Source organism: Camelus dromedarius, chromosome 14 (assembly GCF_036321535.1).
Source record: "Camelus dromedarius isolate mCamDro1 chromosome 14, mCamDro1.pat, whole genome shotgun sequence".
Lineage (NCBI taxonomy): Eukaryota > Metazoa > Chordata > Mammalia > Artiodactyla > Camelidae > Camelus > Camelus dromedarius.
In genome coordinates, this window is record NC_087449.1 from 37568701 (window position 1) to 37816642 (window position 247942).

General features: G+C 48.8%; 11 protein-coding genes across 15 annotated transcripts; 3 read left to right on the forward strand and 8 right to left on the reverse strand.

The window, feature by feature from the left end:
* The first annotated feature begins 2127 nt into the window (after window positions 1-2127).
* TMEM275 (transmembrane protein 275) lies at window positions 2128-2712 on the forward strand. The gene has a single exon (XM_031465054.2). It carries the CDS (start codon window positions 2137-2139, stop codon window positions 2677-2679), a length of 543 nt encoding a protein of 180 aa, XP_031320914.2. The 5' UTR covers window positions 2128-2136; the 3' UTR covers window positions 2680-2712.
* A 17582-nt stretch (window positions 2713-20294) lies between these two features.
* DMBX1 (diencephalon/mesencephalon homeobox 1) lies at window positions 20295-25425 on the reverse strand. Of its 2 annotated transcripts, none has more exons than XM_031465053.2 (4): window positions 25263-25425; window positions 22160-22338; window positions 21523-21871; window positions 20295-20749 (listed from the first exon to the last, which is right to left on the reverse strand). In XM_031465053.2, exons 1-4 carry the CDS (start codon window positions 25414-25416, stop codon window positions 20295-20297), a joined length of 1137 nt encoding a protein of 378 aa, XP_031320913.1. In that variant the 5' UTR covers window positions 25417-25425. The 2 variants fall into 2 exon arrangements, with proteins under 2 accessions (XP_031320913.1, XP_064349410.1); XM_064493340.1 differs by having other exon boundaries at window positions 22160-22355; window positions 25265-25423.
* A 54190-nt stretch (window positions 25426-79615) lies between these two features.
* On the reverse strand, window positions 79616-99397 carry LOC105092977 (vitamin D3 hydroxylase-associated protein). Its single transcript, XM_064493621.1, is given in 16 exon segments — window positions 79616-79963; window positions 81347-81480; window positions 82664-82772; window positions 83162-83201; window positions 83978-84021; window positions 84419-84518; window positions 84846-84943; window positions 85608-85733; window positions 86904-87028; window positions 87458-87498; window positions 88800-89006; window positions 89569-89702; window positions 89965-90114; window positions 90373-90486; window positions 97800-98992; window positions 99234-99397. Coding segments are annotated over 15 exon segments (1746 nt in total). The 5' UTR covers window positions 97995-98992; window positions 99234-99397; the 3' UTR covers window positions 79616-79834.
* A 5340-nt stretch (window positions 99398-104737) lies between these two features.
* Window positions 104738-125028, reverse strand: LOC105092923 (fatty-acid amide hydrolase 1). The gene is made up of 15 exons (XM_010984695.3): window positions 121087-125028; window positions 115383-115496; window positions 112655-112789; window positions 112306-112439; window positions 112020-112226; window positions 111733-111773; window positions 111376-111500; window positions 109668-109793; window positions 109056-109153; window positions 107818-107917; window positions 107478-107518; window positions 106710-106749; window positions 106111-106219; window positions 105399-105544; window positions 104738-105136 (listed from the first exon to the last, which is right to left on the reverse strand). Exons 1-15 carry the CDS (start codon window positions 121279-121281, stop codon window positions 105008-105010), a joined length of 1740 nt encoding a protein of 579 aa, XP_010982997.1. The 5' UTR covers window positions 121282-125028; the 3' UTR covers window positions 104738-105007.
* A 6215-nt stretch (window positions 125029-131243) lies between these two features.
* On the reverse strand, window positions 131244-153216 carry NSUN4 (NOP2/Sun RNA methyltransferase 4). Of its 2 annotated transcripts, none has more exons than XM_031465052.2 (6): window positions 153055-153216; window positions 148642-148985; window positions 143998-144242; window positions 141136-141296; window positions 133345-133469; window positions 131244-132747 (listed from the first exon to the last, which is right to left on the reverse strand). In XM_031465052.2, the coding sequence occupies exons 1-6, from the start codon at window positions 153145-153147 to the stop codon at window positions 132471-132473; spliced, it is 1245 nt and encodes a 414-aa protein (XP_031320912.1). In that variant the 5' UTR covers window positions 153148-153216; the 3' UTR covers window positions 131244-132470. The 2 variants fall into 2 exon arrangements, with proteins under 2 accessions (XP_031320912.1, XP_010982996.1); XM_010984694.3 differs by having other exon boundaries at window positions 144088-144242; window positions 153055-153214.
* Window positions 149340-152400, reverse strand: LOC135322845 (sperm head and tail associated protein-like). The gene has a single exon (XM_064493347.1). It carries the CDS (start codon window positions 152398-152400, stop codon window positions 149932-149934), a length of 2469 nt encoding a protein of 822 aa, XP_064349417.1. The 3' UTR covers window positions 149340-149931.
* Window positions 153217-161246: 8030 nt separating the features above from the next.
* On the reverse strand, window positions 161247-168302 carry LOC105092921 (cytochrome b-c1 complex subunit 6, mitochondrial). 2 transcript variants are annotated; one of them, XM_031465051.2, is made up of 5 exons: window positions 167842-168004; window positions 164908-164934; window positions 164279-164426; window positions 164008-164169; window positions 161247-161463 (listed from the first exon to the last, which is right to left on the reverse strand). In XM_031465051.2, the coding sequence occupies exons 3-5, from the start codon at window positions 164339-164341 to the stop codon at window positions 161431-161433; spliced, it is 258 nt and encodes an 85-aa protein (XP_031320911.1). In that variant the 5' UTR covers window positions 164342-164426; window positions 164908-164934; window positions 167842-168004; the 3' UTR covers window positions 161247-161430. The 2 variants fall into 2 exon arrangements, with proteins under 2 accessions (XP_031320911.1, XP_010982995.1); XM_010984693.2 differs by lacking the exon at window positions 164279-164426 and having other exon boundaries at window positions 167842-168302.
* Window positions 168303-168324: 22 nt separating this feature from the next.
* On the forward strand, window positions 168325-185870 carry LRRC41 (leucine rich repeat containing 41). The gene is made up of 10 exons (XM_031465049.2): window positions 168325-168538; window positions 172109-172195; window positions 172857-172927; window positions 179409-180552; window positions 182983-183243; window positions 183765-183929; window positions 184016-184114; window positions 184659-184781; window positions 185006-185081; window positions 185193-185870. The coding sequence occupies exons 1-10, from the start codon at window positions 168340-168342 to the stop codon at window positions 185410-185412; spliced, it is 2445 nt and encodes an 814-aa protein (XP_031320909.1). The 5' UTR covers window positions 168325-168339; the 3' UTR covers window positions 185413-185870.
* On the reverse strand, window positions 185792-205856 carry RAD54L (RAD54 like). Of its 2 annotated transcripts, none has more exons than XM_010984692.3 (18): window positions 205209-205856; window positions 205046-205129; window positions 203542-203661; window positions 198577-198637; window positions 197753-197888; window positions 197250-197319; window positions 196853-197141; window positions 196503-196627; window positions 195242-195392; window positions 192547-192673; window positions 191452-191526; window positions 191175-191305; window positions 190547-190657; window positions 190267-190390; window positions 189833-189911; window positions 189319-189498; window positions 186292-186455; window positions 185792-186195 (listed from the first exon to the last, which is right to left on the reverse strand). In XM_010984692.3, exons 1-18 carry the CDS (start codon window positions 205209-205211, stop codon window positions 185985-185987), a joined length of 2241 nt encoding a protein of 746 aa, XP_010982994.1. In that variant the 5' UTR covers window positions 205212-205856; the 3' UTR covers window positions 185792-185984. The 2 variants fall into 2 exon arrangements, with proteins under 2 accessions (XP_010982994.1, XP_064349692.1); XM_064493622.1 differs by having other exon boundaries at window positions 189289-189498.
* A 17277-nt stretch (window positions 205857-223133) lies between these two features.
* On the reverse strand, window positions 223134-234146 carry LURAP1 (leucine rich adaptor protein 1). Its single transcript, XM_010984688.3, has 2 exons — window positions 233499-234146; window positions 223134-225793 (listed from the first exon to the last, which is right to left on the reverse strand). Exons 1-2 carry the CDS (start codon window positions 233694-233696, stop codon window positions 225272-225274), a joined length of 720 nt encoding a protein of 239 aa, XP_010982990.2. The 5' UTR covers window positions 233697-234146; the 3' UTR covers window positions 223134-225271.
* Window positions 234147-236879: 2733 nt separating this feature from the next.
* POMGNT1 (protein O-linked mannose N-acetylglucosaminyltransferase 1 (beta 1,2-)) lies at window positions 236880-245914 on the forward strand. The gene is made up of 22 exons (XM_031465048.2): window positions 236880-236975; window positions 237444-237613; window positions 238217-238331; window positions 238469-238587; window positions 239255-239320; window positions 239411-239524; window positions 240306-240423; window positions 240617-240715; window positions 240874-241001; window positions 241329-241399; window positions 241616-241691; window positions 241886-241969; window positions 242059-242100; window positions 242313-242371; window positions 242582-242654; window positions 242737-242865; window positions 242950-243075; window positions 244148-244212; window positions 244395-244439; window positions 244679-244814; window positions 245063-245172; window positions 245272-245914. The coding sequence occupies exons 2-22, from the start codon at window positions 237494-237496 to the stop codon at window positions 245357-245359; spliced, it is 1983 nt and encodes a 660-aa protein (XP_031320908.1). The 5' UTR covers window positions 236880-236975; window positions 237444-237493; the 3' UTR covers window positions 245360-245914.
* Window positions 245915-247942: the final 2028 nt, after the last annotated feature.

The window sequence follows — 247942 nt, forward strand, 5'->3', positions numbered from 1 at the left end:
ATCCTGGCACCACAACTGCCACTCAGTGGTCTTGGGAGACTTGAAGTTTTCTGTGCCTCAATATCCTCATCTATAAAATGGGGATATAACAGTAATACATAATCTCCTATTGTGAAAATTAAATTAGATGGTATTGCAAAGTGCTCAGCATAACAGAATTTAGCAGCCTGAAAGTGCTAATTTCAGATTCTCATCCAGACTTGTTTCCAGCTATGATAGACTAGCTTGTATCAGACCAACTCACTCATTGAGGATAACTAAAAAGGCTGGATTAAACGTTTAAGAAATCTGTTTAAAGGCACTGGAGAGCTACCAAGGCAGTAAGAATTCAGTGGGCCAAGATCTTGGAGAGAAGAGAAGTAACATGTGATTTCACTTTTTCCCTTAAGGCATTTTCCAGTTTGTAGGGGTTAGTGGCCAGGGAAGTCAAAATAGGAATTTAGGGCTTAAAAGGGGGACAGGCCCTGTTGAACACCTCTAGCTTTTTTGGGGAGCCCATAGGGCTGTCCTCTGGTAGTACTGGTTAACCACAGATATAGACCAGACTCAGGAAACCTGAAATACAGCTCCCAGTCAATGCAGTCCCAGAATGGTTTAAGGCAGCCTGTCCCTTGTTTAGCTGCCTGTCAGAAGCAAAAATAAATTTTCTCTGAAGGAAGATAACATCATTCAGAGCCTCATGCTATCTCTACAGTGTTGGGCATTTAATAAAAAATTATCTGGCTTTCCAGAAGATAAGACTTAATGACCCAAAACCAAGAGCAATAAAACAGACAATAGAAACAAGAGAGCCAGATGTTGGAGTTTTCAAACATGGGGTTAAAACGGTTTAATGTGTTCAAGAAAAAAACATAAAGGGAGTTTTTCAGTAGAAAACTGGAATCTATGAAAAAGAATCAATTGGCAATTCTAGAACTGAAAAGTTATAACTGAAATTAAAAACTGAATAGATGGGTTTTACAGAAGAGAAGACACAGGTGAAGAGATTAGTAACCTGGATGACAGATTAGTAGAAAAATAACCAGACAGAACCAGATAGAGGGGAGAAAAAGGCTAGAAAATACAGAACAGAGTGTAAGAGACATGTGGGATGATGTCAAATGGTTGAACACGTATGCAATTTGGGTCCCAGAAGGAGAAGAGAAAGAGAATGGGGGAAAAAAATAATGGCTGAAAATTTTCAAAAACCAGGGGTGGAAATCAAGCCACAGATTGTAGAAGCACCAAGAAAGAGAAATACAAAGAAAATCTCACCTTGGCACATCATAGTAAAACTGCTGAAATCCAAAGATAGTCTTCTCTATATGCGAAAAGAAAGGAGAGCCTTGGACCCTCCAGCCACCAGGGCCTCCTCCATCCTTGTCCAATATCAGCTTTCAAGAGTCCTCTGTGAGGTGAGGTGAAGGGCCAGAGTCCATCCCCTCTATCAGGGCTCCCTCCATCAGCCTCTCTGTCCCTTCTCGCTGGCCATCTAAAACCTCAGGAGCTCCTCACTCACTCCAGGGCCTCATCTGACATTCGGGAAAGTTAACGTCATTGCTATGCTTACCAGAGCCCAGAGTAGGGATGCTCAGGCCAGGCAGCAGGTCATGAGGTCCTGGTCCCAGATGTTGGGTAAATTACTAGATCTCTCTGAGCTTCAGTTTCTTCTTCTGGACAAGCTGGGGATAGACCAAATGATTTCTAGGGCCTTTACCACTCAGGGGAGGAAGCTGTCTAAATCCCAAGAGCTTCCACCTGCCCTCTAATTAGGAGTACTGATAATGATTATCACTTAATGAGCACCTAGGCACCGTGCTGAGCTCTTTACAGCTATTTACTCAATTAGCCCAAGAAGACTTCCTGGAGGAGAGGAGGTGGAAGGCCTGTGTGTGTCTGGAGGACAAGAGAAAGTAGGGAGGAAGGGAGGATGGCAAGATCCTAGAGGCAGAAACAGGGGCTGGCCAAGATGACGTGACCTCTGACCTCTGCACTCCCAGGCACTGAACATAGCCACAGAACTACTGTGGGGCTGGAAGCCCAGATGGCCTTCCGACGTCTCCCTTTCTCTCTGTACCCACAGGACGACTGTAACGTGTGGGCTGGTCCGGGCGGCAGCAGGAGGGAGCTTGATGAGTGCGGGGCGACCCCAGGCCGATGCCGACCCCGGAGAAGAGCCAGGGCCCCCCGGCACGGGCGCCGGCAGGCCGCGCTCAGGCCCGGCTGCCCGGCCCTCCGGCTCAGGCGCTGTTGTGCGCCTGCGGTCTGTGCGTGCTGTTGGCGGGCGTGAACGTGACGCTGGTGGGCGCCTTCGCCTCCTTCCTGCCCGGGCACAACGCGCCGCTCTTCGTGGGGCCGGCGCTGCTGGTGCTGGCGCTCGGCTTCTTCGCCGCCTGCTGCGCGTGTAGCCGCCGCGGCCCCGCGCCCCGTTCGCGCTCGGCGGCGGCCGCGGGTCCCGGCCGGGGCGGCGCCGGGCGGGTGGCGCTGGAGATGGAGAGCAGCGAGCGCACCGCGCAGGACACCACGGCCGTGCAGCTCAGCCCCGCCGCCTCGGCCGCGTCCTCCGGCCGCTCCAGTCCCGGCCCCTCCAGTCCCGGCCCCGGCCCCTTTGCTCTGGACGCCCCCGCGCCTGCGGCCGTCTACGCGCCACGCACCGACGGGGTCCGGCTCGACCTGCCCCGGGAGCGCGTCGCCCCCTAGCGGACCGGGTTCCCGGCCGCCCCGTCTTACCTGTTCCGGTTCCCTCCCATCAGTGCCATTTAAGAACAAGAGAGGGAAGAGTATAAAAAGACAAGAAAAAGAACTTTTCATACTGGTCCGGTGCTGGGCACAGGAGGCCTCGTCTGTCCCATCTCTGGAACTTCCAGGGGTGGGGTGGGGATGTGGTGAGGGTGTCCAGGCACACCCCCTAAAGGAGGGACTAGTGCCTTGACTCTTCACGTGGGGTCTGCTGGACCCTAGTTTACCTCACTCCCCAGACTTAATGAAACTGGGCTCCTGGACCGTCCCTCCTGACCACCACCACCACCCATGGCATTTGGCACTGTGAGCAGAGCAACTAAGAGAGGGCTAACTCTCAGCAAGGCCGGTGCCCCCGAGGAGGAGGAAGAGAGGGAGGTGAAGAACATCATTCTAGGCTGTCTCCTGCCCCTGCCTGTTGTGAAAGGCTGCCAGCTCCCCTTCTACCCCTCCCAACCCTCCTTGTCTCAACCCCAACATGACCTTTTGGGATTAATGGGGGGAGGGATCTGATTTGAGCCTGGATCATCCCTAAGGCAGAGCTGGGTTGAGCACACTCCGCCCTTTCTGCCTGACTAGAGCAGGGGGAGCTGAGCTGGGCCCCCACAGGAAGGAGTGGCAAGCAGTCTCCTCTGGCCCTGAAGGTCTCCTGTGTGAACTTCCCTGTGCATTCCCACTGTGCCTCGCACCTCAATAAAGCAACTTTGGAGTCAAGCTGTCTGCCATCCTTCAGTGCAGGAGGAGGGAGGGACTGACTATGGGGCCTCTGACCAGACACCCTGGATTTTGGGGTCCTCCCAGCCCATGGCCCAGTGCTTCATCATCCCAGCACCAGCCGCCAAGGACCTTTTTTTTAAACTAATTAATTCAACAAGTAAGTACTGAGCCCTCCTATGTACCCAGCCCTGGAAATACAGTAGGGCAGAGAAGTGTGTGACTGTGAACAAAAGACTGTCTGAGACAGTGGGTGCTTCTGAATGCCTGTGGGAACAGGGTGTCAGATGGAGGGCTGGATGAATACACTAGTGTGAATGTGGGTGAGATTGCTTGGCTTCGTGTATAAGTTGGGGAGTGTAGGAGTATTTTGGGTGACGCTGCCATCACACATGCGTGTGGGGGAGAGTGTGTGTGTGTGTGTTGGTGGTTGAGGGCTGGGTCACCCAGCAGGAATGGTGAGGGGAGAAGGGCTTTCCCAGGTCTTGCAAAGCCTACACTTTTCTTCTGGCCTGGCTGGGCTTGCAGAGTCTGGGCTCAACCTGTCTTCTGTCCAGGTGGGCAAGGGTGTTTGATAGAGGAATGGGGGCTGTCTTGCAAGAAGAAACAAGGGGGCTAGGGGGAAGACACTGCAACCTGGGGCCAGCCCCTCCTCTCACTGCAGGGACACAGGCAGGCAGTGCCCAATGATGGTGGCACACACTGGCCCACCATCCCTGGCTGGCTATGACTCCCTGCCTACCAGCCCTTGGCTTCAGCAGCCTCCCTTCTTCTTTTCAGGCTGGGCTCTGCTGCTCTTCTGCCCCAGCCCGGACACTTCCCACCAGTGCTGGGGCTCTGCCTCCCTTGCTCTGACCCCCTTTCAGCCTCTGCCTCTCCTGCTGTCTCTCCTCCCACTGACCTCCCTCTCTGTGGGTACTTAGCAGGTCATCTCTATTAATTAGCATAAGTCAATGGCCCTAACCTTTGAAGCATCTAGCCCTAGGAGCTGACAATCACTTCTCAGAGAACTTCCGCAGCCCCACCTGCGTGTGTGTGTGTGTGTGTGTGTGTGTGTGTGTGTGTGTGTGTGTGTACACCACCTCCTCAGGCTCCAGGCCCGTCTCTTCTGGTTCACTGGTCTGCAGCCTCAGACACCACCTGCTGCCTTTGTAGAGCAGAAGGTGAGAGGGAGCCACTGTCGATGCCACCTTGGGGTGTGGTCCGGACCACCCTTCTCCCACCAGCATCTTAGGAAGAGGCACCCCAGGTTCTAGCCCTGAAATGCCAGGCCCGGCCCTAACTCCTCTTCCACCTGCTGGCAGAGGCCTGAAATTGCACCATCTTCTACAGGAAGACTTCAGATCCTGTCAGGGAGCCTGGCTGCCAGGGAGGATGAGTGAGCATGTGAGAGTTCAAGGCCATGAGCCACAGATGGAAAGTGTGAGTGAAGGGAATGGGAGCAGTGTGGCAGTGGAGGGGGTGTGTTGGGCATAGCTCCTTGGAGTTTTCTTCCCATTGCCAACCCCAGCTGATGGTCATCATTTGTCCCATGTGTCCCCTCCCTCTCCCCGGGCACACCAGGAGATATTTCTATACCGCAGGGCCCACTTTCCAATCAGCCCCATATACCTCCAGGCCTGCACACAGAGGGACTCCTCCCCCACAGTCCTTCAGGTGCCTCTAGGGCAGTCTGTCCGCTGAGAAGGCGGCAAGGCCCCAGAGCAGCCCCATTCTCCTCACACAAGGGGCTGGAGGGTTGCCTGTCCCCACACCTCTGCAGACCCCATCCAAGCAGATTCCAGACCCTAAGCACAGATCTGGGGCTTCAGGAAGACAGGTTTCTGTGGAAGGTAAGGACACAATTCTGACAGCACAGGGGCTGCAAGCTCCCTGACCTTGAGGAATCTGAGTGGGAACCAGCGGTCCCACAGAGACACTGCTGAGGGGTCCTGGGATGAGGGCTAAACCCTTCCTCTCTCACTCCTGGCCCTGAGGCTCAGAACTGAGGCACCAGGGTCTGTCCTCAGAGGTCCAGGGGCTGCAGTGGAGGACACATAGCCGGTCCTTTGAAAAGGAGGGGTGCTGGGTAGGGCCTGGGGGAGCTCAGGGGTGGCACAGTGAGCCCTGCCTCCCAGAGGGAACCACCGATGGTCTGGCCAAGGGAGCCCACTATGGGGCCGGGAACTCGGATCCCTTCCTTCTCTTCCCACTGGAAGAAAGGAGGCCAGCCACCTAGGACCTTTTTTTTTTTTTTTTAACTAATTCAACAAGTAAGTACTGAGCCCTCCTATGTACCCAGCCCTGGGAATACAGTAGCAAACAAGCTCTGGGGGAACTTACGTTCTACTTGGGGGAGAATTAAAGAATTAAATAGGTAAGCAAACAGGACAAAAAGTATTAGCTAGTGGATAGTGCTATGCAGAAAATCACAGTAGGCAGGTGCGACAGAGGGACTTGGATGGCTGAGGAGGTCTTCTCTGAGAGGTGACATTTAAGCTGAACTCTAACTGACAAGAGTCAGTCACGCAAAGGTCTAGAGCAAGAACATCTCAAACTCATGAAACAGCCAGTGCAAAAGTCCTAAGTGAGAATGAACTTGGCCTTCGTGTGTCAGGCCAAGAAAGAAGGGCTATAGAGACAGGGGTGGGAAATGAAGTGGGAGAGGGCAGGGAGGGGATGTATCGCTCAGCTCACGTAAAGCTTGGTAAGCCAGGGCGAGGAGTTGGAATTTTATTCTTCATGAGATGGGATCCACTGGAGGGTTTTAAGCAGGGAAGTGACACGATCTGATTTATGATTGTACAGCTCGCTCTGCCTACAGTGTGAAAAATAGTGTTGAGGGACATGAGGGAAAAGAGGGGCGGGGTTAAGGGGTCATGGCAGTGAGAAGTGCTTAGGGCTGGGACTGGAGTGGTGGCTGTGAGCTGGACAGATTCTACACCCATTTTTGAGGCCTCCCTGTTGGGGGAGTTTAAGGGAATGAAAGAGAGGAATGTGGGAGGAAGTTCTAGAATGTTGGTTTGAGCAGCTGGGCGTGTGGTGGAGGAAAAGCAAGGGCTGTGGTCAGATGAAAGTTCTGTTCACCCGGTGGAGCTGTCCTGTCGGCACTGGAGCCGCAGCCCTGAGTTCTGGAGGGAGAGCACTGGGGAGGCAGATTTAGAAGCCACTGACCTATGGGTGGCGGTTAAGCCATGAGTCCAAGTGAGGCGTATGAGGAGAGATGAAGACAGAGAACCAGGACCCAGAATAGTCTAACCTCTGAATCTAGGGGAGAGAAGGGACCCAGAGTTGCCTGGTTCTGAATCTTGCCCAACCTTCTGCTGATGCCAGTGCCGTTCTGATGAGGTCGGTGGACTTGGAGGTGGGGATCAGGGAGAAGTGAGTGGAACAGGAGATTCAAGAGGTCGGGACTTCCAGCTTATTCAGTGCTATGCTCTCAGTGCCTACCTGGCACAAGGTAGGTGCCCAATAAATAGCTACTGAATGACTGAATGAGTAAAAGGTGTGAATTTTATCACACAGCTAATATTCCAGGTCTCCCACAGTAGGAATTATCAAGATGTCTGATTCTGGACAGGAAGGGAGAAAAGCTCCTTATGTGTGTGGGTGTTTCCCTGGCCAATTCCTGTTTTCTAATGTGTGAGAAGGTAGGGTAGATGGGCATTGATGGATTCCCCTGATGGCCAGGCTCCCCAAAGTAGAAAGTGGCCAGATAGATAGGCTGACTAAGGAAATCGGCATTGCTAGGGAGTGCCACCAGAGGGCACCCTGGGCACATGACAGGGGACAGAGGCGACTCAGACCACAGACTGCACAACTTTGCCTTTTCCTCTTCTGAGGGTCCAGAGCCTGAGGAAGGGGAAGTGGGGATCGAGTGTACATAGAGGGGGTGAGTGTTAAAGTCACCCAAATTTACCAAGTGACCCAACCCGGGAACCTGAGCTTATCACAGAAGGAAGCCTGATGCTGGACACAGACTTAGCCTTTAACAAGGTCACAGGTAAGTCCTGGTTCTGGTCACAAACTGAGCCCTCACCCCTGTCCATACTGAGTCCTGACCGAGCTTGATCCTGACCACATTCTGAGCCTTGACCCTGCCTGGTCCATAAGCTGAACCCGGATCTTGATCTTAGACTGAGTTCTGGCTGGAACTCTGACCTGGGCACAGACTAAGCCTTGATCATGGACAAACATTAAGCCCTTATTCTCATCACAGACTGAGCCCTGACCCTGATCCATGCACTGTGCCCTGATTCTAATAACAGGCTGAGCCTGACCCTGGTCCCAGAGCCCTGAATCTGGTCTCACCTGAACTCTGACCCTGATCCCTACATTAAACGCTGAACCTGGACTGAGACTGAGCATTCGTCATGGTCACAGGCTGAGCCTTGATCCCTGAGACTTGCTCCCAAACACCCCATTGACTTAAGGACCTTCCAGATGAGGTTCTCAGGCCAGGCTTCACCTCCAGAAGGAAGTAACTTCTGGATCTCTGAATGTTGCATCCCTGAGAGGCTCAACAGAGAAAGGCTGGCTCTAGGCTGTCTGGAACACGACTGAGGAAGGACAGCTGGGCCTTCCCCAGATATCCCTAGAGCTCCAGGTGGGGCGTTCCCGCCTGCCTGTGCGTCTGGAAGCCTGCAGCCTCGGTGCCTCTTCCATCTGCACTCCTGACTGTGGAAACATGAGTAAGTCCCTTCTGCTGTGCTTCATCCCATTATCCTTCAGGGAAAATCTGGGGAGAAGGTGACTAGGCCAGGACTGAGGGCCCCGTGTCCCTACCCTGTGCCCTGGCAGGAAAAGAAGCCTTGACTCTGGCCGGTCATGACAAATAGGCAAGAAAAAGGGTCATGGCCAAGGTGGCACTGGCCAGGCCTCAGCCTCAGGTAGGCAGCGGTGGGTGAGACAAGAGCTTGGAGGCGTTAAGTAGGAGTCCCAGAGGTCCCGGTGCATTCCGGGGGTCTGGTGTACGCGAGGGGAGGGAGGTCTGCACGGGACCACGCGGCCCCTCCCCAGGGCACACTGCCCAGGTCGGGGCTGGCCCCAGGGTCTTGCCCCTGCGGGGCCAAGCCGGCCTCTGCCAGGCCCTCTGCCGGGCTCACCTTGGATGGCACTGGGGCGGGGGTGGGGGCCGAGCCCGGCGGGAGCCCTGGTGGGGGAGGGGGCGGCTCGAGTCAAAAAACGCTGACGCCGAAGACAATGAGCTCTCCGAGGCTGAGGCAACTCATTTCGTCCCGGCCACGCTTTATTAAATTCTCATAAACCTGTCAGAGGGGACAGGGCTCGCTTCAGTTTACCTCATTAGCCCGACACAATGACAGTGGGAGGGGGCAGGGGGAGGGGGCGGCCAGGGGAGGCCCTCGCTCAGCGCTGAGAGCCGAGCCAGCCGGGAAGATAATTGAATTAAGTGGCTTTTGTTAATGGTTTTTAAGACTCCGAAGTGTAAATAACATTTAGGGGCTTCCTTTTAATGGGACTGGGATTTTAGAGATCAGGGGAGCTTAGGGGAGGCCCAGCCCCAGTCCCTGCCCCACCGGCCCACCGCCCCACCTCAGGGGAGCTCCGGAGGGGAGAAGCTCCGGGAAGCGTTGAAGTTAGGTGGGAGGAGCGAGGGGAGGGGCCAAAGAAGGTGAGACAACTTCCTGGTGGGTCTTTGAACAGAGACCGGGAGAGAGGGGGTATGGGGCCAAGCGAGGCCGGGGTTGACTCTGGGGACCTGTCCAGACAGACGGTGCTGCTGTTGGACAAAATGGCCAGGGGTAGCTCTAGGGTGTCACTGAGGCAATGGGTTGTGGGTGTCAGGGGACCTGGCCTGCTGCGGAGCCAGTGTTCACTCCTCAACGAGAGGTCAATGGGACTAGGAGGTTATGGCTGTATTGCTTATTGAATTGCCAGTGGGTGAGGGCCCCTGGGAGACTGTGAACCAGGCCCTTCACAGGACATGTGGGAAGGTGGGGGTGGTGGGTGGACTTGACCCCAGGCTTCCTGAAGGAGCCTGGACTTGAATTGAGCTATGAGAGAACCTGCAGATAGGGGTGGGGAGCTCACTTCTCTAGGGGCACAAGGCCTGGGGAGCTGCATGCAAGGAAACAAGGCCATGGACAAGCTGCTTCGGAATTCATCCCTTGGTTTTCCTCAGTTACAGCTTCTCCCTCCCTGTAGACATGACCAGGTCTGGGAGCTGGCGGGCTGGGGCTGGAGGTGAAGGGCTCAGGGCTAAGTCCCAAGGGGCTGGAGGTGTGGTGGGGCGGGGCTGGCCCTGGGCCAGCCGACAAAGGGTTAAGGCGTTAATCGCCCTGCATGCGACAAAGGGAAGTGAGTTTTCTGATCCAGAAAGGATCAGTCCCTGGGACGCCCCATCAGGCCCTTCAGCGTGAAATTACACCCCAGCGGGGGTGCTCCCCTCCCCCACCACAACCCGCCTAGTCCTGGCATAGGATTAGGGCCTGGAGTCATCAGTTTAATAGACCACCACCTCCCCTCCCTACCCCTTCACCCTAAGAGCCTTGACTCCTGCCTCCAGGCCTGCGCTAACCTTTTTCCTTGCCAGCGGTCCACCTGGCTGTGGATCTGATCTGTCGGGTCCTCTCTGGCCTCATTCTCAGTCTGCTCATTCCATTTGTCTCCTCTACTGCACCCTGACCCCACTCCTTATTTCAGTTTCTTCCTAACCTTTAATCAGCGCCCCAAACATATTTGTTTCGGTGCTTATCAATTTATGATCTGTCTCCCCACTAGCACTGAGTGCCCTGGGAGCAGGGACTGTCTCATTCAGCACTGCATCTCCAGCTCCTGGCCTGTGTCTAGCACATAGATGGTGTTCAATAGACATTAGTTGACTGAGGCCCCTCCCATCTACCTCACAAAGACTCAGGGGTGGTCCCTAAAGTCTAGACACTAGTTAGTACTCAAGACCGAGAGGAGGGAGCTGAAGCGCGTGCCAAGACAGGGCCTTGTTCTCAGGAAGAGACAGGGGCCCGGGCTGCAGCCTAGGCCTCAGGCCCAGCCTCACCTCTAAAGGAAAAGGGCGAGCCCCTGAATGGCCAGAGGGTGCTCACTCATCCTTGGGCACCATCCCTGGAGACCCCTTCACCCCACTTCCTTGCAGCTGCTGGGCCTTGGCTACACAAGCACCTCCAAGCTCCATCTGCGCCCACAGCTGGGCATGTAGTCCAGCATGGGAAGAGATCCTGGATAGAACAACTGAGGAAACCAAAGAGTGAATCACACAGAAGGGAAAACTCAGCAGGCCATTCAGAAACGAAGGCAGGCACCTGTGTAGACTCTAGACCCCCCTCTAACCTCTACACAGGAAACAGAGGCCCAAAAAAGGGCTTGCCTAAGGCCACACAGTGAGGCCAGACAGGAACTGGGCTCCCAAGGACCCAGGCAGAGCCTGTCCCTCACGCTGCTCCTCCCGTTCTGTTTGACAAGTGCAGTCTTGGTTCCAAACCAGCTCTGAGCCCGGCTCTGTCGTGCTAAGTCCTGCTCAGCGGGTTCCATCTGGGTGTGGATAAGGACTGTACCTGGTAGCCCAGAGGGGTCAAGAGAGAGAGGGCTTCCCTGGACTCCTGGCCCAGAGTGATCAGGCAAGGCTCTCTGGAGAGGGTGCATGTGGGTGGATTCTGCATAGTGAAAAGACTTTCCCTAGAAGGATAGATGGCGGGAAAGGGCACAGTGAGTATATGAGGTACCACATGGTCCACTTTGGTTGGATGTCCTAGAGCAGCGAATAGATGTGTTCTGCATGCCCCACCCTCAATCCCCAGGCCAGGACTGATGAGAAGGAGGCAGGTTTCAGCCCAAATGAGGAAGAACTTCTCACAGTCAGACCTGAAGCAGGCTGCCCTGCAAGGTAATGAGCTCCCCGTCCCTGCAAATTTGTGAGCAGGGGCTGGGTGTTAGTGACTCCTGCCTGAGTGAGGACTGAGCTGGAGGACCGCTGAGGATGTCTGTTCTGAGAAACCATAGCAGGACTCCCCAGACCCACAAGCCTGACCCTCCAGTAGACAACCCCCACCCAGCCCTTGTCCATTTGCTTGGCCTTGGCAAGATCCTGGTGGCTGGAATGGGGGAGAGGGGGATGAGAAGGCAGATAGAAAGACTCCTTTTGCAGTTCCTGCTACTCAAGGTTCTGCCTGTACACCTGTAGCTTCCACCCAGTCCAGTCTGAGAGGCTTAATTCCAAGCCTGACTTAAACATAGGGACTGAGGCCCAGAGAGGGACTTCTCCCATATCCCACAGTCGGAGAGGCAGGCTGGGGCTTGCTAGCCGAACGATCTTTCTCCAGGTGGCTTATCAAGAGCAGACTAAAGGCAAGTCTGAATGAGGCAAGCCTTTCAGGCGTCGTGTCGGCCTGGTCTCCAGAGGGGCTTTGTATACTGGGGAGGGACCCCAGGGCCGAGGATACCCTGCACCTTCTAAAAGAACCAAGATTCCCTTTCATCTCTCCCATGTTGTCAAGCATCCACGTCAGCCTAACCTGCATTCTTCCTGAGGCGCTGGGGCTCCTCCTGTTTCCTGGAGTTCTCTCCTCCGGGGAAATCTTAAGGTAAAAAGAAAAGAGTTCCCGCCCTCCTGGCTGCCCAGCACCTTTGCATGGAGGCAGGGGAATGGATGGAGTGACCTCGGCAGGACCCAGGCTTCCAGGCCTGCAGCTTGCTCATGTGGGAATGGCAACAAAGAGCAGCTTTGTGAGCACATGCTCACACTCACACACACCCGCACACGCCCCACACAAGCTCTTTCCAAGAATGGTTCTTCAAGCCTGGTTGCCAAGATAAAGGAGCCACTGGGCGGTCAGCTCCTAGGAGGAAATACTGCTCCTGTGGCCTTTGTTGTTCAAAGGGCTTTGTGAAATCTCCAGACTCCTCTTGGAAAGGAGCCCAGGCTGGGGTGGCAGTTTCCCCACAGCTGGGGACGTGGGTGAGGATGGCATGGCCTCCCCAGCCTGGCACAGGAAGGAGCACCCCAGGGGGCCTGGCTTGCAATTATTAGCAGCCGTGGCAGCAGTTTAATCCTTCACTTCCAATATTAGCTCACTTGATTCCCACAAGCCTGGGGGTAGGCAGAGATCTTCCCATTTTACAGATGAGAAAACAGAGGTTCACAGAAGCCTAACCACTCATTAAATGGCCTCACAGTAAGTTAATGCTAGAAATGAAACTAACTTGGTACCAGTCACAGACTTAACTCAGCCTTACCCTAAATTGAGCTCTGCACTGGCCCCATTTTGAGCCCCAACTCTGAGAGCTAATTGAGCTGTGATTTTCCTTAGACTGAGCCCCAAGTGATCCCTGATCCCAGCCTCACACAAAGCTTTGACCCCGGCCCCATTCTGAGCTCCAAATCTGGCCCCTAACCAGCGTGCCCCAGGCTGATCCCTGACTCTACCCTCAGACTTATCCCTGCCCCTGTTCCGGACCGATCCCTGATCCTTGCCTCAGACTGCCTCTCCTGTTAGCTGTAAGCCCAGGAGGTCAGAGACCTGTGCTCCTTGTGCTGCTACTGCACACTTATGTACGTGTGATTATTTGAGTAATCTCTGTTTTACCCTCTAGACCACATATAGGGCCAGGGAGCCTAAGTTTAGTTTTGTTCGCCAGCACTTATAATAGTGCAATTATAGCAATAATTACAAGCCTTTATTGAGTATTTACTAAATGCCAGCCTTTGTGCTAAGTGTTTTACAGATGTTATCTCATTTAAGCCTCACAAAGAACCCTGAAGTCGGTGTTATCATTAGCCCATTTTACAGGTAAGGACACTGAGCCCCAAGATCAGACTGGGAGGGGGTGTGTAGAAGTATAGCATGCTCTTAATAGTGCCCTCCACCCAGCACACTCAGCTTCCTGTGGAGGGATGGAGGGGGGACGGGGAAGGCACAGCTGTAAGAGGAAGCAGAGGCATTTGGGCATGTGGGAGAAGTTGAAGGCTTTCTGGGGACCCTGAGTTTCTGAAGCCATAGAAGGGCCGGGTGAGTCAGACCCAGGGAGATTGTGATGGGGAAGTGGGAGCAGCTATGTAAGTGGCAGAGTCCAGGGCAAAATGAAGGTGCAGGGTCCTTGGTTTAAAAATTAAGGATATTGAGATGTAAACATCAGAAGAATCGAGGGCTTGAGCCAAGGGGCCTGTGTGACTGCACAGTTCACACACCTAAGAAGGTGTCCCCAAGAGGGAAGAAGGTGTGTGAGGATGGAGGTATGTATGGGTCAGGGGACATGGCTGTTAAAGTGGCAGCTCAGGCAGGGTCTGACTCTTGTGTGGGTATTTGGCCAGTGTCTTCGGCCGACACAGGGCAGCAGTCTTGGGCAGCCAGGCCCCCAGCTGGCAGTGTGGCTAGGAGGCCTATGTGTAGAGGGAGTTGGAGTCATATCCCAGTGTTGTGGGGGCAGTGCTGTCTGGAGCATAAGCCAGGAAGAATGCACGTGTGGGGGTGGGGCAAGTGCGGAGCCTCCAGGTGACAGGCTGTGTGTCTGAGGGCTTGTATGGGGGCGTGTTCACATGAGTAGGAGAGACAGACAGACAGACACCCTGAGATTGTGTGGGGCAATGCAAAAGTTAGCATGTCCTGTGTGTATCACAGAGAGGGTATGTGTGTGTGTGGTTGTGAGTGGAGGATATGTGTGTCCTTGGGAGTGTGTGTGTGGGACTGGGCTAATAATGTATGCAGAGCCCCACCTGCCCCCCCGGGTGCTGGCCCTGTCCCTGTTGTGAGGGCCTCCCAGGTGGCGATGACCCTAGCTTGCCCCTGCCCAGCCCCCAGGCCTTGGAGAGACCAGGTCCCCTGTCAGAGACATTCCTGCCAGCCATAGTATGGGCAGAGCCACAGAGCGGCCTCCTAGGCTGCTGGGGTGATTCTGGGCCAGTGGTGTCAGGTTCCTGGTGCCGGGCCCTCCTTCTGCAGCCCTCTGAGGGCCTTTGTTGGAAGTTCAGACAAACTTGTCAGGGGGGCGGGCAGGAGGCCGCCTCCTAATCGGCTTTCCCAGAAGGGAGAGGAGAATGAGAGATGGAGGGGGGCTCCAGCCCCCGCAGCTCTGTGGGAAAGGGGGGAGGGGCGGGCCCACGCTAAAGGGGTCCATTCCCCAGGACCTTCTCTAATGGTGCCCCTTCCACAGGGCCCCCGAGGAACCAGACCCCTGGACTGAAGGAAAACAGGGGCCAAGGTCTAGGGAAAGGAAGGTTCAGGGAGCTGCTTCAGGGAGTACCCCTTACCTTTCTCATATCACCCACCTCGGGCTGTCTGAGCACCCACTGCTTGCCAGGCACAGGCCCTCAGCCCCTCGGCCTCCTCCAGACCCTTCTCTTTATCTCACCCTAGCCTCCCAGGAAGCCAGCTGGACTTGGCTAATGATTTCCAGTCAACAGAAGGAGACTGAGGACCAGAGAGGGGCAGTTATTTGCCCACAGTCAACAGCAAGCTGAGAGCAGCTTGTCCCAGCTCCATAACAGACTCTTCTGTGCTTTGTTAATGGGTCAGTGTTTCCCTGAGGTCCCAATCTCAGGATCCCCTGTGTGATCTCACTTAGTGACGTGGCTTCATTCTCCATGTCTCTGTTGACAGCCACCAAGGTGGAGCACATAGATTCTGAGGTTAGCCAGTTTCATACGTTGGTTGGTCCATTACTAGCTGTGCAATCATAGGCAAGTTATTTAACTTCTCTGTGCCTCAATTTCCTTATCTGTTAAATGGGGATAATAATAGGGCCTATCACATAGCGTTATATGGGGATTAAGTGACTTAATATCTGTGAGGTGCCAGGCACAGAGGAAATGCTATGTAATTACTTATTAAATAAATGAAAATCTAAGCCGCCCAGGCAGACCCTTCTCTTGCATCTCAATCCAGGACATCCCAACATCTTCCCCTGAATAATTTGAAGGCACCTCAAAGACCAGCCTGAACTCTGTCTCACTCCCCTTACACCCCAGCCCAAGGGTCCCAATCCACCATGTGGCCAGGCCAGAGACTTGGGTGCACCTTGACTTCTCCCAAGCCTCCAGTCACCAAAGTTATTCTACTTCCTACGTCTCTCATCAGTCTGACCTCTTCCTCCACTCTTCCTCCCCAAATCCACATGGATGCCACCCTCCTCTCACCAGGACATGACAATGGCCTCCTCTCTGGTCTCCCTGCCTCCTAGGGAACCACCATGCAGCAAAGGTATTGGGAGGGGCGGGACTTACTAAAATGCACATGTGATCACCCCACTCCTCCACCGGAAATAGCTCCCAATGCCCCCGACAGCCCTTGGGCTTGAGTCCAAATTCCCAGCTTCCTTTTCCCTGCTCAGCCCCTGACACTACCCCACACTGTTCCCAGGCCCTGGCCAGACAGGTGCTTGCTCCCCCAGGGCCTGTGGCTCACTGGCCGACTGGCCAGTCCTGCAGCTCTGTGTGTGCTGTGCCCCCCAGGACACCCTTCTCTCTTACCCTCCTGGTGAACACTGGACCTGTGGGACTCAGCTCAAGTCTCCCTCCCAAGGGGCTGTCCTGACCTCCCCAGGCTGAGCTAGGGACCCCTCTTCTGTACTCCCACAGTTCTCTATTTTTTGAACACCAACGCACCCTGTTTTGTACTGCTTTGTTTTCTTCACTTGTTTCTGTGTACCTAGCACCCAGCACAGAGCCAGGCATACAGCAGGTGCTCAGTAAGTGCTGAGTGGATGAGTGATTTGAACAGCAGGGTTACCAAGGTGCCCCTCCACCAGGGAAGGTGTGAACCTGGGGCTGAAGTATGTAGGGGCAGGTGGGGGACTTGAGGTCCTGGAGGGGCAGTGGGAGATTTGAGGCAGACATTTGATCCGCCAGCCCCTCCCATGAAGGTGAGAAAGCAAGATGAGGGATGTGCTCCCCGCCCTAATCCTCTATCCCACTGGGGAGAGAGGAATGCGCTTCCTAGGTCCTGCAACTGCCTGGGAAATGGGGAGGTCAGGGCCCCACGGGTCCCTGTGGCCTGAGGTGCCTGCCCAGGAAGCGCAGCAGGCAGCTCCCTGCACACCATTTTGACCTGCTGGGGTCCTCCTACCAGGAAACACCCAGAGGGGTCCTCTCACCCCCAAACCCCACCTCCGAGCTTGCACCACCCCTTCTGACTCAGGGGTCCTATGCAGACACTCTAGAACCCCAGGGAAGGCTGAGTAGAGGAGCTCACCATTCATCTTTTTCTTGAAAAGAAGGCCCTTCGTAAATCTCCAAACCATGCAGCCACACAGCAGTCCCTTTTCATCCTTTGCTTGCTCACCTCGGAGGACAAAGAGCTCCCTCCTCCATAGGCTGCCCATCTCACTGGAGAGCAGCTCTGGCTTTAGATTCACTATCCCTTCCTGTCATCATTCCCACAGAACCCCTGCCCGTCTCCGTCCTACAGACCCATCCCCCAGACTACCCTGAATACCCCCAGGTGGCTCTGCCCCCAGCTGCCCTGCCACACATGCTTGGGTGAGGACCAAGCAGCCCAGAAAAGGTGGACTCCTTCCACATCTTGGTCTCTCTACTCCCTGTGGCCCAGCACAGACTGGCCGGACTGGCCGTGAGCAGACCTTGAGACAGATGCCACCCGCTCAGCCCACCGCGGGCATCTCTGGGAATGAACCTGGCCCAAGGGCTGTGCTGCCAGATTCTCTTTATTAGCCAAGTAGGACAAAAAACAGGTCACAATGTCACAGGAAGTCAGACAGACAGACAGAGGGATACACAGGACAAAGTGTCATGCTGCACTACGCAGGGGGCGGGGCAGGAGAGGGGGCATTTGAGTCTTGTTTTTTCAACTAACAGAATAAATAAATACAGTACACAGTGGTTTTGCCACAGGCTGGCATGACCTCTAAGCACAAAAGGTCACAAAACAGCTGGTTTGGAAAGCAGTCTGTACAGCCCGCTGCCGCGGAGTAGGGATGGGGGTCCAGGCCCCTGGACTACGCTCTGGGGAGGTGAGGAAGCAGGGAAATGGAGATCGCAAACAGGAGGGAGAGGAGAGGGATGAGGCCTTCCTGGAAATGACAGGCAGAGCCTCGGGCTCTCAGCCGCGAGGTGACCAGGCCAACCTCGGAGAGGCTTCCGCCTCGGTCTCAGGTGCGTTGGGCATACCCCACACTCATAGGAGATGCAGGGTACAGCTTACAAGTATGATCCCCTCTTATTTTCTAACTGTGTTCAGTCACTGAGGCTGGTCTCCTCAACTAGGTTGAGACCAGTCCAGGGAAGGGGACCACATACACTCTCCTTGCCTTCTCTAGGCTGATGGAATTCGGTCAATTGAATAAGGAAATATTGTCAAAGCCGGTCTAAGCCTGAGGTGGGCCTGGCTCTGCCATGACAGAATGTGACTCCAGGGTGGACCTATTCCTTGGAAAGTCAGGGGAGGCTTCCTGGAGGAGGTGGTGATGTCTAGAGCTTTTGGATGCCAAGACCCAGTGACAGTCATCTGCCTCCAGGGACAGGCAAAAAGCTTCCATCCTCAGACCTGGGCTAGATGAGATCGTTTTCGTTTCAGAAACAAAACTTCCTGGAGCTGATCCCAGAGGATAAACCAGAAATCCCTAGAGGCTCTGCCACCCTCCTGTACCCCTGCCCAAGTCTCTCCTCTCATCTCCTGTGGCTACTGGATTCACCTTCCAAATCCCATATACCCAATCCTGGCTCAACTGATCCCCCTTCCAGAAGTCCTCACCTGCTGTCTTGGTCCTTGCTACACTGAGATGAGGTCTTTAGCCTGGATTCAAGACCCTCAGCCCCACCTCTTATGAAGCTAGCCACCCTTTTATCCATTTAGTCTCACCCCATTGCTTTGTTCAAACAGCTTTCCTGGCCCAAGCTACCGTCCTCTTCACTTTTTTCCCATCCAAAGACTTCTCCAACTGCCCCAGGACAATTGGGCTCCCCAGGGATCATGGACATGGACTACTCTGAAAATCAGTCCTATTGAGGCATCGATAGACCATCCTCTCCACTGAGAGAGGAGACAAGCCTTAGGAATCTTTATTCCAGTTTTTAGACGCCGCTTCTCTAAGCAGGAGGTGGCAGCTTCAGTGGTGAGCCACAAAGGGTTGAGGGTCATGACCCAGATCTGTGCAAGCCATTTCCCTCCCCTTGCCCTGAGCTCCTGAGATCATGTGAAGGCTTGGAGATGGGGTGACCACAGAGGCTGGACTGAAACTCAAGAAAAGCAGGATCAAATCCAGATTGTCTCAACTCAAAAGGACCCATCATATTTACTAAGGAAACTGAGACCCAGAGACTGTGGCTTTACCCATAGAGAGGCTTGTGAGTGCAACACCCATTGCTCCACAGCCAGGCAACAGTCTTCTGATTCATACACTGTGCTTCGAGAGCCTTTCTGCGGTTGTTGTTAGTTTAACTGAAAACTTCTGCCCCGCAGGGTTGTGAGCACAGCCGTGAGGAATGTTAGAGCTGGACAGGACATTACAGGCCATCTAATCCAGGTGGGGACACAGGCCCAGAGAAGCTATGGGCTGAATGCAAGGTCACACCGCTTTGAAAGGGAGTTTGCTGAGCTGGGTTCCTGACCATAAATGGGAACACACCTTTCCACACCACTGACTAGCTGGACAGAAGCCCTAACTTCGACAGTGGCTCTGGGACAGGACGCCAACAGAAGCCTGAGACTCCTCACTGCCACATGATTTGCCTTTACTGTGATCAGGAGCTTGAGTCCGACCTTCCCTCCTATGTCAGCTGCACCCCTGCCCTGGACAGGCCTGGGGCGCAGGACCGCATTCCTCTGAAGACACATCTCTGAGGGCCCCCCTTCTCTGCTGCCTCCCTCCAACCAGGGAAGTCTCACCAAAGAGAGGTCTAGAGCCCTGTGGTCAGGCCTGGATGGACCCTGGCAGCAGGCCTCAGCCCTGTGGTCAGGACTGGATGCTGCCATTCTATTGCCCGCCCCTGTCTGACTCCTGCCTCTGCTCCCTCCTCAATCTGGGGAACAGGGGCCTCAAAGCTAGAAAAGAGAAAGAAGAGAACATGCCCTTCCAGACTCCAGGCCCGGGGGTGGGGTGTGGGGCGAGGTGTGGGAGCTAGGGCCCCCTCCTGCCTGCAGCTCCAGTAGCTACGGGATCTTTAGTGAGGGTCTTATCACCTCTATTGGGGATGGACAGGAACAGGGCCTCAGGAGGGTGCTGGCGGGGAGGAGATAGGCAGGCAAGGAAGAAGCAAAAGGGGAGGAACAGGAAGAAGAAAATTACTAAAACTAAAGCTAAAGCAAACATAGCTTGGGAATTGACAACACCAACTCAGCCAGCAAAAAAGAAAAAGAGCAGGGGCAGGGAGAAGAGATGTGGAGGGGTGATCCAGAGAGAGATGGTGGGGCAGAAACTGGACAGAGGCAGGGAGAGGGAGCTCAGGGAAGAAGGAAAGGGGAGAGGGAGAGGGAGAGATGGGAAGGCCAGAGTGAGACGCTGAGGGGAGGCGGGGGGTGGGGGGGGCGCGGCAGTGGAGAAAAGATCGGAGGGGGGCAGGGGGCCTGGGGCAGGCAGATGCCTGAAAATATAGCTTTATATATTTATATTTATATCTCACATTCCACACACCAACTTACTCGGGGCAGAAGGGGAGGGAGGGACGGAAGGAAGGGAGGAGGCGACAGTGAAGTTGGGATCTAGCCAGCGATCTAGCCAGTCCTACTACCAGCCTCTCACTCCCCCGTGGAAAGCTGGGGGCAGCAGCCTCTCACCTCCTCCCCATTCAGCCTCCGTGGGGTCCAAGCAGGGCCATGCAGTGGGCTTCACCTAGGGCTGGAGCTCTGGGGGACGGGGACAGGAAGCAGGACTCCAAGTGAACTCCTTGAGAGCTGTATTGGGATAATCCTGGGGCTGGGCTGGGGGCACCCAAGAGCCCTGGCTGAGGGGGAGGCCAGCAGTCAGTTGGGCAGCGTATCAAGTCCCAGGGAGGCCGCGTGCTGCTTGGCCCGAAGCCGCAGGTTCTCGATGCTTGTGGTTTTACTGTTCAGGGCAGCCGAGGCCGGTGCCAGGCCTCCAGGGGGCGCGGGCAGCAGTGGGGACCCCCATACGCCCTGATGGGCAGCGGCAGCCGCTGACAGGGACTGATAGTAGGACTGGCAGTGCAGCGAGCCCAGGGGGGCCATGTTGACACCCAGGTAGGGCACAGCGGCCGCAGCCGCGGCGGCAGCAGCGGGGGCCGGGCCCCCCACTTCGAAGGATGAGTAGTGCACCAGGTTGTTGGTGGCGGCCATGTGCTGGCGGAATTGCTCCTGCAGACGGAAGAGGCTCAGCGGGGATGAGGAGTAGGAGTGGGAAGGGCCCAGGAGGCCACCCCCAGGCGCTGCAGGAGCCAAGGCCAGGCTGCCCGGGGAATCTGCAAGCAGAGGACCAAGAACCGAAGACTCAGGACAAGGGCAGTGGTCTGCTGGGAGGGGCTCCCTTGGCCTTACCACCCCCTTGGTGCTGCAGACAAGACAGGCTTTGGTTGAAACCATATCCACCCAGCTCAGCCAGGGCATTCCCTGAAGCATCCCCCTGAATCCTGGGAGGGAGGGACTCAAGCTTTCTAGGGGAGCACCAGGGACCCTACCAAGGCCCTCATGTCTGACTTCTTTGAGAGACTCCTTTTCTTTTCAAGGGTGGTCAGCTCCCCTTCCCCCAATCCTGTCTGTGGCTCCCACCCCCCTCCAGCTCTTAGCTCACAACTCCACCCCCTCCCTGCCTGGGCCCAGGGTTTATGTCTGAGCTATGCCTCTTGCTAGATTTCTGTTCCTTCAAAATCACAGCTCTCTGCTGCATGTGGGACTCTCGAGTACCCATGTGATACTCACCCAGTATGCACTGGTACATCTGTACTGATGGTTAAAATACTGGAATATTTCTGTAATGGTTGATAAACAGCTTTTGCCCTGAGCTTCCCAAGTACCCCTCCCTGGGACACAGCCCCTCCCCCAGAACTCCCTTGACCACCTGGCACAGGCCTGCTGTGGCCAAATCCTTTCTATGGGTCAGGCTGGGTGTCATGTGCCAAAGGCTGACCCTACCCCTGGTCTGACCCACCTCGCCTACCCAAGCCCCTGTGCGGCTAGACCTGGTTGTTCACCTGGGCTGGGACCCAGCCCACCCACAGCCCCTGCCGAGCCTCACCTGCCTTGGGGCTGCCCCTCTTGCAGCCCAGCCCCTTGCTCTCAGCCCCAGGGCTCTTCTCAGTTTTGGGATCCTCAGTCCCTGACCGAGGGTCTTCCTCCCGGTCAGGCTGGTCTTCAGGGGCTGACTCACTGGCCGATTGCTCAGAGAGGCTCAGGTGGAGCTCAGCAGGGGGATCGCCACTGGGCAGGCTGGGGGGCTGGTCAGTCTCCAGCTGGGTGTCTGTGGTTGGGGCCTCGGTCTTGCCTTCCCCGTGGGAGCCCTCAGCCTCCTTTTGCTTCTGGAGCTGCTCTTTCTGCAGGCTGCGCTGCTTCTTCCGGAACTTGGCTCTGCGGTTCTTGAACCACACCTGGGGGCAGGGAGAGAAGCAACAGGAGTGGCAGGGGAAGAAGTGGAGTTGTGGAGTAGGGTGCTATGTACGTGTGTTGGGACGGGGGTGGATAACATTGCTCCTTGCCCTGTAGGAAACCCACACCCTCAATCCCTTCCAAAACTCCCTCCCATCACAGAAGGCATTCTTGGAGATGCCAGATGCATTTCGGCACCGAGGTCTGAAATGCTGGCTCCCAGACAGTGAGAAGCTAGATTAATGGGCAAGTGCTTGTCTGCAAGGTCTAGTTAGACGAACTGGCCCTACCTGCACCCGGGCCTCAGGCAGGTTGGTGCACATGGCCAGCCTCTCACGCATCACCACATCTGGGTAGTGAGTCTTCTGGAAGGTCTTTTCCAGGGCCTCAAGCTGCTGAGCTGTGAACGCCGTGCGGCTGCGACGCTGTTTGCGGTGCTGGGAGCCATAGCGGGCCTCCAAGATGATGTCTTGAAATGTACAGCCGTTGGAGGGCAAGGAGAGGGGGCCCATTTAATTATGGGAAATAGGTTTTGAATCTTACCCTGCTCTGACTCACTGTGGTCCTGCCAGAGCTGGGCCCTGGTCCTTTCCCCTTGGAAATCACCCATCTCCTCTTCATGTGTTTGGATCTTCAAGATCGCTCCACCCCATGGTTCACTATCAGGACCACAGAGGCCAAACTCATCTCTGTGAATGGCTATCAGGAATGTGATTGAGGGAGATCTTCCTTATTTGGTTTGGGTTGGGTAGATAGATGAGTGAACATTTCCCTAAAATCCTTAAAGTCCCAGGATACTATAGGTATAATATTCTGGGAGTACATGATGCTAATAATTTGGATGTCCATGTCACAAAGGTTCTAATTTCCTATGACTCTTAGATTCTGGATACCAACAGAATACTGGCCCCTGACCATGAGAAGCCAGGCTGTGAACCTGGGACTTATCTGCAAGGTCTAGTTGGGGTAGGTCTGGCTGAGTACACAGAATTCACTGGTACTTGATTCTCTGTCCTCTGGGTAGAAATCTCATCATCCCAGTTGGCCTTTGAGTCTCTCATGGCAAGACCTGAGGCTCCTGCTCTTACATCCCCTCATCAGAAAGCCTGGTTCTGGCAGGGCCCTCAGGACACAAGAAAGGCTTGCTGCATGCAGTCTTAACCCTTCTGGCTGCTTCCTCAAGGAGAGATGGACAAAAAGAGTAAGTACTAATCACCACAGGCTTGGAGGGGAGACAAGGCTGGCGGACCATAGATTCCACAGTCCTGCCCACATGCTGGGAATATGAACCACCCAGCATAGATGTCTGCCTACGGTTGCTGTCTAGCCTCCAGCTCTTCTGCTTGACTAGTGCCTGGAAGATGGACAGTAAACCTCTCTCTCCCTGCCTCCCATCACCCACAGGTGGATCCTGGACTATCTATGCTGAGGGAACCTGAGCTGTGTCAGCCTCTGCACAGGGCTGTGGAGACCTTCCCCTGCACTCCAGGGACTGGGGAATCATCGCAACACTCTAAATGAGGAAGGAGGCAACTGGGGATCCAGGAAGCCTCTGACTTTGGGCTGCTCCTTCTTCAGTATAAAGAGGGAGCCCTGAACCCCTCACAAACCAGCACTAATCCCAGGTAGGGACCACTCTTAGCAGAACCCTGTGTGGGGAAGCAAAAGCTGAAGATCCTACTGCAGGCTCCAGGGACGGTGGGACGGGGAGTTGGGGGTAGTCACAGCTTGGGAAGCCAGACTGTCTGTACCATCAGCAATAATCTCCTACTGGAAGGCGAGGCCTCTGTACAAAGGCCAACCTGAAGCTCATGTCCCGCCTTGAGATCAGAGAATTGGTGGGAGTGCTGAATACTCCACTTCCTCTGTCCCCACCAGCAGAGGAGAACCTCTGTCCCTGACTCCTCCTCTCTGGGCCCTGGAACATGGGCAGGAGCTAATGTCACCACCTGGTTGGGCACAGGGAATTCACTCCAAACCAGAGAAGCAGCCACAGCCTGGGCAGGATAACACTCACATGCTAAGCACACACTCTACCATTGAGCTATACCCCCTACCCACCGAGGGCTCACGTTCATCCACTGAGCCCTTCCCAGAGGCCAGCCAAGTCTAAAGGAGTAGGAAGGGTTGCCCTACCCTCCCTTCTAGGCCAGAACCTCTACCCAAGCAGGTTCCTCATATCCCATCCCATTTCTTTCACTCACACTAGTCCCCCCTCCTGGCCCTTTTAAGGCTTGGCTCCTGCTCCAGAAAGCCCTCCCTGACTACCCCAGCTGAGCATGCTGCTCTGATCCACCCCACTATTTGACCCTGGCCACATTCTACCTGCCGTGCCCTCTCATGGGCCTATGGGCAACTGGTCTCCCTGAGAGTGCCCTAAAGCCCTCTAAGGACCACCTGGTACAGGGCCAGAGCAGTTCACCAGCTGCTTGAGGTTTGCTTGGGACAGGATAGGATGGGTAGCATCCCCTCCCAAGAAATCACGTTCCCTACCTCTGCCATCAGATCCTTCCCATGCCCACTGAGAGGCTGTCAGGGCCAGGCAACAATCAGACGAACCAGGAGTGGGGGGAACAAAGTCACAGCTCCCTCATGGGCACTTGCCTTAGGACTGGGGTAATAATTACCTCTGAGCACTTACCAGCCCCTGCTAAATAATTTGCATACGTTTATCACAAGTAACTTTCCAACCATCCTGTGGGATGAGCCCTGCTTATAAAGGGGGGGGATGTTCCCTGTTTATAAAGGGGGAAACTGAGGCTCAGAGAAGTGATTGGGTAGACCATACAGTAATTACTAGTCTGTGATTTCAAAGCTCATATTTGCAGCCATAATGTCACATTCTAATCTCCTACCCCTGCCTAGATTTAGCCTCTGAGCCTCACTTTCCTTGCCCATAAAATAGAGATAATAACCTCCCTTTACTGAGGTTGAATGGTTTAATGTACAGAGAGAGAGCCTCACACAGTGCCTGGCACACAGTCGGTGTTCAAAACATGGGAGCCGTTACACTGATCTGACTCCCCGGGCATGCCAGCCACTTCCTAGCTGCAATGCTCTGGGCTAGTCCCTTACCACCTACCTCAGTCTCTCCATCTGTGACATAGGCTAATGAATCCCTCCCTCACAGGGTTGTTAAGGGAATTGGAAGGCATAGGGCAGCTCCAGGGCCCAGCACAGTGCTGGCAAACAAGGGTGCTCACTCATATGCAAATTTTAAATCGACAGCTCTGTGATGCTGAGTGACCTGGGTCTTCCTGAGTCTCCCAGAGTAAATGTTCCCAGGGATCCCTCCTATCTTCACCTTCCAGAGCCTCTTCCCACAGACCTCTCCTCCACCCCTGGCCCCGGTAATCCTGTCCCCAAGGTCCCATCCCCACAAGCGGCCCTTACCAGCCAGGCGCTCGGCCAGCGTCAGCGCGTGCACCGATGGCCGGTAGTCAGGCGCGTGCTGGGCCTGCTGGGCCGCCTGCTGGTGCAGGTTGTACATGGCGCTGAGTGAGTTCATGGCGTGCAGCGAGTAGCCGTTCACCCCGTAGTGCTGCATGGCGGCATGTGCCTGAGGACAGGGCAGCGGGAGAGGGGACGTGAGGCCATGCTGTCACACTCTACCCCGGGGGGAGACACTGCCCCTCGCCCAGACCTTGCATGCCCCCTCACCCTGAGAGCTTGTGCCTCTGGGTCAGAAAGCAGCCTGCCTTGCCCACAGCTAAGAGCGTGAGAGCTCCTGCCTCTGCTTATTCATCCAAGTGGCAGGACTTGTGTAGGGGTTAATGCTCTGGGCTCTGGAGTCAGACTACCAGGGCTGGGATCTCCACACCGCCACCCAGGAGATCTGTAGCTTTGGCTAAGTCACTTAACGTCTCTGACCTTCGGTTTCTCCATCTGCAAAATGAGGTTTATAATAGTACTTATCTCATGGGATCATTGCAAGGATTAAGAGAAGCCTTAACAATAGGGTCTGGCACATAGCATGTGCTCCAAAATGTTAGTCATTGTGATTTATCAATCCGTTTGCTGCTTTATGCAGTCATCTCTTCATTTAATCACCCAGGCACTTAACTTATTTGTACATCATATATTCATTTACACACTTGTTATTTAACAAACAGACACTGAGGTCCACAAGGGGCCAAGTCTAGAGCTGGACTGGGATCACTGAGGCATTCGCTCTGATGAGATAGTGGATTAAAACCCTCATGTGCTACACAGACATGAGAACATTGTTACTGCTGCTATACACACATGACCATTGCCTCCCTCTGTTCTCACCATATTCCCAAGAAGCCAGCAGACCAAGAGCAATAAACCCACTTTACAGATGAGTCCACTGAGGCTTAGAGAAAGAGCAGTCACATACTGAGGTCACACTGCCTGTCCAGGGCCTGCTCTGCCCCACATGGCTTCAGCCTCATTCTTTGGTGGCTAACGCATCAGAGAATACATCCTTTTCTGCTGAGATGGCTCAGATCAGCACAAAGCCGCCAGGGTCCCACCAGCCCAGGTCTCCTCCAGATCCTCACAGCCCTTGGCTGAGCACCCACCACATACTGGCCTGAAATACCATTTTTGTAAAGTTGTCCATTTGATAAGAGGATGGATATGTCCAGGTGTCTCAGCTCCCCACTGTCATTGAAGTGGACATATAACCAAACATTCACAGCCCACATGCACACACACACACACACACGTTCTATGCACAAACACACACAGGTAGGCATTCTCAACATTCACACACAAACTCATCAACATTCACAAACTCAACGCCATCATTCCCACAGCTGCACACACAGACGTCTTCACAGACACCTACCCCTGCAGCAGATGTGTCTGCACACAAACACGACCCTCACACACAGTCACACCCTCACATACTCACTCAACTGTTGTTCATCATGCACCCACCTACTAAGCACCGAAGTCCTTGCCTTCATGGAATTTACCCTCCGGCGGGGAGAGCTATAAAACAACAAATAAACTGACGTAATAATATCAGACAGGAATAAGTAAGTACTTGGAAGATAAATAAGGCAGAGGAGGAACCTAACAAGAGGAAAGGGGAGGCCTGTTTAGAACACGTGGTCAGGAAAGGGTGCTCTGATGTTCAAAATAAGCCACGTGAATCTGGGGGGAGGGTTTCCAGGCAGAAGGGACAGCAAGGACAAAGACCCTGAGGCATGAGCAAGTTTGGTGCGTGTGTGAAACAGCAAGGAAACGAGGGTAGCTGGAGACAGAGAGGGAGAGGAGGGGGCCAGACCCCAGAGGGAGTCACCGTCCATTGTAAGGAGTTTGGATTCTCTCCTGAGTGTGACGGGAAGATCCTGGAGGGTCTCAAATAGGTGAGTAACACGATGATTTGTTGTTAGAAGCTCACTTTGGCTGCTGTATGGAGAACAGACTGCAGAGAGTCAAGAAGAGAAGTGCAGAGACCAGGCCACTGCAGAAGTCCAGGCCAGTGACTGGCGGGCCTTCCGCTAGGGTGGTAAGGGTGGACGTGGGGGGAAGTGGTCAGATAGACTTAACATGACTGTTGATAGGTTAGTTATAAGACGTCAGGAAAAGAGGGCAAAAAGGATGACCTGAGTTTTGGGCCTGAGCCACAGTGTAAAAATGGGTCTCTTTCTGAATTGGGAGCACTAGGGGAGAAATGGGTCTGGGAAGTGGGAGAGAATGGAAATCGAGGCTTTTCTGGGACATGGTAAGTGTGAAATATGGATCTGACTTCCTAATAAGAATGTTGAGTTGGCAGTTGGATATACAAGTTGGGAGCTGAAGGTTGGATTGACAGATTTCTGAGTCGACACTCACACATGACACCTACCAACAACATTTACTTACAGAATCTTACTCTTGCACCATAAACACAACCCCAAAGGCAGAGCTCTAAGAGAAAAGAATGATAGACATGGCAACAAAAAGTGTTTAAGCATTTGTATAACAGAATGTACCATAAACAAAGCCAAAAAGCAAACAACAAACCTAGGGAAACATTTACTGTACATGACATAGCAAAACTGATAACAATAAATAGCACAAATAAAAATAAAAGAGAATATCCATAATATACAAAGAGCTCTTACATAGAAACAAAAAGATGATGGATGACCTTAATAAAAGATGGGCTAAGTAAAAGAAGAGACAGCTTATTAAGGAAGAAACACAAATAGCCAGATGACATGGGGCAAAAAGTTCAGCCTTTCCTTGTAATCAAAGAAAGAAAAATAGAAACAATAAAATAAAAATTTCACCAATCAGATTAGCAAATATGAAGAAAAGCTATTACCCAGTGTTATCTGGGGGAGTAGGAAATGGTCTTTCTCCTACCTCACTGACAAAAGAGTCCTTTTGTCCCTGCATCCAAAACCTTTAGTGAAAGCATCACTTGACTCCACAATTCCATTTGCAGAAGTGTATCCTTCAAGTATGCAGAGATATGTATACACAGGAATATTTATCACAGCTGTGTTTATGACGGCAAACAACTGGAAACCTCACTGCTCATCGAGAGAGGATTAGTTCAGTACATGAGGGGAGAGTCATGCCCACGATGGAAGATGCTGCCACAGTTTAAAGCCATGCTGTGTATCTGTATGTGCTGGTGCTCATGATATATTGTTGACTGGAAGACATAGGTAACAGTACACATGATGGGATCCCATTTTTGTAATGCATGTATAAATATGCATGGAAAAAAGTCTGAAAGGTTATACCCCAAAATATTAACAGAGGTTATCTCTGGGAGTTAGCAGGTGGGATTACAGATGATTATATTCTTTCTTTCCTTTTTTGACGGTGGGAATGGAGGGAGGGTTAGCTTTGTGTTCCAATGGATATGGGGATGGAGCCAGGCTCCAAAAGGTGTCACAAGTGCCACGTGGGAAAGAGGGAATAGAGTTTAGAAGTAATTTTATCCATCTCCCTCCCCCTCCGCCCCCACTGCTGGGCTGACATGCCCCTCCCCCACCAAACTCAGGGGCTTTGTTGCCTTAAAACTCACTGCTGTTAATGTGGTAAGTGACATTTTAATTGACTTAATTACTGCTGATCTCACAGTTTTTGATGCACGACAAGTCTTTATTAACTGAAGCCAGGAGCCGTGCCTCTCTTGGCTCCATGAGTGCCCCAGTCCACTGGCCTCTGAAGGCCTCCAGAACTGCCCCAGTCTGGCTGGTGTCTGCCCCCTCATCCCTCCAGCCTGATGCCCTCCGCTTCCCTGGCACCCAGCAATCCCAAACTAACTGCCACTCCTACTTGTCACCTCCCTGCCTTTGCCCCTGCTGGGCCTCCACATGAAACAGCACTGCCCTTCATCCCCCTCACCCGACAAGGCCAGACTCAACTGACACCTCCTCAGAAGGGGGGCCCTCCCCACCCAGCCCTGGGAGGGCACCTCTGCCCTCAGGCTCCTCATGAATAAACTCAGGTCACAGAAGTGATGGCGAAAACAAGAATAAGAATAAGAACAGCTCCCATTTACTGAACACGCTGAACCAGGCACCACACAAAGCACCGGGCATGGATTTTCTTCATTCGAGCCCTGGATCAGAGTGTGTGATGACACTTCTATCTCCCCCCTAGACTGAGACCCTGGAGGGCAGAACGTGTATCCCACGCATCTCTGGATTCCCCATCCCATCCCAAATCACAGGGGCTGGCATGGAGGCAGGGCTCCAGAGATGAGGACCGGATGAATGAATTAATAATAACAACTATTTATTAAATGCCTCAGATACATCAGACATCCCCATCAATCCTCTCAGTGCCCTAGGAGGTAGGGACTGTTATTACCCCCACCTCACAGATGTGGAAACGGAAGGTGAGAATGACTGGCTAATTTGTTAAAGGCCATGCAGTTAGGAAGTGGTGGAACAGGTTTCCACAGGTGAGGAGAGGTTCTTCCCACCAGCTAGTGTTTCCTAACGTGTCACACAGGCTCCTCCTCCAGCATGTTCCATTCCCTGACTTCTAGCATCTCTGGTTTGATCCAAGGCAACAGGATGACAGCAGAGAAAAGGCGCGTTCCACTGGAGTGTGTGTTCATACACGCACATGCGTGCACAGGTGAGTTTGTGTGTATGTCTTGCGATGAGGCTGTGAGAGCCCAAGTCTTCCCAGCTGAGCTCCTCTCGCCAGCAGCCTCACACTTTCTTCCTTCTCCAGGTGGACGTCAGGGCCCCAAGTCTCCTCTGAGGCCACAGAGGGGCTCTTGGCTGTGGATGCTGCTTACCATCCAACCTGCACACACGTGGTACCACCCACTCACAGGTCTGCAGCTCATCTCAGCCATCATGCGTGGACATGTGTGTACACAGCTGATTGTGATCAGGCACACGACTGTGTGTGCATCTGTGTTTATGCAGATGTCTGGGGTTATCTACATGTCTCTATGGGTGTGCACATCTGTGGGCCAATGTGTGTGAATGTTTGTGTGCATGTGTGAGCAGAGGAACATACGCTAAATGGTACCCTCAGAAGTCATGTGGCCCTGTACAGGATGTGAGAGTGAACAAGAGAGAAATAAAAAAAGAAAGAAAGGGGGAAAAAAGTGGAGGGATAGAGTGGATGCAGAGAGACAGACAGGGCAACACAGAGAAAATTAATAAATTTGTTTTACCCATTTTGGGTTTCTGCAACACCTAGCACAGAGCCTGGTACACAGCCAGTGCTTAGTAAAGAATAAATGTTGCATGGATGAGAGACACACAGGCTAAGAGATGGCACGGGAGGTAGGGCCATCACAGCCCAGTATGATCCTCGGGGCCGTGGTCCCACCACCTCCTCAGCACCCAGGACTATAAGCCTGGTTCTAGAGGGGTACCCTGCCCAGTGAGTGACTTTCCAGCAATGGGGAAGCCCAGACCTGCCCCCTGGTGGCCTCAGCCAGGCCCTGCCGCTGGAACCCCATGTACCCCAGTTGTGAGTGCTGTTGGTCTTAGAGGGGGAGGCTAAGAGCAGCCCAGGGCTGGAGTCCTGCAGGGCCAATGGGAGCCTCTAAACAGGGCACTGCACTCTCGGCCCCAGGCCGGGCCCTGCGTGGGCTCAGCCCACTGCACACTCCAAACAGAATCAATTATATATTTAAAAGGTGCCGCCCTGCAATTCCTGGCGAGCCAGGAGAGCCATCCATCATGGCGCGGCCGTGTTTCACAAGCTGTCGAATTGTGCTTACATTGGTTAAAAGAATCTTTATATTTCATTAAGCAAGCAGATCGGCGGATCTCCCGCCACAGGCGCCATATAGATGGCTTTAATTTTCCAAATCTGCAAATGCATCCGTTATGTCCCTGCGTCGCTGCTGGCTGCAGCCTAATGCCCAGCCAATCGAAGAATCAAGCAGAATTTTATTAGGGGGCATTTTTTATAAATTAACAGCAGCACTGCTAGGAAACCACACGTAAGGCGTCTTTGATTAGAAGGAAAGTGGACCCTTCCTTCAGTCACACCCGGCTCAGCCAGCCAGCAGGCCCGCTCCATCTCTCTTTGCCTCTTCCTCTCCTTTTCTGAACTTTCAATCCGCCCCCACATTTCTTCTCATGCCCACACACAGCGAAGAACAAGGCAGAACAACTTTTTTAAAGGAAAGGAAAGAAAGCAGGAGGGGAGGATCCAGGAATCTCTGAGTGACTTGCCTCCTCGGGTCCCGGCGTGGTCAGACCCTTTACCTCCTTACTAATGACAGCTACCTTCTATCCAACACTTAGCAGGAGCCAAGCCCTCTTCTACTCATTTTCACAAATCTCAACACAGCCCCACCAGGCAGAAATCATTGTTCCCACTATGTGAATAACACAATTCAGGGAGGTCAAGTCACCCTCCCAAGGCCCCACAGTTAATAAGGGGTAGAGGCAGGCTAGGAATCTCAGGTGGCTAAGGATCTACCTGGTATTTGTTTCCGGAACGTGGCCAAGAGCTAGGCTCTGGTGAGGACTAGCCCTGGGTGCCAATTGCAGCGGGAGGGACCTTAAGGAGACTGCTGCCCTGGACGTCCTGCCCAGAAATGCCACTGTCCCTTCAGCCCTGGAGATGACCTGTGACCCTCTGGGGGAAGAGGCTCCTGCCGCCGTCCCTCCTACCGAGTAGTGTGGAGACCAAAAAGACTTTCACTTAGCAGGTAAAAGTACATGAATATAAAAACCGGGGAGCTCCAGGCCAAGGCTCCCACCCCAACCCCAGGTGGCTGGGTGACCTTGACTAGGGCCCTATCACCCTGACCTCTTCTGCTACAACACTGACTCAGTGGCTACCCCAGGAGGGAAAGGAATCTTGGTTGGGAGAGGTGTGTAACCCAGGGCTGGCCAACCACCTGAGGAGGCTGAGGAGGAGAGACTCCTTCGTGTGTGTGCATGTGTGTGCACATGGATGTGGGGGGGGGGGGAGGAGCAGACCAAGATGACCTAGAAATCTTCCAGCTCTGAGCTAGCGGGTCCAGGATTTTAAGAGAAGCTCTGTGCCCAGAACATGCCAGATACTCAATAGCAATAACATCATTGATTTCTTACCCCAGCTCTGCAAGGGAGACAGTATTATTATTTCCACTTTACAGATGAAAAATGGAGGCTCCAGGGAGGTGAGTCACCCTTGGCTGACCTGTTTGGGAGCTGGAAAGGCTGAGCCCCCATCCCAATAACACCCCTATTCCCACATTCTAGCCTTACTCCTGAGTTGCCAGGAATGAGCAACAGGAGCATATGATGTAAGGGGACATGGAGATCCCTGCCCTGCCCTGACTAAGGACCCTGCAGGTGCCAGGCTTCAGGGCAGACTTGAGATGGGGATATCCCCAGCTGTTCCTCAGCTGCTGTTTATTTTCCAAATCCATTCTCAGGTCACAGCCAAACCCTCCAAGCTCCCCCAATCTCCACTGTCAGTATCAGGCACATAAAGGGGCAGAAATACCAGGAACCAGCCTCTTTTTCCCCTTGCCAGGGGCCAGATCTGCCCCCCAGCCATGCCCCTCTTCCTAGGAGAGTAAGCTAGGGCACCAACAATTCCATGATTCGATCCGGCCAGCAAGACTACAGGGAACAGCCAAGGACACTTTATAGAAACACATATATTCATCATTTCCACTTCCCCCACTCTTGTGCCCTCCTAACCCACTGCACCGCCACCCTCCTGCCCATTGAGACACAGCTCTCTAAAGTCACCATGTTGCTGCCTCCTCCTCTGGGAACACTGTCCCTCCACCAGCATTACCTGGAAGACTCCTGACCCCTCACACTAGGCTTAGGCACCCCCCTCTCCAGGAAGCCTCCCCTGATACCCCCAGGCAGGTGGCTTCTTTGAACTCCTATCATAGCATTACCTCACCAAACTCTGGTTGCCCATTTGCCTGCCCTTCACCCAAGATATAATCATAACTATTTATTACCAGCCTGAGAGAGACTTGAGAGGCAGCATCTCATTCAATCCTCACAACAATCTCATCCCATTTGACTAAAAAGGAAGCTGAGACCCAGAGAGATAAAGTCACTTGCCAAAAGCCACACAGCTAAGCAGCTTAGCCAGGATGGAATCCAAGGAGTCTAACCTCAAAGTGTGAACTCAGTGCTCACCAAGAGCCCTTAACCTCACCAATCTGAGGCTCCTACAGGGCAAGGTCTGGCTCCAGAGCTAGTACTCAGTACCCAGCACAGGAGACATTAGACATTCATTCCACATGTAAAGACAAGAGACACTGTCAGGCAGTGGACTCTGGGGTAATGTAACGAGTTGCGGCTCCAGGGGCTCAAATTCTAGCAGAATGGTCAGATGGTCAAATGCCCTGGATGAGGGGAGACCAGCTCTGGGAGATGTGAGAAGGGCAGCAGAGCCCAGAATGGAGTGAGCCAAGGCTCAGGGTCTCCTCCTCGCCTGCCTGCCGGCCCCTACCCCGCAGGGAAAACCCTATGTCTCCAGCAGAAGCCAAGCCACCCACTGGCCATAGCTGCGGCCTTGACTTTGCCAGACTGAGCCCTTCCCCTGTCCCACACCAAGCCCTGGCCACTGCTCTCGTCTTGGCCACGCCCCATCCACCAGTGGCATTTGATACAGGCACCATGCTCCCCACATTGCTACCATTAACCCCATGCTGCTTGATCCATGTGCTGAGGGGATAGGCTATTGAGGTCCAAAATCTCCAGCACACTTCTTCCAACTCAACTGGGGCCCCCAAAGTGGTCCTAGAGTTGGAACCAAGGACCTCAGACAATGGGCTTCAGGGTGTGTGGCTTTGCAAGGGTCAAATCAGATAGGCACCTAAACCTCGACAGTTTCTCAAAGGAGAGTCTCACCTACCCTCCTGGTTTAGGGATGGGGCCAGAGGAGGGAGGGGGAGGAGCGCCAGCGGAAAGAGCTTGAGGGTTGGGGTGGGTCTCAGGACAGACCCCGCCCCTGCCGCCCTCAGGAAGAGCCCAAGTGCTTAGTTCCCTACACAAACTGTTATCCATTAACATCCAATTATCCCTCGGTCCGAGCCATTAATTATAAATCAGCCGCTAATTGGGGTAATTAGCCCCCCGCAGGCTAATGGGCCGAGACCGAGGGAGGTTCCTCCGCCTACTGTTTGTTCTCTGGTTTTCTGAGGTGCTTAATGTTGGAGGGTGCAAAGAAATCAGGCGCCTGGCGTTAATTTTTTTTTTTTTTAAGGCAGTGAAATGCGGCAGGGCAAAGAAGAGAAGATGAGAAAGGCCAATTGTTGTTGTGTCTCGAATCCCTTCCAGAGTCTGCTCTGTCGAGGACAGACTGACCCGGAGGGAGGACTGACCGCAAGCTCTGGGACTTGAACTTTGGGATGATTGCTTGATTCTCCGCTTCCTTTCCAGTATAGATGCAGCTAGAGCTCCAGAGAAGACCGAGGAGACTTGGGCGGAGCCGGAGTGGCGCGGGGGACGGGTTGGCCACCAGCATGTTTCCGCCTCTTAACCGCGCGGAGGAGGCGGCCTTACTTGCTGGGTTCGCCCCGGCCAGGAGTCTACAGGGAAGAGCTGGGCCGCTCCAGGATCCTCAGGGCCCGGAAACCGGGCTGCAGAGTCCCTGTGGAGCCATGGCTCCAGGCCCAGGTCTGGGCCTCGGGCTGCTGGAGGGGTGTGCGGTGCTGGCTCCGAGACCCCGGCTTCCGCAGTGCGCGCGCGGACAGACGTACAGATAGAGACCCGCGCGGCCGCGGAGACGCAAACAAACCCTGGTGCGTAGAGCTGTAGGGGCTGAAAGGGGCCGCTAGACCCAGTAGGCTCCAGCGACCTTGGGACACACTGAAGCAGCGCCGGTAACGGCAGTAGACTGGGAGCAAGGGGTGAGCCCATCTGGGAAATGCTCTCTGGCCTGGTGACCGTGGATCCAGGGGACTCTTCCCTTTGCCGCTGCCGGAGACCCGGCTAAAGTTGGAAGAACAGGCAGGGCCAGAGCTGAGACCGTAGATCTGTGTGAGCTAGGGCATCCACCCCTCCAGCAGCACTGGGCCGAGTCAAATAAGTTGTCCGAAGAACAGATAGGTGACTAAGCGGAAGGAGAGATGGCTGGATGACGGAACGGCAGGACACCATCACGGAGAGCTCAGCTCAGTGCCTCTCTTATCCAAGGGGAAACTGAGGCGCAGGGAAGAGCAATGACTCACCCAAGGTCAGAGATGTAGGGTACTCAGTATAGGACGAAGGTCCAGACCAGACCACATGCTTGGCTCGCCGCTCACCACCCCCTCAGCACCCCTCCCTAACCCGCTCGCCTGCTCGGTAATGGGCTTTGGCGGGCGGCGGGCAGCGTCGCCCGGGGCCTTGATTAGATATTTATTGCTGTCATTTACATGGGCACCGCGGGGCGGCTGAGCGGGACTGGGGAGGGGTAGGGTGGAGAGGGAGGGGGAGAGGAATGGGAACATGGGGGAGGTGGAGGCTGGATCCTCGAGGAACACAGACCTGGCAAGGGGAGTGAGCAGCGATGTGAGCAGCGAGGGCCTGGATGGACCGAGGGAATCAGGAGCGCAGAGGCCGAGTGGAAGTTGTGGACACGGGGCCCTTGGGCTGCGGCGGGTGAAGGGGAGAAGTGGGACTGTCACGCCTCCAAGAGGTTCCCTGGGGGTGTCTGCGTGTGATACCCATGAGTGTCCAAGTGAATTTAACCTGTGTGTATACAACGGTGTCTGAGGGTTTTTGTGAGTGTATGTACAGCAGATCTGCCTGTGTGCCCTTATGAGTGTGTTTCTCCACCTGGGAGAAATGTGACTTCTCACCTGGGTGTGTCTGAGTGAACCACCCATAGCCCAGGTGACTCTAACCCATGTCTCTGACTCTGTGTAGTGGTCAGCGTGTGTGTGAGTGTGTGTGTGTGTGTGCGTGTGTGTGTGTGTATCCCTGTGTGTCTGTCAATCTGAGTGACCCCAAAAATCTGTGTGTGTGCAGGACTAGCTCAGAGATTGGGGAGGGAGGGGCAACCTACAGGTGGTTTGGTTTGGGTACTCTAATCGCCAGACTCAATCGAGCATTCCCCAGAACCCAGGCTTTGGGCAGCAGACTTAGAGGGCTGATTCCCCATTCCAGTCCTACAGGGCCAGAGTACTGACAGCCTGGGGTCCTCCTCTGGACTTCTGTTTCCTACTCAAGATCCACTAGGCAGTGTGTGAGGAGGTCTGTGGTGGCTGGGGCCTCAGGGCAAGTTATGTTTGCACTGGAGTAGAGAAATGGCTCCAAATTCGTGGCTACACAGGATCCCACATGTGAAGGTGGTGGGAATGGGTGCAGGGGTCCTCCAGACACTCACCCATCGCTCTTGAAGCTGACCTGTGAGCCCACCATCAGGCAGAGCCCATCCGGAGGCCCAGGTGCTTGCCTCCGAGGTTGCCTTCGCCCAGGGCGGGTTTCCACTCCTCTGCACCTTTGCCCTTCTGTTCCGCTTTCCATGAGGAGTATGTACGACCACAGCCAGGTTCCCGCTTCCCAGCAGGAGTCAGTGCCCATAAGGTCTGAGGGGGTAGAGGAAGCTGTTTACCCCCATCCAGAGTAGTAATTCCCTTCATCTTGTCCAAAGACTGTATCTACCCCAGACACAGAGGAGAGAGATTTGAGCCAATTATTCAGATAATTTCCTCTCACTGGGCAGCAAATTCGATTTTTTTCTGACCACCTACACACATATTAGCATAGCTGGTTTGCAGACAGAGGAGATAGGGACTAAGTTCATCAATCCTTTGGTCAGACTGCCTTCTCCTTTTCCGGAGGACTGGGGATACAGAGAAATGAAACTCGAATTTGGAAAAATTGAAAACAACTCTCACTACACCCCATCTAAAACTAATAGGTGATAAGGACCTCCTAGGAAGATGCTGGGCCCGGCCAACCCGCCTGCAGCGCACGGGATCATGAGCTCCAGTGAGAAAGAAACCGGTCACCTCGCCATGGCAGCGACAAACTGGAAACTTGCACAATTTCTGAGGAAGCATCGCGAACAGCCTCCGTGATTCCAACAGCCTTTTCCCCGGGGCAAGGCCCATCGAGTCAGTAAAGCCCCCTCTTCCCTCGATGTCCTTAAACTGGAGCCGCCTCAGAAAACCTGCACCAGACCAGTTGGCTCCGTGCCTCTGCTGACTTCTAAAACGAAAAAGATCGTCCCGTGCCCCCGGTGGACTGGCCCTGAGGCTGCACTCCAGGCTCCACGGGTTCCCTGCTTTGGGGGATGCCAAACACCGAAAGAGGCAGAAGAGGCCGCGGACCCCGGTCTCCTCGCACCCACCAATCCCGTACGCTCTCATCGGACAAATCGCAAGCCTGAGGAGCACTACACACACACACACACACACACACACACACACACACACACACACACACACACACACACACACACACACACACACACACACACACACAGAATCAGAGAAACTTCGGGCCCCAAATCCGGGGCGAATTTGCAGATGTTCCGCTCGAGATCCCTATGCGCACCACCAGGGCTGCCGCGGCCCCTGCGCAGAGCCCGGAAACTTGTGACTGGAGAGAAAGTTCCGCCGGCGGAGTACTGGTCACCGCCTGTCTCCCTCCAGAACCGGATCACAGCAACCCGGGATAGGAGACCCAGAGAACAGAGACCCTGGCAGTGCCCCTAGCCCCTTGACCGCTCCTCCCGATTCACCACGAAGCGGCTCCAGGGGCTGGCCCCAGCCTGCGGTTCCGCGCCACAGCTCACCCGACCCACGCCAGCCGAGGCCGCGGGAGGCAAAACGAATTCCAGGGAACTAGGCCCGCTGCGCCCCAAACACCTACCTGGGGGACCCTAGCCCGAGGCTGCATTTACGAGGACAGAAGCTGGCTGAGCGCTGAAACACCCCAAACCGGAGAATTCGTGAAGAATCGCAATCCCGAGAGAAAAGGCGCATTCGGCTGCGATGGAGTTTGAGCCGGAGCCGCACGGGCCGGACCAGTGTCGGATCCCGGGTAATGCCCGGGGCACCGCAGGGTTCGAGAGGCTGCGTGGACGCAGAAGCTGGGGAGGCGTGGGCGGCCCCTGCGCTCCCCGGGCGAGGACCTGGGCTGCCGGCCGCGCCCCCTCCCCAACCTCGGCCCCGGGCTCCGCGAAGCCTGGGGCAGCATCTGCTCTGCATTACCCCAGCCACCTCCTCCCCGCCCCCTCCAAACTGAGAAGGATTTGTCTCCGCTTAATAGCCAAACCTTTTTTGTATTTATTTTTTTTCAGGGTCGAAGTAATATCTTCCAAATGAGGCAAAACCGTGACGGATCCAAAGCGTTCTCTGCGGGTGCCTGCGTCTCCGCGGGCCGAGGCTTCCGTCTCTGCCTCGCCGCGTTTCTGCCCGCGGCTCTCTCTTCTCTCTTTACGCCTCGAAATTTCGAGTTCTTTGCTCTTTCTGGCTTCTTGGGCTGATCGCGCTCTCTGACTCCGTTGTCAGCACTGGGTATCGCTCCAGCCGTCTCACCCTGCGTGTCTTCCGATCTCTCCCTGACTGTCTGCCTGGCCTTCCCCTCCGCTTCCTCTGTCCCTGCGCAATCTGGCTGTCTCCAAGTCCCTGGCCCCAAGCAAACTTTCCGGTCCTCCTGGCTGATCCGGCACTGCAGGACCACTAGATGGGTGGCGGTCCCCAGAGCTCTCTGCCCGCGTCCTCCCCTGCCCGGCTCCCCTCCCGACTCTGCCCCGCCATCCTCGCCCGCTCGCACCTGGTCTCTCCGGCCCGCTCCGCCGCCGCCGCTGCCATCTACGCGCGCCTGGGCCGGAGCTGGAGTTTTAAACAGCGTTTCCCGGGCGCCCGGCGCGAGCCCACGCGCTCCCTAATGGCCCCGGTGGCTGCCAATCACGCGCCACTCCCGCCCCCGCCCCGCCCCGCGGGTGCTGCAGAGAGGCTTCTCGGCCTAGGTTGCCCAGGTCCGACCATCAGTGGGTCTGCGGGCCGGGCCAGCGTCCGCCACCTCCTCCGAATCTCTGTGTCTCGGACTCCGGGTCCCGGGATCTCTGACTCTCTCGGGTCTTCAGGAGCCTCAGGCCAATCCTTAGGGAGAGGAGGGGTCTTACGAAACCGTTCCCTCCCGAGGCCTCACTCAAAACTGGGGGCTTAGCACTAGAGGCAGCAGCGATGGCATAGGGGTGCCCTGACTTCCACGCCCACCGTCCCTCCGAGATTGGTCCCGAGCTGCGCGCGCACAAGCACACAGATACACACAGTTTCCCTATCAGTCCCATACCACCCGCAGCCCTGTCAACCCAGTGGCACCACATCACCCACAACCCGCAATCAGAACTCATCGCCCACACAGTCCATACACAGGATGGTGCTCCTGGCAGCCTGTTACCTGCCTGGCATCCGGAGGCCTCTTGGAGAGGCTGCTGGCCTGGGACTCAGCTCCACACAAAACACACGCACCTGTCTCAAGGAGGACAGACACAGAGCCAGGTCCAAGTGGGCAAAATCCTGGGCCTGGGATCCTCCATTCCTGCCAGGGCCCCACTCCCTCCAGGCGGGATCGGTTCACAGGAAGATATGTTCAGGAGCTGGCTCTGGGGCCAGGCAGTGATGAAGGCGGGCCTCCTGAAAGGTGTGTCTGAAGTGTGTGCCGGAGGGGCAGGTTAACACCCACACTGCTGCCAGTGCTGGGGTGGCAAGTGACTGTACAGAGGCTCTATGTGTGTGGCTGTGTGGAGGTGACTAGAGAGGGGCTTAGCCAACTGTGGGCAGGGTGTGGGGTGCATATGGTATGTGTCCCTGTATGGCTGGAATTCTGTGTGGCCTGCCTTTGGGCACAGTGGTAGGGACTGTGAGTCATATGTGGAGTGTGTCCTTGTGAACTGTGCTCCCATGACCACAAACCCACGTGTGACTGTGGAGCCTCATATGGCCGTAAGTCCCTTTTGTGTGTATTACCAATCCTTCTGCCATTGTGCATTCAAGTGTGGTGGCGAATCCAGGTGGCTGAGTGCAGGATGGACACAGGGCAGGTACATGGTGTCACACTTGGGGTGGGGCAGCTTGATGCTGGTTCTGGCGTTCTCTCTGGTCTGTAAGTGATGCTTCTGGGTCTAGCTGCTGGGAGCTGGCTGTTTCCTTAGGGGCTAAGCCATGGAGAGACAGAAGGTATTGGCTGACTGATGCTGCCGGTACATTTTAGAGTCCTGGCCTGGGTCAAGGAGGTCAGGAATTTTGGCCTGGGTGGGCCAGAAGGGGCCACGGACAGATTTGAGGGTCGATCCCCAGGCAGAGTTAGGGGCTGAGTGCCTCAGAGCAGGGCGGGGAGCCGTGGGCCTCAGAAGGGAGGGAGAGGAGGGGGCGGTAAGAGGATTAGGCCGCTTAGACCCTTCTCTCCCACCAGGATCCCCCACCCCCACCCCCAAGCTCCAGAAAAGATTTCTTCTGCCAAAGCAAAACCGTTTAGGCTCCATTTAAAGGGACAAGAAAGGTGGAAGCGGGGGCTTTAAATAACCTTTTAATTTCCCTTCAGGGATCTGGCCCTGTAAGGGAGGGGAGAGGAGAAGAGGGAAGGGAAGGGAAAGGAAGGAGAGCAAAGACTGACTCTGGCTTAGACCATCGGGATAGCAGCTGGGCGCACCACATGCTGGAGAAATGTAGTAAACGACACTGCGCCCCCACCTGGCTGCCCTTTGTGCACAAACACACACAGATCATCCTGGAGAAAACTGTCACCCACTATGCACACATAGTCATTTAGTCCCACACAGAGACCTGGATACAGATGCACATGTAGAGGGTCACATTTAAAGACATACAAACAAAGGGGGCTTACCAAAGTCCCTCCCATGGTAGCACAGATGTGGAGTCCCTTCCTGCCCATAGCCATCCCTGCTTGGTGGTGCTAGGAGGGTTGGCTGAGGTTACTCCCCATAAGAGGAGCCCCGGCTTCAATTGGGCCTCCCCTTCCAGCAAGAGGGAACATCACCTTTCCCTGCCCAGGGACCCAACTCCAACCCATCCCTCCCTAGTAGCCACCTCAAATAGGACAGGGGCTGCTGGGCAGACTGGGGGGACCCCAACCTCACCTGGGCCTGACTTGGGGAGCAGGCTGTAGGAGATAGCGCAGGTTCTGCTGGTGAGCTGAGGATTCCTGAGGGCTCCAGGCCTTGGGTCACAGGACCCAAATAGGCACCCGCTCTTTAAGGAGACTTGTCTGCTACACAGATTCTGAGCCCAGCTGGGGAAACCCTTGCTTGTCTCCTACCCCAGGTCCTCGTCTGTGCCAGCTGTCCCAGTCCTGGAGGTGGTGGCTGGGTGGCCAGCAGGCCTAGAGTCTCAGGGTACACACTAGTCTTCCACACGAGGGGACACTGTGGGCAGAGAGAGCACCGTCACTCAGTCACACTCCTGCCCCAGTGCACTTCCATAGACATTGCAGCACAGTGCTGGGCTCTAAGTTGACTGTGGATTCTTATGGGGAGTGGAGTGCAAAATCCATGGCATGTGCTGGGACAGAAAGAGAGGAAAACAGGATAGGAGGGCTAAGGGGAAGGTGTCCTTTAGGGAGGCCTGGGGTGATGGGGAGCTTGGCATGCCACAATGTGGGTGGGTTTTACTGATTTAACAGAATGATTCTGAAGGTGCTACCGTCTAGACAGGAGCTAAAAAGTGGAAATGATTCAGGGCCTCCCTCCCTAGCTTGTTCCTGGAGCCTCCCCACCCACCCGCCCCAGGGCTGTGGCTGACACCTTCAGAGGGCTTAAAAGGAAGGCGTCCCAGACTGGCTGGGGACCCGCCCCCGATAGATAGACTTTCCTGCTGGGGCTGGGAGTGGAGGCAGTGGTGCATTTCAGGATGTGCTTGCAAGTTTGTGTGCCTTCATTATCTTGTGAGTTGTGTGAATATTAGTTACATGTATATACTCCTATATTTGTGTGTAACTTACAAGTGTACGCGTTTAAATATGTAATACACGGATGTAGACTGTGCTTTGTGAGCTGTGTGCATGGTTGTCTGGGGAGATGTTTTTAAATTGGACCAAGGCGGTAGGTATGGGTTAACTTGAGAACTTTGGGAAAGGGGGTGCTCAGGGCGCTTCAGGCAGGCCTGGAAACAGACCACCGGGTCCCAGCCGTCTGTGTAAAAAAATCTGGAAAGTGAGAATCCAAGGTTCCCTTAAAGTCCCAGGGCACGCTCCAGTCCTGCCATTTCTGGGCTCGGTTTAGAGTAGCAATGCCAAACCCAAACCCGCTAATTCCCCTCACAGACACACATTCTGAAAGACAACCCTCCACTCACAGCCCCAGAAGAGGCGGGGGCGCAGATGCCCGGATGGGGCCACTCTCTAGGTGCCCCAGGTGGTCAGGGGATACCCTCCAATTTTGAGAACACCGGGCTGCGATGGAAGAGGCTCGCTGGGGAGACGAGCCCGTGCAGCCCCGCGCGCGCGCTCCTTCTGGGAGACCCACTCTTCTCTGCGTCCCGACCAGCCGGGAGTCCGAGGCCTGATCCAGGCTCAGGGTCGAGGGGGTGGGGGGGCGCCGGTCCCAGTCCCCGTCCCGGTCTTGCTCCCGCCTTCACGGCTGGCATTCCCGGGGGCAGTGGCTAGGTGGTGGGCGGCTTAGAGCTAATTCGAGAGATGATGGCGGCGGCCCTGCCCCCCGCGGCCCCCTCCACCCCAGCCCCACCCCCACCCCCAGCCCCGGGCAGGGCCGCGGGCCGCCCGCATCTGCGCGGTCCGCGGCGATTCATCATCTTGATCCATGGCGCGCGCTGACGGCGGCCCTGGCCGCGCTGACAAGACTAACAAAGCAATTTGCCACGAGCCATCTCCTGGACAGGTTATTAGCGCAGCCGCCGCTTAAAGAGCCCTCCCCTCCAACCCCAGAGCGGGGCAGCTACCTGCTCTGTCCCCTCCCTCCGACCTGCTACTGCCCCTCACTGCTCAAAGATACCCCCGTGCATTCCTGGCCCTCTCCCACCACTCCGGATTGCCCCTCTCTTGGTTGCCCCGCAAGTTCCTTCCCCCCTAGCGGGGGTCTGTGCCTGCTAGGGCCCCATCCCTCCCAGCAGTTCCTGCCCCTGACCTCCCCAAATCCCCCACATGCTCCTGGCCCCTTCCCACCACCTCTCAGCCTTTCCCTCAATACTAAATGACGTATCCCTTCACCTCACTCGCAGAGGACCCCCTCTACTCTCCACCCTCCTCACCTTCACTACCCACCCCTTTGCCATCAGAGATTGGAAAACCCTATTTCCCAGCTTTGAGGGGAGGAGTTCTCCTGCTGTGCCTTTGAGTTTCCTCTGACCAGTTTTGCTCCCAGGTAATCTTACGGGGGGGGGGGGGGGGAGCAAGGCCAGCTGGGTGGCTTTAGAGGTGGGAGGACACTCTGGCTTCTCCAAGGGTACCCTGACCACAGCCGTGGTGAGTCTAGTGGACTTTCTCTGAGGGGAGGCCGTGAATGTCAGGGGAAAATGTTGGGCCCCAACCAGACAGAGGCTCAGAGAGATGCAGAGGCTTGTTGAGGGCCACGCAGCAGGTCAGGGCAGAAGGACTGGAACCAGTGGGTGGCCTCCCAGGCCCGGGCTTCATCTCTGGCTGCAGCGCTCTGGAAAGTAAAAGAGCCTGAGAGACCAGGGTACCTTCAGTAAGCAACTCCTCTCCCACCTGCAGAGACAGGTAGGGAGAGTTATATGTGCCAGTCGGGGTGAGTTTGGCCAAATTTATCTATACACAACATAGATAATGAGGAGAGTAAGTCACACATTCAGATTCCCAAAAGCAAAGTAACTATTTGGTCATTTCAGACTGCAGTCTATTTTTTGAAATAATTCTCCAGGTAGAGTGGATGTTGTCTGGGTCTTTAGATACATGGCAGGTCTGTGGGGGCAGAGGACTGGATGCGCAGGAGGTGAGCTCCTGGGTGTAGGTGCATGGATAAAGCTAAGTGTAGGTGTGTGTACTTGCTCAGGTTGGGGGTGGTTCTGTCAAGTGTGACCTTCTGAGTATATGGAGGGTTTCTCTGTGTATGTGTACACTTGGGACTGTGTCCTTTTGTGTGTACATGGGGGCCTGGGAGGGGCCAGCATGCGGAACCTATGTGAACACATCAGGGTAGCCGGGCCTCAAACCAGGAAGGCGCCCTCACCCCCTCGTTCCCTCTGCTCTCAGATCCAGCCCCAGCATTCCCAAACTGTCAGCCTCTGCAGCTGGTCAGTGGGGAGAGAGCCGGCCCTGCTCTGAGAGCCTTGGGGAGCTGCTCCTGAGGGATCTGAGTCGGGGGGTGGGGGTGGGGGTGCTGTATCTGCAGGGCGGGTGGACTGGAACCGCCACGCCACCGCCACACCACCGGGACCCAGGTTGGTGCTGAGCGCTGAGGGTGGGCCAGGGGAATGGACCCTGTGCCGGGAACCTGGCTTTTTTCTTTTCCTCTGGCTGACCAGGCCATGTCTTCACCCACAGGGAGGCCCAGCTCTGTCGCTGCCTGCGCCACCACTGCGTCCCTGACGTGAAATATGGGGGGCGCAGGCCACGCTGGGGAGATTTGTCATCTGTGCTCAGCGGGTGACTCTATCTGCAGACTATTAGAGTATAAAATATATTTTACAAGAGTTTTAGCTACAGGTGACTTGCTCTTTATTACTAGATGTGGGCAAAATCAATACTTCTGTAACTAAAAGATCATTTATTTTGCTTTTTGAAACATTTTTCAACAGGGGCACTGGCTAAGCTAGCAAAGCTATGATTAAGAGTTATGGCGGTGCCTGTTTCCCTTAACCCTTGAAGGACCGCAGCCCAGGCGCTCCTAGTGCTGTTACCTGCCTGTGGAAAGCCAGACACACAGACACACATCCCAACTGCAGCAAATACAGGCACACGGACTGAAGTGCACAGGCCCCCGACTCTGATAAAGCCATCAGGCAGATACACAGATTCTCATACATGTAACATAAACTCCCCCAGGTCCACGCAGAAATACAGCAGCATACACACTCCTTCCCACCCAGAAACCCACAAATCAAATGCACACGTGCACAAATGCATGCTTCAGGAGAGCCACCAGCACCACTCTTACACACAAATATCTCCCATCCCATGCCCTCACACACTAACAAGTACACACCATGACACTAAGATGTGCACAGTCACATTGTGCTAATCTTGACTCTGGGTCAATGGCCAGCTAAGGGTGGGGACTCTGAAATGGGAGTTGAAAGATGCAGAGGGGATCTCATGAATGCAGCTCTGGCCCCTATTAGGCAAGGAATGGAGACAGCCCAGGAATGTCAGGGCCCAAAGTTGGGATCTATGAATCCTGGGCCTGACTCCTATCAGAGCCCAGCTTTCTTCAAGCCCTCATCCCCATGACAGCCCTGCCCCTTTGCTGTCAACTAAAACAGGGGGTGGTTTTTCTGGAAGCCACCATGTAGGAGAGCTGTGAAGTCATACAGATCTGTCAAAACTGCTCATTGATGACTACCTCTGGCCTGGGTGGGTTCAGAATGACTAAGTGGCCACAAACCATTCCCAGAATGGAACCCCTAAACAGATTGCAGGTGTCTGCTAGCCGTTTTCTGAATCAGCAAATCATCATCAGTCAGTTGTTATTTATCTCAGGGTTAGGGAAAGACATGGAGGAGATCATGACTTAACCCACCACAGGAGAAGATCTAACGGTGAGATTCCAGACAGTGAGGTGGGCCAGGTGTATCAGTTATTTATTGCTGCATAACAAATTACCACTAAACTTAACTGGCTTGAAAAAACATTGATCATATCGGTTTCTAGGGGTCAGGAATCCAGGAGCAGCTTAGCTGGGTGGTTCTGGCCTGGGATCTCTCTTGGGTTGCAGTTACATTGGTTAGGGCTACATCATCTGAAGTCTTGTTGTGGCTGGAGGGTCCTCTTTTAAGAAGGCTCATTCTTAGGGCTGGTGGTTAGTGCCTCAGTTCTCCTCCATGTGGTCTCTTCAGCAGGATAGCCTGGACTTCTTAGATGGTGGCTGGGATCCAAAAGAGAGAGAGAGAGAGAGAAAGGTCAAAATAGAAGCTGTAGTCTTTTGTAACCCAATTTTAAAAGTGACATCTCATCACTTCTGCTAAGTTCTAGCTATTATAAGCAAGTCACAAAATCCAGCTCATACTCAAAGAGAGGAGAATTAAGCTCCGCCACTCAAAGGAGGAAGTGCCAAAGAATTTGTGGGCCTATTTTTTAAACTAACACAACTACTCAAGGGAACATTTCCATTCTACCCAGTGTCTACAAATGATAAGCACCTCTTAATGGCTCCAAACCTCAGAAAAACCATGGAGCATCCTGAAGTGGGGAGGGCATAGCGAGGTGATGGTGGGGACTCAGAGGTAACCTTTGCTCAGGACCACGGTACAACAGTAGATCATGCACAGTAATTAAGTGCATGGACCCTGGGTTCAAATCCAGCCTTGACCACTGACTAGCTGTGTGACCTTGGGCAGGTCACTTAACCTCCATGCCTCAGTCTTCTCTTTTGTAAAATGGGGGAAATAATATATTTAACCTCTAGGATTGCTGTAAGGATTGAGTCAACTTTAGCCTAGTACCTGGTATGTGGTAAACGCTACACAAATGTCACCTAACACTGTCACTTCCTACCTCTCGTTGGCAGCCTGTGGGCACTTACTCACAAGAGATTTATTGAGCACCTTCGAGGTTCCTGGGGCTGACCTCATATACCCACCACCACCATCCCAGTTACCCTGGGCCCTGACAGGGCACTCAGCAGGGGGCTGGGCTCCGTGAGCTGCATTTGACCCTGCCAGCCCAACACTGCCTTTTGTGGCCTCTCTGGGAATGTTGTGCAATATGTTGGCCACAAACATTTTATGAGCAAGAGGACAGGAAGAAATTTTCCTCTATCGACCCGCAGTCAGGCCTGCTCCCTCCCCCTTCTCTTGATATGTCTCCTTGGCTGTGAGGGGGACAAGGCAGGTCTGCTCTCTCAGCAGACCCCCTGAGGAACAGAGGAACAGCCGATCCCAGGGCCTCTTCCCCCAACATCCCCAGGGCCAGACCCGAAACAACTACCACCCAACCCACCCCTGGCCTGGAGGCGGGGCAGACCTGGATCTAGGAAACCTGGATACACAGGACCTAAGATCCTCAGCCCCCTGGGGCAGGCACTCCCTTCCCTCTGAGATCACCTGGTCTAGGAGTCCCAAGAAATTTCACCCAAACATCAAGAAAAGAGAAAAATAAGGTTTTTGTAGGAAATTGTTCCTGAAGCTACATCTATTCAACATCAAGCTCTATCCTTTCTATTTGGAATTATGTCTTTTCAACTTTTTTGACACTAAAATATCCTTTCTTTTATGAAGTGGTGCTGACACCAGTTGGTAGTTTTCCATCAGTGCCCTTATATGGTCAAATTAATAGCTGGCAACTTTCTGCTGGAACCCACATCTTAAAAATATTACTCTCTTCCATTCAGGAAACCCAAAACCATCCCCACCTCATCAAGAAGGCCACTAGCCCAGGCTCAGACACAGGTGAAAGGGGGTGCTCACCACGTTCCTGTCCCAGCTCGGCCAGCAACATGGTGTGACCCAGGACAAGTCCCTTCCCCTCCCCAGCCAGGTTGGTCTCCCCATTCGCTCGATGAGTGGGTTGGACAGATGTCCTTTCCCAGTCCATGATCTAGACCTGCTCTGGCATCTACCCTCGGTGTCCCCAGCTCCGCCCCCCACCCTGAGATGACCACAAGTGGAAGCTGATACGCTGGGGGAGACAGGCAAGGCCTGCAGTCACTTCTAACTGCCCTGAAATGCCCTCCCCCAGGCTCCATTGGAGATGCGGTCTTTGAGCTGGGGGCAGGGAGATGGGACAGATCTTCGGCCTTTGGCCAGGGAGACCTTCCTGATGCGCCAGGGAGGCAGAGAAGGATTTGTCTCAGGGTCCCGGTCTGCACTGAGTTCTTGGGACCCCCCTCCCCTCCCTGCCCCCAAGGCTTGGCTGGAGCACAAGGGCCCCCTTTGTGGGGCCTAATCTCAAAGCACTGCGGGCTTTAGCGACCTTCAGGGATGAAAGCGCCAGGAGCTGGCGGCTGGGAGGTGGTGTGGGGGCAGCCCCACTAATCCCTGCGCTTTTGCCAAACAAAGCTGCCAGGAGGGGCTGGCTCCCAGGAGATGATCCAGAGAACCAATTCCTGGAGCCTAACCCGCTCTGACAGCCCGAAAAGGAGAGGCCTGCTGCCCGCCCCAGTGGCCCCAGCTCGGCCTTAGAGGCTGAAGGGGGCCTGGCCTGGAACCTTTGCCACCTCCTCCCCTCCAGCCATGGACACCTCTCTGTGTCCGTGAGGATGTTTCTGTACTTCCTTCCTCTCCACGTTCAGCTGCAGGGGCCCCTAATTCCTCAGCCCCAAATACCTCAACCTCTTTTCAGGCCCTGATATCTAGTCCCCCAACACCCCAGTTCTTAACCTTCAGCCCCTAAATTCCCCAAGATCTCAAATCCCCACCACGCCCATATCCCAACCCTCAGTATCCCAGACTTGAATCCTTTAGTTCCCAATCTTTTGACTCCTAATTTCTCAACCCCTGTCCCAACCCCCGACTCCCAACCTCTCAGCTTCCCAATCTCCACTCTCTGGACCCTTAGCCCCCAATCCTTACCGTGCCAGTCTCCCAGTGCTCCAGTTTAATGCCCATTCCCCACCTCCCACCTACTGTTCCCTGGGATACATCCGCTGTCTCTGCCCCATTCCACTCCGCCTGACCAGGCTTCCTGCACCCCTTGTGCCCAGGCCAGTGCTCAGCTCCTCGTGGAGAAGACTGAGGAGGGAAATAATTCTGACTCAACCCTGATTAAACACGTGCCTCCCACCAGACGCTCCCTGCAGCTGTGACCATCCTGAATCCTGATGCCTCATCCCAGCCTCACAGGTGAGCACATCATCCTGACCAGAGAAAGGGGCCGGGGTCCCTGCTGGGCTCAGTGGTCTGAGGAGAGCAGCCCGGAGGAGGGGGAGGGGTGTCAGCAGGGCTGGGCATCTGCTGCCCCATCTCTCCCCTGGGCTGAGACCAAGGATGCAGAAATCTCCACCGGACCCAGAGAGAGCCAGGTGCCAGGTAGGGTCACCCAGGCCAGCAGAGGCCACTGAACAGCCAGGATGGCTTTGGGGCCCACAGGGGAGGGGGTGGGCAGGGCAAGAGGGCTGGATTCCCAGGAGAGGGGTGGGGGCCAGACTAGCCCAGAGCATTTTCCCACCATAGCCTCTGCGGTCTCCACTCACTAATCTGATTACGATATTTACCAACCTCCCATGGCCTGCTTGGGGCTGAGGGGGGTGTTACACTGAGGATCTCAGTTCCAGTTCCCAGCAAAATGGGAGGCCCAGAAAGGTGTTTATGAGCCTGAAGAGACTGCCCCAGACACTCCCTCCTGCCTGCCCCAGGTCACAGGACTGTCTGACAGACCCCTTCTGATGAAGTTTAGCCTTCTTCAGAAAGTGTCTGCCGTCACCCTCTGTCTCCACACCACTTCTGGGCCCCTCATGCTGTCCCATCCCAGAGCCATAACTGTTATGACATTATGCAAGTCTGGGACAGAACCTTCCTTCCTAAGGATCAAAGCTTTAGTGGTGAGCTTTTAGGCACTGAGGACAAAGAAGGTGGTAGCAGGTCCCCAGGGGCTGTTCCATCTAGTTGGCGTCAATGTCACACACTTGCTTTGACCTCACACCCAGGCTCAGCCCCTTCCTGAAGTGTGTGTGTATGCGTGTGTTGGGGGGAGGGGGTGTGCTGTAGCACCTGTCTCAGGTTTTGCTGAGAAAAGAACGGTACAAACCATGTTTTTTTTCTCTCTCTCTCTCTCACACACACGCGTGCACACACATGCACACACTTTATTAATTGTCACAGACACAGCCACACTGTCACACAGGGAAGTCTCACCCCTCCCCGCCCCCTCCCTCTCCTAAGTAACACTGGGCACCACACAGGTATGTGGGGGACGGGGACGCGGGGGCTCGGCTTGGGCATGCTCCCTCCCCAGCTGGTGTAGGTGAGTCCAGTGGAGGGAGGACACTGCCTGTAGGCGGAAGGAAGCACTCTTAGAGGGGCTGGAGGGGAGACTTTTACTCCTCATCTCCCCCAAATGGGACAATTTAAGAGGTGGGATGCCAGTCTCCCTGAGGGCTGAGGACAGTGGGGGTGGCTCTCCCCAGAGGAATGACAGCGCCTCTTCCACCTCCCTCTCTGCCCCAAAGTTTCTAAGGCCCAACACTCAGTCATCCCTTGTAGAATTTCAAATAGTGAAGTTATTCTGGGAAACAGGTAAGAATTTCTTTAAAAAGGGAACAAGGCCAAATTCTGACTGAGACACAACTCACCCTCTCCTGAGGGCCCTCTAGGGTTCCAACGCACAGTGTACTCAACACCTTACCCCAGTGGGCAATTCCAGCTATGGGGTTCTGAGACTAGAGAAAGGATTGCGCGCCCCCTGCTGTCTGAGCTCCAGAATTGCGCCTTCTCCCTAGGGTGTCGCAGCCAGGTGACCGACCACCCCTCCCCATCACACAAGGCCTCCTCCACTCAGCTCCACCTCCAGATGCTCTTGGTTGGGTCAAAGAACTTATCCTGCCTTGGGGATAGCTTGGCCGATGTAGGGGCAGTTTTTGGGGAGATGGAATTTCACAGGCTGAATCTTGGCTTTTTAGACCCTAAAGGGCAGAGGAGTAGGAGGAAAGACTAGAACAAGAAACTGTCTAAGAGAAGGGAAGACTGTGACCCAGAGACTAGGGAGAAGACAGGGGAGGGGACTCTGATGAGGGAGGAGAGAGGAGACAGTGCAGAGTGGTAAAGGTGAGAGGACGTAGTGAACAGGACAGGTGAGATGGACACAGGTGATCTTGAGAAGAGCACAGGGGGCAGGGAAGGTGCAGAGTAAATGGAGGCCACCAAGGAGCTCATGAGCAGGAGTCAGTGCCCCCTGCCGCCTGCTGTCCACTGGTGCACAGCCAGCCCTGAGTGTCCAGCCAGCCCTGTGACTGATGGCCAGGCCCCCGCTGGGGCACTGAGGGCAGGCACACAGCGGAGGCAAACAGCTTAGATGTCTGTGGCCTCTGGACTATGGGGCATGGTGGGGGCAGTGGGCAGAACAGATTGAGTTCAGTGCTGTGGTCAGACGTCCAGATCTGGGGGGTGGGGGTGGGGCTCTGGTTGTGAGCCAAGCCCCACGGGTCCTTGCGCAGGCAGGCCCAGCCCCCCCTCCACCACCGTCCTGTTGCAAAGCCCAGAAGGCAGCCCTGTCCAGCTGGGCTGGAGTCCAGAGTGCTCAGCCTGCCAGGTGCCCTTCAGGGCAAGACAGAGCCTTGTGTTCCATACCCGCATGATGTGTCCCAGCACGGACAGCCGGGCCCAAGGAAGGGAAGGGGCAGGCTAACTCTCTACTGTTAGCCCCCTCCTCCTCCACCCTCAATGGGTGGTGTATATATGTGAGGGAAGGTGTTGTTAATTAGACCATACTTTCAGATTGTCCCACCCCAAATTCATGATTTCTGCCTACCAAAGCACTCACCTGCCCTGGGGAAGAAAAGCCAGCTTCATTATCTTCCTTTCTCAGCAAAGCCTTTTGGAGGGGGAGAGGGAGGCAAGCTAGGGTGGGCAGGGTGTAATTCTCCCATGTCACCCAGCAGGCCAGCCCAGCTAGGACCTGAGTGTCCTGCACTTACCCAGGGCTCTGCCCACTCTCCAGGGCCCTGTGGTGGGCCCATCCATCTGCCCCCTAGCCTCTTAGAACCTTTCCACACACAGGCCAGAAGACCTGGGACCACAAAAAGGGGTGAGGGCCCAGGTAAGCAGACTTGAGACCCACCTTCTGTCTCCAAATCCTGTGAAGTTGTCTTGGTTGTGGGGTGAGTGCCCCTAGGGGTCTCAGGGCCCTGGTACCAAGAAAGGCCACTCAGGACTCCGAATGAGGAAGCACTATACAATGAAACAGGTGGCCAGGGAGGTGCTGAGCTTCCTGTACCAGAGAGAGTTCAAGAAGAGGCTAGAGAAGCAGGCTGGTTGGGGCTCCTTCCAGACCTGGAGCCTAGAGCAATCGCAGATAGGAAGGGGAAAAGTCATGCACCCTCAGTAGGGACCCTTTACTCGCTACTCCTCTTCCTCCCCAGACACAGGGTCAGAAGGAAGTCTGAGTGGCCTCATTTCTCCAGCTTCCCTCCTCAGACCCCCAGGTTCCCCAAAGGAGCCTGGTGTCGGGGCTTAAAGATGGTCCACCCCACCCCCACCCCCACCCCCGCAGCCCCCTCCCCAAGTGCCCCCCACCGGGCCTCTTGCCACGCCTGGCTGAGCAGGGACAGGAACTCCAAGGGGCTGGGGAGGGCTCATCAGTGGCTGCGTTGCTGCTAACAGACCATCCTCAGCCGCATCCTGTTACTGCACAGCCCCTCCTCAGCCCCCAGCCTGGCCAGCCTGCACCTCTTGCGGCCCCGGGGACCAGGCATCAGATTGGAGTCAAGATTCTGAGAGTGTCATTTGCCGTTGTTGATGGTGCTGATAATAGGGACAGGCTGGCAGGCGGGAGCGGCGGCGCAGAGGCGGATTCTCTATTAAGGCTTCCCCCTTCAGCACAGCAGCAAGCGGGAGGCACTGGGCAGGCAAGGCCAGGAGAGATCCGTGATGGGCTAGGCAGCTTGCCTCTGCCGCTGTCTGCTCTGTCAGTACAGGACAAGGCAGTGATGGGCTCAGAGATGCCAAATCCCAGGAAGAGGGTAGAGGACAAATTGGAAGCCCCAGTCCATGGCTTAGCCACACAGTGCCTGGAGAGTCTGCCTGTTTCCACCCCATTTCACTGCCTGGGACCCAAAGCCCCCTAGTCCTGAACAGAAAGGTGGGTCCTGGCTATCCTATGTCCTCCCTGCTTTCACAGAGGAACCATACAAAAGGCCAGTGACCTTTGCCTCTTCCCCACCCACGGAAACCTAGCAGAGCCTCCTGTCAGCAGCCAAAAGCCCTGCTGGGAGCTTAGGTAGCGGGTGTTCTCACAGGGGACTTCACTGGCCCTGAACCTCCTCCAGGACTGCTGCCACTGCCCAGGCCCCCTCTATTGCCATCCTCCACAGTACACAGCACTCCCCGTTGCCGTCCCCAACTCCATCCTGTTTACCACTCAGCAGATGGTTAAGTGCACGGGCTCTGGAGCTCTCCCAGTTTCTAGCTGTGTTATCTTCATCTTTAAAATGGGAATAATATTAGCTATCTCATAGGGTTAAAATGATTAAACAAGTTGCTGTATACAAAGAGCTTAGAACAGTGCAGGACACACAGTTAGTACTCCGTAAATTGTATCATTGTTATTATAATCCCTCTTCTCACCACCGTCAACTTCAAATTACCATCACCTCGCCCTCACCGTCACCACCTCCACTGCCTTCCTTAACAGCAGCAGCAGGCCATCGCCCTTTTCTCTTCCTCCTCTTTGGAGACGGCTGGCACTCTGTCTATGGAGTGTGTACCTACTTTTACTTTAGCCTGACCATCCAACCCCCACACCTTGTGGCCTTTCTTTTGTCTTCTGAAACAGCCTATACTCTATGCACTATGTATCTCTCTAAATAAATCTACCTTTACTCAAAAAAAAAAAAAAAAAGGAACAGCAGCTATCACTTACACACTGTTCACCATGTGCCAGGCACTCTTCTAAGCATTTTACACATATTAACTCATTTAACCCTTATGACAACTCTATGAGGTAGGCACTATTATTAGCCCTATTTTACAGATGAAGAAACTGAGGTACAGAAAACTTTTAAAAATTTGTCCAAGGGCACACAGCTAGCAAATGTCAGAACCTGAAGTCAAACCCAGGCTGAGTTCTTATCTAATATGCCAAACTATCTTCCATTAGGGCCTACTTCTTTGCCTACAGTGTTGCCACATTTTGACTATTGCCCTCGCTTCTCCATCACCTCAACCTATATCAACACCCCAGCTCTCTCCCCTCCTCCATTTGCACATTTAGCACCACTACCACCTCCATGGCTATCTCTGTCTCCATAATCATCATCCCCATGCCAATCTAACCACCATCAGATTCTCAGCACTTGACTCACAGCCTACCCAGAACACAGTATTGCTTCTGCCCTTCCTAGGCCCTATGCCATGAGAAGTGTGAATATTTCCAGTGATACAGACCTGTTCTTGTGGCCAGACCTGGAAAGGATGTACAGAGAAATTTAAATTGCTACAAAGCTATTCAGGTGCCAGCTAGAATTTAAGGTCGGCTGGAGCCTGCAAGATGTGCTTTGCAAAGCTGACTTCTCAGTTCCCCCAGGAGGCCCAGTATGGTTTAAACACCCTTTTAGCATTCTGAGAGCCTCTGATGTAGAAAGACACCTTCTACCTCACAAATAGCTGGGCTAAGAACAGATATGTCAACACAGACACATCCCTCCATTTGGCTACTTAAGTCTGTCTTCTCAGAGGGTGGGTATAGCTCAGTGGTAGAGTGCATGCATAGCATGCACGAGATCCTAGGTTCAATACCCAGTACCTCCATTAAAAAAGAAAAAATTTTAAAGTCTGTCTTCTCAACCTACTGAAATCGTGGAGGGTGGGGACACAGCCTCATTCCTCTCCTGGTCCCATTTCTTTTCTAGTATATCCTTCTCCTCCCTCCTCTACTCCACAACACACACCCAACACTACTGAATGAATGGACAGATGAACTCTACTTGGGGCTGGAAGGAGAGGAAGGATCTTGCTGTCCATGGTACTGAGGCAGCCTTGGTCTTTAGAGATACACAGGTCCCCTCTCATGCTTTACAGATAAGAATTAGTCTCTAATTTTTTTCCCAGGCCCAGGACCCATCATAACTTTCCACTCCCATCACTGTTTGCAAAGCCCATTACCATTTGCAGAGCCTGTCCTTATTGACATTATTTTTTGCAGAGCCTATCACTGTTTGCAGAGCCTTAATTATATGCCAAGCTCATCAGTGTTTGCAGAGCTCATTACCATCTACAGAGCACATACCATCACTGATTTCTAAGCCTGTCCTGTTACAGATCTCATCACAATTTGCAGTGTATGTTAGTATTTTCAGAGCCCAAGACTTCCCGAAGACCATCCCTATTTACAGAGCCAGACCCCACATTTAGATGCCATGGTTTACAGAGCCTGTCACCATGTGCAGAGCCAAGATCAAGGCTGAGTCCACAGAGAGTGCTCAAACAGCTCTTATGAGCCATCTTCTCCCAGCATAGAGATAAAGACATAGAAAGAAATGGAGCCAGAAGCAAAGAAAGGAAATGAACAACAGAGAAATTTATATTCACTTAACAAAACTCCTATGGGCCTTGGTCTGTGTTGGGCTCTGTAAACAAATAAATGAGGAGATGCAATAAAAATGACTTCCACTTCTTGAGTCAGGCTCTGTGCTAAGTGATTTAGTCATGATCTCATTTTATCTTCACTACAATCCAGAGAGATAGGGACTGTTCCTATTCCCATTCGACAGATGAGGAGGATGACCCTGTCTAGGAGGGATCAGATAACTTACCCATTATCCTAGAGCTTGTTAATAGCCAGTCCAGAACTTGAACCTTGGTTTGTTTGACTTCAAAAACCATCTCTATTGCTTCTCAGGGGGTAAAAATGGAGGATAAAGAAGGTGGGAGAGGTCAGAGAGGTTGGCTACCTGCCTGTGAAACACAGGACACAAAGCCCTGCCTGTGAAACAGTCTAAAGGGGGAGGTAAACCTTTGAAAGCTTTCCAGGTTCCGTCCCTAGCCTGATACAGACTGAGTCCAAATGCAGACTCTGGAGGATAAAGCCCCCCAGAGGGGACACCGAGCATCTAGGACACCCTGTCTCCCAGCCTCGGGACAGGCCAGCTTCCCCTCTCCACTCAACTCTGGAGCTACCATGGACATCAAGCCTGAACACAAAGACTTCATAGAGCCACATAGAGGCTTGTCCAGAGTAAGAGACAAGCCTGGAGATAGAGACAGAGAGACACTGACTGAGAAATTCAGAGACAAAGAGAGACATACAAGAGCTAGAGACAGAGTCACAGAGACAGAAAGGCAGAGTCAGACAGAGACAGAGATACAGATTCACAGGCCCATAGAGAGACAGAGTTAGACATGGGGAGACATTGAGAGACAGAAAGAGAGACACAGAGAGACCAAGAGAAGCAGAAGTAGGGGATGGAGCTGGGCGGGCACGAGTTGGAAGAAGACTCCATGGCATCAGTCTGGAGGAGCACCTGTTCAGGCCCAACTCAGAGGGTCCGTAGCAACTGGCAAAGGTGAGGAAGGTCTTATTGAAGAGGCAAAAGAGGCTCCTCCCAGGATGCTCCAGAAGCGGATATGAAAGAATCGACTGGGCACAACCCCATTCCTGGATAAAAATGTCACATAGCCCAAGCCCACAGTTTAAGCCTATCTCTGTGCCTCTTTACCCACCTTGAGGTTGACTCAAGAGATTGCCACATTGAGCTTGGGTGGGTTCTGGGCATGGAATTCGGTAGACGAATGCTTCCCTGGGCTTGAATTTTAGCCCTCTCTTCGATCACCAGCACCGTGAGCCACCCCAAACAAGCAAGCAATCTTCATAAAACAGCACACTTGCTGTGCAAACCCGACAGGCAGGGTCTTGAGCACCCTCCTTCCCTCCTGTCGGCCACCCCTGCACCCCCCTATATGGAAATCCTCTGATTCCTGCTGCCAAGTTTTATCCCCCCAGGCTGGATAATTGGATGACTTTCTTGAAAAGATCCCTGCTGGTTTCCAGCTGTGTTGAGAGTACAGAGTAAACAGGAGATGCTTGGGGGCCTAGCACACAGTAGGTGCAATCAGTTATGGAGGTGCTGTGGGCAGGGACCCATTCCTCTTTGCTGGCCCCCACCCTCACCCCCAGGGCAGTTTGGAACATGTCCAAATTGGAGAAGAGTAGGTTGGACTTTGCCTCTTCCCCTGGTCAGAGAGGAAAAAGGACAGTAAGGAGGCCCCAGGCAGACCTGGGGTCTCCCTCCAATCTTCGCCCTGTTTGCCCTGACCCCAGCCCCAGATGGGCCATGGACTTTTCTCTCCAGGAAGGTAATGGCTTCTGGCCTGAAACAACTGAGCCGCTGAGCCACTTCAGATGGGCCTCCCTCTCCCCACCCACTCCTCATAGGCACGGACTTGGGACTGGGGAAGGGGGGTTCAGGATCCCCTCCCCTCAGGGCAGACTGCCCAGACTGGCTTCCTGTCCCCTCTGTGCTCTCCTAGGTAATAAACCTGAATGGGGGAGGGGAAATTGTAGTGGATCCCAAGAGTCTCCCTTCTCCCCAGCCTCCCTCCTTTGGGGGAGAGAGTATCAGATTTCATTGGCTATTGGCTCTTTTCTGTGGCCTGCCTCTTCCAAATTAATAATAATAGTAGCAATAATAGAAGTGCCCACAGCTTGAGCACTTACCATCTGCTAGCCGCTCTGCTACATGCTTTACATTTCCTTTATGTAGCTCCTATGAGCAAGGGATTATTTTATTCCCATTTTAAAGCATACAGAAGTGAAGTACCTCACCCAAGGATGAGGTACCAAGGATATCCAGCAACTGGTGCAGCAGGATTTGGACCAGGGCAGGCTGGGGGAAGGAGAGCCCAGCCCAGCTCAGGACCACTGACATGCCACTGATCCCCCACCTGGAGGCCCCCTGGGTGTGTGTAGAGGATGCTTTTTGCCATCCTTGTTCCCTCCAGTCCTGCCGACCTACCCCTGGATCCCCCTGAGGCAGTCTTCTGCCCAGGCAGCCCCTCCTCACAGCCTGCCTGCTGATTAATTGTAACCCAACCCTCCCTGCAACCAACTAATCAGATCTGCCCCATTGGCAGCCAGAGGACTCCTTCCTGAGCATGAAATCAGGACTGACTGCCCCATGGGGGGGCCAGACACCTCTATGGTGGCGAGGGGCCAGGCCAAATGGCAGGTCCCATCCAGTAGGTAGAGGATGCCTCAGATCATTTCTCCTTGAGGGTCTGATTCCTCCAAAGGATCCAGGACCAGAAAGGCTGGCGCAGGAAAGGCCAGTGAGAGAACCAAGCCCAGGCATCAGGGCTTGGCCTTGGTTACACAGGGAGGGGACTGTTCCCCTCCCATGCCCAGCAGCCTGAGACACCAGAGCACATCTTTTCCCACTGTGGAAACCCCTCCCCCATTGATCAGGGTCCAGGGGTCAGCCCCGACTACCTTAAGACAGATCCCAGATTCTGAGAATAACTTCCCCCCTTTCTCTTTCTCTTTTTCTTTCTCTCTTTCCCTTTCTCTCTCTCTCTCTCTCTCTCTCTCTCTCTCTCTCTCTCTCTCTCTCTCTCTCTCCCTCTCTCTCTCTCTCTCTCTCTCTCTCTCTCTCTCTCACACACACACACACACACACACACAAATACCCTCTTCCCAGTGACAACGGTGGATGTGATAGACACAGGAACATACAGGCACACAGCACAGGGCTGGAGGCAGCACTAGTGCCCTGCTTACTAAAGACTCATTAACCCCAACCCCTCTTCCCCACTGACTGAGTCAGCCACTGGGTCACTCTATCACTGCCCAAGGCACGGCGTGAGGTGTCCTCCATGCCACAGTAGTTGCCCTCTACCACCTTGGCAGCAGCTGTGGGGACTGAGGAGCTGACTCAATTTAGTGCCCACTGTCTGTCCCTGCAAAAGATTGGCCTCTCTCAGAGGCTTGGGGTGGGGGGTGTTCTAAGAGTGTGTGTCCATGGTCATTTAATGTGTCCAGGATGAGTGCCTGTCTGTGGTCAGTGTGCCTACAGTCATTATGTATGGCTGTGATGTTTGTGTGAGGGGCGTGAGGGTAGGGTTATACATACTCGTGACCACAAAAGCACACCTATTACCATGGACATTACACCAAGCAGGTATGTTCCCTGGGCGTGCGCTAGTCATACACACTGAACATTTTACAGATGAAAAGAGGCTAAGACTTTCCTGACATCCTGCCTTGGGTTGTCTTGGAGCTGGGTTCTGAGCTCTTTCCCAGTTGGATAAGGGGAAGCTACCGCCCTCTTTCCCCATCCTCCTTCCTGACCACCCCTCAGGGAAGCAGCAGGCCCAGAGGACCTGGTAAGGCAAGTCTTGGGCCCCCAACTCTGCAGAGAAGACCCACAGCCAGAGTCACCAAGGGGATTCAGCCTATTTCCCAGCCCAGTGTCACACCTCAGTCCCTCCCACCTGCCCTGAGAAGGTCCCCTTGGAGAAGCCCAAGAGTAGGCTCAGGCTCCAGAGATCTGGGCCATCCTGGCAGGCTCACAGATGGGCACACGCTTGTCCTCGGGGTCCTTCCAGGGGAGAGGGGCAGGGAGGTCTGTGAGAGAGTGCAGGTGGGGCCTGTGCACCTCACCATACGTCTGCATGGGCTTTGTGTGGCTGACATCACAGACGTGTGTTGATGGGGGTTTCTGCCGGGGCCACAGGGAGGCACCACATCTGAATGTAGGGTGGTGTGACTGTGAGCGGTAGAGGGCTTGCCCGGTCTGTGTGTGTATGTGCACGCTCGTGTGACAGTGAGCCAGTGTTGCATGAGTGTGTGAGCGACCGCAGGCCTGGCGTACGTGTGATGCTGAGCCTGGGTGTGCGTGTGTGCACCCTCCTGTGTGTTCTAAGGAAGGGTTTTTGAGGTTGGGAGGGTGACGGCGAGCCAGTGTGTGTGTGTGTGTGTACGTAGGGTTATTGTGTGTAACTCTGCGTTTCTGTGTGCGTGTGAGTGTGTGAGCGTGTGCCTGAAAAGGTGCGGCTGTGTCGGCGTCTCATCGCGCGCGCCCCACCTCGGGCTCCTGTGCGGCCCGCCGGCCTCCATCCGCGCGTCTGGGAGCGGTGGGCAGCCCGTCGGGGGAGTCCCCGCCCCCTCCGCCCGAGTAAACTTTTCCCAAATCCCCGAGCCGCTTAGGGCGAAGCCGCCCCCGCGGCCTAATCCGCGCCCCCCGCGGATCTGCATAATCGGGTTAGCGGCCGCGCTCCCTCCCGCCGCCGCCGCCGCCGCCGCCGCCGCGCGCGATTCTCTCGCTGTCACTTAGGGAGGCTCAGCGCGATTTGCGGCCTAATCCCCCGGGATCGCTCGGCCGCCGCTCCCCGAGGGGCCGCCAGATTGTTCCCTTCATAATTGATTGACTCTATTTGCCGGATTGGGACTTCAAAGCGCCGGCGGCGCGGGGGCGCCTGGGAAGGAGCGGGGCCCGCGGCGGGTCGGCCGGCCTGGCCGCGCGAGGCCCCTGCCCCGGCGGGCGCCTTCTACTCCGCGGCCGGGCCGGGCCGGGGTGGGGGCGGGAAATTCGCCCGTGATGATGATGGTGGCGACGCCGACGAGGATGACCATGTCGTGACCGCCATCACTGGCGAGGTCTGGGCCGGGCATGGTAGAATCCGGGCTCTAAATCCTCCTCACGACCTGAGATCCTGCAGAGTGTGAATATCCCCTATTTGACAGGTGAGGAAACAGGTTCAGAGCTCTCTTCCTTCTGGGAACACCTCCTATGGCAGCACTGTGCTAGGTTCTGGGGATCCAGCTGTGAGCCAGACTGACCCGGCTCTGCCTCCATATGGAAAGAGCGCTATACTAGTGCAGGTGGCAGGTGGGCACACCAGAAACAAGAAGTATGTGAACAGAAAATAAGGCAAAGTGATGTGACAGTGACTAGGGGGTGGGGAGGCAAGTTAGACTGAGTGGTCAAGGAAAGCTTCTTGAGGAGGTGATATGTAGCTGCAACCTGAATGCTAGGGAGGAACCTGCTCCATAAAGAGCCAGGCACAGGCCTTGGGGCAGAGCAGGTAGTAAAGCTGAGAGTGCAACTCAGGCTGCTTGACCCCAAAGCCCAGAGGCTGAAGCCCCACCTTTCCTCTTCCACCTGCCCAGCTTTCCCTGAGCCCCAACCTCAACCGGCTGGCCCCTTAACAGAAGTGTCCAGGCCCACTCGCACAGACACCTGTCCAGCTCTACACAGCCCACCCCACTGCTGGCTCCTGGATTGGTCTGTTGGTGCTGACCCCAGTGTGGTTCCATATCCCACTGATCAGAGACTGCCTAGTGGGCAGCCCTGCACCCAGAGCCTTTCTGGAGTTGGGGCCTGCTGCTTCCTCTACACCTGAGGAGGCAGGGGCAAGGCAGGCGAGAAGCTGGAGGGGCCCCACACCGTGCCCAGCCATAGCCAAGCTCCCAGGAATCCCTGGCCCAGACTCGGGAATTCCCAGAAACGCTTAATTAATTCTTGATTACCCACTGTCTCTGCAGCTGCCATTAACCACCTCCCCAGCCTGGGCCTGGTTAGGCCACGTAATTAAATTAGCACAGGGAGAACACTTCCAGGCAGGAGCAAGGTACTCTAGCTAGGCCTCTTAGATGTTCTGGAGGACTAATAAGAAAAGGCTCAGAGACACCAAGGGAGCATCCAGGGTCACACAGCAGAGCTAGAACTGAGGCTCAAGTGTAACTTCCCCAAATCAGTTCTGGCCTCCTCATCTCACTTCTCTTGAGACCTCTACTCTCAGTGCATATTATAAACCTTTACATGTCTTTATAATGACACGAGATTTGCTGCTGTCCCTAATTAAATTTATGCCAACTCACTGAGCTTTTGGAAGGATGGGTTTGGGACAGGCGAGGGGAGACCAGGATTTCCGTGGGGTAGGAAGCAGGACACAGAGACCAGGGGGTGCAGCATGGAGGCCTTTCCCACCTTCAGGACCAGAGAGGGGCAGAGGGATGTGGTTGCAGCAAGGTGCTAGCAGAGGAGGGAGAAGAGGGGGGACAAAGGAGGGCTGAGACTGTCCACAAGAGATCCCTTGGGGGAAGATGGGGAATCACTTTCCTTCTCCTAAAAGAAACCAGAGAATATAGCCTAAAAGAACACACTGTAGGAGGAAGTATATGCACCATAAGCCAAGGAAGAAGGGTCTGGAGGATTTGGGCCTAGAGAGTGAGGAGGCCCTAGCTGGAGTCTCTACTGCCGCATCCCATGAGCCAGGCCTCCCTCCCTGCATCTTCCCTCCCTCAATCCCGGAGGATGCTGGCTGACAGCCCTCCCTCCCCCAAACCCAGCTCCTTGTCACTTCAGAAAATCAGAAATAAGCCTTAGTAATTAGAGGGAGACGCGAGTGAGATGGGGCTTAGAGGCCCAGGCTCAGGGAGGTGTTAAGAGGCGAGTGGGACTCAGAGTATTAGGGGGGCAGAGCTAATAGCTTACCTCGGAATGCCCCTCCCCCCAGGACTGTAGGACCCAGGGGAGGAGGGAGAAGGAGAGGGGGAGGTGTAGGGATGAGAAGATGTGTGGAAGAGAGTGGAACTAAGGTGGGGAAGGGGAGAAGGAGGCGAGGAAAGAGAGGAGCTGGTGGGGGTAGGGGAGAGAGATGAGGGAGAAAGGCAGGAGAGATGAGATTGAGGAAGAAGAGAGAGTGAGACATGGAAGTAAAGGAGATGTGAAGGGAGAAAGCAGATGGGCAGAAGAGAAGTACAAATTCAATAACAAAATATCAGTTTCCCTATTTGGTTGAAAAAAATAATTTTAAAAAGAGATAATACCCAGTGTCGATGAGAGCAGAGGATATGGAGACTTGAGACTACAAACTGGCATAACCTTGCAGTTTCTGGGGGTGGAGGGCATTTTGGCAATAATTATCAACATTTTAAATATGCATCCCCTGAAGCCAAATAATTCCACTTCTTGGCATCTGTCCCACAGCAACACTGGCCTCTGTGCACAGCCATGTAAGGCTAGAGGTGGTCTCTGCAATGATGCTTGTCACTGCCAGACACTGGAAACAAGTTAATGTCCATCAAGGAAGAACTGATCAAATATATCATGGAGCAGCCTCACCACGGAATACTATGTACCCAGGAAGAAGGACGAGCTGTGGACGTGGAGAGATGCAACTGACACATCATTCAGGGACTAAAGTAAGTCATTAAACAATATGAATAGTAGGGTCCCGATCTGAAATGTTAAAAAAAAAATCCTTAAAATTACTGTGTGTGTGTGTGTGTGTAAATGTATAGAATCAAATGTCTGAAAAGAAAGAGAACCCCCCATTTCTGACTGTAGGATTTATGGAGTGGGAGGTGGGGTGGGGATTTAGCTTTTCACTTTGTATTCTTTTGCATTATGTTTTTACAATGAGTTCTTTTCAAACCCTGTATTAGTTATGTACTAATCATATTTAAGAATACTCCTTTTTTAAAGAGGGATGTGGAAGGAGGGGAGGGCAGGAGGGAACGTGATGGAAGCAGGAGAAGGGTGACGGGGAGCAGGCTGGCGGGGACAGGAGTAGCAGTGCATGGCGGGGAGCGGGGGGAGGTAGCCCAAGGGAAGGGGGCTACCACCAAGCGGTGCCCCAAAGTGCCCACATTCCTTACCCCTGTCCCCATCACAGAAAATCTAGCTGAGGCCTGAGTAATTGAAGGCTAATTGGGTTTTAGGCTTGTTAATGCTCCTGCGAATGTTTGCACGGAGGAGAGCCAGTCGATCCGGATAAATGACTCCCCGTGGGACTCCAGGGTGGGAAGAGACACAGAGGAGGAAGGGCCTTATGGCTGATGAGCAGGAACGCAGAGGTTCTGAGCCCACTCTCAGGAGGGGGTAGTGTGCATGAGAAAGTGGAAGAGTCCTCGAACTTCTGTGGGGTTGGGGAAGTGGAAGGGAGAGGCAGGTTCAGGCAGGATCTGGGGCAAAGCCCTAGTTGGGGCAGGACTCTGGCAGGCAGCAGAGAGGACACCAGGCAGGAGGCCAGAACTGGTGACCCCAGCCCGGACCCTACAAACTGCAGGGTGGGGGTCTGCTCTCCAAAGGGAGTGAGGAGATAATGTGGCCACCAGTGATAGGTGATGGGGAAGGGGGGCCCCCAGAGCCTCTGCCCATACCCAGGACAGGTTATTTGGCTCACAAAGGGATGGGGTCCCTTTTGGAGCTATTTTCTGGGCTGAAATGTGCCTTATGGCCCAGGCCCTTCAGACTCACTGGAGCATCCTCCCCCTCCAGGCCCCGGTCACAGCCCTCCCTCCCAAATTCCCCACCACTGAGTCCAGCAAAGAGGCAGCTTGCCAACTGGGCTAGAGGGTCTCAGGCTCCCCATTCTCTACCCAGTGGGCGTTGTTGGCTTCTGACTGGAAGCTTAGGGAGGCTCTGTGACTCTGGCATAGACGTATTGACAGCAAGTCAGGGGCCAGAGGAAGGATGGACTCTCCAGTTCTCCCTAAAAGAGATCAGCTGATGCCAGAGGAGGCACACTGAAGGGAAGTCAGGCCCAGGCAGCTAAGGAGGAGAGAGGGAGACTCTTAGAGAACATGGAAAGGTTTTGTTTTGCAGAGTTGCTGGTTAGGGGAGCTCCATGTGTTATAGGAGATGGAAATCCTAACTCCCAAGGAGCCCACGGTGGGGCCCTTCGGTGGGTAGTCCCCACCCTCCGTAATCCCCTCTCTTCTCCAGGGGTCAGGAATACAGGATGTGCTTTTAAAGGATCAGCTGCACATTTGTTTCCTTCTCCTCCTCCTCCTCAGGCCTGACTCGGGGACTCGGGCCCCTGTGACAAGGCAGGGAAACATTTAATGAGTTTGTATTCCCCGAGAGCACGGTGACTGACAGCCGCCCCGGGGGTCACCACTGTTCTTGTCCTAGAAGAGGATGCAGCAGCTGCTGGGCTCTGTGTGTGCGTGTGCATGCACGCCTGTGCCCCATGGATGCACACCTGGGGCTGGGCTGGAGAGGGACTGGCCTGGAACACCCTTCCCATGAACAGAGACACTGCAAGTGTCTAGGAAAGGGAGAAGGACATTAGGACAGCTGTCCCTCCTGGGGGTTCCTCTAGCCACACTCACCACCCTCCACCTGGTCTCCTCAGGTCACCCTCCACACTCAGCCGGGGCCAGCATGGTGGGAGGGAGGCCTGAGGCTGCCCACAGTGGGGTTTGAAGGAATCGGGGGGCATGGTCGATGTGGAGGCCTGCGTCTGCATGGGTAATGAGGCCAGGGACTGGCTTGTCAATAGCATTTAAGTACTTTTCTCCCATTTTCAAGCCAGACTGAATTATTTATTCGTTTCTGGTCAATCGCTGGTAATGTCATTAGCATTTGTCCATCAAAGGTAGGGAACAGAGTGGGAGTGGTCCCCCTCAACAGACCCCTGCATCCCAAACTGACTCTCAAAAGTCAATCTGTCCGGTCCCCTACCCCTGCTGTCAAGTTACCTGAGGACCAGAATTTCTCAGGCCTTGCATCCAGGATGTTCTCTGAGGCCACAAGCCACAGCCTCCAGCCTAACGGAGCTAAGGACCAAGTAGTGGGCATCCCTCCTGTTCCTCTCACGCACTCCCCCATCATTAACTTAGAAACCCAGTCCTCCCATATGCAGTCATCATGCTGACTGGCTGACCCCTCCAGAGAGCGAGGCAAGCCTGAAGGGAGGACCTGGATGGATGGTGGGGTGGAGGGACCCGGCATAGACAGGTCTGCTTCTTCCCTTGGTCCAGAGCCTGGTCTGCTTCCTCAGACTCAGCTCCTAAGGTAAGGTCCTTCCTTCCCCCTCAGACGAGGCTCCCAAAGCAGAGTTCTCTCCTCGCTCAGTCCACAGAACAGCCTACACCACCGAAAGCAAATGGGCCAAGGATTAATCCCCAGGGAAGCAACTGCAGGTCCTCACCCGGCTGGGCTGCAAGCATCTAGGTCAGGAGCTCCTGAATCCAGGCCCTGCACTGATCAACCTAATCGTCTCTCCCCCGACCTTGAGACTTGAAAAGGAAAGTGAAGGGTGAGACTTCTCGAGATGAGGGAGGGAGAGGGCAGGGGTCTCATGGGGAGTGCCCCTGGGGACAATGCCCATGAAGCAGTGGCGAGGGGGCAGGAATGGGCAAAGGAGAGGAACTGTGACGCAGATGCTACAGCGGCTTCAGCCAACCCCACAGGAAGGTCTGGGGCTGCAATGGCCTTTCAGAGTCATCCCAGATGGAGGTAAGGGAGCCAGACCATTGTCCTCCTGCACGGACCAGTCATCCTAGGGATTGCCCGAAGGGAGAGGGCATAACGTTGGGGGAGGTGGCTGAGGGCAATACCCCAGGGAAGACCATGAGCCATCAGCAGCCAACATTCCAGCGGCTGCAAGAATGAGTGCCTCTGCCCTTGAGGAGGGTCTGGGCAGCACCGCAGCATCCACTCTGGGCTCTCTGAGCAGTGCAGATGGGTAGGGCACTGGGAGTCTCAGTGGGATGGCTCAGTTTATGGAGATTCAGAGAGTTATGAAAATTGGGAAGCATGGCTAGACAGGGCAGTTTGGGTGCACACAGCTAGATGAGAAGGTTTCGGGTCACATGGAGGGCTGGGGCAATGTTGGGGACAAGGCAGAGATGGTCTGGGGGGACTCCGGTGGACCAAAAGTTTGGAGGACAGAGGGGAGGGTGGATCTTCTGCCTGCTGCTCTGGCCTGAGCCCAGGTCAGAGCCTGGTGGGCCTGGCAGCTCTGAGCAGCCTGAGTGGATGGGAAGAAGGCCCCCTCCAGCACTGCCGTCTCCTCAGTCGCTAAGCAGGATTAGCCTCCTCTTCCTCAGGAGGAGGGGCTCTGCTTCTGCATCAGCCACCAGCTCTGGCCCTAATCCCCCTCGCTTTCTAATCCACCCACGACTTTCTTAGGCATTAACGTTGGGCTCTCAGCTCCCTAAGCACCACCCTGAAGATGGGAGCCAGGCTCTGAAGGGAATTAGGCCAGCCTCAGAGGACGGCTCTGCGGATGACTGGAGGGAGGCCGAGAACCAACCCCCATCCCACACCTCTCCTCCTCTGCAGCCCACCCCACCCCTGACAGGGCCCTGGGTCTCCCAGGGGTCTCCCAGCTCACTGCTAGAGCCAGGCGAGGAGGAGGCACGGAGACGGGTGAAGAGGGAGGGGATCCCCTAGGGGTAGGCGTGGAGTCTGGAGGTGAGGCAGACAGGGATATGAGGGTAATTCACAGCCTCGCAGAGTCAAGGAGACAGGAGAGCTCAGGACACTCTGTGTGCCATGCAAGAGACTGGAAGGGTAAACTGAGACCAGATTGTGTGGGGCCTTGAATTCCTCCAGCTGAGGAATTTGGACTTTACCTTGAGACTAGTAAGGAGTCGTGGTGGGAAAGTGGTAGTATTCAAAGCAACTGCTTTGGTGCCTGTGAAGGACTTGGGGAGGTGGGCAGAGACTGGGGCTGAGAAGTGCTCTGGCAATGTCAGCGACAAGCAATGAGACCCGAAGAGGACGCTCGCCCAAAGTCACCCAGCACTGGCTCCTAGTGCGGTGGGGCAGCACAGCGCCCCGAGTGATGGCAGGGGCAGGCGCAGCCCCAGCCGGGTTCATGGGTTCGTAGAATACCTGTGAAGAAGAGCTGGGGGTGCCCTGCAGAGCCCAGGTGGAGCGACAGCCCATTGGCTGTCTGCGGCTTCCCTACCAGGCCAGTAATTGTCGGCCATTCCAGCTATTCAAAACAGCCTGGCTGCAGCACAAGACAGAGGAAGTGACCCGGTGAACAGGACGTTCACCTGCCCCAGGATACCTCCCTCCTGTGGTGGGGGGAGACCGGTCAACGCCACTCCAAGCTTGTGAACAGACTTCTTTCCTCTGAGAAGGCTCCAGGTAGGGCTGAGAAGGCAGGACTGGGTGCGAGTCCAGGGGTGCCCAGGTCCTGGAAGCCAGGAGGGGCTCACGTCTGCTCATGAGCTGCTCCCCTGGGAAAACCTAGATTCTTTATTTCCCCTTCATACCTGCCTTCCCCCCTACCCCATCCCAGGCTAAACTGTCTGCAGATATTTCTTGGGTGGTTATTAGTACTCATTAAACCAAGTACTTACTAAAATTCTCCTTATCGTATCCCTGGGGCTGAAAGGCTGTTGTTTGCCCATTTTTCACAGATGAGAAAAATGAGGTTCAAAGGAAAGTCACTTTTTCTAGACCCACACAGCTAGTGACAGCACAGAAGCCAGGGAAGCAGAGAGGAGAGGACCACCATGTACAATCCAGGAGGCAGAGCAGTGCAGGGTTTCAAGTGGGACTGTTGGAGTCTGATGGATTGGTGGTCAAATCCAAGTTCTGCCTATTTCTAGCTGGGACTCAAGTTTCTTATTTGTAAATGAGTTAAAAATGCCAACTCACAGCATGCCCCCACCCCCAGTAAGGGCCCTGGAGAATAGACATACAGTGTCCTAGTGGGAACCCTGGTCGGGGAGTGGGGGAAGGCACACAATTGCTGTTGTCACTACTCAAGGCCACCGAGTGGACAGGCAGAGGGGCAGAGGCTGGTTCCCAGCCCTGTCTACTACCAAAGCTCTTGGATGCACCTTCCCAAAGGTGGTGGCAGGCGGCCAGGGTCCCCAGACTCCTTGAAGGGGGTGGGCGATAGGGCCAGGGAGTCAGGGTATTGAGTGGGTGGTGGGGTGTTGAAAGGCTGGAGGTTCATCACAGCGGGTTCGTTAGGCCATCCTGGTAGGCCCCTCTCATTGGGCTCTGCTAATGAGCTTCCACTGGATTATCCGCTCCCACCTCCGCTCGGTTTACTCTGTCAAATCGAGTTTGCATTTTAAATGGGAATTTGACAAGACGGGCAATTTGTCTGCTGATGAGGTTAATGGGTGTTAGCCCTGCGGACTGAGGAGGGAGAAACCCTGCCCCTGCACAGCTTGGCCTCTGCCCAGATCAATGACCCCGGCTGCTGCTCCTCCCTCCACTGCAGCCATTTTGGGCCTCCCAGTGCCCAGAGGTTGTCCCTGAGTCTGGCTCTCTGCCTCCAGGGAGTCTTCCCCAAGGCACCTGCCCTGGGCCACAGTCTACTGCTCAGGCTGGGTAACATCCCTGTCACCTAGACTCAGGCAGAGGTCCTCAAGGCTGGGCCACGTCACCCCTCTCAGACTAGGAGCCTCCCCTCTCAGATCCAGATCCCCAGGACAGGACCAGCTTTCCCCTCAGAGTTGGACTTCCAAGAGCTGGGCAATGTCCCTTCCCTCCTGCCTCCCTCCCACCTCCCTCTCCCATATGGGACTTGAAATGGAGCCAGGAGCGCTGGCATTGCCACATCCTAAGTTTCAGTGCTGCAATATGGCTGGGATGGTTTCAAAGCCATCACCTCCAAGCTGGGGCCCCCATCTAGACCAAGCCACAATGCCTAATGTTGGGGCTTACAAGGGAGCAGGGGAACCCTTCTGAGTCTTCCTGATGGGGCCTGAGTTGATCTCCTCCATGTGGGGTCCTTCCTCGAGCCACCCCCTCTAAGCCTGAGCAAGAACTCAGGTTTCTGGGACCCCAGCCCAAGCCCAGGACGGCACCAGGCCAGGATGGACTCAGGCTGTGGAAGATGCCTCAGCCTCCCCTCTTCCTGGGGGCCCAGCGCCCTTCCTCGCCCCGGCTAATGTGCCACAATTACCTCCTAAGTGCCCAAACAAATGTGGCTGCTGGGGAAAGTGACACGGGCTCCAGGTGATGGATTCGTGCCATCGGGGAGCCGGGCGGAGCGGGCCCCGAGCAGGGGGGCAACACTAATATTGTATCAGCGCCGGCGCCGGCGCCACGAGCCGGTGATGAATATGTGTCACTTTACACAGCGCACACTCGGGGGCCTGGCTGCGCAGGCATGGAAAATAGAGTGTCTGGGATTAATGATATTGAAAATGATAGAGAGCAGATTGGAAATGGCTTCGCCCGCCCGACCCGCAGAGATGGAAACGTACCTCACAGCTATCTGACCGGCCCGGCCCCCACCTGCCCCCCCACCCTCCACCAGCTGCAGAGGCCCACGCATGACGAGGACCCAGTGTCTCGCTCCCGCTAGCAGCTCCTTGGACTGGCATGTATTGGGGGTACACCTGTGGGCAGAGACCCGGGGCATCAAAGAAATCTCAACCCCTGACTGACCTTTGACCTTGATCCCAGATAAGCCTGACCCTAGTCACCCAGTGAACCTTGACCTTGGCCCCGGACCAAGCCCTGACCCTAGTTTCAGCTGAGCTCTGCCTCTGGCCAGTGACCGAGTCTGCTGGAGCCTCACCCTCTGGCAGGACCATGAGGGCGGGGGCAGTGGAGCAGGGGGAGGTGCGGGAATGAGGCAGAAGAGCGTGAATCACTCAGCATAGTCCATCCCCTGCAGGAGGGCAGCTTGGAGCCCAGTTCGCTCCTCCAGGCTCCTACGAAGCCTGGACTCCTGAGTCAGAAAGCAAGTGAACAGGTGTCTTCCCCAATTGGTGTCATTTTTAGTGTTTAATTATGTTGTTTTTATGACTGTGTCTGCACACATAAGTATATATTTGTAGGTATGTGTGTATATGTGTATACCTGTCACAAATACACCTGTGGGATTGTGATTGGCATGTATAGGAATGTGGGTACTGAGCTTGTCCCTCTGCGTGCCTTGGTGTGTACAGGCATCTACAGGGACTCTGTGAATGCATATGAGTGTGTTTTATCTTAGGCCACTTTGTGCAGGGGTATGAGTATGCCTGTGGTGAGTGTGTGTGTGTATGTTTGTCTGTAAGGGTGTATGTGCTCACCCACAGATGGAGGAACTCCCATATGTGGGCTTTAGTCAAGGAAAACTCTTTTATGAGGCCTGATCCTAATCACAGGCTAAATTCCCAACATCAGAGCAAGATGTCTTTTCTTGTTGGAATGGAGTCTATCCCACTGGGATTCCAAATTTGCCAGATGGACAGCAACCCTGAGACCATCAGCCCAGACTCAACATCTATCCCAACATCAGTTCCAGTCCAAGCCAAGATGAGGATGATTCACCTACATCAACATCATTCATTCATTCATTCAGTCAATCATTCAACAAAAAATTTCTTGAGGGTTCATGATGTGGCAGTTACCGTCTTTGATGAACAGGGCAAACATGGTTCTGACTTAGTGGAAGGTACAATCCATCAGAAAAGACAGACACTAAACAAGTTAACAGATAAGTAAACAAACAATGACAGAATGTAAAAAGTGCCACAAAATAACTACTCAGAAGGCCACGACAGAGTTAAGGGGGTGATCCATCATTAGATGGGGTGGTCAGGGTTGGCTCTCCATCAAGGTGTCATTTGAGCTGAGAGTGAGCAGCCAGCACTGCTGAAAGAGGAGGAGAGTAAGTGCAAAGGCCCTGGGCACATTCTAGACCCCACCAGGAGAGACAGGTCAGGGGAGAGGTGAGGGGGGTGCAGTGGACCAGAATGGACTAGGCATAGGAAGCCAAAGTAAGTCTAGGTCTTATTTTCAGTGGGATGTGGAGCCATTGCAGGGGTGAACCAAGAGCAGTATGATCATATCTGCATTCTAGAAGAAACCGGGGGTGTTGAGAGTACAAACAGGACATCTTTCAGGAGATTCTGATGTCAGCACCAGGCCCAGGGGCCATGTCCTCCCGGCACTGCCAGCAGCTCCCACACATGCAGTTGTTAATACCAGCAGCTGGTGCTTCACTGGGTCCCTCCTGGCAGCATCTTGGGACCTTGGGACCCCACACTCTCCCCACTCCACCCCTGCCTGGACACCTCCTATGAGGTCTCCTGGAAATAGTCTCTCCCCAAGACCACCTGAGTCTTCCCAGCCCTGCTCTCTTCTGAAAACCAGTCCTGAGAAAACTAAGCGCTCCTGTGAAGAGAGTAGGAGGGAGGGGGGAGCGTCACAGTGGTTGTGAGAAGCCAGGGTCTGAGAGCACCTGCAATTCTGAAGGTGAGGCACAGCACCCAGGCAGCCTGCTGTCAACTGTGGGAACTCTGAAGGCCACCCCCATCCACAAGTGCCCCCCCGGGGGTCCTAGCACATTTGTTTAACAGGGGGGCTCACCTCCCTGTCTGTCTGTCTTTCCCCTAGACTGTGAGCCGCTGAAAAGAGGGGTACCAGTTGTCTGACTCCCAATAGCACAGCGCTGGCACACGGAGGCCCCTGGGAAGTGCGAGAGGAGGGGAAGGACTTGCGGCACACCCAACAGGGTGGGGGCGGCGAGCAGAGCTGGGTAGCCTGACTCAGCACCCCCTCTCCTGCCCGGGGCCTGGAGGCTCCCCTCACACCCCTCACTGGCAGGCTCCCCGTTGGCAGTTGGCAGAGACTTTTGTATTTGGAGGAGGCAGGAAGAGGGGGCTGAGGTCTCTCCAGGGCTGTTTCTCTCTCCTTGCTTCAGTCTCTTGGCGTCTGCTCACTTGCTTTCTCTCTCAATCTCTCTCAATCTCTCCGGGTGTCTCTCTGCTCCTTTCTCTCCCTCCTTCCCTGCCTCTCTCTCCCTGAGTCATTTGCAGATGGAGATGGCCTAGCCCATCTGGGAGCGAGAGCTCGGCCGGTGACGGAGGCGCAGGTAATAGCCGAGTGGAGGAGAGAGACGTGGAAATTTATGACATTGAAAATGACTGAGAGAGAGAGTGTGTGTGTGAGTGTGGAGGAAGGAGAGCGGGGAGGGGGGCGGGAAGGGAGAGAGGCAGCGCTTGTGCACACACACACACACACACACACACTCACGCTCACACTCCTGGCCCTACCCCTCCCTCCAACCTTGCAGAGAGGAGAGGACATACAGGAGAGGACTGCCAGCCCAGAGAGAGAAAGACAGACAGACAGACAGTTGGTAGGGGTAGGACAAAGAGGGCAAAAGGAGGGGGAAGAAGAGCAGGTGAAACCAGGAGACTGAGGCTGAGGACCTCTGCGAGAGAGACAAACAGTGTCTGACTGTGGTGCCTGCTGGTCTGTCCTGGTCCCCTCTTCAGGAGCTCCCATCTGAGGGCAAGGATGTCCCCACGGCATATGGCAGCTTGGAGTCTGGAATCTGAGCTGGAGAGTGTCTAGGGATGAGGCTCAGAAAGGGCCAGAACATGCTCCCGGATGCCCAGCAGGTCTCCCTTCTCCTAGCTAGGCTGTGTCTCCACTGGCACTGAGGTGAGGAGAACCAGAATATAGATGGATTAGATATTTGACCACCCCCTACAGCTCCTCCCTCCTGACCACAGACCACAGGAAGCAGGGGAATGGTCAGGATGACCTGCCCACACCCTCTTGAAGTCAGAGGAGGATCTGTCTCCTTGGGTTGTTAAGCCCAACTCCCCTCTGCCCTCACCACTCCTAGACGAGCAGGGATGGCGTTGCTGGAGACAGGAGTAATTTAGCTAGGCTTCAGAGAACCGAGCTCCTCACCCCGTGGCCACCCAGATCCAGCAGACTGCACTCCGGTCCCATCCTCAACTCCACTCTGTGCCTTCCTGGCTCTAATGCTGCTGAGTCCCCTCTCAGTCACCAGGTCTTAACCCAGGGCTCAGCTCTCTGCTCAGATTCTTTCCCACTCTGGACTGAAGTTTCCTCATCTGTAAGAGGGGGATAATAACATCTCCCTATGCTCATCCTCCTTGGGCCAGAAAAGCAGTGCTAGGGCTCAGGGTTGACTTGGTCTACCTGAGTCTAGAGAGTCTTCTCCACTGGAGACAGTGGGTCATCTTAACCCCAGAGGCGCTCTCAGCAGTTCTGACTGATTGTGGGGGCAAAGGTGGAGGAAACAGGACTCCCAGGCATCCTCCCACCCCACACACAGAGCCACCTCCCAGGGAAGGTGATATTTCAGGGATCAAAGGGCAGAACCCTCCATGCCCAGGTGCAGACAGAGGGCTGAGGGCACACAGCTGAGAAGGGCTGGGCCAGGCTCTGTCTACTAGCCCAGGCCACGTACCAGGCCCCTTGTCCTGCCTGATGTGGGCAGAACAGGAGCCTTAGGGCTCTGAGAGAACTTGCCACCCATCTCCAGCAGCTTGGGACCTGCCTCTGAACATGTGTCCAAGTTTCCTCAAAGTGAAGTTCACTCCCTACTCCAAAGCCCTGCCTCCTTCTCCCCGCCAGCCTCCCACCAAGGTCCTAGGCTCTCTTCCCCTTCCCCCCCTGCTCTGTAGCTCCCTCTGCTGGAAAACTTTCTTAGATTAACCCCTCCTAGCCCAGGGCATCTGAAGAGGTGGTAGAGTGCAGTGGTTGAAAGCACACCTTTAGGGCCAAAAAGTCCCCAAATCACTGCTCTGCCCTTTGGCTGCATGACCTTGGGCTTTTCATTTAATGTCTCTGAGCCTTATTTCCTCATCTAGCAAAGGGAGCTCTAAATGTCTGGCCCTAGATTGTGGTGACTATCACATGAAATCATGGATGTAAAGTGACTGGAACAGAGGAGGTACTTGGCAAATGCCAGCCGGCACCTGGCCCCCAGTAACACATCAAACTGTGTCTTAGATTTCTGCTGCATTTAGAAGGAGGAGGGGGTGAGCTGAGGATGGGGAGAGGAGGAGGAGTAGCAGCAGCAGCTTCAGAAGACTCCTGCTCATTTAGAAAAGATGAAACCAGAGCTACAGTGGGAGAGACTCAGGTTAGCCCCAAGAGGGACTTCCCCATTCTGAGACCCAGGAGGAGGCCACATTTCAAAGGGCCTGCCTGGTCCAGTCTGTTCCTAGGCCCGTGCTCTCTTCCTCAAGGCAGCTCCAAGGCAACAGCCGGTGCTCTGTCTGGGGAGCAGTGGGGGAGGTGAAGAGTTCACTGGGCCCATGGGCTGCAGGCCGAGGGCCTCCCACCCAGCCCCCGTGCCCTGGCCCAGCCCATTGTGGCCGCATAAAAGGTGACGGATGGTTAATGGGGGAGATAACGGGATTCATAAGGGAAATTTATCGGTCACTCTGGTGGTATAAATATGTTTATAGCGGACCAAGGGGAAATGAAGAAGCCCCAATAAATCACTGTGAAGCCACCAGCCATTAATAGGCGAGCGGCCGCAGGAACCCCAGCATTGGCGCTGGCCGACACCCCCTCTGGCTGCCCGCTAATGGCATGGCGGGGCTGCAGTCAGGCTGGAAGCCAGCTTGGGCATGCAGTGGTGAGAACAAGACCCAGGGGCCACCTCTGCAGGACCTAAGCTGTTTTGCCCACCTTGCTGTGGTCCCCTGTCCTATAGATCTGGGCTCAGTCTGACTGGAAGTAACAGGACAAGGGGTACGCAGGTCAAGTCTGGGGGTTAAGGACGCTCTGGAGCCAGACCTGACTTCAAAACTTGATGTTGCCACTCCCCAGCTGCTGCTTTTCTTTGAGTTTCCTTGTCTGCAAAGCGACTTCATAACCTCAGAAAGCTGTCAGGAGGAAGAGAAAGATAACCCACTAGTCGCATTGCTAGTCACCTGTAAGCCTTTATAAATGGCAGGGTCTTTCCTGCTAGGGGCAAGTGCTGTGCAGATGTCAGAAAACTCGTGTAAAAGTGGGTTGCGCTGTCCCCATTTTATGGGTAAAGAACCTGAGGCCCAGAAGTTAAGATGCCAACAGAGGCCACACAGCACAAAGAGAGGCTCAGCTTGATTCCCAAGCCTTACTGTTCCCTCTGCCCCAGTTTAGACCCTGCTCCTTCTTCCTTCCTGGGGGTTTCCTGTCCTCACCTCCCGCAGGAGAAGGGGTCCTGAAGCACTAAGGGCAGAGCTCTGGGGGCTCCGGCAGCAACTTGCTGGTGCTGGTGAGCCAGGCCTCATCCTCCCCATCCCTACCCTCCCCACTTCTGCTTCTGCCCTCCTCTCCCTCACCCTCTGCAGAGCAAGGTCTGGACTCAGTTACTGTGAACTCACCCCAGCACCGAGGTTGCTTGAAGCCTTCCATGTGATCTGCACAGAGTGCTTTCCACTTGGCCTTTCTCTTCAAATTTTGGGCCTTGGTCACAGCCTCAGTCCAGGCCAAGGTCCCCTCTCACCCAGTTCCCTCCTACATTCATTCGTTCAGCAAATACTTACGTCGCTCCCTCCACAGGGCACAAGACTAACCAAGGCCTTGCCCTTATGGGCCTTACTGATCTCCTGGAAAAGTCAGCCTGGATCACAGAATAGAATGGGGTGTGTGCTGAGGCTAAGGCAGGCAGAGCAGCTGGGGAAACCCGGAGTCAAAGAATGAGTAGGAGCTCAGTAGGAAAAGCATTTCCAGAGAGGGAACCTCTTGGCTGAGAGCCTGGGGGGCAGACAGGACTTCCTGAGCCCACTGGGGTTGGTTTTGCCTCTTCTCTCTCATTGCTAACAGGCCACACAGACGCCCCCGCATCAGGTTCTGCCCTCACTTTGCCTCTGTTCTTCACCTACTCCTCCTCGTCACATGACAACACCGCAGCCTGCTCCCCAGTTTCTTGGCAGGACAGGCCCCTCTGCAAACTGTGCTCCCCATGCGACCACTCTCTGAGGCCCAGAGATAGCCCCAGTGCCCCTGACAGGAGTCCAGCCTCCTCGAGCCCTGGAGGCTAGGGTCCCACACGGACCCTGGGGGAGGGGAACACGGCTTCTGAGGTCCTAGGGCTCCACGTCCGTCCCCCGTCCCCCCATTTCTGGGGAGAAGGAAACAGGCTGCATTTGCCCTCTGATTCTCTGCCTGTTTTCTAGATCTCCCTCTCTCGGCCTCTCCCTCCCGTCCCAGTTTCTCTCTCCCCATCTCTGCGGGTCTCTGGCTCCCTTTCTCCCAGTCTCTCTCCCCGCCGCTGCTCTCTCCCTCCCGATCTCGGGCTCCGTCTCTCCCGTCTGTCCCTCTCGAGGCCGGGCGGGGGAAATCGCTCCGTAAATAGGCGGATGGCCCCGGGCGCTCCGGGCGCAGACACTCGTTTTTAGAGCCGGTAATTGACTCCTTTCAGTTGATAATTCATGGCTTGCATATGCGCTTTAATGCGGGCGCCCGGGGAGGGCGGCGGGCGGGGCGGCCCGTGCGCGGAGCTGCGAGCGGGGAGCGGCCAGGGACCGAGCGGACTCCGGGCGGGTTGCGTCCGGCCGTCTGTCCATCAGTGTGCGTGCGGGGAGGGCGCCTCGGCCGGGTTTGTCTGGCCCGCCCATCGGAGTCCGGGCGCTGAGACGAAATCCCGGTGCGATGCGTGGGGTGGAGAGGCCCGGATAGATTCTGGACCGCTGGGTGGCGATGCGGCGCTGACTGGCAGGGCCTTCGGAATAAATGGGAGCGGGGAGCGGGAGAGATGGGGGAGATGGACACTCCTTCCCTATGCAGCCAAAGGGGAAACTGAGGCCCAGAAAGGGCCTAAACAAGACCAGAACGCAAGATGCCCCCTTTCCAAATGGTCCTAGTCAGAAGCCTCAGTCCTAGCCTTTGTAGAACAGCCCCAGCCCCCGCGAAATTTCCTGTTTCTGAGCTAAACTCCTCCCCAAGAATGATCCACCCTAATGCTCTCAGACTGGCTCCCCCATGAGGGGCTGGCTCTTCCCTGTGAATTCTGGACACAGACTCCCAGACCTGAACTGGCCTCTCTCCCCATAGCGACTCCCAGGCTGAGGAGGAGCAGCTCAAGTCCTCTCCCACCCGCCCTTCATTTTCTGTGGATCTGTCTCATCCTGGGGCTGTTGCAGATGTAATCATTATTTCCATCTTATGGAAGAAACTGAGGCTTGGAGAAGCTGGGAGACTTGCCCAAGGCCATAGAGGAGGCAGAACCAGAACCTGGACCCAAGTGCAACCAGATCAAACTGTTCACAAGGGAAGTAATAGGAGTGGGAAGGGGAGAAGGAGGCGATGCCCTGTCCCTGAAGGTCCCACATGCACTCATGCAGGCTTCAGAGAAGCTCTTGTAAAGAGGGGCTCTGAGGAAGCCAGTGACCTGCCCACAGTCACACAGACCAGGGAGAGGTTTCAGCTGGAAACAGTGCTTGCAGGCAGTGAGAGGTAAGAGGTCAGCGCTTGAGCTGGAGCTGGGGCTGGGGAGGAAGGCAGTTGTTCACCCCAAACATCAGCTCCAGAGAAACGAGCAAAAGCCAGCCTGGAGGGAAGTCTGGCCCAGGAAGGGGTTTCCATCTACTCTCCCTGCTGGGCTAGTATCTGCCACTCCCTCTCCCTGGGCTAGTTTCCGCCAAAAAAATGGGATTCTGCCCCATCTCCTAAAATCTGCAAATGCAACTGGTTTATTCCTGGTCCTCCTCTCTCTCCACCTTCTAGTTTCCCAGTCTGTGCAATGGAGTTCAGACTGGGAAAGACTTGCTGGCAGGAGAGAAGGCCAGGTAATCTCTGGGTTGTGTGAAGCTCAATGCTGCCCCCTGGTGCCCAAACTGGTGCAGCCAGCGGGGCTCAGGGAAAGGAGGCAGGAGGCGCTTGAGAGAGAAAACCTCTCTGCCCTCAACTTCTCTGAGCCTCTTAGACCTGCCTCTTATGGAAGAGGAAAGGCAGAGCAGGAGGCCTACTAACCCTGACTCAGGGGAAACCATGAGGATCCCTCTCAAGCAGAGATGTCAGACCCTGAGGTAAAGCCTGGAGAGAGGTGGAGGCCACAGTGAGGTCAGTAATAGCCTTGTCCAGCCTGCGCCTGCCACCCCAAATGGTTTCTTCTGTTGTAGGTACAGTCAGTGCTGCCTTTATGGTGATTGCTGGAGTCTTCATCTCAAGCCTTTTTCTGCCTGAAATTCCATCATTTGTGTTCAGAGGAGGTATTCAACATATGTAGCATTGATGGATGGATGGGTGGGTGGATAAGTGGATGAATAAATGGGTGGATGGATGAATTCCATTCATTTGCATTGAGATATTATCTCCAGGAGGTCTGTGTTATCAAGCTTGGAGAGGAATGAGTTCAATCTGCCTAGCTGATTGCCTACGGCTACAAAAAGGAATAAGATAGCGGAAGGGTACATGTTTTGATTGAGGAGAACCTCAAGAGAGTTCAGATGAGGGGAAGATCATGGGGGAGTTGAAGGGATCAAAGAAGGCCTCCTGGAGGAAATGGCATTTGACACAGGACTCGTAGGACAGAGAAGACAGTGATGATGTTTAGGTAAAAGAACAGTATGCACAGAGGCACAGACACAGAAGCACCCCTTGTGCTGGCAAGAAGGTTCCAGTTGGAGGCAATGGAGGGAGGCTGAGCTGAGGTGGAGCCATGCCAGAGGAGGCTGTGAAGGCTCTCAGGAGGTGCTGAGTGTCAGGCCAAAAAATTAACAGCTTGTGGGCAAAGCACTGGACTGTGAGCTAGGGTCTGCGTCCCAACCCAGGGTCTGCTCTGACTTGGTTTCAATCCCTCAGCCTTGCTCTATGGAACTTTCTCAAGGAAGCATGCCAAATTCTTGATCAGGGAAGTGCCTAGGAATCACAGCTCACAGAACAGTCAAGCTGGCAAGTACCATGGACCTCATCAAATCTAACCCCCTCAATTTGTAGATGAGAAAACTGAGGTCCAGAGAGAGGAAGTAACTTGCCCAGGATTGCACAGCAAGCCAGTGGCAGAGCCAGGACTTGGACCCAGGTCTCCAGCCAGCTTCTCACTTTGGGGCTTTTCCCCTCTGCTGCAATGTGGGATAGCATCTCGGGGACTGAGCTGGAGGAGAGCAACTGAAGGCAGAAGGCCACCAGGAGGCTGCAGCCCCACCTCTCCACCTAGACCAGAGATCACAAGGCCAGCCAGTCAAAAATATTTATTGAGCCCTTCACCTTTCTCCCCATCTTGGGCTAAACTGGGGGGTCTGTGTATTGAGCACCCACGGAGGGACTACAAAGAAAAAGAACCCGGTGGCCTTCCAGGAGGAGGAGAAACGAGGTGGATCTGGTATTCATGAGAAGGAAGGGGCATCGAGAGCAGACTTGGATGAGGGTGTAGGCAGGCCTCCAGGAGAAGGAGTGGCTTGTCACTTGGGTTCCCTCTGGTTCTTGACCAAGGTCTCCACCTCCTTCATGAGCCGGAGACACAGCTCCTCTTCCCATGGCAAAGCGACGCACTGCACACCCACTGGAAGCCCCACAGAGCCTCTCACTGCCTGTATGGAGAGAGGGTCTGTGGACTCAGAGCCTGCTTCTGCTCACAGGCCATTTGCCCAGCCTTCCTCACCACACATAGGTATGCATTTATCCAAATGTCTCAACCTGAATCTATATTATGGTAGAAATGTTCTGGATCTCAGAGATCCAGGCTTCCTCAGACCTCGGCAAAACCTGGAAAAACTGTTCTGCTTTGTCTACAATTCTCCAGGGTTAAGATGTAAAACTTGCTCCCTCTGCAGAGAGGTGACTGTAAGGATGAAATATAAAACCAAGTATCCACTCAGTGTTCTCAGTAAAAGAAAGAAGAATGTGCAAATCCCTTACCCAGAGTCTGGTTACACTTCTGCAATAAAAGGGGTGCCTTGACCCCAACACAGGCCCAGGAACATGGAAGCTGAGCCTAAGTCCCTGCCATGAAATCCAAACATTCTTGTAGGAATTCAAACCTGTGTTCACTGCTTTATGATGCTATCATATAGGCCCTTATTTGCCTTTGTCTGGAGCCGGGTCATATGGCTTCATGTCCCAGCTCCTTCACTTCAGCTAGTTGTGTGGCTTTGGTCAAGTCCCTTAACCTGTCTGTGCCTCCATTTCCTCATTTGCAAAACCTCACAGGACAGTTATGGGATTTAATGATTTAATATATATACAGCACTTTTAAACACTCTTGGAACAGAGCAAGAGCTCAAGACACATTAGATAGTATCATTATTGTTATTTTCTCAGAATTCAGGTCAGCAGTTCCACTGGGTAACTCTAGCACTAAAACCAATTTCCAGAAAAAAATAAGTTACTTAATGTCTGACTCAGACACATGCATACTTTTCAGAGCCAATCTGTCTTTCCCTCTCTCCCTCTCACCCAAGTCAGGGCTGATATTTTAGACCATGAATTAAATAAGCCCATGAAAATATTTCCTTTGTGCAAAGCCCTCTCTGAATTAGTAATAGTAGCATTTATTGAACACTTCCTACATACAAGGCTTTATGCTAATTGCTTTACTCTTTCTCAGTTTAACCTTTAACACAACCTGCACGGTAGACGTTTTAATTCTCACTTTCCTGGAGAAGAAACTTGAGGCTCGAGAGGGACAGTGTCCAGTTCAGCTACACAGTAAGCTCCTAACCAGGGGACCTTTGCTCTGCTCCTCTTTCCTGCCTCTGGGATTTACTTTCCCTACAGAAGTGACAAGGAAACCACTGGTTTTGCAAAATATTCTCCCCTAACAAGGACAGAAGCTGACTTGGAGGGCAAATAGTGTGTCCTCAGGAAGAGGGTAAAACTGCAGCGGAAGTGGTGATGGGTAAACAGAAAGAATGACGAACCCCACCCCACCCTCACCTGCCCCAAAAGGGGGAGAGGCAAAGAGGGAAACTGACCTCCTGGAAATTATCTCCGTAGTAGCCCCTGTAGAAGGCCAGTTCCTCCTCGTCCTCTAGCGTCACGGTGGTGACGGGCACCACGCCAGCAGAGAAGTTCAGGACGTTGAACAGGGAGAAGTAGGAAAAGCTACCTGTAGGAAGATCCAGTTAAGCCCAGGAAATGAGGGGCTCCGAAAAGACTCAGGTAGGGAAGAATGTGGGTGAGCGCCCCCTAGAGTTCCTTCTCGGAACTGCAACCCCTGCTTGCAATAGCCGGTCCAGTGCAGGGTGCCCTCCAGACAGAGGCCTCCTGCTCCCCACAGTGGAGAAAAGGAGGGAATCGGCTCTGTCCAAGCTTTACTCAGTGCAGGGCACTGTGCTGCCCTCTCTACGTTGCTGATTCCTTGACTCCTCTCTACTCCTGAGAGGTGGGGATTACTATTCCCCATGTACAAATGGGAAACCAAGGTGGCAGACAGGTCCACAGGTCCAGAGGACACCAGGCAGGGCCAAGTGTGGGATGTGCCTTTGGGTAGCCACTGTCGGGGGACCCAGGGGAGAGGAGTCCAGGCTTGAGGTGGGTTTTCATCCTACATGACATCACCTCTGAGACCTGCACCTGTGCTGAGCATGGGACACTGCCCTGTGCTGATGCCTGTGTTTCAGGTGGGCTGGGCTGGGCTGAGGACACCTTTGGAAGTGGGGTATCAGAAAGCACGTTAAGGGTGACTGGATATGTGAGATGAAAGAAGCCAGACCCAAAAGCCTCATACCTTATGATTCCGTTTATATGAAACCCTAGAAGAGGCAAAACTATTGTGACAGAAAGTAGACCAGTGGTTGCCAGAAGTAGGGATGGGGTGAACTGCAAAAGGACATGAGGGAAATTTGGCAGGTGATGGAAATGTTCTATATTTTGATTATGGTGGTGGTTATACAACTATATACGTTTGTCAAAATTCATCAAGTTACACACACAAAATTGGTGAACTGTATTGCATGTAAATTATACTTCAAGAAAGTTCATTTAAAAAGTGGATAGAAATTGGGATTGACTGCTAATAGACATGGGGTTCCTTTTCAGGGTGATGGAAATGTTCTGGAATGAGATGTGGTAGTGGTTGCATGACATTCTGAATGTACTAAAAAAAAAAAAAAGCCCACTGGATTATATGCTTTAAAATGGTGAGTTCATGTTATCTCAATTTTATCTCAATTTAAGAATCTTTTTCTAATAGTGAATAGAGACAGAAGTCAAGGCCACGGGGGTTGTGGCAGGACTCGGAAGTCCTGAACTCCTAGTCTCAGCCCCCCCAGGACCCAGTGCCCTCTTACTTGCTGCTAAGGTAGGATAGCCGATGTAGAAGGCAGGGTCCAGAGCTGGCACCAGCAGCACATCCAGGTCCAGGGAACTCCACTTGGCTATGAACTCTTGCTGATATTCCTGCAGGGATAGTGGCAGGCAGGAGGGGTGAGACAAGGTCAGGTGCTCCCAGGCTAAGTCAGGTCAGACACCAGGAAGAATTTCCAGGCTGTGAGATGCAGACTGAGATGAGGGCCGGGGGAGTCAGGGTCTTCCCAGGGGCCAAGGTGAAGGGATGGGAAGTGGGGGTCTCAAGCTATTGTGACTTGGGGACAATATGTCATCCTGGCCCCAGGGAGACAGACTACATTAATCTCCTAGGTCACCAGGCCTCCCCATCTAAGTGCAGCTGGGCCTCCCCTGCAGGCCAGGACAGGGATCTGCCCCCTGTCAGGCCACTCTTGTCATCACCCAGGTGTCTGCTGCCCCTGTTCCAGCAGTCCCTTGAGGTCTCCCCAGGCATCCATCACCTCCACTGCTGTGTGCTGCTCCCACAGTTTCTTGGGTGTCCTGGGGAATGAGGACAACTGAGAAGTCCAAAGGTCATGGGAGGATTCCCTTTTATACAAATGGGGATATGACACCCAAAACGCTGGGTCTGGCCTCAATACTGTGTCATTAGCTGATAAACTAGGAATGACCCTGTGCCTTGTCCCCCGGTCAAGATCCCCTGCCTGTCCAACATTCCCAAGAGGTTACATTCTCTGGTCAATGCACCCCACCACCGCCAGACACAGGGACTCACAAGCTCCCTCAAACTCACAGGTTGCTTCCCCTAATTTGTGAGGCCCCAGGTAAGTCCTCAGGCTACTCTAGCCCCAATTCCAACCAGCACCTCAACTCCAAGCCCAACAGCAACTCCAAGCCCAACAGCAAATCCAAGCGCAAACCCATCTCCCTTCCTACCAACATCCCTACCCCAATTCCAACCTTAACCCCAGTCCCAACTCAAACCAACTCCAACCCTAGCCTCAGTTGTAAACTCAACTGCAACCAAACCTAACCACAACTCAGGCCCAGCCTTTATCCCAACCTAACCCAAAGCTAGCCTAACTCAGAGCTTAAAATTACAAATCAAACCCCAGCCCCAAACCAGCCCCAATCCCAACCCCATTCAAATGTCTCAACTTAACCCCATGTCAGACATGACCCTAAAACCCTAATTAGATCCCCAAGTCTAAATAGCCCTGTCCTCCCCCAGTGGACAAGACCCCCAGCTACATGTTCTTCACTCAGTTCCCATGAAGACTCTTGTGAGCTGGACCTGAGGAGACTCAACCACTCACCCCACTCCACGAATCTCTTCCAAATTTTGGCTAGTTCGGGGGTCCTAGAGGTGGGGAGAGAGAGAGAGACCAACTTCAGAAACCATGGAACACCACCAGCCTGCCCAGGACAGGGGTCCATGAAGAGCACTCTGCAACTCCACAAGCCCCTGACCACCTCTCCGAGCCCTGAGCTCCCTCTACTCCCCACCCCCTCGCTAAATCCTCTTCCCTCTCTCTGAAGCTCCCCCTCTGAGCACACTCTTCTCTTTTGACCCCCGACCCCCCTTCTTTCAGTGCCTCTTCTAGTTGGACCCTCCTCTGAGCCACTGCATTCTCTGAGCCTCATCTTCCTCTCTGACCTGGCCCCACCCCCTGTGGAGGCCCCCTCCTCTTTCTGAGCCCCTCTCCTCTCTGGGCCCCTCCTGCTCTGAGTCCCCCCTATTCTGGGCAGACACTCACTATGTACTTCAGGATCCAGGCCCAGAAACACTTGAGTGGGTCTGGCAGACAGAGCAGGCTGACCAAGCCCTTCATGCTGGGGTCCACAATGTCCCCCTTACTGAGGAACCACAAACACACAGTTGGTCAGTTATAGCCTTTCAGCCATTGACTGGCTCCTACCCGCCCAGCTCCCCCTCTGTAGATAAGCCATGGAGGGAGGTCAGACCCAAAGAAATGCTTCTGTTCCCACCAGTACCACCCCTGGAATGTGTGTGCCCTGAAGACGCAGCCTGAGTGGGTGACTTGCTGCTTAAGCTCACACAATTAGCCAGAGGCATCCCAGCAGTTCAGGCCTGCAGGTCCGCTCCTAGGGCTCAGGTTGCCAGCAGCTCCCTCCCTAATCCTGTTTCCACCATGCCCCACATCTGTGTCCTGAAAAACGTACAGCTTCTCCAGAAGGGTAGCCCCTCCATCAGCGTACAGACCCCCTGTGAACAGGTGTATGAAGGCATACTCCACACGGGGGACAGAGAATGGGATGACCTGAGGGGACAGAGGCCGAGTCAGGGCCTGGAGCTCCTCCCACCCTGCCCTGTTTTCTCTCTGTCCCTTAGGATTAACAAGAGAACGTCACATCACTCCTCATCTCCTCAGCAGGGCGGGAGAGGCATTTGTGCCATGCCCACTCCCTCACCCCGCACAAAGATGTGACGGAATTCCAGCTACCTGTGACCCCTGCCCCATGCCAAGTGCTTTACTGTGAGCTCATTTAATGTTCACAGCCTCCTAGGGTGGTAGAAAACTGAGGCTCATGGGGGTCAAGGGACTGGGCCCAGCAATTCTCAAAGGGGAGGCAGGGCCAGGGCCAGCCACTGGGGCACAGGAGGTGAGGAAGGAGGGGAAGGGAGATTTTGAGGACAGAGAGCTCCTTATAGCCATTGGATGGAGGCGAGAAAAACCCAGGCTATAGGGATTCTAGGAGTGAGTCCCTGAGTCCCCACCACTGAAGGAGGGTGCCTTCCTCACAGAGTGAGGCCCACCCTGCCCCCACCTCCACACCATCAGTCATCTCCAGGAAGCTTAGAGGAAACACAATGATCTCAATAGCTCAAACTTAGATAACTTCCTTTCTCTCCAAGAATGGCCCAGCCAGCATCCTCACAGGTCCATCCTCCCTCCCTCCCTCCCAAGGGCTAAGTAAACTTACCTGGTGTCCTGCATCCTGCAACAGCCTGGAGGTGAGCCTCACAGCCCTGGCCATGCTAGGAGATGGCTGGGTGAAGCCGTCTGATTCATAGTAGCCAATGCGAAGGGGCCGTTTACCGGAGTACACCTGGGAGCAAGAGTGGCTGGGTAGAGCTCTGAGAAGAGATTGGCCTCACTCTCTCCAAGAGCCAGACTTGTAGGCTGAGGCCTTGGGCCACAACTGCCCTCACTCAATCCACAGGGGCTCCCTAAGAGCCCCCTGGAGCATCCCTATATATTTTCAGGCTCTGGGTCCTCTGGAGAAACTTCTGGAAGTCACTCATGGTGGCATGTGTGACTGGATAGCTGGAGTGGATAGGTAGACAGATGATAGATAGATTCGTGAGCCATGAGTGGGTGTACATATGAGACGGTGATGGGTGGGTTGGCAGAGGGATGAACGGATGGATGGGTGGCTGGATGAATGGATGGTTGAAGTTGAATGAGTGGGCAGGCAAGTAGATGGATAGATACAAATATCTTGATGCTAAGGAACTGTCAGGAGGAGGAAGAGATCAACAGAGGCAAATAATGGATGGCAGACAACGATCACAGGTTGACTGTACCAGGATGAGTGTAGGCAATCAGATAAATAAACCCGATAAATGGTAGACAGACACTCTCCCCACTGAGACGGTTCTGAAGTCAGACAGGGCTGGGCTCAATGCCAATTACCAGCTACATGATCATCAGCAAGTCATTTCACTTCCCTTAGTTTCCTCACCTGTAAGTGGGAGGAGCAATGTGCATTCTACAGAGTGAGTGTTATGATGAACTACAAAGAGCCTGCACGGAGTAGGCACCGATAAGTGAATAAATTAATGAATAAATGAAGACTGTCAGAGCTGGAAGGTTCTGGAGCAATCTTCTGGTCCAACCTCTTCATTGTAGTGATGAGAAGACTGAGGCCGAGACAAGAGATGTGGCTTGGCCAGGATTACCTAGAGGGCTAAGAGCCCAGCTTCACTTGATACCAGGCTCTCTAAACCACACTTGCTGAGCATTCTGCCTGTGTGTTTTGGGTACATGATTTGGAGTCCCTCTCTGGGGGTAATATCATCTATGACTCCAGGTAGCGGAAAACCCAAAGTAGCTGGTGTCCAGCAGGGGCAGGAGACAAACATGACTGAGCGTGTGGGCTTCCTGCTCTCAGCACCTTGGTCTGGGAAAGGAGGACTTCACAGGGGAAGGTCAGACAACAGACAGGTCAATGAGGGGAGGGAGGGAGCCCTCCAGGCCTGCTCCCCACCCAGCTCACCTCCTCCCTGAAGGGCAGGGGGGGCACAGTGGGGTCCAGTCGGTGCATGTCCTCACTCAGCAGCGCTCGTAGGCACAGCGCCAGACTCTCCACATCCCGAGCCATGGGGCCAGCCGCTGTGGTCACTGCACAGAGAGGGTGGAGGGAGACAGATACCCCACATCTTTTCTGCTCTGGGGACCCCTCTGCCTGGCCTCAGAGGGTGAGGCTCAGGGCCATGATCAGGGCCAAAGGAAGAGGCCCTGGTGTCAGGGGTTGAGGATGGGCAGAGTTGGTAGGCTGGCCAAAGCTGCTCTGGTGCAAGATAGGGGAATCACTTCTGGGGAAGAACATGGAGAAAGCAGCAGAAGACATTAAAGCTAAAGAGCAGGAAGCGCCTCTCAATGGGGCAAGAGTCACTGGGTTAGGGAGCCACACAGTCCCTTCTCCCAGATTCCTTGACCACAAGTGGGGCTGGTCTGTCTGAGATACAGGACGAGTGAAGCGACCTTGGGAGGAAGGCTGGCAGGTTCGTCTTTGAATGGGTGTGGCCACAGACACAGACAGGAGCTTACCTGATTTCTTGCCCTTGACCGCAGAGGTGACTCCAGAGGAGCTGCAAAACCCCACCCATCCAGAGCCCAGCTCAGCACCTGAAGGAAGGACTTGGGTGCCAATGAGGCTTGAGCACCCAGTCAGTGCCCTCCCCAGGGCCCAGCACACAGGAATAGGAGCTGCATTAACCTCCCCATGACTCTTTACTGCCCACAGCATAAAGTCTGAGCTCTTTGACTCTCCTTCAAGGCTCTGAAGTATCAACTCCTTCCAGAGCTTCCCCTTCCACACACACGTATGCTCCAGGCAAAATAGGCTCCTTACAGACTTGCAGCCTTCTAGATTCCACTCCAACTCGGCTTGTCCATCCTTCAAAACCAAGTTCAAATGCTGTCTCCTCCAGGAAGCCTTCCCTGCCTTCTCCCTGCTTCTGAAAGTTTAAAGTCTAGGCTTTTAATAAATCTCTGTTAAAGAAAATGTCGGCTTCATCCTTTGAGTTCCCACAAGCTTTGAACCTCTCCTAGAGCCTCGATCACTTGCTGACTAAGCCATTTGGATGTCTAAGAGCACAACAGGGCCAGGGGCTGGGTCTGAGAGTGCTCTGTGTCCCCCAAAAAGGGGCCACCCCAGTGTAGGTACTCAGAATGGGGCTGAAAGATAGGTGGATGGGTGGACAGATGTGTGGATGAATGCAAGATGGATGGAAAGATTAATGGATATATATGGATGGATGGGTGGGTAGATAGATGAATGGAGGCAAATATGGATTGATAGATAGATGGCTAGATGAGTGGATGGACAAATGAATAAACCAATGACAGGAAGGATGTGTGTAAGTTTTTCTAGAACTGGAATATTTGTCCACTTTGTTCACTGATGCATCCCAAGTACCTAGTATAGTGTCTGGCACAGAGTAAACATTCATTAAGTATTTCTCAAATAAATCAAATGGTAAATGAATGCTGAAATTGTCTGATGGATGGAGACTAGGATGATGACTGCATTTGTGGATGAATGGATGAGGGATGGCTATAAATGGATAAATGGATGGATTGATGAATGAGCAAGGGGAAAGGTAGGTAGATGGATAGATATATAGATGAATGAGTTAACAAATGAATGAAGTAATGAGTGAGTGGAAGGTCTGTTCCATTGCCATCTGTACCAAATATGGTGTGTTTAGCTGTGGCTGAGGCAGGAGTAATGTGAAGCCCTCCTAACTTCACCCACTTCCCCTAGTACTGAGCTGAGTGGATGAGGGCTGATGAGTGAAACAGGTCCCCCTACTCCCCTAGACCCCCAGTTCCTCCAGGCTGGGCTGAGCCCACCCACACCACCACCACCACCACCACCACCGAGTACCTGAGGCGGGATCCTGTGGTCCGGAGGCCACAGACACCACAAAAGCTGGCTGGAATGCGGATACTGCCACCAGTGTCAGTACCCATGCCCAGAATGGAACCCCCTTCTGCCAGCAGAGCTCCCTCGCCCCCTGAGGAGCCCCCGGGTGTCTTCTTTAAGTTCAAGGGGTTCAAAGTCTGTCCATAGATGGGGTTGCTGCAACCAAAGCTGAGGAAAGCAGGAGAAAAGGGGCTGGGAGGAGAAGGCTTAACTGGAGAAGCCGCCCTGCCCATAGAGAGGCTGACTTCCCTGGAGGTCACCCCCAGGGCCCGTGAGCTCCTCCCTGGGGCTGGAAACCTCCTGGTGTCTCTTTGGCTGAGTTGAGGGGCAGGAAAGACCAACCATGACTCCTAAAATAAGGACCAAGGAGAACACAGCTCTGCTGTCAGAATTGGGTACAGGTTACAAAAACAGAAATAGATACACTAAGGGCTGATGGAGGTGGGGGAGAATAGGGGATGAGAAGAACCATTAGAAGCTGGGATAGAAACAGATGTAACTTTTCAGAACCTGACAGCCCTTAAACACCATGGAGTCCACCCACATGTTGTAAGATGAAGAAATCTAGGCTCAGAGGGCAGAAATGAATTGCCCAAAAATCTCAGTCCTGGAGGTCTACATGACTGGCCCCCACCTCACCCTCGGCCCTGAGTCAGGACTTTCAGCTGCCGCTTGATCCTGGGCCCAGCCCCAGCCTCAGACCCCGCCTGGGCCTGCCTGCTGCAGAGACCTGAGCAGTGTCTGGGGAATGTTGGTCTTAACGAAGGGAATAGCTCCATGGGCCTTGAGCACTTTGACAATGACCCCATCCTGGGCCGCCGGCTTCTCCAGGAACTAGGCCAGGCCACATGTAGAGTCATGGCCCTGCAAAGAAGTGACACGGGGGTCGGGGTAGAATCACCCAGCAGACTCCCATCCCAACTCCCACGCATTCTCACAAGTGCTGCCCCCTTAGAAGGACTCATAGGTGTCAGAAGAGCACGGTGGTTAAGATTTTGGGTCCGGGAGCTGGACTGCTGGGTCCAGTTTCCAAATGGCCACTTTCTAGCTGTACAGCCTTGATTAAGTAACTTGCCTGATGTCACACACTCAGATGTACACATGCGCATGTACCCTCAGGGCTCACCATGCAGTCAAAGTTGTCCTTGAGGCTGATGGGGACCCCGTAGAGAAGGCCCCTCTCACTCTTCTTGAGTTTCTTCAATGCCTGCAGTTGCTCCTCGCATTCCCCCAGGAAATCCGTCAGGCAGTTCACCTCGTGGTGCACCTTCAGTGCCTGAGCAGCATTGAGGGAGACCAGCTAAGGGCTCAGGGGGAGGCCAGAGACAGGGCACTGAGTCACTCCAGCCCCTCCACCCACCCTGACTCAGAGCAGAAGTGCCAGATGACTGTGGCATGTGCCCCCCTCCCAAGCTAGCTGCAGCACCACAGGGTTACACCTGTCCCCAACTCCTCTAAGTAGAACAATGACAGGTGACATCTCCCAGTCCAGCCCAGAGCCCTGGGGCCCAGAGTCCTGACCCCTGGCCCCCACCTCCTCTAAATAGCTGCAGAGGACGCTCTCCAGACTCAGCTCGTCAGCCCGCAGCTTCTGGGCCAGTTTCTCCAGGGGCAGCTCCAGTATGGGCTTGGGGTCCAGCTCTGGCTCCTGCGGAGATGGGGCCGGACAGATGTCAGACTGCTCCACTCAAGCCCCCACACACTCAACATCACACCCACATACTCCAGAGGACACAGTGTTCTCGTCCCTGTGCTCACCCTTAGCATTAACAACACTTCCTGGTCTGTCTCCAGGTTGGCATGAAAGCCCCACAGGGGTTCAGGTGTTCTCTTCTCTCTCTGCCTCCCCAGTGCCCAGCCCAGAACCCAGCCCAGAGGAGGGCCTGCCCCTGGTGCTGCTATCCAGCCAGGGCACCAGTGGAGCGGGAGCGACTCTACATGTGCCCTTTGGGACTCAGGGGTTCTGGAAAGTGAGGCTTGGTTCTGTGCGGTTTGCCTTCAGGGGTCACCCCAGCATCCCACCTTTCCTTCTTCTCTAGTCTTCCCACTCCTGCTGAGGCAGGAAGCCCCATAAAAAGACCAGCAGGACCCCTAGGCAGGGCTGCTGCTCTCCTCCCAGCACTGTCCAGTTCCCTGGCCCAGAGGCTCTATCTCATTCTTTGCCTCTAAAGCGGCTAACTTACACCTAAAATTTTATTGGTTCCCTGAGCTCATTTCTGATTGGTTATTTCCTTCACTCCTGATTGGTTATTACTCTCATTTCTGATTGGTCCACTTCCCTAACTTCTGATTGGTCCATTTGTAATACTTTATTTGCATGGAGCTCACTCCTGATTGGTTATTTCTCTCACTCCTAATTGGTCCATTCCCCTCACTCCTGATTGGTTATTTCTCTCACTTCTGATTGGTCTATTTCTACAAAGCTTGCTCCTGGTTGGTCAACTTCTGTTATACTTTATTTACATATGATGTTGCAAAAATGTAAAACTGGCAGCCTATAAAAAGCCTGTGTAACCCTATAGATGCGGTCTAGAGCTTAAAGTGTTAACTCGTGGGGTCACTGGCATAATAAAGCTGATTTCTGCAACTCTCTGAGTGCTGCTTGGTCTCTCTCCCGGATCCAGGTTGCTGTTACAACTGAGCTGTAATACCGAACTGTAACACATTTTTCTGCAACACTGCTGCTCTGACCTTGGGGAAGGGCAAGATCCAGCTTGGGTGGCAGGAGAGCTGGGAGCCGGCCTTGACCACAGCACTAGTCATCTTGGTAACTGGGGCTAGTCCCTTCCCCTCCCCTGGCCTAAGTCTCCTCGGAGAGGAAAGGATCAGAAGTCAAACAGCCATGCAGGAGATCACAGACACGACCCCTCCCCAGCTGCTCTGAGCCCAGCCCTTCAGGGAGTGAGGCAAGGCCTAACACCAGCCCTCAGGCCTCGTCAGGGGCAAGCGTGACATGACAAGGACCTAGCACAGAGCAGGCACTCAGGAAGCAGTTGTCTTTGTTTGTCCCCCATGGTCCCAGCTGAGACCCTGATGCCTGCCAGCTGGAGTGGGTTGAGTGGGAGACAGCATGGTGGGCCTTTCTTGGTCCTAGAGGGGAGGGATGGGAGCCAAAGGGAGTTCCCTGGGAGGTTGGGGGCCCCAGGGCTTCTTGGATTTGTCCTAGTCTTCCCCTCACGCTCCTCTGCAGCACCTGACTCTCAGGCACTTTCCATCTGGAAACTCTATGTCTTCAACTTTCCTGGCTTCCTGACCTTTGGTGGCTCCTTCTCAGTCTCCTCTGCCCCTCTTGCCTCTGGTAAATGTTGGCTTCCTCCCTCCCTCCCTGCCCACCCTCCTTGGGTGACCTGGATGGCCACATGGGCCACATGGGCCCCATGGGGCCCAGACCTCCCCGTTTCTCCAGTCCAGGACTACCTCCTGCTAGGCCTCAGACCCATTCACCCACCCACTGGTGCACAGACACCCAGGACTCATCGTTTTTCTGTCAGATCTTCTTCTTCTTTTTTTTTTTTTTTTTTTTTGGCAAGGAGGTAATTATGTTTATTTGTTTTATTTATTTTTGGAGGAGGTACTGGGGATTGAACCCAGGACCTCCTGGATGCTAAGCATGCACTCTACTGCTTAAGCTATACCCTCTCCAAGCCTGTTCTTCTTCATGAGATTCCCAGTTGATGATACTATGTCACCAAAGCAGTAAATCTCAGGATGACTCTGGAGCCCCTCCTCACACCCAAGTTCTTATAATAGTATAAACACTAACACGCAATCACATGTAAGTGTTACAACACTTAACACTTACCGTGTGCCTGGCCACATTCCAGGCACTTTACACGTAGTAGCTCATAACTACTTCTTACAACAGCCCTAGGGGGCAGGTCATACTATTTTCTCACTTTACACCTGAGGCACACAGAGCTACTTACCCAAGGACTCGGAGTCACACTGGGCAGGGCAGCCCCAGTGACCATTCTTTTATCCACACATAATGCTGATAGGTGGTTCTGCCTCCTTCACATCTCCCACCTTTGACGCCTCGGACTCCCTCCTGCCTACAACCTTCTCTGTCTGTCCATTTTATCACAGCCTCCTCACTGGCCTTCCTGCCTCTAGTCTCTACCTCTCCAGCTCAACCTTTTCACTGCAGCCTGGGTGATCCTTTTCAGACCTTGTAAACCACAAATCTGACCATAGGTCCCAGTTGCTCTCAGAATAAAGTTGCAACACCATTCTCCTCAGCATGGTTTACAAGGCTTTCACCAGAAACATACAACATGTCCACCATATAGATATACCAAGATTCTCAGGTACTAAGTACTTACTGCACGGCTGGGAACAGTGTCAGGCACTTTGCCTGCACCATTGCATTAAATCCTCACAGAAACCCTTAGATAGGTGCTCTTAGCATCATTTCCATCTGACAGATGAAGGCAACTGGGCACAGAGGCCCAAGGTCATAAAGGTGGGGAGACTTAAGCTGAGGTCATCAACAGCTTCACCGCTGCCCTCCAATGGCTCTTGGGAGGGAAACTTCTCTGATGAAGCACGTCCTGGGTGCCAGGCACTATACTAGGCCCTTCCCTTGCCTGGGGCCGGGTGGGCCCATCTCACCAGCCTCCTCTTGCCCTGTCCCCTGCTCCTGTAACTGCTGCTCTCGCCACACTGCCTAGTCCCTCTGCTCACAGTGTCATTTTACCATTTCGGTGCCTCCCCAGCCTGTGCACCACAGGGACTCTCAGGAGGGCCTGAACATGGATCACCCTGGACAGAGCAGGCATTTGGCTGGAATGCACCTCAAGAACTGCACCCACCATGGTTAGAATATTGAAATCCTTCTGAGTCACTTGGCAAAAAGCCACACCCTTGAGCACTGCATGACCCCAGCTGCCATGGCCCCTCTCTGGGACTGCACCCTCTCTTCATGGCCCAGCAAGTAAAGGGCTCCTCTATGCACAGCCTTTGACACCCTCAGGGATCATGGAGGGCCAGCCTGTGCTCATCCCTTGCCCTGCTTCCCCTAGCCCCAAGGAGCCCCACCAGCCTTGCCAGGGACTACCCAGAGTTCCCCCATCCACAGGCACACCACCAAGACTGCATGGCAGCCCCAGTTCCTACATATCCACCTGGAGAGGTGGCACCCCTGGTGGCACCCTGTGGGCAAGTTCCCAGTGTCCATCTGGACACCTGTGGCTGCTGCTTCCCTGCTGTTGTCCTTGCACGGCCACTGGTGAAAATGGCACCTCTCAGGGAGCTGGGGAGAGGTGAGGGGAGCAGGCCAGGGGATGCTGATGGGGGCCACTGCAGGCCCTGCTGGGATTGCTCCTCTGCCTGTGCTCCAGTGACCTGGGGTGGGGACTTCAAGGGTCCAAGAAAGCCTTTTTGCCAACCCTGATGAGTAGAACAAATCTACTAGAATAAATTCATTGAAACCCACTAAAACTCACTAAACTCACTAAAAGCCCACTCAGCTAAGGGCAACAACTTTAGTTTTATTACTAAAATAGGAACTACACTTGGAGAGTGCTTGCTGGGTACCCAGGTACCACTGTAAACATTTATTAACTCCCTTGCTTACTATAATTATAAACATCACCCCATTGTAGAGATGAGGAGATTAAGGCACAGAGGAGATACTTAAAATGTAAGCATCAGAGTCAGGATACAAACACAGACAACCTGGCACTCTCTTAACTACCACATCTGTGTTACTCAGCTTCTCAGGGGACCTGTAAGATGAGGTTCCATGTAACTTATGTGACATGCTCATAACAGTGTTTATGACTTAGTTGACAGCAGAGACACTTGACTATGCAAAATCTCAGAAGGCATTGGAAGAGCTAGAGAATTATGAATGTAACTGCTCCTGGTTCAGCCAAAGCTGAGCAAGGACTCAACTTAAGGAACAGTAACATGGATGTTGAGAGAAAGTCTTCTTAATGAGACTGCAAGTCATCTAATGACTCAGCTTACTGAGAGATCTTTGAAAGACTGGGACATCCTCAAAAGATGGTAGCCATATCAGAAGATTCCCCACAAATTTTCTAAAAATCAACAAATTATTTGGAAATTATTTGAATAATTTGATGAAAGAATTGAGCCTCAACTTATATCACTTTTAAGCCATTTGAACCTGTGGTTTAGTTTGGAAAAAATCATCACCTCCTGCTGAGTCCCATGGGTCCATGGACATCTGCTTTCTCCACCCTCAGCTGGTGCTGCCTCATATTGTGGTTTGAAAATCAAAGAAAATATACTTTAAAGTTTTTAGTAAATTGATTTATTATTAATATTTCCAAAGTGGTTGTTAAATATGTTTAATATCACAAAACCCCTCAACCCTCAGGGTGGCCAATTTCCACCTGAGGTGACCAGAGTCTCCTGGCCAGCAGCCTTTAGCCAGTGGACCCTATGAATATTATTTTCTATGTGTTCTATAGAAACACTGCCTTATCTCAGAACTTTCTCTCTCTGGTACTGCTTTTCCTGTTCCTTCCTCCTTTTGAAAAACTCCTACACATCTTACAAGGCTCAGCTCCAACATCACCTCTCAGTGCAGCGTCTCCAGACAGAGCAGATCACACAGCCGCTGAGTCCCTCAGCTCCATGGGCATCTGGCCTTCACCACACTCAGCTGAGCCACCTCCCCTCATGGTGTTACGGAAACGACAGGCCAGTCAAGAAACAAGCACCACTCGGAGGGTTGGAGTACTCAGATGTATTACGCCGGCGGGCTCAGAGGGGCTTCTGTTCCAAAGCTCTGAGCACCTCCAAGACGTGCACATGAGGTTTTATAGGGTAAAGTACAAGCTTGGGGTATTCGGCCAATAGGCATGGAACAGCTTTAGCAGCATTATCATCACAAAAGTGGAGGCAGGGAGGCAGCAAAACAAACATTCCAAAGCCAGATATGTATCTTTGAAAATCCAGCTGGCTAGCAAAAAACATAAACAGCAAACCAACACTGATAAACTTAGATTTACAAGTTAGTCCAGCAGAACTCAGATCAGTATTCCAATACTTAGACTTGTGAGTTATCTTGTTAGACCAGCCCAGCTTTTCCTTCACAATGGTTTGCACAGCTCTGTGTCCACCACACCCCACCCAGATTAGGAGCATCTCTTAAGGCAAGTCTGGGTCAGATGTCAGAGCCATCTGGGTAATGAATTGTCCCCGGGGTCCTGCAGAGGCAAGACCCAGGAGAATCTTTTGTCAAATTATCCTAAATTGAACTGAATTGGATTTGTTTGAACCCTGCGAGGGTTTGACCTATGTTTCAGCCTCCCACCTGCCTGGGACAGAAAGCTGGTCACCTAAGGCCTTGAGGGTAGCCCTGGCAGAGGAATAACCTGACTGTGAAAGTGCCCAGGACAGATCTGTATAGCTTTGTTGGGAAGAGAGTAAGATGCTGAGAGCGAAGAGGGCTGTAGCCTTGAGGGGAGGCTGGAGACACCATGAATGAACGAACTCATCCCAAACCCTTCACATGCCTCCAGCCAACCAGACAGACACCTTCCTTCCAGTTACCCAGACCAATAACTGCATACCCCAGACGCCCACACATATACCAGGCAGGTGCCCAGATGCACACAGAACCATATGTCCTCACACATCAGACACACGACCATCCATGTACATGCTCAACCAAACATTCAGACCCGACTAACCACACATATCTAGACGTACATATGCCAATCAGTTACACAACACATACACACTCAGCCAGGCACACACACCAAGGCACGAAGCCAAACACAGGCAGTATACGGCCAGACACACACCCAGCCAGCAAACAATAAAACGCCAGCAGGAGGCACACACAAGCAGACCCTGGTGTTTGCAGTAGAGGAACCTAAACTCACCACGACACACAGATGGGGCCTCCCCACGCACACAGGAATCCTCTCCATCATGTGGATTCGCCACAGCAACCCCATTAGCCCAGATTTTCTCCTCATCAACCAGGGAGGGGCAGCTGCTCTCTGGGGGCAGATTGATTTATCCAACTAATTAGCCCCAATTAATATTAATACACATTCTCAGAAACGGCAGCAGCTAGGGCAGAGAAGCTGCCCATTGGGGCCATCAATCACCGTCCAGGGGACGGCAGAGGACACACAGAAACTCCAGAGCATGGGGACAGTACCTCAGGCACTGCCCAACCCCCACTTCCTTGGCTCCCAGAGGGAGTCCACCACCCTCAACCCAAGTTGAGGACCCCAAGATACCGCAAGCCCACCTCTCTTCTTGGGCAGTGGAGGAGCCCAAGGCCCAGAAAGGGGCTGTCACATTCTACAGGACACACAGCAAATCACCGGCACAATATAGAGTGACTCTTTTCCTCTCATTCTCACCCTCCCTCTGCCGCTCTGCGCAAGCTTTGCAGACATACCCACAGCTCAACACTTTACTGCAAGTCCCAGCCCAGCCATAATGCCTGCCTCAGTGCCTTACAATATCCCTAATGAAGCTGTCCAAGCCCCCTTTTAAGAAACACATCCTCCTGGGACGACCGCATCTCCACTGACCCCCTGTGCTTTGCAACTGTCACGTGCTCAGCAAACATTCACAGGACGGATGAGAGGCAGAATGTGTAGACTAGGGTCCCGTCCCAAGGAGGTTTAGGGGCCCCCAAGGGCTGAAAGAGGCCTGGCCTTCTACCTCTAATTGCTTCCATCAGTTTATTTTATTTCAGCAAACAACCCAAATGAACACCCCATGTTTCTGAGCCCTGTGCAGGGTACTGAGAGAAAGAGAAAACACATTGCCCCGCCCCCAACCTCAAGGGGCTCAAAGAACACAGATGGAGGAGTAACTAATTGACAAGGAGCTGGGGGTGGGGGCTGCCCCCAGGCTCCCTGTCTTCTGAAAGAGATGGGGAAAGGGGAGGCGCCCTCTCCTGAGGTGGGATCCACCTACTGGGACTAAGGGCTGGGGGGGTCTCAGGGATCACAGTCCACACACCTGCTGCCGCAGACGCCGCGCCAGGGCTTCCATCTTCTGCATCGCCACCTCCCTGCGCTTCTGTGCCCTGGGGATCTTGTTGCAGGCTGGAGCATGCTGCCAGGAGAGCAGGGTGGCCCCCAGCAAGGCAGACCGCAGCAGGGCCAGCAAGAGTAGTGGCACCAGGAAGTAAGACAGCCAAGCTGCCCCAGGCATTGTGGAGCCTGTATGGATGTGTCAGTTTCTTCCTCAGAAACACTGCCTACTTATCTATTGTGAGAGCACCCTCCCACGTCTGTTCTCCCAAGGGGCAGGAGCCACGGCCCCAGGCATGGCAGAACCCAATCTCCTCCCAGCTAGTTCTTACCCATGTCTGGACTTGCCCCTGTCTGGACCAAGTCCCCAAGCAGAGGAACAGGCTTTGGTAGAAACTAGCCTGAAGGAGAACCCAAGCCTGCAGGTGGGCGGGTGACCAGGTTCTGATTGCACATCCTTCATGTCCTCTGTCCTTCAGACACCCCACCCTAGTCTGACCTGCACCAGTTCTGGACAGGGTTGTCCCTGAGGTTTCCTGTGATTTTTCAGGATAATCACCAACTCCCTTAGCATGGCTCACAGGCCACTTGAGGTAGACTGAACAGGATCTCGGTCTACCCAGAGACACAGCTCACTCTAGGGGGTGTCTGGGGTCCAGGCAGAGAAGAAAGGGAGGGACACCTGGGGAAGTGTCCCGAAAGTATCCATCCCAAGAGAGATGATGCAAGGAAGTGAGGACGGAAGGAGGTACGCATAGCCGCACCCCTGCCACCCCTGCTGGACTTTCATTCTTGACTCCCAAGCAAGGCCACACTGCTGCCCCTGGGATTCCAGCCTCCCCAGGCTATTGGTTCTCACTTCCAGGCTCATCTCCCATTTTCTCATTGGTCTAGGAGCTCCCTGTCGGCACGGGGAGCATGAAGGGATGGAGTCTGTGGTGGGGAAGGGTCGGGTGAGGAGGTAGAGGTGACTTCCTGGAGAAGGGGCAGGAAAGACCCGGGAAGATGTGGAGCAGTAGAGCAGAAGGGACTTGATTTGGGAGCCCCTCCACTCTTGTTTCCAGCCAGTCCTTTGTCTCAAAGTAGGAGAGAGCAGCTGTCTGCCACAACTGAGTCTGCCAGTCATTGTGACCAGGAAATGGTGGCTCCACCCTCAAGGCTGGGAAGTCAGAAGCAGATCTGGTGGGAAGGAGATGAGTTTGTGGTTGGTAATGTTGAGTCTGAGCACCAGAGGGTTGCCCAGGGCCAGATGTGGAGTCAGCAGTTGACCTGTTGGCCACAACCTAAAGGGTAACCCTGAGGTCATCTACCCTCTAACACTCTTTGCAAACTCAAGAGGGCCTCTGGAACTAGCCCCCCTTGTTGGCAGACTCCCCACGTCCTTCCTCCTCTTTCCCACCATTCCCACCCCCACACTCACCGCTCCCTCACTGAACCCTGGCTTCACTGACAGCTCAGCTCCTCACCCCGGCCGTCGGCCATCGAGTGGCCACACCACGCCTGAAGCACCCCGGGCCTTGTTACATCACCCTTTCCTGAGTTGCACCTGCCATTACATCACCCTCCTTGTATCTCCTCATTATATCTGCCATTCAGTCAAACTATCTTGCTTATTTTTTAATTTAGTTCTTGTTTCCCTCCCTAGAAAATAAGTTCCAGAAAAGCAAGTACCTTGTCAGCCTTTTTCAAAGTGACTGGCACATTTCAAGTGCTCAATAATATTTCAAAAGTGGAGGAATGATAGATGGGTCAAGCCCTCTACTCCTGCCTTGACTTCTGTGTATTTCCACTGGCCCCTTTCTAGCAGCACTTAGTAAGTCTCTCCCATCTTAAAAAAAAAGAAGAAGGTCTGTCAGATCTACCTCCTTCGTAGCTACCAGCCTTACTTCTTCCCTCTACCCCCAGCCAAGCTTCTCAAGTTATCTACACTTACTGCCTTTCCCTCCTCATCTTTCGTTCTCTCCCTAACCCAGTCCAATCTGGTTTATGCTAAATCACCCCAATGAGCTCCCTGCAGTTAATTCAGCAGCATTTGAAGCCATTGCCTCCACCCTTCTTGAAATACACTCATTCCTTGCTTTTGTGACAACACAGCTCTAGGTTTAAATGTCACTTTCTTCACGAAGCATTCCTGACACACACACACACAAACATCCCAGGATGGACCAGGTACCACTTGGCTTACTCTCATAAAGTAAATAAAATAGTGCTTCTGCTTTATTGCACCTTTAACGAGTGTTTTTATGATTGCGCATTTTGTGTCTGTTTGCTAGAAGAATGAAAGCTCCATTCAGGCAGGAACTATTTCTGATTGGTTAGCACAGGTAATTCCTGTGGAATTCAATATGTTTATTGGATGGCCAGATGGATGGAAGGCATATAGAGAGGGGAAGTGGATGGATGAGGACTTACAGACCAGGAGAAAGTCACAGGTTGAATATAGACTGGGAATTATTTGTCCTGATGGGCACGAATCAAGATCACAGCAGTTGGTAAGATAAATGTGAAAAGGGCTGAGGGTAGGGACTGATTGCAACAGTCCCATCAGGACAAGGAAGTAATCAGGAGAGGCCAAAATGGGTTTACTCACAAGTCACACACTCCTCCAGTCAACAAGCCTTCACTGGGTACCCACAGAGTACCAGGCACCATGCTGGCTGCTGGTCATCCAAGGCACACCCCACACAGCCCTGACCCCCGGTGCCCTCACCTGCTTCAGGTGCACAAGGGAAACCTCCCACAATTTCCCTGATCCCAATCTATGTGTGGGAAACCTGGGAGGGCCCAACCCAGGCTGGTTGGGAGGCTCAGGACTTGATAATGTGGTTTTCGTTTATGGGCGCAGCAGATCAGGCTGCCCGGGCAAGTGACCTGGAGTGACACACCCCAGGGTTCTTTCCTTGGTCCTGATCTGATTATTTATTGGTGACTTGGATGAAGTTGGAGCAGTCCAGCGCTCAGATTTGTGGATGGACAAAGCTGGGAAGCAGCGCAGAAAGAGTGGGCAACAGAACCAGGACCCCAAAGGCTCTCAATAAGCTGGAACCCTGGAATGACCCTAAAAGATGGTGCCTATTAGGGACAAATGGTAGGTCCTGCGTCGTAAACTCCAATATCGCAACCTCAGGGAGAGGAAGGGAGGGTGGACAGGGGCATGACCAACCCTTTCTGTAAACAGACATCAGCAGAGGAGCACAGTGCCAGAACATTGCTTGTTGCCAGTGTTTGTGGCCACTTACCACAGAACCTGGCACACAGAGTGTTTATTGCATGTTCTTAGGATGATTGTGCAAAAAAGGGAAGTGCACTAAGTTTGGAGTCAGGCATATGGATTCAAGTCTTCTGTTCGAGTCTTTGGCCTTGGACAAACCAGCAACCCATTCTGAACTTCAGTTTCCTTATCTATAAAATGGAAGTAATAATGCCAACTTTTTCCCAGTGGGATAATGGATTATCAACTCTACAGCCTAATAGATACTGGATTCTATTATTCAGACAGTCTCTTCTTTTGAGCATGAACAGAAGCGCCCAGAAGCCCTTTCAAACACAGCCTGACAATTGTAAGAGGACGACTACCTTTGCCTGGGATGAAGCAGCGGGGGGATGGGGGGGGGTCCTGAGGTGGAGACATAAGTAAGAGTATTCCAGGCAGAGCAAGCTCAGTGAGCAAGGGGCTTGGAGGCGGGAGGTGTGCAGCGTCCTGAGCACAGCCCGAGGACCCCGGGAAGGGCAGGAAGCCAGGACGGTCAACAGCACAGCCAGGTCCAGCACAGCCTTGTGCGTCACAGCCAGGAGCCTGGACTGAGCACGATTTTAGATGTGATCAGATTTGTTTTTAGAAAGGTCACTCAACTGCCACATGAAGGACATTTGGAGAAGACCAGTCTGGAGATAGAGGAAGCTGCGGCAGTGACCCAGAGAGGAGGGGAAAGGCTGAGAACAGGCAGGAACCACAGGATTTAGAGGGTCTTGAGGCCGCTGGGCTGGTGGACAGGCAGGAAGAGGAGGTGGTGAGCTTATGCCATCACTCCTACGTGCCTCAACATCGTGGGACACCAGGAAGTGGCTCTGACATAGACTGATCAGGCTCTGATTCTAATTTCCACACTTCTAGCTATAGGAACTTTCTGTAAAATGAGGACACAAATACTTACAACAGGATAAAATGACATGATGACTATCAAGTGCCTAGAAGGTAGATGGCTCATATTCAGAATGCCCCCTTGTCCCGATTAAAAGTCACCTTATCACTCAGTGCTTTAAATATGTAAGGTCTTCAGTAGCACACCTGCCTGCCTTGCTGCCTACTTTCAAAATTTGACAAATATCCTTCAGACTGTAGCTCCAGGAGGACAGGAACCTAGACTGTCTCATTCATCACTGCTGCCGCGGCACCCAGTACAGTGCCTGGTCTTCAGTAGATGCTCACTTAATGTTCATTGCATTAACCTTGCATCTTTTAGGCACCGTTCCACATGCAGAGGTTACTGTGATGTGCATGACAAAGTGCAGCCCTCAGGAAGCTTGTTTGAAAGGAGACAAACCATGTGATTCCAGAGAGTGACAATGCTATAAAGTAAAAGGGTGACATGTTAGAGTGTCAGGGAAGCTGTTTCTGAGTGAGTGATCAGGGAAGGTGATACTGGAGCCAAGTGTTCCAAGCAGAGGGACAGCTAACACAAAAGCTGTGAAGCAAGGACCAGCTTGAGATGATCGAGAAACCAAAAGGTGCTCGTGTGGCTGGAGCACAACAGAGGGGAAGAGACACCCAAAATGAGGCTGGAGAGGCGGGCAAGAGCCATATCTCACAGGGCCTTGCAGGACTCGAGGAGGAGACTGGATTTTATTCTTGGTTGATTGGGAAACCATTGCAAGGTCCTAAGGAGGGAGGTGACTCAATCTGACATACACTTTTAAAGGATCGCTTTGGCGGCTATTTGGAGAATGGATTGGGGAATAGGCGAGGAAGGAAGCAGGGAGCCCCGTTAGGTTATTAGGGTCCAGATGAGAGGCAAGTGGCTTGGATCAGAGTGTAGTGGTGGAGATGCAAAGCAGTGAGAACTTACTTCCCCAATGACCTCTGCCCCCATGCCCTTGGCAGCATTTGGCCCCCTTGTCTACCCTTTCCCCCTGCCCCATCACAAGGGAGCCAATGTCTGCCACCCACACAGGCTCAGGAGCCTCTCAGGATGGGAGCCAGGCTTGGTGGACCCCCAGCACCGCTCGGCATGGCCGTGCTGGGGTCTAAGGGTGAAATCAATGAACCAGTGAAGGAATGAAGAGGAGGTTCCCCCACCGCGGCCTTGTGTCGGAAAGCACGAAGATATCACTAACCAAAGAGAGAAACAGGGCAGGAGGAGGAAGCTGGGGCAGATGGCAGGTGGTTTTATGGGACAACATGAGGTGAGATGACATAGCAGTTATGAGAAACCAAGACAAAGTGAGCAGCTTCTTGGTCGTCCCGGCAAGGTGTCCATGTGGGCCAGATCCTCTAGTCAGCCCCGAGGTATGGGCCTAGTGTCTGCCCTGAGACTTGCCTCATCAAGGCGGGGACACCACTGGCAGAAAGTGCAGGTGCCGCTGGGCATGCAGCCTGGAGGGGAAAGTCCTCTGGAGGAGCAGGAAAATCAGTGTGGAGAAGGAAGCCTTGGGAAAGCAGCTTGCCTTGAAAAAATTATGAAGTGGGTCAGGTGGGGGCAGGGGCCTTCCCTGCCTGAGGGTTCAGGCTCAGAACATCTTCTACAGCAAGCAAGCGAGTTAGGGCTGCGGCTGGGGGAGTGAGGAAGCACGGCTGGTGGGCCCAAGAAGCCCCCAGAGCTGTCACAAGTGAGCCACCCCTCCTCCTACCAGGCAACACCGTCCAGTAAGAGGTGAGCTGGCAGACTGGGCAGAGCTGAGACTGGGCTGAGAGTGCTCACTTCCATTCCAACTGGCAATTTCCAAATCACCTCTCTCTGGGCCACAGCCCTAACTCAGGCCTCAGGGTCCCTTGCCCAGGTTAGGATCATGGAGCGGTCTTCTAGTCCTCTCCAGGCTCTGCCCCTCCAGTCTACTCTCCTCGCCGCACCTGTGTGGTCGTTCAAGAGCGCCCCATTGCCCTTGAGAGAGAATTCCAGTTTCTGAACCAGCCCCCTCCAGCCCACCTTGATCTGACCCCTGCCTACATCGCTGCTGCTCCTCCTGAGCCCATTCAATGCCTCCATCTACCAAACTCATTCTGGTCTTTGGCGTTATGTTCCTTCTCCCTGGGATGTCCCTGTCCTCTATCTCAGCCTCTGGGAACCTTCCATACTCAACACAGGTCCTCCACCTTCAGGAAGCTTTCCCAGAACATTCCATTCCTGGCTGGTCCTGCGAGTGCTCTCTACCAGATCACCTTGTTTTGTGCTCGCCTCCCCAGGCCTGTGGGCTCCTATCCCCAACAGCATTCCAGACTCCCCGCTGCCCTGTGCTGGCCCCTGAGGATAAAGATGTAGCAATAGAGTCCCTGCTGTCAAGGAGAGTCAGGGTGCTAAGGGAGGTGACCCATCCATAGTAGAGATGCCCAGAGCACAGGGCAGACCGGGAGGAAACAGCCCACCTACCCCGGGGCTCAGAGAGAGAAAAAGGGATCTGAGCTGGGCCTCAAAGGATTTAATGGTAGAGGAACAGAAAGGGTATCGTCAGCAGAGGGAAGGAGCAGAGGAAGGAGAAAAGACAATGTCTAGCAAAGCAGGGCTTAGTCTAAGAGGCTGGGGAGGGGGAGGGGGGAGTGAAGAGCTGGGGCTGCAACGCCCACTCTGAGAAGCCTGTGTCCTCCTTGTGAGTGACCAGGGAGGTTTGGGAGCAGGAGACTGGCATGGCTGGAATCGGTGTCTAGAAGGTCATCTCCAACCCCCAGTGCCCTAACAGTGAACGCCAGAAAGTACACAGACCAGGAGCCAGTTCTTGACTGTTAGTGGGTCTCTGCCCATGTTATGCCCACTGGTTGCTACATGGAGGGGTCAGGGCAGAGGGTGGCCAGAGCAGGGAGTAGGGTCCGGACTCAGAGGGTCTGGGCTTCTTGTAGGGGCGAGAGGAGAGACTTGGGAGCCTCTGCCCCAGGCTGAACACTTCCTCACAGGGTGGCAGCCGTGCCCTGACTACTCTAGGTGTAGATCCAATGGGTCTCAGGTCCTCTGGAACCAGATGGGCAGGAGGGTGGGCGGGCAGCAGTCAGGATCGCTGCCTTTCAGAGGTCATCACTCGCTCCACCTCCCGCATGAGCCGCAGACACAACTCTTCCTGCCAGGGCAGAGCCACGCACTGCACGGCCACAGGCAGCCCCACGCTCTTCGTCATGGCCTGCAGGGGACACAAGCATCACAATGGGAGGCACCGAGGCAGGACCCCACCCCGGGTCCAGGAAGCATCCCAGCTGGAGAGAAGGGGCAGCACAGCAGGGCCAGCCTGCAGGCCTCAGGGCTCTTGTGCTAAGAAGAGATGGACAAGGACTACACACGCCTATACTGTGTCCTCTATAGCAGCTGGAGCAGGGGTACGGGTGTGAGTCCAGGGAAAAGGGGCCAGGGAGGGGGGGCGACCAGGCCAGGCCCCATGGCCTCACCTTCTGCAGCACCTTGTCCCAGAGATCCCCGAAGTAGCCCTTATAATGCTCCATCTGGGCTTCGTCCTCAGTGGTCACCGTGGTGACAGGCACCACCCCAGCAGGGAAGTCCAGGCAGTTGTAGAGCAGAGTGTAGCTGACAGCTCCTGAGACACAGCACAAGTGGTGGGAGCAGGCCAGGTGAGCTTCCGTGCCAGCTGGACTTTCTGAGCCTCAGTCTTCTTCCCTGTGAAATGGCACCCTACCTCCACAGAGAGAGGTTCTCTCCTAGGGCTGAGACTTGAGTGAGAGTGGCAAAGCCCGAGAATCCAGATTCAGGGCAGCTGGAGGGCCGGCTGAGGCGCGCCCTGTGCCTTTGCCCTTGTAGCTTCCCCCACTTGGAATGCTATTGGCTGTTTTCTTCATTTATCTAAATCCCACCTGGACTTCAAACACCACCTCCCAAAACCATAGACTCTGTAATGAGATCTCCAACTTAAACAGTGCTGTGGATAGGGAGCTTATCCCCTCCCAGAGCATGCCACACATCTCCCACCTCTCCAGCCAGCTAGATTGTGAGCCTCTCAAGGGTGGGGTCCCCCACCCACAAGGGGTGCATCCCACCCCCAGGACTCCCCTTCTTCTACTTCCCAGCAGCCCCACCAGGCACAAGGCTGAACTCATAGAAGAGAAGAGACAGGTGAGAGGAGTGTGATGGGGCCGCAGGCCTCACCTGTGGCCTTGCCTGGGGCATTCAGATCCAGAGCAGGGCCCAACATGGGGGTGAGCAGCACATCCAGGTCCAGTGCTCTCCACTGGGCAATCACAGACTGACGGTACACCTGGGAGGATACCAACACAGCAGGTGAAGCGCTCAGACCTAGCTCGTTACATGGACTCTCCAATGCAGGCACCGTGGATGGCTCTGGCCCAGTACTGGCCCTGGGATTCTGAACTGAGCCAGGATGACATGGAGGACCTTGGAGCACAGGCATAACTGCTTTCAGGCATCAGCTGCTCCATAGTACCTCAGACAACAGTCTTCCTGCCAGGGCAGGGCCACATAGTGCCGTCACCAGGGCAGTGAAGAGGCATCCAGGACAGGAGCCCCAGGCGGGCCCAGCACCCAAGGATGGACATCCAAGCAAGTGAGGGTCAGAGAGCAAGCCCCAAGGCCCAGCCCAGGGAGTGGAAGGGGGAATGAGAGGCTGCTCCAGGGGACCAGGGGACCAGGGGACCAGGGGACAAGTGGCCAAGAGACCCCGACGGCAGGTGCCCTGTCCAACTCCACCCCCCACCTACCCTGCTCTAGTCTAGGGGCTCTGGCCTCACCTCAATCTCGTGCTGCAGTTCCCAGAGCTTTCCAGCCGACCTGGACAGAGGGAGAGAGTCACAGGCCATGATGATCACAGCCATGGGGATTAGCAACATCGGACCCCTACTCTCAACTCTAAGAGAGCTCTCAGAGGAAAGGAGCGCAGGGCAGAAGTTCTAATCCCTAAGTTCATATCCCATTCAGTTCCCAAGAGACACTTAGGCTGTGTCACTTAGTGACTCCACAGCAGAGCCAGGAGCAGACTAGGCCTGATTCCTAGCTACCTTAGGACACAGGAGAGGCCAGAGTTGTCCAAGGTCCTAAATGCTTGGGGGTGAAAGAAGGAGCAAGTCCACAAGATGTCAGGGCCCAAGAATGAGGCAATTTGCTCGCAGCTTCTCCAGCTCGAACCACTCAGGGGCAGGCAGAAGCAGGTGCAGTGCAGCTGCAGTTTCTAAAAGCAGCACCTCTCATGCGTCCCCAGTATCCCCTTCCCCTGCTCCCTGACATTTCCTTCCCGGTCCTTTCCACCCAGGCCCAGCCAGGTCAGTCTTGTCTCAGACTCTCCCACCCTGCTCTCTCCCTCAGGTCCTCACTCTCCAACCACTCCTGGGCCTTGCTAAGACATCTTCAAGATCCACCTGAAGGCCACAGAGGTTGCCACCCTGCCTGGGCCACTTCCAGCCTCAGAAACTACCTTTCTCATCTTTTCCTGTTGGAAACCACTTGGACCCAGGTCAGGGGGAAAAAGGTGGCAGGCGTCTGGATGTGGGAGATATTCTTACCGAGACTTCATGTTGTGGAGAAAAGCTGCCAACCTTGGTTGCTGCAGAAGGACACACACAGTCAGTGACTCAGCTTTGGGCCGAGTGTGGCAACAGCCTTCTTTGGGCCAAGTCACCGGGCCTCCTCCCTCTGTCCTTCCCCCCAGGTGGCAAGCCAGCACCCGTTCAGCATGCAGGTTAGCTGAAGATTGCAGGGCACGGGGGGAGAAGAAGAGTCTGGGTGGGGGCTAAGAAGAGGAGGCCATGCCTGCCCAAACCAAGAGAGGCTAAGGGGAAGCAGGAAGAGCTCCGGAGGCTCCCGCCCAGCCCATCTCACCCCTTCCACTCCCTGTGCTCTCACCAGAGGCTTCAGCATGAACGCCAGCAGTCCTTTGAGCCACCCAGGCAGCCTCAGAATTGAGATCAGGTCCCCCAGGCAGGGGTCCACGAAATCACCTTTGCTAGGAGACAAAGGGTCCAGTCCAGGCACTTCCGCCCCAGGCATCCCTCCTGGCCTACCCCGACCTGTTGCATCCCCCAATCTCTACTCACAATTTAGTCCCCCTCCCTCTTCACCGGACTCCAGTAACCACAGTCTCCAGCCCCTTCATCTGCCTCCTTTCAAATATGTGACTTGTGTCTGCTGATCCACTGGGAGGCCTGGGCTCTACCCAGACCCACTGGAGCTCCTCAAGGCAGGACTCCGTGTCTCCCTCCCTGGCAAACTCAGCTTGGAGCAAGAAGAACTGAGGGCAGCCTCTCCCTGGCCAGTGCTTCACACTGAGGGCACTCCCCACACTGGTGCTGATGCCAGCCTGGAGGCATGAGTGGCACAGTCCTGAGTGGGCCACCGTGACCTTGTCTCTGAGGCTGTAAATGCTTTAGATCTCAGGGAAAGCCTCAGGCAGGGGATCCTGGAGCCTCATTCCCAGGGCCAGAGTGAGGCGTAGCCCCTTCCACTGAAACCTGGACCACACTTAGCTACTAGGGGAGGTCCAGTTGGTACAGTCCCATCACCAGGAGGCACCTTCACAGGCCTGCCCTCTGCCCCTATCAAACTTTAAGGACTGAAAACATCCAGGCGAAACCAGCTTCTCTGAACATGAGCTGCGCAAAGTCTGGTCCAACCTACCCACTTTACAGAGAGAAAACTGAGGTTCTGCTCAAAAGGGAAAGACGTGGCTCCACTCAGAAGAGTCTGCAGTAATAGCATGATGTCTAGACCCCTGCCCTCCTGCTTGACTCTGCCTTTGTCTCTCAGTCTTTCCCAGACAGGCAACTCCCCGCCCATCTCCTACCTCCCAACAGGCTCCGCCCAGGGCCAGGACATGGTTGCTTAGTCCAGCCTCCTCCTACACTGGCTCCGTTCCAAAGTCTCCCTGGCAAGGTATCGCCAGGCTCACCTGTAGTTGGAGGGGTGGCGAGGTCCCTGCCCAGATCGCTCAGACCTTCTTCCCGTTCAGCTGAGGCCTGTCCTCCATCTTTCCCCAACCTGGTCTGTCCTGCTGCTCCCAGCTAATGTCCAGAGTGCCCAGCTGCTCTCCCTGGGCCTACCCATGTCCTGATCCCAGCACAGACCCCAAGCCCAACATCACTTACAAGTTCTGTAGGAAGCTACTGCCGCCATCACTGAACAGCCCACCTGTCGACAGGGTCTCCAGAGCGTGGGGTATGTTGCCTGGCAGGAATGGAACCAGCTGCAGGGATTGAGGGGTGTAAGGCTCTCAGACCTAGAAACCTTTGGGTCCCACCACCCGCATGCTGCCCAGGCAGCCCTAAGCATGGACTGGACCGATCATGCCCACACAGTACCCTCACTTGAGCAGCAAAGGGAGCCGTGCTGGTCTGTGATAACTCCCTGTAAGATGCCCATCATGAGAGAAGACCCACGTAAGGTTCTCAGATGAGCAGCCCCAAACCTATCTAGGCGCCATGGGAACCTCCAGACAGCGTGCACCATTGTGGTTGAGGAGGCCCTCCCAGAGCAGCTCATACATCCCCAGCATAGGGCTGAGTTCACCCTCAACCATGTACCCCAATACTACTGATCAGCCCCTTTTTACTGGTGCCAAAGGGGCAGAGTTCCCATCCCCAACCACAAAACAAACAGGGTGCAAGGGTACTGGGGTGGGTGGCAGCCATGGGTACCAGGAAGGCATCCCTGAAGGAGGGAGAATGCCGAGACTTGTGGGCTCCTACAGCCATGCCTACCATGTGGCCAGCAGCCTCGAGGCTTTTCTTGGTCTCCAGCAGGGCCCGCTTCATGGCTGGGGTGGGCATGGTATAGTTGTCAGTCTCATAATACCCCACACGCAGGGGCCGAGAGCTTGTGTAGACCTGGGGGCAAAACACAGAAGTCAGAGTCAGGGCAGGAAAGGGTGGTCCGAAGCCGGGCTCTCAGGACTCAGAGAAGCTACTCAGACTGACACAGCTTGAGGCTGCAGCCTAGATCACCCTCAAACTGACTGCCCGGGGGGCTAGCCCCTTCCGTCTCTGGCCCCTTCACAAAACAACTTCACAATGACTCCGCAGGTGGGCAGAGCAAGAATGAGGATTCTAAACTGAGGCTTCAGGTCTAGATAGGGAGACAGGCCCAGAGTATGGCCACGACTTGCCCACGGCCAGTTCTCAATGCAGAGTGACAATGCTGGGTCGGGAATCCAGGCATCCTGCGTCCTAAGCCGAGGCTCTCCATAGCCTGTTTAGAGAATGCAAGTCCTGATGCCCATGATAGATTGTTGCAGATGCCAGGACAGGGGATCATCCCCTCCTCTCCTCCCTCTCAGGAAAGGGCTCCTGAACCACTGGGTTCAGTTAGAACATCCCACTGCTAAGGAGGGGTAGCTCACCCCTCCCAGCCCAGATGTCCTGCCCACCAACAAACACTGAGGTCCACTGTCCTGCCCAGGGGCCCTCAGCCCTCCCAAGGCAACCTGGGCTGCATGAGGACAGGAGGTCTACAGGGAGAATGCCAGACTGCTGACAAATGCAGCTACATCACACAGCTTACTGTCTATGTTATCATGGCTTTACTATTCCACTGCCCATATCCATCTAACCTGACTACTCCTGAATGTATTGTACAAAAAGTACAAATAACTTAATTATTCAGTCTCAAAAGACCCATCAACTCTTCAACAGAAGCACCAAATGCTAGTTGATACTCCCAGACTCCTTGAACCCCTCTCCTCAAAATCTTCACCTTGCTGCATCCACCAATCCTAACCTATTACATTATGATCTGTACCCAGTCCTAACCAACTCCCCAGGTTGAAATATCTACTCGAAATCAAATTCAAATATCCCAACTCTGCACCCCTCCCCCATGTTACTAAGGCTCTGTGGAGGCAGCACTTCACCACAGAAAGAAAGAAACTCAGCTTTGTCCGGTCAACAGGCTGTTTTGGTGATATTTTGGGGAACCAGCATCTGACACTGCCCACAGATCCCAGCTTTCCTTGGGGAAAAAAAAAAAAACCTCCGCTTTTAACTGTCCTTAACTCACTCAGCCTATGTGCCCAGCATCCTACTGGAGGCTGGAGATAGGAACAGGAATACTGTAAGAAAGGCTCCTATTTACTGGGGGTCAAACAGACAAGATATAGTTCTCTCTCAAGTTGTTCTTAGCCTCCTGTTCCCCAGTGATATCCCCGGAGGCTGGGCCAGAAGGTGGGCCTTTCCTCTGCTCTGGCTCCCAGCCAGCCAGTTTGAAAGCCTCAGGGTTTCCAAATGCAGGCAAAGGCGCCACCTGGTGGCTGTTTGCAGAGATGCTACTGATCCTGGCCTCAGACCCCTGGGGAATGATTTTCAGGAGACCTAGCCTCCAAGGCCTGCTGGCACTGCAGGGGGCTGCTCTCTGGGCCCAGGAGCACCACTGAGACCCAAATCCACCCCCATGCCCACCCCTACCCCTGCTCACCTCCTCCTTGAAGGGCAGGGGGGGCACGGTGGGGTCCAAGCGGAACATGTCCTCACACAGCAGCGCTCGCAGGCACAGCGCCAGGCTTTCCACATCCCGGGCCATGGGGCCGATTGCGAGCTGTACTGTGGGGCAGGGAAGGGAGGTAGGAGAGATCACCCAGCCCCAAGAGGCTCTGGGGTTGGGTCCAAACAAGGGCTGGGCCATGACCCAGGAGTGTGAGCAGAGACAAGGAGGTAGGAACTCAGACCTAGAGTGGCCTGGGGTGGCCAACACTGCCCCTAGGAGAGGCAGGGGCAGAGGTGGATCAGGCAGACCCCCCCTCCTCCAGGGCGCAGAGGGAACCACAGACCTCACCTGCTACCTGTCCATAGACACAGCCCTTCAGGCCACTCTTGCTGGATAAGAAATACAAAATGTTTGAAATGGGAAATGGCCACCCTGTGCCCAACCCCACATCCATACAGCAGCTCTGAACTCTCACCACTTTGGAAACTAGAAAGCAGGGACTATGGTGCTGTGGCACTACCTCCCAGCAAAACCCCAATGAGGGAATCCCTGCCTGGAACCCAGAGAGGTGGGAAACTAGGCCAAGGTCACACAGCAAGAGACTCAGAAGCTCCTACCCATCACCTACACCATACCTGAGGCGGTTCCCAGTGGTTTTGAGGCCACAGATGCCACAGAAGGCGGACGGAAAGCGGATGCTGCCTCCGATATCAGTGCCTAAGCCCAGTGGGGATCCTCCAGCAGCAATGAGGGCCCCCTCACCCCCTGAGGAGCCACCTGGGCTCTTGGAAGACTTCCATGGGTTCATGGTCTGGCCAAAGAGGGGGTTACTGCAGTCATAGCTGGAGGAAGCAGGATGGGGTCAGCCCATGTCATGCTGGCCCCGGTGCCCCTGCCCCAACCCTGCACCCGAGGCCCCACCTGAACATGGACTGGGGGATGTTGGTGTGCACAAAGGGCACAGCGCCCTGCTGCTTCAGCACCTGTACCACCACGCTGTCACACTCTGCTGGCACCCCCTCGTTCAGGCTCAAGCCCAATGTTGAGTCATGGCCCTGGAAGGAGGGATGGGCAAGAGGGACGTGGCTGATGAGCTGGGGCAATTCAGCAGCACAGGGTCTGCTCCCACCACCACCAAACTGGCCAAGGCAAGGAACACCCATGGCTCCCTCTCAAGGCCTTTGGACCTGATACTTTCTCTGAGGGCCCAGGGTGGCCCAGGGCGGCCCAGGACACAGAGCTGGCTGGCGGGAACTGGGCCAGGACACACCTTGTAAGTGAAGCACTCCTTGAGGCTCACAGGAACACCATAGAGCAGGCCCTGCTTTGGGGCCTGGCACAGCTGAGTCTCACAGTCCGCCAGGTAGGTGGTTACACAGTTAGTCCCTTTGTTCACTTCACAGGCCTGGAAGAGGGAGAAATGAACACAAGACAAAGTGAGGCTGGCTTTTTTTTTTTTCAATTGTGGTAAAATATATATAACATAAAATCGATCTTTTAGATACATGCACTCCAGTGTTCATGGCAGCACTATTTACAATAGCCAAGACATGGAAACAACCTTAATGTCCGCCCACAGATGATTGGATAAAGAAGTTGTGGTATATTTATACAATGGAATACTATAAAATAATAAAATAATGCCATTCGCAGCAACATGGATGGACCTGGAGACTGTCATTCTAAGTGAAGTAAGCCAGAAAGAGAAAGAAAAATACCATATGATCACTTACATGTAGAATCTAAAAAAAGACAAATGAACTTATTTACAAAACAGAAACAGACTCAGACATAGAAAACAAACTTATGGTTACCAGGGGGGAAAGAGGTGGGAAGGGATAAATTGGTAGTTCAAGATTTGCAGATACTGACTACTATATATAAAATAGATAAATAAGTTTATAGTGTATAGCACAGGGAACTATATTCAGTATCTTGTAACCTATAATGAAAAAGAATATGAAAATGAATATATATGTAAATATATGATTAAAATATTATGCCGTACACCAGAAATTGACACAACATTGTAAACTGACTATACTTCAATTAAAAAAAATAAATACATACAATCCGGCAGAAACCCAATAGAATTTGAATCAAATGTTAAAAAAAATTTTTTTTGACCTTTTAAAGTTTTCCCAGGGAAAGGGTAACCAGCAACATGACCCAGAGCCAGGAGCACAGAGGATGACCTAGGCCCAGCACCCACAGAACTGGGGACATGTGGCCCCAGCCTTACCCTAGCAGTTTTAGGCCTTCAACTCCACGTTGGAGAGAGAGAGTATTCCCAGGGCCAGGGCACAACCAGGGCACTCAACTGAGCAAGATACTGACCTCAGATGCCCCCCCAGAGGCTGAGCTTGGAGGAGGATGACCCTTGGGCACTCCCCCCTCCTCCTCCAAGCCACACCTCTGCCCAGTGAGGCAGACGGGGCTGGATGGGAGCAGATCCCCATGCCAGGTCACACTGAGAGTCAGCACAGAGCAAGGCTAGACCCAGGCTCCCACTTCCCAGCGTCCAGCAGTCTCTCCTCCGCCCCAGGCCTGGCCCATACCTGCCCAGCCCAGGTGAAGCCTCCCCTCTCCTAAGAACTCTTTTTTTGTTGTTGTTTTCTTTCTTTCTTCCTTGTTTTGGTTTTCTCCAGAAACTCTTGAATCTGATAATCAAATCTCATGGAGGAGTGGCTGACTGACAGCAATGGAGGAGCATTGGTGTGGTCCTGTTGCCACACTCAGGCACTTGAAATCTGTCTCCAGGCTGCCCAGGGCAGGAAGGGAGGAGGCCAGTCTGTGCCAGAATGCTCTCTGGATGATTCAGAAAGGCAGGAGCTTTTTCAGGAACATTGATAGAGAAGAAGCAACCCTGTCTGTTGAGACTGGATGTCCTCTCAGTGCACGCAACCCAGGGGTTTCCAGGCCTTTCTCCACAGTGGATCTCTCTCTGACCCTCTCTCAGCTTCAGTCACTCACACCACTATCATACACACCCATCAGCCACCCTGACACTCACATCCACCTGCTTAAGGGTCACACTCACTACCACATGCTCTCTTCCAAGATACCATGTCATATACAAATCACACTCATAATACACACTTCCTTAGTTCATTTCAAACACATTTCTTGAGCACTTACTATATAAAAGACACAGTGTTCAGCACTAAGGTGCAAAGATAAATGAGACTCTGTCCACAGAAAGCCCATATTTGCCTTGGGGAAAGAGAAAGACAAGGCAAGCCCTATAATATGAAGAGAAATTTGCTGTTAGAAAGCGAATTCAGAGTAGGAAACCCCAGCTTGGGCTGGAAGGGGAGGAGGGTTATGGGAGGCTTCCTGGAAGAGGGGACTCCTCCCTGAGCCCTGAGGACTCATCCGGGGTAGACCGCTGCCCTGAGCAGGGCAAGAAGAGGGAGAAGAGCCTTCCAGGTAAAGGGAACCCCATGCGTGCAGAGCACGGCAACTGCTGGATGCAAGAATGGCCAGCAGCTCCAGGAGGCCTTGGCCAGAGAGGCTGCTGGAGACAGATGAGGGGCAGAGGAGCAAAGCCTGAAGAACTGGAGACCTGAGGGGGCACCTGGCCAGGAAGCTGGTGCATGGTCCTGGGGGGAGATGGTGGTGGAGGACCAGGGTGGCTGAAGGGGGTGGGGACAAGGGGATGGACTAGAGAGGGCTGTAAGAAGGGAACAGACCAGACTTGAAGACAAGGGTGTGGAGGTGGGAGGTAGAGGAAGTCTAGGCTGAAAGCCAGGTTTCTAGCTAAGACAACATGCTCAGTGTTCCACCACCCTCCACCCGGCATGTGCGCGTTCAGACACAGTCATCCTCTCTCCCTCTGTCTCTCTCACACACACAGAACTCTGGCTCCCTCCCTCCCTGGCAGCCCCTGGCACTGTGGGCCCACCATGGCCCGCAGTGGGACGAAGTCTAGGCCAGATTTTCCCCACAGCCATGCAGGGAGAGAAGGAAGGGGCAGGCCTGATCACACCTAGCCTTACCTTTTCCAAGTAGGTGAAGAGCGCAGCCTCCGGAGACAGCTCCCCACTCTGTAACTTCTGTACCAGCTGAGGCAGGGGCAGGACCAGCAGCGCCTCCGGGTCCAGGTCAGGGTTCTGGGGAGACACCTGGGATCAGTCCTCCACTCACCACAGGTCCCCGGGTGCCTGCAGCAGACACCCTCAAGTCCCCACAGCCACCAAGCACGCAGACACTGTCACATGCAAATCCATGACCGACGTGTTCACTGCAGCTCTAACACCACAAATGCCACCTGTGGATGGTACAGATCTGTCTCTTCAAGAAGGGTGCTAGAGGGGAGGCCCAGGGAGAGGCCATGCCAGGCTGATTATTAGACCATTATGAACAAGCACTACCAACAGCTGCCTGGCACCGTGCTGTGGGCCAGGAACCATGCTGATGTGCTCCGTGTTTGGATTCAATCTAACTACCATTTCCATTGCAAGCTAAAGAAACTGAGGCTCAGAGAGGAGAAATGCCCTGCCTAGGACCTCTCTGTCCACTCAGACGGGCTGCCCGCTGGCTGTCCACCTACACCTAACTACTCAACCCCCTGGCAGAGGAGGGCAGGAACATTAAGACCCCGTCCTGGGTGGTTGGGGCTGCGTTGGAGCCACACCCCAAAGAAAGTGTTTTCTCATTCATTCCATAGATGTGTATTAGGCACCTACTATGTACCAGGTGCCACGCTAGGCATGGGGATACTGCAGTGAACCAAAAAGTCACATCCAGGCTTTGGAGGAGCTTACACAAGGTGCAGAGTTGGGGGTGAGCCAATAATTAATAAGTAAACAAATAAGAATTTTAGATAGTGAGAAATAAAGAAAATAAAACAGATGCAGTGGGTGGGTGGCACGCAAGCAGAGGGTGGTCAGGGAAGAGCTGTCTGAAGGAGGAGAGACATTTGATCAGATACCCAACTGCCAGGCCTCGAAGGCCCCCAGAGTCTCTGGGGTTAGCCTCTGCCTGCAAACACCCACTCGCTTCCTCCTCAGGGGATTGGGCTAATTGTAAACACAGCTAGAGGAGGACACTGTAGTGGCAGCCACCACATCTCACCTCTACCCTCCTCTGCTCTTGCCAAAGCTGCCAGGACCTCCTGTTGCCAAATCCAACAGAAACTTGACTCTGTCTATTCTGCTCTGAGTCTCCCACCCACTGGCTTGTTTTCTCCTGGGCAGGGACATATCATCCTCCCTGGTTCTCCTCCGGTCTCTCTGCTACTTCTGTCATCCACTCATTCAGTCAGTCAACAAACACGTTCTGAGCACCTACTGTGTGCTGGGGACTATGTGAGGGCTACGAATTTAGAGGTGACCAAAACAGACCAAGTCCCTGCTTTCTGGAACTTACCTTCAAGAAAACAAACAAGTTAACAAATCATGGATGGATTACAGTAAGTGCTAGAAAGGAAGTAAACAACAGAGTGCTGTCACAGCAAGAACTAGGACTGACTCAGGTGGGCTGGGTGGGCAGAGGCGGCATTTCAACCGTGATCTGAAGCCTGAGAAGGGGTCGAAAGTGGAGAGAGACAGAGGCTCCTGGAGGTTCCTCTGGGCACCTCTTCTTCCCTCTCTGATGCTGGGAAAAGTCATTACTTCTCATGGCTTCCATTCCCGGCCCTCCACCTATCCCACGGCCTCCTGATCATCCATCCAATCTGACCAACTGGGCTCAAGCCTGCTCACCGGGCTATTCCCTCTGCTCCCATCCTCTGTGCCTCTCCCCTGAACTCACTGTGCCCCTCCCCAACTCAAGGAAGGACACTGCCATCTCTCCTGGACTCCCTCTCCCTCCCACTCGCATCCAATCAGTCACAAGCCCCCTAAGAACCTCTGGAAAATAGCCACCTCTCTGTCCCCTTTACCAAGACCCTCACCAGTGCTCCTCCTTTCTATCCTGGGTCAGAGGGGGGCCACCTAACTGGCTGCTCTGCCCGGGCCCTGTTGCTAGGCCCTACAGTACAGTGTCCTTGCCTCTCCCCTTAAAGTCCTCTTCAGATCACAAGCTCCAGGAGGCACTTCTGGGCCGTGGTCCTGTCAGACTCCCCTGCCCCAACTCAGTGCCACAAGGCCCACTCACAGTCACCATACCTCCAGAGCTGAACACCCTGCCACACACACCTACCACACAGCCTTTGAATCCCAGCCTTGAGATCAGGAACACCCTACCCCTGCCCTGAACTTGTTAAATGGATGCAACACTTACTTGGGATTTTTTTTTTTAATATAATACATGGAGCTCCAAGGAAGAAAAAAAAATGGATCCATGATCTCCGCCCCTACACACTACATAATCCCTGGTGACAAATTTTTTTAAAGGTGTACAAAATGAAAAGTGAATATTTCCCCTGACTCGAGGACTACCCTGCCCAGTCCCTCTTCTGAAAAGGAAACCACAGTTCGTTTTTAGAGAAACCTTACAGAGAAAACAAGTTTGTGAAAAACCCACAATATATAGTTGTTTATATATATCCTATTTTTGCATATTATGTACACAATACTATCTATGCCTTGCCTTCCTCACCTCACAATAAAAATAGCAAGATTGGGTTTTTTTCTGATTACATAAATATGTGCTCCTTGTTTTTTTTTTTAAAAAAAAGACTAACAGTGTGGAGAAGAAAGTAAAAATCACCAGAGGGCCCACCACACTGGGATAAATGACCAGGGACAGGCTGGTCACCACCATTCCCCACCTTGCTACAAGGTGCTCACAAAGTCCCAGTGCACCTCAGCTAGAAGCTATCAGCAAGCTCCCCTCCATTCTCAGCACGAATGTTAATTCTTTCCTCTGCTCTTCTGTGTTGACAGCTGATGACACTGTTGCTAACAGCTATTTTTAAGTCTTCAACTAGTTATCAGGCAGCTGAGACATTTTCTCTTTCACAAGGCATCAGAGTAAGTCTGCACCTCCAGGAGGCCAATCTGTGAACATAGGGGAAATTAAATTTGTATGGAGAGTGCAGGGAAGTGTGCAAATAATGTCTCACCAAGTGTGTGGCCATCTGTATGCAAAGGCTACTATAGCTATCCTTGAATAGCTATCATTGAATCACTGCCCCTCCTCCATCTGTTTTTCTTCTTCTGAAACACCTAATGTCCTAATTTCAGGTATCCTAGATTGTCCTCCGAGTTTTTCTTTTTTTCCCTCATGGTTTTTTATCACTTTTGTTCTATTTCAAGATATTTCTTCCATTTGATCATGTAGGCCACTGATCCTGATCGCAACAAAAATCATACTGTTCTTCAATTCATCTACTGAAACATTTTGTTTTAAGTTAGCCTCAGGCTGGTCTTGGAGAGGCCAGGAGATGGAACTACAGGTCAGATCAGGTTGCAGGAAGTGGCACTTGTAAGACCAGTGGGATTTTAACAAAAAGCCTTGTAAGAGATGTGAGGGAAGGTCATTCACGGTAAAACTACAGGTGCAGAGGCACAGAGGTACGAGCAGGTGCTCTGTGATGTCTCTCCCAGCTGTAATATTCTCTCAATGGTGGTCCCTCTCTTCAGTTTAGAAAGGATATTAACATTCATTCGTGGAAACAAATGGGCACAGGCATGTTACAGGTTAAGCCTCACATGGTCAACAGAGAGTACCAGAAACACACGTCACTCTAGAGCTGCTCTAACAGTCCAGAGAGAGATAAACCATCTTGTGATGTTCAGGAGAACTCTCCCTCCTCCAGCAGTGCCTCAGGACACAGGAGGTATCTGAGCCCCCAGCTAGCTTTCCTGGAATTTATCAGGCAGGAGCTGTACTACAAGCTGCTGCATTCACCCAGGGCCCTGCTTACCTCCATGCCCCTTGCTCACTGTGGGGCTGGGCTGAGAAAGCCCCAGAAGAAAGGCTGCTGAGACAGTCTCAAAACTCACCTCCCCATTACCCAGCAATTCCAGGGCTGAGGAGAAAGGAGCCTTAGCATCCAGGAGGAATAGGGGCCAGTCTAAAGGCCCTGGCTGAGCTCGCCCACCACCTGCCTATTCCCAAGGCCTACAAAGCTCTTGTCATCGAGGACACTCCCCCTTAGCTGATTGCTCAAAACAAAGATGCTCCTGAGATAGTTCTTTTCTTCTGCAGTCATAGGAAAACCAGAAAGTAATTTTCCTGTTTTCCCACCTGGAAGTGCCAAGCTTTGGTATCCTGAGGCCAGGCTCTCTGCACCAGGGAGGGAGTGTAAACAGCGTTTAGTATTTCAAGACCAAAACTTTTACCCTGGAAGATTCGGTTCTTAAAAATAATGAAAGGCAGTTGCTCCAGAAGGAAACTGTGTAGATGCTAATGTTTGGAGTTGAAGTGAGGGAAGACCCACCCTTCTACCACCCCACACCCCTGCCAGCTGGTGGATTCCTTGTAACCAGGAGGGGAGTCCTGTAGGCAGGAACTGTGGGCAGATTCCTACAGCTGCCCCTATGCAGCCCTTGGAGCTGGTAGAACTCAGTAGCTGCACAGGACTTGGAGCCTCAAGAGCAGCCGAGGGTCTCCAGGCTGAGCCAGGTTTCACTGCAAGGATCCCTGAGCTCAGCCAAAGAAGGAGGATCAGACAGTGAAGAACCTGTGCTGGAATAGGGGAAATGGCTAGTTTGGATTGAATACCTAAAAACTGACTGATGGTGTACTTTTCAGCCAGCTTGATGAGTGAAGGCTGGAAACAAATACATCTTTATTTCAATAAATAAACAACTATGACATTTCCTGGTCCAGGAATGGTGTGGAGTAAATTCATACCATTACATCCAGCCAACACCTCACCACAATCAAGGCTGCATCCTGGGTGGACATCCAAGGCTCGGTCTCCCCTCCTTATCTCTCTCCCCTGCTCCTCTCCACGGAAAGAGGCTGGATCGTCTCACTGGGCATCTGGGTTCTAGTTCCAGCTCCTGACCTGTGCTGTCCTGTCACCCAGAACGCCTTCCCACCTGTCAGATCCAAATCCCATCAAACACATACCCTCACCAACACTTGGAGCAAGTCTTCCCTCCCTCAGCACATAAGGATGGAGTTCAGAATTTTGACCTGGAACTGGGTCCAGTGTGTCACACAGCAGGAGGGAAAGCCTCCTCTTCTAGGCCCCTCCCTCGCCTCATACACTCCCTGAACTGATCCAAAGGGAGAAAAGCTTGTGGGCAGATCACCCAGGGAACAGTTAGAACTAAACCTGCTCATGCAAGGGGCCTACCACGGGTTAGACTCGACAGCATGGGCGGTAGGAGCCCAGCTCCGCCAGTAACTCCCTGTGCACTTTTGCAAGTCCCTTCCCAGCCTAGCATCCTCAAGCACAAATCAGTGACTTTGAACTATAAGCTCTCCTTGGCTATCACTCTATGATTGCAAAGTCCTAAACCCGAACATCCTATTGGTTCTCTCACCTGCGTTTTAGTGTCCTAATAATCAGTAATCTTGAGATTCTTTGGTACGGGGCAAAGCTCCTCTTTGACCCAGTGCGGCGATAGCCTTCCTCGACCTGCCCTGTCCCTTTCGTTTCCCTTCCTCCCCTAGGCCCCACCTGGCTCAGAAAGAGTACGGAATACATTAGGGCGAGAGGGGCTCGGGAAAGTTAACAAGCCTGCGCTTCCCACACACCTGCGCTGCCCGCCACCCGCCCCTCCGCGCGCCCAGTCGACTGAAAGTGCTGCTTCCACCCCTTGCCCTCCCGGACCCCGACTACGACCCCCCCACTGTCACCTGAAGCCGGAAGCGCTGCGCCGCCTGGTCCATGGTCTTCAGGGTCGCTTGCTGCCTCTGTCGCACCCGGGCCGCCGCGCCCCGCGCCGGCCGGCAAGTGGACCAGCGCAGGGCCAAGGCCGCCGCCACGAAGCAGCAGGCCAGGGCAGCCCCAGAGACGCCGGAGAGCGCAGCCCACAGTTCGTCCAGCACCATGGTCTCCCGCCGCCGCCGCCGCCCGCCGCCGAGGGCAACAGATGAGGAATCAGCACCCGCGGACTCTGCCGCAAAACCCGGCCTGGATCAGCCGGGGATCCAGCGCCCAACTGCGCCGGAGGGGAGGGAGGAGGGCGGTCCTGGGGAGAGCGCCGTTGCCTGGCAGCCGGCCCGAGGCTGGCGGCGCACAACGGTCAAGGTCAAGTGCAGCGGCTCGGATGGGGCAGCTTCCTAAGTCCTCAAACACTGGGCCTGGCGAAGCAGGAGGATCCGGCAGAGAACCCACTTCTCGTGGGCGCCCTCGGAAGCTCGAGCCTAGCAGCGGTTAGGCTCCGCGGTCTGTTCCAGCCTCCGCCCCAGCATCGTAGAGCTCCGACTCAGGAAGATGCGGCCCAGCTAGAGCTCCCTGAATGAAAGGCTGGTCAAGAGGACCGGGAGCAGCGACGGACAGATTGGGCCCGCGGACCTGATTAATCCCCGCAAACAGTTTAGCAGGATCTTTCCTGGAGAACCTTGCGTTGGGCGGTGCACAGCAGGGCGCCCACCACTCCCCTGAGCAAGGCTTCCGGAGCGCAGGAAGTTCTCCGGGAGCGCACCTGATGCCCCCTCCCCCTTCCTCACCCCAGGGACCATGTGTCTCTTGCCCTGGGCTCTTCTGCATGACCAAACCCCTCATCACTTGTCCTTTTGCTCAGCCACTCCCGCGGACTGGCCTTCCTAGTGTCACCCTTTTCCAGTCCTGGGCCCTCCTGGATTTCACACCCATGAAGTAGTAAGAACTGCTTCTGTCTGGGGACCTGACACCCTTCGTTAGGGAGGGTGGGGGGATTATATATACACACACACAATACTTCTCCCATCTAGGCCTTTCTCACAGGATTTTATATGCTTTATCTCATTTGTCCTCCCAACAGACCTATGAGGAAAGCATTTTCATTATTCTCATATACAGATGAGGCAACTGAGGACAAAAGAGGTTAAATTAATTCTATGGGTCACACAGGTGGCTGAGTGGGTATTTAAACTCAGGTCTAATCCTAAGCCATTGCTCTTAACTGTCAAGAATTACTACCACCACTGCTCTTGGAAATGAGGCTCTGTGGGATGGGATGCAGCAAAGTTTGGCAGCTGGAAAGCGCTGTCTGCCAAAACACTGCTGTCCATCCAGTTCCATCTTTACCTCTCTGAATCTGGGCCTTTTCTTCTAAAAGGGAATCTGGGCCTTTTCTTCAAAAAGGGAAATGCCTACCTCACAAGATTAATAGGAGTCTGTGAGGTTCTTGCTGTGAGTTGGGGACACTGAAGGAGGTACCTGATCTCAAATCTAGCCTGTGGAGTTCAAGGTCTGTTGAGAAGGAAAAACATGCATGGACCAAGAAACAAAAGACATGCTTTCGTGGAAATGCAGAGATCATGCAGCATGAATCGGAAGAGCCTTGGATGCTGGACCCTTGGGGAAGCCTCTGGAGCTGGAGTGTCTGTAACCCATCCTTGCTGTGTGACTGGGCCCCAGTTTCCTTACCTGTAAAGTGAGGATTTATAGTACCTCCCAATTCTCTAGTACTATTGTAAGAATCAAACGAGTTAATACATGAAATACAGCCAAAACAGGGCCTAGCCTATAGTAAGCAGTCCATGCATGTTAATCATCATACGATTATTCTTTATTATCAGAATAGAGACCTACAGAGAGGGGTTTTCTGGTCTGAGAAGCCCAAGCTTGGGAACCAGAACACCTGAGTTGAAATCCTAACTTTGCCACTTACTCTGTAACCTTCAGTAAGTCACTGCAATCTCGTGCCTCGGTTTCCTTATCTGCAAAATAGGGGTTAATAGTAGCGACAGCTTCATAGAATTGTTAAAATTAAATGAGTTAATTCAAAGGAAGAGCTCAGAACAGCACCTGGCCCACTGTAAGGGCTCAATAAATGTTAACTCATTATTATTTTAAGCAGACATGTGATGCAATCCAGAGATGTGCTGCAAGGTTTTGGGAAGGCAATATAGAGGAGGGTTGGGAGAGGAAAGCTGGAGGCAGAGACTGGAATGGAAGAGCAGGTGGATGTGAGGATCCAGTGGGGCTGGGCTTCCAGGTCTCCACCTGTGTTATCAGAAAAGCATCTGTGAATAAGTCACCACCACACGATTCCAGGAGCCAGGACAGCATGTACCTGCACTCTGGTGGGGCATGTAAGGGAGGGTTACTTTCACCTGCAGTCACTCAAGCAGGCCCTGATTTCCTGAGCAGGATCAGGGTCCTCCCCCACTAGTTGGCGACCTTGAGCAAGCCATCCTTATGTGTCCTCAGGGGTCAAGTGGGAAGACAGGTAAATACCTTGCCAAGTTCAGTTGGAGGTGGGGTCGAGGCTAAAAGGATGGGGAGGAAAGCTTGCAGAAGGGAAGGAAGCTGCTCAGATTCCGAAGAGTTTGAAGTCTGTTCTGGGGAGAACAGAGAGAGTGCTCCTGTTACCAGTAACTTCTTGTTTCATTTCCTTTCATTTCTGTGAGCATTTCTTCAGCACAGAAGCGGAGGGCAAGAGCGGGGCACAGCCTTGCTTCAAGGAACTCAGTCCCACAGATGAGGTAGGACACCACACTCAGAAGCACTATCTATGGGGAACTTTATAATTTTTAAAGCACTTACAGGTCTTTGACCTCAGTTGTCTGAGCCCCCTACCACCTCAGAGGCCCCCAACTACCCTTACACTCTCCTTAAGGTTAGAGAGTTTTGTTTGTTTTTATTTGGCATTGCTTTTAATCCAAAAATTCATTTGTGGAGAATTCACATCTACGTAATTGTCTTCTCATCCATGAAATAACACATCTCTCCATTTGTGTAAGTCATTGTTAAATGGGTTAGGGGAGAGTTTGTCACCCATGCAAGATAAGTTGATTACATAAATGATCCCAAAACTTCACCTCTTTCTATATCTTTGCTCTTTGCAAAATAACGTCGCAGCTCCTCCTTTCAGATGAAAGTATATAGAAATACTCTATATATATAGAGTATTTCCTCACCCCTGTAAATCTGGGCTAACCTTTGTGACTTGTTTTAACGAACAGAACACAGTGCAAGGAATGTTGTGCTAGTTCTGAGCCTAAGCTGCAAGAAAATTGTCTTCACTCGCTCCTGGAACCCTGACGCTGCCATGAGAAGTCCATGCTAGCCTTCCAGAGGATAAGGCCATGAGGGGTAGAACCTGCTCAGCCCAGCTGTCCCTGTTCAGGCCCTTACGCAGGTAAGAGGCCAGCCAAGATGAACAGACCCACCTGTCTGTAGATACCTGAGTAAGCCTAGCCACGCCCAGCTCAGCAGAATCACCAGTTGATCAACAAACTCAGAGAATAACAAACCACTTGCTTGAATCACTAATTTGTGGGTTGGTCTGTTACAAGGCAATAGCTAACTGACATACCTCCCAATTCCCATTGCCCAGATGAATAACTGAGGCCCACAGGCAACCAGGGACTTGCTCAATACTCCGTAGTGAGTGGGGGCCCACTGTGAGTCAAACCTGGGTCACTGAGACTCACTGCTACCTCTGCAATAGGGACACAGACATCTAGACTTTAGAACTGTTAAAAGTTCCTAGTTAGTTGGAAACACACCAACCACATCTCACCCTAAATCTGTTTTCCTCAACTTGTTTTAACCCATGCTCTCCCTTGGATATATATGAAATGCTATGCTTTCTCCCTCCTAAATCTATCTCAAACTACAGGTAAGTTTCTTCACCATTGTGCCCCTGAGTCTCATCTGTAAAATAGGGATACTGTACTGTCTCACTGGTTATTGAGAATTAAATGAGTTAATTTTAGCACAGTGCCTGACATACAGCAAGGACTATATAAAATAAAATAATAGAATAAAATAATAGACTAAAAATGAGCCATAGCAATAGCAATTTTATTAGGGAAACGTTTTTATTTTGCTCCTGAGAGCTACATATTTTTCACTTGTCTCCAGTGACATCTCAGTATGTCTATTAAGTCAGCTTGTATGCTAAAAGCTCTTGTATCCAAGATGGTGTGGAAGATAACATCTCATGGGTGGCAAGCCAGTTTTTGAAAATGACATAGAGAAAAGCACATGTGCCTTCTTGAAAAGCCCTGGCAGAGCATCATTACATATTTACCTCATATCTCACAGAGACTATACTCTTGGTAGGTTGCGTATAAATCAAATTCTAACATAAATCTATGTTATTGAAAGAACTCATCTGGGGAATCACTCTGCAAAGTGAAGATGACTTTTGTAAAGCAAATCAGTATCCCTCTAAGGGACATTCAAAATTTTGACTAGAAATGGACAGAGTTTCTTTGTGTCTGAAACAAATCTGCCTGCCCAGGTCTCTAAGGGGACCCCGGTCCTTCCCTCTATGGCTGCTTGCTACTGAATCTTGATAAAACCAAAGAGGCCTCTTGCCCTTGACTCTCTAGGGCTGGAAGCTTTGCAATTCCTGGCTCTAACAAGACGAATCCCTTTGAAACCAGAAGGTGTGGGGCTGTTGTCCTCAGCGGCTGACAGTCTGGATATTCACCTACCAAGCTCTCTGGTTTCTGTTCAAGGTGGCAACAACCTGCTTACAACTTCCTTCACAAACTGGGGCATCTGAGACAGAGCCCACAGTTCTAGCAGATGCCTATCTGGTTCTGAGAGTTGGGTGAACATACGGATAGGGTTAAAACTCAGTACCAGTGACTCTGGCAGGCTGTCAAAATGAGCAGAGGTACGAAGGAATGTCCTACCTAATCTCTCCGCCTTCCTCAAACACTTCAGGCCTGTTTTATTCTGTACCTTTGAAACACACTTTCCCTTGGCCTCTAATGCCCGATGTTCCTCTATAATCTTTCTTCAACTACCTCAACCCTGCAACAGACACTGCCCGGCAAACTTCTAGTCATCATTCAAGACCCAATTCAGAGGCCTCAGGTTCCAGATGGCAGATGAAGCACATGCATTTACCTTCTCCATTAAAATAACAGAAAACACATTTTTAAAAGAAAAACAGGAGTTACTGGTAAACAAGCAAACAAAAAGTAAAATTCTTAGAAGACAGAATGCAGGTACTATCAAACTGAAGGAAAAGGAGAAGCTAAGACATAAAGAGAGCCAGGGTCTTCCTAAAGAAAAATCTAGGGAAGGTCCAAGAAGGAATGGGACATGAGGACAGTCTTGGGAATATATAGAGTACTGATTGAAATTGCTGCAATCTGGCAGCTGTTCCCTGACCACTTCATCAAATAAAGGAACAGTCCAGGTTCAAGTATGAAGAAGCACTCTTTAAATGAAGTGCCCCAGTCTGGAAAGGGCAACCACTGAGGGCATGAGGGCATGAGTGGAACAGGACAAAGAGAACTGAGAGACTCTGGTCCCCTAGAACAGACAAGGAGAGGGAAACAGAAAGGGACAGTGCTGTTGTAGGAGTCCCAGCCTACCTGCCCACTTCTTGGTCACACTCCCTCTCCAGACATCAGTCCTTTGAGTCAGGGGAAAAGCCTCCTGAGAGGCAGCCCAACCCAATTTAGGAGGAAAGGCACAGCACCAGCCACCTTTCCTGGTTAATAGTCTGTTCATTCATCCATTCATTCCCTCAGGGGCAGAGGGTTGAGTTCATCATACTCCTCACTTCACAGGATATTATCATCATTGGTTCATCCAAGCCCCTCTCATTTTATCTATTTATTCTTTTTATCTTAGCTCCCCAATCTTATCCTCCCTCCACCCAGAAACAACTCTTATAATTTGTTTAATGCCAGTCTTTGTTTGCATATGATCTTTTAAAATATGTTTTGCATGCATACATTTTACAGCTTTATTGACATATTAATTAGTGTGCAGTAGGCTATATGTATTTAAAGTATACATTTTCATGAGTTTTTTACATATGTATACACCTGTAAAACCATCACCATCAAGATATCCATCATCCCCAAAAGTTTCCTCATGGTCCTGTGTAATCCAGCCCTCCCTAGGCAATCACTGATCTACTGTCTGTCACTATAGATTGGTTTGCATCTGGTATTTTCTATTCTATTCTCTTCCATTAAAAATAAGGAGCTTGTCCATACCTGATGTATCAGTCAAAATAGACCAAGTTACACTTCAGTAACAACACAAACTCTCAGTGGCTTAACACAGCAGTTATTTTTCACTTTCATCACACGTCTAATGCAGGTCCACGGGGGCTCTGCCCGACAAGGTCACTTGGGCACTCAGGCTGATAGTTTCCATCTCAACAAATATTTCCATCATCACTGTGGTGGGTATGACATGGCAGATCTGATGTTCACTCTCAAAGCTTCCATCCAGAAATGTGGAAGAAAGACACCACTTGCACTAGTATTTCATAAAGCTCACATGGCCATGCCCAACTGCAGAAGGAGTAGGGAAGGCAACTCTTTCAAGGAAGAGCCCAGGAGAAGTAACTAGCTATCTCTGATAAGTCCTAATGCCTACAATGCTGACAAAATTGACTCCATCATCAATAATGAATCATGGTTGTGAACCAGAAACACTAAAGGTTTCTTCTGTTGATCTGCGGTCTGGGTCACTATCACTTCCTTCTACTGACCCTGGGGACAGGGAAAACACATCTGTGCTTCATGCCTCAGAACAGTCCCATTTAGAGATGGCATCTCTCCTCCCCAAGTCTTCCCCTCTCCTGGCTTAATGCTCCTGGTCTCCCCCCAGTTCTTCTTCCCAGGATGGAGCTTTCAGTTTTTCCTCTCCATCCTGGTCACCCTCCTGGGAACACCTGAGTCGGCCAGTATGCCTCCTTGTGTGTCACCTCAAACTTTGGTCTGAGCAGCAGGAAGTTCAGCAGCTCCCTTTCCTCAGAGAGGGGAGGGCTGAGGGCTGAGGAGGCTTAAGGACCCAACTGACTTTCAGAAGCATTTTCTATTGAGCCAGTTATTTAACCTCCTCATTCAGCAAATACTATTGATAATCATATTCCCCATGGGAGGCCCATGGAAATCTGATCATGTCATTTTCCGGCTTAAAACTCCAGCAATAGCTTCCAATTACTCGGGATAAAGTAGCCACTCCTTCAGAGCCTGATGGCCCTAGTGCAGTTGGCCTCTGCCTGTCCTCTAACCTCGTGTTTCACAAGCATCCCCTTCTCTCCATGTTGCAGCATACTAGATGTCTTTCAGGTCCCAGACATACTCTTTCCTGCCTCAGGCGCTTCAGTCACATGACTTGTTCTCTCTGCTGGAGGACACCCCTCACACACACAACATCCTCCTCTGCCTTATTAATCTAAGTCCTCCTCATCTTCAGGATAGGTTAGGTCCCCCAGGTATATGCACTCTACACTTTTCTCAGTACTTTGCTCACTTGTAATTTAGTTGTTAATTCATTTGTAATTACCTATATATCTTTATTTTTTTAATGTTTTTTTTCTCTTTTTGCTTTATGGGGGGAGGTAATTCGGTTTATTTATTTCTATTTGGAGGAGGTACTGGGGATTGAACCCAGGACCTCACGCATGCTAATTTACCTGTCTATCTTGCCCACTAGATTGTACATCCCTTGAGAACAAAGACCTTGTCTGTTGTTCACCTCTCTTTCTAGGATCTAGGATCAGGTCCAGCACATGAGATACTCAATCTGTACCAACCACCTAATTATATACCATCCATATTAGCACTGGGAGTTTAGAGATGCAAAGATAATACTAGCTTCCTGCTCCCCAAGTTCTCAGTTTGGGGATGGGGTGAGAAGAGAAAGCACATAAGGGAAGTGTTATATTCATAATATATACAGAGAGCTTGGGAAGCAGAAAAAAAAGGAACTCAGTCTGCTTTAGAGGAATCAGAAGTTTCCTAGAGGGGTTAGAAATTTGGGCTATCAAAAACAGAGAAAAAGGGCATTTAGACAGAGAAGACAATGTATCATGACACAGAGGAATCAGGGGGCAGGTTATGCTGGGGATACACAGCGAATCTGTGAGAGAGGGGAGAGCTGGCAGATAGCAGAGATGCAAAAGAATCAACAACCAGGGGCCATGGCAGAGATTGGACTTGATCCTGCAGGCAACACAGAGAGAACAAAGGATACCAAGGAGGTAAAAGATACTGTCAGGTTTGGGTTTTTCACATGTGTCAATTACTTGTTGCTATGAAACAAGCCACCCCTCAAAACTTAGTGGCTTAATACAACCATTTTATCTGCTCATGATTCTGGGCATCAGCTGATCTTTACTGGGGTCATCATGCAGCTTGGGTCATTAGACCACTTAACTGAGGTTAGAAGGTCTAATTTGGTGTTCATCGCATGTCTCCAGCATGCTAGCCTGGGTTTCTTCACATGGCAGTAGAAAAGTTCCAAGGTGAGGGTGAAAGCTGCAAGGCCATTTGAAGTCTAAGCTTAGAACTTGCACAACATTCGTTCCACCAAATTTAACTGGTCAAAGCAAATCTGAAGGTCAGCCCAAATCAAAGGGTGAGGAAACAGACTGTGTTTCATAATGAGGGAAGTGGTAAAGCCACACTGCATTGGGACAGGACTTAAAGTTTAAAACTTCTAATACCAAGTGTTAGCAAGGATGTGAAGCAAAGTGCTCTATCTTTGGGTCAAATCACCATGATCTGTGTCAGGAATTTTGGAGCTCTTGAGAGAGCTCAAATCAGAAGCTCCCAGCAGAGCTTTTATGTTACTCTCTGGCCATGCAGTCAAGCCATGCAGATACATATAACCAGTTAGGCCAGTCGTAAACTATCAGTAAAGAAAGTCAGGGGGAGCTTCAGATTTAAGTAGCACATTAGAAATACCTATGCCCTTACCTTGGCCAAGAGTGAAAAACCCACATTCAGATAAAGACAGAGCTTTTGTAATCCAGCTGTAAATCAACGCTACCTTCCACAATATGAAATTCCAGAATAGGCAAAACTATAGTGATAGAAAGCAAATCAGTGATTACCTGGGACTAGGGATTGGGGAAAGGGATAAAGTGCAAGGGAGCACAAGGAAACTTTAGGAGATGGAATTATTTTCCATATTTTGATGGTGATGGTGGTTACACTATTATATACAATTATCAAAATTCACTAAATGGTACATTTTAAATTGATAAATTATATTGTATGTAAAAAACAAAAAGGATTTTTTTAAGGGCATCATGCTAATCTTTTGGGACTAAATGTTTCATTTAATATTTTATTACTAAGATTCATTCACATTGTTATGTGTTACTGTACTTCATTTGTTTTGAAACCTGTATAATATTCCATTACATGAACACTCCAGCTTATTTGTCCACTCTCTTGCTCATGGCCATCTGGGTTTGCTTTTGTGGCCAGTGCTACTATGAACATTCTTGTACATGTCTCCTGGTATACAAGAATGAGTTTCTCTAGGATTTATCTCTAGTACTGAAAAACCTGGGCTGTAGGGCAGGTTAATGTTCAATTACAGGAGATAAACTGTTTTCCAAAATAGCTCTGCTTTTCTTACCTAGGTCTGTCCCCAAATAGACTTGGAGCCCAGGGGCAGGAGACCCTCTCCTCTTGAATTATCACTGCTTAATGTTTAATTAGCACCAGGCTGGATACCCACGAGGCCAAGGGCAGAAGCCCAGGCACCTGAGGACTCCCAGCCTCAGCAACACTGAGTGCAGAGGAAACAGCAGGCAAAGACCATATACCACACATGAAGGTTAATTAGGTCCTACTCCCTGGAGGTCCCTCTTCCTAGCTTCACTTGATTTTGAGTCTACAAGATCTTCCAGGGCCCTCAGTTACAATGCAAATTCCAAGAAAGGAGAAGGCTTAACCGAATCTAAAATCCTTCTCAGCTGATACCTCTAATACGCAAAGAAGGATTAGCAGGAAAGGCATAAAGAACAAAGAGAGTGACAGAAAGAGGAAGAGGAGGGCTAAGGAAATTGGGAAGAACCCTTTTCTGCACAAGAATCAATTTTTCACAAAAACAATTTTTTAATAAAAAAAGCAGTATCTGCAAGTGACCATAAGCAATTTTTAATATCCCTGCCATTAAAGGATTGTCTCCCTTGTGCTAAAGTTACAAAAACAACACAACTAGCAGTCAGGCATTAAGTGATATCATGATGCCCCAAACACACACTGTGTAAGGTAACACCCTGTGATGATGGGAAAAAAGCTCTCAGGCATTTGGAGGTAGGCCAGAGAACTGGCACCAGAACTCAGCCATGGGACAAGAACAACAACAACAACAACAACAACAACAAAAAACAGGGGAAAAAAAATGAATGTACCAAAATACAACATTAAGAGATTCCTAGGCGCTCAGAAAGTAAAAGGAGGAGGGCTGCTATTCTGAAGGATGAAGAGGCTTCACTTCTCCCTCAGTCTGAAATGACACATCTCCAGCAGCTCCCTGGCTACCTGTCATACAGCAGCTTAAGGAATACTTGCTAGAGGAGTGAACAATGGAGACACACACAAAGAGTATCACAGCCCTATGGCAGAAGCAGCCTCCCCAGCCACATTTGGGCAGCAGTGCTGCTGACAGCAGGAGGGATGGCTGGAATCATTCAGCTCAGGAGAGCTTTCTAAGTAAGTAAGCAGATTATTATGCATTGGCTTAACATTTTTAGTTACTTGTTCCTTAAATTAGATCATAGGCCATATGGAGAAACTTGGTAGGCTTGTTTAGGCCTTTCAGCTGCTCAAGACTAATCACACAGAACTCACCTCAAGTGTGAGAGGCTCTGTGACCAGGCTGAGGTCCTGGGCTTTGGGTACCTGGAAGCTAGTGCTCAGCAGCATCAGCTGGTACAAATGAAACTAACAATACTGGGACTGACATGAGGCCCCCAACTACAGCCCCAGCTCCATGGAGCTTCAACAATTTTATTGGCTAAATGCTTCTTTTCAAATTTACAGCTTAAAGAGTGTGCCTGTCCACTGGTTCTTCCATCTAAGCCCCTAATGGGGCAGGAACCTTTAGCACAGGCTCAGAGACTGGGAGTGGGGGATGGAAATCGGGTGTAACAAGTGAGTTAGAAACCTGCTGGTGTTCCACAATTGCATAGCAGGACAGTAAAACTCCTACTTCCTACTGCTGAAAACTGTCTATAGAAAGACTTGTATGAGATGGAGATAGGCCAGAGAGCATCTCTGCCACTGGTCTCAGTTTCTGGTGCCTCCGTAAGAGTACACCCTTTGTCTTCCTACACCAGGATTTCAGGAACAGGGTGATGCTATGTCATTCTACACATTTTGCAAAAGTACATAGGCCCAAAATTGGCCATGAGGTTTGGGATTACCAGCTCCCCAACCTGGCAGGATGGGAAGAAAGAAAATGTGTCCATGAAAAGCTTTCGAAAGTGAGTCAGGCCTTCCACTTGAACCTCCATGCTGTACTGACTGGCCAGGAGCTCGATGGCGCCTTGCACCACGTACTCGTTCTGTAAGTGTGAAAGTGAGCAGGTGGAATAGACAACGTGGCCGCCTGGTTTGGTGGCAAGGAGTCCAGCCCTGAAACCAGAAAGAGAGGGAAGCAGTGACTAGTGAGCTTCCCAGAAGCAGAAGGGCAACAGAAGGAGCTCGAAGGATAGGGGAATCTACTGTGGGATGGGTAGCTGTGTTAGCCTCTGAAGTCCCTTCCACAATGACACCATCTGAAAAGTCATTCTCAAAACAAAGAGCAACCCAATCTTACTTCATGAGGTCTCCTCCAGAAACCTCTTGAAATGATCCCCTGAGCTCTGACTTTGCTTATGGACCAAACCCCCATGCTGGCTATGGATTGGGTCCTTACCCCAGCTCTACAGATCCTTAACCCCAGTAACTATTTTTCAAACTTGTGCTACTCACTGACACAGGGACTAGCAGGGAGGTAAAAGTGTATCTGTGCAGCCCACCCTGCTATGTATGTCTTACCACATAGGTTTTTATGTTCCAGAGAAGGACCATCCCATGATGTTCATCTCCTCCAGGCAGATCCCCAGCCAGAAGACCCTTCTATGGGTGATGGGCTTAGCAAAAAGCTTCCAGTCCCCCAGCCCCTCAGGTGACCAGACTCCTGGAGCACTCTGGCCCAAAGTCCTGAGTTTTTGTAAATCTGTTACTTACGCAAGAAGCTGCACCTGCAACATAGGCAACATCTGCCGCTCCTTCTTCCTCGAACGCTGAAAGATGTTGTTCTCCTCCTCATGAAGGGAGTGGCGGTCTGTGGTACAGGGCACATCCACCAGCACCTGCCCAGGAGTGTTAAAGGGTAAAGTACTAGAGCTCCTTACTGGCTCCTCTTCCTGAGGCCAGGGCTGTTTTAGGCCCCTGACCTGGAAGGTTTTGTAAAGTGCTCCCTCTGCCCATCCTTCCATTGCAGGGTACCTGACAAAGCCTCTCACCTTAACCTGGAAGACAACTGTGAAATAATGAGTGGGAAAATAGTATATCTAGGTATACTTGTGGCTGGTCAAAAAACCAAAACCAACACACAAATGGCTATAATTAAGTAATTGATATCAACCTAGAAAGAAGTCTTCACTGCTTCAGGGCTCTGTCCTTGACTCTGCCCCTAGCTATTTGAATGAAAACATCCAATTTACAGGGGATATAATGCCCAAAAGTTAGTTAATGTACTGAGTAACAGGATCAGGATTAAAAATTGTCTTATGTTGAAACAATATCATATCCAAAATAGAAATGTTTTAAAGTGAGAAATGTAAAATCATTCATTTACTTACTAAGAGCCTACTCTATGATAGGCACTAAAGATCAAAAAAAAAAAAATTATGTTTCAAAAAAGTAAAACCATCTATCGAAAAGATCTGTGAATTTTCAGTTAAGCAGAAACTCTGAGTAAATTAGTAATGACCCAGTGTTCAATATTCTGATGTATTCCTAGTCTGCATGAATTGATACAATGCATACAGAATAAAAGAAATAATGATTACCTGGTATTCCGGTCAGGTCATATCTCAAGAAATGTGCTGGGACTGGCTTTCATGGGAAAAAAAGATATTAACTAAATAGGAATGCCCAGAGAAACGCCACTGGGATGTTTAGAAACAACATTATAGAAAAAATTAATACCTTCTGTTTCCAGCAATGTAGTAGATACCCTGAAAACCCTTGTGATACAAAATACCTAAAAGAGCTGGATGAAATATATTTTAAAAATACTATTAAAGGCATTGCTCATAGAGTTAGAGAAATCCTCAGAAACCAAAGAAAAAGCAAGAGCACAAATCCAGGGAGGCAAGCCAGAGCTGAAGCTGATGGTTTCTATCTTTCACCAATCCAATCCCTAGCAACGCAAAGCCTTAGAGGACAGAAAACAGGGCACTTGAGACACAGAATTGGAATGGAAATCCATAGCCAAATCAAATCCCCAAAGGGCTACATGGGTGATCTAAGAGTGAACTAGAAAAAAGAAATATCAGCCACAATAGAAGACAAACAAAAGAATTTGTCTGTTTGGGATTTAACTCTGGGCCAAAAAAAGAAGAAAAGTCTCCCTGAGAATTTGTAAACACTCAAGTAGGAGGTTCAAGCTCATGATGCCTACATAATCCAGAAAATCCCATGTAGAGTATTTAATGGTCCTGGGTTGACTGATCCCCAAACACCTGGCAAAAGCAAATGCCAGTTTCTTTCTGGAGGAATGAAAATCAACCATTAAACTAGGGCTCTTACAATTACCTAGGCAATGATCATAAGCTGACAATAAACAATATCAAGTTTTACACCTCTAGTAAAGGCAGAATGGCTTATAAACCAACCCCGCTGCTGGAATGACTAGAAATGCTTGACAAAATATTTAAAATATCTATCTGAAATTACTAGAGATCTACTAAGGAACCGAGAATTTGAGGGGCTAAGATCCTAGAGAGGAAAAAGTACAGGTAGGTAAACCAGAAGTATTCAGCTCTACTGTGACAGATAAGAGGCTGAGAAGTTAAACAGAACTTTCAGCAGTCTTATAGAGCTGTAGGGATAAAAACTGGAGTTCAGAGTCCACACCAAGGAGTAGAGGGTCCTAGTAAACAAACACCTCGTGCTTTGAGCCACACCCCTAAAATTTAATACCCTAGGTATAGAAGTAAATTGGAAATAGAGCAGCCGTCACAAACTCCAGCTTTGAATCAGCCTAATTTCTGACTGAATTAAGACGATCTGTTCTGGTGTTACCCGTGGGAAATCAAATCCTTTCTAGAGGAGGATATCCAGAGCCTCAGGTTATCCCAACAATTTTCCACACAAAACATCTGGCATTCAAACAAAAATTACCAACACCAGAAGACAAAACCAAATGACCAAAAACAAAAGAAAAAACAGATAGTAGAAGATAATATTGAAATTATCATAGTAAATAATGATTAATATGTTCAGGAAATTAGATGAAAAGACATAAAATTTTATAATTTCTGATTTCTATAGACTAGAATTTTTTTTAAAAAATCAGATGGCAGTTCTAAAACTGGAAAATACAATAGCTGAAATTAAGAACTCAATAGGTGCAGTAGGAATGTAAATTAGAGCAGCCACTATGGAAAACAGTATAGAGGTCCTCAAAAAATTAGAAACATAACTATCATATCATCCAGCAATTCTACTTCTACGTATTTATCTGAAGAAAACAAAAACTCTATCTTGAAAACGTATCTGCACCCCCATGATCACTGCAGCATTATTTACAATAGCCAAGACATGAAAACAACCTAAGTGTCCATCAACAGATGAATGGATAAACAAAATGTGGCATATATGTACAATTGAGTATTACTGAGCCGTAAGAAAGAAGGAAATTCTGCCAGTTGAGACAATATGGATGGATCTTGAGGACATTATGCTAAGTGAAATAAGTCAAAGAAAAACAAATACTGTACGATCTCACTTATATGTTAAAGAAAAGAACTAGTAGATACAGAGAACAGTGTAGTGGTTACCTGAGGCAGCATATGTAGGGTGGGTGGAATGGGTGAAGGTGGTTAAATGGTACAAACTTCCAGTTTTAAGAGAAATAAGTTCTGGAGATGCAATGTATAGCATGATGACTACAGTTAACAATACTGTACTGTATATTTGAAAACTGCAAAGAGAATAGATCTTAAAAGTTCTCATGATAAGGAAACAATTCGTTAACTACATGTGGTAATAGATGTTACTTAACTAAACTTATTGTGATAATCATCTCACAATATATACATATATTGAATCATTACGTTGTATACCTAAAACTAATACAATATTACATATCAATTAAATTCCACTTTTTAAAAAGACCTCAAAAGATGTATTTAACAGCGTATTAGACAAAGCTAAGAAAGGACTGGTGAATCAGGTCAAAATAAGATATCCAGATTGAATCATGATGGAAAAAAATGAGAGAAATACAAAAAAAGAATATAAAATATATATGGGACATGGTTTAAAAAAGCCTAATATACATGTAATTAAAGTCTCAAAATTATGAGAATAAATGAGGCAGAAAAAATACATGAAGAGATAATGACTGAGAATTTTCTAAAACTGATGAGAAAATCAAGCCACAGATTCAGGAAGCACTATAAACCCCAGGCAGGAGATAAACACACTACCTTTAAAAGGGTTTTAATAAGACTTATAGCTGACTTCTCAACAGAAACAATGAATAGCAAAAGAAAATAAATAAGATCTTCAAAATGCTGAAAGAAAACAATCACCAATATAGAATTCTATGTCCAGTGAAATTATCTTTCAAATTTGTTTTTTAGAGTCATTGTAATCCCTGGCCAAACCCTGAAGATTTTGTTGTGCAAATTGACAAAATTTATGAAAATCCAAAGGACCAAGAAGAGTCAAGAGAAATTTGAAGATAAAGTTAGAGGATTTAAAAAAAAAAAGAAAATTCAGTTTCAATATTGAATAAATAAAGCCTACAAATATTCAGAGACAGAAAAAAAAAGTTAGAGGATTTAGCATACCTGATATAAAAGACTTATTATAAAGCTACAGCAATTAAGACAGTATAGTTTCTTGAAAAGAAAGACAAACTGGCCAACAGATCAGAATGAAGACCAGAAATAGACCCACACATATATGGATACTTGATTTATGACAAAGTTGACATGGCAGTGCTGTGAAAAATGAATAATCTTTTCAATAATTTATACTGGGTCAATTAAATGTCATTTTTGGTATCCCTACTTTGTTCACTATACATAAAAATCAGTTCCAAATGGATTATAATTTCCTATTTAAATTAAGAACGTTTGCTTTACTATTAAGAGGGTGAAAAGAAAAGTTAGAGTAGAAAAAGATATTTACAATACATATATATTCATTAAAGAACTTATACCCAGAACACATAAGAGAACACTTACACATTAAAAAGAGACAGACAATGTAATAGAAAAAAATAGGCAAAAGATACGAATTCTCACTTCAAAGAGAAGAGCCAATTAATGTGGGAAAAGGTGTCCAAACTTCCTTAGTCATCACTGAAATGAAAATTAACATCACAATGCAAATACCATTATACACCCACCAAAATGGCTAAAATGTGGGAAAAAGTAGTATATGTTGATAAGCTTGTGGAATGCCTGGAATTCCCGTACACTGTAGGTAGGAATTTAGACTGGTACAACCACTTGGAAAACTTTCACATTATTGACTAAAACTGAACATAAACATACGCTATAACCCAGAAATTCAACAGAAATGTGTAGATAACTGCACCAAAAAACATTCACAAGAATGTTCACAGCAGTGTTGTTTGTAGTTGGGAAACAACCCAATTGTCTAGTACTAACAGAATGTACAATCAATTGTTATGGATGCACCATGGAATATAATATAGCAACAACAATGAACAAACCACTGCCACAGCAACATGGGTGAATCTCACAAACATAATGTTCACAGAAAAAAGTATGACAAGAGTATATACTTTATGATTACATATATATAAAGTACATCCTTCATTTTGGGAGTCAAAATAGTGATTACTTCTAGGAGGATAGAAAGGGGCATTAAAGAGTTTCTGGAATGCTTGTAATAACGTATTTTCTGAAAGGGTAGTAATAAGTGTATTTCGCTGTAAGAGCACTCTTTAAGCAGTACCTTAATGATCACTTCTGTGTTATACTCCAATAGAAAAATTATTAGAAAATTATGAAAGGTGATAAAAAATAACCACAAAACAGAAAAGGAAACAAGTCTTCTTGAGCAAGAGTTAGCAGAAACAACCAGTAGAATTAAATCCCCCAGTTTTGATATTGAAACTATCTAATGTAGAATTAAAATATAAACCTTCCTAAATAACAACAAAAAAAGAGATTAGTGAAAGAAACAGTAAATAAAATAAATACAATAAATAATTTGACAGAGCTGAGACCAAATGTATCAGTGGCATCAACTGTTTTAAAAGAATAAAATTTACAGATTGGTTCACAAAGCAAAACCCAACTCTATGCAGTATATAAGAGACATGCCTGGAAGGAAGTGATTCAACAAGGCTAAATATAAAGGGATGGGCAAAGGTATAACTGCAACACATATAAAAAGGAAGCTGTGAGTTGGGAGGGGAGTAGGTGTCTTGCCATGAAAACACAGCGTTCTGATGTCCTGTCCTCACTCCAGCTGATGGCCAGGTACACTAGCGGGAAGGATGGAGTTACCAAGAGGGTGTGAAACCCTGAGATAGTAGTCTTCTTGCATGTGAAGTACTTAATGCTTGCCTAACCCATATTATATGGTATACAACTACTTGTTCAGCCAATAAACAAAGACATCTTCAGGACATGAAAGCTACTGTTTTCAAACATTTGAAACGCTTTCCTGTGAAACGGGAGGCAGCTCATTCTATTGTTCCAGAAGGCATTGCTAGATCATTGGAAATAATAAAAATAGTAAGGATTGTGATGACGACAACATTAAATGCATTCTATATGTCAGGAACTGTATTAAATGTATTCTTATTTAATCTTCACCTATGGGATGGGCACTACTATTATCCTCATTTTACAGATGAAGAAGCTGAAGCTTAAACTGAAAGGTTAACTTGCCCAAACTTCTTTGGCTGATAAGTGATGGAGCCAGGACTCCAATCTAAGTAGTCTGACTCAACCATATATCAAACAATCTACAGACTTTAATTCAATAGAGGAAGAACTTTCTAACAGCAGAGGGGTTCAACCACTAAACCTCAGTGAGCTCCCGTCAATGAAAAGTGTACAAGCACAGGCTGAATAATGATGATGGCTACTACCTGCCCTGCATATGCTCACTGAATCATCATAATGATCTTACAAAGCAGTATTTCCTATTTTAAAAATGAAAATGCTGAAGTTCAGCGAGATCAAGCAGCTTTCCCAAAGTCAGTAAGTGGCAGCCCTGTGATGCAGAAACAAGTTAGGCTGACAGCAGAGGTCATGCTCTCTCCACTCTGTTCTGCTGCCTCCATGCTGAAAAAGCTCAATAGGGGATTCCTACACAGGTAGGAAGCAGGTCACTTAAGCCTATCCAAGACTCCACAAGCCTTGGTCTCTCTTTCAATTTCTAAGAGTGGCTGAGGCACAATGTTAGGAATTGGACAGATTAATGTGTCAGATGACAACACAGAGACAAAACTATATTTTTTTATATTTTTAGAAGTATGTTAGTTTTTTTTTTTTTAATGGATGTACTGGGGATTGAATCCAGGACCTCATGCATGCTAAGCACACACTTACCACTGAACTATACCCTCCCCTAGAAGTATGTTTTAAATAAATGTTTTTAGAATGTGCCAACTAAAAGAAAATACAAATAACTTAAAAATACGAAATGACTTTCAACATTGTTCTAACAAGAAAATATAAATTAGATGCTATCAGTTTGACAAAAACCAAAAAGTCTGACAACACCAATGATGGCAGGATATGAGGAAACAGTACTGTTTTCATTACCAGTAGAAGTGAAACTGACTTAACCCCACAAAGAGTGATTTAGTAACCTCTGTCAAAATCTTAAGTGCATATAGACTGTCATCCAAAAAAATAAAATAAAATAAATAAAATAAAAAATAATAAAATAAAAACTGTTATCTAGCAGTTATATTTCAAAAACAAAAAAGATTGAACTTCAGGGCATATTATTAAATGAAAATATACAAAGTTCAGAAATAGTAAGTATAATATACTACCATTCCTAGTTTTTAAATATACATTTATTTATATTTGTATCTACACCGAGAATATATTTTAAGAGGATACAAAAGAAAATATAAATAACAGTCATGTGGCGGGAAAGGATACAGCTCAGCGGTAGAATGCGTGCTTAGCATGCACAAGTCTTGGGTTCAATCTTCAGTCCTTCAGTAAAATAAGTAAATAAACCTAGTTTACCCCCCTCCAAAAAAATAAATACACTTTAAAAGTTTAATTAAAGACAATGGAAAAAATAGAAAATAAAAATTATTTTTTAAAATATAGCCATCTGTAGGAAGATGAAGTAGATGGCTGTGAGACAGGAGTAAGAGGGAAGCATACTTCTCACTGGATGCCCTTTTGTGCCTGTTGAATTTTGCACCAGGTACTGTATTATTACTTAAAACTAAATAAAATGAGCTTATTCATACTTATTTTAATGAGTATTTCTGAGCAACCAAGTGAGTTGAGAAATAAAATAAGCCTAATGACTTTTTTCCCACCCAGTCAGGTTCAAACTCTTTTTGCTGCCAACTGTCTCTAGTGAGGATAGTAGCCAGTCACCGAAGCTGAACTGACAATTCTGCAGATGGCTGTTTTCCAAATCACCCATGGAGAGCTGGCCAGGTCCAGAAACAGTCCTACATCCTCAAATATATAGGGCTAGATCCTACCCCGTCAAGGCTTAGAGCCAGGATGGGGACTCCAGATTTGGCTAGCTGGATGTCCCAGGTCAGGAATCACTCACCCGGTCATAGGTATCCCCCTCCAGTTCTCCCCACTTCCTGCCATCCCATGATGTGACTCGAACTCGATTCTTATCCCTGATATCTTGAGGCACATAGCTGTGAAGGACCTTCTGTAGTCTGCCTGTTCGTGAAGTGGAGAGATCATTGGCAGCGAGATGGCCTGTGGGAGTATAAAATTTAGGATTTGTTTTTTCTACTTATGTAAAATAAAAAATGCCATTGGAATCTTGATAGGGACTGCACTGAATCTATAGATGGTTTGGGTTAGTATGAACATTTCAGAGGCCATGGCCCAAGAAAACATCCCACCAGCAATGGTGCTGATGGAGAGTCAGACCAATTCTCAGGCATACCCAGTCAATGCAGACCCCAGGGCATGGCAGGTGGAGGAGAAACATTTATTATATCCTAACAGTACTAGACACTCTAGAGTTGGGGCTGCAAAGGCAAACACCTACACATGCCAGGAAGGTTATGTAAATACGTAAAGCAGACCAGGTTAGAACATTTATTTGTAAAGGAATATGCTCTCTCCCACTTTTCTTGAAACACGTGTCTCTCTTAATCTTTAGTAGATACTATACACTTCACCCAAAATTTATTCCCCTCTTATTCCTTAGTAATAAAACTCCAATTTTATTTGGGGGAGGGGAGAATAATGTTCCTCCAAAGACTACATTTCCCAGCCTCCTTTTACAACTAAGTAAGACTACATGACTAAGTTTTGGTCAATGAATTGTAGGCAGAATTATTGTGTAGGGCTTCTGAAAAGATGTTTAAAATACAGTCAGGAGACGTGCCCCTTTTGTCCAGTCTGTTCTTAGGCCATGAAGCAATCCTGAGGATGGAAGCCAGCAATAAAATAGGTTGCAAAAAGAAAGAAAGATCCCAAGTCCCTGATAGTTTTGGAGCCTCCATACCAGCCCCAGACGGCCTATATCCCAGCTTTCTTATGTAAGAGAGACATAAATGTTTCTTCTTTAAGCCAGTTAGTTGAGTTTTCTATTGTATATGACCAAAGCTAATCCTAAATGATTCACATCTCTTTCATTTTTCCTTTTGTGATAGACAGGAGTTCAAGAAATATCTCATTTTGCTCTTCACTCAAAGAAAAAATATTATTGCAAGCTTGATGACAAATGGCAATTGATACCTGGCCTCAGAGTCAAGGAGTAAAAGGGAGAGGTGGGGACTGTGGTGAAGAACCAGAGAGTGCAGACCTTATCTAATGGGAGTGGTCACTAATGTAAACCTCCTTAGTCTTCCAACAAAGAAATATGGTCCCAAACTTTGAGGGCACTCAGAGAAGTAAAAATTCGATTCACTACTCAAGAGGAATTTGCAGCAGGATATCAACTGAAAAGAGAAAAGCTGGGTTCCAATTCTGGCTCTATCTCCAATTCATGTAAAAGATTCAAGTTATTTAATCTCTTCAGGGCTCAATTTCCCCCTCCATAAAATATGAGGATTGAACTAGGTAATTTCCCTTCTTGCATTGAAACTCCAGTCTCCCTGGAATCAGAGTCACTTTAGTGAGGAGCTGGGATGAGAGTGAAGTGCTGGTAATTCAGCATATCTTAGAAAAGCAGTTCTCAATTACTTCTCCTTGGCTCTTCCCCTTCTTCTGAGTTCAAGTTCATCCTCGTCCAAGTAACCCTACCTTATTCATCCTTCTTCAGATGGATTCCCTTGGCACTTAAGGTAGATCAGCACAACCTAGCACACAGGCTGGGCTCCTTTGCACTGGACCCATTAAGCCATGTAACATTTCTTCTCCTTTCCTTCTGGACTTCCAGAAGGCAGAGATCAAATGTGGCTCCTCTTGGGGGGAGGGTATAGCTCAAGTGGTAGAGTGCATGTCTAGCATGCATAAATCCTGGGTCCAATCCCCAGTACCTCCTTTAAAAATAAACAAATAAACCTAACTACCTCTTCCCCCAACAAAAAAAGAGGAGGAGGAGGAGGAGAAGAAATTGGCAACTCAAGTATATTAAAAAAAAAAAAAATGTAGCACCTCTCTGAATCAACCATAGGATCTACCTTGAGGCTGGAAGCTAACTCAAACTATGCAAGTTGGTTGATGAAAAATCACAGCCCCCTTGTGGATATTTCTCAGGTCCCCACGGAAAAAATACTGCCTATATTAGGGCATGATGTCAGCCAATGGATGGCTGAACACTTAAAATATACAAGACCTGGGCTGGGCTACACTACTGAAATGAGTAAGAATCGGGCCTGTCCTCAAGGAATTCATAATCTTGAGAAGGAAGAAGATGCATATGCAATAAAAGCTCTGATGCAAGGCAAATGTGCTAACAGTTGCAAGGGTGATTGATGCCCATGGTGCAGAAGCACAGGAGACAGAGGCATCACTTTTCAACTAGCCAGTAGAGGTCATGAAGGGAGACTTCCAGGAGGTGGCACACTTGAGCTGAGGCTTGAAAGCTAAAAGGTTGTAGACACACCAGCTGAGATAGGATTGGGGCATTCTAAAGAGAATTCCTAACATGAGCAAAGGTAGAAGCTTATTTAGGCAATAGAGAGTAGCAGGATGTGGCTGAAGCACATAAAGCCTGGGGAAGAATGACATCAAAGTTATAAAAAAGGGCAGCTGCAGCCAGAACTTACTGCTTTAGCTGGCAGGCTAAGGAAATGGAACTTAATCTTAAGAGACAAAGTAAACAGATGCAAAGAGGTGAAAGTGTCATGTGGTAGATTAATCAGGGCCCTGCTTTAAATCTGCCTCAGAGACCTTGCTCTGCTCAGCAATCTTCCTTGGCCAACTGACAGAAAAAGAGAGGAAATAATTCCAAGAGAAAAAATACACCAGTTTAGCAAGCAAGCATTATCCCACCTCTTACCTGGACCAGGGAGCTCATCATATTCAGTGTGCCCCTGACAGGATGAGGTAGGGAGCTTCCCCTGCCCGAGACACCAGCCCTCTGACTTACGGCAACAGCTAGTCTGAAGTAACGCTAGTGTCTTTCCCCCAGGGGCTGCACACAGGTCAAGCACAGTGTCACCGGGCTGCAGGCCAAGGGCCAGCACAGGCAGCAAGGAGGCAGCATCCATCAGGTAGTAGTCCATGACACCCAGGCTGCCCAGTCTAGAAGAGAGGAGAACACCTTATAGTCAAATTCCAAGTCAGGAGACCCACTGGAAGTCAAGGTCACCAAGTCCATGACGTAGGGTCCTTTGAGCTCTACTCAGCAAAATCTCATTGCTCAGGACCACACTCAGTTAAGTACGTACTCACTCATTCATCTTCATAGCAGCCAGAGCAGCCTTTTAAAACACAGATCAACTCACCCTACTTCCAGCCACACTAGCCATCTTGCTATTCCTTAATTAAGCCATGCATGTTTCTGTCTCAGGCCTTTGTAGTTGCTGTACTTTCTGCCTGCAACACTCTTCCACCAAATATCCCTCATTTGCTTCATCACTTCTTTCAAGTCTCTCCTCAAAAGTTACCTCATCAAAGACGCCCTGGCATTCCCTGACTACTCTAAAAATAGCAACCCCCTACTCCCATCATCTTCTATCTCTCTGTCGTGCATTATTTTTCTTTAAAGTATTTTTATTATTCACTTTACATGTATAGATGTGTATGTGTGTGTGTGTTTTCCCCCTTCTCTCTCTTGCCTTATTAGAATGAGGGTAGGGACTTTGTCTTGCTTTGTTCACTGTAACATCCCCAACACCTGAAACCGTGAATGGCATATGGCAGGAACTCAGTTTTATTGGATTACATATTGAGATATAAAATGCTTTGGAGCTCAGAGAAGAGTGCCATCAATTGTGCCGGTCAGTGTTAGAGTTACCCAAGTAAGGTCTGATGAAGGAATGGGGCTTCAACTGGTTTAAAAAAGGGGAGGGAGGACATTCTAAGCAGAAGAAAAAATAACAAGCAAAGGCACAGAAGCATGCACACTCATAGCTTCTTTCAGAAACAGTGAGAAATCTGGTGTGTTAGTAATACAAGGTACATGAGATTGAGGTTGGAAAGTAGACAGAGGCCAACATTACAAAAGGTCTTAAGCCCTATGCTAAGGAGTCTGAACCTGTAGGCAGTTACCAAAAAGTTTTTAAAGAAAATGACATGACCAGCAAAACAGAGTTTCAGAAAGCTAGGTGGGCTAGAAAAAACAAATCAGAAATAAAGACACCAGTGAGAAGGCTGTCACTAGAGTCCACGTGAGAGCTAATGAGGCATGAAAAGAGGCAGCAACCTTATATGTAGAGAGGGAGGGACAACACACAGCAACCTAATGGTCACAGAAGGACTCCTCACTCCCAGCCCAAAGGTCATAAAGGCAACTGTGGTACAGCCATTCCACCTGAGACACAGCTCAGCATGGACAGCCCTTGAGGACAGATTCAAGGAGACAGAAACCTGGTCCTTGCTGCTTTGACAGGAAGGCTCTGGGAGAAAGATGTGACAAGATTTAAGACACAGCACCACTGAGGGTCAGTTACAAGAGCCATAATCCCCAGACGTGAGGTTGTGACACCTCTGATATTCACAAATGGGCTCAGGCTGTGATAGGACATTTTTAAAGTCAAATCACACTTGAGTTGTCTGTGAAACTGCATTCCAGGAGAATGAGGAGAAATCTGAGAAAAGCACAGAATTGCTATCGACCAGTACTGGCTCACAATACCCATTCTCATCAAGTGCCTTTCTTTTGGAAGCATCACTCCTTAACCTTTTTTTTTGTTCAGAGATAGTTTTGAGAATCTGCTGAAAGCTACAGTCCCTCTTTAAAAACAAACAAACAAAAAAACAACCACAACAATTTTTTAATTTCAGAAGGTTCCTGGACTCCCTGAATACATCCTTGAACTCCTGAGAAGTTAAGATCCCCTGATTTATAGGGAGCCCATCAAGACAAGAAGGAAATAAATCCCAGCACAGAGGACAGCGTCCCCCACTACTCTCAGGGTGTCCTCAGGCAACTTAGGAAACCATATAGTTCTTACTCCATGGATCTGCCTAAAGCCAGTGCCTCCAAATTGGTCTCCAATCCTGCCCCAATCTATGCCCTCCCCACAGTGACTAAAATGATCTTCCTGAAGCGTAACTTTGATGAGAATAACATCAATAGTAAGAGATACTATTTATGAGTACTATATTGCAGGTATTATACTAGGTGTTCAGTAGGCATCATTTCATTGTATCCTCACTACAACCCTTTGAGGCATGAGAACCCTGATTCTAGAGCCAGACTGCCTGGATCTCAAACCTAGCCCAGTTGCTCAACAGTTGTGAGAACTTCAGCAAACTACTCAAACTTCTCTGTGCATCACAGTTACCTCATCTGTAATAAGAGTACCTGCCAGATAGCATTATTGTGAAGATTAAAGGAATCAACAGAAGTCAAGTGCTTAGAACAGTAGCTGGCACATAGTGTGCTACAATCAGCTATTACTACCATTTTTTTCCAGATTATTTTGCCAATAAAAAACCAAAGCTCAGTTATCCAATGCCACATGTCTAACAAGTGATGAAGACAGGATCCAAATCTAGGTTTTCTTTTTTTTTTTAAATATATATATATATATTTTAATTTATTTTATTTTAGGGGGTGGGGTTTGTTTATATACGTATTTATTTTAGAGGTGGTACTGGGGATTGAACCCAGGACCTCATGCATGCTAAGCATGGACTCTACTACTTGAGCTATACCCTCCCCACCCCCTAATCTAGGTTTTTCTTGACTCCAGAACCCATGCTTATAACCATTGTGCATTATTGCCTTTCCACTGTTCAGAAACCCTCTTCAGTGGTTTTCTAGAATAGATATTGACAATTTATAGCAATATGTACTAAAAGGCATATGGTCTGAAAGCTACCCAGCCCTGATAATTCCAGCCATTTATAATAAACTCTGGGCCACCAGGAGAATCCCTTTCTCCCAACCTGCAAGCTCCCAGCACTCAAGATTTCAACACATGGCCCCTCATGTACTCTTCAAGTCTCATCTCTTACTTTTCTTAAGCATACAGACTTCCCTGAAACCAGTAGCTAGAACTATTGCAAAAGCCTCCTAATTTACATCTCCATTTCTAGCCTTGCCCCTCTCCAATCTATTTTCCACACAGCAGCCAGAATAGTATTTTATTTTATTTTATTTTGTTGTTGCTTGCTTGCTTGCTTGCTTGATTGATTTGACATATAGTCGGTTTACAATGTTGTGTTATCTTCTGGTCTAATAGTGATTCAGTTTTCATATTCTTTTTCATTATCAGCTATTAAAAGGTACTGAATATAGTTCCCTGTGCTATATAGTACAATCTTATTGTTTATCCAGAACGGTATTTTTAAAATTTAAATCTAACACAACATTGTAAATCAACCATACTTCAATAAAAATAAATAAATAAAAATTCAAATCTGGTCAGGTCATCCCCCAGCTTAAAATCTTTCATGGCTCCCTACTTCTTTTAGAGAAAAAGTCCACAATTCCATATGGCCTGTAAGACCTTCATAATCTGGCTCCAGACTCCTTCTGTAGCCTCACTTTTAGCCTCTCACCCCACCCCCACTCATACGCCATCAGCTTTAATTCCTACTAAGTTTTAAGTCTTAGCTTAAATTTTACTTCCTCAGAAAGGACTTCATTAGCTCTCTTAACTGTAAGACTTCATAGCATCTTATACTTCGCCTCTGTAGCACTTATCACAATCAGGAATAGTTTAACAATTATCCCCCTCACTAGACCGAAAGCTCCATGAGGGCTTGTGTATCTGTAACCCAGGTACTTAAGAATGCCTGGCATCTGGTAGACAGTAAGTATTTGTTGAATGAATGAATCAATCCTTCAAAGATCAATTCCCATGTCCTACAAGTAACACCGAGATCGCCTTCTGTCAATTTCTAAAGCACAATTTAGCATCTGATCAGTCTGTTTTCATTCAACTTCATACATCTAAGCACTGGATAAGAAGTCTGGAAGGTCTCCTTTCTTTTCCCTTGATCTGGCACTAACTTGTGTCCCAAACAAGCCCCATTTCCTAAGTAAGTCTCCCTTCTTCAGCACCATGAAGTTACCTGTCTTATTCACTCTGATGGGTGGTAATGGGGTAAAATGAGAAAGTAGTTGTAAATAACACAGATTTTAACTGGAGAGGGTGCAATTAGTGCTCAAGTAAGAGGTCGGGTTTTATCTTACTTAGGCAGTAGAGGAGAGCAGGTTCAAAGTGCAGATTTTGGGGTCAGACTGCCTGGGTCTAACTATTAGCTGCACCACTTACTATCTAAGGAACCTAAAGCAAGTAAGTATCTTAACTTTTCCACACCTCAGTTTCCTCAAATGTAAAAGAAAAACATATTACCCACCTCAGAGGGCTGTTGATAGAACAAAAACAGATAATGCCCAGCATGTATAACCACTCAGTAAATATTAATAATATTATCATCCTTATTAAACGGGACAGGTGCTAGGTTTCTTCCTGTCTTCTTCCAGCAGACTGAGGACAGCCCCAGTCATGGCTCCAGATCCTACCTGGCAGGAGGGAAACAGCTGACATCTCCTCTGGCAAAAGTGAAGCATTGAAGGTTTGGACTGCAGGCCCAGGAGGCAGGGGATGGAGCTGCAGTTTGGCCATTCTCGGGCTCTGGTTCCCCATGGGAGATAGCTTCTTTCACAAAGTCCCTGGCACTCAGCTGCTCCAGCTCAGCACTCACATGATCCTGGGCAGCAAAGTTATTGACCAGTGCACCATACTTCTGCTCTGAGAGGAGACTGACCCGGATAGATGGCCAAAGATCCCCAAACTGCACACTGTATGTCATGTCAAAATTCTGCAGAGCCAGTCGAGTGGCAGGAAATTTGGGCTCTGTGGTGGCCTAAAAGAGAAAGAACAGGCCTATTGGTCTTCCAGTCTTGCATCTATCCCCATACTTTCTGACCCTACCAGTACCTCAGAGCCCTGGATCCAGCTAGTGCCCACTCGTGCTTTTGCATTCTGCCTCTGCCTAACTATAAGACTTCATAGCATCTTATACTTTTCCTCCGTAGCACTTACCACAATCATAAATAGTTTTTAACAGTTTTATCTCGCTCACTAGACTGAAAGCTCCATGCGGACTTGTGTTCCCATAACCAGAGAAGAAGTATGTGAGAGAAAAGTAGTGGGAAACTGGCCTTTCCACCTCAGCGTGTGAAAGTAAGCTACAGCGCTCACAATAGCATGTGGGGGTCACCAATAAAGAGTGCACTCCCTGAGGCCTTGGAGAGGACTCTTGCGGAGGGTCTACAGAAGGCTGGAAGAAACTGTGGAGCTTAGAAACAGGAGACTCTTTCTTTCTGAACAGTCCTTCCATTTTGTAAGGCATTTTCTTGTCACCTAGCTTAGGTGAGCACCACAACAGATTGCTCAGTAGGATACAAAAAATATCAACCATCTACACTTGATGGAGAGATGAGGGTAACTTACCTAAGGTCATGTAGTGACTGACAGCACAATGCTCAGAATCACAGGGCTGCGGGTCATTTTGGGAAAGTTCCCAGATCCCAGGAAGGTGGGATGAGGAGAGCGCACAGAAACCTTGAGGTGTAAACCAAAGTGGGGACTTCTAGGATGACTGCTATGGGGGTAGCAGATAAGGATATGAGTCAGGCTTAAAGAGAACAGAAGTAGATTAAAAGAAATAGAAAGACCTCAGCTGAGGCGTCAACAAGTTGGTCCTGGCTGCCACAGCTGGAAAGCTTGCTATGGCTGGCAGCCCAGTTACTGTCATGAATTTTGCTCTGGCCTGGATTTTTGGTTTGGACAGAACTCTTGTTCTGCCTTCATTTCTTGTTATGGCGTGGACTCTTGCTCTGACCGCGACGTTTGCTATGGTGGGGACTCTTGCTCTGGCTCCGACTTCTGCCATGGCGCGGACTCTTGCTCCGGCTTCTGCTATGGTGGGGACTCTTACTGTGGTCCCGCTTTTTGTTGTGGCGGGGACTCTTGCTTGGGCTCCGACTTTTGTTACGGAGGGCACTCTTGATTGGACCCTGACTTGTGCTGTGCTGGGTATTTTCACTCTGGCCCTGATTTTCACTAAGTTGAGGACTCTCACTCTGATCCTGATTCATGTTTTGATGGAGACTACTGCTCCCGCTCCAAGTTCTGCTAAGATGGAAATTATTGCTTTGACTCCAGCTTGTGCAAGGGCCATGGGAACTCTCACTCTGGCTCCAACTTCTGCTTTGCTGGGTGTTCTTGCTCTGGCTGTCACTACTCTGGCATTCACTAATCATAACAGTTGAACTATAGCTGGCATTAGTGCTACAGCTGGAACTCTTGGATGAAGACAAAGGACAGCTGTAGGGGATCTGCTGGGACTCCTTGCGGGAGTCTCGAGAAGCCACAGAGTAGATGTGGAGGCCACAAGGCGTATTATCAAGGTGGCCCCGGGCTCGGGGGGCAATGGGTAAATTTTGGGGGTCAAAGGGTGTTCTCAAAGGGATAAAAGAATAGATGTGGGTAGAACAAGGAGGCGCGACAGGCTGGCGATGAGGTTGGGGTGGGCCCCTGGGAGTGCTATAAGTGCCGCAGGGGAGCCCCAGGGGCTGGTTACGACTCTGAAGGGGACCTGTGGACTGACTGAGGGAACCAGAGAGTAAGCAGGGATCAGGAGTGGGGGGAACCACAGAATATATATGGGTACTGCAGGGGGGTCCTATGGTGGGTCCTCGGGGGCTGGTCTGAGCATAACTATTGGGCAAGACAGGATCACAAGGAAGGCGGAGGGGAAGGGAAGTGGGGATGACAGTTTTTAAGGTTCTAGGGGCCACAACAGGTAGGGTAGTCTCTTGGGGAAGTTCTTTGGGGCAGGAATTTGAGCAAGTTGTGATGGATGTCACCATACAAGAAGGACCAGAGAGACCAGAAGGGTGGGAGGGAGGTGGAGGAGAGGTGCTGGACTTAGGAAACCTGGGCTGGTCAGGAGTGTGCTGGGTGACCAGGGAGTGACATCTGTGGGGAGCACATGGCTGTTTTGACTCTGAAGATTTAGGGGACTTTGCTTGGGGGCAAACTGGGGTAGGGAGAGGGGGTTCCTTATAGCTTCTGCAGGGGTGTGACTGGGGTGGAGATATAAACTGGTTGCCTGGAGGTGAAGGGAAGAAGGCAGAACAAGGACAGTGGGAGGACAAGGAGTGAGGTGGTTCCTGGGGACCGAGGGGATCAGAAATCGAGGTGCCTGGAGTTATGCAGAGGTAAGAGCTCCCACCAGTCTCCCAGGAGAAAACAGACTCAAAGCAAGGCTTCCTGGGAACCTGGGACTGGGGTAAGGAAGAAGAGCCAGTACTCCCAGGGGGTAGGTGAAAGGAACAATAAGGGTTCCCAGGGGCAGGAATGTGGGCCTCTGGGGGAAGATGGGAATAGTGGTAAGAGCCTTCCTGAGGTGACCTGGGACAGGCAGATGTGCCTGCCTGAGAAGAAAGTGAGGGGCCAAAACTATTTTTCCCAAGAGGTGGGTCAAGTGGTGGTTTAGGATCATAAGAGTCTGGACGCTTAAGGTGGCTAGGGTAAAACCTGCCAGTGGGTGGGGAAGATGCTGGGGAAAGAGGAGGGTCATTATAACTTCTCCCTGAGGACCAGGAAGAGAGCAGAGTGGAGGTCATGGGTCCAGTTTCCAAAACCCTATGAGAAAGGGGTGGGGAAATTATAGGTCTAGTTTCCATGGGCTGGTGACCAAGGGGAGGTGAAATTATGAGGCCAGTTCCCAGGGGTCTATGAGTAAGAGGAGGTGAAATCATGGGACAAGTTCCCTGGGCCCCAGGAGTGATGGTAGGTGAAATCATGGGGCCAGCTTCCAAAGGCACGTAAGTGAGGGGAGGGGAGGTCACCGGGCTGGTTACCAGGGCTGAAGGGTATCCACCACAGTAACAGAGTGTGTGCTGGTCAATGAAAGGGCCTCGGGGACAGGGACGTGGTGTTCTCGGGGGACTGATCCAGCTGCAGTAAGGGCCCCGCACACGGGCACAGGGAGGTGACCCTACAAGCTGAAACCGGTCAACACAAGGGCTAGCAGGGGACAGACCCGAGGGGATAGGCTCTGGGCAACAAGGCCTTCCTACGTGTGGAGAACAGGGTTCAAAAGAACATCTTCCTGGGCGCAGGGGAGGCTGTGGGAGTGGGGAGGGGGGCGGTGGGGGCGGGGACAGAATCGGACGGGGTAGGGAAGGGGGCTGGTCGATTGTGCTAGAAATTCCAGGGCTACAGGTGAGGCCAAAGAAAGGGTCTCTGGATAAGTGAGGAGAGCCCATGGGGTGTGAGGAGTCGTTGCACCTTTTGCCTGCGTTTGGGGAAAGGCCGGGATGGTGGTCGTTGTAACCTTTCCTGGGCGCCAGAGGCAGCTCGAGGGTGAGGAAGGGGCTGAATCCTTTCCGGGAGGGCAGCGGAGACCCAGGAAGGAAGGGGAAGTCGCTATGACATTTTCCTAGGGGGTGAGGGCGGCCGGGTTGGAAGTCGTAGTAGGAAAGGAGAAGAGGTCTTGGAGGGGATGGGGAGAGGAGGGGGAAGGAAAAGGGAGGGTGGGGGTGAGGGAGGAAGGGAAATGGAAGGGTTAGTGGGGGCCCAGGGGAAGGTAACCACGAGCCGGGGAACAAGAGGCGGTGACAAAACTGAAAGAATTAGGGCGGAGGTGATGACGTAACTTAGAGGGGCGGAGTCAGGAGTCTGCAGACTCACCAAGAGGGAAAGCCGAAGACTTGTGATGAAATAAAAGGGCTGACCAAGGCGATGACGTAACAGATGTGAGAAAGACGCGACTGGTCACGCTCTCTGAGGGGCGGAGGAAAGGCGGCCAGAGGCGTTCCAGAGGCGCGGGAGTAGCAACCTAACTAGGGGTGAGGGAAGTGGCGGGGCTGGAGAAGTTTCCTGAGGGGCGGCAGCAAGAGGTTGCTGTCAGTGGACCTTACCCATTTCTTCTTATGTCGATGTCTCCGCGGGACCGTCGCGAAGTCCGCACGCTTCAGCATGTCCCGAACACCCCTCACTACCAGCGCAGCCATGTCTGCGTGCGCCGCCGGGTAATTCCGACCGGAACCGCTGCGTGCGACGCGCAGGTTCCGGACGTGGTGCGCCCCACTCTGGACGAAAAGGGGAACGAATTATCGCCTACTCTCTCCTGTGGCTCCGCCCACCGATACGTCTCAGGTGCAAACCCCGCCCAGCTAGGGCTCTTGAGGGTATGGGAAAAGAGCAACTCGTCACATTGAATGGTGGCTATGGCTGGACGCCTGTAACATTGAGAGGGACTGTAATAGCCCCTAACCCAGTTGAGTCAGGTAGGATTGGAAGCTGACAGTTGAGTACTGAAAGTGTTAGGTAGGTAAAAAGGGGCGGGAAGAGCCTTCTAGGCAGAAGTTGTACAGAGAAAGATTTTGAAGTAGAGAAAAACGAGGCTAGATTTCTAGGCAGAGGCAGATATATATAGTGAAGCTGATGAAGCTTAAATTTCAGGATCTGTCGTTTGCAGTGCCCCTTTTCAGGGCTTGGTACCTAATTTCTGTGTTATTTTTCTCTTAAAGAGGGTCTCCCGAATTGTGAAGCTTTAGGCCCCACAAAACTTGACGCCACCATAGGGAGCTAGTGGAAAGGAGGGTCGTGATAAGATAGTTGGGTTTTTTTTTGGGGGGGGGTTAGGTTTATTCATTTAATTTTAGAGGATGTACTGGGACTTAAACCAGGACCTTGTGCATACTAAGGATTCACTCTACCAGTTGAGCTATATCCTCTTCCTGAGATAGTTGTTTTTTTAAAAATAATCATCTGATAGCAGGCGATCAGAGTAGGTGGAAGTAAGGCAGGGAGGTAAGATGAGAGATCATGGTCTGGATTAGTGTGGTGGCAGTGAAGATGGAGAGAAGAGAATGGATCCCACTTAAAATTAACAGAGAGAAGTACAGGACTCATTTGACTGATTGGCCCTAACTATGTAGTACCTACTACACTACCAGTTAATAGCCGTCCTCTTACCCTGCTTTTATTCTTATGACTTATGACCACCTGGTATGCATTTATTTCTTACAGTCTGCTAAATAATGATTTTCAAAAGGTTAAAAAATATAACTTATGAAAATACAAATTGAGCGTACGCTAAAGATTTTATTCATTGTAATAAACTACTTATCCATTACTATCCTAGATAATGAGGGAACCAGTAAGATAGTAAGATTTGTTCAAATGAGGATTTGAGTTTCAGAGATTTAGATTATCAGCCAAAGGAATGCTGAAATGAATTTGTTAATAGTTGCAAAAACATTAATATCCTATTAAGCAATAAACTATAATGTTGGGGATTATCTCTTTTACCAGGTGGAAATAAGTTCCATCTCTACTGGACAGAATTCACTTGCATTTCTATGGATGAGAATTATTGGCATTGCTCTCAGACAAGAATTATTTGCATTGCCATCAGTTTTCTACAAGTTAACCTCTACCCTTACAAAGTTGTGAGATAGCCTACTGTAAAGTCAATCAAAGGTATACCCCAGAACTACAGTAAAAGATGATCCAGTAATCTTCTGCCCATTTATAAGCTCTGGACAGTTTTTTTCTGGACATGTCTCCCCTCACTAGAATGTAGTGTTTAAAAGAGCAACAATTTTAATTCTTTCTTGAATTATCAGCACCTAGAACTATGTATAGTACATAGTTCGCTCTCAATAAATATTTATTGAATGAGTGAGTGAAAGATGAGAAAGTAGGGATGTGAGTATAAACAATTTCTTCAAGGAGTTTGTTACAAGACTTAGCAGTTATAAGGTGGAGGGAGGTATGTGTATAGAGGAAGGCCTTTTTTAAAAAAGCTCATAGACATTTAAATCCATTGCTCTGTCTTGTATTTTGATCAAATCTTTTGCCCATGCATAACTTTGTCAGATCTCACAGTGGTTATTTGGAAATTCTTGGTTCACTGAGTTATGCAGATCTTCCAAATGTTGTCACATTCTTTATACAATATAAAAATATCAGTTGTTAATATCACTACTGATTTCATCAGAAAAGTCTTTAAATGTTGGAAGTTTTCAAGGTCATTGTGGCAGATGCAAGTTTTTCAAAATCCTAATTTTTGACTGAAAGCTCAAATTTTATCTTTGGCAACAAATACTATCTATTGTTTTCCTTGAAGTGGCAGGCTTTTACATTGTTCACTTTTCAAGAAAATGCTAGCGTATTAAAATACAATTAATTTTTGTCAACTGGTCTTATATCCTGAAACCTTGTTAAATGCAGTTATTAAGTTTTGGTAACTTTTTTGGAAATCTCTTCAGATTTTCTGTGCACAAAGTCATGTATATTATGAAGTCACTTTTACTTCTTTCTTTCTTTTTCAATCTATGCCTTTTTTTCCTTTGCTGTATTCCACTGGTTATGAGTTAAATTACACTGTTGAGTACAAGCAGTGGTAGTGGACAGGACAACTTGCCTTGTTCCCATTCTTAGGGAAAAAGCATTCAGTATTCACTGTTATACATAATGTTAGCTGTAGTTGGTTTTTGTTTTTTACAGATGTCCTTTACTAGATTGAGGAAGGTCCCTTCTATTCCTAGTTTGCTGAGATTTTTTAAAAATCATAGAAGTTTGTTTTATTTTATTCAAATGCTTTTCTTGCATCTATTGAGATGATCACATGATTTTTCGTCTTTATTCTGTTAATATGATGAATTATATTGACTTATTTTTGAATGATGAGCCAACTTTTAAAACTAACTTTCTGTTTTTGGTGGAGTGAGGGGTGAGGAGGAAGGGAAGGTTTTTAATTATGAGTTCAATTTCTTTCATCAATATAGAGCAGTGGTTTTCAATGAGAGGTGGTATTACCCACCCCTGGGGATATTTGGTAATATCTGGAGATTTGGTAACTGGCTGGTGCTTCTAGCATCTAGTGGGTACATGTCAGGGATACTATTGAAAACCCTGTGCTACACAGAACAGTCCCCACACACAAAAAATTTTCCAGTCCAAAATGTCAATAGTGCTGAGTTTGAGAAACCCTGATACAGGGCTGTTTGAATTTTCTAATTCTTCTTGTACCAGTTTTGACAATTTGAGTCTTTTAGAGAATTTGTTCATCTAAGTTGTTAAATTTCTACACATAGAGTTGTTCAGAATATTCCGTTATTATTCTTTTAGTATTGTTACCAAGTCCAAACTCGTTCTGCTTGCCACACGACAATAAATCGGGAGATGAGGTGCTGGGGCAAGGAATAATGACTTTATTCAGAAAGCAGGCAGACTGAGAAGATGGCAGACTAATGTACTAGAGAACCATCTTCCCCAAGTCAGAATTCAGGCTCCTTTTTTACTAAAAAGGGGAGGGGGTGTGGTTGTTGCAAACTTCTTGATGTTGGAATCCTTTGTTCTTGCGGCTGTCCAGATGGGTCAGATCATGGTGTCCCTGTAAACCTCCAACAAGACAAATGTTACTTTTCTATTCTGCAACTGTTTATCTTTATGTGAATGGAAAAGTGTTAATACTCTTAAAGGTCAGAGCCTTGAGAATAGGCTATCCTGTATATTTCAGGCTATAGGCAACGTTTTTATAAAAGGTGCAGAACCAGCAAAACTAAGCCTAGGAAGCAGAGCACAGGGTTAAAGCCAAAGGAACAGGTCTAATATGGAGTCAAATTTGCTATTTTCTATTACAGTATCTTTAAGCAGGGAGCATCAAACTACAGCCACAAGCCAACTTCAGCCTGCAGCCTGTTTATGCAGTGCCGTTTTAGCATAGCCACTCCTTTGTTTATTGTGGCTCTTTAGCTGCTACAACAGCGTTGAGTGGTTACTATCTGAATCTTTACAGAAAAAGGTTGCTGACCCCTGCTATAGTAATGTTGCCTCTCTAGTTACTAGTTTATGTCTTCTCTCTTTTGTACTTTATCAGCCTAACTAGAGGTTTATCTATTTTATTGAACTTCACAAAGAACCAGCTTTTGGTTTCATTGGGTTTTTTTCTTTATTTCTTTTCTATTTCATAGTCAGATTTCTGCTCTTTATAATTTTCTTTCTACTTAATTTGTTCTTTTCATTGTTATCTTTTAAATGCATTTTAAAATAAGATGAAATATCTATTATATTTACCCATATAGTTACCATTTCTAGGACTCTTCATTCCTTTGTGTAGATAAGTTTCCATTTAGTATAATTTTTTTTTCTGAAGAACTTTCTTTAGTATTTCTTGTAGTCCTTTTGCTGAAATTCAGCCTCTGTACCCTGATTACTGAATTGAGACTTGAGGACAGAATTTTGGATGAAGTAGAAAAGGCAGGCAAAGAAGGTAATTGTGGGCTAATGCTTCCAAGACTGTGAGCCTGCAGGGAAGAGAAGGTAGGGGGTTTTACAATAAAAGTTTTTAAGAGTTCAAGGGGGTGGTGCTGGTTTCTATAGAGATCGGTAACAATTTGTTGCAAAGTTTTGTTTTTGCTGATGCAATAGTCCCCTTCCTTCTGTTGAATATGATGTTTACCTCTGGCTTTGGGAACCTCCTAATATTCTTGTGCCTAGATAAAAGGATGCTTAGGAAGGGGGTCTGTGGAAAAGTGCTCTAGAAAAACCTGTGCAGTTTAAAGTCAGGTTGATGTATGCTTCTAGCATTTTGGGCAGGCTGAGGCCTGTGACCTCTTGCTGCAGTGTTTGTGAACAGGCTGGCACCTGTTCAAACAACAGAATACAAAGAAACTACAAAGGACTAAAAATAACTGCATGTATGTGTGTTATGAACAACAAGATACAAAAAGCAGAAAGCCAACTGCCATTTCGGAGGTGTCTGGAGCAAAAGCAAGGCACTGAGGGGAAAAGCAGAGCACTGAGAATAATCCCTGTATGCAACTCCACTAGGAGGGCCTCCCTCCTCTCCAGCTTAACCTTGGTCCACAAGAGCATGAGAAAAGCCATTTTTAAAACTACTACTCAATTAAGCAGTTACAAATACCATATGGTCACCAATGACTGTAGAGTCCTGCTTGGTTACAGTCCTAGGTCCGCTGACAGTGAATTCTCTTACCTTCTGTTTGTTTAAAACATCTTTTTTGTTTATTACTGAGGTAACATTGGTTTATAACATCTAAGTTTCATGCACAACATTTTATTTCTACTTCTGTATACACTTCTGTATACACTATAACGTGTTCAGTACCAAAACTTTAGTCTCCATCCATCACGGTAAGATTGACTCCCTTTCCCCATTTCACCACCCTCTGCCCTTCCCCTCTGGTAACCACTGTTTTTAAAACATCTTTCTTTTGCTTTCATTTAAGGATATTCTAACTGGAAAGAATTCTAGGGTCAAATTTTTCTTCTTTCAACACTTTAAAGATGAGTTGTTTCTAATGAGAAGTATGGAGTAATTCTTTGTGCCTCTTTTCTAAGAGTTTCTTCTTACCACTGGTTTTCAACAATTTGAGAATAAACGGTATAGTTTCCTTTGTGTTTATCCTGGTTGAGGTCTGCTGAGCGTCTGGGACCTGTGAGTTTATAATTTTCATCATATTTGGAAAATTTTCAGTCCTTACTGCTTCAAATATTTTTTCTCTTCCCCCCACCAAACCTCTCCCCTCTTTCCCTCTCTTCTGGGCTATTTGATATTGTCCCACAGCTTACTTTTTCCTTGTTCTTTTATTTTTAGTGTTTTTTTTCTTCTCATGCTTTAGTTTTTATAGTTTGTTTCTGTGTCTTCAAGAACATTCCAGTACATTAGTTTTTCTTCTTCTTTGGTCCCTACTCTTTCATTAATCTCCAGTGAAATTTTTATTTCAGATACTGTGTTTTTAAGCTCCAGGAATTCTGTTTGATTCATTTTTATATTTCCCACTTTTCTTCACATTATATTGATTTCCATTAAATCCTTGAGCATATTTGTAATAGTAGTTTCAATGTTCTTGTCTACTATTTTATCACCTCTGTCATTCTGGGTAAGCATTGACTATTTTTCTCCTGGTCACATTTACCTGCTTCTTTGCCTATCTAAGCAATTTTTTACTGAGTGCTTGGTATTGTGAAATTTACATCATTGAATGCTGGATTTTGTTGTCTTCCTTTAAAATGTCGTGTGTTCGTGTGTGTGTGGTGTGTAAATCAGCTTGATCTTTTCAAGGTTTTTTTTGTTTTGTTTTGTTTTTTGTTTTTAAGATTTATGTGTGGCTTTTCTCTTCAGCTAGGTTTAGCCCTACTGCTGAAGCATTCCCTTCTGGAATTCAACGAGTTCAACAGGAACTATCCACATTAGCTGGTCAAAACTCAGACATCTCCTAACTCTCTGTTAACTTTAGGAATTATTCAGTTTACAGCTACCCAGCAGTTCTTTGCCTGGCTACATGGAGTTTCACTCTATTCATTTGCAGCTTAGTATTCAGCAACAGACTTAAGCATCCTCTAAGCATAATTCAGATCTTTCTCTGGGAATTCCCTCCGCTTTATGATAAAGCAAGTATAGTAACATTTTGCTAAACATTCACTAAAATAGAATGAGTAATGAGTTTATGGATGTTCACTGTAAAATTTCAGCTTTGCTGTATGTTTGAAAATGTAATATTTCAAAATAATCAGATTATGTAAGTAAATATGATACCACCACAAATACTTTAAAATTTACTTTGTAAAAATATTTGTGAGGATTATACCTCACCATGAAATGGGTTCTAAGTCAGAAATGGCTGGAAAATGCTGGCCATCCCTGTAGCTAGGACAATAGATTGAAAGAACTTCTAGGTTGAAGTGGCCCTTTGCCACATGTTCATAAGCATAATCCTTCAGATTCTCAGAAGCTCCATTGCCATGTTTATCTATGAAATTTTCCCAAGTTTTGCAGTCTCTTGATTACTTCTCAAGCACAAGGCACTCATTTCTGGCATGGCTCACTATCTGTATATAACTATTTACATATAGGTCTTTCTCATGTGCAACCAGAGGTTGCAAACTAAAGCCAAAGCCAGCCCATATTATGGTTTATGGATTCCTATTTTATTCAATGAGTTATAATCTAGCACTATCATTATATATTTTGATGCTCAAACTGTCTCATTTGCCTAGTGACTTTTATGTACTTTTTTAAAATTTTTCATTATTATAAAATATATGTAACATAAAATTTGCCATCAACACTTAAAATTCAGTGGTTTTAAGTACATTCACACATTATGCAACCATCACCACCATCCATCCACAGAACTATCTTCACCTTGCAAAACTAAAACTGTACATCCATTAAACAGTAATTCCCCTTTCTTCCCTCCTTCCAGCCACTGGAAATCACCATTCTACTTGGTCTCTATGAATTTCACTACTCTGGGTACTCATATATAAGTGGAATCATAGTGTTTGTCTTTTGGTGACTGGCTTCTTTTTTGTACTCTTGGCATGTCCCGATCGTTCTTTGAGCACTTCCTTCTTTTTGGAACAACAAAATGTTCAGGCTTGTCTTATAGTTTCCTCATCTCAGCCCTGGAATCACCCATTTCTCCTAGGAGCCCTGGTTCCTTTATTAGAAAATGAAGCCCTCTTTGTGGGCTGAGCTAGGGGATGTATATATTCCCTACATATACACACACTGGCATCTCTATTTACTTACACTAGAATCTATTTATTTAGTTCATACCAGTAACAACACTGCAGGGTTCATTCTGCTTTTTTCCTTTCCCATATTTTAACTCCATTCTCTGTTAGTTCTCATTATCTTCAACATATTCACTTATTCGAGCAATCCCTCCTATGTTTATGTATCCAGTCTCCCATTGCCAGCACCTTCTAGCAGGTGCCCTTTTCTCACCCTACTTAAGACTCCAGTATCCCTCCCCTCACAAACCTACACCCTCCGCACTCCCTTTTTCACAATTTTTTTTTAAAAGAAAAGCAGTCTTGTTGGACACTTGAGACTAAAAACTGTCAAGACACTTTTGGGATTAAAAGTTCCATATGAACTGAGTATTTAATGATATTAAGCAATTACTGTTAATTTTAAGTATGATAATGGCATCAAGGTAAATTTTTTAAAAGTCCTTATCACAGAGATATATACTTGCTAGGTAATAGGTATATGAGGGTTGATTATTATTCTATCTATTCTTATACTAGAAATTTTTAAATTAAAAAAAAGGACAAAAGGCAGGACTGATGATTACTGAACTTTATTAAGATGGAATCACTGAAAATTACACAGAAGCTACTTGTCTAAGTCAAAATCCTTGAGATTCACAAGAACTTAGTTACACAAATAAACAAACGGCAGGTTCAAGATGATAAGGAAATATTCTGATGCCCAGGTAATGAAGGCTGGGGAGAACAATTCTGCACATTTATTTCAAGTTGTTAAAGAGTTTGTGGGCCACCTAGATGGGGGAAAGAAAAGGATATCATCAACCAACAGCTTTAATGTCAGGAATTACAAGGTCCTTCATGACCTGGAACAGTACGGACTCTCTCTCATTACTCCCCTTCTCACACCCCCAACACTCCCCTTGAGCCCTAGTGAACTCACTTCTAACTGGAACTCTTGCCTACTTTATCATCTTTTACTTTTACTTTAAAACACAAGTTTACATGTTATTTCCTGCAAGATTGCTCTAAACAAACCTCCTGTCCCTCCTGTCTTCCCCACAGCAATTGTACCTCCCATATCACAGCACTTAACTAATTCAACAAATATGTATAGAATATCTACTATATGCCAGATACTGTTCGAGGTGCTAAGTGAGTCACAATGGTAAAGAAGACAATACTTCTGTCTCCCATGGAACTTAGAGAATAATGAGAGAAATATAGACATAAGGTAACTTCTGATAGTGATAAATGTATGAGGAAAATAATAATGGGGGTGGGAAGGAGAGAATAACAGCTTTAAATAGGAGGGTCATTAAAGGGAATCCTGAGGTTACACCCAAGAGTTTCACCAGTTTACTAACTGTTCTACTTCTGTCTCCTATGCTGGCATACAACTCAGTGAACAAAGGGACCATGCCTACCTCATACAGTTCTTAACTCAGTGCTTGGCTCATAAAATATTTAAGTAACATTTACCATTTTGACCATTTTAAACTATACATTTCTGTGACATTAAGTAATTTATATTGTCCTGCAGCCATCAACCTCTATTAGAGCGTTTTCATTTTTCCAAACCAAAACTCCGTACCCATTAAATTCCCTATTTTCCCCTCCCTCCAACCCTGGCAACCATCATTCTTTGTCTTGATGAATTTGACTACTCTAGGTACTTCATATAAATGGAGTATTTGTCCTTTTGTGATTGGCTTATTTCACTAAGCACATCTTCAAGGTTTATCCAGGTTGTAACGTGTCAGTTTCCTTCCATTTTAAGGCTAAATATATTCCATTGTATGTATATACCATATTTTAATTATCCATCCCTCCACCAATGAACACTTGGGTTGCACCAACCTTTCGGCTATTGTGAATGTTGCTATGAATTTGAACATGCACACACAAATATGTTCAAGCCCCTGAACAGTCTGTTATTTTGGGTATATACCCAGAAGTGGAACTGCTAGATCATATGGTACTACATTTAATTTTTTGAGTTAAGTACATATTTCTTTTTATTGCCAAATAATATTCCATTATCTGGATAAATCACATTTTATTTATCCTTTTATCAGTTTTTGGACATTGTATGTTGTTTCCAATTTTGGTTATTATGATTAATGCTTCTATGGATATTTGTGCACAAGTAGAGATATTTTCACTTCTCCTGGGTACAGAACTAGGAGTAGAATTGCTGGGTCATATGTTAACTCAAAGTTTAACATTTGAAGAACTGCCAGACTGTTTTCCATAGGGCTGTACCAATTCACACTCCTATCATTAGTGTATGAGACTTCCAGTTTCTCCACATCACTAACACTTGTTATTTTTTCTTATGATATGGAGAATTTTATATACATATTTTATATATAAACTTTCCCTCTTTCCACTCAAATCACATTGAAAAAAAGAAGTATGAATAATTGTATATATACCAGAGGATGGATAAATGAATATACATCAATGGAAAGAAATACAATGCCTCTTAATAATATTTTATATATATGTTTATTATTTAATTTTTGTTTAAAAATCTGATAATATATACAAAAAAGTGGTTATCTCTAGGCAATATGATTTCAGTTGGATTTTTGTTTTCACAAAAAATCCTCAATTGACACAATGTTTAAATAGGAGCATATGTATGAATATGTGTGTGTGCATTTGCTTGCACCGTATATTACAGAATAAAACAAAACACCTAAATTGGGATTGTTGAAGCATAAATAATGAAAGTTGACTGAGTAGAAATCATTAACTATTTGGAGGGAAGGGGCGAGAAAAGGTTTTAGTTTTTGACCCCTTCACCCATTTCTCCCTATCTTTTTGATTAGAAATGTTGTGGTATGAAATGGTATCTCACTGTGGTTTTGATTTGCATGTCTCTGATAGCTAATGGTGTTAAGCATTTTTTCATATGCTTATTAGCCACCCAATCAGTTTTTACATAAGCAAATATCAAACTTTGCCTACCTTATAATTTACTAAAATATCTCTTATATGTAAGAGTCAAACACAAGTTTACTTAAAAAAAAATCTTTTGTACCAACTACTATGTACAAGACACACTGGAGGATATAAATTATTTTAAAGAGTAGCCTTTTGTACTTAAAAATAATTCCATTTCCCCTCAGTATAGCAGTGCAAATTGGGACATCACTTCTCTCTCTGAGCTTCAGTTTCTTATCTGTAAGATGGGGATAATACCTATCTCAGTGAAAGCGGAAGAATTAGGTAAGATTATGTATGTAAAGTGCTCAGCACTGTTGCCCCTAGAATGGAAAGGGGTCAACACCAATTCTTCCCTGGCCACCATAAGCTTCAGGCTGACTTACACAGTGGTCCCTTGCATGCAAGAAGTCAAAGAGCTCCTCTGTGCAATCCTCCTCTGTCTGTGACCTGGAGGATACACGCTCATCACAGAGCTCTAGCCGCTCCCGAGCCTTTACACATTTCTCCAGCTGCTCGCATTGCTCTCTCACTGTTGTCAGGGGATCCTGAAGGAGAAACACAAAAAACCCCAAAATGGGGGTTTTAGGAAGAGACCCACAAACCATATGCTTTGATTAATACAACCACCAAACCAAGGTGCTGCCTCTGAATTACCGTGCAGAAGGCCAGCTGGCAGAGCCACACTGCCGCCAGAAATAGCAGAATGGGGTCTCCCATTCAATTCTGATGCTAAGTAGTAGGGGAAAGTTTCGCATTCCTGCCTTCCAAGGTTGCCAGTATGCACTGAAAGCCTCAGTCCTATCTGAAAAACAAGGTGGTAAAGGAAACCTAGCCAAACTTGAAGTAGATCTCTAAGAGGCCTTACTTGTTAACACAGCATTTTGGTGGGATATGTAATGTCTGTGAATTTCAATTTCCCTCATCTGACAACCAGGCCTATGCACCCCAGCTGTCCAGCTAGAAAGGCAATGTTAACATGGAGAAGGATCATCTAAGAAAAGTTCCTTCTAGAATTCTTTACTAAACCACAAATAGCATATGATTGCATACCAGGCCCTCAGGATGCTACTGGACTTCCTGATACCCTGACTGGAGAAGCCCCAAGTCCAGAAAAGACTCAGCTTCCCAGGCCCACACCCCCCAAACACTGAACAGGAAGTATTAAAGGCTTTTTCCACTCACATTCTCTGTAAGTTATCAAGAATCCTTAAAATGCCCTAAGAATTTCATGAAACTCAAACTTTCTTTTACCGAGATGGTTCCAAACCTGAGACAGCTCTTACCACTAATTCCTCCTCTTCTTCTTCCTCCTATAAAGGAAAACAAAATTAATGTCAGCAGCAATTTTACGATACATATATTCCCAATGATACTGAAGTTGTAATCACTGAGGACAGACATTGTATTAATTACGTTTTAAATTTTTTTATTTTATGTTTTAGAAGCCTTGCTAATCCTGGAGACAACCCCTCTCAGGGCTGGCTAATTTCTAGAGCTGGTAAACAACTTGCCTAAGGACACATCTTTCATATGCAAACCAACCAATCCAAAACCCTTCTCACCAACCACCTTTCTCTAACTCTCCTACACTAAACCAATTATTGCCTCTGCCCTAATCATATCAGGGCTAATTACCAAACAGGGACCACCAGATAGTCCAGAGCCCACCAAAAGCATTCTATCTTAAACCTGCTAGAGCGTGCCTATCCTGCTTCATCCACTCCTTCTTCCTTCTGCTCCTGATTGGTCCAGGCACTTCTCCATGTGGCCCTGGGTGGTACTGCCTGCGCAGTTCTCTTGGGAACTATAAGTAATAAACTCTTCTTTCAAAAACAGTTGTCTCCATGTTTGTAATCTTTCTTACCTACCTGAGTAAAACAACGCCTGGGTATATTTCAACAAAGGCACACAATCTCATGTTCTTTAGCAACAAACTTAAGTGTACACAACACTCTGAAGTTTACAAAGCACTTCAATATCTGTAATGATTTGATTAAATCATAATAGCCCCTCAAGGGGGCTCCCAGTTTAGAAACAAACATTAAACATTTTCTGATACAGATTCAAGCTATCAGAAGTTCATATGGAACATGCATAATTTAAATTATTTTATTCTAAATTCTGGTAGGTCTCAGTATTACCAGAAATAGCTAAATTTAATCCTTACATTCCAAACCAAGTTAGGAAAAAAGCTAACATTGTTTTTCTAGACTCTGAACTTGAATTGAGAATATAACAATGGCCAAACCTGAACTCTACCCAGAGCGTAACTAAAGATAGTTTAGGTCACTGCTTTTTGGCTTGCTGAACTCCTAGGACTCTAAGTAGCCTATCAATATAAGTACACCAAAGGTCCACAACTCCATTCACAAGCTTGAAAGGATGAGGCACTGCCTATTTACTTCTGATTCCAGTGCACAACCACAAGCTTGGTTTCCTTTCTTCCGAGGGGAGCAGTGTTAAAAAAAATTCTCCTTGGGAGCATAAGCATAGGCCTAAAGCTGGGGCACAGCAGAATCTGATCAGTAGCTCAATCTGTCAAAAGCAAAGCATTTGCCTGCCTGTGCATACACGTGTCCATATTTGGGGGAAGGGAAAGAAAAGGTATATACACAGAAAAAAAAAAATAGCTCAGCAACCCCTCGTGTTTTCAAAATTTCAACACCATCTGCCTCATTCTCTAAAATCTTCTAAGAAGGGACCAAAGCTCACGAAAGCTGGGAGTGAGGGGTAAAGGCAGGTTTACGTTTAACCCAGGCTATTTATTTTTACAATTAGAAAAGGTATCTTCTAAACATGAAGATGTTGTTTAGGATGTTTCTAGTTTTTCATTCAACAAAGTTTCTTAACCTTGCTCTTTAAGGAAATTGATACTGAAAAAAATTCTCCAAAAAACTGAAATCACATTCTACCTGAGTTAGAAACAGAAATTAGTATCCTAGAAGCAAGACCTTTATATTATTTCCCTACTAGCAATGCTATTACACTGATCACTTTACATCTCTGATGATTTTGTGTGGAAAATATCATGGCATGTTTTGGAAAAACAAATCCAAATACAAGTCTGAATATAAAACTTCCAGTCAATGAGAAAAACCAAGGTCACACTAAAAAAGATTCCATCTCCAAGAGGTGTAAGTTCTTCATGACAAACCTTAGTTTTTCTTAATTTTAAAACTGACTACTTATTTACTTTCTTTTTTCTCCTCTGCTGTGGTGAGCCCTACTGAACTTTCTGGTCTATTTCCAGCAGAACTTCCTGAGACTGGCTCCATTACTTCCTGATCCTCTTTCTGAAAATAAGACTAGGAAAAATTATGGGATAAACTAGCTTCCAATTATTGTGAACCCATAAGCCCAGAATAACTGCAAGGAAGTGACCAGAGAATAAAGAATAGATAGGAAACGTGATTGGCAACAAAAAGCTAGCTGACTTCTGTAAAACTGTGTAACGCTGTGGCTAAGTCTTGGCTCTAGAACCATGCTGCCTGGGTTCAATTCCCCGCTCCATGATTTATTAGTTGTGTGTCCTTAGACAAGATATTTAACCTCTCTGTGCCTGTTTCCTCATCTGTAAAAGTGGCAATACTAAGAGTACCTAATACTTAACTTACAGACTATTGTGTGGCTTAAATGAATTAGCATGTATAAAGCACTTGTAATAGTGAGCAGCCAACAAATGATTATTATTACATCGCCATTCTCAGTGTGGGAAAGAGCTCCCTCTTTCATCACAGAATTATACTGCACAGTCTCGCATTGTCCCCAGAGACACCTCCCCTACTCCCATCCACAGAAAAAGACCACTTTTTCACAGAAACTAGCATAAGGCCAGATGTCCGGAACTCCACAGCGATATGGCAGGGACTCTTGACCCAAGCTGAGGCAGCTTGCTCCCCAAACCCGTCAAATCAGAGGCTCTGATTGACTAAAAATATAGGCACTGTTTTTACAAAAGTTCAGTCCACACAGCATTTTCGCTCTCGCTAAACCTCCACTGCATTCAAAGAATGGGAGGCCGAGGCCCAGAGAAAGCCTAGCCATCTACTTGCCCAAGGTCACTAGACGAACTCTAGGGAAGGGTCAGGGGAACCAGCTCTCCAGACCCAACAGACTCTAGTGGGGAACCAGTACCCACAGGGCCCTGGCGTGTTTTGGCGGGCTGGGTCCTGAGCCTCAGGACAGTGAAGAGTGTCGAGCTGCTCGCCTGGCCTTACCTCCTTGGGATCTCCGGACCCGGTCAACATCCTTCGCTCGTCCTCCAGCCCCATGCGCGGCTGCGGTTCTGGTCTCAACACAAGCACCAACAGTGGCACCTATACTACTTCAGGATCAAAAAGGACTTGTAAGGGTCACTCAGCGGATATCCGGCGATCTGGCCGGAAGTGCGGCAGACTCGTCGTAGTCGCGAACACACACTCGGATTGGCATGTACCACCGCCGAGAGGCAGGGGATAGGGGGTAACTGGTATTTTCACCTGGGGAAGACTTGCTAAGGACTATCCCTTTTGTCACGAAAGACCCTAATATATTGATCTAGGAGTTTATTTGAAATATTGGCTTCTAAGCAACTTGGGAAGCATACATAAATATTCGATATTCCTTTAGTACGGTTCCCATTCTTCCCCACATCGCTGATAGAACCGTCCTAACTGCTGACCTTTTCAAGATGGCGTCCCGCGAGTGCCACCCTCGGGCTCGCGCACCTCCCCAAGATGGCGGCGCCCGAGGCCTGGCGCGCCCGGAGTTGCTGGTTCTGTGAGGTAGCGGCGGCAACGACCATGGAGGCCACGTCCCGGGAGGCGGCGCCAGCGAAGAGCTCGGCCTCGGGCCCCAACGCTCCCCCCGCCCTGTTCGAGCTGTGCGGGCGGGCGGTGAGCGCCCATATGGGGGTTCTGGAGAGCGGGGTGTGGGGTAAGTCGCGGGGTGAGGGGCTACCTCTGGCAACGAGCGGGGGCGGCCCAGCGGCCGGGGGGCGCGGGGGCGAGGCCGGGAGGCCCGGGGCAAGGCCCAGCCCCGGGCACTGGAAGCCTGACAGAGGAGTCAGAGCATGAATTCCGTGAGTGACAGGACTGAGTACGGTAAAGACGGAGACCAAACCCGCAGGTGGACCCGCACCGCGGCCCGGCTTGGGGGCGCGGGGGGCGAGGCCAAGAGGCCCGGTCTGGGGTGAAGCAGGCAGGGCCCGGCCGACAGAGGCAGGACTGACGGGCCGGCCGTGGGCACCGAAGTGACAGTCGGGCTGGACCGGGCTGGGGAGTTATGGATGTCGAATGGACGGCCAGGGATGGCTCTGCTGCTTGGGGGCGGGGGCCGAGGTTGGGAGGCCCGGCCTGAGGCCAGGAGGCCAGGCCTGGGGCCACCTAACCTGATGGACGGCGCGGGGCCTCCGGTGTCTTCCTGACAGAGCGTGGGGACCGAGACTCCGGGGGGCGAGAGTAGCCGGTGGACTGGAGAGCGAGGGGATGGGGCTCCGAGAGAGGCCGAAAAGCTCGGGGCTCCGAGGCCTGTCTGACGGCCCGGGGCTGAAGGGAGCGAACTGACGGCCGGGGCCTCGGGTACCAAACTGATTGAGCGAGGGACTGACGGGCAGGGCACTGAGCGCCGGAGGCCGCTCGGATTGGCCGGAGCTGCGAGAAAGGGCCCGAGAGCGGGTAAAGGGAGGCCTGGAGCGAGTCAACAATCGACGGAGGCTCGAATGACCTACAGGCGGGAAGGGCCACGGAGGCCTCAGGCGGGGCGACTGCCCGGGGATCCCGAATTGGGAGGGGGCGCGGCGCCGCTTGGAGGCCTGGGCCCAAGTGGAGTGAAAGGAGGCCTCGGGCCTGAGAGCGGTGCGGACCGCCAGGCCCGGAGTCGGTTGAGGGAGCCCAGGCCGAACACCAGAGGCGGGCGGCCCGGAGCGCTGAGATGAGGGCCGGGGAGGGCAAGCCGACTAGCCCGGCCGGGGTCTGGGAGTACGGCGGCGGAGCGGGCCGAGTAACGGGGAGGGAGGCCTGCAGCGGACGGGTACGAGGAGGCCGGGCCATGGGGTGGTACCGCCGGTGGCAGCCGGGCAGCTGAGGTGGATTTCTGTTCGGCGACGTGGGCATCAATAGTGAGAATGAAAGAGGGGGAAATGAGGGCTGGGATGGGGGTCGGGGGTAGGCCTGCTCGCACAGGGGCCAAGGCAGGCCTTGGGCCTGACAGACTGCTGGTGTGAGGGGGTGGGGCCCGGAGGCCTGGGCTGAAGTTGGGTGAGGAGATCGCAGGCCCGGCCAGGGCCCGTGGGAAGGGGGAGGGGTGTAGGAGCGGAGGCCCGGGAGCCTGGGGGTTGGGGGCCTAGAGAAGGCCTCAAGAGTGGTGATGGTGTCTTTGCCAAGAGAAAGGCCCGGGTAAGGTCAGGAGTGAGGGCTGGAGGTCCTGGCATGGGGGTTTTGGGTTACAGCGTGAGGAGGCCGATGTGGAGAAAAGGCCTTGGAGTTTGAGGGGTTGGGCCTCCAGGAATAAGCCCCACGGCTGTGGAGTGGTTAAAAAGGTCCAGGGATATAGGAAGGCCCTTGATGAGGTGAGGATGGGGCACCGATCCTGTAAAGGCCCAAGTGTCTTGTGTGGTGAGGGAAGTCCTCAGGCCTGGTGGGGGCAGGGGATTGTGGAAGCCCTGTATCAACAGCTGAGAAGAGCAGGATCAGGCTGACGCATGGGGAATGGGAGAAGAGTCTCAGTGGATCTGGTTTTGTCAGCCTGGAGCTTCTGGGATGCTAAACCTGGCTAGGAGGGAAGAGGACTAGGGTGGAGGCCCCAAGTTAGGAAGGGGAGGCATTAAAGGTGTGGGCTAGAAAGAAGCAAGGAGGAGCCTGGCTTAAGAAGAATGGAGAAAGGAAGAGAGGAGTTTGTGGATAATAAGGGATGAGAACCCCTGTGGCTGTGAGAGGGGATAGCTAACAAAGGGGAGCATATTGGAGGGAAAGAGGAGGAAGAGCTCCTATGGGCCTAGCCCAGGTAGACAGTCACACAGAAAAAGCTGAATCAAGTTAGGCCTCTTAGAAGGGCCCAATAAGAGGCCTCTAAGCAGTGCTATTTTGGAGGAAGGTCTCAGTGTGGGCTAACAGCCAGGAAAGGCTTCCTGGAGGTAGTGGACTAGCATTGCTTTGTGTAAAGAGAAAGGAGGGGAGAGTGAGTAGAGACAGCAGGAAAGGATACAATGAGGAAACTTAAGTAGAATAGGTATGTTGTACCGTGAATGCCAGGATATGGAGCTTGGAGTTTATCTTGAGTGCAGCAGAGAGACTACATTAGTATAATAGCATAGGGAATTAATGCTTTTTTTTCAGGAGATACATTGAATACTTACTATGGACAAAGAATTGTACTGGGTTCTTGGATATCAAGATTCAGTTATTCCACAAGTAAAGATAAAAGGAGATCCTGGAATGTAAAATTTGAAATTTTGAAAGAGTTTCCTTAGATGTGATATACTCCAAAATCTTCAGACTTGTTCTTGGCAGGACAGAGATGATATTGACAGGATAAGAAGGATAAGAATAGTAATAGCTAACATTCAGTGAAATTATGGCGAGGCATGGTTTTAAAAAGATTATAAGCATGATCTCCTTTCATTTTCACAGCAATATTATGAGGTAGTTATTATTATCTCCATTTTTAAACTAAGGAAGTTGAGGCTCAAAGATATTAACTTGCCCATGAATTCACAATTAACTAAGTAGTACAATCAATATTTCACCTAGTTTTGTCCAGCTCTAGAGACTAAACCACTTAGCCACAATATGGTAATGCCTCTCATATCTAGGGAAGTCAGCAACAACAGATTTTGTTTTTAAGATATATTCAATTTAGAGTATAGAGCCTAATTATTTCTATTCTTCATAGGAAAGTACTAGTTTAGGATATGGTGGGGGCCGAAAGGATGGAAGTGGCCAATCTGGAAGAGTGGAAAGGGGATTCGGGAAAGGCTTAATAAAGGACACATGATAAGTGAAAGATGAATAGCTGATACGCTGAAAGTGACAAGGACAGCCCTGGTGGAGAGAACAAAGGCACAGAGGCAGAAAGCAGGGGTTATATGTCAGGTAAATGAAACAAGTAGTTTAGTATGGCTGAAGTGTAAAAGGCAAAGTAGGGAGCTGAAGAAGTTAGTATGGTCCAGATTATGAAGGACTTTATCATGCGTATTTTGTAGGACCTTTTAAATGCGGAGTGGTTCATTATATGTGGGCAGAAGTGAACTACCAACTCCTACATAAGCCTATCAGCTTGCTTTGTGGGATTATCTCACCCTTGAAGATATATGTGTGCCCCTGAAATTCCAGCTGCCAACAAAGTGGATGAAGATAAGTGGACCAGAGTTTGAATTAGACTTAGGTTAGCTTCTCCAGGTTCCATTTGTCAAATGAGAAGTCTGCCCTTCTGTTTTCCTTTCCAATAGGATAAATAATGCTTGCAACCCTGGGAGAAAAAAAGTAAATTTTGTGTTTGGTTTTGTAGCCCTCCCAGGCCCAATACTTCAAAGCATCTTACCTCTGCTCAATATATATTACTTGGAGAGGATTGAGGAAACTGCCCTCAAGAAAGGTGAGTGTCTTTCTGTCTCTTTTTCAGTCAGTGATTGTAAGCCAAGGCATCATGATGTTCTTCAGGTAAATATTACACCTGATACCTGCATAGAACTTCATGTTTTTCAAAAAGTACCCTCCCACTTACTATCCTATCCCTCAGTGTCCTATAAGACACAAAACAAATGTGTAAACCCTATTATACTAATAAAAGTGAGACCACAGGCACATCACAACTAATAGCAAAGCCAGATAGAACCCAGGTCTTTTCAGTTTTGGTTTTCTACTTTATCAAGCTGCCTCCCAAACCCCTCATTGGACAACTCTATTCACAGCTAATGTTTATCTTACTAACCTTCATGTTCCAAACACTGTCCTAGGCACTTTACCTAGAGAAACTCACTTAATATTTTCAACAACTCAGTGAAATAGCTACATTTTACTACATTTTATAGATAAGGAAACTGAGGTGCAGGAAAATTAAGTAACTTGCTCAAGGTCACACAGCCAGAGTATGGTTTGCTGATATTTAAACCCAGGCAGTCTGTCTTTAGAGCTGGTGGTCTTTACCACTCTGCCATATTGCTCCTGTGAACCTATAAAAGGACATTAAAAGGCTAGTGCACTTCACTCATGGTGACCGTGTAGCACCCAATTAAATGTGATATTTCTCTCTATAGGCCTCTCCACTCAGGCCATCTGGCGCCGACTATGGGATGAGCTGATGAAGACAAGGCCTTCCAGTTTAGAAGTAAGTTAAGACACCATGTAGAATTCTGGCCTGACCTTGCACACTGAAATCAGGAATAGCACACAAACAGAGTGGGCACCAGTAAAGTGCAGGGACAGGGATGGAATGAATTTGGGAAGAGGGCTCTGATGGCCTGTTACAAAGTTCTTTCCCATTTGACATTTGTCACTGACTAACTTGTTCACCATGTTTGCAGGTGACACAAAACAGGGAAAGGTAGTGATCACAATGGATGGCAGAACCCAGATTCAGGTCTTGACAGGGCTGGAGCAGTGGTCAAACCTAACAAGATGAAATTTAACAGAATAAACCAACTCTTCACCTGAGTCTAAAAAATTCCAATTGCATGACCTCAGAGTAGTGGGTGGAGGGGTCTGGCTTAGCAGCAGCTTGTATAAAAAAGATTAAGGGGGTTTAGTTGACAATGTGCCGAAGCCACTCATATAATGACTGTATTCTGAGCTGTGTGAACTAATGTAACTATGATGTAGACTGAAGGACAAGGGGGATGATAGACCTGCCTGGCTCTGCAGTGGTCAGGCTCTCCCTGGAGTATGGAGAAAGAAGTCAAAGCCACGTCACGTGAGTCACATTTGGAAGACTGGAGATGTTTTTCCTGAAAAAGAGAAGACATGGGGAACATGAACTGTCTTGAAATATTTGAATGGTTGTCACACGAAAGGGGGATTAACAGACTTGTTCTGGTTGAAAGCTAAAGGAGGATAAATTTTTGCTAAACTAAATGTAGAAATTTTAAACTCTGAGCTTATTGGTGATGAAACAAGCTAAGTCCCAGAGGTAATAAGCTTCCCTGTCACTAATTGTTTAATAGTTAAGAGTCTGGATAACTACCTAACATGAGAGTATTGTGGAAGAAATTCAGCATTGTAAGAGATGCTGGACAAGATGACTTTTAGGGCTCCTTTTAGCCCTAAGAGTCTATTATTCATTGGTTCACTCACTGGAGCTCTCATTTAAGTAGAATTCCTTTTGTTGCTCCTAATGAGGTGACAGGACAGATTGAGTTCAATAAACATTTACTAAAACTTACCACATCTTATGCTAAATATTACAAGTACAGACACAGTCCCTAATCTTGAGGAACTGCCAGTTTAGTGGGGACATCTGCAAAGAAATACATCATGTATGGCAGAGTAAGTGGTATGATAGAGTGTAGCAAGGAGGCTGAGGGAGAAGGGGGCAAGAAAGTCTTTCCTAGGAAGTAGTATTTGAATTGGGCTTTATAAGTTAATGAGGCCAAATGACAAGAGAATAAGCTCTTATCAGGAATTGGAGATTTAATTCGGGGGGATACACTAGATTCAGTAACATTCAGCTCCATATCTTTCAGCTTTTCCACTTCCAGATCTAGGTGCAACCCCTGGAGTTCAGTGTAATGATGTTGAGGCCCAACAAAATTCTCAGGCATTATATGTGGGAGTTAGGCCTTAGGAGGAGAAGTCACAGAATGTTAGAAAACAGCAGCGGCTTCCTTCAACCTTTAAAGAAATATAAGATTCGCTTTGTCACAGTGTCTCCCAAGCAGTATGGTTGACTAGCAGGTGATGGAGATTATAATGTCTTCCTCTCAGAGAAAGCTCTTTTTCCAACATTATCTCAAGCTTCCTGGAAAGGAATGTCTATTCATTATCTTGTTAACTTGTCTCAGAGCATTTCAGAATATTTAGGAAGCCATAGGCTTGGTGGCCTAATAGTCACCTACAAAGAGGTCCTGATATGGATATAAAGCATATCCATTCCAGAGGGTGTCTTCTTCCACTTCCCACTTCTGCATCACAGTAGCCTTCACTTCATTCATAATTCAAACACATTTGTTGAGTGACTACTCAGTTCCAGAGACTATGCTAGATTCCAGGAATATAAAGGTGAGCAAAGTAGACACAGCCCCCGATTGCTTGTAAAGCAATGTGCTTCAGTCACATGGGAACCACCCAGGATGCTGTCCAGAGGGCTTGCTTTGTTTTTATAGCGTGGAATATTTCCATCTTCGAGCTCAGGTCACACGCATTAATTTCTAATAGTACTTTTTACATATTGAGACTTTTTTTAATTCAAAGGACACTCAATTCAGTAATTACTGGTCTGTTTCTTCCCTGCATATATATAAAATGCCTTGGGGTTTTGTTGGTTGGGTTTGTTTTTTTTTTTTTTTGAATTGAAGATATTGTCTCCAAAGAAGAGAGTGAACCAAAAATCACAGAGATTGTAGAGGAAGAATATGATTAGTATCTATTAAGTATATATTGGGTATTATCCTTGACTTTTACAAACTTATGGCAGAAATAATAAAGCCAAATAAAATAAAGCTTGTCCCAAAAAAAAGCAATAGTATTTCAAAATGTGTAGTACTAGTGTATATGTGTATTAAGAGATCTGTGGGATAAAACAGATATTCTGGAGACAAAGCAATGGGAAAATGAAGGATTATTCAATAAATGGTTCTCTAGTAATTGGTTAACCATTTGGAAAAAATAAAGTTAGAGCCTCACTTTATAATATACCCAAGTAATTTCTATATGGATTAAAGATTACATTGTAAAAAGTAAAAGCACGAAACAGTTTTAAAAAGAATAAAGGTGACTGGTTATCTAATCTCAGGATAGAGAGTACTAGTTATTAAATGAGCAGAACCAAAAAAAGAATATGGACATATTTGGCCATATAAAATGCCAACACTATAAACACAATTTAAAAGGTACATAAACTAGGAAGAAATGTATCCAACAATATTTGCAAAATAAAAGGATACAGAGACTAAGACATAGATGAACATCCCAGTAAAATAAAATAAGTAAAGATTTGGACAAGGCACAAAATACACAAAAATCTCCAATAAAGTGAAAAATGTTCAATCTCATTAATAATAAAAAAAAAGAGAAAGTAAAATTATACCTCTTAAATTAGTAAAGTTTTGTTTTAATTTGGTTTGTTTTAAAAGATAATTCCAGGGGTGGGTAGAACTTGTATTTTAATATGTTTTTGGTGGGAACAGAAATGTTACAACTTTCTTGGTGGGCAATCTGGTGATAATTGTCAGGAGTCTTTAAAATACCCAAATTTCTCAACTAGAATTTTATGGAATATAAAAATTGAGATACTCACAAAGATTTATTTCCAGATGTTCATTATAGCAAAGTTTAATATAAAAAGGTGGAAACAATTTAAATATTCAGTAATATAGAAATTATTAAATATTTTAGAGATATTAATAAAGTCATTCTAAAAATTTTAAGTACATGGTGGTAAAAATGTTAAATGATGTGGTGGTATAATGTTAAAAAGCCCAGTATTTGAAACTTCAAAATTGTCTCAATTTTATAAAAACAAATGTCTATTCACATGTACATATATACTCCAAAGATTTGGTTTTACACATGATTTTTGATTTGCTTTCTTATATTTCCACAGACAATATTTGTTAGAAGAATAACAGTGGACAATATATAGTTCATGAGCATTTGTGGGCTCTAACAGTTTAGTACAAGAATCTATTTGGCTCTCCCTGGTTTGTATACACATTTCTTCCTTCCCAACCAGTGCCTGAGCTGCCAGCCCATTGTGCATGAGCCAGTGATAAATTGTGTTGGTAGGTAGCTGTCATTTCACCTCTTTGATGGTGCCTGATTTCACCTACTCTCACTCAAAAGAAGTACTTAAATCACTTTGCATTGCTTGAGCTATAGTGTATAAGTCCAGAAAATGAGTGGCTTAAGACTAGATCTCAGGTATTTTTCAGCTTTGAAGTTTTAGCATAGAATCTTCTGCAAGGTGGTGATGGAATAAAATGCAGTGAGTTGCTGTCTGTTCGTGCATTAATTCATAAGAAAGAAGCCATTGAGATAGTTGTCAACTAATTTTACGTACTCATTTAATCCTTACAACTCTGTGATATAGGTATAGTTATCTTCCTTACTTTGCAAATGCTGCAGTTGAGGCAGACAGAGGTAAAGTGACTTGCTTGAGGTTACGGTTCATGAACTGCAGACCTGGGATTCAAGTTGAGGCAGTCTATCTCTGGAGTGCATGGTCTTAATCACTACGTCATGCTGCTCTCACTGTGGTTATCACATGTCTGGGGGGTTCCAATTTTAAGTATTCTCTCCCATTGTCTTCATCAACCATGAAAATGTCGAAAACCCAGCATTTAGTTATCTAAAGTACATATTCCACATAGCTTATGCTTGGAAACAGCTATATCTTGGGTCACATTCACACCTTTGTCCATATTTTAGCCCTAGATCTTATAACCATCTGACTATTTCACTTGTGAAGTTGAAGTCTTGCTAGGGTTACCTGCAAGTGTTTTTCAAGGTTGTGAGTGTGGGCTAGCGAATGTTTTTTTTAAAAAGTGCTTCAAGTGAGGCAGGATTTGAAGGATTCAGGAATACTCTCCCTGCTTCCACTTAAGGCTGAGTAGAGATTTAGTTGTCAGGTATTCTTTCCTGCTTCTGTAAGACTCCCACACTGCCGCTGGAGAGGCCTTTCTCTGTTGTTGCTGCCATGCAGTTAGCTCAAACGTGAAATCATTCCTAATTATTACCACAGCAGGCAGAGCCTTGGGGGATAGCGAGGGCAAAGAGAATGACACTTTTGCCTGAGAACAGTAGGGGCCCAGCTCTTGACAAGAACTTCATATAAATTGAGGGTCACCCTGGTATGAGGGAATGCATGGAGGCAGGGTAAATACCAAAGAGAAATGTCTTATTTTTAGTCTTAGGGAACCTCAGGCCTCTACTTCCTTTGCTTCAGGCTGAATAAACACCCAGCTTAATAGGCTCTTCCTCCATCAAGTCCGTTTCCCATTTCCCATCTGGGCTAATTATTAGCAGCAGCAGCAGTAGCATTTTGTATTTTGCAGTTTACAAATTCCCTTAAACTTGGAATGTTTCATTTGCTCTTCACAACAAACCTGTGAAACAGGTCATATTATCCACATTTTACAGATGAAGAGGTTCAAGGAGGTCCAGAGTATAGTGGCAGAGCTGGCACCTGTTTCAGTCAGGTGACTTTCTGTTGCAATCTTAGGAGAAAATGGAGACTTAGAGAAATATTTGTCTCAGTGTCCTTTTAGGGTAGGTGGCAGAATTCCTAGTCTCTGATTCACATCAGAATCAACTGGGGGAGGTTTAAAAAATAAAGATGGATGGACTTTACCTCAGATGTAACACAATAGAACCACCAAGTCTGGGTACCTGGCACATGAATTTTGGAAAAATCTCCACAGTAAGTTCTGATGTGTACCAAAAGTTGAAAATGACTTGCATTCAGAGTTCTAAATGTATCAGAATAGCCTGAAGTCTCATGTCCATCAAATTATTGCCTTGGAGAAAACAAATCTAAGATTTGGTCCCTCCTCTCCAGGAATTTTGATGTCTGGTTGGGATAAGACATGTACACAGGCAGAGCCTCAACCCCATGAGACATATCTACCAGTGTCTAAGACCTGAGTAGTCAGAGTAACAGAGGAGTCCCAAGAGAGGTGAGGGGTAGAAGATCGTTGGAGGGAAGTGGGGGCGCAGACAAATACTAACAGCATCAGGGAGAAATGAACAGCCTCAAAGAGTGAAATGTTAGTGGGTCCTTTCAGGAAGTCTGTTTGGTGTGGCAATGGAAAACATTTCTGGCAGATTTAGGAAAAGATATAGAAGGCAGATTTGGGTCAGTGAGGTGGCCAGTTTGGCTAGAGCAAATCATTCATGAGCAAGATGTGGGAGATAAAGCTTCTCAGGTAGGCATGAGCCATACTGTAGAGAGCTTTCCCTGCCAGGCCGAGGAACTTCATGTGCTGCAGCCCCAATCCCCTAGGCAGTGGGGAGACATTAAGGGTTTTAAATCAGAATAATGTAATCAGTTTTAAAATTTTTACAAAGGTGAATCCAGTGGACTTGTGCAAGTTTGAGAAGGGGGAAGGGGCATAAGGAGAGAAATCGCGAAGCTAATGAAGTACCCAGATATGAGGTGATAAGAGTCTGAACAAAGGTGGTGACATAAGAATGGAAAGTTATTGAGGGTGGCAGATTTAGCTCAGTGGCAGAGCGTCCGCTTGGCGTGCAGGAGGTCCTGGGTTCAATCCCCAGTGCTTCTGTTAATGGGAGGGGGGGAATGGAAAGTTAGGATCAGGTTCTAGAAACAAACATGGAAGAATTTACAAGATTGAGCGTTTCACTTGAGAGGCACTATAGCAAAATGGTTTCTTGGAACCAAATTCCTGGGTTCAAGTCTTGATTCTACCACTTAACTGTGTAACCACAGGCAATGACCACCTTTGTGCCTTGGTTTTCTTACTTGTAAAATGGATTTAATATTAATACATACTGCAAAGATGTGAGGGCTAAATGAATTTGCATAAATTATTTAGGATGTTGTCTGGTTTAGGAAATAGCTGCTGGAAGGAAACTGGGATAATTCTATGGGTAGCACTCTTACTATCACAGCTGTCTGGCATATTCTCTGCTTTCAGAGTGTGACCTGTTGGCGAGCCAAGTTTATGGAGGCCTTTTTCTCCCATGTTCTACGTGGGACCATTGATGTGTCTTCTGACAGGCGTCTTTGTGACCAGCGCTTCTCGCCTCTCCTGCATAGCTCCCGCCATGTCCGTCAGCTCACCATCTGCAACATGCTGCAGGGTGCAACCGAGCTGGTGGCTGAGCCCAACCGAAGGGTTCTGGAGACCCTGGCCAGTTCCCTGCACACCCTCAAATTCCGCCACCTGCTGTTCTCCGACGTGGCTGCTCAGCAGTCACTTCGGCAGCTGTTACATCAGCTTATTCACCATGGGGCTGTCAGCCAGGTGTCGCTGTACTCCTGGCCTGTGCCTGAGTCAGCCCTTTTCATCCTTATCCTCACTATGAGTGCTGGCTTCTGGCAGCCAGGCCCTGGTGGCCCACCCTGCCGCCTCTGTGGAGAGGCTTCCCGAGGTCGGGCCCCATCCCGAGATGAAGGGTCCCTCTTGCTAGGCTCACGCCGGCCTCGCCGGGATGCTGCTGAGCGATGTGCTGCAGCCCTGATGGCCTCCCGGCGGAAGAGCGAAGCCAAGCAGACGACCAGAGCCGCACCTGCCACGCGGGTTACACGCCGGAGCACACAGGAGAGTCTGACAGCAGGCGGGACAGACCCTAAGAGGGAATTGCTCCCTCCAGCCACCTCCCATGAGGCTCCTGGCACCAAACGACCACCCTCTGCTCCACCCACCACTTCTTCTGCCTCTGCCTCCTCTTCCACATCCTCATCTAAACGGGCTCCAGCTAGCTCAGCCCCACAGCCTAAGCCCCTAAAGCGTTTTAAGCGAGCTACAGGGAAAAAGGGTGCTCGCACCCGTCAGGGGTCTGGTGCAGAGTCTGAAGACCTGTATGACTTTGTTTTCATTGTGGCGGGTGAGAAAGAGGATGGGGAAGAGATGGAGATCGGGGAAGTGGCTTGTGGAGCTTTGGATGGATCAGATCCCAGCTGCCTGGGGCTTCCGGCACTGGAGGCCTCCCAGCGATTCCGCAGCATTTCCACCTTGGAGCTCTTCACAGTTCCGCTCTCCACAGAGGCAGCTCTGACACTGTGCCACCTGCTGAGCTCCTGGGTGTCTCTGGAGAGCCTCACACTCTCCTACAATGGTGAGTGTCCTGGAGGGTAGGGGTTGGGTCTCCCAGCAGCACCAGCTGTGTGCCCAATCCTGTGGACGGGAACAGAGGGTATGATCAGGAAGCTGGCGATGTGGGAGGCAGGTGTGCCCGTGAAATAGTGGCAGACTGTCGGTGCTAGGGAAGACAAAGCATGAGATCTACAGGCTTGATTTAGTTGGAAGCAGGGATTCCTGAGGGGCAGTGAGAACCTAAAGAATGAGTCTATTTTAGAGATAATAGGCAAACCAAAGGCAGGTCAGAGTATAGTGTATACAGGCCCAGCCAGGGCTGAGATTGAATCTCTCTAGTCATACCAAAGCAGCTGTACAAAGAGGTGTGGGATACTTTTTTTTTTTTTTTTTTTTTTTTTTTTGAATTAGATGAGCAACCTGCGAAGCAGTCCTTAGTTCTTTCCCACCTGGCTATGCCCAGCTAGCCAAACTTCAATTCTGGCTAAATCCAGCTATCTGCCTAGGTTGCTGAACAATGCTAGAGAAAGTCACACAACTGCACAAATTGGTGCTACTATATACAGTTATCCACGTCCTATAAACCTTGTTTGCAACATCAGCAATTCCCATTCCTACTCTACCATTTCCACTTTTCCCTTTTCCTTTCTCAGCAGATGACCTCACCTCCTACTTCACAGAGAAAATAGAAGTCATCACACATGAACTTCAACTTACTGCTAACCAATTTTTTTTTCTGTCCAGTCAACCTTAAGTCATCTGTGCTCTCTCCTCTCACAGCCACTCCAACCTTGCTTACACCCAACCGCATTGAGGACCTAGAGGTGACTGAGGTCCTCCTTAAGTCCAATATGTACTTTCAGTTTTCATCTTGTATTAATTCTTGCCAGCCTTCGCTATTAAGTATTATCTTTATGAGTCTCATTTTTACTACCTCAAAACCTTCTCATTTTTTTTTCTCCTCCCTTTCTGTATATTACTTCTCTTATCTCAATGTTTAGAGTTTCTCTGAGCTCTCCCACTCTACACATGTTCCTGGACAATTTTGCTCATTCCTTCGGTTTCAAAGGCTGAAAACATCCCCATTTTATGATTTTAGCCCACATCTTTCTCCTAAACTCCAGACCTATTTATCCATCTGACTGCTAGGTAACATGGAATTCATAAACCATACCCCCCAACCTGAATATATCTTCCTTCTAAACTAACCCTCCTATTTTCAGTGACGTCACAGATGACTCAGTTGCCCCAAATCTCTCACTCCACATATATTTGATTACCAAGTTGTATCTTTAGTCTGTCTCTCAAATCCATTTTTCTCTTATCTCCACATTCTTAATTCAGATTACCATTACTTCTCACGTGGATTCATTTCAGCAATTCCTCCTGACTCCATACTCACCACACAATTCATTGTTTACATTGCAGCCTAAGCATTTTCAAAAATGCAAATCTGTCATTCATTCATTCATTCAAAGACTCTTCAATGGCTTCTTGTCCCCATACTTCTTATTTTACTTACTTGGTCATTCATGTTCTCACCCCTGCTTACCTCTATCTTGAACACTTCCCCCCTCATACTTTACACATCAGCCACATTGAGTATTTTTCAGTTCTTGGAACCTGCCATTCTTTCTCCTTCAGGTCTTGATATATGCCAAGTTCACTCTGACATAGTCACTCTTTGTTTTAGCCTGTCTCCTTTAAGTTCTTCAGGACTCAGCTGGAAAGCCTTCACTGATAAAAGAGCTGGACTGGGTGCTAAGTATCCATCTTCTGTATTTCCACAGTACTTTACTTCCCCAGTTTCCATCATGTTTTTATCAGGCTATATAGGCAGGAACAAGATCTGCTGCTCATGACTGTCTAGCAAAGGACCCTATTTTACTAGGTTTAGGTGAGTGAATGAATCAACTGGAGCCTGCTCAGTCCAAGGAGAGCTAAAGGTTTGGGTTCCAAGGAATTACTTGCTTTGTGGCATTAAGCAACTGTCCTAACCTTTCTGGATTTTACTCCCTTCTGTGGGAGTGGCTATTTTTAGCCCTGTCCCTACCCAGTGAATCTTTTAAAGTATTCCCTATTGGATCATTGTCACTCTCCTGCTTAGTTCATAGATGTTCCCTATGACCCACAGGAAAAGTCCAGAGGTCTCTGCTGCTGTCTGGGCCTATCATTCAGCTGGTAGCCACATGCTGCCCCACCACATCCTATCTTCTATTTTGTGACTCTGCCCTGACGCTTGAGGGTATGGCCCAGTAGAGTAGACATCAGTATGCTGGTTACCTGAGGAAAAAGCAAGACAATCAATGAATAGTTGAGATGAATGATTTAAAATAATCTGGTCCAAACCTCAGATTTGGTAGTTATCAATAGAAATATTTGGAGTTGTGTCTGAATATTACCTCTGATGACACTCCTACATGACTGACCTAATCTCTCCTTCCTGCCATAGGCCTGGGCTCTAACATCTTCCGCCTGCTGGACAGCCTGCGGGCCCTGTCAGGCCAGGCTGGATGCCGCCTCCGTGCCCTGCATCTCAGTGACCTGTTCTCACCACTGCCCATCCTGGAGCTAACACGTGCCATTGTGCGAGCCCTGCCCCTGCTGCGGGTCCTCTCTATTCGTGTCGACCACCCCAGCCAGAGGGACAACCCTGCTGTGCCAGGGAACGCAGGGCCTCCTAGCCACATAATTGGGGATGAGGAGATACCAGGTGAAGCAGTGTGTGTGCTCATGTGCATTTGTAGGGGGGCGGGGTGCAAAAGACCGCTAATCCAGGGCCTGTCAACATTCATTCCTGGCTTATCTGGAAGCTGTTCTCTTTAGAGCCTGCTGTTCTTAAAGATAAGCATGGGTCAGATAGGTCCCAGACCAACACTGGCCCAGTAGAGGGTCACCATGGAGATCAGTCTCCAGAAAGGGGTCTGAACCAAGAACAGAACCAACTGTTCTGTAGAGTAGATTAGGTCCCTGTGCTGTATGTTCCCTTAGTTCCTGTATGTCTTCTACCATTCTGCATACTCTGTATCTTCTTGTGTCCAAGTCGTCTTCTTGGATTTAAAGCTCCATTAAGGGCAAGGGCTAAATCTCATACTAGCACACTGCCTTAGCATAAAGTAGGCACTCAAGGACAAGTAGATGAATAATTTTCCAGTGAATCCCTTAAGGATAGGATGGAACCTGCAATGGGAGAAGAGATGGCCAGCTACAATCTTCTCTCCCTACCATATCCAGAAAACTGCCTGGAACAGTTGGAGATGGGATTTCCACGCGGAGCTCAGCCAGCCCCACTGCTCTGCTCTGTACTGAAGGCTTCAGGTTCTCTGCAGCAGCTGTCCCTGGATAGTGCCACCTTTGCCTCTCCCCAGGATTTTGGGCTTGTGTTGCAGACACTCAAAGGTAGGACCTAGCTAGAATGATAAAGGAAGGAGGGGAGCTTGCATTGTTTGGGAAAGCTAAGGCCCATGAACCCTCTTCCCATCCAGAATACAACATAGCCCTGAAGAGGCTGAGCTTCCACGACATGAATCTGGCCGACTGTCAGAGTGAGGTGCTCTTTTTGCTACAGAATCTGACTCTTCAAGGTAAGTTCTTTATCCAGAACCTGGGGCATTCCTGGGTCCTCAGTGCAGCTCTGCCAGTGTCAGTGAGTGAGCAAGCCACTGTTCTTTTCTTGACCTTATGTCCTCAACTATAAAATGGTTATAGAACCTGCATCATCTTCCTTCTAAAAGGGTCCCAAACTCAACTCCTCCTATACTGAACGTGGAATTTACTCACTTTAAGAGTGCCTCACTTAAAAGTTTTTCTTCCCTTTCAGTAGCTGACAAATAATGGTGGTAGGAAGGGATAAATGTGCTGTCAGGCTCCCATCACAGGCTCATCTCTAATGCCCACTCCTGCAGAGAAGGAAGTGAATGGAGAACTGTCCATGCAGAGAGCCTCCCTGCAGTGAACATCTAGGCTCAATCTCTGATTTGAATCCTGATTTAGTTGCAGCCTTGCTTGGGGTTTTGTACAAATTCTTTTCTCTTTCTGGGACTCTGTATAAAATGTTCATACTGGGGCAGTAGGGGCAACACCAGTCCTAATGCAGCCATCAGAACTTATTCCAATTTCTCTTGACAGAGATTACCTTCTCCTTCTGCCGTCTGTTCGAGAAGCGCCCGGCCCAATTTCTCCCTGAGATGGTTGCTGCTATGAAGGGCAACTCCACACTGAAGGGCCTCCGGCTGCCAGGAAACCGCCTGGGTGGGGACAGGGCCCTGAGGAGGGAGAAGGGGAAGGAGCCAGTCCTTTGACCTAGAAACTCAGGGGGCAAAGGCACAGACCTCTCCACTAGGAAGATAAGGGTTGGGATATAGTTGTGCTGGAATTTCAGAAAGCTGGGCTTCTTCCCAGCCAGAATTGGGTTGGAATGCCCTTTTTCCCTGTTCTTGGGTAGAGGTGATGAGCATTTCTCCCCTTCTCCCCAGGGAATGCTGGTCTCCTGGCCCTCGCAGATGTTTTTTCAGAAGATTCATCCTCCTCTCTGTGTCAGCTGGATATCAGGTACACATGGAGGGGGTGAGGGGTTGGTAGAACAACAAAGGATGGAGCTTCAGGGACATGGACCAGGGATTAGTTGATTCCTGAGTGTCTAATCCATCTCACCCCTACCAGTTCCAACTGCATCAAGCCAGACGGGCTTCTGGAGTTTGCCAAACGGCTGGAGCGCTGGGGCCGTGGAGCCTTTGGTCACCTGCGCCTCTTCCAGAACTGGCTGGACCAGGATGCAGTCACAGCCAGGGAAGCCATCCGGCGGCTCCGGGCCACCTGCCATGTGGTTAGCGACTCGTGGGACTCATCCCAAGCCTTTGCAGATTATGTCAGCACCATGTGATGGGGCCCATGCCTCACAGGCCTGTGCTCAGTACCGTCAGCTTGCAGGGGCTGAGGCATGGGCTGCCCAGAACTCCCAACCACCAATTCTGTCTTTCTCTTTCTGCCACCTTTTTTCCTTTTTTCCCCCCTTCTTCCCTTAAACTGAGGTCCTAGAGGCTTTGATGGGGCCCAGCAAAGGCATTCCCACAACTGGGTTTAGAGTCTTTGGGCCCCTTACTCAGTGCCCTGGGAACCCTGGGCCAAGAGGTTACAGTGGTCATCAGTCACCGAGGACAGCCCTCCTCCCCAAGCAGGTACCCAGGCTTTAGAGAAGGGTAAGAGTGCCCACTACCAGGCCTCTCTTCCGCTGGGCTCACCATGCTGCTCCCAGGCCTCAGTCCCTTTCATACCTTTATTCCTTTCTTTTTTTTTAACCAAAAAAGTTTTTCTTATAAAATAAATTTTGGGCAAACATCATGTAGCCCTTCTTAATGATCTTTCTCTCAGAGAACAAAACAGGGCCCTATGGGGCACAGAGCTCCCTTTCCCCGTCTCCTTCCTCTAACAGCCACACCCCAGACCAGCTGGTTATCACCGGAGGCCCCGCTGCTCCTCATGGGAACGCTGGTGGAAGACGAAGGTGATGGCAGTAGAGGCAGCATCCCACGCAGCCTGGAGTACCTCATCCTTGAGCCCCCGCTTATCAGTGCTATGGTTCCACTGAGCCAGGTCTGAGGTGCAGTCAGAACCATCAGGGGGTGGCCAGACCTGATAGTTGCTGACACAGCGGCGGCAGCGCAACCTGGGGGCAGAAGACAGAGCTGTGGTTACTATAGAGCCCATCTCCATGAGATGTAGGGTGTTCAGGGATGATGGCCAGCAGAGGTACCTCACCCACCTGTCATGTGTGTCACTGAGGCTAGCTTCATCCAGGATAAAGAGCTCTTTCAACTCGCCTAGAGAGAAGTGCCGCTCCACATCCTGCTCCTCATCCACCACACAGCTGCTCAGTGCCTTCTTGTGGCTCTGACGCTGAAAGATCTTCTCCTCAATGGTTCCTGCCTGGGGGTGGGGTGGGGAGTGGGGGCCAGTGCTAAGTCATCCCCATACAAAGAGGGCAGGAAAACCCAGGGGTTGAAACTATAGCCACCAGAGAGAAGGGAAGATGAATGAGAAGTAAGAATCTTGCAGCAATACCTCTGTTCAGCTGAGCCCATTTGTCCAGTCTATCTTTTGGGAAAATGACTTGTGCATGTCTGCCCGACCAGGATACTTTCTGTATTGATGGAGGGCTTCAGGGCCTAGCTAAATTTCTTCAGGGTGAGCTGAGGTTTGTCTGCAGCAGCTTCACCAGACCTCTACAGCAAGCCCAAGTCTCAGTCACTCAGTAAATGTCATTTGGGTATCCTATGCCAGATCCTGTGCTAACACTAAGATGCAAAGAAGAATCAAATATGATCCCTATTCTTGAACTCAGACTAGTGGGAGAGACAGACATATAAACTAATTGGTACAAGGGTAGAAATCTATATGGGATACCCTGGGGCCCACAAGAGGGATGATAAGAGTGGAATAGTGTTGAAAAGCTTGAAAGTAAAGAGTATCCTTGAACTGAATCTTGAAAAATGAATAGATGGCTTACAAGGGGACCAAAAGAGAAAGCACTCCCAGAATAGGCACATAATCAATACGCCTGGCCTACTAAAGGACTAAGGAGTTCAGCCTGTCTAGAGGATGGTAGGTGTGTAGTAAGAGTTGGGACTGAGAAAGCCCCATACCAGAGAAACTTGGATGCCAGGCTGAAGGTCTTGGCCTTGTCCCAGAAGTGAAAAGCAAAATCAGAAATTTTGGAAAGCTCATTCTGGAAGTAGTTGTGAAAAATGGGTTATGATAAGACCAAAGGTAAAGAATTAGGAAGCTGCTGCAAAATTCAAATGAAAGATGACTGTGACTTCAGCATGGGATGGAGAAGGTTAGATTAAGGAAATTTCAAAAAGGCAAAAATCAGTGGTAATTGGAATCTGGATAGGAGATACCTGGATAGTAGGATGATACCCAGATTTGGGCTTGGTGGATAATGGAGCCATTAAATGACAAAAACCAGAAGGGGAACATGTTCAATTATGATGCATCTGAAGTGCTCAAAAGACAAGCAAGTGGAAATACATAGTAGGTGATGGAAATATGAGTCTAGAACTCAGGTAAGAAATCTGAGCTAAAAGTTTATAATTAGAGACTTGTCAGTATAAAGAGTGTATGTAATCACGGAGGCAGGAAAACCAGAATGGAGTTTCCAAAGAGAAAAAAATTTTAAGATTTGTAGTTGTCAGTGTCAGATACACAAGAAAAATCAGAGTGTCTAGTTTTAGCAATTAACAAACCAACAGTACACTGAAAGGTTCAGTGGAGTAAGTTGTCTGATGGGTGAGTAGGAGATGAGGAGGTGAAGTAAATCTGTAGGCTTTGGAAAAATTTGAGATTGAATGAATGGAAAGTAACCCAAGGTAGTTGCTTCAATAGGACAGAGGGTTGAGAAACTTATATTTTTAAGGTGAGAGCTACTTGAGCATATTTACATACTTCAGGGGAATAAAGGAGAAATCGATCAACTAAGGAAAGGAAAGGAAAGGAGAGGAGGGGAGGGGAGGGGAGGGGAGGGGAGGGGAGGGGAGAGGAGAGGAGAGGAGAAAGGAAAGGAAAGGAAAGGAAAGGAAAGGAAAGGAAAGGAAAGGAAAGGAAAGGAAAGGAAAGGAAAGGGGTTTAGAGCAGAGCTGGAATGGTAAGCCTGCCTCCCTTGAGAAGGGAAGGGTAGGTGTAGAGACTGACAGGAGAGGAAGGAAGGAGAATGTAGGCCTGGTAGCCTACATTTTCTCTGTGAGGTAGAAGACAGTCTCTGCAGAAAGGAGAGACGGTTAGGTAAGGAAACTTGAGGGAAGTGGTGAAGGCTTGAAGTGGCTGTTGAAGGAAATGAGATACGGCCCAGCTCAAAATGGAGAATGTGAATTTGTGGTAGTGCCAATCTGTAAATGCAAGCTTTATCTGGTGCAGAAGCTGTGAAGAGCTGTAATGATCCATGCGGAATAGGTATTAAGGAGAAGAGTGGCTGAAAGGATCAGGCTGAGTAGAAAGGGAAGTCAAGCCAGCCCGGAAGGACATGAGGGGCGCGGTACTAGGGACATTAGGTTGAAGCAGATGTAGGAGGTATGAGGAGGCTGGAAGGACAGGAATGATAGAATGAGAGCTATTAAAGTTTTGGTAAAGCTACAAGTTCCAGAGTGTCACCTTGGGAACAAATAAATGGAGGGGGCAGGGTGGTAGTTAGGGAGATCATTAGAGATGAGGCCAAGGAAACACGAAGGCCAGAGTGCTGGATAACTGCACGGTCCTTGAAGTCAGCCAGGATGAAAGCTGGATTTGGGAAAGAAATGAAGACTGAGCTGGTATCCAGAGTTATTTCTGAATTAGGTAAATGGCAGAGAGTGGGTGAATGTAGCAAGGAAGAAAAGAGGGTAGTTAAGTAAGAAAACATGTGCTTCAAAAGAAGAACTAGAGGATGGATGGATGATCCCTGAGAACCAATACCACTTCTTAGCCCCATGGGACATGGAGTATGAGAAGACTGCAAGGCAAGTACCACAGAAGTCAGGTATGAGAGAAAGCAGGTGTCCTGTGAAAAGGATAAGGCCGCAGGGGAGCTTGTTAACTACTGAACAGGTGTCCAGAGAGCATAGTAAGAAAGGTTTGAAGGAATGGGGTGAAGTAAGGGGGAGAGAACAGAAGAATAAAGGGCTCCAGGCTATGCCCATAGTCTGGCCACTGCTACAGGCAGAGGAGCCAAGGAGAAGCAATGAGGAACAACCCAAGGTGGTCCTGAAGGTCTTACTCCATGACCCACCCCTGCTCCGACCACTATCGCCATCCTTACAGACAGAAGGCGATAGATGTAGCAGGTCTTCTTTTGACCATCACGCCAGACCCGGGCCATGGCTTGTTCATCATTGGCCGGGTTCCAGTCAGGGTCAAACATGACCAATCGGTTAGCCCCAATGAGATTGAGGCCACAGCCCCCAGCTTTGCTGCTCAGCATGAAGACAAAGTCAGGGCTCTGGAAAGAGAGGAAGGAGAAAAAGAACCTCTTAGAGCCTGAACTAAGAGTCTTACTGAGCCTAGTTAACACTTCTCTCTCACACATCTGTACCTTCATGCTCAGGTCAATTGTGAGGACCACCAGTTTGTCTGCCTACCAGCCAATTTTAAGAGCCCACAAAGTCAGTCCCCAGCCATCACCAAACAGCCTAACCCTACCATACCCGGGGGGGGGAAGCGGGGGTTGGGGGTTAAGAGAGACCCTAAAGCAGAGCCCTCTTATAGATTCTCTATCAACCCTTAGTTCTGATGTTATTACATTGGTGGTGTGGGGACAGGGGCTGTGCACTTACCAATGGATTGTTGAAGCGCTCCACAACCTTGGCTCGCTTCTTAATGGACATCGTGCCATCCAACCGAACATACAAGTACCTGAGGGGAATCCAAAGATCAAATCAAGAAGGAAGCAGAGCCCCTTTGAGCCAGAGCTACTGAAGGGACTGAACTAATACTTAACTGTGTTTGAAGCTGTTCATATACAGCCTGAAACCATAAACTCCCAAAGGGAGGGGCAAGGAGCTAAGAATCAGGACTGTCCTGTGAGAGTAGCTGAAGGAAGGGGGGCTATTCTGCTTGGAGATGGAATTAAGGCCATTGCAGCAATAAGGGAATAGACCTCTCCTGGGAAGTCCCTCCTGAATCCACATCGTGGCCCAGATCCACCAATTAGAATACCTACTTCTAGGGGGACAGTAGGGGAGGCACCCCTTTTGTAGCTCTTTCCTACCTTCGGGCCCGGCAGAGCTTCTCAAAGAGGTCCAGTGTCTGAGTGTAATTGGACACCAGCACTACTTTGTCACTGCTGCGGCTTCGGGTCACCGCCAGAATGTAATCAAGGACCAGCATCTTACCTGAGGAGATCAGCAACCATTAACCCCAAAGGGCCACCCTAATCGCCCAGGATTCTTACTCTTAATGTCCTGCCTTGAGACAGCATAAGTCTGCACAGAGGCAACCGCCTACCCTTCCTCCCAGGGGAGCCCAAAGACTGGTAAGGAAGGACTCACCTGACAGCTGAGGCTCTAGAGCCTTGGAGCTATAATCAGGAGGAAATATGTCCAAGGCACCTTCAAAGCCAGCCTCCTCTTCCACACACTTGTCATAGATCAGAGCTGGATCTGAAAAAAAAAATCCAAAATGCTAGCTACACTGCTTTCGGAAGATTCAGTTTATTAGAACACCCTCTAGAAGCCTACCCAGAAGAACTTCCTCAGAACCAGATTTGTTTGTTTCCAAATTCCAGTGTGTAGTCAGTGGCATCTGGGATCATGAGTGGACAGTCTTGCTTACCAGTGTGCTCTGTATTCTCACAATAAGAGGGGAGCTATACTAGAGAGGTCAAAGTTTGTTACTTTTCTTCCTGTCCAACATTTTATATGCACACGTGTGTGTGCACACACTCAAACACACTTTCCTATATATTCCAAGCATCAAGCATGGGCAAGGCAAAGGATAAGCTAAGTTTTCCAAAGCCAAGTGTCTGGTTTACAGAGTATACAATGCAGGGCTCATGTCTTGGGGAGGGAGAGTCACATGTGGCCTCTATGAGGACCCTGGGCAAGTTTTAGTGAAGGTGGTTGGACTACATCCCTTGCTCACTCTCCCAGAGGACGCCAGAGCACGGACCCAACTCACGATTACATAGTTTCTTTAAGGAGGTGATGGAAGAAAGGGAAGACACACTCATCTTGCCCTCACGCAACTCTTCTGCTGGCTTGGCCTGTCTCAAAAACTTCTTGTATAATTCAGTTTGAAGGTGTGTCAGCCTGAAAAAAAGAAAAAAAAAGCAGCTGGGTCAGTGGGAAGTGCTGGACCACACTTCTGCCCTCTAAGGAGACCTTGAGAGCCCAGCCATACCTCAAGGGCTGGGCTTTTACTCACTCACTCCACACCCCTCAGTTGAGTTCAGTACCTACAACAAACCACCTGCTCGATCTTCACAGGCAGGTATTTAGAAAGGATATCTGATGTCCTCCGTATCAGACACCTGGGGAGAAAAGGATAAAAAGCAACGGGCTGGTAAAATTGCCATGCTAACTACTGGAATAAAAGCTACCACCCAAAGGACCAAGACTGATTCTCTTTTGTAGTAGTCAATGTCAGAGACCCATCAGCCCTATGGCAAAGACTTCTATATCAGGGTCTCAGTCATGGGAGGAGACCCTTTCAAACATCTAGCTTAAACTGACAACTCTTTCTCTTCCCCTTCAAAAGGTTAGCTGGTCTTCAAGAGAAGGCTGAGGTCTCCTGTTGAATCCAGTGCTCTGACAGGGAAAGCAAGTTTCAAACACTGAGTTCTTAGGGGAGTTTCTGCTTCCAGTTTCCCAAATGCCTGCTGCCACTTGGACCAAAGCTCAATGAAATTATACCTATACCACACAGCAGACCAGGAAGGACAAGGATCGGGCACCTAAGAAGCAGCTCCTAGAGCACACAGACTCCTTCCTGCCATCTAAAACCGGGAGGAAGGTGGCAGCTGGGAAGAGCAGGACTCTTCAGAATGTAAATGATCAAGTGTGTATTTAACTATGACAGTCCAGAATGTACCTGCCCCTTGAGCTATGTGGCCCCCATGGAGAAAGCCCTGTCAGTCTGGGAGCTACAACCATTCTTCAGATCTACTTTAACCCATCACAGAACGCTGAGGAGTGTGGGGAGGAGGCCTAGTGCTTTGGATCTGAGACCTACTGATAAGAAGCTTCTGAAGTAATAACTATACTCCATGGGGTATTTTGCTCATGAAGTCCAGCATCAGAAAAGTGCTTCCTCAGCAGGATGCTATGCAGCCCTAAACCAACCCACAGGGCCCAGGCCAGGGAGAAAGCAGGGGACTGGCCTGAAAGACGCTTTCATTTATCCAGTGGCTATTGTCAGGTCATGATCTCACTCCTTTCCTAGAATCCAGCCCTCACAGGCCAAGGCCTCAAAGGCTGGGCAGTTCTGATGATCTAATCTGAGGAGACCCAAAAAGAAGCGCTGCTGTATAGCCCAGCTCCCCTACCATTACCTGTTCACGATGCTGGTGAGCTCCCGCAGTCGCTCCTCTCCTAGCTGCCTGTCTTCCTCACTAGCAGCTGCATCTCGACCCTTCAAAATCGGCAACTCAAAATGCTTCTTGAATTCATGGGCAGTTCCTAAGCACAGGAAAGAAGGAAAGGTTAAAGCATTAAAGAATGTAGAAAAGGAACAATACTCACACTGCCAGTGACCAATCTTTGCTACAGACCAACCTTCCTGCCAAGAACAAAGCTGAACAAATTATAGGCAATTTCCATTTGAATGGATCAGAGAGCTACCAAATCATCAAAGACTGGAAAGACCAATTAGTGAGACAGTAGATTGAAACCCAAACATATAACTAATTACTTAAATGTAAATGGACCAAATAATGTAATTGTCAGACTGGATTTTTTTTTTTGTAAAGCTCATCTATATACATGCTGCTTGTAAGAGATGAAATAGCATGTATCACTACAATGAAGTACAAGACAGTCTCTGACTCATGACGGTTTGACTTTACAATGGTGCAAAGGCGACACACATTCAATAGAAACCATATTTCAAGCTTTGAATTTTGGTCTTTTCCCAGGCTAGCAGTACGTGGTACCATGCTCTCTCTGTGATGCCAGGTAGCAGTCACAGCTCCAGGCCAGCCACATGATCATGAGGATAAATAACCAATATACTTATACCCATATAATCAATCTGTTTTTCAGTTTCAGTACAGTACTCAATAAATTACATGAGATATTCAATACTTTATTATAAAATAGGCTTTGTGTTCAATGCTTTTATCCAACTGTAACCTAATGTAAGTGTTCGGAGCACATTTAAGGTAGGCTAGACTAAGTTACGATGTTTGGCATTGAATGCATTTTTGACTTAAGACATTTTCAACTTAAAATGGGTTTAGTGGAATGTAATCCCATCGTAAGTTGAGGAAGATCTGTACTGTTAGCATGCTACAATGTGAATGAACCTTGAAAACATTATGCTAAGTAAAAGAAGCCAAACACAAAAGGTTCCATATTACATGATTCCATTTATAGGAAATACTCAGAATAGGCAAATCCACAGAGACAGAAAGCAGACTGGTGGTTGCTAGGGGTTGGGGGTAAGTGGGGATAGGGCATGACTATTTAATGAGCATAGGGTTTTTTTCTTTTGGCCAGGAATAAAAAAAGGACAGGCAACTCACAAAGGAGGACCTCCAAATGGCCAATGAATATACTAAAAGGTGTTCAACTTTTATGCAACACTAGGCAAATGAAATGAGATATTACTAAACATCAACCGTAAGGACTAAAATTTTTAAAAAATTTTTTTCTAAAGCTAAATATTGGTGATGATACAGAGCAGAAGTCAGCAAACGATAGCTGTCGGCCAGCCACCCGTTTCGGTAAATCAGGTTTTATTAGAACACATCCATGCTCATCTATTTACAATTTATGGCTGCTTTCACAGTATAGTAGCAGAGCTGAGTAGTTATGATAGAGACAGTATGGCCTATGAGCCTAAAATATTTAATATATAATCTTTTTAAGAAAAAAATTGCTGGCCCCTGATGTAGAAACACTGGAATTCTCATATACTGCTGGTACAATCTCTTTGGAAAACTGGAGAATCTACTAGAGCTGAACACATGTATAATATATGACCTAGCAATTCATTCTTTGGACAGAGAAATGCATACCATGCTCAGGTAAAAACAGGTACAAGAATGTTCACAGGATCATTATTGGAGAATAAAGAACTGGAAACAACTCAATTGTCTTTAAGTAGAACTGATCAATTCTGGTATAGTCATAAAATAATATACCAAAATTAAAAACAAACTACTGCTATTGGCAGAAACATGGATGAGTCTCCTAAACATAATACTGAACAAAAGAATCCAGGTAGCAAAGGAAAATACACTGTATGAATCCACTTATATAAAGTTCAAAATAGGCAAAAATCAATCGAGTGTCAAGAGTGTTTACTTCTAGGGAAAAAGGAGAGTGGTGATTAGAAGTGGGGGCTGCTGAGATGGGGCAGTAATTGATCTGGCAGTAGTTACATCAACATGTTCACTTTGTGAATATCTGCTCATCTGGTTCCCTGCCTAAAGTGACTTCCGTGAGCATTGGCAAGTTGGGTGGCACTAACAAACCCTTCCTCAGATATCTATGTGCAAGAACTGCCCAAACTGTGGCTGCCAGGGGCTGGGGGTACTAGGAAATGGGGAGTTAATGCTTAACGAGTAGAGTTTCAGTTTTGCAAGATGAAAAAAGTTCTGGAGATGAACAGTGGTGATGGTTGCACAACAAGGTGATCGTAGTTACTGACACTAAATTGTACACTAAAAAATGATTAAAAACAAAACTACCCAAGACAGAGTCTGCTCTGAGGCCAAAGCTCTTGTAAGGCAGCTAGGATGCAATGAGGAAAAATGCCTGGGGGTAGTAGTTCCATCCACAGCTCCTGCCACCTCTGCCCACCCTGTCCCAAAAAAGCCAGAGTGGGTCTTGCTGAGTTGCTCAGCAAAGTCAAGGTCTCCCAACAGCTCTGCTACTCCCTGATAAGAGAAGTCTTCCTACAAGAGTGCCTAGTGACCCATATATATAACTAGTGTTCTCTCCTTTCACTCCTCAGCCAGAGTTACACTCCCATAGCCAAGGCAAGGCTCCTCTCCAATGCAGCAGACAAGGCTGGATTCTTACCCAGGATGCCTGAATTAACAAAATGTACCAAGCTGAAATACTCAAGGAGATCATTCTGGATGGGGGTCCCAGAGATGAGTACCCGCCGGCTGGTGTTCAAGCTGTCCAGGGCCTGGTAGGTCTGATTCTCAGAATTCTTGAGCCTGTGTCCCTGCAAGGAAATTAATTCTCACTTAGGACTGTGCACGATGTGGCCTCCTTGACAGTAGCAAACTCTGTTAACAAAGTAACAGACAGAAAAAGAGGAATCATAAGCATTACAGGTCCTGGGACTTTAGGACCTACCCACTTGCTAGGGGAGAAATGTCAGGCTTAAGAGACAGAACCTCAGCTTCTAGACCAATACTATATCCTTAAAGTAAGGATTCTACAGTCCCTAGAGCATAGTGAAGCCTGCCAATCAGTTGACAGATGGGACCAAGTCTTTCAGCCACCTCTCCACTAAAGCCACAGGGGTGTGCAGTGACTTTCCCCAAGATGCAAACAATGGCAGCAGCCTCAGGGTAGCCACATCCCCTAAAGACCTGAGAAATTCTTTATACTGGGAAGCTCCCAGCCACCCTCACTCCTTTCCCTTCATGCAGAGTGCTTGGAAAAGGCCAGGAAGTAACTACTGCCGTATTTCCCTTAGTCCCAGAGAGTCAACACAGACTCATAACGTATATGGACTGTCCACACTGGATTCTCCTATCTCTGTGCTTCTGTTCACATAAGTACCCCCAGCCTAGAATAAAAATAGAGCTAACATTTACCAAGGTCTTAGGACATACCAGGCACTGTGATAAAAGCTTTCCCTCAATCACCTCATTTAACCCTCACAATAATCCCATGAGACAGATATTATCACCCCATTTTACTGACACAGAAACAGAGGCTCAGGTGGTTAAGTAACTTGCCCAAGGTTATATTACTGGTAAGTGGCAGAGCCAGGATTTGAATCAAGATCTCTGACTCTAGAACCTATTCCTCTAAACACTGTACCATGTCTCTCCACCCATCCAAATCCCTCCTGCCTTTCAAAGTCTTTTGGTCTAGGAGTACTGTCTAGAGGTAACAAAACCAATCAGCCCTTCTTGGAGTTCCAAGCACTGCTTAATCCCTCTTTTGGTATATTGGTACCATTGGCTCTCCCTCTCATTTGCCTCCTCCAAAGCAGCATACTCTGTCTTCAGCATCCCCCGTGACTGGCCCAGCCCTTGGATGGCAGTTCTCTGTGAGAAAACATTGACAGACTTTCTCCAGACTGCTGAGAGACAAGTACCTCATCACATATAACCAGTCCAACACTCCCTTTCTGGAGGACTCCAACATGAAGGCGGAAAGTCTCATAGGAAATGATGAGGATGGGAGAAGGCACTCTGGCTCCACGCTGGTTCATGAATCCTTCTACAACAGAAAAAGTGTAAAGGGAACAAATATTAGACTATCATAAAGAAGAAGCCAGTTTGATGATTAATTTAGCCTGGAAATAACTACTTCAAATCTTTTTCCACGGGTGTTCTCTTTTCTGCCACCCACTCCCTGCCTTCAACCCTGGCCATCAGTAAAGATACACACAAGAAAGGAGCAGATTGTGTGGAGGAGTGCAGACATGTCTGTTAAGGTTCCTACCCAGCTTTTGGTCAATCTCATCCTTAGAGCCTCCGTCGATGGCCAGAGGTTGGATCCTCCCTCCAAGCCATTTCCCAACTTCATTGTACCAGTTCTTCACTAGGCTGGAGGGCGACACCACCACTGCCTTGTCAATTTCTGGCTTGCACTCTGGACTCTGGCGCAAAAGTGTCCACATCAATGTGATGCACTGCAGTGTCTTGCCAAGGCCCATCTCATCAGCCATGATACAACCATGGCTACCAGGGATGCGCCGACTGGTGACACACTCCCACAGGAACTTCACTCCCTGGAGAATAACAACACTCAGTGCACTTTGGCATCCACACTGCTGCTGCCCCAGGGACAACAGGCTCCCAGGCCCAGCCCCTAGCCCATACTTCATTCCTCCAATTACCTCTCTCTGATGAGGCCTCAAGACCTTACTGAGAACAGGATCAACAACCACATGGACAGGGAGTTTTTCTCTGAGAAAACACAGCAAAGAAAACATGGAGCTCAGACATGGGCAAAGGCATGCCTTTAGAAAGTTGTGTCCCATTGATCCTGAGGCAGCCACCTAAGAGAGGACCTTCTTGGCCTGGTAATCAAACCATAGCAAATTCCTCTACAGGGTGAGGAAGTTAGGAGACAGGGACGGGTTCCCTATGTCATGACCTCAACCCCTCCTACTTCCCTGAGTGAGCCTGGCAGGAATGGGTGAGGAACCCCACCAACTGGACATGTCCACATGCTCTTCCTGGCACTTTCCTTCTCCACCCACCCACTCTCTGGATGGCACAGTAGCCTTGACAGCACTCTGAAAACACGCCAGTCCCGTGGAGAAATCACACCAATGCCCTCTGCCCTCCAGGTTTGGGCACTTACAAACCAGAACTTAAGAAATACCCATGCACATACTTGTCAAGCTTCAGCTGGTCATGGGCACTCAGTGGGGGAGGCTCGTACAGAACCAGTGCACCTTCTTCCAGGGGGTCATGGAGGGCCCGGCGGACTCCAGCCCTTTTGAGGCCCAATGCCCGAGAGCCCAGAGGACCTAGAAACAAGTTTGTCACCTGAGCCTCTAGGCTGAGGAGTTGCAGCAGGCCCAGTTCAAATGCCTCTCCTTTAACCTTTCCTAAGCTTCCATACAACCCTCTCTCCCAAAACTTCCCCAAACACAGTTTGGGCATCTCTGACCATTATCCCAATCTGCTTCAGATCAGAGTTTTTCCCATTTTACTTTTCCCATCCAACTACAAACTTCTGGAGGGCCAGGTCTTACTCATCTCAGATCAAGTCAATCCTGGAAAGGTCTGAAGGCTAAACGAGACTTTCAAGACTGAGAGCTCTTGAGAGTTGGCCTCCTCCTTCCCAGCCCGTTTCAGCACTATACTATGCCCTGCATAGGGCAGGGGGAAACCCTGTAGAACCTAGGCCTGACAGAGTCAGTTTCATAAAGGAAATGCTACTGAACTCACCTGGACTGAAAAAAGTCCAGGAGCTACCTGAATACCAGGCACAGCCCCACCAAGAAGATGAAGGGCAGTTAGTCTTGACAGCCCTTGCTGAAGCTATCAAACACAGACTTCACGCAGATCCCAGGAGGGTCACCCCATACAGTCATCAATGGACTGGCATCTTCAATTCTAAGGTAAGCTTGTACTTACAAAAGCAGAGGTCTTAACGATTCAGGTACATTCACATGTGATTAATTCAAGAAACAGAAAACTTTCCATTTTTACCTTGATAATTTGGAATGGGGATTTTGAAAGGCTTTGACAAAATGCTTCGAATAAATGCTTCCTAAAAAGAGAAGAAACAGAGATTCAGGACTGATCAGAGATGTTATGCAATAATTTTACAAATGCAGTCTAAAATGCCTATTCAAGCATAATACATTCAGAGCATGGTATTTTCATTATGTCTCATTCAGATGCATCTAAAACACAAGGAGATGGGCTCCATATTCGATTATTAGGTTCTGTACAGTGGGTTTCATCTTTGAGGCCTTGCATAAGGTTCCACAAATTCCCAGAGACAAGAGAGTGCCAAATAAGAACCCAGCCTTGGTCAACTACAAGGCTCAGACCCATTAGCTCATGAAAGACCGTGCCAAGTGAGGACACCTAACTATTTCCTAGGTTGCAGCACCTTGAGAAAGCACCATAAACTTACCCAATCCCAGTACTAACAGAACTCCGATGTCTGGATTTAACCACTGTCCTATAGGGCTACATCTTCCCAAGCATCCCTTACATCTCTTTTTTTGTCAAATCAGTTCTGCCTATTGCATCTAATTCCCATGTTGATGATCACATCAGCCTCCTTGGGAACTAAACAGCCCTTCAAAGAGTAGTGGTAGCAGAAGTAATAGGAGCAGTAGTATTAGTAAAATAGTATTAACAACAAAAGCAAAAATGACAACAATGATGTCAATTAACAATGTATACCAACAGACAACAAGGTCCTACCGTATATAGTACAGGGAACTACATTCAATACCTTGTAATAGCTTATAATGAAAAAGAATATCAAAAGGAATAGGTATATATGTATAACTGAACCACTATGCTATACACCAGAAACTAACACATTGTAAACTGACAATATGTCAATAAAATAAAACAGAATGCTTTTTCCACATGCAACAAAAATACTCAACCAAAAAATACAAAACAAAAAACAATCCATGCCAGATGTAGTGCTAAGCCCTTGCATTCATGTTACCATTTAATCCTAACAGCCCTATGAGGTCTGTATATTACTGGCACCCCCATTTTACAAATAAGCAAATTGAGGCTGCATAGTTTCCCAAGTCATACAGCCATGACATTTGCAGAACTTTCCTGATTCCAGAGCCCTTACTTATAACAAGTGGGTAGTATGTCTTCCTAATCCAACCTGTTTGACGACAGCCATGTGGATCAGTCAGTCAGCAGCCACGGGAAGGCACAAGAGAGGGAACAATATGAGAAAGGAGACATGAGAGAGGGCAAGCCAATCACCAAGAAAAAGCAAGGGACAAGGGTGACAGGAAGCAGACATATGTAGGTCCCTAGGAGGGTGGCCTTGGTGCCTTCACCAAGCCTCTGTGCTGTCACTTTAGCACTGGGAATCAGCACTGGGCTATGCGGATGGGTGGGGGTGCCAGCTCCTGAGCTAACTCCCGTCAAAGTCCTGGTCTATTCACACCTGAGCCCTCTGGGAATTACAATAGCCTGTGAACCTCAACAAAATAAGAGCTAGAACCCAAGAGAGCAAGGAAACCATAAAAGCAGAAACCCTAAAGGTAGTTTTAATGGAATACATTAGTGGAAAAAGAAGTAACGAAAAATACTCCCTTCCAGCAAAAAGGTATTTTAATAGGGAAAAAAAAGCAAGCCTGTCTTGCCCTGTAAGTTTTACCTTTTTATTCTGACCCATATCTATATAGATCATTATAAATTAAATGTCTAGAAACTCAATGTACTTTAAATAGGAAAAATGTAATGAATACATTTGGCAATCTACTGGAAGGTAGAAAGGAAAATGTGGATAACTGAACTTAATTATCACACTGAATAACATGACAAAGGCAGGGTTGGAGAAGGGCCCAAACTCTTTATTTGCATATTTCTTTGCAGCTGAATAAACTTCTATTGACTATTTTTAATTACCATGATTATTATAATAATGAATAGCGATGATGGTAAGAAACTCATATGAAAGATGCTAAAAAGCTACCCTTAAGTCCAATGAGAGGAAAAGGAAGGAAATGGACTCTAATTTCCTTTCTAACTTGGCATCAATGCTGCTTTCGATTCTGAAACTGAAATATTATTTTCTAAAACCCAGGAGCCACGGGTTCTGCAGGCAAAAGTGCGGTTGTGCAACTACTGTGGAAGAATGTAAGGACCCCTGGCCAAAAACCCGAGGGCACAGCCTGCAAGACCTGCAGTGGCCAACCTCTGAGAATCTGGCCTGGTAATACTCAGTAGATTCTGGCAGAAGAGAGAGCATCCTCTCACTTTGTTCATTTAGTTATTGAAAATTCATACCATCCTTTCCTTCTGATAGAAGAGAAAGGAGAATATCCCTCCTCCCCACCAAGGTCAAAGCTCCCCTGTTCTGCAGATTCGCTCTATCTGGTCCGTCTGATCTCTCCCTATCTCAACCTCTCCCTCTCTCCCAGCTCTCACCAGCATTTAAAACATGCTTAACTCTCTCCTATCTTAAAAATAAAACCTCCTTTGACCTCTTATCTCCTCCCCTTCAAACTTCTAGAAAGAGTTCTCTGTTTCCCCTTCTTTATCTCCTATTCCTCCTATCTAGCTTCTGCCCATTCCACTCTTCTGAAATGACTCTGGCCAAGGTCACCAATGGCCCTAATTCCAATGGATATGTTTCCACCTTGTCTTACTGGACAAAGCTGGCCACTCCTTCCTCTCAAGTACTCTCTGCTTTTGACTTCCATGACAAAACTCTCCCTCTATTCCACCTTTCTGGGACCTCATGCTCAGTCCCGATGGGTTCTTCATCCTTTGCCTCACCTCCTTAAACAGGGTTCTTCATCCTTTGCCTCACCTCCTTAAACAGTCAGTGTTCCTCAGGGCTCGGCCCTAAGCTCTTCTGACTGTACACTTACCCTGACACTCCAGTACACTTTGGAGGTGTCAAATAACATCTTTATGCCAGTCACCCCAAATCTATTTCCAGTCCATAACTTCCTCGTAGGTTCCACATCCCACATTTGCCACCTCCTCCAAACCTAGACATCCTACAGAAGTTAAAACTCATTGTGCCTAAGGCTACAGTCCTCATCTCCAGGGCTGCACTGACTTGTGGGCCTGAAGCACTTTTGCCTTTGGGGAACCACTCCTCCACAGCTTTCACACAGCCTGTTCCCTCTGTCTAGAACATTTCCCACTCTCTTCACCTGGCAGACTCCTCATACCCTTCAGGACTCGACCTAATCAGCATGTCTCCAGATTCGGATCTCCACCAGCCTCCAGACCACTAGGCCCCCTGCTGTGTAACTCCCACCATGAATTACGTAGTATGGTTCTGTAGGATAACAAAATGAATCCTAATAAAAACACTTCCAGAGGACTACCCACCATTTTTTAAAGCTCAATAAACAATTAAACAATGTATTACTTAGTGAATTATACACACATGGTAAAACAAGGGATGATGAATATAATTCAGGATAGTGGTTCCCTCTGGGAATGGGGAAATGGATTATGACTTTGATAATGTTCTAGTCCTGGATGGATGGTGGGTTCACAGGCATTTATTCTGTCTTATATCTTACATCCATTATACATATTATACAACGTATTTTCATATTTATCAAATATTAGGTAAAAATGTTTTTGTTTGCTGAATGCACAAGTAACTAACCTCCATTACATATTCCCATCAACAAAAACATCCCTGTAAAGGGAAAACATGCCCCTGTGTCTCCTTTACTTTCAGTACTACACTACTTCTGACACCAGGTGTGTGGGTTCTCCACAAATCAGGCAATTCTTCAGCTCCACCTGGGCGCCCTACAAGTTAACTCAATTCTGACACCATCAGAAAAGCATCAGATCCTGAAGGGTTCAGCCCCATACAACTGCCTCCCCTACTGCTTCAAATGCAAATCTCAAGTCCAGGTGCTTCTGACCTACAGGCTATAAATCAAATTTCCCACAATCCCCTCCTTGGGTTCAATTAATTCACCAAAGCATCTCACAGAACTCAGGAAAAGTTTACTTACTAGAAGACCAGTTTATCACAAAGGATATTAAAAGATATGAATGAATAGTCACAGGAAGAGTTACACAGCACAAGGCCTGGATGGACTGTGAGCACAGAAGCGTCGGTCCCAGTGGAGTTCTGGATGTGCCATTTCCCGACTTCAGCTTCCCTCTCACCAACCTAGAAGTTCTCCAAACCCTCCCAAACCTTTTGGGTTTGTAAGGCGGTCTTTTACAGAGGCAGAACTGATTAAACATTGGCCATAGGTGGATTGGTTCCCGTGGGAACCAGCCCCCAAGGTTAAGTTCTTTACAAAGTCTTCTCTTTAGCAAACTCACATGTGGCTGAAAAGGGTTTGTTAGGAATAACAGAAGACACCTTTATCACTCTTATCACTTAAATTCCAAGGGTTTTAGGAGCTCAGTGTCACAAGGTCCCTCAAAGTTTGGAGGAAAAAGCTTTCAATGGAGCTAGGCAGATCTGACTCTGCTGTAACTTTGGGCAAATTACTTCACCCCTCTAAGACTCAGCTTCCTCATCTTAAGAAATGAGAATTACATGAGATAACACACAGACCCTGCCATGGTGATGATTACATTTGATTTTACTAGAGGATACACGTGAAAGCTGCAGGACTCTGGTATTTCATAGAGCCATATGCAGCGTCAGAGGCTTACTTTTCTTACTGGCTCCAACACCCTGCCATGGCCTTCACTCCCCTGCACTCTCCTGTCCTTAGCAATCAGAGCCACCTGAGACCTGGTGCCCAAGTAGCTATATGCAACGGGAACTGCAAGTCAGACACACATCTCTAAGGAGAAAAGGCCAGGCCTTTTCCAGGCCCTGGAAGCTATGGGCAGACCCAAAGACCGCACTAAACTGCCTGCTGGCTACTGTATGAGCACTACGGGAGTCTTCAGGCACTGCCTCCCTAGACAAAACAGGGCCCGCATACACATCAGCAGGCTGCAGTTTGGACTTACATGTTGACTGCTGTCCAGACACGGTGGCTGATTTGTTAGCTGAGTCAAAGGTTTCCGAAAAGGAGACAAGAAAGACTCCTGGCTCTGGGTCTCACTGCTGGATTTCCGTTTCTTAGGCGTCTAGGAGAGAGAATTGGGGAAGGTGAGTCCACCACAATGGTAACTAACATTTAAAATGCCTATTAAGTGCCAGGCACTGTGCTAAACTCCTCACATGTATTATCATGTACCATCTTCACGGTAACCCCAGAATGAATGTTTATTATTATCCTGATTTAACACGTGAGAAAACTAGAGATTAGAGATTAAAGAACTTGCCTAATCTGAGGCAGGGCACTGGAAGAGGTGAACGATGCGGGCCTGTGAAGTGCAAGTCCACCAGTTGTGTGAAGTCACGCTGCCCCCAAATCTTCACTCAAAAAGCCCCAAGGAATGACTGAGCAACTGTCTGCTTCCCTCCCTGAGTTAACCAACGAAGGGACAAGAGTACAGCTGCTCCCAACTACCAGGCCACTGAGGTCACTCTCTAGTCAGTCCACACCGTGGCAGTGAGAACACCAGCACCGAAAGCATTTTCAGGAGCCACCAGCAGCAGACAGCACCAAGTGCTGCCCCAAGTTCAAGTGTGAGACCCACTTAAGTGGCAAGGGGCAGCCAGTGTGCTTCCCTCACAGGTAGAGGAGCCCCCTGCATACCAGCAGTACAACCAGCAGTACAACAGAGCAAGTCCCCCTGGGCCATCAGGCAAGAACACACTTTGCCAAGGTTTCTGAAGCTATAAGGCACACCTGAAACAAACACTAAGCCCCTTCCCCTCTCTATATATACTTTTACTTACACATTGCCCCACATACAAGATTCCCTTCTAAACCTTCCTTAGCTAACTTCTTCCTCCAAAGTTCCAGTGGCCAAGCCCCTGCTTCTTGAACATCTCTCTCCCTGTCCCTCTCTGAAGTACATGCTACTTTGTCCTGTTGATTTTGGTTACATAGGTCCTGCCCACAGCCAGCCCCAGAAAGCCTTGAAGGCAGGGAGCAAAGCACATGGCCAGACCAAAGTTGAACTTACTGTTCTTCAGTATCTGCACAGACTGGTGGGCACCACCCCTCTGATCTAGGCCCATGTGAGCTCAGCCTCTAAGGTAGGCCCAGTACACTCTACTGTTCTGTGACATTGGGCAGATGACAAAGAGCAAAACAGCAGGCTGCTAGTTGCTGTTGGAGATCCTTTTTCTCCCCAACGAGAGCCAAAAGGCCCAACCCAATCATCTCTTTTGCTTTGGCATACCTCTTCCCACAAGGAAAATTGAGGCATATTAGCTTCCAGTGAACACCTTAAGGACAAGGATTTTATTTGTTTGGTTCTCTGCCTGACATACTGGAAGAGGCTTCTGGAGATGACAGGGTTCATTCCATGTAACCCCAGAAACCAAGACCAAGATTCCTTCCTGCCTCAACAGTCCTGCACCTCCACATTCCCTACCCGCTGAGGCCAGAGCACTTACCACTGCTCCAGGCTGCCAGTCTTCATCAGAGGGTCTGCCTTCCGGTTTTCTCTTGGCCAGCTGGCTGGGAGCAAGGCTCCTCCTCTGTAAGGGGAGAACGGAAACTGGGCTCATTAGACTCCGCCACAGGTTAGACCACAGCCTCTCTTAGGCCCATACTTACCATCCTGGGTCCAGGAACATAAAACGTCAAGTACCCATCAGCCAACAGCTGAAAACGTGGAACCAGCCTAATAAAGAGCAGGCTGCTTGCTACATTATTGAGAGCATGGGCTAATTAAAGAAGGAGCATGGATGGAGGGAATCCAGCCGGGGCTGAGGTCTGGGTCCAAACTGTGAGTGTAGGTCGCCAGTTAGCCGAAGCAGAAGAGCAGAGCCAAAAAAGAAGTATCCAAGCAGAAATGAGTAGAGGTCTGGGACGGGGGAAGAGGCAGGTAGAGTGCCACAGTGGGCAGAGTGGAGTCGGGATAATGGCCCCAGGTGGACGTAAAAGCAAAGGGTAGCTGCGGGGGAAAAGGGTAATCACAGGTAGGAGAGAGGCTGGAGTGAAAATCCGAGGCCTGGGGAGGGCGAGTCCGGAGAAGGGGATTTCCCAGGTCGGAGTGCGGATGGGGGACTGAAGGAGGCCGAACAGGGATCCAGGCAGGACAAGTAGAAGACCCTAGTTTGGGAGAGTCCCGAGACCGGCTGGAAAGCGCGGCAGAGCTGAATCCCAACCCAAGTACTCCGCCTTAAGCTTCCTCTCCTAAAGCGCGCGTTAACAGCCGCCAGGACTCCCCGGACCCGCCAGGCCGGGTCAATCGAACCTCCCGCGGTGCCGCCGCCGCACCACCCATTGGCTGCGTTCGATACGTTCGGGGCTCGCGACCCAAGGAAGGGGGCGGGCCTAGTACTGCGGCCGCCGACAGGCCTGGGCTCTGGAGCTGGAGAGGCTAAACGGACCGGCGAGGAGGTGGGGCTTAGGAGGAAGGGCGGGGCCCATAGTGGCGGGAGCGGTTGTGCGAGGTGGGCGGGGCGAGCAGGGCCCGCCAGCCGGTGAGCTACCCGGTAGCAACTGAAGCGACGGTTTGCCTCAGACAGGGCAGCGGAGGGCTTGCCCACCAGTAGCGCAGAAGGCCGGGAAAGGCAGCACGTGTCTGTGCTGGATCTGGAACGGAGATCTGGGGTTGGAGACAGATGCTGCCCCCCACCCCGCCTAGGGTGGAGGGAGTCTTACCGCCCGGAGTACGTTCCACGTGGTCGGCTTGGGCAATGAAAGCCCCCCAGGGTACGTGATTTTAAGATCTGGAGTGTCTTGAAGAAAGCTTCCTTTCCTAGGCAAAACCGTGTTGGTGGAAGTGTGGTGTTGGAGTGAGACCTAATCCTATACACTCGGTCCATCTATAGACTAAGTCTCTCGAAACTGTAGTTTCTATATACCTAAAATGTGTATTATATTAATATTTTGGCTATTTTGAGAATTAGGTAAATTGATGTGCTTTAAGTTCTGAACAGAATACCAGGCACAATCTAGGTGCTCATTAATAATAAGAAAGGTGTACACAAAACATTTACTACTAGGCACTTCTAAGCATCTTAGATGTAATAATTCATGTAATGCTCAGAACTATGAGGTGGGCTTATTATTGTCCCTGTTTTACAGATGAAGAAACAGATTGAGAGGCTAGCCCAAGATCACATACCTAGTGAGAATAACCAGATTTGAATTTAGGCAATCTGGCACCACAGTCATTGTTCTTAGTCACCATGCTATGGTAAGGAGGGGAAGTGCCAAGTTTTGTGGGGCCTGAAACTTTTCTAAGTACTTGTTGAGACCCTCTGAAATTAGGTACACGTTAAAATTAGGATTTAGAATAAAAAAAATACCCAATTATGGAATCTTGGAAATTTAGGTCTCTTTCTTCTGAAACCTCTTTGGGCAATTTATCAGAAATGCTTCCGGTTGCAATTTGGCTTCACCCCAATTAGAACACTGATTACAAATCCCAGGGAACTTCTGGGACTCCCAGGGTCTGTGCAGGTGGACCCTGAAGCTCATCTTCAGCTTCATAGTAAATCTTCCTCTGATAAGAACTATTACTGTTTGCACAGGGTGGTGGGGGGAGGGGCATAATTTCTTACTGATTTTTTTAAAATTACATTTTAAAATTTTTTGGATAATTGCCAATCACATACAATTGTAAGAAATAACACAGAGAGATCCTATATACCCTTTACCCTGGTTCCCCTAATAGTAACATCTTGCAGAACTCTAGTATGACATCACGCCCAGGGTACTGACAATAATACAGTCAAGATACAGCACATTTGCATCACCTCCTGAGAATTCCCCATTTACTCTTCTATAGCCATGCCCCTTTCTTCCCCCTCTCACTTCTACCCCTTCCTTAATCTCTGGTAACTAGTAATCTATTCTACATTTCTATAGTTTTGTCATTCCAAGAATGCTGTATAAATAGAATTATATATGTAACTTTATAAAATTGGCTTTTTTCACTTAGCATAATTCTCCAGAGATTCATCTACATTGTTGAGTGCATGTGTATCAATGTTTCTTTTTATTGCTGAGTAGTATCCTGTGGTTTGAATGTAACTAGTCACATGTTGAAGGATGTCTAGGCTATTTCCAGGGATGGCTATCATGAACTGCTACAAGCATTCCTTTGCAGATTTTTGTGTGAACATATCTTTATTCTCTGGGACAAATGCCCAGGAGTGCAATTGGTAGGTTATAGAGTATTTGTATGTTTAGTTTTTTAAAAAAACTGACATTATTTTCAAGAATGGCTGTACCATTTTACATTCTCACCAGCAATGTATGAATGATCCAGTCTTTCTGCATCCTCACAAATTTGATGTTGTCACTATTTTTAACTTTAGCTGTTCTGATAAGTGTGAAGTAATATCTTCTTGTGATTTTTTTTCCTTTTTTTGTTGAAGTATAGTTGGTGTGTAATATATGTTACAGGTGTATAAAATAGTGATTCACAATTTTTTAATGTTGTACTCCATTTATAGTTACAAAATATTGGCTATATTCCCTGTGTTGTACAACACATCCTTGTAGCTTATTTTATACATATTTTATACATTTGTACTTCTTATGCCCCTATCCCTATATTACCTCTCACCACTGGTAACCCTAGTTTGTTCTCTACATCTGTGAGTCTGCTGCTTTTTTTGTTATGTTGACTAGTTTGTTGTATTTTTTAGATTCCACATATAAGTGATATCATATAGTATTTGTCTTTCTCTGCCTGCCTTATTTCAGTTAGCATAATACCCTCCAACTTCATGTTGTTGCAAATGGCAAAATTTCATTCTTTTTTAATAGCTGATTAGTATTCCTTTGTATATAAATACCACATCTTCTTTATCCAGTCATCTGTTGATGGACACTTAGGTTGCTTCCATATCTTGGCAATTGTAAATAATGCTGCTATGAACATTGGGGTACATGTATATTTTCAAATTAGTGGTTTTTTTTGTTTTTTGTTTTGTTATATACCCTGGAGTGAAATTGATGGGTCATGTGGTAGCTCTGTTTTTAGTTTTTTGAGAAACCTCCATTGTTTTCCACAGTGGCTGCACTAATTTACATTCCCACAAACAGTATACAAGGGTTCCCTTTTCTCCACAGCCTTGCCAACATTTGCTATTTGTGTTCTTTTTGATGATAACCATTCTAACAGGTGTGAGGTGATACCGCATTGTGGTTTTGATTTGCATTTCCCTGATGATTAGCAATGTTAAGCATCTTTTCATGTGCCTGTTGGCCATCTGCATGTTCTCTTTGGAAAAATGTGTATTCAGGTCTTCTGCCCATCTTTCAATTTGATTGTTTATTTTTTTTAGGTTGAGTTGTATGAGCTGTTTATATATACAGTAATCAAATCAGTATGGTACTGGCACAAAAACAGACACAGGTCAATGGAACAGAATAGCGAGCCCAGAAATAAACCCACGCACTATGGTCGATTAATCTACCACAAAGGATGCAGGAATGTACAATGCAGAAAACACAGTTTCTTCAATAAGTGGTGCTGGGAGAACTAGACAGTTACATGTTAAAGAATGAAATTAGAACATTCTCTAACACCATGAACAAAAATAAACTCAAAATGTATTAAAGCTCTAAATGTAAGACAGAAGACCATAAAACTCCTAGAGGAAAACATAGGCAGAACACTTTTGACTTAAATTGTAGAAATATTTTATGGGTCCATCTCCTAAAGCAAAGGAAATAAAAGCAAAAATAAACAAATGAGACCTAATTAAACTTAAAAGCTTTTGCACAGCAAAGGGAACTACTGACAAAACAAAAAGATAACCTACTGAATGGGAGAAAATATTTGCAAATAGTATAACCGATAAGGGGTTAATATCCAAAATAGATAAACAATTCATACAATTCAACGTTGTTGTGAGTTTAATTTGCATTTCCGTAATTGCTAATGACATTGAACATCTTTGTGTGGGCTTATTTGACGTTTGTATATTCATTCTCTTCATATCTCTTGTCCATTTTCTAATTGGATTTTTTTTTTTTTTTGCTGTTGTTTTGAGCATGCTTTATATACTCTAGATAGAAGTCCTTTGTCAGATATGTGGTTTGCCAATATTTTCACCCATTCTGTAGCTTGTTTTTTCATCCTCTTAATGGAATCTTTCACAGAACAAACATTCTTAATTTAGATGAAGCACAATTATCAGTTTTTCCTTTTTTGATGTGAAGTCTAAGAACACTTGGCCTAACCTTAGGTCCCAAAGATTTTCTTCCACGTTTTTTCATAAAAGTTTTGTTTTATGTTTTGCATTCAAATATGTGATCCATTTTTTGTTTATTTTTTAATAATTTTTAATTGAAGTGAGTTGTACATTATTACATAAGTTACAGCTGTACAAGTTTTTTTTTTACATTTTTTATTGAGTTATAGTCATTTTACAATGCTGTGTCAAATTCCAGTGTAGAGCACAATTTTTCAGTTAGCCATGAACATACATATATTCATTGTCACATTATTTTTTTTTGCTGTGAGCTACCACAAGATCTTGTATATATTTCCCTGTGCTATACAATATAATCTTGTTTATCTATGTGATCTATTTTGAGTTAATTTTTTTATAATGTGTGATATTTAGGTAAAGACTCTTTGTTTTGCCCACATATGTTCAGCTGCTTTAGCATGACGTTAAAAATGATTAAAGAAGATAATTTAGATGATATAAACTTTACTTAACACTTCATGAAGCAGACAGTAGCCATTCAGAAAACTGCAAAATGGGGCAAAAGGCAGGAAGCTTTTATAGGATAAAGAATAATGAACAAGTAAGAGGAAAGTAGAAAATACCTGATTGTCTGGAACCACATAGTCAACCCTGTTTGGGGTGAGAAGGAACAGAAATAAGTGTAGAGCCCTGAGATGGCTTGGCATTTGGGGATTGGCTAACTGGATATATTGTGTTTCTGATGAAGCAGAGCATTTACAGGGGCATGAAGGTTATCTAAGTTTCCATTTGCTGTGGTGTCACCATGGGCAGGGGTGGCTCCATTTGGGCCTAGAAATTTATTTCAACAGTCGTTTGTTTAAAAGGCTATCTTTCCTCTATTGAATTGCTTTTGTACCTCTGTCAAAAATCAATTGGTAGAGGGAGGGTATAGCTAAGTGGTAGAATGTGTTCTTAGCATGCACGAGGTCCTAGGCTCAATCCCCAGTACCTCTGTTAAAATAAAAATGAATTAAAAAACCTAATTACCTCCCCCACAAAAAAATTAAAAGTTAAAAAAAATTTTTTTAATTTCTTTAAAAAATCAATGGGGCATATTTGTGTGGATATATTTCTGGGATCTCCTTCTGTTCCATTATCTATGTGTATCTATCCCTCCACCAGTACTACACAGTCTTGATAACTGTAGGTATATAAGTCTTGAAATTGGGTAGACGAATTCCTCCTATTTCATTTTCTTTTTCAAAGTTATTTTAGCTATTCTAGTTCCTTTGCCTTTCCATATAAATTTGAGAATTATCTTGTGTATGTTTAGCAAAAAATCTTACTGTGATTTTGACAGGAATTTCATTAAACTGGTATATCAATTTGGAGAGAATGATACATTTACTATGTTGGATCTACCAATCCATGAACACCATATGTCTCTCCATTTATTTAGATCTTCTTTATTTCATTCATCAGCATTATGTAGTTTTCAATATACAGATCTTGTGCATGTTTTTTTCAGATTTATACCTAAGGGTTTTTGGGGTTTTTTTTTTTTTGAGTAATTGTTAATGGTATTATATTCTTATTTTCAGTGTCCTCATGTTCGTTGCTATATATTGAAATGCAATTGATTTTTGTATGTTTATTTTGTATTTTGTAACCTTGATAAACTCACTTATTAGTTCTATGAGGTTTTTTGGTGGATTCCTTGGGATTTTCTATGCAGACAATCATGTCATCTGCACACAGGGACACTTTTATTTCTCTTTCTAATGCATATGCCTTTTACTTACTTTTCTTGTCTTATTGCACTGGCTAGAACTTCCTGCTCTATGTTAAATAAGAGTGATAAAAGAAGACATCCTTGTCTTGTTCCCAATCATAGGGGAGAAACATTGTCTTTCACCATTATATGTAATGTTAGCTATAGGTTTTTTTATTGATGATCTTTAACAAATTGAGGAGTTTCTGTCTATCCCTATTTTTCTGTGAGTTTTTATCATGAATGGCCTTTGAATTTTGTCAAATGCTTTTTCTATATCAATTCATATGATCATATGATTTTTCTTCTTTAACCTGTTAATATGGTGGATTACATTAATTGATTTTTGAATATTGAACTACCCTTGTAATCCCTGAAATGAACCTTGGTTGGTCATAGTACATAATTCTATTTGGTAATATTTTGTTAAGAATTTTTGAATCTATATCCATGAGTGATATTAATCTGTGTGTGGGGGGGGGTTTGTACTGTTTTGTCTGGTTTTGGTGTTAGGGTAACCCTGACTTCATTAAATAAATTAGCAACTGTTTTCTCGTCTTCTATTTTCTAGAAGAGATATTGTATAGAATTGGTGGTAATTTTTCTTTAAATATTTGGTGGAATTCTCTAGTGAAATCATCTGTGCCTGGAGATTTCTTTTATGGGATTTTAAAAAGTATGAATTCAATTTCCTTAATACTTATAGGACTATTCAAATTGTCTGTTTCATATCAGATAAGTTGTGGTAGTTTGTATTTTTTGAGGAATTGGTCTATTTTGTTTTAGTTATTAAATTTATGTGTACAGAGCTTGTAGTATTCCCTTACCGTATATATATATATGAGTGTGTGTGTGTATATATATATACACACACATATACATATACATATATATTATATCTATCTGTCTATTTGATGAAGGTACTGAGGATTGAACCCAGGACCTTGTGCATGTTGTACATGCTAAGCATGCACTCTACCACTGAGCTATTACCTTCTCCCCTATATTTTTGATATCTGCAGGGTCTGTAGTGATATTCCTTGTTTCACCCCTAATATTAGTAATTTATGTCTTCTCTCTTTTTTGTCATTCTTCCTAGAGATTTATCAGTTTTATTGATCTTTTCAAAGAACCAACTCTTTGTTTCACTGATTTTTCTCTACAGCTTTTCTGTTTTTGTTCTTACCCTGTTTTTGTTTTGTTTTGTTTTGTTTACATTTCCCTGTTTGGCACTTGTTAGGCACAGGACCAAACTAATGATTAAAATTTACATTTCCCCTGCAATCCAACTTTCGCAGGCATGTGAAAATCATATTACAAATACTTCAACCAATCCCAAGTCTATACACCAATGATTTCCTTTATTTAACCCTCATGTTCCCAAGTCCAAGCATGTACTGCTCACTGCTAGATAGGCCAGTAAATTGAGAGATGAGTTGTCAGGGCAAGGAGTAGCAACTTTATTTGGAAAGTTAGCAGACTGAGAAGATGGTGGATTAGTGTCCCAGAGAACCATCTTACCTGAATTAGGATTCAGGCTTCTTTTATACTAAAAGAGGAGGGGTTGTGGTTAGTTGTTGCAGATTTCTTGGTGCCAGAATCCTTTGTGCCTATGCAGCTATCTATGTAGTCAGATCATGATGTTCCTATAAACCTCCAGTAGCTACCTATGTAGTCAGGTCATAATGTTCCTAAAACCTCCAACAAAACAAATGTCATTCTCTGTTCTCCAACTTTTTATCTCTATATGAATGGAAAAGTGTTATACTTTTAAAAGTCAGAGCCTTGAGAAGGCTATAGGAGAAGGTTTTAAGCTAGGTGACACTTAACTTGTAACAAAAGCAATAGAATATAAAGATTAAAGTTAAAGAAACAGATCCGATATGCAGTCAGATTTGTTCTTCCCTATTGGACTCATATGCTAAGCCAATATTCTCCCTGTCCTAAATCATCCAAGGCCTAGTACCAGATGGTTGAATAGGGGCAGCCCCTATGCCTCAAAGCCCAGCAGAGTTATTCAAATTAGCCAATCCTAAACTGTTTCCTTGCCCTGCCCTGCCCTTCCCATGGGAACCCCAATAAAGATTGTGCCCTGTGCCTTCCTTTCACACCCTTCTGTCTCCTGACCAATACTGGTGCTTCCCTGTGATCCTGCATGGTGCGCTGTGCCTCTTGTTTGTAGAGGAACTGTGAGTAGTAACATTAAACTTTTCTTTCAATAGCATTGACTTCTCTGCCATCATTCAGTCAGCGATCAACTGAGACCTGTTAATCAGTTTCCAACTTCATTGATTTCTGTTCTTGTCTTTATTGTTTCCTTCCTTCTGCTGCTTCAGGTTTATTTTGCTCTCCTTCTTCTATATTCTTGAGGTAGGAGTTTAGATTATTGATTTGGGATTTTCCCTCTTTTCTTTGCATAAAATAAGCCTTGTTTGACAGCTAACCTACACATGTGTAGGGTTAACACCAGGCAACCCAGTTTAAAAAAAAAAAAAGCAGCAGCTAGAAGGTGAAAGAACTGGGTGAGAGAGAATTGGGAGTTGAAGCCTAGCCAAGTTACCTTCCTGCAAGAACAAAAACCATTCTTCAAAGGAACATAACAGAATCTAGAATCCTGGGACATATCATTCATAATCTCCAGTATCTTACAAAAAATAGTAGGCAAGTGAAGGAACAGGAAATGTGACTCACAAGTCAGTCAATAAAAACCTCCCCCAGGATGACATAGATGTTAAAATTAGCAGACAAGAATTTTAATGCAACTGTTATTAATAGTTTTAAAAACATAAAGGAAAATTTATGCAACCAAATACCACTACATAGCTACTAAAATAGATAAAATTTAAAAGATTGACAATACTAAGTGTTGGTGAGGATGCAGAGCAACTGGAACTCACATTACTGGCTGGAATGTAAAATTGTGCAAGCATTTTCAGAAAAGGGTTGGCAGTTTCTTATAAAATTACACTTGCCATATGATCCATACATTACACTCCTGTATTTATCCTAGAGAGGTATTTATTTGAGAAGCAAATGTTCACAGAAAAGCTTGTACATGAATGTTTACAGAATCTTAATTAATAAGAACCCCAAACTGGAAACAACCCAAATGTCCATCAAAAGGTGAATGGATTAACAAATTGTGGTATATTCATACAATGGAATACTGATCAGCAATAACAAGTAACAAACTTCTGATATGTGTAACATGTATGAACCTGAAAAACATGATGCTGAACAAAAAAAGCCAGACATAAAAAAGTACATACTGCCTTGTTCTACTTATATGAAATTCTAAAACAAGAAAGTACTAATCTTTATTAGCAGATTCAAAGCAGATCTGTGGTTGCAAGGGGCCAGAGCAGTAGAGACACTGACAGCAAAGGGGCATGCAATACATTTTTGAGGTGATGAAAATTTTCTATGTGTTAATTATAATGATAATTGCCCAAGTGTATACATTTTCAAAACTCATCAAACTGTAACTTAAAATGGATTCATCTTACTATATGTAAATTATACCTCAAAAAAGTTTATTACATTTTTTATAAAATAAAATGAAAGCAGTAAGACCAGAGAATCATCATCACCAAATCTGTACAAGAAATGCTACGGAAAGTTCTTCAGACTAAAGAAAATAACACCAAATAATCTACAGGAATGAAGACAACCAGAATGATAAATATGTGGGTGTGTTAGGCAGAGTAATGGCCCATCAAAGATGTCCATGGCCTAAACTCCAGGATCTATGACTATGAAAGGTTACATGGCAAAGGAGAATTAGAGTTGCAAATGGAATTAAGGTTGCTAATCAGCTGACTTTGAGATGGAGAGATTATTCTGGATTATGTGGTTTAATATAATCACAAGTATACTTATAAGTGAAAAAGGGAGGCAAAAGAGTCAGTGTCAGAGGGTAGATGGCTTCTAGAAGCTGGAAAAGGCAAGGATTCTCCCCTAGAGCCTCCTGAAAACAATGCAAACCTGCAGGCACCTTGATTGTAGCCTATTGAGACCCATTTCAGACCTCTGACCTTCAAAACTTTTTGGTAATAAGCTTGTGTTGTTTTATACCACTAAGTTTAATGATCTGTTACAGCAGTCACAGGAAACTAAATCTGGGTTATTATGAAAGTCTAGCTTAAAAAATTTTTTTCTCCTCTTAATTCCTTCAAAATGCACATGACATGTTAAACCAAACACTATAAACTGTATTTTAGGGTTTATAACATATGTAGGTGTAATACATCTGACAACAATAGCTTAAAGGACTGGGCCAGAGAAAGAAAATGGAACTATACTGTTGCAAGATTCCTATATTTTATGTGAAACAGTACAATACTTGTTCTATTATCATTAAGGGAGGGGTGTTAAAATCTTCAACCACAATTATGGACTCAGCTTTCTTCCCTTTAGTTCTGCCAGTTTTTTCTTCATGTAATTTGAAAGCTCTTTTTTAGGTACATACACATTTTAGATTTTTAAGTCTTCATCTATTGATCCTTTTATCCTTATAAAATATCCCACTTTTCCTCTGCTGATACTCCTTGTCTTGAAGTTTATTTTGCCTGATGTTAATTTCCAACATTCTTTGGATCAGTGTTTGCATGCTATATTTTCCCCAACTTTTTACTTATTTTTGTCTTTGTATTTAAGTACATCTCTTGTAGACAGCAACAGTTGGATCTTAGTTTTTGATTCAGACTTGACAGTCTCTGTGTTTTAATTGCAGTGTTTAGTCCACTTACATTTAATGTATTATAAGTTTGGACTTAAGACTGCCATTTGCTATTTGTTTTCTATTTGTCTTATCTGTTGATAGAACAAAGAGACAAAAATTCACCAAGGATATAGAAGACTTGACCAATACTATCAGCCACTTTGACCTAATTGACATTTATAGAACACTATACCTAATAATTGCAGAATGTACATCCTTTTCAAGGGGCCATGGAATATTCACCTGGATCGGCCATCTTCTGGGCCATAAAACAAGTCTCAATAAATTTTTGAAAATTGAGATTGTACAGAGTATATTCTTTGGGATTAATTTAGAAATCAATAAAATAAGCTTTCTTATAGAAAGTCCCAAATATTTGGTAGTTAAACAATAGACTTCTAATTAACTTATGGGCCAAAGAAGAAATAGCAAAGGAAATCATAAAACATTTTTAACTGACTAGTAATAAAATACAACATATAAAAATGTGTTAGACATAGGCAAAGCAGTGCTTAGAGAGAAATTTACAGCTTATATTATTAAAAGATAGAGGCTTAAAATCAATGATCTGAGTTTCTACCTAAGAAGCTAGAGAAAGATGAGCAAATTAAACCCAAAGTAGAAGGAAAAAATAGTAAAGATTAGAGTAAAATTTGATGAAATAGAAAACAAACAATAGGGAAAATTAATAAGGCCTAAAGTTGGTTTTTTTGAAAAGATTAATAAAGTGGATAAACTCCTAGCAAGAGTCTACTAATCAAGAATAAAATGGAGCAGCACAAATTATATATATCAGGAATGAAAGAGAAGATATCACTACAGATCCTACAGACATCAAAGGATAAAAGTGAGATATTTGAGAAGATGATGGTAATGATGGCAGCATAGTTTTTCAGTTTTCAGTCTCTTCAGATCCACACATAAAAGCTGACATAGCAACTGAAGAGTAAAATTTTAAAAAACATGGACAACACAACAAAATTTGGTGACAAGGTATCTCTACCACTCCCAAAATACAAGCAAGTGGGAACAAACCGCCAACAGCCACCAGACCTGCGTGGGATCAGCATCTGTGCCAAAGAAAGAAGGAACCAAAGGGACGGCATCTGAGAGAGTAAGAACAGGAGAACCCCAAGAGTCCATAGAGAATCAAAAGAGGCCAGCTGAGAACAGTAAATGAAACTTAGGATCTGCAGTCTAAAAGAGCAAGTGAGTGCAAGAGGCCCACAATGAGGACCAAGGGGCCAGAGCAGGTCTGGCTCCTATGAACTGACAAAACCAACCCACCAGGGATTCCTTCTAGTAAGCCTTGAGGAGAATTGCTGGGATGGAATTCAAATACAGTAGGATAGGTGTCCATTGACAGATGACTGGATAAGGAAATTGTGGTGTATTTATACAATGGAATACTACTCAGCGATAAAAAAGAATAAAATAATACCATTTGCAGCAACATGGATGGACCTGCAGATTGTCATTCTGGGTGAAGTAAACCAGAAAGAGAAAGAAAAATACCATATAACATCACTCATATGTGGGATCTAAAAAAGAAAAAAGAGGACACTAATGAACTCATCTATAAAACAGAAACAGAAAGATAATAATCTTACGGTTATCAGGGGAAAGGGGATGGGAAGGGATAAATTTGGGAGTTTGAAATTTGCAAGTGATAACCACTATATATAAAAATAGATAAAAATAAATTTCTTCTATATAGCACAGGGAACTATATTCAATATCTTATAATATACTTTAATGAAAAAGAGTCTGAAAATGAATATGTGTATATATATGCATGACTGGGACATTACGCTGTACACCAGAAACTGACATACTGTAACTGACTATACCGCAATTAAAAAATATGTATATATATAGTAGGATAGCGACAACAGAGAGGAAGTAAGAGAAGATGGATACCAACTGAGAGGAAGGGGACAGAGCCAGGAAGTCCCAGGAAGCAAGCCAGACAGAATAACAGAAGAGGGAGTTCTATGATGTTATAAAAACTTTTCTGAACCCTGACTCATTCTTTAAGTGCAAGACAACTCATTTTACAGAAAACGAGCAATAGGAAAGTATCAAGGTCAAATCCCATATAGTTACTGTAAGAACTATAAGAATAACAGTACTATGGACAGTGAAAGCCCATGACATAGATGTGCCACCTACAAAATTGCAACCTACTCTTTGAAAACAAACTAAAATACTAAGCCAATAACATGTGAAAGAACAATGTAAATCTGGTTTATTCCTGTCTAGGGCAAGAAGTGTACAAGATGACCCAAGAATATTTTGTCAAACCAGACAGTAAGGAAAGGTATCAAAGATTACCAGAGTCATGTCAAAAGAACTAAGGCGCCAACTTGATGAGACTCCAGTGGCCAAAGCTGAGACACCTGGCACTTCAATACTGACAACAATTCTAATTGATTGAAACCCATCAAGTATATATAAATCTATAAGTTCATAATAATATTTTTAAAGTGGTCAACTTTGGAGGATGATAGGGATTCATTATCTTCCAAACTGGTGAAAAAAAGAATCAAGTATTTGTTCTACCTTCCCTATGTGAACCACACACTCAGAGACCAAATAGTAGATAACAGGATGTTTCTCTTTTTGAAAGTATTTCAACAAATAAATACAATAAAATTATAGAATTAATGGCACCGTTTTGCAATCCTCAATGAATTAATGGCTATAGGCAATAAATATCAACACCTGAAAAAAAGTCATAAGCACAGAGACTGGATTTATATGCCTCTTACAGTCTTGCCAAAGTGCTTAAATCTGTCTCTTCAGTCTCTGGATCCAGCTACCAATTTTCAGGAAATACTGAGGACACATTTAGAACTGCATTATGAGCATGTAATTAGCAAAATCCAGACTGTGGTAAATTCTACAAGTCAAATGGCCCAGGCTATTCAACAAATAAATTGTAAGGAATTAAGAAAGGGATGAAGACTATCAAATGTCTTCAAATGGACAAGACTATAGGATCTATGGATGTACATTTAAATGATAAAACTATAAAAAAGTTATAAAGAAGTAAGTACTATAGTCAAGAAAAGGTTGCTTATAGGAAGAGGAAGGGGATTATAATTGGGAAGGGGGCACAAGGACAGGACTTCTGGATGAGTTCGAGTTCTTGACATGACAGTGGCTATAGGAGTGTTTGCCTTAAAATAATTCATTAAGCCTTACTTTTGTGTGTTTTCTACACTTGTGCTTTATTTTACAATGAATAGAGTTTTTAAAAGAAACAAGGCGGTGTTATAAATAACTTCATGCCAATCAATTCAACAGCTTAGTTGAAACAAATTCTTTGAAAAACACAACTTACCAAAACTAACTCAAAATGAAATTAGAGGTCAGAATAGCTCTATATGTATCAAAGAAATTGAATTTGTTATCAAAAACCTCCTCCATAAAGAAAACTCAAGGCCCATATTATTTTACTAATGAATTCTATTAAATACTGAGTAATACTATCAATCTTACACAAATGTTTTCAGAAAGCACAGAAGGAGGAAACACTTCCTGACTTCTTTTAGGAGGCCAGCATAAATGATACTGAAACTCAAAATTTATCAGAAACTTGAACAGCTATATTTTATATATTGAGGAATTATTAACTTTAAGGTGCAACAATGGCAATAAAAGTCCTTATCTTTTAGAGATACATACAAAAACATTTACAAATGAAACAGAATCATATCTAGTTTTGCTTCAAAATAGTCTTGGTTAGGGAGAAAGTAGTCAAGGGAATAAATAAACCAAGATTGGCCACGAGTTAATAACTAACAAAGCGGGGTGGTGGGTGCATGGAAATTCATTATACTATTTTTTCTACTTTTGTTTATGCTTGAGATTTTATATAACAAAAAACAAAGAAACCCCTACAAATTATTAAAAGACATTAAATATATAAAAACTATAAGTTCACAGCATGATTTAAAGAGAGATCGAAACCAAACAAAATCATTGAACACCAAGTTGCTAGGACATCAACTTACTACTTTGAAAGGGACAAATAAGGAACAGATGTAAGCGTCTATCTTGCCATTCTGGTATGAACTTTATGTCAAGGTAACCAAATGGTCCTAGAGGATGTGACAAAGTTTTTCTGTATAGAATCATAAGTAATAAAAGAAGAAAAAATAATAGCATTAGAAAACCATCATTTTGTAATTGCTAATGAAATAACCAATTCATAAAATGGTCATTAATGGATGGGAAAAAAATTTGGTGAAAAGTTGACGGGAAACTTTGTGATGCAGGATCAGGCTATCACCACCTGAAAATGGAAGGATCCTGGGACCGGAAATGGGCAGTGGAGAGCCATCCAACCAGGAATACCTGTGCTCCTGTGTAAGTGACAAATCTTTACTGTGTTAAATCACTGTAATATGGGGCAATTCATTATAGAAGTTAGCTTATTATAAAAGTATACCATTTATATGTATTAAAACACATAAATACATAATTATTTATATTTTCAAAGATACATACATATCCAAACACATACTGAACACATTAAAGTGTATGCCTGGCTCAGGGAGAGGAATGAGAATAGGGATCAGGGATTAAAAGAAAATAAAACAAAAAAGGGGCCTAGAATCAACTGATGATAAGAGTTCACCACGCTCTGAGGAGTATGGTTTAATTATTAAGGAATAAAAAATAATAATAATTTAAAAGAGAGACAACTAATCTACCCTTTCTAGAGAGAGCCCAAGCTACTTAGCTGGTAATTATCTTCTGCCTTGAGGAACACAAAATGGTAGCGATGATGCAGGAGGCACTTGCCAGTCTCCAGACAGGGGGACTGGACCTGGCTATCACCCCTTGGCACCACCTCTTACTCCAGCCTGAAGGATGCTGGACAAAGTATAGAGGCTCATTCTGGGCCCAGGTGCCTCCTCCTGCCCACCCTCTGTCTCTGCTTATGGAAGGCTGAATAATGGCCCTTCCCCCAAAGATGTTCATGTCCTAATCCCCAGAACCTGTGAATATTTTACTTTATATGGCAAAAGGGAGTTGGAAGATATGGTTAAACTAAGGATCTGGAGGTGGGGAGATGATCCTGGATTATCCCAGTGGGCCCAGTGTAAGCACAAGGATATGTAATCATAATGTAATCCCCGTAAAAGGAGACAGGAGAATTAGAGAAAGATGTAAGGATGGAAGCAGAGGTCAGAGAGGAGAGATGCTACGCTGCTGGCTTTGAAGATGGAGGAAGGGGCTATGAACCAAGGAATACAAGCAGCCTCTGGAAGCTAGAAAAGGCAAAGAAATGGATTACCCCCTAGAGTATCCAGAAGAGGCCTACCAACACCATAGTTTGTCACAGCAGCAATGGGAATGTGTACACTGGCCCTGCTGCTGGACAACACAACCTGTTCTTCTAGGAGAGTAAGGTCTATCGGACAGGGGGTGGAAGCCCCTGCCGTCATACTGACTTCGGTTCATTCTATAGTTCCTTTATTACCTATCTGACCTTGAGCAAATGTCTAAAGAACAATACATTGTTAATAATGCATTGTTTATAGGGTTGCTAAGAATTAAATAGAGTATTTTTAATTACCTATTCGTACCTAAGTAACTACTTTTCAAATTATAAGTCACATCTCCTTGTGGGTTTACATATATTCATTCCTCCATTCATTCAACAGGTGTCACTGAACACCCAGTACATGCCAGGCATCATGCACACAATGAGCCCGTGTCCACTGCAAGCTCCAAACATTTCTCACCTAAGCTGCCACTAAGCTTCCAGTTTCAGTCCCGTGCTCAACCTCACTGCCCCATCCTAAATGCAGGTCCTTACACTTGCCCATTCACATGGTCTCACGTCTCCCTGATGGATTCATCTCAGTCAGCATCACCCCTTATCCTCCCAGGTGCTATTTCAACAGCTGCCAAGAGCAGTCTCATCTCTGCCTTTACCCTGAGCCCTGACAAAAGTCCCCAGCCCACGTGGAGGGCAGTATGCTCCCTCTGATTATATTTTCAACAGTTCATTTTCACTTCATTCTCTTTTGTCTCTCTGCATCTCTCTCCCTTTTCATGGCATCTCCTTCTTTGAGTACCCAAACAGGTCCTCATCCTGACCCAGAAAAGTCTAAACTAACGGAGAGCTAAGCCTTAAGCAGCCAGTCCAGAGGCAGGTAGGAGGGACCAAGGAGTGTGTTTATTGGGGTTCCTGGGCTTCTCTGGTAGTGAAATGGAGTCTAAGGTATTGAGACAGGATGCCCAGACCTACCTGGAGTTCCCAGGCAGCCCCACTCACCCACCTCTCCAGCATCTCAACACCCTCAGATGCCTATCCAATTGAGATGTAATCCTTTGACCCCGAAGCTCCCCAACTCTACAGGATCCATCTGGATTTCCTCATCTCTCATCTCCCACCCCCACCCCCTCTTCTAACCTCCAAGTCTGGAATGCTAAGTTCTGCCCTCATGAGGTCTGGGCCTCCTTGCCCTCCCTTCCCAGAAAAAGTTGGTGTAGGATTGATTTTCCTTACATCCGCGGTTCAGATTAACGCATACTTTATCCAATCCTAGTGCAAGGTTCTCTTTCCTCAGAGCCTGTAGCTCTTTTTCTAAACACTGAGCTGCCTCTCTAGGGTGGGGTAAGATCATGATTATTAAAACAGGGGGAAAATTGCTTTTAGACCCTTTGGGCTTGGGTGGTGTCGACAGGGTGCAGAGGGGGAACAGTCTGGCCAAGTGATGGAACTATGGGCAGGGAGGCAGGCAGGAGATCTGGGTTCTTTAACTTGAGCACTGTCACGGATTTACCATGGGTGACACTGACCAAGTCTGCCTTCTCTAGGCCTGTTGCTTTAGCCTGTCTGTGCACTGAGGCAGCCAGTCTTCTGTAACGCTGTATTTGAGCCTGAATGTTTCCACCCAGCTACGCTGGCAATGTAGCATAATGGCCACAAGAGGGCGGACAACCACTTCAACTCAGAAATATGTGGATTAAATGAACAAGCAAGCTTCAAAAAAGTGGAAAGGCAGTTATCCTAAGGGCATTACAAAATGGCAACAGAGTCAGGATAGGGAAAGCTCTAAGACCAGGAGGGGTAAGTAGAGGGCTGGTAGTAGACAGCAGAGGCGAAGAGACTAAGAATATTAGAGTCTTTAGAGATTTCAATTACTTTGAGGGGACAGGAGAAGAGGAGGTCTTTAGAGGAAAGCCACGGACTGAATGTATTGCCCCAAAAGGACTGGGGTAAGAGGTTGCAGAACAAGACTTGAGGAATTTAGGGGAAGTAGAGATGATCAACTTGGCTCTTCCCTTCCCAGCATAGAGTAAAAAGTGCAGAAACTGCAGGAGTTATTCTAGGACTTGAGGAAGACTCCTCCAACTCAGGAGGGCACAGCAAATAGGCAAGGATCACCTGACATCCTTTCTTCTCCTTTTTGCCTTCCAATAATCTAGTTTCAGGGTCCAGGAAAGACAGGGACCAACAAAGTGGCAGTTACCCGGGGTTCAAAGGGTTAATCTCCAAGAATTCATACTCTGACTTCAACCACAGCCCTTGTTCCTTCCACCCCAACATGTCCTCTCCTTGAGCCCCAGATTGGCACCTTCCCTGAATTCCTTCTTTGGTATAATTCACTAGGGCCCTGGGACCCAGGCCCAGAATCAGTCCCCTGCTCCCTCCCCAGGTCCCAGGAGTCTAGAGCATGCTCTCTGGGAGGAAAGAAAGCAGCCTTTCCCTTCTTTCTCTCCCAGCCTCCCAGGATGTGGGCCCTAGGACCAAAGAGCCTCTGTCTTTCTCTGCCACGCCCCCCATTGTAACCCTGACAAGGGGATTCCTTGTGTCCCAGCCTCAGGCAGGCATCCTTGTGACCAAATGGTGGAAGGTCTGGGGCAGGATGGGGGAAGGGGAATCACAGGATCTCAGAAGATACCCCCACCCCTTTCAGATACCTCCCCCTTTCAGGGCTTCTGGTACACCTCAAGCTTCTCCTCCTTCTGGCTTGCATCAGCAGTGGGGAGAGAAGGCTGAGGGACTCATCTGCATATAAAAGGCCTGAGGCCCAAAGTGGAAACCGAGAAGGTGTGGAGACACAAAGGCTGAACCTCCCGGCAGACAGATTTGGAGCCAGAATACAAGAAAGGGGGCAACCCATGAACAGGGTAAGACAGGGTACCATGGCAGGGCAAGCCAAACAGACTCTTGAGAGCTGTAGGTCGAGGCCCCTGCCAGGTTCTGTCACTATAAGCACAGATACAGGAGTGCTGGCACCAGACAGGCATGTGGTCAGAGAGGAAGTGAGAACCCCTAGGATAAAATGAGAACTCCCTGTTTAAAAAATAAGAGACTTTCTGACAAGAAGTACAAACAACTGACAAGTGAGAAACTTTCCTGCCAGGAGGATGATATGTTCCACTCACAAGGAGTAATGGTAGGGAGAATAAAAATATAGTCTCACTTAGCAGCAGGGGCTCAGACGCCCTATGCTGACCTAGCACCGCTAAAAGACAGGAGAGGCTAATCCATCCTGGCAGGAAGTGACATCACTCACCAGACAGGAAGGGGTGGCTCTACCAGCACCAAAGGCTTCTGGAGGGTCAGTCCATGGAGGGTTGGCCCTGAATGTCCATGTCCCTCCACAATCCTTCCTCTTGGCCAAGATGGAGGCCAAGGCTCCTAGATGTTGGGTGAGGTAATTACACCCCCATCTCTTCATCAATGATCTCCTAGGGTGCTAAGCCCTCAAATCCTTACCTAGTTGCAGGGAAAGGGGAAGAGATTCCATCACACCTGAGCCACAGGTCAAGCCTCTAGAGTCAATGTATCTATGGAAATAGCTCTAGGGACCCAATAATTGAAGGATAAAGGCAGAGCCTCCCCAGGGACCAGAGGGATGGTGAGGCCAGGTTTCCATGGTCGTTAATGTCAATGCAGCCTCTTCCTAAGCCCAGATGGAGGGAGAATAAATTCAAGGGAGACCAGGGCCTAGTGATGAAAGAGCCACTGGAGTACAGGAGGGTGAAAGAGTCATTACAGGAAGGTCACATCATCCTGGCACTGGCCCCAGCACCAGTGGGCCTCAAAGCCCAGCTTGGCACTCTCATCCTCTGGTGGCTCAGGAGATCCACTGTGGAGCCCCTCCCCTGGGGGCTTCCACACAGCCCTCAAGCTCCCTAGCCTGGTGGCTGTCAGGTCCACCTCAGTCCTGGCCCTCTCCCCACCGGGTATAACCTTTGTCCAGTCCATCTCAGGACGGGGAGCCCCAGGGGGGCCCTGTTCATCCAGCTCACTGGGGGCCACCGTGTCCAGGAAGCTGCCAATGGAGACACTGTCCAGCCGGTCAGTGGAGCTGGTGTCTGGCAGGCTGTCCCAGCTGCCTCGCCTTGAGTGGCCTGGGCTCCCGCCTGTCAGGCTATATTGGCTGCTGGTGAGGCTGCTGCAGTGGCTGGTCAACGTCCCCCGCTCCTCCAACAGCCAGCGCACTGCCTCGATGCCCTCGTTCAAGGTCAGCAGCTGCTGCAGAATCTTCACATCGATGGCTCGCAGGTAAGCCTGGGGGAGTGGGAGAAGGAATCAATCCCAGGTTCTGGGCTCTGGGTTTCCCCAGTGTTTCCAGAGGCCCTACCTTGTGATCTAACCAACTATGCTTCACTTTCAAGAAGCATAGAAGTAGAATGGTTTGGAGTGTGGGCTTCAGAAGCAGACAGCTTACTATTTAAAATCTCAGCTTTACCACTGATATGACTGTGGACAACTTTCTTACCTTCTTTGAGCCTCAGTTTCCTTGTTTGTGAAATGGGGCTAAATCACTCACCTCACAGGGTGACTGTGAGAGTTTTGAGATGTTGGCTATTAAGTACCGAGCACGGTACCTGGCACAGAGAAAGGTCTCAGTAAGTGTTAAGTATTCAAATCCAATCATAGTGAGATTCAGACTTCACAGATAGGGTATTAACTATTGAATCAGTCCAGATTTACCAGTAAAACTTAGAAACAGTTACCCAAAGAGCAGTCTGATAGGAGGCTAGATGTTAGCTGGGAAGTAGACTGGGCCAAAAGGAGGCAGGGGCTGGGGGGTAAAGAGGGAGCTAACCTGGTCCCCTAGTCCCCTCAGGGTGTGGGTAGCAGCTGCTGTGGGGAGGAAGGGTTGGCTAGGGCTTCAAAGGGTCAGAATCCCACTGGCTGGGGATTCAGGGCTTCCCTCTATTCCAGTCTCCCTGTCTGTACTGGGAGTTAAGTCTGACTTACTAGGTAATCTCTAGGGTCCCTTCCAGCTCAGGTGCACTGAGTTATCATCCCCAAACACAAGTCTGAAACTGTACCTCCCTTGCTCAAGAACCTTTATGGGCTTTGCACTGCTCTCAAAGAATAAAATCTAAGCCCTTCAGCAGCAGATATGCAAAAGCCTGTCACAATATGGCTCTTGCCCGTACCTCTAATTTCACCTCTAGCATATTCCATGGGAATCCCAGGTCCTGCCACACAAGACTTCTAAAATTTCATTTCATTTAGTTTTACTTTTAATAAAAGTAATAGAGATACATAAGTTAAAGAAGCAAAACAGTTCTGCAAGATTTGGTGTGAAAAGTAACCATTCCCCCATCCTAGTCCTAAATCCCACTTCCTGGAGACAACTACTATTAATTTTTTAGCTGTTTATTTTGGTACTTACCTTATAATTTCCAAATAACATGCAACTTATTGATTTTTAAGTTTTAGGTATTTTCTATTGACTCCCCCCACAATAAAAGGTTAAGGATTTCACTCTTCCATTCTACTCTCTACTCCTCTGCCACCATACTCATGCCCTTCCTATCTCCCCATGATCCTAACATATGCAATAAAATTAATTATTCAGCATTTCCCTTATTAGGATTTGGAAATGCCATTCACAGCTAAGCCATGTAGTTTACTATGGTTACTTTTCCTTTCTTATAAATTTATGTTTTCCTTTTGAAATAATAATAATACTATTATTAATATTGTTTTAATTATTAGTAATTATTAATATTACTTATTATTATTACTACTACTATTTTGCTTTGTTTGGTATATAGTTATCAGTAAGTCATCCCTAAATTCTTTCTCAGTTGTCTGAGTTCCCCTCGCAAGGTTTTTAAACACATCGTATGTCCCATCTAGTCCGCCTTCTTAGAAGCAGCTCTTTAGGAGCCTTCTGATCTACTCCATTCTGTCCCCACTGCACAACTGTCCTTCAGGGATCTCCCTTCACTATTATCTTGGGGATTCCCTTTGCCTCTCTGTGGAGTTGGATCCCATTTCCTGGATCCCACATCTTCTTTATTGATTTACTCCTACATTTGTATGTGTGGTGTTTTTCCTCTAGTAGTTCCCCAAGAAAGTCTGCATAGGAGGTATATTTGTTGAAGCTTCACGTGTTTTAAAATGTTGCTATTCTCTCCTCACACTGTTGACTGTTTAGCTGAGTAGAGAAGTCTAGGTTGAAAATAATTTTTCCTCGGAATTTAAAGCATTGTTCCATTGTCTTCTAATTTTCAGTGTTACACTTAGAAAGTCTGATGCCATTCTGATTCCTGATTCTTTGTATGTGTCCATCTTCCCATGCTTTCTAGAAGTTTTTAGGATATTCTCTTGGTTCTCAGTATTCAAAATTATCACAGTAATTTGCCATGGTGTGATTCTATTTTGAATCAGTCACTTGTTGGGCCCTTTTAATCTGTAAACTATGTCCTTCAGTCCTGGGAGATTTTCTTGAATTGTTTCATTGATGATTATTTCTCCTCCAATATTTTGTTGTTGTTGTTCTTTCTTGAAATGCTATTATCTGGATAGAGGACATCCTGGACTGATCCTCTATTTTTTTCTCTTCCATCTCTTTCTGTATTTATTCTAGTTTCTGAAATATTTCAACATTATCAACTCTTCTATTTTCACTTTTTCTTATCATGTTTTTTAATTTCCAAGAGTTGTTTCTAGTTCTCTGTTTTCTTCTATAGCTTCCGGTTTTTGTTCATGGCTACAATATTATCTCTTATCTCTTTAAGTATCTCTTTAAGGATATAATTCATGACTTTGTAAGTTCTCATCTCCCTGTGTTATCTCCATTTCACTCAAGTTGCTTTTTTCTGTTTGTTTAGGTCTATATATTTAGAAGGTTTCATCAGAAATGATCTTTAGCTGCTCCTCACATTTAAAAGTGATCTCAAAAAGCTGACTGGAAACTCTCTGTGCCTGAGGCTTGCCAACTCAGAACCTCACTAAGGGTTATCTGGCTAGACTGTTTGGGTAAGGCCTGAAGGCAATATCTTTTGTGGGTGTTTGGTTTTTTTTGTTTTTTTTTTTTTTTTCTTTTTCTTTTTCTCTTGGGTTCATCATCTTCACTATGTTAAACCCATCTAGAGATTGTAAGTAAAGCTGCCAATATTCTGGGGGCCGAGTAAGAAGAAAGGCTGAGGGGGTATTTCATAACATATAGTACATTTTAATTTAATCCCTCTTGCTCTCAAACTCTGCTTAGTGTCTCCCAATCGGGAGACCTCGGATTCCACTATTTTAAATATATATATTACTTGATAAATGTTTATTGAATGCTTTACTCATACCTACAATGATAAGCCAGAAATAAGACCAAGTAATTCTACACTGAGAAAAATACAGGCACTGGAATTAAACAGACCTGAATTCAAATTCTAGTTTTGCCATTAATGAGCCACAGGAAATTGGAAAATTTTTGTCTTCACACTGTCATTTCTTCATTGTAAAAATAGGATACTATCTAATTTATAGGTTTATTTTAAGAAATAGAGGGAACATATTAACATGCAGAGCATACTGTCTGACAAGTATTCATTACTCAATAAATGACAGCTGTTTGGCCTTACATATTACTATGGTTAACTTATTAATATGGCATAAGCACAGAAAACTTTGTATATGAAATTATTTGCATTTTTGGAAGAATATCACAACTTGAATTCAATTAAACAAATGATTATTGGGTACCTGGATTTTCAAATAATTACAAAGATAATGGAGAAACTCTCCCTGCTTAACAGAAGCTTACAGTTTCAATAAGGAGATGTGGGCATAAATAACTGAAGCACTACAGCCCGTACAAACCCGGCACGTGACAAAATGACACATGATAGAAGAGATTATCTACAATTATTTCATACGAGGGACAATATATTAACAGTGAAACTCTTTAGTCCATGACCAAACTAAATGTATTAAACAAAACTTCTAAAACTAAAAATGCTTCTCCTGCTGTGTTTTCTCCTCCCTTTGGTGCTTCTTTCCTCCCTTCCTACTTCCTTCCTTCTTTCCTTCCTTCCCCTTCCTCCCTCCCTTCCTTCCCCTTCCTCCCTTCCTTCTGTTCTATTCTTTCCAAAACTTAGATCTCTAGTCTTCTGCTAGGATAAAGGAGTGCTGGACAGCTGGTTGCCCAGTTGGGGCGGGGATCTTAGAGTATGATTCTAAATCAGACATTCATAAACCCCTTTGAGTTTAGCTCCACTTGCACCCCCAGTTCCAGAAATATCTGAGACCAACTCCTGAGAACTTTGAGGGTTTCTATGATGCAAAATGGATTACTTTTCAGCTGTCTTCATTACTGGCTTAGAATTCAGTTTTTTTTCAGGTATACCAAGTTAGTCACTACTCTTCCTTCTGCTTTCAGCTTCCAAAATCTTTTTCCTATTGTCTCCTCTCCTGTTCTTGTCATAACGGTTTCATGTTTTAAAAATATTCTACTGGCTCTTAGTGGAGTTTCAGGAAGGAATGGAGGTAAATGCATGTGTTCAATGTGCCATATGGAGCTGGAATTCCCACTGACTTGAATATTCAAGGCCCAACCCAAATGCTACTTCCTCTAGAAGTTTTCCCTGCGCTTCCTCAAGATGGAATTAATCCATTCAGTCATGGAACAATATTTATTGAGTGTTTCTTATAGGTGTGGCATTGTGTAGATAAAGGGAGGAAAAACACCATTTCTTGCCCTCAGAGAGTTCACAGTCTAGTGGGTAAGATAAGACAATGACGCAAGCACTTGAAATTCAGTGTACCAAATGCCAGGGAACACAAGTGCTGCATAGAGGGCTGTGGCTACCTACAGGGCCATAACCTAACCAGGGGAGTAAGGAAATGCTTCCTAGAATAAGGGACATGAGCTGAGACTTGAAGGTCAGGTAGGACTTAGACAGACAAAACAATAGAGAGTTATTCCAAGCAGAGGAAACAGCTTGTCTTCTCCAGTTCAAGTGTGCGTTTCCAGAGCACAAATCTGACCGTGTCACTCTAGAAGGAAGACTCCTCCAGGGAGCCCTCCCTGTGTTCCAACAGTACCTATCATCCTGTACTAGAGTGCTTAGTCTGTCTCCTTCTCTAATCCAGCCTATAAGCTCCCTGAGAGCAGCAGGTCCTGCCCAGTTCATTCATGGTGCCTAGCCGAGTACTGGGCAGGTCAGATTCAGTTCTGATTCTCTTGCCTTTACTATCCTTGGCCCCTCTGCTGGGCCCAGGGTTCAGGGAGCTGGGTTTTATCATATTGGTGGGAAATTAATCTGAGGACCAGATTCTACAGTCCTGTGACAGTGGGATTCCCTGATGGTGACAGCATAACTCCCCAGAATAGAAGAAAGCAAGGCTTTCTTGCCAGAAAAAGAAACACTCATTTCACACTATGTCTTTGGAAACGGAGCAGGGATAAACAGCTCAGAAGAGATGCAGCCTCATATGCTCTTCCTGGGGGGATTCAGCTTCCCCATTCCTCCCCTTAAAACATACACATCAGACTCTCTCCCCAGACCTAAGGTCACAAGTATGGCTCACTCATAGCTCAGTCTAAATCAAGCCCTGGGATAAAAGCCCAGAGATCTGAGTCCTAGCTCCCTGGTCCTGGATTGAGATTCCAAGACTGTTGTTACCAGGAAGGCTGTCAGAGATAATCTAGCTCCATAATCCGCACTATTGCCCCAATCCCCCAAGAGGTAGAAAAACTGAGGCCAAGAGAGTCAGGGCTCTGCTCAAGATCACAAAATAATTAGGGAGCAGAGCTAGGACTTGAACCCATGCCTTCTCTCTCTTTGCCTAAAGCTTTTTCTCAAACTGCTCTGTGGGGGCGGTTGTCATAGCAACAGTTCTTTGGGTAGGAGGATTAAGTAAGAGAGGTTGCCATTGTTTCCCCTTCCCACAGATCCCAGAGTCCCTCTGGTTCACTCAGCCCTTGAGTAGTGGAGGGAAGCAGCCTAGAGGCAGGGATGACCTTGGGCTCAAGGGCAGGCCTGGTCCCTCCCTGCAGGAAAGCTGGGAGAGGGACAGTTGAAGGCCAGTACTTCAAGGGCTTGAACTAGTTCTGCCACAAGTGGCTCCAGGGGAAACCCCCAGCCCTTCCCCTAGTCCTCCGTGGGTGCAACCCAGTGGGTAGGGAGGAGTGTTTAAAGAGACCAAAGACATCTCTGCGTGAGGAGGGAGAAAAGAAGGGAAGAGGGATCCTTGGGGCACATAGGAAGCCTCTCCCTGTGCTGGCCTCCAGAAGGCTCCCTCCTTCATGCTCTTCCTGGGCAGCCTAGGGCCCCAGGCCAGGCTGAGTCAGGAATGCAGACCCAATCAGAAGTTAAATGTACCCCTTAAAATTTACAAACAGGTAATTTCCACCAAGGCAGAAAAGAGCTAGAGCCAGAGAGACTAAGCATGGCTCCCAGTGTGAGCTCAGGCAAAGCCCCTCAACACCTGCAGTATGTTTCCTTGGTGAGATGGGAAAATGATAACTGCTCTTCCCATTTCAATGACATAAAAAGTGGTTAATGTGTCTGGAACAAAGCAGGTCTCAACGGTGAAGATGTAAAGTGTAGGCACATCACCTGGGTTCAAAGCCTGGCTCTGCTTTTTACTTTTTGTATGACTTTGGGCAGTTACTTAACCTCTCTGTGTCTCAGTTTCTTCATCTATAAAATACCACCTACCTAATAAATTGCTGTGAGGACTAAGAGAATATTTTGTAAAATGCTCAGCATGATGCCTTGTACATGCACTTGGTGAAAGTTACTTTCCAAAGCAAGACATTCTAAGTAACCTCTTTCTAGGCCTTGAGCTAAAGTTTATACAGTGAGGCCAAGCCAGAGCCCTTCCTTAGGAGGGCATAGTTACAGCCCTTCTCTGGAGAATTTGGCAGTCACCCCTAACCTTCAAGGGCAAGTGCACACAGGGCATTCAAATCCTTCCCCCTAAGGAGCCTTCCCTGATTACTGTGCCCTTAAAGCTTTCCTCCCAGCCTCTTAGGCTGTCAGGGAGCCCACATGATCTCCCCCCCAACCCTCCCCCACCCCAACAACTAAGCCTGGCACAGAGCTGAGCACACACTGGGCCTTCAGGAAGACCTATAAGCTGACACACATACAGTGGGCTCCTGGTTCTGGGCCAGAAAGTGACTAGCAATTCCTCAGTTCCCCAGAACTGGCTGCAAAGTGGTGGCAGGTGTAAACACCCCCTTCACCGGAACCAGGGCCCTGGGGAAACTGGGGGGCCCCAACTGCTCTTTTGGCTCTGAATCTAGACCAGCAGCAACAGGGAAGGGCTTGGTTGCCTGTTTCATGTTATTCTCCCCAAGGAAGTACAGATGAGATGCAAATATCCAGTGTACTTGGGGGGCTGGCAGGAAGGAGACTGAATCAGAAGTGATGGGATCAACACTGCTGGTGCTGCTGCCCTGTGTCTGCTAACGTTCTAGGAACTTTCAAATATTTTAAGTGGGTGTTGGGGGGGATGTTGGGGAAAGAGGATGTTTTTAGTGGCCCTAGTCCAGGCAGTTTTAATCCAAATCTCTTCTGTGCTGACTCCTGTGGTGAACACTAGAGCCTCAGAAGAACAAACCCTGGGCCCATTTTGCAGGAGGAGAAAAAACTAGTGGCCCTATAATGGTGGCTGAGGGGATAGGTAGCCCCAAAGTGAGAGGGCAGGAGAAAGATTTGTACTGTGCTAAATTCTCAGTGCTTCCTAGTCCTCACCTCTACCCTCCCAATTACTTGACAGAAAAAAATCTTAGAAAAACCTGTGCCTCCCACCCCGAGTCTTCAGGACCCATCAGTACCCCATTCACCCTTGGTGGGGGATGCAATTAATGGACCCCAGGGTATAAAGAGAGATCTGTAGGGATCCTGAGTTTAGGCGGGGAGTTTTAACTCTCTCCTCTCCAGCCCAACTCTGGGGGGCGGGAGTCCATCCCTTACGGCCTTACGCTGGGGACTCCGTCCCCCTAGTCCATGGAACCCACACTCACCAGTTCCATCCTCAGCGCCATGATCTTGTCCCCCAGGCCGTGGCCCGTGGTAGGTGCCCCTGGGAGCAGCAGAGCGCCAGAGGCTCCCGGCTCCCACTCGCCTCGCAGCCCGCGGAGCAGCCCTTCAGGGGTCTTCCTGCCCACCTTGCCCTCCACGTCTCGCAGGTCAGGCGTCTGGGACTCCGCAGTCCCCTCCATGCGGGCCTAAGCCTGAACACGACTGGGCGACCGGGCGCCGGGATCCCGCTCCCGGGGGTCCTCCTTTCTCCACTGCTGGTGTTGAGCGGAACCGGTGGGTCCCCGCCCGCGCTGTGCGGGGGCGGGAGGAAGGCGCCGTAACACTCAGAAAAGCCGCGCAGAGCTGTGTGGTGTGTGTGTGTGTGATGCGGTGGGGGGTGTGTGTGGGGGGGGTGATGCGGTAGTGTGTGTGTGTGTGTGTGTGTGTGTGTGTGTGTGTGTGTGTGTGTGTGTGTGTGTGTGTGTGTGTGTGTGTGTGTGTGTGTGACGTATTCGAGTGCTGCGCACACACCTCTGACTCCGGAATAGGTGAGGTTGGGCGATCCTGGCTATGCACCTGAAGGAGCTTACGGACAGCTCAGCGCCTTCTCCCAACACTGGCACTGAGTCCAGCCGGGCACTTAGCAGGCGCCCAATGAATATTTGCTGAATGCAGGTTAAGCATCGTCAGCAAGGGATGTAGGATTTTAAGGAGAAGAGCTGCAGAGGGTTTTGGAAGGCTTCCTGGAGTAGAGGAGCTGGGTCTAAAACAGTGGTTGGAATTTAGCTAGCCACTGATACACACGTGCACACACACCCAGTGTACCACAAAATTTAGACTGAAGAGTGAAAAGTCAAGTTCTTCTGGCCAATGAGGAGCAACCAATACTGAAGCTGAAGAGGTCCACATGGGCTAGATCATGCTTGATCTTGTAAACTGATGCTTCTTAAATTCGACTGTGCGTATATGAATTATCTGTGAATCTTGTTAAAATGCAGATTATAATTCTATAAATCTGGGGTGGGGCCTAAGATTATGCATTTCTAACAAGCTCTCTGCTGCTGGCCCAGGGACCACATTTTGAGTAACGAGGTTATAAAAGATAGTTCTATGGCTCTTGGATTTTATTCTACAGGCAATGAGGAACCATAAAAAGCTTTTTATACTTTGGCTTGATTTTTGATTTTTAATCCAAGTAATTTCGGCCCACAGTTATAGAAGAATTTATAATGAAAAGATAGTTACTCCTTCCCTGTTCATTGCTTCCTCTAGTTTCACTCCTCGGAGATAACCACTTTAGCTATTTTTTCATGGTGTTTATACTCATAACTCCACAACAGGCTTATACCATGTCTTATGTCTTAATTTTAAACATTGTCTACTGACTTCTGATTATGATAAATATGGATGTACTCACTTACACTCTGTATTTCTCTTCTTCCATTGGCCGTATACATGTCTATCATTATTTTTAACTCCTCACCTTTGTAATTTTAAGTAATATATTTTTCCTTAATTTGTCTTGATCCATGGAAGGCTTTTAAATTAGAGACTGACAAAATTGATTTGCCTTTTTGAAAAATAACTCTGGATTATGCAAGGAGAAAGGATTAAAGGGGTAAAAATCTGGAGTCAAGGAGACCGGCTAGAACACAAGAAACTAAAATGGCCTGGACAGGGCTAGTTGTGAGATTGGAGAAGAATTAGACCAGAATGGAGGACTCCTTAGGAGAGAAGACTGACAAGACTTGGTGACTATTAACATTCAATTATTTCTAGTGGCATTCAATAAATATTTGTTCTGAAAACGAATGATTTAAAAAAAATATTATGGAGAGCCTCCTATGTGCTAGCCATTGTATATGGTACAAAGAATACAGTGGTGAACACACAGACCTGGACTGGTTGCTGGAAAGGGACAAGGAATCAAGGGTGACTCCCAGCTGTTTGACCTGATGCTTTTCACCAAGGAAGGGAACCCAAGAAGAGGCCTGGGAGTAGAAAGAGACAATTCTAGCAGGAGTCATGTTGAGTTGGAGGGACCTATGAAGATGTCTGCCTGGCAGTTGGACACAGGTCAGCCTGGAGCTCATGAGGAAAGTTAAGCCTGCAGGTGAGAGTTTAGGAATCTAGATGGTCAGAGAGATCATAAGAGTGAATGTGATCTTCCATGGAAAGTGAGTTTTGAGGAGAGAAGTTCAGGCAGGAGCCCTCAGGGACATCTTTTTAAAGTATGAATAGAATGTGTTGGGTTTTCTTCTGTTCTAATACATGCTTATTAGGAAAAATCACTGATTGCCTCAACTACTAAGACAAGCTTTACTAACATTTTGGGAGATACCATTCCAACATTTTAGGGAGCAGATGGAATATAGAGCTCAAAAAAATCTAACCTGTCTTCTGGCTTTCTCTGTCTCCTTTTAATCCAGTATCCACAAAACAGTTAATGTTCTTTTAAATTGGATTATGTTGCTTCCCTGCCTAAAACTGTGCCATGGCTACTCACTTCAAATAAGCATCACCATCACTTAGAAACTTTTTAGAAATGCAGTATTCTGTTCTGTTCCAGACTCCGGAATCAAATTTAAGAATGGGGCCCAGCAATCTGTTTTAACGAGCCTCCAAGTGATTCTGATGCAAGCTTAAGTTTGAGAACCACTGTGTGCTCTGCATGTGTTAGTACTGTTAAACTCTGCACGTGTTATTACTGTTAGTATAGTGAGGGATTAAGAGGGGAATCTGGAGCCAGGCTGCCTGGGTTTAAATTCTAGCTCTCCCAGCTTTGTGATACTGAGCCTCATTTTCTTTGTAATATTGGGGTAGTAATTGTACCTCCCTCACAGGGGTTGTGGAATTAAGTGAGTTAATACAGCAAGGTGCTTGCTTACAACAGTGACTGGCATAGGGTAAGCGTCATGTTAAGGGCATCCTCATTTTACAGAGAAGGGAACCTAGGCTGAGATGTGAAGTAACTTGCCCACTCCGGGAGAGTGGCAGAACCAGCTTTTTAATTCCCCCTAGTCTTCAATGGTCCTGCAAGCCCTGGACCTGGGCGCAACCTGGCCCACGCAAAAGGAGGGGGGGAGCTGCGTCCGAGGCTTGCAGCCCCTCTGACCCTGGCGCGCCCGTGCGGTCTAGTTCAAGTCTCTAGGACTCCGACCCGAATTCGGTTTGGCATCCTGCGGTACTGGGGGCCGGGGAGCTGCTCTCCCCGAGAAGCCCACCCGGCCAGCCCGCTGCAAAGCGGCCGAGGATCCCAGTATCGGCGGGGCTCGCGGGCGGCGAACTACCGCCGCCACCGCCGTAAGCACCGCCCGCCGCCCTCTCACCCCGCGGCGGCGGCGGCGGAAGCGGGGAGGCGGGCCGGGCCGGGCCGGGGCGGGGCCGCGAGCGGCATGGAGGAGGCGGAGGCCGCGGCGCGCCGGGCCAAGCAGTGAGGGCCCGAGAGGGGCTCGAGCGGGGCCCGGGCCCCCTGAGCAGTGAGTGTCCCTGGGAGGGGGTCCGGAAGGGGTGGCGCGGCTGGAGCAGGCCCCCCCGAGTGCTCGGGCGGCCCCGAGCCCTAGAAGAGAAGAGCGGGGACAGATAGGAGGGGCGAGTGCAGAAGGAGGGTAGAGGATGGTGGGGGATCGCTGCCCTTTGCTCACCCCAGGACTCGGAAGGCCTGGGGCTTGGTCCTTTTAGGAGCTGATGGTCCTTGAGAGCCGATTATTTGGCCTCCACTCCTGGGCCCTGGGCAGTCCTGTCAGTTCCCACAGCCCCAGGGGAGTTTCTAGATGATCTGTCCCCTCTGAAGATTTCCTTTCCAGAGAAATTGAGCCACTTTACCCAGGTCTCACAGCATGGATGCCTGCAGGGAAGAGTTACTGAGAGATCCTCCCTCATCTCCCCAGAAAACATCAGACTTTGGGAGAAACACCTTACCCCATGTGGCCCTCTGGTCTCCTCAGATTCCTGAAGGCATGGGTTGGCCAGGACAGTGGTGACCCACCAATCCGGCATGGACGACTGGAAACCCAGCCCCCTCATCAAGCCCTTTGGGGCTCGAAAGAAACGTAGCTGGTATCTTACCTGGAAGTATAAATTGACAAACCAGCGGGCCCTGCGGAGATTCTGTCAGGTATAGAGGTGTCCCAAACCTCCCAGGGGCTCCCTCCTACCTTTACCCCAGCCTAGACTATGGGCACTGGGACCTACCTTGGCTGCACCCACCCTAGAAAGAGGCAGCAGATTCATCAAAGGGAAACCTCTTTGTGTCATGTCCCTACCAAGTAGTGGTTTGGGCCCAGAGTTCTGGAATCAGAATCCAAGTACAACTAGGCTTCTGACAAACCTGAAGTTGGCTCAGGAAGGCTTTGCCCAGGGTGCACACCTGTCAGGGCTAGGACCCAGGTCTTCTGATCCCCAGTGTGGTTCTCTGGCTCCATCTCTAGGAATTAATTGTGGAGGGGATCAGGGAAATCAGGGCCTCAAATGGAAGATTACAGGAGCCCTGGGTAGGGAGCACCCTGATGAAGGGGGAAGGGTCAAGGGAGGGTCCCTGGAGGAGGTGGTCATGAACTTGGACCCTATTCCTGGAGGAATAGAGCTGAGCAGACAGAGGATGGAGTGGCAGGCCCCAGGTTCTCCCTGTCATCACTTCAGCCAGAGCCCTCCTTTCAGGAAGACCCTCAGTCATCTGGAGGGGTTACCCCTCTTTAGTCACCCCCACCCCTCCTCTCAGACAGGGGCTGTGGTTTTCCTGCTGGTGACAGTCATTGTCAACATCAAGTTGATCCTGGATACTCGGCGAGCAATCATTGAGGCCAATGAAGACTCAGAGCCGGAACAAGACTATGGTGGGGCCAGGCTGAGGATGGGATTGGGGGGGGTGGGGAGGGGTCCCCTGGGATCCTACAGCTGAAATGATGGGCAGATCCCAAGGGATGAGACTCTGCTGGAGGGACTATCTCCGTGGCCTGTTACACCCCGACAGATGAGTCCCTGGGCCGATTGGAGCCCCCACGGCGCAGAGGCAGCGGTCCCCGACGGGTCTTGGATGTGGAGGTATACTCAAGCCGCAGCAAAGTGTATGTGGCAGTGGATGGCACTACGGTGAGTAGGCTGATGTCTAGTGTATAGTCACTCCACTCTACTCAGGGTGTGGTCCACCAGCCCTGTGGTCCACTGCCTGAGTGGGAGCTGCACCCCCGCCAGTTCCTACCTCTGGACTTCAGAGGCCTCTGAAAGTTCTCCTCCTCTGCACACTGGGACTAACTGATTTCTACTTGCCAGAATTAAATGTAAAGTATGTGAAATGTATCATGTGGTGGGATATTATCAAAAGTGATCAGTACTATTAGTAGGTGGTTAATTCATTGATTTATTTATTTCATGACTACTTCCCGGTCCTTTCTTTGACCTCAGCCTTGTCCTGGGCACTGGGAATCTGAGGGTAATCTGACCTTGCCCTGTTTAGAGGGGCTCAATCTGACAGGTTGTGATATCTCGAGCCTGAAGCAGAGATAATCAAGGGCTCTAAGAGCCATGAAAGCTGTGGAGGGGAGGATTATAGAAAGAGGTGATCTCTTTTGATGGGAGTGCTATGGAGGCTTCCTGGAAGAGGTGGCCTTCAAGCTGAGATGGAAGAGAAACATGTGAACAGAGGCATAGGCAGGAGGGGAGGTTTCATTTCATGCAGCTGTTTTTTAAGTGTTGATAAGACAGAGAGGCCTTGAATACCAGAATGAAGAGCTGGACATTGTCTCTTGCTACCCTGTAGGTGCTGGAGGATGAGGCCCGGGAACAGGGCCGGGGTATCCATGTCATCATCCTCAACCAGGCCACGGTGAGGCTCTATAGGTAGGGGACCTAGAAGGCTGAAGCTGAGCCCTCCTTGCTGGTAACACTAACTCATGAGAGGTGTGTACCCTGCCAGGGCCATGTGATGGCAAAGCGTGTGTTTGACACGTACTCACCACATGAGGATGAGGCCATGGTACTGTTCCTCAACATGGTGGCACCCGGCCGAGTGCTCATCTGTACTGTCAAGGTCAGTGACTGCCCTGGCCCCATTCCCAATGCCCCTAACTTCAATCCTGCTCATGGCCCTGGGTTCTGTGCCCCTTATATGGCATGGTGGGAAGAGCCTCTGGAGGAAGGTGGCCAGGTTCCAATCCTAGCCTTGTCAACGGGGAACAAGATGGAGTCCCTCCCCTTAAGGAGTTTACTCCAATAGGGAAAGATCAACAAAAAGTAGTCAAATAAATGGATAATGTCAGGAAATGATAACTTATAGGAAGAAAACAATTAAGCTAGGGAGACACAGTAATGGGGGTTGCATTTTAGAAAGGGGAGGCCTCTGTAAGGAAACGACCTGTGAACAGAAAGCTGAAGGAATAAACGAGTGAGCCATGGGACTATCTAGAGGAAGAGCATTCTAGATGGAAAGAATGGCAAGTGCAAAGGCCTCGAACTGGAAGGTGCTTGGCGTGCTTGAGAAACAGTGAGGCTACCAGTGGAGCTGGAGGAATAATGGAGGGGAGGAGAAGGGTGGTGGGAAGAGGCAGAGAAGAAGCAGGGGACAGAGGTGCAGACTGTGGGATCGTGGTCAGGACTGGTTAGCCTGGTGACCTCGGTTGATTCTCAGAATCTCTCTAAGCCTTCAGTTTTCTGTTCTGTGAAATGATAGTAACCACAGAAGGTTGTGATCATTTAATGAGCTAACTTAAGTTAAAGGTTTTACATGGTGCTTGGCACGTAGTTAGTGTTCCCTGAGGCCAGGTCTTCTGGAGCTGTGCCAGTCAGGCTGACCACCTTCTCTGATCTCCCAGGATGAGGGTTCCTTCCACCTCAAAGACACAGCCAAGGCTCTGCTGAGGAGCCTAGGCAGCCAGGCGGGCCCTGCTCTGGGCTGGAGGGACACCTGGGCCTTCGTGGGACGAAAAGGAGGTGCCGGCACCGTAGGCCATCCACCCTATAGTATTAAGGGCCTGGGAGGAGCAAAACCCGAGGAGAAGGGGTGCGGCAGGGGGCAAACAGAAGCCAGTAGTGGCGGGCTGGATGAGAGTGGGCAGGGAGATGGGAGGAGGCTGTAGAACTGGAGCCTGGGCCCCCATCGCCCCTCACTCCTGCCCCCCGCCAGGTCCTGTCCTCGGTGAGAAACATTCTAAGTCACCTGCCCTCTCCTCCTGGGGGGATCCAGTCCTGCTGAAGACAGATGTGCCGCTGAGCTCAGCTGAAGGTGGATTTGGTGGAGGCTGGGCTCCAGGGCAGTGCCTGGGCTAGGGGTGGGCATTTGGCTTCTCTTTATGGGGCTTTATTCTCTTGACTGGGTGCCTGGTGTTCTCCAGAGCGCACTGGCCTTATGCCCCCATCCTGTTGACCTCATCCCTCCCTCAGAGGCAGAGTGCCACTGGGCAGACACAGAGCTGAACCGTCGCCGCCGGCGCTTCTGCAGCAAAGTTGAGGGCTATGGGAGTGTGTGCAGCTGCAAGGACCCCACACCCATTGAATTCAGCCCTGACCCAGTGAGTGTGGCCTTAGGCAGTGAGGCCTGGACTCCTCCCCAGCTTGGCAAGGGGCCTCAGGGAAGATCTAGGTTGCACTTTCCATGCCCCAGCCTGGGAGGGAATCAGGAGCTAAGGGTTTATACTGAGCTCTGAAAAACAGTGGGGACGTCCTGGTTGGGGGGAGGCCATTTGAGCAAAGGCCTGGGCTTGGAGTTGGGCTGAGTAATTGGCAGGGCTGGGACAGGGAAGACCCTCTGCCTTTTCCCTGGAGTCCCCATTTCCCTCGAGAACTCCTCCCCAGGTGGGGAAGACAGAGGCAAGAGCTAAACGCGATTTCTCCCTCAGCTCCCAGACAGCAAGGTCCTCAATGTGCCTGTGGCTGTCATTGCAGGGAACCGGCCCAATTACCTGTACAGGTGAGCTTGGGAGTGGGCTGTATCCAGCACTGAACAGGAGGGTGCTCATTGGTAGGAACTGCAGGAGGAACTCTTGAGGTGTGCAGGTTCTAGGCAACAGATTCTAGGTCCATTCACCTATGTGAGTGGACATGGGGAATCTGGGCCCAACTGTAAACACAGGGGAGCCCTGATATGGGGGGACAAAGAGGCCTAACCCATCCCTGGGCTCCCCAGGATGCTGCGCTCTCTACTCTCAGCCCAGGGGGTATCTCCCCAGATGATAACAGTTTTCATCGATGGCTACTATGAGGTGAGTGGGGCTTGGGGGTTTGGGGTGGAGTAGTGCACGGGGTTGCAGGTGCTGAGTAGCAATGATCACTGAGGACTGGCAAGAGATACAATCCAGGCAAGGGCTGTGGAATGTGAGAGCTTGGCATGTCAGAGCCTGCAGAGGTGGGCAGGGGGCGGGTGGCTCACATGATGACCAGCAGGCATGCCTCTCAGGAACCAATGGACGTGGTGGCACTGTTTGGTCTGAGGGGCATCCAGCACACTCCCATCAGCATCAAGAACGCCCGCGTGTCTCAGGTACTGCCTGGGAAGGGGTGAAAGGGGCAGACACCTGACCCCACTGTCCACCCCAAAGCTCATGTGCCCTATTCCTACTCCCTACCCAGCATTACAAGGCCAGCCTCACTGCCACTTTCAACCTGTTTCCGGTGAGTAGTAAGGACAAAACTCTTGGGCCTTGAGAGGGGAAACACAGGCATAAAGTCTGGTCTTAGTATATAGCAAGCTCTTCCCCTCCCTAGGTCTCACCCTCCTGAACTGGAAAATGGGGGTAGTGCTGCCTGAGAGGAGGGATGGAGGTGGAGGAGACATGGGATGAGAAAGTCCCCCTTGGGATCATGTTGTCCCCCTTCCCCTACAGGAGGCCAAGTTTGCTGTGGTTCTGGAAGAGGACCTGGACATTGCTGTGGATTTTTTCAGGTGAGGGGAGTGCCCCTCCATGCAGCTCCTGTAAGCTGCATGGGGCCTCTTTGCTTAACTGGCAGTAGGAAGGATGCAGGGAGACAGTGGGGATTTGGGGAAATGTGGAAGGAGGCATGATTCCTGAGTCCCATCCCCAGCTCTTCCAGCATCACTGTGTGACTAGGTTTGTCCTTGCCCCTCCCTGAACCCCTGGACCCTGCCTTTCAGTTTCCTGAGCCAATCCATCCACCTGCTGGAGGAGGACGACAGCCTGTACTGTATCTCTGCCTGGAATGACCAGGTAGGCTGAGTGGCCAGGGGTCTGCTGGGGAGTTTGTAGAGGCCCCAAGCTAATTCCTCCCACCATGGCCCCCTGTCCCCAGGGGTATGAACATACAGCTGAGGACCCAGCACTGCTGTACCGCGTGGAGACCATGCCTGGGCTGGGCTGGGTGCTCCGGAGGTCCTTGTACAAGGAAGAGCTTGAGCCTAAGTGGCCCACACCGGAAAAGGTGCGCTGGCAGGGTAGGGTGAGAGCACTGGAGTCCCCTACTAGGTCGGAACCTCTTAACCCTCATAGTCTTCCGTGCCCTCAGCTCTGGGACTGGGATATGTGGATGCGGATGCCAGAACAACGCCAAGGCCGAGAGTGCATCATCCCTGACGTTTCCCGATCCTACCACTTCGGGATCGTTGGCCTCAATATGAATGGCTACTTCCATGTGAGTGGGAGACAGAGGTGTTGGGGCGAGAGGCACAGTGTGGTAAATGGTGCAAGAACATGGACTCTGGAGCAACCCCAGCTCTGCCACTTACTGGCCATGTAACCCTGGGGAAATTTCTTACCTTCTTTTGCTTCAGTTTTTTCATTTGTAAAATGAGGATAAAAATACTACCTACCTCAGGATGGGTATAGCTCAATGGTAGAATGCATGCTTAGCATAACTGAGGTCCTGGGTTCAATCCCCAGTACCTCTGTAAAAAAAAAAAAAAAAAATACTGTCTATCTCATAGGGCTGTGAGGTTATGAAGTTAAATGAGTTAATATAAAGTGCTGTGGACTGTAAGCACTAAGTAAAGGGTTAACTGATACTATTGTTGCTACTATTCTTAGCACTGTACTCACCAGACTGTGGGTGTGGGGAGGGTATTTCTGCTGCCACGCACTCGTCCAGCCATGCAAACTCTGCCCTTTCCTGAAGTGAACAGGGATGGTCCCAGGTCCCCACCCCTATAGGGCTGTGTCCGAAAGGCCACTCCCCAGCTACAGGCAGGGAGGCCTTGAGACAGCCCAGTGTGAAGGAATGGACAGCTTCCAGCCTGGAACTTCCTAGAAGCCAGAAGGGCCCTCAGAGGCTGGCTACTACAAGACCCCCACTCATCTCTGAGAGGAGCAGGGATTGACTTCATGTCCCTCGTCCTCAGTATGTTAGTCACTGCAGTTTCCTCCCTCCTAGTCCAGCCTGTCCCTCTGCCCACCACCCCCTGCAGGGCCTGTTCCTGGCTTCTGTGGCCCTAGAACAGCAGGCCCCGGGAGAACTGCTGGGGACAAGGACTAGCTCAGGGGCCAGTAGTGTGAGATGCCAGCATGGGCACAAGCTCTCTGGCAATGGTGGAGGCAAACTGAAGCTAGTAAGAGCCTGCCAAGGATGCTGCAAAGAGGATGGGAGGAAATTAGAGGGACCTTTATAGGTCTAGGACTTCATTTGTGGGCCTTGTGGATATGTGGTGGGTCATTGGGCAGGTATGGACTGGACGGTAAGGCCCTGATGTTCACCCTCACATCCATTCCAGGAGGCCTACTTCAAGAAGCACAAATTCAACACGGTGCCAGGTGTCCAGCTCAGGAACGTGGACAGGTGGGGACTGGAGTCAGGGCAAAGTGGAGGATATCTAGGAGCCTTGATGGCTGGTACCTGACAGACCTTCCAGGCCTGGGGCCTATGTGTTTATCCCAGCCCTGCTGGCCCCGAATTCCCATGTGATCCCTTGCCCTGCCCCTGGGACCCCCCCTCCTGACCCATTTCTCTCTCCCCTTCAGTCTGAAGAAGGACGCTTATGAAGTGGAAGTTCACAGGCTGCTCAGGTAAGGCCTAGGGCAGTAGGGGTATGTGGCAGGGAGTAAGGAGGAGTCAAATACTGGCAGTTGTGGCCCTGTAATTTGGGAGGCCTACTGCAAAATGAAAACCAGGGTCCCTTGTTCAAAAATGATTTAAGAATTTCAAGACAGCAACAGTATAGCATTAAAAGCACAGGGCCTTGTGTGACACACACACACCCATGAGGTGGGCCCTGTCTCGGCCTTTCTCCCTCCCCCTGCTACAGTGAAGCTGAGGTTCTGGACCACAGCAAGAACCCTTGTGAAGACTCTTTCCTGCCAGACACAGAGGGCCACACCTATGTGGCCTTTATCCGAATGGAGAACGATGATGACTTCACCACCTGGACCCAGCTTGCTAAGGTGCCCCAATACCACACCTACCTCAGGAGTACCCCTCCCCCAAGATACAAGGAGCCTTTCTGGAATCTTCTACATCAGAACCTTCTCTTCATACTCTCAGAGCCTCTCTTCTAATCCCCTTTACAAATCCGTATTCTCGAAGATGCCACCTCTTGCAAATTGAGGAGGCTGCTGAGGAGGGCTGGGGGGCCAAGGACCCTCCCCGCAGCTCTCTGACCCATTCCTTTGCTCTGCCCCGCCCCCACCAGTGCCTCCATATCTGGGACCTGGATGTGCGTGGCAACCACCGGGGCCTGTGGAGATTGTTTCGGAAGAAAAACCACTTTCTAGTGGTGGGGGTCCCAGCCTCCCCCTACTCGTGAGTGACTCTTTTGTGTCCTTGGAAATGGAAGACCAGTGGGATTAGGGGACATGGCCAATGACCTCTTCCCTGTACATTTTCATATTATCTTGCCAGGATGAAGAAGCCACCATCAATCACCCCAATTTTCTTGGAGCCACCCCCAAAGGAGGAGGGAGCCCCAGGAGCAGCAGAACAGTTATGAGACCTCTTCCAGGACCCTACAGGGCTGGGTACTGTGTACCCCTAGGCAGACTAGACCTTCACCCCATCCTGTAGGATTTTGTAGACACACTGGCAGGGGCTGGGGCTGGTTTGTTTTTAACATGAGACTTAATCACTAACTTCCAGGGGAGGGTTCCCCTGCTCCAACACCTCTGTTCCTGAGTTGGAGGTCTATTTATTTACTTCCTTTTTGGGAAAGGGCTGGATAGTACCTGGGATCGTTGGGATCCCTGGGCAGCTGATCCTGCTCTTTGTGTACGCCCTCCTCCCAGGCCTGGCTCAGAATCTAACCTATTTATTGACTGTCCTGAGGGCTTTGGAAACAGGCTGAAGCCTGGAAGGCCTTGATTCCTTTCTGGACTGGGGTGCTGCCCTGAGGGTGGGGCTGGCTCTTACTCAGGAAACTGCTGTGCCCAGCCCACAGACTGACTCAGAGACCCCTAGACACTGAACTAGGCCTCTTCTCAGCCTCCTCTTTGTCCAGATTTCCAAAGCTGGATAAGATGGTCATTGATTAAAAAAGAAGAAAAGCTCTGGGGACGTGTCTTGTGGTTGTGTGTGTGTGTGTGTGTGTGTGTGTGTGTGTGTGTGCGAGAGAGAGAGAGAGAGAGAGAGAGAGAGGGAGAGGGAGAGAGGGAGGGAGGGAGGGAGAGAGAGAGAAAGAGAGAGGGAGAGAGATGGGTGGAGAGAGAATGGTCATGATAAATGATGAGTTTTCTTTACTGTCCTCCACAGGATTATGTTACATTTGGGTCCATTTGGCCACAAGGGGATGCCCAAGTCTCAAAAGTCCAAGTATTTTACCAAGGCTCCATCCTAGGACAACTGAGCCTGGCCTTTGCCACACCCTACCTGGGGCTGAGCTCACAGCAGCCACCACACACCCCTTTCCCACAGTTTAACCATCAGGCTGTTTCCTGTTTAGCTTATCTGGGTCAGGGCACCTATCTCCCAAAATGGAGCAAAAGAGGGCAAAAAGGGATACTTGGGGATGTGGGGGGTGGGGTGATGGAGAGCAGGTGAGTATAGTGGGGGTGGAAGGAAGTGGGTGAGACAACATCATTCAGGAAGTGGGGACTGGGCTGTGGATGGAGACATAAGAACAAGGATGTCTGTGGCCCTTAGGGTACTTTATAGGCAGATTCCCTATCTGGGCAGTTTTTTGGAGAAAGCTGTCATTTTCATGAGATTCTTACCCAACCAATGACCCAAATTGTTTAGGAAGATCTGAGTTAGACAGTCATGCAAGCATCGGAAAATGGCTGGCATTGTCCAGAGGAAGTTGTTGAGATAGCCTAAGGCAGGGGGCATGACATTTAAGGGATCTGTGACAGACTTTGGGTCAGCAGGGTGAGTGTAGTACTCACCCTTTGAGAAGGGGTCTGCCTGCAGAGCCCTTGCAAAGTGAGCCTGATGAGCTCCTTGGCCAGGTAGGCAGGAACTGGCTGGAGATCCGCCCTTCAACTGGCTCTCTGCCCCTGCCTCCCCAGTGGGTGCCTGGAGCCCTGCTCCGCGATGGCACGGGTAGTGTGGTTTGGACGTTTCTCGCCACCCTGATGCCTTCAGTGTTTGCTGGAGCTAGATATACTGCTTGAGGTGCCCCAACAGCCAGGCTGAGGAGCAACTCGCCTATAACAAGGTGGAGAAGGCCCGCCCTGGGCAAACAAATCCCTCGTAGCCTCCGTATAGGCACCTAGGGTAGAGTAGTGTGGGAAGCACAGTAAGGTGGTGAAGGGAGGATGGGGCAAATTGCATTCCTTGCCCAAGTGCCCCGCAGGCTCCTCATCTGGACCTTACAGACCAGCCCTCAGACACTGTGATGCTGGCTGAGTGTTCCCTTTTGGACTCAGCAAGGGGTGATGGTTCTGGGCTGACATAATAAAACCTGGAAAGAGGGAACCAGGGGTCAAAGGGAGGCAAGGAGGACTGGTTTGCCAGGTTAGGCTTTGCTTGGTAGTGGACAGAGTATCCTCTGGCCATAGCCTCCCTCAGCGCTGTCACTCCTGCAGCAATCAGATCTATGTCTGGGACATTCTGGCCTAAAAGTTAGTCTGTCGCCATGTCATTAGGACCCCTCCAGGCTCTGGAGTCTTATAGCCTGGACCCAAACCCAGGCTCCACTCCTCATGGAAGATTGGAGCCTGGAACAAGGCACTTGGCCTTTCTAGGCCCTTTCTGGAGTGTGGGGTTGGGTAAGACTAAATAGTGTAGCACTGGATGACCAAGATCAAGTGTAAGTGAATTTCAAAAAAAAAAAAAGAGTAAGTGAAATTCTTTCTGAAATCCCCAAAGCAGGGAAAGGTGTGGGGCTGTTCCTGTGTAGAAAGGATGGGCAGCTTGGATCCCTGATGGGGGGCCTCTGGAGGGCTTCCCAGAGTGTAAGGAATGGCCCTCTTCCATTGCCTTGGCAATGTTTCTGGTCTCCCTACCCCCACTTGGACACAAGCTGGTTATTTTCATAGCTTTCCAGTCCAGTGCCCCTACCCTGGAGGGGATAGTTTCAGGCCAAAGCCCTCCCACATTATAGGACAGCTGACTGGACCAGCCCCAACCTCCTCCCTCA

Bases quoted from the DNA above. Each gene is read 5' to 3' on its own strand.
- TMEM275 (XM_031465054.2), top strand. From the start codon at position 2,137: ATGCCGACCCCGGAGAAGAGCCAGGGCCCCCCGGCACGGGCGCCGGCA.
- DMBX1 (XM_064493340.1), bottom strand. From the start codon at position 25,416: ATGCAGCACTACGGGGTGAACGGCTACTCGCTGCACGCCATGAACTCA. The intron at 22,356-25,264 runs TGGTAAGGGCCG...CTTGCCCTCCAA, and splicing joins ACGCTGGCCGAGCGCCTGGC to CGGCTGTACATTTCAAGACA. The intron at 21,872-22,159 runs GTAGGGCCAGTT...CCCTGCCCCCAG, and splicing joins TGCCTGAGGCCCGGGTGCAG to GTGTGGTTCAAGAACCGCAG.
- LOC105092923 (XM_010984695.3), bottom strand. From the start codon at position 121,281: ATGGTGCTGGACGAACTGTGGGCTGCGCTCTCCGGCGTCTCTGGGGCT. The intron at 112,790-115,382 runs GTAAGGCTAGGT...TCCCTCTTCCAG, and splicing joins TCTTCACCTACTTGGAAAAG to GCCTGTGAAGTGAACAAAGG. The intron at 107,519-107,817 runs GTGAGAGCACAG...GTCCTTCTGCAG, and splicing joins CGTTCATGCTGAAGCCTCTG to CAACCAAGGTTGGCAGCTTT.
- LOC135322845 (XM_064493347.1), bottom strand. From the start codon at position 152,400: ATGGGCTCTCCTCACTTATCCAGAGACCCTTTCTTTGGCCTCACCTGT.
- NSUN4 (XM_031465052.2), bottom strand. From the start codon at position 153,147: ATGGCTGCGCTGGTAGTGAGGGGTGTTCGGGACATGCTGAAGCGTGCG. The intron at 144,243-148,641 runs GTAGGATCTGGA...CCTCTCTTCTAG, and splicing joins AGCTGTTTCCCTCCTGCCAG to ACTGGGCAGCCTGGGTGTCA. The intron at 132,748-133,344 runs GTAAGTAACAGA...TTCTGGTTTCAG, and splicing joins TTGCAGGTGCAGCTTCTTGC to GGCTGGACTCCTTGCCACCA.
- LOC105092921 (XM_010984693.2), bottom strand. From the start codon at position 167,895: ATGGGGCTGGAGGACGAGCGAAGGATGTTGACCGGGTCCGGAGATCCC. The intron at 164,935-167,841 runs GTAAGGCCAGGC...TTTCCTTTATAG, and splicing joins GGTCCGGAGATCCCAAGGAG to GAGGAAGAAGAAGAGGAGGA. The intron at 164,170-164,907 runs GTAAGAGCTGTC...TTTCTCCTTCAG, and splicing joins AAGAAGAGGAGGAATTAGTG to GATCCCCTGACAACAGTGAG.
- LRRC41 (XM_031465049.2), top strand. From the start codon at position 168,340: ATGGCGGCGCCCGAGGCCTGGCGCGCCCGGAGTTGCTGGTTCTGTGAG. The intron at 180,553-182,982 runs GTGAGTGTCCTG...TTCCTGCCATAG, and splicing joins CCTCACACTCTCCTACAATG to GCCTGGGCTCTAACATCTTC. The intron at 184,782-185,005 runs GTGGGGACAGGG...CCTTCTCCCCAG, and splicing joins GCTGCCAGGAAACCGCCTGG to GGAATGCTGGTCTCCTGGCC.
- RAD54L (XM_064493622.1), bottom strand. The intron at 192,674-195,241 runs GTAAGAATCCAG...TCCTGTGCTTAG, and splicing joins TGTTAATTCAGGCATCCTGG to GAACTGCCCATGAATTCAAG. The intron at 186,456-189,288 runs GTGGGTCATGGA...CCCCACCCCCAG, and splicing joins CGATAGTGGTCGGAGCAGGG to GCAGGAACCATTGAGGAGAA.
- LURAP1 (XM_010984688.3), bottom strand. From the start codon at position 233,696: ATGGAGGGGACTGCGGAGTCCCAGACGCCTGACCTGCGAGACGTGGAG. The intron at 225,794-233,498 runs GTGAGTGTGGGT...CCACTCCCCCAG, and splicing joins TGGCGCTGAGGATGGAACTG to GCTTACCTGCGAGCCATCGA.
- POMGNT1 (XM_031465048.2), top strand. From the start codon at position 237,494: ATGGACGACTGGAAACCCAGCCCCCTCATCAAGCCCTTTGGGGCTCGA. The intron at 237,614-238,216 runs GTATAGAGGTGT...CCCTCCTCTCAG, and splicing joins CCCTGCGGAGATTCTGTCAG to ACAGGGGCTGTGGTTTTCCT. The intron at 244,440-244,678 runs GTAAGGCCTAGG...CCCCTGCTACAG, and splicing joins GAAGTTCACAGGCTGCTCAG to TGAAGCTGAGGTTCTGGACC.